The 286,251-nt window shown below is 36.8% G+C and overlaps 25 protein-coding genes, 1 long non-coding RNA gene and 4 pseudogenes across 51 annotated transcripts; 18 read left to right on the top strand and 12 right to left on the bottom strand.

Moving 5' to 3' along the window:
- The first annotated feature begins 13,407 nt into the window (after positions 1-13,407).
- LOC110714117 (endochitinase A-like) lies at positions 13,408-14,474 on the top strand. Its single transcript, XM_021892590.1, has 2 exons — positions 13,408-13,548; positions 13,642-14,474. The coding sequence occupies exon 2, from the start codon at positions 13,798-13,800 to the stop codon at positions 14,296-14,298; it is 501 nt and encodes a 166-aa protein (XP_021748282.1). The 5' UTR covers positions 13,408-13,548; positions 13,642-13,797; the 3' UTR covers positions 14,299-14,474.
- Positions 14,475-14,748: 274 nt separating this feature from the next.
- On the top strand, positions 14,749-22,107 carry LOC110714584. 19 transcript variants are annotated; one of them, XR_002510135.1, is made up of 9 exons: positions 14,753-15,093; positions 15,245-15,431; positions 15,779-15,856; positions 16,891-17,040; positions 17,968-18,209; positions 19,137-19,234; positions 19,348-20,028; positions 20,621-20,697; positions 21,598-22,107. XR_002510135.1 is itself a non-coding variant. In XM_021893125.1 (8 exons), exons 5-8 carry the CDS (start codon positions 18,005-18,007, stop codon positions 19,992-19,994), a joined length of 612 nt encoding a protein of 203 aa, XP_021748817.1. In that variant the 5' UTR covers positions 14,766-15,093; positions 15,245-15,431; positions 15,779-15,856; positions 16,891-17,040; positions 17,968-18,004; the 3' UTR covers positions 19,995-21,591. The 19 variants fall into 19 exon arrangements, 1 of the variants encoding a protein (XP_021748817.1); XR_002510140.1 differs by having other exon boundaries at positions 14,761-15,093; positions 19,348-19,488; XR_002510139.1 differs by having other exon boundaries at positions 14,749-15,093; positions 15,790-15,856; positions 16,888-17,040; positions 19,348-20,697.
- A 32,873-nt stretch (positions 22,108-54,980) lies between these two features.
- On the top strand, positions 54,981-56,454 carry LOC110714141 (transcription factor bHLH18-like). Its single transcript, XM_021892613.1, has 2 exons — positions 54,981-55,479; positions 55,919-56,454. The coding sequence occupies exons 1-2, from the start codon at positions 55,021-55,023 to the stop codon at positions 55,988-55,990; spliced, it is 531 nt and encodes a 176-aa protein (XP_021748305.1). The 5' UTR covers positions 54,981-55,020; the 3' UTR covers positions 55,991-56,454.
- Positions 56,455-56,541: 87 nt separating this feature from the next.
- On the top strand, positions 56,542-59,748 carry LOC110714295 (cytochrome P450 76AD1-like). The gene is made up of 2 exons (XM_021892799.1): positions 56,542-58,481; positions 58,955-59,748. The coding sequence occupies exons 1-2, from the start codon at positions 57,618-57,620 to the stop codon at positions 59,558-59,560; spliced, it is 1,470 nt and encodes a 489-aa protein (XP_021748491.1). The 5' UTR covers positions 56,542-57,617; the 3' UTR covers positions 59,561-59,748.
- Positions 59,749-71,720: 11,972 nt separating this feature from the next.
- On the top strand, positions 71,721-80,066 carry LOC110714319 (annotated as a pseudogene).
- A 5,975-nt stretch (positions 80,067-86,041) lies between these two features.
- Positions 86,042-88,915, top strand: LOC110714194 (cytochrome P450 76AD1-like). Its single transcript, XM_021892675.1, has 2 exons — positions 86,042-87,349; positions 87,851-88,915. Exons 1-2 carry the CDS (start codon positions 86,486-86,488, stop codon positions 88,454-88,456), a joined length of 1,470 nt encoding a protein of 489 aa, XP_021748367.1. The 5' UTR covers positions 86,042-86,485; the 3' UTR covers positions 88,457-88,915.
- On the top strand, positions 88,812-91,185 carry LOC110714193 (annotated as a pseudogene).
- Positions 91,186-91,530: 345 nt separating this feature from the next.
- On the top strand, positions 91,531-108,732 carry LOC110714320 (annotated as a pseudogene).
- A 184-nt stretch (positions 108,733-108,916) lies between these two features.
- LOC110714502 (cucumber peeling cupredoxin-like) lies at positions 108,917-112,543 on the top strand. The gene is made up of 2 exons (XM_021893032.1): positions 108,917-109,473; positions 111,768-112,543. The coding sequence occupies exons 1-2, from the start codon at positions 109,281-109,283 to the stop codon at positions 112,220-112,222; spliced, it is 648 nt and encodes a 215-aa protein (XP_021748724.1). The 5' UTR covers positions 108,917-109,280; the 3' UTR covers positions 112,223-112,543.
- A 1,283-nt stretch (positions 112,544-113,826) lies between these two features.
- On the top strand, positions 113,827-121,765 carry LOC110713948 (synaptotagmin-4-like). 2 transcript variants are annotated; one of them, XM_021892399.1, is made up of 12 exons: positions 113,827-113,969; positions 114,239-114,364; positions 115,403-115,504; positions 115,768-115,818; positions 116,554-116,674; positions 117,191-117,312; positions 117,458-117,556; positions 117,683-117,763; positions 117,884-117,969; positions 119,373-119,598; positions 120,213-120,377; positions 121,152-121,765. In XM_021892399.1, the coding sequence occupies exons 2-12, from the start codon at positions 114,260-114,262 to the stop codon at positions 121,503-121,505; spliced, it is 1,512 nt and encodes a 503-aa protein (XP_021748091.1). In that variant the 5' UTR covers positions 113,827-113,969; positions 114,239-114,259; the 3' UTR covers positions 121,506-121,765. The 2 variants fall into 2 exon arrangements, with proteins under 2 accessions (XP_021748091.1, XP_021748092.1); XM_021892400.1 differs by lacking the exon at positions 113,827-113,969 and adding an exon at positions 114,115-114,133.
- Positions 121,766-124,104: 2,339 nt separating this feature from the next.
- LOC110714365 (receptor-like serine/threonine-protein kinase At2g45590) lies at positions 124,105-126,849 on the top strand. Its single transcript, XM_021892873.1, has one exon. The coding sequence runs from the start codon at positions 124,630-124,632 to the stop codon at positions 126,757-126,759; it is 2,130 nt and encodes a 709-aa protein (XP_021748565.1). The 5' UTR covers positions 124,105-124,629; the 3' UTR covers positions 126,760-126,849.
- Positions 126,850-129,810: 2,961 nt separating this feature from the next.
- Positions 129,811-131,883, top strand: LOC110714366 (probable carboxylesterase 8). The gene is made up of 2 exons (XM_021892874.1): positions 129,811-130,581; positions 131,316-131,883. The coding sequence occupies exons 1-2, from the start codon at positions 130,029-130,031 to the stop codon at positions 131,774-131,776; spliced, it is 1,014 nt and encodes a 337-aa protein (XP_021748566.1). The 5' UTR covers positions 129,811-130,028; the 3' UTR covers positions 131,777-131,883.
- A 1,308-nt stretch (positions 131,884-133,191) lies between these two features.
- Positions 133,192-134,249, top strand: LOC110713919 (annotated as a pseudogene).
- A 246-nt stretch (positions 134,250-134,495) lies between these two features.
- Positions 134,496-137,215, bottom strand: LOC110714075 (60S ribosomal protein L23A). 2 transcript variants are annotated; one of them, XM_021892542.1, is made up of 4 exons: positions 137,105-137,215; positions 136,982-137,018; positions 135,202-135,562; positions 134,496-134,823 (listed from the first exon to the last, which is right to left on the bottom strand). In XM_021892542.1, exons 2-4 carry the CDS (start codon positions 136,998-137,000, stop codon positions 134,739-134,741), a joined length of 465 nt encoding a protein of 154 aa, XP_021748234.1. In that variant the 5' UTR covers positions 137,001-137,018; positions 137,105-137,215; the 3' UTR covers positions 134,496-134,738. The 2 variants fall into 2 exon arrangements, with proteins under 2 accessions (XP_021748234.1, XP_021748235.1); XM_021892543.1 differs by having other exon boundaries at positions 136,982-137,114.
- A 432-nt stretch (positions 137,216-137,647) lies between these two features.
- Positions 137,648-143,168, bottom strand: LOC110714074. 2 transcript variants are annotated; one of them, XM_021892540.1, is made up of 4 exons: positions 141,299-143,168; positions 139,945-140,465; positions 139,602-139,827; positions 139,000-139,510 (listed from the first exon to the last, which is right to left on the bottom strand). In XM_021892540.1, the coding sequence occupies exons 2-4, from the start codon at positions 140,461-140,463 to the stop codon at positions 139,332-139,334; spliced, it is 924 nt and encodes a 307-aa protein (XP_021748232.1). In that variant the 5' UTR covers positions 140,464-140,465; positions 141,299-143,168; the 3' UTR covers positions 139,000-139,331. The 2 variants fall into 2 exon arrangements, with proteins under 2 accessions (XP_021748233.1, XP_021748232.1); XM_021892541.1 differs by lacking the exons at positions 139,000-139,510; positions 139,602-139,827; positions 139,945-140,465 and adding exons at positions 137,648-138,358; positions 138,436-138,790 and having other exon boundaries at positions 141,299-143,163.
- A 1,080-nt stretch (positions 143,169-144,248) lies between these two features.
- On the top strand, positions 144,249-151,469 carry LOC110714635 (UTP:RNA uridylyltransferase 1-like). The gene is made up of 6 exons (XM_021893186.1): positions 144,249-145,511; positions 147,264-147,632; positions 148,652-148,875; positions 149,273-149,336; positions 150,474-150,670; positions 150,952-151,469. The coding sequence occupies exons 1-6, from the start codon at positions 144,453-144,455 to the stop codon at positions 151,160-151,162; spliced, it is 2,124 nt and encodes a 707-aa protein (XP_021748878.1). The 5' UTR covers positions 144,249-144,452; the 3' UTR covers positions 151,163-151,469.
- Positions 151,470-157,759: 6,290 nt separating this feature from the next.
- On the bottom strand, positions 157,760-160,162 carry LOC110714564 (1-aminocyclopropane-1-carboxylate oxidase homolog 4-like). Its single transcript, XM_021893104.1, has 3 exons — positions 159,532-160,162; positions 158,628-158,949; positions 157,760-158,187 (listed from the first exon to the last, which is right to left on the bottom strand). The coding sequence occupies exons 1-3, from the start codon at positions 160,056-160,058 to the stop codon at positions 157,939-157,941; spliced, it is 1,098 nt and encodes a 365-aa protein (XP_021748796.1). The 5' UTR covers positions 160,059-160,162; the 3' UTR covers positions 157,760-157,938.
- On the top strand, positions 159,728-165,671 carry LOC110714567. The gene is made up of 5 exons (XR_002510124.1): positions 159,728-159,859; positions 160,759-160,971; positions 161,796-162,110; positions 163,196-163,493; positions 164,995-165,671. It is a non-coding gene; the product is annotated as an uncharacterized LOC110714567 (long non-coding RNA).
- On the bottom strand, positions 160,554-163,180 carry LOC110714565 (1-aminocyclopropane-1-carboxylate oxidase homolog 3-like). Its single transcript, XM_021893105.1, has 3 exons — positions 161,783-163,180; positions 161,116-161,437; positions 160,554-160,900 (listed from the first exon to the last, which is right to left on the bottom strand). The coding sequence occupies exons 1-3, from the start codon at positions 162,298-162,300 to the stop codon at positions 160,652-160,654; spliced, it is 1,089 nt and encodes a 362-aa protein (XP_021748797.1). The 5' UTR covers positions 162,301-163,180; the 3' UTR covers positions 160,554-160,651.
- Positions 165,672-165,982: 311 nt separating the features above from the next.
- Positions 165,983-179,967, bottom strand: LOC110714563 (1-aminocyclopropane-1-carboxylate oxidase homolog 4-like). 2 transcript variants are annotated; one of them, XM_021893103.1, is made up of 3 exons: positions 179,282-179,967; positions 168,998-169,319; positions 165,983-166,268 (listed from the first exon to the last, which is right to left on the bottom strand). In XM_021893103.1, exons 1-3 carry the CDS (start codon positions 179,809-179,811, stop codon positions 166,020-166,022), a joined length of 1,101 nt encoding a protein of 366 aa, XP_021748795.1. In that variant the 5' UTR covers positions 179,812-179,967; the 3' UTR covers positions 165,983-166,019. The 2 variants fall into 2 exon arrangements, with proteins under 2 accessions (XP_021748795.1, XP_021748794.1); XM_021893102.1 differs by lacking the exon at positions 165,983-166,268 and adding an exon at positions 168,328-168,763 and having other exon boundaries at positions 179,282-179,873.
- Positions 179,968-180,057: 90 nt separating this feature from the next.
- Positions 180,058-182,872, bottom strand: LOC110714562 (1-aminocyclopropane-1-carboxylate oxidase homolog 4-like). Its single transcript, XM_021893101.1, has 3 exons — positions 182,189-182,872; positions 180,610-180,931; positions 180,058-180,516 (listed from the first exon to the last, which is right to left on the bottom strand). The coding sequence occupies exons 1-3, from the start codon at positions 182,797-182,799 to the stop codon at positions 180,262-180,264; spliced, it is 1,188 nt and encodes a 395-aa protein (XP_021748793.1). The 5' UTR covers positions 182,800-182,872; the 3' UTR covers positions 180,058-180,261.
- An 8,983-nt stretch (positions 182,873-191,855) lies between these two features.
- Positions 191,856-192,958, bottom strand: LOC110714324. The gene is made up of 2 exons (XM_021892828.1): positions 192,167-192,958; positions 191,856-192,080 (listed from the first exon to the last, which is right to left on the bottom strand). The coding sequence occupies exons 1-2, from the start codon at positions 192,956-192,958 to the stop codon at positions 191,856-191,858; spliced, it is 1,017 nt and encodes a 338-aa protein (XP_021748520.1).
- Positions 192,959-196,428: 3,470 nt separating this feature from the next.
- On the top strand, positions 196,429-199,635 carry LOC110714097 (glyoxylate/hydroxypyruvate reductase HPR3-like). Its single transcript, XM_021892572.1, has 2 exons — positions 196,429-196,961; positions 198,612-199,635. The coding sequence occupies exons 1-2, from the start codon at positions 196,503-196,505 to the stop codon at positions 199,134-199,136; spliced, it is 984 nt and encodes a 327-aa protein (XP_021748264.1). The 5' UTR covers positions 196,429-196,502; the 3' UTR covers positions 199,137-199,635.
- A 937-nt stretch (positions 199,636-200,572) lies between these two features.
- Positions 200,573-203,259, top strand: LOC110714436 (glyoxylate/hydroxypyruvate reductase HPR3-like). Its single transcript, XM_021892947.1, has 2 exons — positions 200,573-201,209; positions 202,278-203,259. Exons 1-2 carry the CDS (start codon positions 200,676-200,678, stop codon positions 202,794-202,796), a joined length of 1,053 nt encoding a protein of 350 aa, XP_021748639.1. The 5' UTR covers positions 200,573-200,675; the 3' UTR covers positions 202,797-203,259.
- A 17,448-nt stretch (positions 203,260-220,707) lies between these two features.
- Positions 220,708-223,077, bottom strand: LOC110714551 (gibberellin 20 oxidase 1-like). Its single transcript, XM_021893088.1, has 3 exons — positions 222,103-223,077; positions 221,539-221,860; positions 220,708-221,343 (listed from the first exon to the last, which is right to left on the bottom strand). The coding sequence occupies exons 1-3, from the start codon at positions 222,639-222,641 to the stop codon at positions 221,035-221,037; spliced, it is 1,170 nt and encodes a 389-aa protein (XP_021748780.1). The 5' UTR covers positions 222,642-223,077; the 3' UTR covers positions 220,708-221,034.
- Positions 223,078-228,904: 5,827 nt separating this feature from the next.
- Positions 228,905-235,473, bottom strand: LOC110714624 (polygalacturonate 4-alpha-galacturonosyltransferase-like). The gene is made up of 10 exons (XM_021893174.1): positions 235,020-235,473; positions 232,539-232,570; positions 232,384-232,443; positions 232,163-232,288; positions 231,971-232,034; positions 231,802-231,848; positions 231,370-231,704; positions 230,911-231,268; positions 230,077-230,664; positions 228,905-229,631 (listed from the first exon to the last, which is right to left on the bottom strand). Exons 1-10 carry the CDS (start codon positions 235,186-235,188, stop codon positions 229,356-229,358), a joined length of 2,055 nt encoding a protein of 684 aa, XP_021748866.1. The 5' UTR covers positions 235,189-235,473; the 3' UTR covers positions 228,905-229,355.
- A 2,686-nt stretch (positions 235,474-238,159) lies between these two features.
- On the bottom strand, positions 238,160-241,467 carry LOC110714508 (histone deacetylase complex subunit SAP18-like). The gene is made up of 6 exons (XM_021893040.1): positions 241,177-241,467; positions 240,917-240,949; positions 240,220-240,330; positions 239,053-239,148; positions 238,735-238,806; positions 238,160-238,625 (listed from the first exon to the last, which is right to left on the bottom strand). The coding sequence occupies exons 1-6, from the start codon at positions 241,273-241,275 to the stop codon at positions 238,593-238,595; spliced, it is 444 nt and encodes a 147-aa protein (XP_021748732.1). The 5' UTR covers positions 241,276-241,467; the 3' UTR covers positions 238,160-238,592.
- An 11,661-nt stretch (positions 241,468-253,128) lies between these two features.
- On the top strand, positions 253,129-256,828 carry LOC110714101 (truncated transcription factor CAULIFLOWER A-like). Of its 2 annotated transcripts, XM_021892576.1 has the most exons (8): positions 253,131-253,680; positions 254,452-254,548; positions 255,086-255,147; positions 255,327-255,426; positions 255,727-255,768; positions 255,953-255,994; positions 256,123-256,280; positions 256,415-256,828. In XM_021892576.1, exons 1-8 carry the CDS (start codon positions 253,499-253,501, stop codon positions 256,524-256,526), a joined length of 795 nt encoding a protein of 264 aa, XP_021748268.1. In that variant the 5' UTR covers positions 253,131-253,498; the 3' UTR covers positions 256,527-256,828. The 2 variants fall into 2 exon arrangements, with proteins under 2 accessions (XP_021748269.1, XP_021748268.1); XM_021892577.1 differs by lacking the exon at positions 255,727-255,768 and having other exon boundaries at positions 253,129-253,680.
- A 148-nt stretch (positions 256,829-256,976) lies between these two features.
- LOC110714100 (uracil phosphoribosyltransferase-like) lies at positions 256,977-263,270 on the bottom strand. The gene is made up of 11 exons (XM_021892575.1): positions 262,892-263,270; positions 262,533-262,611; positions 260,721-260,779; positions 260,559-260,636; positions 259,145-259,226; positions 258,918-258,966; positions 258,403-258,464; positions 257,708-257,775; positions 257,521-257,576; positions 257,379-257,426; positions 256,977-257,293 (listed from the first exon to the last, which is right to left on the bottom strand). Exons 1-11 carry the CDS (start codon positions 263,060-263,062, stop codon positions 257,242-257,244), a joined length of 804 nt encoding a protein of 267 aa, XP_021748267.1. The 5' UTR covers positions 263,063-263,270; the 3' UTR covers positions 256,977-257,241.
- Positions 263,271-270,894: 7,624 nt separating this feature from the next.
- LOC110714174 (MADS-box protein SOC1-like) lies at positions 270,895-276,797 on the bottom strand. Of its 3 annotated transcripts, none has more exons than XM_021892653.1 (8): positions 276,544-276,797; positions 276,188-276,377; positions 272,504-272,588; positions 272,053-272,114; positions 271,866-271,965; positions 271,739-271,780; positions 271,556-271,597; positions 270,895-271,326 (listed from the first exon to the last, which is right to left on the bottom strand). In XM_021892653.1, exons 2-8 carry the CDS (start codon positions 276,367-276,369, stop codon positions 271,186-271,188), a joined length of 654 nt encoding a protein of 217 aa, XP_021748345.1. In that variant the 5' UTR covers positions 276,370-276,377; positions 276,544-276,797; the 3' UTR covers positions 270,895-271,185. The 3 variants fall into 3 exon arrangements, with proteins under 3 accessions (XP_021748345.1, XP_021748344.1, XP_021748343.1); XM_021892652.1 differs by having other exon boundaries at positions 270,895-271,338; positions 276,482-276,786; XM_021892651.1 differs by having other exon boundaries at positions 270,895-271,338; positions 276,544-276,778.
- Positions 276,798-286,251: the final 9,454 nt, after the last annotated feature.

The following is a 286,251-nucleotide window of genomic DNA, read 5'->3' on the forward strand; positions in this document are numbered from 1 at the left end:
GTTAGGACGCCCTTGGCTCTATGATCTAAAGGCCGTCCCTTCATCTCTCCACCAACAAGTGAAAGCCATAGTTGGAGGAATTCCAATCACTATTGACGCTTCGCCGATGAGAATCAAATCAATAGAAAATCCAATCATCAATGTGGAGCACGACGAAGATGACGAAGACCTATGGGGATTTAACGAAGAAGTCTCCTTAATCCAAGAGGATGAAAGGACATCTCTTTGCCACGACCCCCATTCCAACATGATTATCAACACCATGCTGAAGAAACAAGGACACTTCCCTGGGATGACCTTAGGAAAGAAAAAGGAGATAGCAAAATCGATAGAGTCACCTGGCCTCCCTAAACTAGATACTTTCGGACTTGGTTTCGAACCGACTCGGAAAGATCTCAAGTGAGCACAGGACAAGTTGAAAGCATGTAGGGACGCTCGCATTCAAAAGAAAGCAATTCCAATAGATCAGTACCCCCTTACGCTTAATGGTCAGTTTATAAAGGAAGGAGAGGACTATCCATGCTATGAATTTCCCGAGCCATTTGTTGTAAATGGCATACAACAACCAGGATTCGAGATTTTCTTGGATTGCTACTTCACTGACGAAATCCCAACTCTCGTCCGTAAGGAGAAAGCACCCCCATGCTTTGACTTTAACGTCATGGGATTACTGTTTGGGCGAGAAAAGAATGAGCCAGCTTATGAGGAAGATAACTCCTCACTCATTCAAACGGTCCTACAAAGCGAAAACTTCGACCCCTCGAAGCTAATTACTCCAGCCGAAGGATCATTGCAAGGGTGGCGCAAGACTATCAAGGTGACTACTCCGAGTGGGAGGAAGATATCAATCACGACAGGGAAAGGGCCGATGTTCGAAGAGTCGTCGGAGTCAGAGTCCGAGTCAGAGTCTTTCCCTTTAGAATCTTCTAAGTCTTCAGCAATAATAACTCCCCTTCCTATTTCTTCTCCTAGGATAGTTAGTGATCCAGTCCCTGAGGACATATCACTCTTTGATGTAATGATCTCAAAGTATAATAATACTTCTTGTTAACCTTACTTCTCGTGTTCTTCCCTAACCCAAGATGACAAGCATTGTTTAGCTAACGATGAAAAAGATAAAGAAATTATTAAAGCAATGGAAACACTTGAAAAGAAAACACCAGTAATTGAAGAGACTGAAACAGTCGACATCTCAAATGACTCAACTCATAAAAGAGAATTTAAAATCGGACTAACGTTGAATAAACAAGAAAGAACCGATTTAATTAACTTACTTAAAGAATTTATCGATGTATTTGCTTGGTCATATGAAGATATGCCGGGCATTAACAGAGAAATAGCTCAACACACTATACCATTAATCCCAGGAATGAAACCTGAAACAAAAGTTGCGTCGAATGAAACCCGACGTAGCACTTAAAATAAAAGAAGAAATTCAAAAACAAATAACGGCAGGTTTCATCAAGGTATCCAAATACCCCGAATGGGTCGCCAACGTCGTCCCAGTTCCAAAGAAAGACGGAAGGGTAAGGATGTGTGTCGACTATCGAGATCTAAATAAGGCAAGTCCAAAGGACGACTTCCCTTTGCCACACATCGATATTCTGGTAGACAACACGACAAATCACGCGCTTCTCTCATTCATGGACGGATATGCAGGGTACAATCAGATCCTCATGGCAGAAGAAGACATGGAGAAAACGACCTTTATCACACCGTGGGGCACTTATTGTTACACGGTAATGCCATTTGGGTTGAAAAACGCAGGTGCTACTTACCAACGTGCAGCAACTGCCTTACTCCATGACATGATGCACAAAGAAGTTGAAGTATATGTCGACGACATGATTGTGAAATCAAAGGATCGTCCAGGCCATCAAGTAGCCTTAAGGAAATTTTTCGAAAGGCTAAGAAAATATTATATGAGGTTGAATCCATCAAAATGTGCTTTTGGAGTCACCTCGGGCAAGCTCTTGGGATACGTCATAAGCTCTAGAGGAATAGAGGTAGATCCAACCAATATTAAAGCAATCATGTCGATGCCACCGCCCAAGACCGAGAAACAGATTCGAGGATTTATTGGCCGGTTGCAATACATAAGTAGGTTCATATCAAAACTAACAACGATATGTGAACCAATCTTCAAAAAGCTCAAGAAGAATGTACCAGTAATATGGGATGATGAGTGTCAAAAAGCCTTTGACAGGATCAAAGCCTATCTCGCAAATCCTCCCGTATTAGCGCCAGCACTTCCCGGAATACCTCTTAGGTTATACTTGACGGTTACCAAAGAGACAATGGGAGCCATGCTAGCACAAGAGGTAGAAAGCAAAGAGAATGCAATCTATTACCTAAGTAAGAAGATTCTCGAATATGAAACACGCTATACACCGCTCGAGAAATTGTGCCTCGCTTTGGTGTGGGCCACAACTAAGTTGAGACATTACATGTTGGTACATACCGTTTTTGTAGTGTCCCGATTGGATCCACTCAAATATTTGTTCGAGAAATCAACACTCAATGGACGTATTTCAAGATGGATAGTAAACTTAGCCCAGTTTGATGTGCGGTTTATGCCACAAAAAGCTATTAAAGGATTTGTGGTGTCAGACTTTCTGGCAGACTTTCCAATAGAAGACTCGACACCAATACAGGACGATGAATTTCCAGATGAAGATTTGATGGTCACCGAAGATGATACTTGGACCTTGTATTTCGACGAAGCCTCAAACCAAAAGGGATGTGGCGTCGGAGTGCTACTAGTATCATGTAAAGAAGAACACGTCCCAATCTCAATAAAGCTTGATTTCGACGTTACCAACAACGCTGCTGAATATGAAGCATGCGTGGTAGGCCTTGAAACAGCCCTGGCATTGGGAGTAAAGAAGCTAAGGATATTCGGAGATTCTTCTTTGATTATCAATCAGATATCTAAAAGGTGGAAAGTAAGGAGCGAAAGCCTAGCTCCTTACCAAACTTATTTGGAAACTCTTACCGATCAGTTAGAGAAGGTAGAATACACATATCTACCTAGAGAAGAAAACCAATTTGCTGATGCCTTGGCAAGATTAGCCTCAATGATTAGGATTCCCACGGAAATCGAGCAAATGCCTCTAACTATTGAAAAAGGCACAAACCAGCATATATACAGGCTATAGAAGATGACGACTCAGCCCAAGACGAAGAAGAAGAACAAGAAGAAGAACCATGGTACACAGACATACTCAACTATGTCACCAATGGAGAATACCCTCCTCATGCTGACAAAAGAGCAAAGCGAGCATTGAGACTTTTGGCTTCTCAATATGTACTCATAGAAAACGAGCTACATAAAAGGGTACCTAAAGGTCGAGCTCTCCTATGCGTAGGAAAGGTGGATGCACAAAGAATAATGAGAATAGTTCACGAAGGAATCTGTGGAACTCATGTAAATGGCAAAATGTTAGTCTAGAAAATAATGCGAGAAGGATATTATTGGACTACAATGAATAAGGACTGCCATCAATACGTGAAAAGATGCCCTAAGTGTCAAATTTATGCCAATTTACAACATGTTCCTCCATCTTTGCTCTACACCTACACATCACCATGGCCGTTCTCTACATGGGGAATTGACATAATTAGCAAAATCACTCCCCCAGGGGCAGGAGGCCACGAATTTATTATAGTAGCAATTGATTACTTTACAAAGTGGGTTAAAGCGCAATCATACGCTAAACTCACTGCAAAACATGTAGCACTCTTTATCGAGAGAAATATCATTTGTGGATATGGAGTCCCACATGAAATGATAAGTGACAATGGAACTCACTTTCAAGCCAAATGTGAAGAATTGCTACATAAATATGGTATCCAACATCATAATTCGTCCCCTTATAGACCTCAAGCAAACGGAGCAGTCGAGGCAGCTAAGAAGAATATAAAGACTATCATCGAGAAAATGACTGAAAATTATAAGGATTGGCCTGACAAGCTCCACTTCGCACTGTGGGGTTATCGCACGTCAATCCGTACATCAACGGGAAATATACCATTTTCTTTGGTATACGAAATGGATGCCATACAACCTGTCGAACTAGAAATACCATCTCTACGCATTGCACTAGAGAGTAAACTTGATGAAGTTGAATGGACTAGGACAAGATATGAAGAATTGATCCTACTCGACGAAAAACGATTAGAAGCTCTACATCACACTCAGTGCTATCAAACTCGTATGGCTAGACATTTTAATAAGAAGGTCAAGACAAGAAATATCAAAGTAGGAGATTTGGTATTAAAAGCACTAAGGAAAAATGTTTTAGATCTAAGGGGAAAATTTAGACCTAATTGGTCTGGCCCCTACATTGTCAAAACAATCCTGTCAGGTGGTGCAGCAAAACTAACTGATATGGATGGCAATGAATTCTCAAACATGACCAATCTTGACCAATTTAAAAAATACTACCCATGACTACTTGAGTAGGATACTCAAGAGAGCTACGTTCGGCTTGATTCCTTAGGAAAGGATATGTAGGCAACCCTTTACGGGTGCGGCCACTTTATTTTTTGACATCCCCGCGTTCCAGAATCAACACAAAGTCGACAAATTATTGGCGTCGCAGAACAGAGTCTGGCGCCAGCCAGAAGCCATTAGCGCCAGTCGATGGTAGTGGCGCCTGACGCCAGACCTCTCGAAGAATTTCTGGAAAATTAATTTTTTTCGATTTTCATTGCTTTAATAAAATAAATTTAAAGTAACAATTTAATTGAAAGCTGAAATTTCATTAATAAAATAAAATTACATTGTTAATGGAATTTAAATAAGGCTGAAATAAATTAACTTTAAATAAAAATTAACAATCTAATAAATCTAAAGCTAAGCAATGTTTTTAATCTTTCTTTTCCTTTTTAGCTCTTTTCCAATTCTTTTCTGTTTCCCCTTCAGCTAGCACCCCGTGCTTCTTTTCCACACAAGCCTTTTTGTCCGTGGTGTTAGCCTTCCTTTTCCCTTTGTCTTTAGTAGTATTCTTCTTCCTAGGCATTGTAGGTGTTTTGAATTCAATTCTTGCACCTAAGCGTTCTTTGGCCGGTGTCACCCTGTCACCTAGACGATTCTTCACATCAGTTCTACCCTGATTAATTGAAGATTTCTTCAGCAACCACTTCTTTACATCATTAGGTAAAGAAGGGGGAACCTTTTGGGTAATCACTTCCCATTAAGGTCTAGCGCTCCAGTAAGTGTCGAATCTATCTACTTCTTGAGATACGGGGTACTCATAGGGAGGGCGAAGATCCCCGGAAGGAATATTTTGAAGCAAGTCGTATTGTCTTTTTACCCTGCAGGGATAATAATATGTTACACGAGACAAGCTTGGGAGACGGCAGAAAGGTTGCTTGTTAACACCAACCATCCTTTCTATTCTCCACCATGGGATGACCCACTTGATAGCAAAATCACGTGATTCAAAGACTTTTCTCCACCCATGGCGCCCAATTTTAGGGATGCGCTTCTTCCTTCTCACGAAGCAATTGGGAGTATATTTTTCAATGTCGTCCAGAGGGCTAATTAATCCTAGCCTCTCCATTAGCCACATCTGTAAAAAAATTGCAATGCAAATAAATTATTATTACAATACAAAAATATATTTTTTTTATTTCTGTAAGTAAAAATATTATTTTTCTACCTGTAATAAGATTGGAGAGCCGCGAAGAGGCGCTTTTGGGTCCCTTTTCAATTCATCTAGACTAATCATAGTCTCTCCAACTATTAATGGCATTGGATTTCTCCCTGATTCAGTTTGTTCTAGTACAGTGGTTATAATGGATTGACCTTCGTTATTTTTACCACTACTAAGAAAAAATTGATTAAGCATGCAAAATAAAACGCCCTTCTTCTATATATATGAAAGGATTCAGAAAGAGGTTTATCAAAATAATAGCGCGCAAATTCTTTCAAATTAACTATGTTGCCATCTACTATTTTTGATAAATCCCTTTCCTTCAAATTAAAGAAGCGCTCAAAATCCTTATAATAGTATGCATCTACTCTAGGGATTACTACGAGGTCTATTGGAGGGAAGCCTAAGATAGCACCAAATTCCTCTGGCAAAGGGCTAATTTCATCATACCCTATTCTAAAACAATGTGTATCGATATTCCAAAATTCTAAAGCGGTATGTATGAAGTCTATGTCTAAATCTACCCCTTTGATGCCATAAATTCCCCCCAAGTGAAATAAATCTAATTCTTTTCTTTCTCTAACATTAAGAGATCGACACCATTCATGAGTGTATTGGGTGAAGGTTTTAGTGGCTAAAGACATGATTATTATTTTTTCTAATGAGGAGAATAATTTTTTCACTGGAATTATGGTAAGAATCTATTTATGTACAAATTGCGAAGAATTTTAATCTGAATGAAATACGGAGTCAGCGTCAATTGGCGTCAAAACCCCGACATTGGCGCCACCCTCTAGAGCCTAGCGCCACACGCTACGCGCAGCGCCTGGCGCCACGCGCCATACTATGGCGCCAGCTGGCGCCAAGTCATCAAGGCAGCCGCGCGTGCTCTGTTTGCGTTTTTGATATTAAACTTGAGTCGGTTAATGACTTTATGGCACCGTTTGATTTTTTCTAAATATCTTTTCTATCTTTTTTCTTAATTAACTAAAATAACAATTATTTTTAATTAATTTTATTTCTTTTTTGAAAGAAAAAAAAAACCAGCATTTTTTTCCGTTTTTTTTTTTTTTTTGCCTTTTTATTGTTTCTTTTTGGGGGAGAGAGTCGGATAATATCCTCCATCAATAATAAAAATGACGGAATTTTTGCGCAAAATTGGTATCACACTTCCCTTGCACACACTAACATAATAATAACAATCAAATGAATTTATGATACAAAAGTGTCTAAATAATGAGTCAAAGGCAAAAGTTCTATAAGTCAAAATAAAATACATATACAGAAACAGACTACGGCGCCAGAGGACGTAGGCCCATCATGCCATAAAACTGCGCCGTACGAGGAGTCACCTCTCCACCAGCTCCAGCCTCAGCACCAGCTCCAGTCTCCGTAGGAGGAGGAAGACTCAAGACAGGACCGCTCCAGCCAAGATCAACCTGAGGCTGAGACCTCAGAGGCTGCTGCGATGACGAGCCAACCTCGTACATCCCACCACCTCTGAAAGCCGAGGTATCCTCTACTACCGGTGCAGCAGGAACACCCTCAGAAGAAGATCCTGAGCCCTCAGCAACGTCGGCTCGAGCAGCCTCGGAACGACCACCTCTACCTCCTGACGAAGTACGACGACGTCTCGAGCTAGACCTCGCCGGATCTCTCCGCCCCTCAGGTCTCGTACGGGTGTGAGAAGCGATGGGCTGACCCTGCAAAAAGAATTAAATCAGAAACAGGGTAAAACTGAAGCCATAATACAGAAATAGCAAGTGAAGAAAGGTTACCTCTCGGACAACGTCGTCCCGACGATAGGTAGCCGCGTTCCTCATCCGGATGAGCTGGCTCCGGAAGGCATCTATACATCGTGCCATAGCCAAAACTACCTCGCGTGAGAACTGTCAGAAAAATAAGTCAGTGAAAATACATGATAAATGAATACAAAATTCTGAATTAAACTAGGCTTACACTAGTTTGGTGGCGAGGAATCGACCGCTCCACGAAGCGCTCGCCCTCGGGAGCCGGAGAAATCATCTCCTCGATCGGCCCGTATACCCCCTGGTAGTGAATGGACATACGGGGTGGCACAAACTCAGTGGGACCATCCTGATAAAATAGAAAGAAATCAGTAAGGTATTACTTGGGGGCTACTTAGTGAAAAATAAAAAGCTAAGACTCTTACCCTCACATCCTCAGCCGGTACAGGGCCTGAAGCTTATAAAGGTAGTAGCTCCTCAGCGTAACACCGCCCAAGGATCACATGGGACCGCTAGAGAGAACCAGATCCCTCGGCCATGCTCGACAACTGTCTCTCGTCGAACATATGACGTGGCGGAGGAACATGAACGACGAAAACATCAGAAGAGTGTTGTCTAGCAACTCTCTCTCCTAAATACACAACCACTCCGTAGGTCCCCAGAAAATAGCGACGCTCAGCAGAGTACTGTGCGGCTAATCCAGGGACTGTCCAACCGCCCCACGGTCGGTATACTACCTCAGGTCCCTATAAAAAACACCAATCAGGCAAGAATATGTCTAAAATCCCAAAGAAGAGCAAGATAAACGCTAAGAGTCGTACCGAGATGATCCGGCTCCGGACACGTGCAGTAGACATGTCCACATGGTGGCCGCCCCAAGAGGCGCTCACCGGATATCCCCTCGGTGATGGTCTCGCCAGCGCAACGGAAGAGAAGTACTCGTAGAACCAGATCTACAAAAAAGTTAAAAGCGTGAGTAAATGCTAACTAATATATAGGGCTAAAATTTATAGGGAATAATGTTTACCTCTACGACTTTCCAGAAAGCAGACAAAGCGACATTCGTCCTAAAGGACCGATGACGACACGTGTCCCTCAGCGTAGGCCAAGCCGGCCCAGTCATAGGTCCCGATCCGCTGGAGATCACGGACAGCAGGAAGGTAGTAAAGCAATGCCCTACTACCCTTGTCAGAAGAGAATGTCCCTGACAATAACATCAGCACAAAGATGCGCACCCGCTGCTCTCGGGTGGTCGCATCGTCATCAAGGGCCGCTGCCAGCGTCGAGCGGCGAATCCCTCTAGCACTGAACTGAGTCGCTTCGACCTCAGCTCGGGCCCGAATAGCAATCGGCCCCAACAAATCCTAGACCTCTGAAGAAAAGAAGTCGATCCCACCGTCGAACGGCAGCGACACAGAAGTGAAATCCAGTCTTGTGATGAGACTGAAGTCTGTAGGGGTGACCATCATCTCGCCCCAGGGAAAATGGAAAGTGTTGGTGGTGTCCCAGAAGAACTCCACCAAAGCGCGTACTACGTGGTGACCCCCGCTGGAGGCGACCATAGCCTTGGAGGTCTCGAACAGAGTAACTAGCCCGCAGGACTCCCATAGGAGTCTCGTCTCGCAATCTCTGGCGATGTGCATCCTGTACAAATCGCCTAGACCATCACAGCCAGCGCCGTGATGACGTGTCCTCCCAGGCTCGGTTCCCCGTCTTACCCTCTCAGAAATGTGGTGGACAGGGGCAAAGAACAAAGTCTGCTCATCCCACTCGGGGAGCCGACCAAGCGAAGTGGACGGCGTGGTGTCGTCCTCCACGGGCTCATGCTCTCGTCTAGTGTTTCAGGACCGTGAACCTGAGCCTCGTTGTCTATCCATGCTACATTGTGCGGAATCATCATAAATTAAGGTTCTATAGTATCTAAGGTTCGCCTAGCCGCATGATACTATGTTCTCAAAAATAGAGCACGTAGTACTAAAATAGAGCACAAATTCAAATTGAGCATGACAGTATTTTTTCAAGCAATCAAACAATTTCTTGCAACACTATAGTGATTATTGTGACAAATTGAACAAGAATTGCTAGCAAAAACGTCAAGAACAAACCACATTGTTCTTCACGACCTTAAGAGGTCCAACAATGGCAAATTGCTCATTTCTTCACCAAATTGAGTCAAACAAGTCTCATATTACTCCCAAGGCAATATATAAACATAAACAAGCAATTTCATGGCATGAAACTTGACAAACAAAGCAAATTGAGCATCATAGAATTCGAATTTCCATAAAATTCGTGAATAAACATGCCAAGAATTCATAAAAACCGGCGTGAGTTTGAGGAAAACTTACATAGATCGGGAAAATAGATGAAAATAGCTTTGATTTGCAACAAATTTGAGCGAATTCGGTTGAGAAACGAGTGAGCAATGAGCAATTGAAGCTTTCGGTTTCTTCGAGCAGCTTTCGCGACGAATAGAGCCAAGAAATGAACGAAAACGGGAATTTAAAGAGAATCCCGTGCTGGCGCCAGTCCCTAGGAATTGGCGTCACCATCTGGGCTTGGCGCCTAGCGCTACTGCTATTAGACTGGCGCTGATGGATTTTCAGCGACGCCAAAGCAGCCAGCCACTTGTTGGGGTTGTGCTGACTTTCTGCAATATATTTTTGGGTTCCTTGGTACGCCAGTTAGCCCCTCTGAGAAATTTGACATGATTAAGTAATCGGCTTGATTACGTAAAGTGATCGACCTGATAAAAGATCGTCTCACTTAGCTTAAAGCGCCTAAGCATTGGCTCATTAGCAAAGAGCACCGACATATAGGTTCAAGAGCAAAGGGCACCGACATACAGGTTCAAAGCAAAAGAACGCCGACGTACAGGCATAGAGGAGGCAAAGTACAGGCGAACTTTTAAAGATCGACAGGCGTGGATCTTCGGTAATTTCCTTTGGAAAATTATCGTATCAATGCAACTGAAGATTGTTTCGAGAGAAATAATTTTCGATAGTATTCCCTTGGACGTGGGATATTATCAATGCGGATGAGAATTATTTCAAGAGAAATAATTTTCGATAGTGTTCCCTTGGACGTGGAATATTATCAATGCGGATGGAGATTGTTTCGAGAAATATAATCTTCGATGATGTTCCCTTGGACGTGGAATGTTATCATAGAGGGGAGGATAGTTTCAGGCGAAGAAATCTTCTAATTTGGAATCAGTTACAGGCGTAGCAGTTTTCAAGCGGGATGGCATTCTCTAGCTTGCAGGAGGTCATCAAAACAGTAAAGCAGCAAATCGGTTACTTTCAGAGACGTGTGCTCGACGGTGCAAGATACGCGTTTCTTAACTCTTTTATCTGTTTAACTAATGCTAGTTTTGCAGGTATCGGCGTTACAAGATTGATTTAGGATCGCAGAACGTTCTGAATCATTTTCCGTCCCTATCGTTACTTTGACTTTCGTTTTCGAAACTTGCGTTTCTCCAAACTCAGTCAAAGTGGGGGCTTCTATAGACACCCATTTGTGTCTCCCCAAAACCAAACCTAGTGATGATTACCTTTCACGTCGAATCATAATCGAATGAAACGAAAGTGTGGAAAGGTCTAGTGTCGCGGAAAGTTCTATTTCTTTTCTCTTCTCCCTGTTTTGAAAAACTTTATTTTAAGAAAACAGCCAATCCAGTTTGATTGGTCCATGATATGGGTCCAACAGTGGTGTAGTTGGATGGGGCTTGCAAAGAGCTTTCCAACGATATATTATAAGCCCAATTCCGATGAATATTGAGGAAGTTATGGCCAATTTACTAAACTGGGCCCGGTTTGAGCTTTATGTATGGCCCAATGATCTAGGGGAGGGCCTAATATGATTTATCATTCCTAATGCAATTAGGAATGGTTTTAGTTTTCTAGGATCTTCTAGAAGGTTCTTTTCATTCCTAATTAATTAGCATTGATAAGTTGACTTTGTTGACTTTTCAGAGTTTTAATCAAGATCAAATAGCATTTTCGAAGGAATTATATTATTTTATCTTCTAGTACGGGAAATTTATCAGATTTTCAAAAACGCGTTGAAATCCAGTTTGGCGTCCAACCCCAGGCCTTGGCGCCCGGAACCAGGCTTGGCGCCAGGCGCTAGCCAGGGTTGGCGCCAATCCTGTTTTGCGATCTTCAGACTCTGTTTTGTTAAATTATCTTTTTTGGATGATTTTCTCTATAAATATCGTATTAAAAACTCCGTTTTGATTCACCAATTTTCTACAATTCATCATCTACATTCACCAATTCTCTCATTCTCAAGTATTCTTTAGCATTCAGTTCTTTCTTGCTTTTTCATACAAAATTCCGCATTCACAAGATCTAGAAACACCTAGCCATATTCGAAGTTGCCTTCGCCCTAGGCGTGAAAGGTTTTAATTTATGAGGGTTTGGTCCCAAATCTCTATTTCAATTATTTAATTTAGTTGCTTTGTTTATTATTTTCCTTGAAGTTACTAACGTGTGTATTTTGTTATTAGAAAGAGGTACGAGGCATCAAAGTAAGTGCTTTAATGGTTTTAATTGATATTATGATGTAGAAATCATGTTTAGATTGTTATTATGATATTCCTAGTATCATGTCTAGGGTATTTTTTATATTAAATATGATTGCTATGATGCCTTCTATGTTCTTCCTAATATTTATGATTGTTAGTATCATGTTAGGGTTAAAGATTTGATTTTTATTGCCTTGTGACATGCTAGGGTTTGTTATTAATCTTGTTAGTATCATGCCTAGGATCTTGCTTTTATGCTTTAACATGAATGTTATTATTTTTATGATTATTATTATTATTCATGATGTTGATTATTTATTATGTTGCTTGATATTTTTTATTGCTTGATCACCCTTTATGTATGCTAAAGGGAATTGGTATTTGTAATCACGCTTAATAAGATATTTAATAATCTTGTTAGGGCTAATTGTGATTATAATTCAGGTGATCGTCAATGATAGTTTATGTGTGCATTAAATTCAACCAACATAGATTAAACAGGTTTAGGGTTAATCCTATTGATTGCATGTTAATCAGAAAGCGCACATGAATACGAGCAGAATAAAGTAGAGGCCTATTATTAGGGCAGGTTTAATCTCTTTTAGGTTGGATTTGTACCATCATCCCCGGACCCTTATTTGGTTCATGACCTTATGGAGTTGACGATCTCTTGGATCGTTAAGGGGTGTAACCTTCATCCTATGAACGGTTTACAAGTTCCTTAAAAAACTTGTTGGCGACTCTTTTGCTCTATCTTCTTCCCTTTTGGACGCCACCGTACTTTAGTGTATGAGCACAGTGGGGTTCAAGCTAGTGGGATTAAAGGCTTGAAATTATTCCCTATAGCTAGTTTATTACTTCTATAATGCTTTAGAGTAGTTGATTCATATGTGGTTATATACCAATGCTTTGTATATTTGTTTACTTTCATAAAGAAGGCTGCATCTTTGTTTACTTTTTTTTTTAAAACCAATTCTTTGTTTATTTTTTTTTTAATAGGAACAATTCTTTGTTTACTTTAATATGCTGAATATTGACAACATTGAGGCCTGAGCTTAATTGGAACCATTCTTGAAGCTGAAATGTGTAGTTCCAAATAGTTAAGGCAATAATACAGCTATTTTAAAACTATAGATGTATAATTTGAATGTCATCTCTTTGGTGTATGCATTTAACAGATGACATGGAAGCCGTATACGGAGGATATTCTTTCTTTACTTCCGGAAATATGTTGAAGCGATACACATGTGTGGCGTACTTACTCACCACTAATCTGTTTTGACATTGTTGAGTATCATCTTCCCGATCGAGTGATGCGGCAATTTGGATTTGACCAAACTATCCCTCTTCCGTGTAACACGAGTGAGTCACTTCATCGTATTGATCGTAGAGGTGCAAAAAACAAAAATTATGTCAAGATCCATGCCAAGTATTTAGAAGAGTGGAATAAGCGAGAAGATAGAGTTGTTGGTGGCACTTTGGCCATGGGTCAAACAACAACATTGGATGCCTATTTAGCTTGGTATCGGACAATTACAAAGCTTATTATCACTCCGCCGGACCAAGAACGTCTTCAACTAAATATCAGTCCGCCTCTAATGAGTTTGTGCTTGTAAGAATTACGCAATGGTGCTTATGTGATTTTTTTTTTTTTTTCCTAATGACAATTAAATTTAAACAGCTAACTATTTTTATTTTTATCTAGTCTGAAACAGTTGCCGAGGTTGTGAGAACGTGCACTCGTGTGGAAGAGTCTACTTCCGATTTGCCTGTTGACAAAGCTTTGGAGTTGGCATTGCACACCTTACAAAGTCTAGCAAGTTCCTGCACCGAGACCTTGCATACAGTTGGCAAAGCATACATGCTCCATGATGTAGGTGTCACCACTCAATCAACATCCTCATTAGGTATCCTTGCTTCTAGGCCACCACGACACATCCCTAATACTCCTACTCCTGCTCCTACTAATACTTCTACTGTTGTCACTCCTTCTACTGCTGCTGCCACTTCTACTACCACTCCTGCTGCCACTTCTACTCAAACTGCTACTGCCACTTCTTCTGCTGCTACTGCCACTCCTCCTCCTCAATGTACTCCTTCTATTTGTCCTCCTACCTCACCACTTACTTCTCCCATATCACCACATACTACTCTCAGCCCATCTTCATTCTCTTTGAATTACGAGTCTTCTCCTCATCAATCTTGTACTCCCCAACTACCATTAACATATGTAAGACGATCACGCACCTTGAGTTCTACTATTTCACAGCTATCACCCATTACAGACGTTAATGAATCTGCATTTGGATCATCGGAACATCATTCAAAGAAGCAGCGTGGATCCTATGTGTTAGATAGCTAGAAGCAATTTTTTGGTCTTAAATTATATGTAAATAACATTTTGTTTATATTTTGATGAACATATGTTTAGTTTGTGTTGGAGAAATGCATTAGGACTTTTGATATGTATATAATAAACTGGATAATCTTTGCTATTAACTTTGTCTTGGATGAATGCATATTTGTTGGTTTGTCACAGATTCTTTTTATTAGGCATTATGCCTTTTAAAATTTTTCAGGTTCATATTTCTTTGGAGCACACTTACAGGTTTAAATAGCAGTTTTAAAGTGGTAGGCTCACAGGCAAAAACCGCTAATGCAGTTTGCGGTTTTACTAAAACAACGCTAACAATATTTGCGGTTTATATGTTAGCTTTGCTAATGGTAATTGCTATTTGATTATTAGAACCGCTAATGGTGTTAGCGGTTCTATACGATTCTACTGTATAGAACCGCTATCACCGTTAGCGGTTCTATGTTGAACCAAAAAATAAAAAATTACGAACCTTGTACCAATCCTACATAGACGGTACCGTGGGAATAAGTTTTTAAACCAACGCAATTAGGGAATTAGTTTATAATTAAGCAACATCTACGGAAATCGTTCCTTTCCTCCTTTTCATCTCAAAAAAAAAAAAAGCTCAGAATTCTTAATGGAAAACAAGGAGAGAGAAACCTAGAGAGAGAAAATATGTCCTCCTTCAACAATGATGGAGATGAGCTCAAAACCACCGATCATCCTTGAAAAACCATGGCGATGGGCTTCGATTCTTCTCAGTGTTTCAATTTCATCGGTTTTGGCGACGCGGTTGCTAAGGTTCATTTATCTTTCTTGTTTTAATTGGTTCGATACTTCGATGTTCATCTCCTCGATTAGATTTTACCTTTTATATGAAGGTTGTTTTATTTATTTCTAGGCTTTCATGTAGTTTTTTTTATTGAATTTGATTTCAAATGGTTTCCTAAAGCAAAGATGTTCGGAGGAATGTTCCAGAAGAAACCAAGCAAGGAAGAAGCTCTGCCGCAGCTTTGATCCCACGAATTGATGTTCGGAGCATGGGTTGTTGCTATTCGGGTCACTCATTATTTTCTTCAGTATTTTTCCAGAAAGAGGAGATTACTTTGGATCTTTGATTCAACCCCACCAAAATTAAGGTATTAGTCTTATAAGTTTTCAAGATATTGACTTTCTTTGATTATTAATTTCACTATTTTACGTTATATGGGTGTTTTAGATGTTAAAAATTTAATTTTTGCAAGGAGGAAGATGGACCCAGGAGAATTTTGATGTATACTAAGATTCTTAGGGATTTGGATGTATTTTGGATATTTGAGTAAATTTCTGCAGTTTATTAGGAATATTTGGATTTATTTTGGATATTTGAGAACAATTCTGCAGTTTAATGGAAATATTGATGTGTTGTGTATACAATATCTGTTTCCTTTCTCTTTCTTGTTCTTATTGGTTCAATTTTCAACCCTTCTCTTGTTCGTATTGCTAGCGATCTCACAGGTTTATCTGCCGTAGCAGTTTCTGAAAGATGGAATTACTACAGATTGGGATGCTGTTATTGATGCTGGTATATGCTCTAAAATTTGAATTTTTGTTTTTAATTTTTTTTTTGGTTTTGTTTTGTTTTGTGAAGAACTAATTTCAATTTCTGTTGGTTCATTGGTGATTTATCCTTGATTATGTCTCTAACATTGATCAATTTTTGCTAAATTTAAAGGATTAACTAAGTAGGTTCTATAAATTTTCATTTCTTGATTGAGATTATAAGAGGTTTAGGTAGATTTTTGTACTGTTTGTAGCATGGACATTTACCAGAAGTGTAAGTTTTTATCATTGGAGTTTAGCAATGGAACCAAATTGCTGCCTTGATTCAGTCGCAGTAGCTTTGCATATTTAGCATATTATGGTAATTATTGTTTTATTCTGCCAGTTTGCCATTGCCTTGAAATCAGTGGTTATCTGCTGGGGAGCTTGCTTTTAGACATGAGATGCTATAGGTGATGTTTGAGGGTGTTGATCCTTGAAGTTTCAATTGGAGATTAAAAATTAAAGCTAGGTTTGTTAGATTAAAAAGGATGAAAATGCATTGCTCTCAACTTCTCATTATACTTGGTTATTAGATGTAATTTTACAATGAAAGTAGGATGTTTTGATAATTTGCCAAAGTGATGAGGATTAATGTATATGTTAAATTTTCAAATGTGTGAGTGACTAAAGTTAATTAGTTTAAATGCATTGAAGGGTTTAAATGTTTATAAATTAGATTTGATGAACAAACACTAATCTTCCCAAGTTTATTCATCACTCTTAATTAACTTCTTATTTCGTATTACATGAGCCTTTTGTTGTTTTTATTAAATGAGGTGAGAAAATATATATGTAAAGGTTTGTACATGTGGTATGTCTAGGTAAGGGTGGTGTTCTACTTATATGAGTGTAATAACTTATCAAGTGAGTTTGGGAAGTATTAAGGAGGCAACAAAGAAGTCGTGTTTGATATGATAGTCTCCTTATAATTTATTAATTTATATGTGAGAGTAATTTACACCATACAACTGATAACTTGAGCATCCTTTATCTTTTCTACTGTAATATTAGCAGCAATTGCAGGTTGGTGCAAAATAATGTAGTGCTTGAAGTTAGTCTTGTGCTTCTATAACAAAAAAGAAAATTCAACTGCGTGGCCCTCCTTGACTCCATATCAACTTAACTACCGAAAAAGCAACCTGGATATCCTTGTTAAGTAAAGAGGTTAGTCTTTCAAATATATTCACTCTTATCTCCTATTTTTGTATGTCAACTATGTGTGCCGTTTCCTGCTTAAATTTAATGATGCTGAGCAGGATCGTGATCCTTTGTATGTGAAGTAATAATTAGTTTTTATTCAAAAGATGTGCAAAGTTAGATCATTGTTAGACCTTGCATTTCTATGAATCTCCATGAGTTTTTGAGGCGATGGATTCTAAAAGTATATCAAGCTCTTCTGTTTGAGATTATTACAATATACTACTCTTCTAGACTTTTTGTTCTCGAGCACTTCAATTAATTTACATCTCTGCTTGCTTACTTTATTTTCTTGATTGTATGTATTAAAAGCCTGCCAATGGCCCAATACTCATTAAAGCTTAGAGAGTAGTCATTACTTTAGGAAAATACAACTCATCACGATCACCAAACAACGTAGTCATGACCCGAAATTGAATATTGTTTATGTCATTTGTCATTTATGACTTTATCTACTCCTATAACAAATAATGTGTGCGACAAAACTGACAGAAGTTTCTGAAGTGCACATAAGGAAATAGATGACTTAATGTTCCGAAGATTCCTCTTACTTGTAATCTTGTGAAGAAGACGGGTTCCATGTTCTTAAAGTGTTTGAAAAGGAGGCAGACTTATCTGCCTAAAGTTTGTCATAAGATAAGAGAAACATTATGACCTTTCCCATAACAAAGTTAATCTAGGAGGCATAGATAAAAAAAAAAAGGACACCCTACTATGATTGCGTTCGCAGGTGGGCATTACCTAAATGCCAAATCTGGTCGGGGGTCTTGATGAGTTTAAGCGTACGTCTCTTCCTGTTTCTTTGACTATTTAGATTGCTCACTTATACTTCAGTTGCAACTATCTACATCAATGTTTCTGCTATTCATACTTGTTTTGTGTGTTTTTATACAGGTCTTCTTGTATAAATCTTGATGATCTGTGAGCAATAATGTACCCCTCGAATCTGTCAGCTAGCCCTATACAACAACTGAGTTGTAATAACTCTAAAGTTGCTGTAGTTCTCACTCGCTCGCTGGGCTTTGTTGAGTTCCAGGGGGAAAAGAGGAGAAGATCGAGAGGAAGACAATCTCAGAGAAGTTCTCAAGCACTCTGCTCAAATGCTTTTGGAGCTCCAAACCTCATAATAAGTATCTGTGAGTGACTTCTTGCTTTTATGGATTTTGTAGGGTTTTTTTTTTTTTTTTTTTTTTTTGTGTGCTTGTATGAATTTAACTGTATTTTATAATTATCCTTATTAATCTTTAGAGAAAGATTTTATTGACTTACAAATTTCTGAACATTTAGGCTTTGTTACTATAAATTGAGAAAAAAAAACCAATTCTTTATTTTGTATAATGTAGCCATCAAGCTTACACTTTCCTTTTCTGGCAGCTCTTGCTAAATTGTTGCTTCTTCGTGTTTCTCTGCACATCCTATATGCCTTGTTCTTGAGTAGGCTTGGGATGAAGGCATCATTGGCATTCCAGAATAATGGTGCTGAATGAATAGTGGGTTCTATGAATTGTTTTTGGGTTTATTTCTTAAGATATATTGCTTAGTGTGCTTCCTCTCATCTTATGATGCTTTGCCTAATACAGTACATTTATATTTAGATTAGAGAAATTGGCAGCACATTATTCTTTTCGTCAAACATGATAGACAATGAGCTTGGTTATTGCTTATATGGGTGTTTTAGATGTTAAAAATTTAATTTTTGCTTCTAGCTTCCTTCAAGCTTGATTTTTTTTTTTTTTTTTTTTTTTTGGGTTGTGCTTGTATGATTGTTTACTGTTTTTTTTTTATAAGTATATATTCTGTTCTCCTTATTATGTCAAATTTGGTGATTAATTCAAATGGGTTTGGTGAATTAGTGAGTGAATTGAATGAATTAGTATGTTGATTATTGTCTTGTTGATTTGTATCAGTTCCTCAATTTGTGGGTTGTTTAGCTCTAAGACACTCAAGAATGTTTAAGTTTTTCCTTTTTTATTAATTTTTTTTGCATTCCTCACTTTTCCAGTATTATAGATTGAATTTAATATGAAAAACTCTAAAAGTTTGCACATTTTCTGAAAATGCAGCAAGTCCAAATTTGTTCAACAATGTCGATTTGTTTCCATCACATTCCTGTCAAACTTCCAGGATTCAACAACAAAAAGGTCTTGATAATTTCTCAATTGTAAGATTATTATAAGAGTAAGCTAATAATTAAGTTGCTCAGTTTGGAAAATGATATTTGTATGGTGTCTGGATTACCCTGAATCATTTTATTTCAATACACATTTTAATCAGTTTTGCAGACTGTCTGGGTCTAGGAGGGAATTGACAATAGTCTCCATGTCGTCAGTTGCTACTGATGCGGTGAAGGACGTACTTGCAGCGAATTATATACCTGCAGCTCCTATACTTATCCCTGAAGGACCTTGGCAGCAGGTTACTGATTTCCGAATTATATTTGTGTTTTCTTGTTTATCCTGAACAATGTTATCTAATTTGCAGCACATGGAATGGTACATAAATGCAAGTTTACTATTTATATTATTTGTTCAAAAGTGTCACTATTTTATAAGTTCTTAAGTGCTTCATTGTACCAATTCGCATGTCTATGATCGTAGTTTTTGAGGGGGTTGGGGGAGTGGGGTTAGCGAATTAGGTCATGCTGATCCTGAATATTGAGTTAAAATGATAGCAAGACAGATTCTGACGTCTATTTTCATATCTGAAATGAAGAAAGAAAAGCTTGAAATCTCAGTGTTTAGTTTCTTTTGTAGATTTCTGGGGGAGGTACAGCTGCGAAGGGATTCAAGGCTGCCGGTATTTATGGTGGTTTGAGGGCCCAAGGAGAGAAACCTCCTTACTTACAAATTTCTGAACATTTAGGCTATAATATGAATGCTATAATAATTAACTCGGTTTCTTCCTTCATTGTTTCATCATGAAGATTGGTTGGGTGCTATTGTTTCTACTTTTAAGGTTTTGTTCATTTCCTTTTTTTTTGTTATATTTCTTGTACCTTTATTATGAACGATGCTTTAATTTCTATCTATGCAGAAATGGAGGGTGACAAATTATTTCAGAATTTTGGGGTGGTTTCGATTCAGTTTGGTAAAAAAATTGGGATTATATTCCCATGCATCATAAAGCTAGGGTTTTATTTATTTATATATTTGATTTAGATCATTCAGTATCTAATTGATTATTTTCTATATGAAGTCTGCTGGAATATCAGCTCCAACTATTGGAAGAGTCGAGAACACTCATTATTACCATCCTGGAATTGTTGCTCCTCAGTAAATTTTCAGTTTTTTTTATAAGCCCCTAATTACTATAATAATGTTGCCATGTTTTTAATAAATATAGGAAGATAGAATGCTTGCAAAATTAAACAAATTTTTCTTATGACTATAAGACAAAGAGGGTTCTTAATTCATCTGGAATAGAGTAACAAACCTTCTTTTGATCTTATAATTTAAGTTTATATTGTGGATATTTAACCTCATGTAAAAATCCCATTTTGACTTTTTTTTTTAAAAAAAAATAAATTATTTTTGCTTTGTTCGTGAAGAGAGTAACAGGGGAAATGGGGAGATTGAATGGGATCTGAAGTGAAAAGGTTAATGGCTAGCGAAAGAGCAGCATTAAGTGAGTTCTTCGATCTCCAATGCCTTCCCTTTTTAGTATCCTTTTATTCTTTGGCAAATATCTTTTTGGTTCATTTATGTTTACTCTATTTCTCAGGGTTTTTTTTTTGGTGTTTATTTTTTTTGGTGTTTATTTTGATGAATTTGAATTTGAGATTTGGGTTTTGTTTATTTATAGGTATTGTTGGAATTCTGTAGAGGGGAAAAAATGAGTTTAGTTGTGCAATTTAATCCAAAATGCTCATAGTTAAATCTGGTTCACTTTTGATTTCTTGATTATCCATGTTTATTTTGATTTGAGTTTCTCTATTTTGATGCGAGTATTAGTGAGCATTTGGGAAAACTATTACTCATACTTTATTGATCGGTAGCTAACATAAGCATTACCTTGAATTGAGAATTTGTACATGCTTATAATATGGCTGAAAATTGTTATTTGTGAGCTATAATAAGCGAATTTATAGTGTTGTCTGAATATTATTAAATCTGTTAAGATAGCTCAAAAGATTGGTATTTTTAGTGTCGTAGATAACATGATTCTTTTGCTAAGTAATTTGGTAAAGTTTGGACTAAAAAATATGTTTGATTACATTGTAATTTATTTACTTTAATAATATAGCCTCCATTGTGGATCGTTGAGTCTATTCTCGTGTACTGATGTATTTTTCTTTAGAGGGCAACTAAGTAGGAGATGAGTGGCATATGATTTCTTATAAACTATCATGGGTGCATTTTTAGAATATACCTTACTATAAAATTATGATATTTAATTTAATGTCTCAATAATTTTAATGGAGGAATAGGAAGCTGAATCAATCACTGCAGAATTGAGTTTTTTCAGCATTATTGATATTTTTACTTATACTATTTTTGCTTTTGTTATATGATGGGACTTCAAAAGAGGTCAAGAAGATAGTAGCTACCCAAGTTTAATGCAAGTGAAGGTTGGTCATGAAAAAGGCTGTGAGTCTACTTTACGAAGACTTAGGGGAAAGGAATTTGATATAGTTCATGAAGCAGCTCAAATCAAAGTAATACACATCATTCAATAGAGTATTAGAGAACTTTGTGACTGTGTCTCATTCCTGATCCCCTTCCAGTGAAAGGATTAATAATCAATATCTTATGTTTGCATTTTTCAACTCATCAAAAGAAGGTCGAGGTCTAGGTTGAGTATCTGCTGGTGGAAACAATTGATTGGTTTTGTTGGGTGTTAAACTTTTAATAATAAATTATGGATACTGGATAATTTTTGCCACTTTTTTATTTTATTTTTTTTTTTATTTTTTTTTGGTGAAGATAAGTAGGCAATTCATTTCAGTGTTTTAGCTTAAGATAGCTTTAAAAAGTCCTTGAATAGTTTCTTGCATTTGATGTTACTCAAATGGATATTCTAAGAATTTAACATTAATCGTAATTAGTGGCTATGTTTTTCCATTTGTATGAATGTACATTTTCAATTCCGTTATGTGCGAACACATTTTTCTATATAGCAATAGATGGATTGGCCAAATAGCATAAATAATTAAATATAACCAACCAACAAACAAGTTAAATAACCCTACAAACCATGTAACTTCAATTTTATTTTTTTTATTTTTTTTTGTAGTTGTTCATTGTTTTGTTGGATGAATCTCAATATGTGTGTGCTAAGAACATTATGTAGAACTGATTGGTGTTTGATGAAAGAATGTAGTTGCAAAATTGTTACTTTTTCTCCGTAACAAGTAGTATAAGGAAATGAAAACTTAAACAAAATTCAAGGTAGGAGTAAGAGATACTCAAAATTGAGAACGTAGAACTGTAGATGAGAGGATAGAGGTGAACACACCCAAAAATAACCCATTGAAAAGGATGGAGAGAGAGAGATTGAGAGAGAGAGTACTTATTAAGAACACTTATTAGAGTGTCATTAAGGAGAAGATGACACTACATTTTAAAGTAGTCAAAATTACAAAAGATGAGTGAAATAACGAGAAAGCTAAAGGGAGGGAAAAACAAAAAAGAAATAGCAAGATAGGGGGACTAGATTTTGACAACTATATTTGGACACACTTTTTTTAAATAATTAGTAAATGTTATTAATTAAACAGCGTGATTTCGTGACAATTGAGACATCTAATTTATTAACACCTTTAGAATAAGAGTGCGTTCTATTCACTTGATTTTTTTTATTTTTTATTTTTTTTACGGGCACTTGATTTTTACTTATATGAAGTTATCTGATTTTATCTGAACTCATTAACCCTTATTAAAACTTATTTTAGTAATAAATTGAACTTGGGTAACCCTGATAAGCTCTTATCACAACTCATTTAAACTTATTTTTTCTGAATTTTTCTTGAAATAAGTGAAAATAAGGTCAATAGAACAAGGCCTAAAATTTTCAACATTCTGATAAAAAAATCATGTTAGATTCATGACTAAATGTTTTTTATGTTAATACAATCATAGTTATAGATAATTTTAGGAAGATAAAGGGTAACAGATAGGAAGAGGGAGAAGGAGTGGAAGAGACTCGAGAGAGGAGCGAAAGAGAGATAGAGAGAGGAAGAAATAGGAGGAGATGGAGAGGAAAAAAAAAGAGGGTGGGGGATGGGAAAGGAAGAGAGGGGTAGAGAGAAAAAAAAACAGAGGGAGCCAGGAATAAAAAAGTGATGGAAGAGAGAGAGAGAGAAAAGGGTTGGGAAAGAAAAAGAGGCCAAGAGAAAGAGAAAGAATAGATAGATAGACCGAATGACAATGTCAAAAGAGAAAGAAAGATAGAGGGGGTTGAGATATGAAGGTGCTAAAGAGAGAGAAGGCAAGGTCACGAGAAGGGGAGAGGGGAGATGGGCTAAAAGAGAAGTGTGCTATGAAAGAGAGAAAAGTTAAAATAAAATAGAAAGAGAAAGAGAAAAGGCTGGACATGAGCTAAGAGTAAATTAAAGAACATGTTAGGGGATAGACAGAGAAGGGTTGGGTAAGAAGAGCCAAGAGATGGGAGAGAGGAGCCAAGAGATGGGAAAGAGGATTTATGAGAAAGAGAGAATAAGAAAGAGGAGTTGGGAAAAAGAGAGTGAGATAGAGAGATAACGAGGGCCAAGAGAGATAGAGGAGGTCAAAAGATCGAATAAAGTTAGAGTGCTAATTAGAGATAAAGGTATATGAGGAAGGGAGAGAGAGACAGAGAGAGGCCAGAAGAAAGAGGGAGATAAAGAAAAGTTGAGATAGAGGTCTCAGGGGAGAAAGAAAGAAATATTGATATGGGAGGAGGGGAAGGAGGCGAGAAAGTACAATCTATAGTTTTAAAATCCTATTTTTTTAAAAAAAAATGGAACAAGGACAAGAAGAATTATGATAGAAGAAAGATATGGAGAAAGAGTTTTGGGCAGTAAAGGAAGGGAGAAATGTGGCAAGTGAACCTTTAATTCCAAAGTCATTTAAAAAAAAAAGAACAGGGAGATAAAGTCAGAAAAGAGATAAATGTGTGTGTGTGTGTGTGTGAGAGAGAGAGAGAGAGGGGGGGTGTTATTAATTAGTACTCTTAAAAGAAATAAAGAAGTTATATGAGAAAGAAAACGCATTATCATGCGTTTCATGTTTATACATACACAATAGTACTTTGAAATACTTATTTAATCAGTCAACCAAATTAGAATTCAACTTACTCTATTGTATAAAGCCCTTATTGATCTTTCCAAAAACACAAGAACACCCAATTTATGATAATGAGAAAACAAATCTGAAAATAAAAATTAATTACGCGAATAAAAATTAGAATTATTATAAATTTATTATTTAAATTTAAATAAACTTATATCAAGAATTAGTGATTGTTTTAAACTCTCAAAATCTGATGATCCGAGCCGTATCCAATCCAAAATCTATAAATATTCGATCCAAAAAAATTGGATATTCAAGATAATAATACACGATTCACATTAACAATACAACAAATTATTTTTACAAAACATTAAATTAAGCTCCCCTAATAAGCATGTTAATAACACCCCAAACTATAAAACACGATCTCAGTCACGAAGCTTACATGAAACCGAAACAACCAATTCCTTCACACTCTTATGCCCAACCGTACATGATATGTACATATATTTTACTAAAGCAAGCTATATCCACCTATCAAGTCCAGTCTAACCAATGAGTTCTTAGACTTAATAAGTCTGATCCTGTATAGTGTATAGTGACTAAATTCAAGTCTAGACTAAATTATGAAATTAATCTTATTTTACACTGATGAATTGCTCATATGCTAAAATAATGATCTTAAATAGAATCCTAGGGTGATCCTATCATTACAGGTTATGAAGTTCAAAATCCATAGTAGAATGTTCTTAACTTAATGATAATCCTGTTTTAAATCTATGGACGTTGCTCCCGGCCTAGAAAATCCGGCCGCCCTCTTCCATCGCCTCCCCCTCTCCCCTCTCCCTTCTCGAGGCCCCCTTCCTCAGCATTCCCGTTTCCAGACCATCGACCGCGAAAAGGTCCTCGTTATTTATTCCTTTTCCGCTATATATTGGTATTGTCAACTTTTTTTTGGCCACAATTTGATTTGGAAATTTTGGGAAGGTGGTGAACAAAGATGTGGAATTTAGTACTTTGAAATGGCAAAGATAGTGTGGAGAGAGAAAGTTAAAAGCTTTCAAGAGATGGAGTCATGGAGAGGAGGAGGAGAAAGCTCAAATGTGTAAGGAAATGTAGATGGGTCAGAACAATTTGAAGTTGGGTTGGAGTACAAAATTACAAATAGAGGTACAAAGGTAAAACACATTTTCAAGGGTATATAGGGGTACAAAGGTAAAATAACATTTTGAAGGGTATAAAAGTCCGTGCACTATTCATAAGAACAACTTTCTACTTTTTACAAGGTAGGGATTCGTTTCTTAATAATGCAACACTTTCTTCTCTCGAGTGCAACTAGGCGCATAACTCCTACTTCCTCTATTCTTTTTTACTTGACCTGTTTCTTTTATCACAATTGTCAATGCAAAACTTTCACGATCAATAACTTAAATCCTCCATAAGTAAAAATTATAAAAGTTATATATTATGATAGTACTTATTGAGACGAATCCAAAAAAGATCATACATGAATATATATATTTTCTTACATATTATTCACAAAATACGGTCAAAGGAGGGGTGGTGAATAGTGTAAAAGTCAAAACGGATCAAGTAATAAAGAACGGAGGAAGTATATGTTTAGGATGCATATAAAAGGGTTAATTGGTAAATCTACTTGGTTTTTGAGAATTTTGTTTTATTGCTAGTGGTATTTTAAATGTACCATTATACTTACAGTGGGATTTTTAATGTACTACTAGAGTATAAGCTATTTTAGTAGTACTATTTAATTATTTATAGCTATTATAGGTAACAGTGGTACAAATATTGTACCACTAGGGAAAAAAAAAAATACCACTCTTTAATTTTGTCATATAGCTGCTATTTACTTGGCATGTAAATAGCAGCTATACGCCAATACTTAACATCTTCTCTCTCCGAATTATATTTTTAATATTTCGTAATAAAATGCTACTAATATTTTACTATTTATCTCTCTTACATTTTTAATAATTTTTATATTTTGTAATAAAACTCACTGAGCCCTCCTACATAAGTGAATTCCTACAATACAAAGGAAGTTATGGAGTATTTTCTAAAAAATACTAATTCCCATAATGTCAACCAAACACTTTTATTTACCAAAAAAAAAAACACTTTTACACAAATTTTATGCAATTAGCAGGGAAAAAACTTTCCATGACATATATGATTTCATGTGAAAATTTATTCCATGATGAACCAAACATGCACTAAGGGTCTGTTCTCATAGACTGGACTCAGCTGAACCGAACTTAGCTGAATGAACATTTTATAAGAGAAGGAAATTAGGAGCTGAACTGAACTGAACTGAAATGAATATTTTATAAGAGAAGGAAATTGGGAGCTGAACTAAAATGAATATTTTATAAGAGAAAGAAATTAAAAGCTGAACTGAGCTGAAAATAAACGTATGAGAACAAGCCCTTAGAATATTGAGCTATTTCATTTAATAATGCTTGTCAAGACATTATTCCAATTAAATACTCCGTAATACCTTTTATTATATACCATACTCTGTATTTTTTATAAGATAATATTTTTTATCACTAATATGCAAATACTTGTACCAATTGAGTGTTTGTGCAATGCTGATTGAGGCTGTAATTGGTAGAAAAGACCGCGTGTTCGATCCAACACAATAACAATTGGGAGGGAATTAAAACCTAGGTAATCATCCAAGCCATAAGTGAGTGAAACACACACACAAAAAAAAAAAAAAAGTAATTTTTTTTGTAAAACAAAATTGATATTGAAATTATTAATACGTTGACAAATATTTTAAACTCAAATCACCAAATATGTTAGGATAGATATTATTCTCCATACTTATCATGTTAAAATAACCTATAGAGTAATAAAAGAGATACAGAGAGAAGGTAATAAATTGTCTTCTTTTGATAATTCCTCCAATGCCTCAAAATAACTCTAGTTCTAGTCAATATTTTTCTTTGAATACACTCAAAATATACAAGTAACATGAGTACATGACTATGCGTCTATACCAATTGACAATTGCGTATAGTTTATTTTGAGTGTAGTTATTACTCTTTTTATCTTATAATACATGACACAATTAACATTGCACGCATGTCAATACACTAGTTTGACTTTATTTATTTTTATTAAGGAAAGTTTGACTTTAATTTTATATAATTAAATATTTAAAAAAATTATTTCTAAAATTACTCTGTAGTATTATGAAGCTTTACATTAATAATTATCTAATGCTCCCTCCGTTTTTAAATACTTACTCCATTTCTCTTGGACACGCATGCTGCTGATATCTGATCACTAATATTTTTAATTATCAATAAATATAAATTTTAACAATTGAAAATTAATAATCTATTCATTGAGATGATTCCAACAAGTATCTACGAGACTATTTTTTTCTTATGTATAAATCACAAACATTAGTCAAAGTATGACAAATAAATAGTGCAAAAAAATAGAAATGGAGCAAGTATTTAAAACAGAAGGAGTAACATATTTTATACTACGTGGTAAAATATATTTTTAATACGAGTATGTTAATAAAAACCTATAGTCAAAACTAATACTCCGTATATTGAATATACAATACTATAATACTCCATGTTTCAAAATTTTCAATGTCCCATGAATCATGATATTCTCATACGGAGAGAGTATAAAAGTTGATATTTATGGCTTAAAATCAATTACACTCGCAAGACTTGTACTACGTATCTTTTGGATTGACAAGAAAGATAACGGTGCAGATGATTTTAGCCGCACACTACAATCATTTAATTGGAATGGAAATATGATTTCAGACAAAAAAAAAAAAAAAAAAAAAAGGAAATATCTGCAAATGGGTTAAATAGTACACGTGAGATCTACGGTGCAAAAAGCTCCACCATTTAAAATCCACACAACTCCCCAGAAAGATTCAACTTTTTTTTTTTTACATTAAAAAACAGTGTAAGTGTTTAACACATGAACCATTTATGTGGAAGAATGTATGTTTCCAACAAATACAATAGGAGGGAATAATAAATAAGGTCCCAAATGATGTTCATTCACAAAATCACAAGAATATACTGTATAAAACGTGTTAAAATATTTTATTTTTTGAAAAGAGACACAACTTGAAAGATGTCAACATTAAGGGCTATTAACGACAACACTACAATCATTCAATTGGAAATAATTGTAAATGAGTATGTATGTGCGATCTACAATGCAAAAGGATCAACCACTTGAAAACTATATACTCCATCCATCTTATATTTTCTCGTTTTTTGTGTAAAAATTGTACTATGTATTGTATTAATTTGTGTGTAACTACTACCTCCCTTAAATATTATTTGCATTTATTTGATATAAAGTAGAGCGGAAAAATGTCTAATCGTTGCAAATAATATGTAACGGAGGTGAAAATGAGGCTCTTACATTAATTTTTTGGCAATTTTGAGCTCATTTTAGACCCTTAAGTCCTCAAATGACTTCTAAAACCTTAACGGAATATTTTTCGACACTAAATCAATAAAATAATTGAATAGGATTGCAATTTACAATTTATTACTCCGAAGTACTTTTGGGTTGTAATTTGCATTTTTTTGTAAATGGTTGAAATTTGCAATACAAACGTTAAATGGTTGTAATTGGTAAATTTCCCCCCTCTTCTTGATGAGTTGTCCTTTTTTCATTTTTTTTTACTTGCAATAATTTTCAACATTTTTTCTCTCTCTATCTTTTCAATTATTATTAATTACTTTTTCTTTCTGTCTAATTTCCGCGTGAAAATCTAAAGAGACATTGTATTATAAGACAGAGACTCGGAGAGAGCTGATTTTTTTATTTTATTTTATTTATTTATTTATTTATTTTGGTTTTTTTTTTTTTTTTTGAAAAGAGACACAACTCTTAATGACTAAACAAGGCCTTTAGTTCTACTTAACTTTTAATTGAAAAGAGACGCACAATGCAAGACATAACTTACAAGCTGTCAACCTTAACAACGTCAAAACTCAAAAGAATTCATAAATCATAATGTCAAAGTTCCAAAATAAGACCGTTCCAAAAATGGTATATTCATCGCTTAAGCCAATTTAGGTGATAAGAAATGGGTGAGAGTAGTTAGCAGACTTGAGATTTGAGAGTGAGAAATCACTTTTAATGCGTTTGTTATTTTCACCGACATTACACAAGCGTCAGTCGTCATAATAATACCATACAATCATTCATTTGCAGTTTTCCAAAAAATAAAAAATTTAAGAAATCTGAAATCCAACATTCCAGCAAATTGGAGATAAGAAATGGGTGGGACTAGTTAACAATGGAGATTTTAGAGCTTGAAACTATTTGATAGAATATAGGATTATTATTCTAGATATTCTGTTATCGTTGGATATATTTTGTATATTTTGTGTAATTATCTTTTGAGATTTCCTAACGTGATTAGGACTCACATTTGTATCCCTATATATTGAGATCAATGGAATCGACTCCAAGCTGAGGAGTTTTGTATTATCTAACATGGTATCACAGCTTTAGGTTTCGATCCAGCTTCCACAAATTTTTATTTTTTAGCTGCCATCCCTGTCTTCTTTGTCTTCTTCCCACGGCAAGTCTAACCTTGGTGCATCTGTCTTCTTTCCACTACCTTAATTGATTTACTAATCAATTCATACTTTGCTCCCAATTCTTTTCTTTGTAATTTCATTGGTGTACCTACTTTCTTGATGCCATCATGAGCAAAGATGACGAGAGTTCCACTTCTTCTTCTTCTGACTATCATCCAGCTTTAGGTGTAAACAATATCAAAAACGTTTTCCCTCTTATTCTTGATCGAGAGAAAGTCCATTACTCTAATTGGGTTGAGTTATTTGAGTGTCATGCCCACGCATACGATGTTCTTGATCACATTGACTCTAAAACACCTAAACCGACAGATTTATCAGATAACATGTGGAAACGCCTTGACTCTATTGTCAACAACTGGATATATGGCACAATATCTAAGGATTTACTTGAAACGGTTATAGAAAAAGGGGCTACGACTCAGCAAATTTGGGATAAACTCAAGGCAATTTTTCAAGACAATAAAACTACTAGAGCCGTATATCTTGAAAATCAATTCAACGCCTTGCATCTCTCCAATTTTTCAGATATTTCTTCATATTGCTGTGAATTGAAGAATTTAAAAGATCAATTAGCCAATGTTGATCAACCGGTGTCGGAGCAAAAAATGGTGATTCGCTTGGTCTCGGGACTTACCAATACCGACTTCGATACAGTGGCTGCAATGATTCAACAGACGGAACCCCTGCCTTCTTTTGAAATTGCCAGATCCCGTATTTTGCTCGAAGAATCTCGTAAAGCAAACGACACAAGTACTCCGGCTTCTTCTTTTGTAGCACAAACCGGAGCACCAACCCAGTCCGGAACTCCTGCCCAGTCGACATCCCAGCAGCAGCAGTCGGCTGGCCGTGGTGGCGCACCACCTGGTCGTGGCAGGGGCCGTGGCAAGGGGAGAGGTAGAGGTCGAGGTCGAGGGACACCACAGCAACAACAACAATATCAACAGCAACAAGTTGCTCCTCAATGGGGCGCCCCTCAGCAGTGGGCCGTCCCACAAAATCAGGCCCAACAAGCCCCCCCTCAATGGGGTCAGCCACCGTACCCACATCCTCAGCAGTGGGCTGGGCCGCGTCCTGCTAATCCAATGCAGCAGCAACGACCTCAACAACAAGCCTATTATTCTGGGCCACCACAGCAGTCACAACCCGGTTATGCTAATTCAAACTCGGAGTATGGCCCAACCATGACACCGACAGAGCTAGGCAATGCGTTTGTAACGTGGGATTTCAAAACTATGATCCATCTTGGTACATGGATTCCGGAGCCTCGTCTCATATGACAAACAATGTCGGTAATCTCTTACCCCTATTTAATTTAAGCACTTCTAATTATATTCAAGTGGGTAACGGTCAACGCATTCCAATAACGGGTTATGGTCACTCTAATATTGCAAATAAATCTCTTACCTTACGCGATGTTTATTTAACTCCCCAAATTATCAAAAATTTAATTTATGTTAGAAAATTTACTTATGATAATTCCGTGTCTATTGAGTTTGATCCCAATGGTTTTTCTGTGAAGGATCTTCGAACGGGGAAACTAATAACCAGATGCAATAGTACCGGGGACCTTTATCCAGTGACCACAGAACCATCAGCTTGTCTAGCCACCTCTCTCACAACTTTGTCTCCAACCACATGGCACAACCGCTTAGGACATCCCGGGGCACCATCTTTTAACTTTCTTAGGAGTAAAAATTTGATTGATTGTAATCAGGAGCTTCACTCCACTTTTTGCGTAGGTTGTCAATTAGGAAAACATACTCGTTTGCCGTTTTATAATTCCAATAGCACTACTATTTCTCCTTTTGATATTATTCATGCTGATTTGTGGACTTCTCCTATCCGTAGTGAAAAGGGTCACAAATATTATTTAGTGCTTTTGGATGATTTTACTCATTATGTGTGGACCATTCCTCTTATGTATAAGTCTCAAGCCTATCAAACCTTTCTTAATTTTCGACAATATGTTCTAACTCAATTTGAACGCCCTATAAAATCCTTTCAAAGTGATCATGGTCGTGAATTTGATAACGACCCGTTCAAATTATTTTGTGTCAAAAATGGAATGGTTTTTTCGCTTCTCATGTCCTCACACTTCTTCTCAAAATGGCAAAGCCGAGCGCATGATTCGAACTCTTAACAATGTTAAGCGAACATTATTGTTTCATGCCTCTCTTCCTCCTTCTTTTTGGCATTATGCCTTGGAGACATCTACTTATCTATTAAATATTCTACCTACCAAAACTCTCAATCACATTACTCCGTCTCAAGCTGTATTTGGGGTTGTTCCGTCTTATAGCCATCTTAGAGTTTTTGGGTGTCTTTGTTTCCCAAATTTATCGGCAACCATGCCTCATAAGCTTGCCCCTCGATCCACCCCATGTGTCTTTTTAGGCTATCCTTCTGACCATAGGGGATATAGGTGTATGGATATTACTACTAGAAAAATTATAATCTCTCGCCACGTCACTTTTGATGAAAACACATTTCCTTTTACAAATATTTCTAGTTTTCAATCTCATGATTATGATTTTCTAGCTTCTGATGATCCATCACCATTGTTGCAACATTTACATCACAAACCCCGTACACAACCCACATTGCAGTTGGGCTGCGGCACAACCCCACATACCGCAAGTGGGTTGCGGTCCACTCTGCCTCTCCTCCAAAACCCAGCACACGCTGGAAATCCAGCGGGCCAGCCAGCAACCCAACTGGGCAGCCCAGTCAGCCAGCACACGCTGGAAATCCAGCGGCCCAACAGCCCATTTCTGCCCCACACTCACCTCCTAGCCCACCTCACTCAAATCAGCCCAACACCCTTATTTCACCAACTGACCCAATCACTCCAACACCCACATCACGCCCATACACACCTCCACCTCTTCGAGGCCACACACCTATTATTCCGACTACTCCTCCGCCTCTTTCACCTCAAATGCAAACAAGGTCTAAGCACGGAATAATTAAACCCAATCCCAAATATGGCTTATCTACCACCATTCGATCCCCACTTCCTAAAAATCACAAACAAGCCCTTTTCGACCCAAATTGGAATGCTGCGATGCGTGATGAATATAGTGCTTTAATTGAAATAGGGACATGGGATTTGGTTCCAAGGCCTACGGGGGTGAACATTGTTAATTGTATGTGGTTATTTCGTCATAAATTAAAAGCTAATGGTGATCTTGAAAGACACAAGGCTCGTTTAGTTTGTGATGGCAGGTCTCAAATTGAAGGTGTTGACTGTGATGAAACGTTTAGTCCAGTTGTTAAGCCGGCCACTATTCGAACGGTGTTGAGCTTGGCTATGGCTCGTAAGTAGTCTATTCACCAACTTGATGTGAAAAATGCTTTTTTGCATGGTGAATTGAATGAGTGTGTGTATATGCATCAACCCCCTGGGTTTGTTGATAAGAGATTTCCAGGATATGTTTGTAGACTTCGCAAAGCTCTATATGGCCTCAAACAAGCTCCAAGGGCTTGGTACCAGCGTTTTGCTAACTATCTTTTGCAGATGGGGTTTGTCATTGCTAAAATGGATAATTCTTTATTCATCTTCCGGCATGGGAATGATATGGCATATTTGTTGCTATATGTTGACGATATTGTGTTGGTTACTTCCTCAGATAAACTACGTGAGAATATTATTTCTCATCTACGGAACGGGTTTCCGATGACTGACTTAGGTCCTTTGAATTATTTTTTGGGTATTGCTGTTACACGTGCACCTTCATATTTGTTTCTGTCACAGCAAAAATATGCACAGGAAATTCTTGAACGTGCAAGTATGAGCAGTTGCAAACCTGCACAAACACCAGTGGATACTCAATCCAAACTAAGTGCAGATGCTGGACCCCAGTTTCATGATCCAACACTCTATCGCAGTCTTGCAGGTGCCTTACAGTACCTCACTTTTACTCGCCCTGATATAACTTATGCAGTTCAGCAGGTCTGTTTATTCATGCATGATCCCAGAGTGGCTCATTATGATGCATTGAAGCGAATTCTGCGATACATTCAGGGTACCATTGATCATGGGTTACATTTATATCCTTCGGCTCCTAAAAACTTTATTACATATACTGACGCAGATTGGGGCGGGTGTCCAGACACTCGTCGCTCCACTTCCGGTTACTGTTGTTTTTTGGGGGACAACCTTATTTCTTGGTCATCTAAGCGTCAGCATACTCTCTCCAAATCAAGTGCAGAGGAAGAATACAGGGGCGTCGCAAATGTTGTTTCTGAGGCATGTTGGCTCCGCAACCTTCTTTTAGAGCTACATTGTCCTCTCCGGCAGGCTACTCTTGTTTATTGTGACAATGTCAGTGCAATCTATTTATCTCACAACCCCGTACAACACCAACGCGCTAAGCATGTCGAAATGGACATTCATTTCGTTCGGGAAAAGGTGGCGTTGGGGCATGTACGGGTATTACACGTTCCTTCTCGGTATCAGTTTGCAGACATTTTCACGAAAGGCCTACCCCGACAACTATTTATGGATTTCAGGTCCAGTCTCAGCGTACGTCCTCCTCCCGCTACGACTGTGGGGGTGTGATAGAATATAGGATTATTATTCTAGATATTCTGTTATCGTTGGATATATTTTGTATATTTTGTGTAATTATCTTTTGAGATTTCCTAACGTGATTAGGACTCACACTTGTAACCCTATATATTGAGATCAATGGAATCGACTCCAAGCTGAGGAGTTTCATATTATCTAACACTATTTAATGCGTTTGTTTTTATAACCAAAGTAGAAAAATGGTCCAAAGTGTATTTGTGGTAGAAACTATAAACTTGTACGAGTACAAAGCAAAAATCAGGTCTCTGGAGTTAAGACCTCTAGTCTCTTTGTCCTCAAACAACAAAACGATAAACTCAATTTAAATGTGGGCCGAATGTTATACTCAAATTTGGAGGTAGACTATGGTCCAGTTATCTCTACCTGGTCCAGATCTAAAACGACAATGCTTTTTATATTATCCCTCTAATGGCCTCCACCACCAACATGCAACCACCGTCCACGTGCTATACCCTTACTCTGCCGTTGCTTTCTTCTAAATAGACCTGCTTATTGGGCAGGTTGGGTTAGGATCGGTGCGAGTTGGGTAAAAAAGAGTCACATTATATAGGGTCAATTGCGGGTTGGGTTAATACGGGTAGCGGGTCAATAATAAGCGAACTAACAATATACAAGTATCAATTAAAGTAAATATTGAACAAAGCCATTGTTAGTATATTTGAATACAAATTTATGCATGTAAGTACATTTTTGTCTTAAAATTGGAAAAACATTTTGACCCTATATTGACCATACCCAATAAGGATTTGATCTTGTCCATTAAAAACCATTTAAGTTTGGCCCTGGCCCTATTATCATCTACCCTACCCAATAACCAACTCTACTTCAAAAACTCCGGCTAGCCACCACTTCAGCAACCATTGTATTTTGTTTGCAAAATGATTATATGGGGAATATCTCGCGATGTTGGTTACTAACACATTGCTCATAAGTTGTCAATAATAATAAAGTGTATAGAATGGAGCGCCAGGAAAACACTAAAACTCATTTTGGTAAGATATTACAGTATGAGTATAAATTATGAGAATGGTATGTGTGTAAATATCGAGGAGGAACTACAGTTACCATTAATGCGATGACATGAAATCTCATGTAGTACATAAATTCACTACCATTGTCGCCAAACGGGCCGTAATGGTCAATGGTCATAGCTAAATTGGACAACCTTAATAAAGCATAGATGTTGATTCGATTCTTTTGGGAAAAAAAAGTATTTTTCTACGACAACATTTTGTACCCTTACCCGAGTTATCCCTATGGTATGAAATTAGAAATATATCTTTTTTTTTTTGAGAAAATAAATAGAAGGAAATTAACTATACCATTAAGCAACTATAATGGTTGACTAATTTTTTTATAGCAACTATAAAAAAAACTAGAGTAGGAGAACCTGCTCTGATACCATGTTAGGATTAATTCTCAATTGAGTCGGTTGCCTTCTCATTCATTGATCAATCATATTTATACAAGAGAACTCCTTGAGTTCCAAGGAAGATCAATCTTTATCTAAATAGGAAACTTAATATCCTTTCCTAAGATAATATTATAGAATATATAGGTGTAGACACCTAAAAATGTCTCCCCAAAACCAAACCCGATGATGAACAACCTTTCACCGCCACTATTGGTCGGGTTTAGTATTTAATCCCGAGAGTGCTTAAAAAATTGTATTTTATTAAATTCATATTTTTGAACAGTCCATGGATTAGTCTTGATGTTTGGTAAAAGCATAGTTTTAATTTTATCCCAAACTTATTAATTAATTTTTAGCCCAAACCTTTTTTATTTTATTGTTTTATTATTTATTTTTGGCCCAAACCCTTTATTTATTTTTATTTAATTATTTTCTTATTTTAGCCCGAATAATAAAAGTCAGAAAAGGCCCGAAATTATCAATCGACACTTAAAATGCCGAAGGAAATTAGGGTTAAAAATGTATTTAGACGGAAAAAACGGGCAGGAATTTCCCCACGCCACGGCAGGTACCTACCGTGTCACGGGAATCCTTCCCGTCTGACGGTGGGATTTCCCGTGACACGGGAGGTCTGCCGTGACACGGGACATTCCGTGTCTTTTCCGCATGAACCCTTGACGCGTTTTCTATCCCGTTTTCTGAAAATTTTCCGCGTCACGCCAAAAGTGTACCGTGTCACGAGAAAGTGTACCGTCTGACGGTGGAGCTTCCCGTGTCACGGTACAGTCTGACCGTGTCACGGGATACGTTTTTAGGGTTTTTATCATTTTAGGGTTCCGTGTGCTCCCTCAGCACATTTTCCATATAAATACCCCCCTCATTTCTGATGAACGGGGCATGGAGTAATTCTCTAATTTTATTTTCTCTCTTCTATGCTTTAGCCTAAACACTAGCCTACCCTTCTCTACTTCAAAATTCCTTCTTCAAGCACTCAAAGGAGTCCATATTTTACTCGAGGTTCTGTCCTTAAACCAAGGCGTGAAAGGTAGAACTGTTTGAGGGTTTGGCCCCAAAATCAACTTTATTTTATTTAATTTAGTTATTGTTTTATTATTTCCTTGAAGTTACTAACTCGTTTATTATTTTGTAGTTGCAAACAAACAGAATCAAAGTAAGAGTCATGCTCCTTTTATTTTTATTATTTTTCTAACGATTTTATGTTGTTGGAATTGTGATTAATTTGGTTTTAATATTAATGTTGTTCTATTATATTTATTGATCACCATATTGCATGTTTAAAGGGAATATGTAATTGAAAATCACGCCTAATAAGATAATTTGGACAACCGGTTTAGGATCCTTTTAATCTTATTATTAATTGAAGTGATCACAATATTTTAGAATTATGTGTGCATTAATATTAAACCAATTTAGTTAAATAATAGTTTGGAGCGAATTGAATTATTGTTTGTATGCCTTTGAGATCACAGGAATGCTTTTCAATATAAGAATCGAGTAGAGACCAATACGGGCGAATGTGACTCCATGACTCACTTCGTACCATCATCCCCGATCCTCCTTTCGTGGTTCCGAACCATATGGAGTTAGTAATCTCATGGATTATGAATGGGGTGTAACCTTCACGGGTCAATCGTTGTTGCCTATCGTTGTCCCTTATCGTGGTTGCCTTTTTATTATCCGTGAACGGTTTACAAGTTCCTTAAAAACTTGTTGGCGGCTCCCTACTTTCCTTGTCCCTAATCGTATAATGTCAATTCCTACTTCCTATGAGTGCCAAGCATATTCACCACATGCTTTTAACGTAGGCGCACTTCGAGCGACGCCTACAATAGGAAATATATTTGCTAACTATAAGATATTGTAGAATCTATCATATCTTTCCTAACAGCTTGGCATGCCGCATCAACTTCTCTTTTTTTTTTTTTTTTTGAAAGAACCCACAAAGGATTAATTAGAGTTAAGCTGCAAATCAGAGTCAAACAGGTTACAAAGATAATCAGGAAAATTATCAAGCCAAAGCTTACAACCAAGAACAAACGGAGGAGCATGAGCTAATTCATGCGCCACTTTGTTTCCCTGTCTTTGAACCCAGCTCCACGAGCAATAAGAGAACATCTGAGAAGCTTCCAGAATATCATCTAAGAGAAGATGAAAAGAACTCGCACCAGCAGCCTTCATGTTAATGGCATTCACCACACACTCACTGTCATTTTCGAACTCAACCAAACCATGTCCCCTTTCAGCAGCAAGCTTCATACCAACAAGAATAGCTCTCGATTCTGCCAACTTTGGCTCCAGTTTTTCCCCCAGCTTGACAGAAGCACACCAAAGGGTCCTCCCCTCAGCATCACGCGCCACCACGCCTATACCAATACCAATCTCTCTAAGCAAGCCCGCATCAATATTCACCTTAACATGACCTGCAGCAGGGGGTTTCCAACAGCCATTGTCCCTAGGAATAGACCCCTTCACCTGCTTCAACCCAACACTCCCCATCTCCTCTATTAATTGTTGCACATGAGATATCACCCCCTTAGGCTCCCACCACTCATTCTGAAACAACCCATGATTGAGAGCATTCCAAATAGACCAGCAGAGGGTCATCACTTCTTTACGTTGGGCACTATCAAGATTGCAAAAGGTATTGAAAACCCAATCCATAAAAGCTCTATACCTACCCTCAACAACCCACTCCAAACCACTCTCCTCCCAAACTGCAGCAGCACGCGGATAGTAGAGAATAGCATGGGCAACATCCTCCTTCACCTCACCGCAAACGCCACACAACTCATCAATATCTTTAACCCGGATATGCAAACCTTGATTGGTAGGAAGGGCCTCATTACATGCTCTCCAAAAAAAAAACTTTAATCCGTGGCAAAACCGGTTCACTCCAGACCAAATTCCAAGTCTTCCTAATTGCAGCATCATTCGAGCAACTAGCAACCTCATTCCCATCATCAAAAATTAATTTGTATGCAGATCTGACCGAATACAAGCCATCCTTCTCACCCTCCTAGCACAGGCAATCAGGTGGACGCCTCTCACTTAAGGGGATAGATAAAATTCTTTCCTGTTCAAAGGGCATAAAAAGGGACTTGATTAACTCAACATTCCAGCCTCCCCCCCCCCCCCCCCATCAGCGAGCATCAACTCGCTTACTCTCATATTTTCGGATCCAATTGGGCAAGGAGAAAGCACCATTCGAGATTGAGTATCCGGCAGCCAACAATCACCCCACACTCGGACTTGCTGCCCATCCCCAATCCTCCATCTCATTCCCCTTTTCACCACCCACCGAGCCTCACTAATCCCTCTCCACGCATAGCTAGGATTAGACCCCAAAGATGAGTCAAGGAACGAGGAATTAGGGAAGTAGCGAGCCTTAAGAACCCTGAACAGTAAAGAATTCGGCCGGGTTAGTAGCCAACCTCCACGCTTGTTTGCCAAGAAGAGCCCAATTAAAATATTTCAAGTCACGAAATCCCAACCCTCCAAGTGCCTTCGGTTTGCAAAGTTTTTTCCATGCCACCCAGTGTATCTTTCGCTCACCTTGCTTTTGCCCCCACCAAAAATGAGAAATGAGAGAACGGACCTCATCACAAAAGAAAGAAGGAAGTCTAAACACACTCATCACATAAGTAGGAAACGATTGGGCCACCGCCTTAATCAACACCGCCGCATCAACTTCTTAAGCTACACCAATTCAAGCTATTTGTTACTTCAATGGTTAAGTTAGTTGTAAATTAATTTATCTTTAAATTAATAATATTTTTATCTAATAAATATTTGCCAAGCTAAGCTAATTTGCTTGCTAAAGCTAATCAACAAGATGTGCAACAATGGTGTAGCTACTAGCTTAAGATTTTTAATATTTGCAAACTAGTCCCTTTTCTCAACATTGGGAAGTAATATGTTCAAAGAAGATGGAAGATATTTATGGTGAGCTAGAATGAAAAAATCACCAATCAACTATTTCCCGTACCCGGAAAAAAAAAAAAAAAAAAACTTGTGAAATGCCAAGTCACACTCAACGTCAAACAAATACAGGCCCTGTTTGGCAGTAGTGGTTAGCGTTTGGACCAATTCAAAACACTAGTAAGAAATAAGTGTGTTTCGTAAGGTTACGAGATTCATATAGCGGTTAGCTTTTATCAAATGTTAATAATATAAGTGTTTGAAAGGTAGCGAGTATAAGCAAGTATCTTTTGACAAATTTTGTTTAGATTATAATTAAATATTACACATCAACACATGTATTTATATTGTAATTTTCAGACGAGTACTATTAAGTATTAAGCACTACATTAACAGCTAACCTCTATCCACTACTGATAGTGCATGACGACTACTTACTATTCTAACAGCTACCCGCTACCGGACTGCTAAAAGTTATCCGTTACGGCTAGTTTTTCCAAAAAGAACCATAATCTATTTTTGTCAAGCATTCATGCATCCTCAACAGTTACATCTTTGTTTCACAACAACCTCTCTTAGCTCTCTCCCTAGTATATATACTCCATATATTTATGGAGTAGTACTAGTATATTCCTCCAAAATCTAATCAATAAGTCAGTCATCTATTTACTACGAGTAGTAGTCTGTTCAGTTCGTCCTTATTAATATATCAGATAGCCAATTAATCTTCTCGTTGCTACTATCAATTTCAATTTCTTCCTTAGTGGTTAGTTTTAATTTTATTGTTCTTATTCAAATTACTCGTAATTTACTCATATTGTTCTATTGGCTTTAAAGTGCTTAGTGAAGTATGATTATTTAATACACCCAATAACCCCACTTCTATCTTATTATATTAAAGTCAATCAAACTGCTTATAATTATGTGTCGTTCAAAGTGTAGCACTTACAAAAAAACGAAACAGTATAAAATATAGAAACTCTTTGCATGCAGGAAAATAATTTAAAGAATATGTTTGGGTCCAATTTAGTCCAATTGGGCTTAGGCATTAAATGATCCAATTAAAAGCCCAAGGTCAAGGTTCATCTCTCCAATTGTGCTAAAGTCAAAGATCAGTCCTCAAGGCAAGCCAATTGGGCTAAGGCCCAACTTCTCCATGTATGAAGAGGTATAAAAGCCATCAATATTACATTTGTACATTCATTCAAGCAAAGCCTCAAGCAACTAATTCTCTTGCATAATGTTCTCTTTCTACACACTGTACTGACTTTAGCATCGGAGGGGCCTTCCTCGGCAACACCCCCGAGGCTAGTTTACGTGTGTTTACTGTGCAGGAAACCTTCGGCCCAACATTTCTTGGATCGAACCTAGTCTTCTCCACTTCATCGGACCTTCGGCAAGGTCCCATTGTTTTCACCCGAAACAATTTGGCGCCGTCTGTGGGGAAGACTTTCAAAAATCTTTCAGCCAAATTTCTAACCAAGATCATCTTGCAATTATCTTAGTAGCAATGGCTAAGAACCGCAAGAGCAAAGGCCTCCGTCAAGGAGCGGGCGAAAAGCCTAAAACCCCTACACCATCACCCTCGCCGGACCGGAACTCTCCCAAGGGTGCCAGCTCGGGGGGAGGATCATACAAGGAGGATTCCCTTTCTCCCGTAATTCATGACTCTCATCATAGGCCGAGTCACTCTCGGTCTAGCAGGGGTGAGTCCGATCATAGGACACATTCAGTGCCCCAAAGCCAACCATCGACTGTGCGCCCTCATTCCCCTACTCGGCCGAGGACCCCTTTGACGGGGCCCAGCTCGGAGGAGGTGCAAGAGCGCTGGAAGTGCTCATGGAGGCGATGAGGGCACAAAATATGCCACCACCTCGTGATCGAACTCCTCCGCATACCCGGCATCAGCGGAGGAAGCTAGACCATGATGGTGGGAAGCTTCCTTCCTTCCGGGAACTGGAAGAGTGGGAAGAGGATACCTGGAAAACTGAAAAAGAGAGGAAAAAGAACCCTCAATTTTTCAAAGGATCCTCAACCTCCCGACCAGAAACGCATAAGAGCAGCAGCTCAGCTTCTCGGCCAGAATCTACTCACCGAGAACAACCTGAGACTGTTCGCCGAAGCGTCCTCGACCGACTCGGCGGCAAGGAACCGAGCATGCACAGTCGCCTCTCGTTCCCTGCGGCCGAGGCCTAGACTTCCCAGCCAGGGACGAAAACCACTCCTACCTCTCTAAGAGTAAGAGGGCGGTCCCTTCGGCCAGGAACAAGGGCAAGGCCGTTATGCTACCCGCCAGTTCGCCATTCGAGCAGTGGATACTGGAAGAGCACGTGCCCACGGTTAAAATACCGTCGCACATCACATATGATGGAACTTCGGATCCGAAGGACCACATTGCCTCGTATGAGGCTCATATGCATCTTTGCCCCAGATCCGAAGCGACTTGGTGCAAATATTTCCCAACCACTCTCAAGGGGGTCGCGCAAGCGTGGATCTCCAAGGGAGTAAAGCAAGGCTCCGTAACAGGGTGGGATGATCTGTCCTCCATATTTAGGAGCAAGTTTTCCACGGCAAACCGCCGAGAGAAGACTACTGCAGAACTCATGAGTCTGCAACAGGGGGAAACCGAAGGCCTCCGAGACTATCTGACCCGTTTCAGTAACGAGTCATCCAGCGTCTCTCAGCTGGACCAGGGGCTAGCCGTTTTTGCAATGCAGAATGGCCTTCAGCCCGGGAAGTTCCTAGACTTCATGGTCATGCATACCCCGCAGACCTTGGAGGAAGCTCTGAATGCCTCGGATAAGTTCATCCGAGCCGAAGAATGGAACAAAGCGAAAACCCAACCCCAATTCGGGGGAGGGAAACAAAAACAAATACCCTTGTCTGAAGGCCAAGGCCATATGGCAAAGGGAAAGTCAAAGGCCTCGGAGCAATCTTCGGCCAGCGACCCAAAGAAGAAAAAATCTGCCTCATACACAGGCAGATACGAGTCCTACACTCCGCTCTCTCTTCCACGCGCCAAAATTTACAGTGTAACGAAGGAGGAGCAGAGTTACCGAAAGCCGAGACCACTCCCAGAGTGGTATCAGCGAAAAAATAAAAATCAGTGGTGCGAGTTCCACGAGTCTCCGGGACACAACAATGAGGAGTGTATCCAACTGAAGGACCAGATAGAGGACATGGTCCGGAAGGGATACTTGAAAAAATACATCGCGGATCACCGCGAGAAAAAAGAGTCCGAGAAGTCAGCAAAGGACTCTCGGCAAGACCTCGACTTCCCCCGGAAGAACAGTAAAAAGCCGGAGGGGAAATTATCTCCGATTAATGTTATCTCGGGAGGAATATGCTCTCGGAGGGAGCACAAGCGACACCTTAGGGCTTTGACTCACCAGGTGAACAACGCTGACATTCAGTCTCCCCAATCGTCGGTGCCGAACATGACGTTCACAGCCGCCGACTGCCGGGGGATAACGTTCCCTCACGAGGATCCGTTGGTGATCATTGCCACGGTGGCCAACCACGACGTCAGTAAGTTCCTTGTTGACGGTGGCAGCGGAGCAAACATTCTGTTCCGAAAGGCCTACAATCAAATCAAGCTGAAGCCCAAGCACCTTACGTCGGTACCCTACCCGGTATCCGGGTTCAACGGGGCTTCAACTTATCCAGATGGGAAGGTAACACTTCCTATCACCATCGGCTGCGATGAGGCAGCCAGGAACGTCATGATTGAATTTTTGGTCATTGAAGCTCCTTCAGTGTACAACGTGATTTTGGGGAGACCCATAATTCATGAGATCCAAGGGGTCGTCTCAACTTATCATCAGCTGATGATTTACGTCTCAGACGCCGGCTTCCCCGAAAGGATACAGGGCAAGCAAAAGGACACCCGAAGGTGCAACTACCTCAAGCCATCCAGTAGTCGCCCAGATGACGACAAGGATGAGGAGGAGAAAGAAAAAGAAAGAGAGCCAAGCACAAAAAAGCCGAAAGGCCTAAGTGCTTCGGCCCAAGGATCTGAACCCAGAGGTAAAGGGCCCGAAAGGGAAAAGGCTAGCTCTTCAGCTGAACAGCAAGACTCAGAGAGCCAGCCGAAGAACAAAAAGACTGGGACACCTGCTGACATAGGCAGCAGGCCAGATTATGAAGAGTCCAGTCCATCAGCAATGGACATGGACCAACAGACTGAAACAGTTGAGTTGGTCGAAGGAGACGTTGAGAAATGTGTAACAATCGGGATGGACCTTGACCCGAACACCCGTTGTGAACTTATTCAGCTCCTTCGGGACAACAGAGATGTGTTTGCTTTCTCGGCAGCTGATATGCCCGGGATAAGTTCAGACCTCATCTCCCATAATCTTAATGTTGACCCAACGTGTCGACCAGTTAAGCAAAAGAAGCGGAATTACTCCGCTAATAAGAACCGAGACATCGCAGCCGAGGTCAAAAAATTGCTGGAGGCAGGCTTCATCGAACCTTGCCAATATCCAGAATGGCTGGTAAATGTGGTGATGGTTCAGAAGGCCAATGGTACCTGGAGGATGTGCGTTGACTTCATGGACCTAAATAAGGCTTGTCCGAAGGATTTCTATCCCTTGCCGAGGATCGATCAGCTAGTCGATTCGACAAGTGGCCATGCCTTGCTTAGTTTCATGGACGCATTCTCGGGGTATCATCAGATCTTCATGCACCCCGACGATCGAGCAAAGACAACATTCGTCACGAACGCTGGGGTGTACAACTACAAAATGATGCCCTTCGGATTGAAAAATGCGGGGGCAACCTATCAAAGGCTGGTGGATCAAGTTTTTGCCGATCAAAAGGGCCGAAACATGGAAGTCTATGTCGACGATTCGATCGTCAAAAGCAAAAATCCTGAGGACCATGTTAAGGACCTGGCTGAAACTTTCGCCACCTTAAGAAAGCATCAAATGAAGCTGAATCCGAAGAAGTGTGTCTTCGGCGTGAAGTCAGGGAAATGCCTTGGGTTCATAGTCAGCAAAAGGGGGATTGATGCCAATCCCTCCAAAGTCAAAGCGGCGCTCGACCTTCCTGAGCCGAAAACAAAGCGGGATGTTCAGCGGCTCACCGGAAGAATGGAAGCCCTCTCGAGGTTCATTTCCAGAGCTTCGGATAAGGGGTTACCTTTCTTCAAAGCCCTGAAACTCCCGAAAACAAAAGAGCTCGTTTGGGAGGAAGAGCAAAAAGACGCCTTTAAACAGCTTCGGGAGCATCTGGCTCAACTCCCAACGCTGGCTAGCCCAGCTGAAGGAGAAACTTTGTACCTGTATAGTGATAACTTCTCCCGAAGGCAAATCCTTTGAGTATGCAATAAAATTTTCTTTTAAGGCCTCGAACAACGAAGCCGAATATGAGGCAGCAATCGCCGGCCTAGAATTGTGCATCTCCCTGGAAGCCGACCATGTCTGCCTGAAAACAGACTCTCAGCTAGTTGCATATCAGATTAGCGGCAGCTACGAGGCCAAAGAGCCCTCCATGATAGCTTATCTTGCCAAGACCAAGTCAGTCATTGCAGAGCTGAAAACTTTTGAGGTTCAGCTGATCCCAAGGGGTCAGAATACTCAAGCCGATGCACTCTCCAAACTTGCCAGTTCATCTCTAACCGAGCTGAAAAGATCTGTATATGTAGAAGTGCGTCGAGAGAGAAGTGTCGACGAAGCACCTGAAGTGTGCTGCGCTGACCCAGAGCCTAGTTGGATGGACCCCATCCTAACTTTCAAGCTTCGGGGAGAAACTCCCGAAGATAAAGCTTTGGCCTCCAAGATGAAGAGAACCAGCTCTAGGTTCATTGTCTTCAGGGGGGAACTTCTGAAAAAGTCCTTCTCAGCCCCATTGCTGAAATGCGTGGGACCAACAGATGCAGATTATATCCTACGGGAGATTCACCTCGGCATCTGTGGGAACCATATTAGGGGAAGGACCTTAGCCCACAAGGCATTGAGGGCTGGATATTACTGGCCCACTATGATCGCAGATGCTAAGGAGCTGGTCCGGAAATGCGAAAAATGTCAAAAATACGCTCCAGTTATCCACCAGCCAGCAAGGGATCTTCAACCGATCCTTAATCCACTCCCGTTTGCCCAATGGGGACTGGATATACTAGGACCATTTCCAGAGGCTGTGTACCAGAAAAAATGGCTGATAGTTGGTGTTGACTACTTCAGTAAATGGATCGAGGCCGAAGCAGCCTCGAACATTACAGAGCAAACTGTCAGAAAATTTGTCTGGCAGAATATCATCACTCGCTTTGGCATCCCCAGAGTATTTGTCTTCGATCATGGGAGGCAATTTGATAACTTATCGTTGAAGCGGTATACAGATCAGTTCGACATCAAACTGGCATATTCAGCGGTATGCCACCCGCAAAGTAACGGACAAGCCGAAGCTGCAAATAAACAGATCCTAAATTCCCTCAAGAAGAGGGTGGAAGATCAAAAGTCCAAGTGGCTGGAGGAGCTCCCTGGAACCCTTTGGTCCCTTCGGACAACTGAAAAAGAGGCAACGGGCTATTCACCTTTTGAACTGGTGTATGGTGCCGAAGCCGTCCTTCCAGTGGAAATTGGCTCTGAGAGCCTACGAGTGCACCACTTCTCGGCTGAGAATGAGCGACTGATGAGGGAATCTCTCGATTTCCTCGACGAAGTAAGAGACTCAGCCCGAGACAGAATGGCCGCTTATAAGCAGAGAATCAGCAAATTACCGAAGGGTCCATGCAAGGCCTCTTAAAATTGGAGACCTTGTCCTTCGGAATGCTGCTGCAGTTCAGAAAGGCCGAATCCATGGGAAACTCTCAGCTGCATGGGAAGGACCTTATGAAGTCTGTGATGAGCTTCAGCCAGGGACATACCGACTTCGGCAGTTGGATGGAACTGAGTTGAAAAATCACTGGAACGCTGATGTACTGAAAAAATATCATGTGTAAACCCTTCGGGGCAGGACAATCTTTGTAAGTACATTTTGAACAAATGAAAGGCCTTGGAGCCGCCATTTATATAAATATTTGCAACTTTTTATCCTTTCAAAGTTTTCTTGGTTCTATCTACTCTTTAAGGGTTTTTTATTCAGCCTCGTCTGAAACCTCCGCCTTCGGGTAACTGGGTTTCAGATTGCTGACAAAACTCGTCTTTTTAAAGAACACTGGTCTTTCAGCTGAAGTCAAACTTTAGTAAGACTTGTTCTCCAAAGACATGAGTCCATGGACAATTCTGGGATATTGCCTTAACTGAGCCTTGTATCCCAGAGAGCCATTATCCGAAACATTGCCTTCAGTTGGCCCTGTGTTTCGGATATCCATTTTTCAATGATAGACAGAAAATCAAGGATAACAGCAACAGTTCGAAATTGTTTATTCAGCCTCGTCTGAAACCTTCGCCTTCGGGTAACTGGGTTTCAGATTGCTGACCAAACCCGTCTTTTTAAAGAACACTGGTCTTTCAGCTGAAGTCAAACTTCAGTAAGACTTGTTCTCCAAAGACATGAGTCCATGGACAATTCTGGGATATTGCCTTAACTGAGCCTTGTATCCCAGAAAGCCATTATCCGAAACATTGCCTTCAGTTGGCCCTGTGTTTCGGATATCCATTTTTTAAAGAACTCTAGTCTTTCAGCTGAAGTCAAGCTTCAGTAAGATTTGTTCTCCAAAGGCGTGAGTCCATGGACAATTCTGGGATATTGCCTTAACTGAGCCTTGTATCCCAGAAAGCCATTATCCGAAACATTGCCTTCAGTTGGCCCTGTGTTTCGGATATCCATTTTTCAATGATAGACAGAAAATCAAGGATAACAGCAACAGTTGGAAATTGTTTATTTAGCCTCGTCTGAAACCTTCGCCTTCGGGTAACTGGGTTTCAGATTGCTGACCAAACTCGTCTTTTTAAAGAACACTGGTCTTTCAGCTGAAGTCAAACTTCAGTAAGACTTGTTCTCCAAAGACATGAGTCCATGGACAATTCTGGGATATTGCCTTAACTGAGCCTTGTATCCCAAAAAGCCATTATCCGAAGCATTGCCTTCAGTTGGCCCTGTGTTTCGGATATCCATTTTTTAAAGAACACTAGTCTTTCAGCTGAAGTCAAGCTTCAGTAAGATTTGTTCTCCAAAGACATCAGTCCATGGACAATTCCGGGATATTGCCTTAACTGAGCCTTGTATCCCAGAAAGCCATTATCCGAAGCATTTCCTTCATTTGGCCCTGTGTTTCGGATACCCATTTTTAAGAAATAAAGAAATTGTTTAATCAGCTGAAGCCAAACTTCAATTTCTGGGGGGGGCAAGAAGCACTACCAGTGCAAGTTTATGTTCAGCAGAATTGAAGAAACAGTAAAGCACTCAAAAACAAAGCAGCTGAAGAAAAGAACATCAAATTAATAATTTATGCTCAGAAATTGAGCTACAAGTTCAAATAAACTGTATCGGCAGCCGCCCACAAGCGGAAAATAACAGCTGCCGAAATACGTACAGAAGCAAAAAAATAAACTGTTTTGTACGACAAGGCAAGCTGAAGCAAAAAACAAACAAGGCAAAAAAATTCAGAAAGCGGCAAGTCTAAAGTTGAGCGCATGATGAACCGCAAGATTCTGAAGACGACTGCCCGAGTTCCTATGCTTCAGCCCGAGGATCAGACTGGTCAGCATTGTTGAGCCCCATGGTGGTCTCAGCCCCAGCAGCAGAAGAAGCAGGCTTTGCACTCTGCCGAGCCTCCCTTTCCCTCTGTTCAGCCTCCAACTCCATTCTCTCAGCTTCTTCTTCGGCTTCCTCAGCCTTAAGGATTTCAGCTTCGACTGGAGTTGCATACTTCATATGAGGGTCTTCGGGATTCTGGACCCATTCAGCACATTTGGATCAGTCCAGCTTCGGCTCAGCATGAAGGCAGACTGTTCGGCACACTCTGAACCCGTTTCTGAAACCCATTTCATATTCTTCCTGGGTATAGACACGGACTTCGAGTAGAGCCTCAGCATCAGCCAACTTCTTCTAGGTCTCCTCCAAGTCTTCCTTGGATTTCTTCAGCTCATCGGCGAGCTTGGAGGAGGAACCTTTCAGCTCATTCAGCTCCTGCTGAACTTGGGAAGCCTCTGTCTGAGTCTGGGCCACTTCTTCCTTTTTGGCCATCAGTTGATCCTCAGCTTCTTGGAGCTTAGCTCTCTGAGCTTCAGCAGCAGCAGCAGCCTCTGAGAGTTGGACATCCCTGGCTTGGAGCATCTCTTCAACAGCCATTCTGCTGGCTTCAAGGGCTTTTAGCCGTTGCTGCACTTCAGCTTGTGCAGCAGCTCCTTCCTGGATTCGGCTCTCAATGGTAGCCTTGAATTTGGAGATGTCCACTCCCATGTGCTCTTGGAGGAATTTTTCCCCTTCCATCAGTGGGGGAAAAACTTCCTTCTCCATAGCGTCGCAGAAAGTTTTGAGGGCTTCAGCAGCTTTTTTCTCGTATTCCTCACCCTTCTGCTGCTTCTCTTCAGCTGCTGCTTGCTTCAGCTTAGCAAACTTTAACTCCTCTTCGGCTACCTTTTTTTCGTGCTCGGCAGCGTCTACCCTATCTTGTAGGGTATCTATCAGCTCTACAGTGAGAGTCTGATTGTGCACGAACTGAAAACAGGAGCACAAGTTAAAATAAAAAAAAATAAAAATAGAGCTGAATTTTAAAGGAGATAAAGGCAAGGAAAATCACCTGCATCATCAGCATTTGGTTAGACCTGGCTGGGTCAGGAACTGATCTGCTGGATTCGCCCATCCCAGCAGTGGCCTTCAGCGACCAGATCCTTGCCCTATCTACTTCGGACGTGCCAGCAAAATCGCCGAAGTAGGCTGCAGCACCTTCTCGGTTCTGACCCCATATGAGGTCCCAGATGTGATCTGGGATTGGAATTCGGGGGGCCGAGAAACCCATTTCTCCAGATTGCAGAGTCTGGAAGGAAGGAAAGGATGATGACGGAGCTTCTTTAACTTTGGATTGCTCAGCATCCTCCTTCTCAGAAGAGTCAATTATTATGACCTCTTCTTCTTCAGGGGTGAGGACGAAAGCCTCAACCTCTCTTGCAATGTCTGCCGTGAAACCCTCAGCACTGGGCATCACGACATCCTCATTCTTGTGCTTAGCAGCACTCTCCTGAACTTCTTCTTGGACCCCTCCCTTAGATTCGGGAGTTTTCTGATCCACCTCCATCTCGGGAGGTGGCGGAGGGGTCTTTGGAGGTGATTGAGGTGGTGGCCGGGGAACCCTCGGCGATCCATTGCCTTCATCGGGTTCCCTTATTTCAACGCCGATGGTCATCGGCCTCCGCTGAAAGTCATGCGGGCCGATGATGGCCATTCTTCGGCGCCTTTTCTGAAGCGGCTGCTCGTCCATGTCTGAGTCTGAAGACTCTTCTTGTATCTGGTCTTCGGGACGAACAGGGGCTTTCCCTTCTCTGTGTCTGTTACTCTCTTCAGACTGTAAAAGACAGGGGGGGAGGAAGAATGTGAGTAAAAAAAAAAAAACAACAAAAAACAGAAACAGACAAAATTAAGTCTAAAACCTCACCGAGGTCTTCAGCAAAGCCTCGTCTTCTTCAGCTGCCCTAGCTGCAGCCTCTTCTTCAGCAGCCCTGGAGGACCCTTCTCCTCCTTCACAAGCTTCAATAACCCGTGCAACCTCTTCGGCCGTACGGGCAGCTTCAGCTTCTTCGTCTAGCAGCTGAAACCAGGGATCTCTCTTCTTCCACCAAGGCTTCTGCCTCTGATACAGAGCAACCGCCTCAATTTGGAAGTGGGAAGAGTCTAGATGAACTTCCCTATGCCTCGGTTCAGTGATAGAGGGGGCCCGATCAGTTACAACTCGTTCTCGGTTGACGCCAAGACGAGCGTAGTTAATGCCGACGTTGGTCTCGTCCCGCTCTGAAAAAGAAAAGGGGAAAGGTCAGTTCAGTTAGGTTGGCACATCATAAAAAAGCGAAGTGAAAGAGGAGGAAAAGAGATAATTAAAAGGCCTCGGCCCCAGCCGAAGAAGCTTACCATCCTTAAACTTTCGGCTGAGGCCGACAACTGCTAGCATGTTCTCTTGGAAAACATAATGCGTATCGGGGAGCCAAGTCTCCGGGATATGCTGCATTCGGCCGCTGCCCCCCCGGTTCGGCAGCTTGCCGAAGATATTCTGTTGATTAAGGTTCGGATCTGGGCCGTTATCTGCGGGGGGACCTAAGCTTCCCATGTCGGGATCAGGCTCAGCAAGGTACCGGGGAGCGCTGAAGACGCAAGGGTGGCCCGGGTCCGTGGGTGCCCTAACCCAAATCCATTGACCTCTCCAGTCCTTGTCTGAAGAGTCGTTCGGCCACATGGTTAGGTACTGGGGCCGAGACTCAATCCGGTACCACCCAGAACCATGACTTCCGTGCCCACTTTGAATATTTGGCACTAGCTGATGAAGCTTTTTGAAGCAGTGCAGGTTCGGCACATACTTGAAGAACTTGCAGACCCATAAGTATGTCATCACCCTTCGGATGCTGGTAGGAGTTAGCTGACATAGGGAGATATTGTAATGGATCAGTAAGTCTCGGACGAATACGTCCAAAGGGAACCTCAGCCCATACTGAAGTTGTCTTGTGTACACCCCCACATACCCCGGTGGTGGACGATGGATTCTATCGGATGCCACGGGCATTCGGCACCAATACCCATCAGCTTCAAGGATGCCGTAATGCAACTCAATTTGTTCGGCAAACCGATACTGTTCGGCATTCTCCACCCACCATGAGTAGGGGCGGTTCTTTATCATCGCCGAAGCTACTTCGGCATCCTCCCACTCTGAAAACCCGGGGAGGATATCCCAAAGGACAGCGGGAACTTCATCGTCCCGCCCAGAAGCGCTCGGCCCCTCCGTTCTCTGAGGAGGAGCCGAGGAAATTGGAGTCGCCCTAATCCCTTCAGCAGGGTCAGACTCTCCTCTTTGTCCATTCCAGGTCCCAATCCTGTTCCTAGGATCGGGAATTGGCCTTGCTCTTCTTGGAGCACGGGCTCTACCCCTAAATCCTCTCGCCATTGATAATTTCGAAGAAAAAAGTCGAAAAAAAAAGGGAAGGAGTTCGAATTCGAAGAAAAATAAACTAAAATCAAGGGAATTTACCTTAATCTGAAGCGAAAGTTGTCGATTTACGAATTCGTAGTGGCAAGTCTCAGTTTCTAAGCTTAATGCTCGGGGAATTTGCGAAGTTTTGATGCGGGTTCTTGGGTTCTCTCGAGAATTCTGGGTTTGTGTTGGTGAATAAGTGAGGAGAGATGACGCGCCTCTGATTATATCTCCAGAAATGGGAATTCGGGGAGTCCGCGTTTCAATTTCTCTTAAATACCCCACTAAGTAACCCTTAAACACACGACCTTGCGATTAAACTGCCCATTATCCGTCCAACTTCCACAATCATCCGCCTTAACCGTTGTTATCTCATTAATTACGGTTTAAATTCAAATTTTTTGGATTAATTAAATCATTCACTTCCCTCCTTTTCTGATTAAATCAAACCCGACCCGTCATCCTTCCAAATCGGGTCTGGGGGGCAAGTTGTTTGGGTCCAATTTAGTCCAATTGGGCTTAGGCATTAAATGATCCAATTAAAAGCCCAAGGTCAAGGTTCATCTCTCCAATTGTGCTAAAGTCAAAGATCAGTCCTCAAGGCAAGCCAATTGGGCTAAGGCCCAACTTCTCCATGTATGAAGAGGTATAAAAGCCATCAATATTACATTTTTACATGGATTCAAGCAAAGCCTCAAGCAACTAATTCTCTTGCATAGTGTTCTCTTTCTACACATTGTACTGACTTTAGCATCGGAGGGGCCTTCCTCGGCAACACCCCCGAGGCTAGTTTACGTGTGTTTACTGTGCAGGAAACCTTCGGCCCAACATTTCTTGGATCGAACCTAGTCTTCTCCACTTCATCGGACCTTCGGCAAGGTCCCATTGTTTTCACCCGAAACAGAATATATACTCTTTGCATGCAGGAAAATGGACATGGACCTAGTTCCAACCTTAATCAACAATTCTCACCCTCAATTATTTCAAACGGAAACAATGGAAGAAGTTACACCTTTTGATGAACAACTAGCTGATGTACTATTCAGTGATGACTTCTCTTATCCTCTCTCTGTCGAGAACAACACCTTTGATTCTCAGTGGGACATTGGTAGCCTCTTCGACCAAATCATTACGCCGCCACCACCTTATTTTTCCGACTGAAACCACAACCATAACGACGACAACAACAACAACAATAACGATGATGATGAAAATGTCCAAAATTTGGTAGGCGACAAAGTCGTCCAAGAGCCCAGACGGTCGAAGAAGTGTAAGGTTGGGAAGCAAGACGAGAGTGGATCGGAAGGTAGGCCGAGGAGGAAAAGACAAGCAACCCAAGTGCAGGATCACATCTTGGCTGAGAGGAAACGACGGGAAGTTCTTAGCCATATGTTCATTTCACTCTCATCCATGATTCCTGGTCTTAAAAAGGTACTTGTAATCTCTATGGAATCTTTTAACAAAACGCCTAATTTGACAAAAAGTATTTACTAAAACAGCTAATTATAATTTTTATTTCCAAAACTAGCTAAATTATTGACTTGAAAGGAAATTAACTATTTCTTATTTTCCTTTGAACCGTTTTGGTTCACTTTAATGATTTTTTAATTAAATTTTTTTTATAAGTTTTATTTTTAGGATTTTCTGAAGTTGAAAAAGTTTAAACCATATACAAATATACGACATGTGTAAACACTCGCAGAAACCCTAATTCTGATTATAAAAAAAAAAAAAAAAAAAAACCTAAAAATTAGCTAATCCAACAACATATTACGTTTGTTCCAACCCGATTTGTTGATACTCCCTTTATTTTAATTGTCACAATTTGACCAAAAACACATGCAGACTTCAGCCATTAATCTCTTTAATTATGTATTGTTAATAAAATGATATTATAATTGCACCCATTGTAGCTAATTCAACAACCTATTACACATTAAATCTACTTTTTTTAAAAAAAATAATAATAAAAAAAAATATAGGAAAATTTGTGAAGAAGGTCCTTTTAAGTAGACCTTTTTGTGACAAAGGCCCTTTTATAAAAATTGTGGCACAAAAGGTCCTTATATCATGTTTAGGTTCTGAGGAGGGTCCTTTGACCATTTTTCGGCGTTAGCTTTTTTATTTTTTAGCCAAAAAAAGCCACGTGTAAAGCATATGACTGATTAAGTTTCCTTTTTTTCCCTATTAGCTCTTATTGTGAGGAGGATTGGCCTTGAATTACTTTGAATGGTCTTCAATTTTAATTTATGGGATTACAATTGAAGTTTTAGTGTTAGTTGTTTTCAAAAATTAGGGTTTAATAGGGGGAGAAAAGGGAAAACGAGGGAAAAGAGGAGGGAGAAAAAAGGGAACTTAGATGTGATTTTTTTGGACGAAAAATTAAAAAGTCAACGCCGGAAAATAGTAAAAGGACCCTCATTACAACCTAAACATGATATAAGGATCTTTTGTGCCACTTTTTTTTTATTTATAAAAGGTCCTTTGTCACAAAAAGGTCTATTTAAAAAGACCTTCCTCACAAATTTTCTTAAATTATAATGTACTATCAAAAGAGTCAAGTAAATTGTTTTTTAAAAAAAAGAGTCAAGTAAAACTATTAATATTATAGTGATAAAAGTCAAATTATTATATACTTCAGACATATGGAAGGCATACCTATTCAAAGAATTAGTTAATACTCGTATGTGAGTTTGTGGGTTAGTGTTAAGTAACTTTAAAAGATACCGGGGTCATGTTTATTCACCTAATTAAAGGATATACCTTGGCTTGTTAACTTGATTGAGTATCATCATATTGCACCATTTGTGTATCAAAATAGATATAGAAAATTAGCAATTCAAAGAATTAATTAAAGAACTAGTGAAAAATATAGAATTAAAAATATTAGCTAGCATTGAAAGTAAAAGCATAACTAAAAAATTGTTAAATTATTAGATGGTAATTATTTTACTAATTTCTAGTTTGACCATGCATGCTACCTATAATGAAACTCGTGGCCCTCGTGGGACAATCTTTGAACTACGTTTGTATAGCTAGATAGATATCTCCCTTTCTATTGTTAAAAATTAATTAACTATTGTTAATTGTAATAATTTGTAAATGTGATGCAGATGGATAAAATAACAATCTTAGGAGACGCAATCAAACACATGAAAGTGCTTCAAGAGAAAGTAAAACAACTTGAAGTGGCTGCTGCTCAACTTAATACTTCCAAGTCTACGGTGGTGGTTAAGAAGTATCAGTTGTCAATGAATGACGACAACGATAACGATAACGATGGTTCTTCCTCCGTCCTTGTTGACGTCATGAGCGCTAGTGGTGGCAATAACGATGATGGTAGTAACAATAATAACACAAATAATGTTATTAAGAATTCATCATCACTTCCAGAAATCCAAATTAAGATATTGGATGATACCCTTCTCTTAAAAGTCTTTTGTGAGAATCGTAAAGGGATTTTGTCCGACTTAAGTGAAGTGGTGGAAAGGCATGATTTGAGCATTACTAATTATTATGTCATACCATTTCAGAGGTTCACCCTAGACATTACCATTGTTGCACAGGTAATTCAATCCCCCTTATCTTATTACCACCTCATTTTGTTTTCCTAATTAATGCATGCTACGTTTACATTCTCTATTTTTTTTTTAAAAAGGAATTAATAACATTTTCCTAAGTTATATGAGCATATATGTATTATGTACGAGTAAAATGTAAACTGAACAAGTCGTGGCTCTAGAACTAATCCTTCCGCTTTTAAATACTTAGGGCTTGTTTTGATACTAAACCAAACTTATTAGAGCTGAACTGAACTGAAAATAAGGTAAAAAGAACAGACCCTTAAAGTAATTTATTTCATTACTTATAAATAAAAAAAAAAAAAGAAGAAAGTCTAAAGTTAATTTGGTAAACATGCAATGCATGTATGGAAAATTTTTAGACATACTTACGGCTACATAATTACATTTAACTTAATTTTGTATACTTTCATAATTTATGCAGATTGAAGAGGGTTTTAACAACAATGTGAAGGGTTTTGTTAGAACTCTTCAGTCTAAACTCAGGTCGGGCTAGTCCACGAAGCCAAGCATCGAATGAAGATCGTGATTCATAGTTTAGCACTTAGCTTGTTCGTCTTTGGATTGCCTTCCAAATAATAAGTCCTAGCTAGGAGAAGTGTTTTTTTTCTTCTCCTCCCCTTTAAAAAAATCACAAATCACCTCCCCTTTAAAAAAATCACAAATCACCTCCCCTATAATCTGTACTTCGTAGTATGTATTTATTACGGAGTATTGGTTATGAATTTATGATTCCTTCTGTGAATTTTTTTTCAGCAATTTGATTTTTTTGCATTATTATTTTTTTTTTTCCAAAAAAAAGTGTAATATGTCATTGGTTTAATAATATACTTTGGTATGTCATCATAATATTTTTGTGTAATATATGGACTTTCTATAATACTTTAATTTGTATTTAGTATTTACTACTATTTGACCATAATATTAATGGTCAAACCTATACTTCAAAAGGTTGCACTTATATATATTTATGAAATGCACTTATGTATATATTAATAAGAAAATTTTGTTAAAAAACCACCCAATAAAAACATTTTTTTATGAAAAACCACCCACAATAAAAAAATTTTGTAAAACAACACCCAAACTAAAAAAAAGTTGCAAAAAGCCACCCATTGTTGAAAACAGGTTATTGTCGTCCTCCCTCAGTGTTAACCACACTCCCCACCCCTGGAAAACCCTAGAATTCACCGGAAAAGTTTGGCCGCCCCTCCCCCTCCCCCTCCCCCTCAATAACCCCTAATATTCACTCCTCCCTTGAAAACCCCTAATATTCACTCTCCCTCCACCTCGAAAATCACTCCGACCACTAGGGTTTTTGATTGTTTCAAGTGAATTTTAAAGGTTTTCAAGAGGGAGGGGAAAGGGCGATCGGATGTTTTTCGGTGAATTCTAGGGGTTTTTAAGGGGTTGGGACGGGTGGCCAAAACCAAGGGAGGGCAGTCAAGTGGTCAACGCTGAAAAATATGGTCAACAACCTATTTCTGACAATAGGTGGCTTTTTGAAACATTTTTTTTGTTTGGGTGTTTTTTTACAACATTTTTTATTGTGGGTGTTTTTTCACAAAAATGTGTTTTAAGTGGATGATTTTTTTACAAAATTTCCTATTAATAAACGCGTTTTCTCAATCAAGTGGTGTTTTCTCAGTCAAAAGGGTGCACTTATATATATTTATAAAATGAATCACATGAAGTGAATGGACTCAAAATTTTATAATCACAAATGACAAGAATGAATGAATGTATTTTATATATTCTTTTTTATTTTGACACAAATATTTTATATATTCTTACTCGAGAACACCGTGTTTGATAAATTAGGTTTAGTCCTCTGATTTTTTTTTTCTACAATTAATCATTATTACGTGTTAATAAAATTTAATAATTTATACGAGCGTATAATTCAGCCGGTAAGTTGGATTTGAATGTTCTTTTTATATTATTGTTTAACACGGAGCCTATTTCATTACCAAATATTTTCCCAATATTTTAATACAAATTGGACCAACGGCCACGTTGATTTGCATGTTACTCCGTACTTCCAAACTCCAAAGTATGGATCGGAGTAGCTTCTTAATAAATAGGAGCACGTTATATCTTCGAAATTATACCTTAAAAAAAACATGGAATATTACACCACATTACTACTACTCCTTACCATCCTCATCACCACCATCCAAATCTCAAAAATATTGTTTGGTAAATCCAAACTACCTCCAGGACCAAAACCATGGCCTATCATAGGCAACATTCTCAAGCTCGGCGACAAACCTCATCGTGCTGTCGCCGAGCTTGCAAAAGTCTACGGACCCATAATGAGTCTTAAGTTAGGGAGTAAAACTACAATAGTTATATCATCCCCGGAAATTGCTAAAGAAATGTTCCTTAACCATGACTTAGCCTTTTCTAGTAGGAATGTCCCGGATGTTGCGAAGGCTGAAAACCATTTCAAATTCTCTATGGTTTTTCTCCCAATATGCCCCAAATGGAGGAGCCTTCGGAAGGTTGCAACTATGCAATTGTTCACCAATCAACGACTTGATACGAGTCAGGATACACGACACAAGAAGGTGAAAGAGCTAGTTGAGTATGCACAACAATGTTGTGACAAGGGTCTGCCAGTCGATATTGGTATGGCGGGGTTTACTACCTCGCTAAATTTGTTGTCAAACACGTTTTTTTCGATGGATTTGGCGAGCCATAGCTCTTCGAAATCGCAAGAGTTTAAAGATCTTGTTTGGATTCTATTAGATTTGTGTGCTAAGCCTAATGTGTCGGATTTTTTCCCATTGATTAAGCGCTTGGATTTGCAAGGAGTGTTGAAAACAACTAAGGTTTACTTCAAAAAATTGATGAGAATTTTTGAGGAAATTATTGATGAGAGGTTGAAAGATCCAACAAATGCTAAGGATGATGTTCTAGGCACCTTACTCAAGCTTGTTGAGAACAATGAATTGAGCCTTGATGAAGTCAAACATCTACTCGTGGTATGAAATATAATGACCTTTTTTAATCTCAAGTTAAATTTTTGCAAATAATTGTCATGTTTTACCTTCCGAAGTATATATTTGATTTGTGTGTGTTTTTAAAAGTTAGTACCAGTTTGATTTTGACAATATTACATTACTTTTTACATTTTTGTAACACATGTTAGTCCTAGTTTGATTTTGACAATATTCACATACATCACTTTTTACATTTTTATAACACTATGTAAAATCAAATTGTTATTGATGTAACATTTTTCTCAAAATAAATTTTAGAAATGTCAACTTAAACTAATCTTATAATTCATAATTAAATGTTTTATTATCAAATTTGTGTGTTAGATTGGAAAATGTGTCCAATTATAAAATGGTGGTATGCAACACTTTTACCCTTTTTGTAAAAATTAAAAAATTATGATGGAGTAAAATGTTTACTAATGAATTCACAACAATGTATTTGCTTTTGTGCTTAGGATTTGTTTGTTGCGGGAACAGATACAACATCTAGCACATTAGAATGGGCGATGACTGAAATATTACGCAATCCTGAAGTGCATCAAAAGGCTCAAATAGAGATGGAAAAAGTAATCGGGAAGGATGAATCTGTTCAAGAATCAGATATATCAAAACTACTATATATACAAGCAATCGTGAAAGAAACTCTTAGATTGCATCCACCTGCCCCATTTTTAATCCCTCACAAGGCTGAGAAGGAAGAACAACTACACAATTTTATAGTGCCTAAAAACTCAACTATATGGGTCAATATATGGTCGATTGGCCACAATTCAAATGTTTGGCCAAATCCTGAATTGTTTTCTCCGGAAAGGTTTTTGGATAGAGAAATTGATTTCAAAGGACGATATTTTGAGTTAATTCCCTTTGGTAGTGGAAGACGAATATGTCCTGGAATGCCACTTGCTTATAGGATGACACATCTGATGTTGGCTACTCTTCTTCATTCATTCAATTGGAAGACCGGTCATGGAGCAAGTCCTCAAGACATAGACATGGAAGAAAAGTTCGGGCTTACTTTGCAAAAAGTCAAACCACTTCAGGCTATTCCAATTTGTAGATGATTGTTATAACATCTTAATCAAGAAATTATGTGATCGATTTTATTGTACTTATTTAATTGTACTTCTTTGTTTCATTTAAACTACAACACGTGTTATTTTGAAAATTTTAATCTAAAATATTATTTAAATAATTTAAAGTGGAGAAATATTTGAAAATTTAAGAAGTGGACTTGTGTAATAATTGTGTTATTGAATTATTGAATACGAAAAAAGTACATGGTCCCAAACTCCCAATAGATCATGATCATATTGTTCACATCCACACACTTGCCTATAAGATTTCTGCACTCCTTATCTTCACGATTCTTCTATTCGTCATCTTCATTAATTATAACTATAAAAATATGGTAGTTTTCAGCTACATGTAATAAAGTCCCTAAAATATTTTTGTCAATATTTATGAAACTTTTTGCCGTGTTAGATTGTCATACATCACATTTCTGCTATCAATGGAACAATATTACACCACCATTGCCTTGTTCCTCCTCATGGTCGTAACCACTATTACTTTCCTAAAAAATTTGCTTAGCAAATCCAATAAATTTCCTCCAGGGCCAACACCATGGCCTATCATAGGCAACATTCTTAAGCTCGGGGACAAACCTCATCGTGCTGTCGCCGAGCTTTCAAAGATTTATGGCCCCATAATGACCCTAAAGCTAGGGAGCATCACTACTGTTTGGGTCCAATTTAGTCCAATTGGGCCTAGTCATTAAATGATCCAATTAAAAGCCTCAAGCAATTAATTCTCTTGCATAGTGTTCTCTTTCTACACACTGTACTGACTTTAGCATCGGAGGGGCCTTCTTCGGCAACACCCCCGAGGCTAGTTTACGTGTGTTTACTGTGCAGGAAACCTTCGACCCAACATCACTTGGACCGAATCCAGTCTTCTCCACTTGATCGGACCTTCGACAAGGTCCCATTGTTTTCACCCGAAACAATTTGGCGCCGTCTATGGGGAAGACTTTCAAAAAAATCTTTAAGCCAAATTTCTAACCAAGATCATCTTGCAATTATCTTAGTAGCAACGGCTAAGAACCGCAAGAGCAAAGGCCTCCGTCAAGGAGCAGGCGAAAAGCCTAAAACCCCTACTCCATCACCCTCACCGGACCGGAACTCTCCCAAGGGTGCCAGCTCGGGGGGAGGATCATACAGGGAGGATTCCCTCTCTCCCGTAATTCATAACTCTCATCATAGGCCGAGTCACTCTCGGTCTAGCAGGGGTGAGTCCGATCATAGGACACATTCAATGCCCCAAAGCCAACCATCGACTGTGCGCTCTCATTCCCACACTCGGCCAAGGACCCTTTTGACGAGGCCCAGCTCGGAGGAGGTGGCAAGAGCGCTGGCAGTGCTCATGGAGGCAATGAGGGCACAAAATATGCCACCACCTCGTGATCGAAATCCTCCGCATACCCGGCATCAGCGGAGGAAGCTAGACCATGATGGTGGGAAGCTTCCTTCCTTCCGGGAACTGGAAGAGTGGGAAGAGGATACCTGGAAAACTGAAAAAGAGAGGAAAAAGAACCCTCAATTTTTCAAAGGATCCTCAACCTCCCGACCAGAAACGCATAAGAGCAGCAGCTCAGCTTCTCGGCCAGAATCTACTCACCGAGAACAACCTGAGACTGTTCGCCGAAGCGTCCTCGACCGACTCGACGGCAAGGAACCGAGCGTGCACAGTCGCCTCTCGTTCCCTGCGGCCGAGGCCCAAACTTCCCAGCCAGGGACGAAAACCACTCCTACCTCTCTAAGAGGGCGGAGCGCGGTCCCTTCGGCCAGGAACAAGGGCAAGGCCGTTATGCTACCCGCCAGTTCGCCATTCGAGCAGTGGATACTGGAAGAGCACGTGCCCACGGTTAAAATACCGTCGCACATCACATATGATGGAACTTCGGATCCGAAGGACCACATTGCCTCGTATGAGGCTCATATGCATCTTTGCCCCAGATCCGAAGCGACTTGGTGCAAATATTTCCCAACCACTCTCAAGGGGGTCGCGCAAGCATGGATCTCCAAGGGAGTAAAGCAAGGCTCTATAACAGGGTGGGATGATCTGTCCTCCAAATTTAGGAGCAAGTTTTCCACGGCAAACCGCCGAGAGAAGACTACTGCAGAACTCATGAGTCTGCAACAGGGGGAAACCGAAAGCCTCCGAGACTATCTGACCCGTTTCAGCAACGAGTCATCCAGCGTCTCTCAGCTGGACCAGGGACTAGCCGTTTTTGCAATGCAGAATGGCCTTCAGCCCGGGAAGTTCCTAGACTTCATGGTCATGCATACCCCGCAGACCTTGGAGGAAGCTCTGAATGCCTCGGATAAGTTCATCCGAGCCGAAGAATGGAACAAAGCGAAAACCCAACCCCAATTCGGGGGAGGGAAACAAAAACAAATACCCTTGTCTGAAGGCCAAGGCCATAAGGCAAAGGGAAAGTCAAAGGCCTCGGAGCAATCTTCGGCCAGCGACCCAAAGAAGGAAAAATCTGCCTCATACACAGGCAGATACGAGTCCTACACTCAGCTCTCTCTTCCACGCGCCAAAATTTACAGCGTGACGAAGGAGGAGATCACTCCCAGAGAGGTATCAGCGAAAAAATAAAAATCATTGGTGCGAGTTCCAAGAATCTCCGGGACATAACACTGAGGAGTGTATCTAACTGAAGGACCAGATAGAGGACATGGCCCGGAAGGGATACTTGAAAAAATACATCGCGGATTACCGCGAGAAAAAAGAATCCGAGAAGTCAGCAAAGGACTTTCGGCAAGACCTCGACTTCCCCCGGAAGAACAGTAAAAACCCAGAGGGAAAATTCTCTCCGATTAATGTTATCTCGGGAGGAATATGCTCTCGGAGGGAGCACAAGCGACACCTTAGGGCTTTGACTCACCAGGTGAACAACGCTGACATTCAGTCTCCCCAGTCGCCGGTGCCGAACATGACGTTCACAGCCGCCGACTGCCGAGTGGTAACGTTCCCTCACGAGGATCCGTTGGTGATCATCGCCACGGTGGCCAACCACGACGTCAGTAAGGTCCTTGTTGACGGTGGCAGCGGAGCAAACATTCTGTTCCGAAAGGCCTACAATCAAATCAAGCTGAAGCCCAAGCACCTTACGCCGGTACCCTACTCGGTATCCGGGTTCAACGGGGCTTCAACTTATCCAGATGGGAAGGTGACACTTCCTGTCACCATCGGCTGCGATGAAGCAGCCAGGAATGTCATGATTGAATTTTTGTTCATTGACGCTCCTTCAGTGTACAACGTGATTTTGGGGAGACCCATAATTCATGAGATCCAAGGGGTCGTCTCAACCTATCATCAGCTGATGATTTACGTCTCAGACGCTGGCTTCCCCGAAAGGATACAGGGCAACCAAAAGGACGCCCGAAGGTGCAACTACCTCAAGCCATCCAGTAGTCGCCCAGATGACGACAAGGATGAGGAGGAGAAAGAAAAAGAAAGAGAGCCAAGCACAAAAAAGCCGAAAGGCCTAAGTGCTTCGGCCCAAGGATCTGTACCCAGAGAAAAAGGGCCCGAAAGGGAAAAGGCTAGCTCTTCAGCTGAACCGAAAGACTCAAAGAGCCAGCCGAAGAACAAAAAGACTAGGACACCTGCTGACATAGGCAGCAGGCCAGATTCTGAAGAGTCCAGTCCATCAGCAATGGATATGGACCAACAGACTGAAACAGTTCAGTTGGCCGAAGGAGACGTTAAGAAATGTGTAACAATCGTGATGGACCTTGATCCGAACACCCGTTGTGAACTTATTCAGCTCCTTCGGGACAACAGAGATGTGTTTGCTTTCTCGGCAGCTGATATGCCCGGGATAAGTCCAGACCTCATCTCCCATAAGCTTAATGTTGACCGAACGTGTCGACCAATTAAGCAAAAGAAGCGGAATTACTCCGCTAATAAGAACCGAGAAATCGCAGCCGAGGACAAAAAGTTGCTGGAGGCAGGCTTCATCGAGCCTTGCCAATATCCAGAATGGCTGGCAAATGTGGTGATGGTTCAGAAGGCCAATGGTACCTGGAGGATGTGCGTTGACTTCACGGACCTAAATAAGGCTTGTCCGAAGGATTTCTATCCCTTGCCGAGGATCGACCAGCTAGTCGATTCGACAATTGGCCATGCCTTGCTTAGTTTCATGGACGCATTCTCGGGGTATCATCAGATCTTCATGCACCCCGACGATCGAGCCAAGACAGCATTCGTCACGAACGCTGGGGTGTATAATTACAAAATGATGCCCTTCGGATTGAAAAATGCGGGGGCAACCTATCAAAGGCTGGTGGATCAAGTTTTCGCCGATCAAAAGGGCCGAAACATGGAAGTCTATGTTGACGATTCAATCGTCAAAAGCAAAAAACTAGAGGACCATGTAAAGGACCTGGCTGAAACTTTCGCCACCTTGAGAAAGCATCAAATGAAGCTGAATCCGAAGAAGTGTGTCTTCGGCGTGAAGTCAGGGAAATTCCTGGGTTTCATGGTCAGCAAAAGGGGGATTGATGCCAATCCCTCTAAAGTCAAAGCGGCGCTCGACCTTCCTGAGCCGAAGACAAAGCGGGATGTTCAGCGGCTCACCGGAAGAATGGCAGCCCTCTCGAGGTTCATTTCCAGAGCTTCGGATAAGGGGTTACCTTTATTCAAAGCCCTGAAACTCCCGAAAACAAAAGAGCTCGTTTGGGAGGAAGAGCAAAAATACGCCTTTAAACAGCTTCGGGAGCATCTGGCTCAACTCCCAACGCTGGCTAGCCCAGCAAAAGGAGAAACTTTGTACCTGTATGTGGCCGTTAGCCCAGCCACCATCAGTGCAGTACTGCTGAAGGAAGAAAGCAAAAGTCAGCAACCGATCTATTTTGTCAGTCATACACTGACGGATGCCGAGACTCGCTACCCTCTACTCGAGAAAGTCGCTTTCGCGATAGTAGTAGCTGCTCGGAAGCTGAGGCCCTATTTTGATTGCCATCAGATAGTGGTCTTAACTGATCAGCCGTTGGAAAAAGTTCTCGGCAAGGTTGAAAAATCTGGTAGACTAGCCAAGTGGGCTTTTGAGCTCACCGAATTCAGCATCAGCTACCGTCCGAGGGCTGCCATTAAGGCTCAAGCTCTAGCGGATTTCTTGGCCGAATGCTCATACCAAGAAGCGCTAGACAATGAAAAGAAAGTCTGGACCGTGTTTACGGATGGATCTTCCACCGAAAACGGTTCGGGGGCAGGAGTAGTGATAACTTCTCCCGAAGGCAAAACCTTCGAGTATGCACTAAAATTTTCTTTTAAGGCCTCGAACAACGAAGCCGAATATGAGGCAGCAATCGCTGGCCTAGAATTGTGCATCTCCCTGGAAGCCGATCATGTCTGCCTGAAAACAGACTCTCAGCTAGTTGCATATCATATCAGCGGCAGCTACGAGGCCAAAGAGCCCTCCATGATAGCTTATCTTGCCAAGATCAAATCAGTCATTGCAAAGCTGAAAACTTTCGAGGTTCAGCTGATCCCAAGGGGTCAGAATACTCAAGTCGATGCACTCTCCAAACTTGCCAGTTCAACTCTCACTGAGTTGAACTGATTTGTATATGTGGAAGTACGTCGAGAAAGAAGTGTCGACGAAGCACTTGAAGTGTGCTGCGCTGACCCAGAGCCTAGTTGGATGGATCCCATCCTGTCTTTCAAACTTCGGGGAGAGACTCCCGGAAATAGAGCTTTGGCCTCCAAGATGAAGAGAACCAGCTCAAGGTTCATTGTCTTTAGGGGGGAGCTTCTGAAAAAGTCCTTCTCAGCCCAATTGCTGAAATGCGTGGGACCAACAGATGCAGATTATATCCTACGGGAAATTCACCTCGGCATCTGTGGGAACCACATCGGGGGAAGGACCTTAGCCCACAAGGCATTGAGGGCTGGATATTACTGGCCCACCATGATCGCAGATGCTAAGGAGCTGGTCCGGAAATGCGAAAAATGTCAAAAATACGCTCCAGTTATCCACCAGCCAGCAAGGGATCTTCAACCGATCCTTAATCCACTCCCGTTTGCCCAATGGGGACTGGATATACTAGGACCATTTCCAGAGGCTGTGTACCAGAAAAAATGGCTGATAGTTGGTGTTGACTACTTCAGTAAGTGGATCGAGGCCGAAGCAGCCTCGAACATTACAGAGCAAACTGTCAGGAAATTTATCTGGCAGAATATCATCACTCGTTTCGGCATTCCGAGAGTATTTGTCTTTGATCATGGGAGGCAATTCGATAACTTACCGCTGAAGCGGTATACAGATCAGTTCGGCATCAAACTGGCATATTCAGCGGTATGCCACCTGCAAAGTAACGGACAAGCCGAAGCTGCAAATAAACAGATCCTAAATGCCCTCAAAAAGAGGGTGGAAGATCAAAAGTCCAAGTGGCTGGAGGAGCTCCCTGGAACCCTTTGGTCCCTTCGGACAACTGAAAAAGAGGCAACGGGCTATTCACCTTTTGAACTAGTGTATGGTGCCGAGGTCGTTCTTCCAGTGGAAATTGGCTCTGAGAGCCTACGAGTGCACCACTTCTCGGCTGAGAATGAGCAACTGATGAAGGAATCTCTCGATTTCCTCGACGAAGTAAGAGACTCAGCCCGAGACAGAATGGCTGCTTATAAGCAGAGAATCAGCAAATTTTATAACCGAAGGGTCCATGCAAGGCCTCTTAAAATTGGAGACCTTGTCCTTCGGAATGCTGCTGTAGTTCAGAAAGGCCGAATCCATGGGAAACTCTCAGCTGCATGGGAAGGACCTTATGAAGTCTGTGATGAGCTTCAGCCAGGGACATACCGACTTCGGCAGTTGGATGGAACTGAGTTGAAAAATCACTGGAACGCTGATGTACTGAAAAAATATCATGTGTAAACCCTTCGGAGCAGAACAATCTTTGTAAGTACATTTTGAATTAATGAAAGGCCTTGGAGCCACCATTTATATAAATATTTGCAACTTTTTATCCTTTCAAAGTTTTCTTGGTTCTATCTACTCTTTAAGGGTTTTTTATTCAGCCTCGTCTGAAACCTTCGCCTTCGGGTAACTGGGTTTCAGATTGCTGACAAAACTCGTCTTTTTAAAAAACACTGGTCTTTCAGCTGAAGTCAAACTTTAGTAAGACTTGTTCTCCAAAGACATGAGTCCATGGACAATTCTGGGATATTTCCATAACTGAGCCTTGTATCCCAGAAAGCCATTATCCGAAACATTGCCTTCAGTTGGCCCTGTGTTTCGGATATCCATTTTTCAATGATAGACAGAAAATCAAGGATAACAGCAACTGTTGGAAATTGTTTATTCAGCCTCGTCTGAAACCTTCGCCTTCGGGTAACTGGGTTTCAGATTGCTGACAAACTCGTCTTTTTAAAGAACTCTAGTCTTTCAGCTGAAGTTAAGCTTCAGTAAGATTTGTTCTCCAAAGGCATGAGTCCATGGAAAATTCTGGGATATTGCCTTAACTGAGCCTTGTATCCCAGAAAGCCATTATCCGAAGCATTGCCTTCAGTTGGCCCTGTGTTTCGGATACCCATTTTTAAGAAATAAAGAAATTGTTTATTCAGCTGAAGTCATACTTCAATTTCTGGGGGGGCAAGAGGCACTACCAGTGCGAGTTTACGTTCATCAGAATTGAAGAATCAGTAAAGCATTCAAAATAAGACAAAGCAGCTGAAGAAAAGAGCATCAGTTTAATAATTCATGCTCAGAAATTGAGCTACAAGTTCAAACAAATTATAAACTATATCGGCAGCCGCCCACAAGCGGAAAATAACAGCTGCCGAAATACGTACAGAAGCAAAAAAAAATAAACTGTTTGTACGACAAGGCAAGCTGAAGCAAAAAACAAACAAGGCAAAAATTCAGAAAGCGGCAAGTCTAAAGTTGAGCGCATGATGAACCGCAAGATTCTGAAGACGACTGCCCGAGTTCCTATGCTTCAGCCCGAGGATCAGACTGATCAGCATTGTTGGGCCCCATGGTGGTCTCAGCCCCAGCAGCAGAAGAGGCATGCTTTGCACTCTGCCGAGCCTCCCTTTCCCTCTGTTCAGCCTCCAACTCCATTCTCTCAGCCTCTTCTTCGGCTTCCTCAGCCTTAAGGATTTCAGCTTCGACTGGAGTTGCATACTTCATATGTGGGTCTTCGGGATCTTGGACCCATTCAGCACATTTGGACCAGTCCAACTTCGGCTCAGCATGAAGGCAGACTCTTCGGCACACTCTGAACCCGTTTCTGAAACTCATTTCATATTCTTCCTGGGTATAGACACGGACTTTGAGTAGAGCCTCAGCATCAGCCAACTTCTTATTTGTCTCCTCCAAGTCTTCCTTGGATTTCTTCAGCTCATCGGCGAGCTTGGAGGAGGAACCTTTCAGCTCATTCAGCTCCTGCTGAACTTGGGAAGCCTCTGTCTGAGCCTGGGCCACTTCTTCCTTTTTGGCCATCAGCTGATCCTCAGCTTCTTGGAGCTTAGCTCTCTGAGCTTCAGCAGCAGCAGCAGCCTCTGAGAGTTGGACATCCTTGGCTTGGAGCATCTCTTCAGCAGCCATTCTGCTGGCTTCAAGAGCTTCTAGCTGTTGTTGCACTTCAGCTTGTGCAGCAGCTCCTTCCTGGATTCGGCTCTCAATGGTAGCCTTGAATTTGGAGATGTCCACTCCCATGTGCTCTTGGAGGAATTTTTCCCCTTCCATCAGTGGGGGAAAAACTTCCTTCTCCATAGCATCGCAAAAGGTTTTGAGGGCTTCAGCAGCTTTTTTCTCATATTCTTCACCCTTCTGCTGCTTCTCTTCAGCTGCTGCTTGCTTCAGCTTAGCAAGCTTTAACTCCTCCTCGGCTACCTTTTTGTCGTGCTCGGAAGCGTCTACCCTATCTTGTAGGGTATCTATCAGCTCTACAGTGAGAGTCTGATTGTGCACGAACTGAAAACAGGAGCACAAGTTAAAATAAAAAATAATAATAATGATAATTGAAGAGCTGAATTTTAAAGGAGATAAAGGCAAGGAAAATCACCTGCATCATCAGCATTTGGTTAGACCTGGTTGGGTCAGGAACTGATCTGCTAGATTCGCCCATCCCAGCAGTGGCCTTCAGCGACCAGATTCTTGCCCTATCTACTTCGGACATGCCAGCAAAATCGCCGAAGTAGGCTGCAGCACCTTCTCGGTTCTGACCCCATATGAGGTCCCAGATGTGATCTGGGATTGGAATTCGGGGGGCCGAGAAACCCATTTCTCCAGATTGCAGAGTCTGGAAGGAAGGAAAGGATGACGATGGAGCTTCTTTAACTTTGGATGGCTCAGCATCCTCCTTCTTCTCAGAAGAGTCAATTATTATGACTTCTTCTTCTTCAGGGGTGAGGACGAAGGCCTCAACCTCTCTTGCAATGTCTGCCGTGAAACCCTCAGCACTGGGCATCACGGCATCCTCATTCCTGTGCTCAGCAGCACTCTCTTGAACTTCTTCTTGGACCCCTCCCTTAGGTTCGGGAGTTTTCTGATCCACCTCCATCTCGGGAGGTGGCGGAGGGGTCTTTGGAGGTGATTGAGGTGGTGGCCGGGGAACCCTCGGAGATCCATTGCCTTCCTCGGGTTCCCTTACTTCAACGTCGATGGTCATCGGCCTCCGCTGAAAGTCATGCGGGCCGATGATGGCCATTCTTCGGCGCCTTTTCTGAAGCGGCTGCTCGTCCATGTCTGAGTCTGAAGACTCTTCTTGTATCTGGTCTTCGGGACGAACAGGGGCTTTCCCTTCTCTGTGTCTGTTACTCTCTTCAGACTGTAAAAGACGGGGGGAGGAAGAATGTGAGTACAAAAAAAAAAAAAAAAAAAAAAAAAAAAAAAAACAGAAACAGACAAAGTTAAGTCTGAAAGCTCACCGAGGTCTTCAGCAAAGCCTCGTCTTCTTCAGCTGCCCTAGCTGCAGCTTCCTCTTCAGCAGCCCTGGAGGACCCTTCTCCTCCTTCACAAGCTTCAATAACCCGTGCAACCTCTTCGGCCGTACGGGCAGCTTCAGCTTCTTCGTCTAGCAGCTGAAACCAGGGATCTCTCTTCTTCCACCAAGGCTTCTGCCTCTGATACAGAGCAACCGCCTCAATTTGGAAGTGGGAAGAGTCTAGATGAACTTCCCTATGCCTCGGTTCAGTGATAGAGGGGGCCCGATCAGTTACAACTCGTTCTCGGTTGACGCCAAGACGAGCGTAGTTAATGCCGACGTTGGTCTCGTCCCGCTCTGAAAAAGAAAAGGGGAAAGGTCAGTTCAGTTAGGTTGGCACATCATAAAAAAGCGAAGTGAAAGAGGAGGAAAAGAGATAATTAAAAGGCCTCGGCCCCAGCCGAAGAAGCTTACCATCCTTAAACTTTCGGCTGAGGCCGACAACTGCTAGCATGTTCTCTTGGAAAACATAATGCGTATCGGGGAGCCAAGTCTCCGGGATATGCTGCATTCGGCCGCTGCCCCCCCGGTTCGGCAGCTTGCCGAAGATGTTCTGTTGATTAAGGTTCGGGTCTGGGCCGTTATCTTCGGGAGGACCTAAACTTCCCATGTCGGGATCAGGCTCAGCAAGATACCGGGGAGCGCTGAAGACGCAAGGGTGGCTCGGGTCCGTGGGTGCTCTAACCCAAATCCATTGGCCTCTCCAGTCCTTGTCTGAAGAGTCGTTCGGCCACATGGTTAGGTACGGGGGCCGAGACTCAATTCGGTACCACCCAGAACCATGACTTCCGTGCCCACTTTGAATATTTGGCACTAGCCGATGGAGCTTTTTGAAGCAGTGCAGGTTCGGCACATACCTGAAGAACTTGCAGACCCATAAGTATGTCATCACCCTTCGGATGCTAATGGGAGTTAGCTGACATAAGGAAATATTGTAATGGATCAGCAAGTCTCGGACGAATACGTCCAAAGGGAACCTCAGCCCATACTGAAGTTGTCTTGTATACACCCCCACATACCCCGGGGGTGGACGATGGATTCTATCGGATGCCACGGGCATTCGGCACCAATACCCATCAGCTTCAAGGATGCCGTAATGCAACTCAATTTGTTCGGCAAACCGATACTGTTCGGCATTTTCCACCCACCATGAGTAGGGGCGGTTCTTTATCATAGTCGAAGCTACTTCGGCATCCTCCCACTCCGAAAACCCGGGAAGGATATCCCAAAGGACAGCGGGAACTTCATCGTCCCGCCCAGAAGCGCTCGGCCCCTCCGTTCTCTGAGGAGGAGCCGAAGAAATGGGAGTCGCCCTAATCCCTTCAGCAGGGTCAGACTCTACTCTTTGTCCATTCCAGGTCCCAATCCTGTTCCGGGGATCGGGAATTGGCCTTGCTCTTCTTGGAGCACGGGCTCTACCCCTAACTCCTCTCGCCATTGATAATTTCGAAGAAAAAAGTCGAAAAAAGGGGAAGGAGTTCAAATTCGAAGAAAAATAAACTAAAATCAAAGGAATTTACCTTAATCTGAAGCAGAAGTTGCCGATTTACGAATTGGTAGTGACGAATCTCAGTTTCTAAGCTTAATGCTCGGGGAATTTGCGAAGTTTTGATGTGGGTTCTTGGGTTCTCTCGAAAATTCTGGGTTTGTGTTGGTGAATAAGTGAGGAGAGATGACGCGCCTCTGATAATACCTCCAGAAATGGGAATACGGGGAGTCCGCGTTTCAATTTCTCTTAAATACCCCACTAAGTAACCGTTAAACACACGACCTTGCGATTAAACCGCCCATTATCCGTCCAACTTCCACAATTATCCGCCTTAACTGTTGTTATCTCATTAATTATGGTTTAATTACGGTTTAAATTCAAATTTTTGGATTAATTAAATCATTCACTTCCCTCCTTTTCTGATTAAATCAAACCCGACCCGTCATCCTTCCAAATCGGGTCTGGGGGGCAAGTTGTTTGGGTCCAATTTAGTCCAATTGGGCCTAGTCATTAAATGATCCAATTAAAAGCCTCAAGCAATTAATTCTCTTGCATAGTGTTCTCTTTCTACACACTGTACTGACTTTAGCATCGGAGGGGCCTTCCTCGGCAACACCCCCGAGGCTAGTTTACGTGTGTTTACTGTGCAGGAAACCTTCGGCCCAACATCACTTGGACCGAATCCAGTCTTCTCCACTTCATCGGACCTTCGACAAGGTCCCATTGTTTTCACCCGAAACAACTACGATAGTGATATCATCCCCCGAAGTAGCCAAAGAAATGTTCCTTAAACATGACTTGGATTTTTCGGGTAGGGCTATTATAGATGCTATGAGAGCAACTAACCATGATCAAGTTTCCATGGTTTTTCTCCCAATATGCCCAAAATGGCGTAACCTTAGAAAGATTGCAACAACACACTTATTCATTAGTCAACGACTTGATGCTAGTGAGGCATTACGTCTACAAAAGATAAATGAGTTAGTTGAGTATGCAGGACAGTGTAGTGAATCCGGCCTACCAATTGATATTGGTAAGGCCGCTTTTGTTACCACGTTAAATTTGTTGTCCAACACAATTTTCTCAATGGATTTGGCTACCCATGTTTCGTCGAATTCACAAGAGTTTAAGGATATTATTTGGACCTTGTTGGAAGAGGCTGCGAGGCCTAACGTTTCGGATTTTTTCCCGCTCGTTCGAGGCTTGGATTTGCAAGGAGTGTTGAGAAGGGCTACGGATTTTGCTAACAAGTTGTTAGGAATTTTTGAAGAGATTATTGATGAAAGGTTGAGAAATTCAAATGATGCAAAGGATGATTTCTTAGGTACTTTACTTAAGCTTGTTGATAACAACGAATTAAGCCTTGATGAAGTAAAGCATTTGCTCGTGGTATGTAATACTCCCATTTAATCTCACTTGTATTAATTTTTTTTTTCTATTTTTTTTTTTTTTTGACACAAACTATTTTATTTTTCAATAACTATGCTTCATTATTGAATTTAGATGATGAATAAGCTAAGTGTAAGACCGATTTGAAAAAAATAATAACTTCACTCTAACTAACACAAGGGAACGGTAACAAAAAGATAATTAATAAATGTCGAAAAAAAAGGATCGTCGTGAAAAATGGGTACTTTATGTTAAAAAACACATCTTAACAAAAATTACTCAATTTTATTAGCATTTTGAGAATTCGTAGTCAAATCTAACATAAAATTTTAGAAATATTCATTTATTAAAACTTATAGAGTTATAGTCACTTTTAACTTAGTTTACTATGCCCCGTAAAAATGTTAAAAATTTTGAGCTTTGATCTACATGTCAATGTGTCATTGGTGTATCTAGGTTTTTACTGTTATAAACGGAACTGCGGGAACAAAAACAGTAAGAACAAAGTTACCGAAAAATAGACTGAGTCGCGGACTATGTCGCTTTCTTTAGAACATTCACGGCACTGCCCTGGAAAGGTGCAAGCAGTTCGTACTAAACCGGATGTTCCCCAGGATAAAACAGCCTTTCTCTATTGAAATTATACCGGTGGAACTGCACAAAACCACCGGGCAACTAAACACCCAAAAAGAAAAGAAACTGCTCGAGGGTTTTGTTTTTGTGAGGAAAAATAGAGAGGAGAAGAAGATTGCTGTTCGTATTTTTTGTGTATCAAAAACAGGAAATCAACACGCCTTTTATAGGAAAAATTGCAACGTAACTGCTGCTGTTTAATTAGGCACTAATCACGCAATTAAAACGGTCATAAGTTGAACGTTCAAAACGGTTACAGAAGATTAATGCGTGGCAAAACGTTTAGCAAAAAATCAGTGAAAACGTTTGCATGATTAACGCTCCATTAATCAGTTTTGAATAAAAACGGTCAAATGCAATCAGTCAAAAACGTTTAGCAAAAATCAAGGAACTAATCACGCAATTAGCCTTGTCCAAAAAATAAGTTTATTTAATAAACCCGACCCGACCCAACCCAACCCGGCCCGGCCCGGCTCGGCTCGGTTCGGTTCGGCGCGCGTGTGTGTGATAGATGGTTTACCATATAGGTCCTCCCTCTCCACAAAATGTGGGTAGCCCAAGGGCCACACCCCTTTAGCCCACTCTCTATATTATAAAGAGAGTAAAACTCTCATTTCCCACCAATGTGGGACTTTGAGTTTTTCACAAAATTCACACACTACACACTTGTTGTTCCAACAATCCCCCACTTGAATTTTTTGAAAACATTTTCGAGCAGAATCCATACATATATAGGTTGCGCATAAACAGAAGTGTTTTTCAACTTGAACTTCGACGTAGTGAGTACGATTCAGATTCAACAAGGGTGACTCGAAGTTTTGAACCCTATCTCTGACAACGTACCCCACACAACCTACTCTTGGTGTTGTTCTAGACCCGTGCTATTTCGGCCATGCACGTCTATCCCAGTGTAGTGAATGCTCTAGAAATGCTGCCACACATTTCATAGGAAGCGGCCTAACTTCCACATTCACATAGGTGAATCTATCAAGAGTACTCCTGTAGCTTGGTACTCCACTCCAAATTGGAGTATAGATTTCATTAAGAGTTCCTATTAACTCATCCTTGATCGCTTCAGGAAATTATGTCTTTTGAACATATTCAACTCATAACACACCATAACTTGTTATTACCCTTTGAACCTATTTCTTGGGATCTCCAGTTCATAGGTTGGGTTACCATTATGTGTGGTTCATTTCAATGGCAATAGTCCCATTTTCTTAGAAGAAAAATGGACTTTCTCCCTAGCTAATCCTTTCGTCAAAGGATCAGCCAAGTTATTCTCAGTGCGTACGTGATCCACTCTAACAGCTCCGATAGAGAGATATTCTCTCACAGTGCTGTGCTTACGACGTATTTGTCGTCTCTTACCGTTGTAATAACGGTTCTGAACTTTTGCAATAGCCGCGGTACTATCGCAATGGATCAAGACAGCCGGTAATGGCTTTTCCCATAGGGGAATTTCACCTAGCAGGCCTCTTAACCAACCTGCTTCTTCACTAGCCGTAGCTAGTGCTATCATTTCTGACTCCATGGTGGACTGAGCCAAAATAGTCTGTTTCTTAGACTTCCAAGATACAGCTCCACCGGCTATAGAAAAAATATATCCACTAGTAGCCTTAGAGTCATCTGATAAGGTGTTCCAGTCAGCATCACTATAGCCTTCTAGTACAGCTGGAAACCTTTCATAATGCAACCCTAGGTTCATGGTCCTCTTAAGGTATCTCATGACCCTTTCAATAGCATGCCAATGCTCATTACCAGGACAACTAGTAAACCTGCCTAACAATCCCACGACATAGGCAATGTCGGGTCTAGTACAATCAGTGGCATACCGAAGGCTGCCAATGATGCTCGCATAATCCGATTGCCTTACGGCATCACCAGTGTTCTTAAATAATTTAACACTGGAATCATAAGGTGTACTAGCAGGTTTACAGTCAAAGTAACTATATTTCTTTAGGATCTTCTCAATGTAATGAGATTGATCCAAAGAAACTCCATTTTCTGTCCTAGTAATCTTAATTCCAAGGATTACATTAGCCTCTCCTAGGTCTTTCATATCAAACTCAGCATTCAACAATAGCTTTACATCATTCACAGCATGAATGTTCGAGCCAAAAATTAACAAGTCATCCACATATAGACAAATTATAGTGCATATGTCATTCTCAAATTTTACATATATGCATTTGTCACTACCATTTATCTTAAAACCATGTGAGATGACTAAGTTATCAAATTTTTCATGCCATTGTTTAGGTGCTTGTTTGAGACCATAAAGAGATTTATCTAGCTTACATACCAGGTGCTCTTTTCCTTGAACAACGAATCCTTCCGGTTGATCCATGTAGATTTCTTCTTCCAATTCACCGTTCAAGAATGCAGTCTTCACATCCATTTGATGTACTACAAGATTAAAAACAGAAGCAAGAGATATTAATACTCTAATAGATGTTACTCTAGTTACAGGTGAATAGGTATCAAAGAAATCAACATTCTCCCTTTGTCTGTAGCCTTTAGCTACTAAACGGGCTTTGAACTTATCAATGGTCCCATCAACTTTCAGCTTTCTTTTTAGGACCCATTTGCAACCAATTGACTTGCAACCTGGTGGCAACTCAGTTAGATGCCAAGTTCGATTAGACTCAAGTGAGTCCATTTCGTCGTTCACGGCTTCTTGCCATAAATCTGCATCCACTGAGGTTAGAGCTTCTTGGAGGGTAGAAGGATCCTCCTCTACATTCAGAACTACAAAGTCTGGGCCGAAGTCTTTTGCTACTCTAGCCCGTTTGCTCTTTCTTAGTTCGGGTTCAGCATCCAAGTCTTGTGAGTTAGACCTGTCTTTAGGAATAATAGAGGAGGACGTGCCCCCACTATTTCTAGATTTAAAAGGAAACCTGTCCTCATAAAAATCAACATCATTAGATTCAATAATTACACGAGCATTTAAATCAAAGAATCTATATGCCTTACTGTTAATAGCATATCCAATGAATACGCATTCATAAGCTCTACTAGCTAATTTGACTCTTTTAGGATCAGGAATCCTAACATATGCTAGACAACCCCAAGTTCTGAAATAAGAAATGTTAGGTCGTTTATTACGAAGTATTTCATAGGGAGAAACCTTACTCTTAGTCTTTGGAATACGATTTAAGACATAACAAACAGTTAGTAGAATTTCACCCCACCAATGATCAGCAGCACCAGAATATAAGGAAATAGCAACTACTAATTCTGTAAAGGTCCTATTTTTCCTTTCAGCCTTTCCATTCATTTCTAGGGAATAAGGAGCTGTCCTTTCATGTATGATACCATGTGAATTATAAAATTCTACAAAAGCATCAGTACCATACTCAGTTCCACGATCACTTCGTAATCTTTTTATTTTCTTGTTAAACTGATTCTCAAATTCTGTTACAAACAACTTAAACATTTCAAAAGCATCACTCTTATTTTTCATCAAATAAATACAAGTATAATCAGAACAATCATCAATAAAGGTGATAAAGTATCGTTGTCCATTTCTGGTCAACGTCCCATTTAGTTCACAAATATCCGAATGAATTAAGTCTAATGGTTCTGAATTTCTAATCACTGATTTATGAGGAGTTTTTGTAATCTTAGCCTGACTACAAGAATCACATTTGTCAAAGTCATTGAGAGAGATATTTGGAATAAGGCCTAAATTGCTCATATTTTTTATGAGTCTTTTGTTCACATGACAAAGTCTAGTATGCCAAACATTAATAGTAGAACACAACATATAAGCAGAATTAGAAATTTTATTAACTTCAACATTCAGTTTGAACATGCCATCAGTAGCATATCCTTTTCCTACAAATATTCCATTCTTAGTTAAAGTAAACAAATCAGAACCTATGGTTTGTATAAAACCAGCCTTATTAAGCAAAAAACCAGAAACTAAATTCTTCCTCATTTCCGGAGTGTGTAACACATCTTTCAGAATGAGAGTCCTGCCAGAAGTAAACTTCAACTCAACATTTCCAACACCAGCAATGTTAGTGGAATGGGAATCACCCAACAGTACTTTCTTATCATCGGTCTTTTCAGTGTATGTTTTAAACATTCGACGATCATAACAGACATGGCGTGTGGCACCAGTGTCTATCCACCACCCATCTGATCCACCAGTAAGGTTGATCTCAGTAATCATAGCCACAAAAGGCTCTTCAATCATGCTAGCCTGCGCTGGCACAGGGTTAGGCATGTTCCTGCACTTTCGTGCCATATGGCCTGGTTTTCCACACCGATAGCACAGAAATTGACCAGTACCATTCTTAGGGGGTTGTGACTGTTGTCTTCCATTGTTCTTTTGAACATTCGGTTTATTGAAGTTATTCTTCCGGTTCTGAGGTTTGAAATTCTTACCAGCAGGTTTAAGTACTGCAGCAGATCGCCTAGGAGCATTATTAGCAGAGATTTGTAAAATCTCTTCCTTTAGATCCTGTTTTCTGGATTCTTCTTCTATACGTAGCCGAGTGATCAAACTCTCTAAGGAGAATTCCTTAGTCTTATGCCTGAGATTATTTTTGAAATCTTTCCAGGAAGGAGGCAACTTGTCAATAATAACAACAATTTGAAATTGTTCATCAAGGGCCATACCTTCGGAAATTATCTCATGGGCAATTTTCTGAAGGTCGTGAGACTGCACTTCCACGGACTTATCATCAGTCATCTGGAATTTTAGGTACCTACTGACAGCATACTTTTTGGCACCTGCTTCTTCAGTATCATACTTTTTTTGTAGGGCATCCCACAAATCCTTAGCAGTATTTTCCATATTATAATAGTCATAGAGGTTATCAGACAGACCATTAAGTATATAGTTTTTGCACACGAAGTCAGTTTCATTCCAGGTTTCGATTTCACTATTCAAGTAAGCTAATTCATCTTCAGGAGCATTATCAGGAATAAATGGCCGAGGGGCTGTTAAGGCAGAATTAACTTTTTTGACAGTTAAGAAAAATTGCATTTTTTGTTTCCATCTTTTAAAGTGAGCTCCTTCAAAACGGAAGGGCTTGTTAAGGTCAGCAGACATAGTAATATCTTCGGTAGACATATGGTTCTTACAGGCAGAAAAAGAATGTTCTAAAATTGTTATAAACGGAACTGCGGGAACAAAAACAGTAAGAACAAAGTTACCGAAAAATAGACTGAGTCGCGGACTATGTCGCTTTCTTTAGAACATTCACGGCACTGCCCTGGAAAGGTGCAAGCAGTTCGTACTAAACCGGATGTTCCCCAGGATAAAACAGCCTTTCTCTATTGAAATTATACCGGTGGAACTGCACAAAACCACCGGGCAACTAAACACCCAAAAAGAAAAGAAACTGCTCGAGGGTTTTGTTTTTGTGAGGAAAAATAGAGAGGAGAAGAAGATTGTTGTTCGTATTTTTTGTGTATCAAAAACAGGAAATCAACACGCCTTTTATAGGAAAAATTGCAACGTAACTGCTGCTGTTTAATTAGGCACTAATCACGCAATTAAAACGGTCATAAGTTGAACGTTCAAAACGGTTACAGAAGATTAATGCGTGGCAAAACGTTTAGCAAAAAATCAGTGAAAACGTTTGCATGATTAACGCTCCATTAATCAGTTTTGAATAAAAACGGTCAAATGCAATCAGTCAAAAACGTTTAGCAAAAATCAAGGAACTAATCACGCAATTAGCCTTGTCCAAAAAATAAGTTTATTTAATAAACCCGACCCGACCCGACCCGACCCAACCCAACCCGGCCCGGCTCGGTTCGGTTCGCCGCGCGTGTGTGATAGATGGTTTACCATATAGGTCCTCCCTCTCCACAAAATGTGGGTAGCCCAAGGGCCACACCCCTTTAGCCCACTCTCTATATTATAAAGAGAGTAAAACTCTCATTTCCCACCAATGTGGGACTTTGAGTTTTTCACAAAATTCACACACTACACACTTGTTGTTCCAACATTTACTATAGGGTTACAAAGTTACAAATATTCCTTCTTATTTATGTTTGTCTGTCCTCAATAATGTGTCGCAATTGAAAATTGAATTGAACCTCATATATACGTTAATTATAAAATTAAAGTAAGATTTTAAAATCTATACCACTTGTACTAAGGAATAAATGGGCCTTCTCTTAAAAAAAAAAAGTATAAATGGAACTACCTATAAAATAAAAAAATAAAAATGGGCCGAGTTAGGTGAATTTTTATCAAAATGGTTTGGATCATGGTTGTTGTGAGTCGGTATCAAGTTAATTGTATACATATCTTTTTGTCATTAGGATTTGTTCACGGCAGGGACGGATACAAGTTCTAGCACATTGGAATGGGCAATAACTGAATTACTACGTAATCCGAAAAAGATGGAAAAAGCTCAGACTGAATTAGACCAAGTTTTTGGTAAACATGGGTTTATTCAAGAATCTGATATCTCAAAGCTACCGTATATCCAAGCAATAGTAAAAGAAACTTATAGATTGCACCCACCAGCGCCATTTTTGATACCTTACAAAGCTGAAAAGGTTGTAGAGCTAGGCAAGTTTTCAGTGCCAAAAAATGCACATGTGTGGGTGAATGTATGGTCTATTGGTCGTAATCCAAGTGTATGGACAAATCCGCTTATGTTTTCACCGGAAAGATTTCTAGACAAAGAATTAATGTGAGAGGCCGGCATTTTGAGCTTATACCCTTTGGAGCAGGGAGAAGGATATGTCCAGGTTTGCCTTTGGCTTATAGGATGGTGCATCTAATGTTGGCTAAACTTCTTCATGCATTCAATTGGACATATCATGGCACCGAAAGTTATAAAGATATAAATGTGGAGGAAAAGTTTGGTATTTCACTTCAAAAAGCTCAACCACTTCAAGCAATTGCCCTTCCAAGATGATTGTATCAACCTATATAAATATATAATAGTATTTCAGTTTGTTTTCTAGGGTAAAACATTTAATAGTATATTATTTTGAGACTTATTGGTCCTCATCATTTTTGGCTCGATCAAAATGATATATAAAGATTTTTTCTTGAAACTCAGTTACGTTTTAGATAAGAAAAAAAAAATAAAATAAAATTACAAAAACATTTAATAAAAGACTTTAGATGAACAATTGTTCAACTTTAATTTTTCCACAGAAATTATTGTAATTTTTTTATTTGGTAAATAATGAGCATGTAATTATGTAAACCTTAATATATTTTTATACAGAAACTCCAAGTCTTGTGTAAAAGGAATTTTTAAAGCCTTAGAGCAAGTTTAGCCCCAAGTCTTAATGTGACATCATTTTTTGTGGTCCCCATTGAAAATGATGTCATCAAATTCTTGTTAAGACTCACTAAGACTTACACAAATTTATCACTTTAGCCCTAAGACTTAACTATTTGACATATTATATGTAAAAAAGTGTAAAACAAAAAAAAAGGAATAATAAAAATAAAAGTGAAGTGGGTCCCAATCTCAAGTTTTAAGTTGAGTCTTGAATTTTCAAGACTCAACTTGAGACTTGCTTGAGATTTTTGAAGAAAAATGGGAAAAGTCTTAAGTATAAATCTTAAGACTCAAAATGATGATGTCACCCCAAGTCTTGGGCTAAACAAGTCTTAAGACTTGGGGTGACATCATCATTTTGAGTCTTAATATTTATAGTTAAGACTTTTCCCATTTTTCTTCAAAAATCTCAAGCAAGTCTCAAGTTGAGTCTTGAAATTTCAAGACTCAACTTGAGACTTGAGATTGGGACCCACTTCACCCACTTCACTTTTATTTTATTTTTTTTATTTTTTTTTATTTTTTTTTTTACACTTATCTACATATAATATGTCAAATATTTAAGTCTTAGGGTTAAAGTGATAAATTTGTGTAAATCTTAGTGAGTCTTAACAAAAATTTGATGACATCATTATCAATGAGAACCACCAAAAATGATGTCACATCCAAGTCTTAAGATTTGGGGCTAAACTTGCTCTAAGACTTTCGGTAATAATTGTTAAATTTAAATTGTTCACATTTTTAAGGAAACTTAAATCATTAATATCTCATGTAAAAATCCTAAGAGCAAGTTTAGCCCCAAGTCTTAAGACTTGGGGTGACATCAACAATTTGAATCTTAAGGCATATGCTTAAGACTTTTTTTATTTTTCTTTAAAAATCTCAAGCAAGTCTCAAGTTGAGTCTTGAAATTCCAAGATTTAACTTAAGACTTGAGATTGGGACCCACTTTACTTTTATTTTTATTATTTTTTTTTACACTTTTCTACGTGTAATATGTAACACCCCAAAATCTCCCTTTACGGAAATACCAGTATAATATGTATAATTATACCGTAGAGATAGACTTGGGCGTATTATCGTCGCGTGATTACGCAAGACTACTCAAAATACTTAACTCAACTACAAAACTTGCAGTGGAAACTCAACTTTCTTTTATTAATACTTATAAAAATAGTAACATTATTATGAGCGCTCAAAAATAAAGACAAGACCAACATTCCTAAACTAGGTGAAGCAAATCCCTGGACTCCCTTATGCTCATTCATGACTCCACCTGAAAATAGTCAACACTGGTTATCATTACGGTAAATAAGGCAAACAAAACAAATAAGAAATACGGATTAGCAAAATATGCTAAGTGCGATAAGTGCAAGATAGTGTAAACTCAATTTATTTGCAAACATCCTTTAAAACCAATTCCAATAATTAACCAATAAATTCAAAACTAATTATTCCAAAACCGATTCCAATGATTCAATATTCAAAATAATAGTAAATAAAACCAATTCCTTTATTAAGAACCAATTCCTTTTAATCCAATTCCTCACCCAAGTGTGCACACCCCCCAAACTAGTCTCTTTATATTACAAGGCTATTCTTGAGGAAAGACTCGGTCATACAAAGTCCAATGCCTTATCAATAAATCAAATCCGCATAGTGGGATTACTAACATGCGTATAAAGCATTAATAATAATAATAATAATTCAATGGTTCAATAAATCCTTTCAATATCCAATAGTTCCCAATATTATTTAAACACGATAAGTAATCCAAACCATTCAAAACATGATTTATAAATCAATCATTCAAATACTTTTATTAAAATAAATACCTTCAAACATAATTTATTTCAAAATCAATTTAATTCAATCACCAATCACTAGTAGAAAAATACAATAAGGCACCCCCATAAAGGCACCGGTTCAGGCCAAACCGGTGCCCTAAACCGGCCCAAATTTGGGCGCCATTTTACACAAATATAAAAGGCACCGGTTCAGACCAAACCGGTGCCAAAAACTAAAAGGGCACCGGTTTGAACCGGTGCTAATTGAACCGCTCCTTAATTAAAAAAAAAGGTTAAACTTTTTTTTTCAAAAAAAAAAAAACTCGTCCATATTTATACCCCCCAAACCCTATTTCTTCATTCTCGCCGCTTCTCCTCTCCTCTTCTTTCCTACTCTTTCTCTCTCCTCTTCTCCTCTCCTCCTCTTTCGCTCCACTTAACCAGTCTTTCTCATCTCCTCCTTCTCCCTCAAGACTAAGCTACCGCGTCTCCTTCTCCTTCAAGCCCACCACGAAGACCACCACGGAGACCACCACGAACACCACTACAGAGATCACCGCGAGCACATGCAACACCACCACGGAGACCACCACGAACACATCTCCTCCTCCCTCAATTTCTGGGTTTTTTTTTTTCCGATTTCACTTTAGGTTTTTTTTATGCGATTTTGATTTCATTTTTTGTCGATTTCTGTTTTTTTTAACTCGATTGTAATAGATTTATTTTTTTCGATTTTGATTTTTTGTTTTCAATTTTGATTTTTTTTTCGGTTTTTATTTTTGTTTTTCAGATTTTGATTTTGGTTTTTGTTGTCTGATTTTAATTTTTGTTTTTCGATTTTGATTTTCGATTTTTTCTGGGCTTTTGTTTTCTGATTTTGATTTTTGAATTTTGTTTTTCGATTTTGATTTTCGATTTTTTCTGGGTTTATGTTTTCTGATTTTGATTTTTTATTTTTGAATTTTGTTTTTCGATTTTGATTTTCGATTTATCCTGGGTTTTTTCGATTTCAATTTTTTTTCGTTTTTGTTTTATTTTAATTGATTTCTGGGTTTTTTATTTTTTCGTTTTTGTTTGTATTTTTTCGATTTCTAGGTTTTTCAATTTTTTATTTTTGTTTTTCGATTTTGATTTTTGTTTTTCTTTTTTATCGATTTTGATTTTTGTGTTTCGATTTTTACTTTTGTTGTCTGATTTTGAATTTTGATTTTTGATTTTTGTTTTTCTCTTTTTTCGATTTTGATTTTTGTGTTTCGATTTTTACTTTCGTTGTCTTATTTTGATTTTTGATTTTTTTTTTATTTTGATTTTTGATTTTTTCATGGTTTTTTCGATTTCAATTTTTTTTGGTTTTGTTTTTATTTTAATTGATTTCTGGGTTTTTTAATTGTTCGATTTTGTTTTTATTTTTATGATTTCTGGTTTTTTTTTATTTTTTTTCTGGGATTTTGTTTTTATTTTTTCGATTTTGTTTTGATTTTTTGATTTCTGGGTTTTTTCGATTTTATTTTTATTTTAATCGATTTTAATTCGATTTTTTTTTTCTGGGTTTTTTTTTATTTTTTTCGCAGCTTATTCATTTTAATCAATTTATTTTTGATGTTTTAATTGGTGCAGGTATACATAATCGAAGAATCAAGAGTCAAGAATATGGGGATTTTTAGATTGTGATGTTGTAATATTTTTTTTTTATTTATATTGGGTTTTTTTTTTATTTATATGTTGTAATTTTTTTTATTGATCTATGCAATAAAACTTTATTGATTATATATATATTAAACAGAATCGTTTATATTAATTGTGATGTTTGATTTATATTTTGTGTTTTTATTTAATTTAGTTTATTTAATTTTTAAGTAAAAAAAGACAAAAAAAAATGATTTTTGGGGGTTTTTTTGGCATCGGTTAACCGGTGCCAAAAACTTTGAAATAATTTTTAGTGGGCCTTTTTGGCACCGGTTAACCTGTGCCAATTTCGATTTTTGGCACCGGTTTGAACCGGTGCCTTTTTAAACCACTTTTGGCACCCCCCACATTGGCACCGGTTCAAACCGGTGCCTTAGGTCGGGTTTGAACCGGTGCCAAATTCATTTTTTCACGTAGTGAATCAAATCATGTAAAACATGTTATTCAAACCAATTACTTTGAAAGGTATCTAGCCACCTAAACGTACCTTGATCCTTGCTAGAAAAACCACACAAAAAGAATCTCAAGAACTTTGATTGAACACACCCTACAAATAAATATAACCATAATTAATATAAGGTTAACAAATAATCACAAATAATTAAATTAAAACCTCCCAACTATATGTACATGAACCTTTCAACATAAACATTATTAAAAATCTGATTTTATATAATTAAAACTACTCATAATAATTATTTATAAATCTCCCATAATAATAATAATAATAATAATAATAATAATAATAATAATTGAATAAGAGAAGAGAATAAGAAAAGATAAGAAACCAAGGAAAAGAGAAGAATTGGATTTGCATTGGAAAGAATAAGCAGAACTTGCAGAGGCTGTAACTCCTTCGATATAACTCCGAATTGAGTGATTCTTGAGCCTAAACTCGAAGAACAATCTTCTGTGAAACGTCAATACCCATAAAACTGAGCAGAAGTGCCCGAAAGTTGGCTTCAAAGATAAATGGGATGATTTGTGTAAAAAGAGGAGAAGAAAAGTAGAGAATTGGTGTGAATAAGTGGGAAGAATTAAGGGTCTATTTACAGTGTTGAGGGTGTAGAAAGGATAGAGTTTAAGTTGTGATATGATTACTAGAAAATGTGATAAGTTTTTGGGGTTATTAAGGTACTTGAATCAAATTAATTCTAGATTAATAGTTAGGTTAAAAGATAAGAAAATTTAAATGGATATACATATGGTTGGGAGAAGAAAGATATAAACAAAATAAGATAATGAAGAAGAAAATTAGAGGTTAATTTAAAATATAATAATTAACAAACTAAAGTGATAACAATCACTCTTCAAAACATGATCAAATCACGTTTCACAATATTTGTTTTTATTTATTTATTTATTTATTTATTTTAATATAAAAACGAAAATAATAATAAAATAATTGAATAAATAAATATTTTAGATAGTATAAAATTAGTTAAATACATAATGTATATTAGATATTTCTCTTGAAATAGTTAGTATAATAAAATATGGACCGACCTTATAAAAGATAATTAAACCTATATTATCAATTTAGAAATCCGAAAATAATTAATTATTCAAATGATTAAATACTTATATTTGGCGCCAAAATTCAAATATTATTTTAGCCCCAAATAATGAATTTACTAAAATACCCTTTTTATTAAATAATTCTTAATTAATTTATTATAAAATACGTATGAAAATACGGGATATTATTACATAATATGTCAAATATTTAAGTCTTAAGGCTAAAGTGATAAATTTGTGTAAGTCTTAGAGTCTTAACAAGAATTTGATGACATCATTTTTAATGGGGACCACAAAAAATGATGTCACATCCAAATCTTAAAACTCGATCTTAAATTCTTAGAAGTAGTTGGAACCCTAAAAGCTCAACTACTTTTCCATCGCAATACACTAATACATTACTTTTCCCACAAGCAAGTAACTGCTCCTTAATGATCGTATGTAACTATGGCCCTTTTTGGTGATAGCTTAGGTAGCTATAATCATTTTAGTCAAAACACAACTAGAAAATATTATAAAAATTAATTCCATGGTGCAGTGATAACTTCTTAAGTTCCTATCCCGAGCTATTCATATCCAAAATTACAAATTTTTGTATGTGGCTGGCCACATGGTGCGACCAGGGTTACTTGTAGGGTGTTACTGGTTTTGTCAGGAGTTACTTGTAGGTGTTACTTGTATTCTGGGATTACTTGTATGTGTGTTACTGGTTTTGTCAGGGGTTACTTGTAGGCGTTACTTGTATTCTAGGGTTACTTGTATAGTTGTATGGGTGTTATTGGTTTTGGTTAGGGATTACTTGTAGGGTGTTAGTGGTTTGGTATGAGATTTTGGTTTGTAGTTACTTGTAGGAGTTACTCAAAATACAAGTGTCACATACAAGTAACCCATACAAGTAACTTCATAATACAAGTAACACCATAAAAGTAATTCATATAAGTAACCCCAGAATACAAGTAACCCTAAAATACAAGTAACCTCTGCCGCACCATGTGGCTTGCTGCACTGAAAAACCTCTGATCCAAAATAGATGTGGCTCGAAATCATGCACGGTACAATACAGTGTATCCACAAGAAATTTATTTTTGGGATGGAAATGGTGTATAGGAGTTTGTCCAACTACTACTCTAGATCTTGATTATAAATTTTCACTAAATTTCTTGTCCAAAAATAATATCCATAATTTAAAATTCTAGCTACTAATAAAATATCAATGGAGTATTACATTATTGTTACATTACTCCTTACCATCGTTTACATTACGTTCATATATAAGACGTTTAGCAAATCAAAAGTGATCAACCCTCCAGGGCCAAGACCATGGCCTATCATAGGCAACATGCTTCTTCTCGACGACAAGCCTCATCGTGTAGTCGCCAAGCTCTCAAGAATTTACGGCCCCATAATGTCTCTTAAGCTTGGGAGCCTCACTACAATAGTGATATCATCCCCGGAAATAGCCAAAGAAATGTTCGTTAAACACGACTTAGATTTTTCTAGTAGGATTGTGCAAGATGCTGTGAGGGCCTTAAACCATGAAAAAGTCTCTTTGGTTTGGCTCCCGGTAAGCCCTAAATGGCGCGAGATTAGGAAGATTTTAGCCCTTCAATTATTCACAACACATCGGCTTAATGAGAGCCAGGATATACGGCATAAGAAGGTGAAAGAGCTAGTTGATTATGTGCAACAATGTTGTGAAGCCGGCCAAGCTGTTGATATTGGTAAGGCAGGATTCACAACCGTGCTTAATTTGTTGTCCAACACATTTTTCTCGATGGATTTTGCTAGCCATTCTTCGTCGGGCTTGCAAGAGTTTAAGGAGCTTGTACGGCATTTCATGGAAGAGATTGGAAGGCCTAATGTTTCGGATTTTTTCCCATTAATTAGGTGGTTGGATTTGCAAGGGGTATTGAAGAGAAGTAGGCGAAACTATACTAAATCTTTGGATATATTTCAGAAAATTATTGATGAAAGATTAAGAGATCCAAATGCTCCTAAAGATGATGTCCTTGCTACTCTACTCAAACTCATCAAGGATAATAATTTGAGCCTTGATGAAGTAAAACATTTGCTAGTGGTAAGTTCTACTATTACCCCCCCCCCCCTATTTTATTTTTAGCTATTATCTTATTGTTTCACATTATAATATTATAGTTAATTAATCATTTTTAGATTTATTATTAAGCTTATTATAAAACTGAATAACACAAATTCATTTTATAAGGGTTCGTTTGGCATCACTGTGGTTTTCTGTTTTTTGGTTTTTTGTTTTTCAAAGTCATATGATATATGTCTCACAATGGTTAAAGATTTGACAAACTTCTTAAATAAATTCATAATAATTTTGAAAACTGTGTTTCAAAAAAAAAAAATTTGAAAACTGACAACAAGTGGAAACATCTTTTTCTTGTTTCCTATTTTTAGTTTTTAGTTTAAAAAAAAAAAGGAAACAGAAAACAAAAATCAATGTCGAACAAGCCCTAAGATGTTGTGTTTTTGAGTTTTGACCCTCGATTTGATATACGGAGTAATATCTAACGTGTGTGTTTTCTCTTTTTTCGAATATTTTATACATAAGGACTTGTTTGCAGCGGGGACTGATACGACTTCCAGTACATTGGAGTGGGCAATGACTGAGTTACTACGTAATCCAGAAAAGATGGCAAAAGCACAAATTGAAATAGATCAAATTATTGGAAAAAATGGAACCATTCAAGAATCAGAAATCTTAAAATTACCTTATATTCAAGCAATTGTAAAGGAAACTTTTAGATTGCACCCACCAGCCCCATTTTTAGTACCCCATAAGGCTAATAATAATGTAGAAATATGTGGCTGTTTTGTACCAAAAAATGCACAAATATGGGTGAACGTGTGGTCCATTGGGCGCGATCCTAGTGTATGGCCAAACCCACTTGTGTTTTCACCTGAAAGATTTTTGGAAAGGGAAACAGATGTAAAAGGTGGAGATTTTGAACTTATACCTTTCGGAGCAGGAAGAAGGATATGTCCCGGGATGCCATTGGCTAATAGAATGGTACATCTAATGTTGGCTATTCTTCTTCAATCATTCAATTGGAAATTTCACGGCGAAGTGAGTTCAATTGATATAGATATGGAAGAAAAGTTTGGTTTAACACTTCAAAAAGCTAAACCACTTGAAGCAATTCCTTCTCCTAGGTGATCACATCATTTCCTCTCTAAATTAATGTATTAAAAAAGGAATGATAAAAATAGTTTGCAATGGTTTTATAAAAATGGTTTAAACAAACGTCAATAATTATTATTGTTGATGATATATAATATGGAGCATTAATAAAATGTAACGTGCTATCTAATGTCATTGTATGATTGTATCCTTATTTTATTGCTTAAGATATATAATTCAATAAGTTCATCAACACATTATTATATATAGTATCAGATCTTATCATCTTAACAATTTTTTTATTTTTTTTTAAATTATAAAGTAATGAACATTAACTATCTAATCAAAGTGACATTATTTTGAATCTCATCATTCTTCATTGAAATGTGACATGCTCCATAATAAAATCATACCAATGGAATTTTACACAATACTACTCCAATTGCTACCCTTCGTCATTATTCTAGCATTCTTCCTATCAAAACACAAAAAAAACAAACTCCCTATCCCTCCGGGACCAAAACCATGGCCTATAATAGGTAATATTCTCCAACTCGGCGACAAGCCTCATCGTGCTATCTCCGAGCTCTCCAAAATTTACGGCCCTATAATGTCTCTCAAACTCGGGAGCAACAGAGTGATAGTGATATCAACCCCGGAAGTAGCCAAAGAAATGTTCACGAAACACGATTTAGTCCTATCTAGTAGGAGTATCCCTGATATTGGGAGGGTGTTAAACCATGAAACTTACTCAATGGTTTGGCTCCCTGTATGTCCCAATTGGAGAAGCCTTAAAAAGATCGTAACCATTCAATAGTTTACAAGTCAACGGCTTGATGCCAGCCAAGTTATAAGGCAAAAAAAGTCAACGAGTTGGTTGAGTATGTGCAACAACGTTGTGAAGGTAGTCTGCCTGTTGATATTGGTAAGGCAGGAAATACTACCTCTCTAAATTTGTTGTCGAACACGTTTTTCTCGATCGATTTGGCTAGTCATACTGACTCGAATTCGCAAGAGTTTCGAGATCTGACTCGAAATATAGTAGAAGACGCTGCAAGGCCTAATGTGTCCGATCTATTTCCAATCGTTAGGCGTTTGGATATACAAGGTGTGTTGAAAAGGCATACAATTTACTTTGGAAAGTTGATGAGGATTTTTGAGAAATTTATTGATGAAAGATTGAAAAATCCAATGGATGTTAAGGATGATGTTCTAGGCACTCTACTCAAGCTTGTTGAGAACAATGAATTGAGCCTTGATGAAGTCAAACATATGCTTGTGGTAAGTTCTATATCTATCTTAAAAAATGTTTCTTCAATTGAAATTTTACAAATTATTTGATTTTACTAGCCCAGTCCGATTAGCCGGCAAGGCTAACCAACTTAGTCGGCGGGTCATAGGCCCAACTAGATTGGTTCACTATAAATATCCACTTTTTAGTATGATCCGTAGATAAGTAACACATAGATTAAAATATGTTTTTTTATTGATCTACCTTGACACGAATTGATCTAACCCAACTTAAACCCAAAAGCAACTATTAATCTTCGCATTACCAATTGAACATGAACCAACAAATATTGATCCAACTTGAGCCTGATTCACAACCTAATTGGCACCACTTTTCTATGTCATGTAGGAGATAAATAATCTTAGGAATATTGATAAAAGTAGGTATGTAAGTAAGAACTCCTCTATATGTGAATTGGGGAAGCATAGTTAGTTTGACATAGTCTACATCTTAATGGTTTTATTAATTAATTAATTTTATGTTTGACATTTTAAAAATTCTTTGACAACATTATTTTTATTTATGTTAGCTCATAAGCATGACAATATAATAATCATTGATGTTAGGGTGTATATTTTGAAATACATATAGAATCATTAATTTTTGTCAATTGAAATTCAAATTAACAAGAAGCACACAATGAATTTGTTATTATATATGTATAAATTTATATCAATGTATATTCAGGATTTATTTATAGCTGGAACAGATACAACCTCTATTACATTAGAGTGGGCAATGACAGAATTATTGCGAAATCCGACAAAGATGGAAAAGGCTAAAAGTGAGTTGGACGAAGTACTTGGCAAAAAAGGATCAATGCAAGAATCATATATTTCAAATTTACCATATATTCAAGCAATATTGAAAGAAACATTAAGATTGCATCCACCGGCCCCACTATTAATACCTCACAAGGCGGTAAAAGATGTACAACTAGGTGACTATTTAGTTCAGAAAAATTCAACTTTGTGGGTTAGTGTATGGTGGATAAGTCACGATCCAAGTATATGGCCAAACCCTGAATGTTTTTTACCTGAAAGGTTTTTGGAGAAAGAAATTGATGCTAAGAAACAAGACTTCGAGTTCATACCCTTTGGAGCTGGAAGAAGGATGTGTCCAGGAATACTATTAGCTTACAGGATGTTGCATCTAATGTTGGCTACTCTAATACATTCATTCAACTGGAAGAAAGGTCATGGAGAACTTCTAGAAGATTTAGACATGGAAGAAAAGTTTGGAATGACTCTTCAAAAAGCTCATCCACTTGAAGCTATTCCTTTTATTAGGTGATCGATCATCTCAAATTGTAATTTTGTGACAACTAAATGCCATGTTTTTGGCATGGTTCATTATATTATGAGGCGTATGTAGTAAAGTTGATCATAGAAATGTGTGGAGCTAAATAATGGGATAAAGATTCATACTCGTATTATAATTGTGTACAAACACTGATGACTCATGTACAAAGTTACTCCCCCGTTTTTAAATATTTCCTCCATTTTTCTTGGACACGCATGTCGATGCTAATCTTTGATCACTAATATATTTAATTATCAATAAGTATAAATTTTAACAATTAAAAATTAATAATCTATTCAATGAAATGATTCCGACAAGTACCCACAAGACTATATTTTTTTGTTATGTATAAAGCACAAATATTAGTCAAAGTAGGACAAATGAATAGTGCAAAAAATAGAAATGGAACAAGTATTTATAAACGGAGGGAGTAATTGATTATTCAGACATACTGTGTTCATTTGTTTTGGTTTCAGACATTTGAGTCGGAAAAAAAACAACTCATACATTATTGACAATGGACAAATTTGACACGGCTAGCTACAAGGTTCGTTTCGAATCTCGCAACTTAATTGAAAGTTCTAACTTTGCCTTTATACACGAGGTTCTAAGACCAGAGAGAAATTTCACTACTTTAGCTGGATTGAAGTATACATGAAAGATCCATGTCTTAATTTGTCAATAGCGTAACATAGGGTGACTAGCGGGGAACCACGCCAAAATTCCCACTAATTTATACTCCCTCCGTCTCTATTTAGTAGTATTTTAGTTGACACAATTTGGATGGAATATAGTTAGAGTTGTCAAATTTATTCACTTTAGTATTTTATTACTCTCTTTGGTTTTTTAAATTGTTAGTTTGTTACATTATGACCGACAAATAGTTCAAGTGGTTAGAACTCCCCTTCCGCTTTCAGGTTATCCTGGGATCGATTCTCATCACCCGCCCTTGTGGCTCTCTAAACACCAAATTAAAAAAAATGACCGACAAATAATTTTAGGTGTAAACTTATAGGGAAAATGTTATACTATATGTAGCACTAAGGCCTTGTTTGGTTTGATATAAAATATTTTCATGTAAAATGATTTTTTCCATTTTCCTTTGTTTGGTTTGTGAAGGTGTGGAAAACAGTTTTCTCATGGTGAAAAATTGCATTTTTAATGATTGCACAACAAGGAAAATCACTTTTACTCCATCCTCCTTATCTCCTTATTATTACTTCCCTCACATTCCCACTCATATTTTGATATTTCTTGAACATTTCTTGTATGCAATCAAACAAAAGCAAACTAATTTGCAATAGTGCTTTTCCTTGAAAATATGTTTTCTAAAAAACCTAAATTTTCATTGAAAATATTTTACATCAAACCAAACAGGGCCTAAGGACTATGCATAAGAAGTTAAAAGAGAAAAGTATTAATGAAATATATTCATTTATTACACTGTTCTTCACATGATTTTGTCATGTATTTCCAAACTTACACCAAAAAAGAAAAGACATTAAATGCTTATTTGTAGCCCTAAGGGTTACATATATCATTACCTTAAATATAATAATATATAAGTGCGGTAGTTACTTGGGGTATTAATAAAATTTAAAAGTTTAACCAAACACGTACTTATGATAGTATTATGTAAAATATATTTTTTAAATTTTCTATTTATATATATACCTCCATTCATGCATGTGAATCACTTGTGTGGCATTTTTTCCTTTTTTTATTACCAACATAGCTTTTTGGCTTTTTTTTTCTTTCCTGTCTTTTAAAATTTTTGAGATAATTCATATAAATAGTGCGGACATTTATATTCCAATTTTCTTTTTTCCCCTTCATATTTTGCTTCATTAATGTTACTAATAAATAAAGTTATGACATAAAACCAAACTGAAAGATAATTCCAGACACAGCTAGCTATATGTGCTTGCATCGTGCATTCGCGAGCGTTAACTACCCTAATTTTTTTAAAAAAAAGTATGTAAAGGAGTAGGGACCATGATATAAGAGATATGATTTAATTTGTATGATACTCTGTATTAAAATATACTTTTTTTGTTTTATTTTAAATGTCACACCCTTTTTTTGGCATTATTTGAAACGACTAGATTAGAGTTGATAAATGAGCAACTTTATCAAAATAATTTGGACATCTAGATTACAATTATAAATTATTTTGAATAATTTATTTATTTACATTGCTTAATCTATTCTTCAAAATGTATGTCGAAAAGGCATGTTATATTAAAAAGAAACGAAAAAAACACTTGTATATAATATGTATAGCTAATGGGTTGTTGTTATGTTACGAGCCCCAATCTCTCTAGGTTGTATATATATATATATACTTGTTCATATTCTAATATACGGATACGGCCTTTTATTCACTCTATTCTCTCTAGTTTGACATGGTATCGGAGCCAAAATCATTCTAATCCCTAAAATCAATTTCTATTTTCTAAACTCTAATCCCTAAATTAATCTCTATTATAATCTCTACAATCAATTTCTGAATTTTTTTTTTTCCAATCAATTTGATCGATCAATCAGGTTTTCTTGCGAATTTTGGGTTTTTCCCTAATTCGATTTCTATTTGCTGTTTTGCATCGAATTTTGGGTTTATTTCTTTGGTTGCTTTTTTTTTTTTTTATTCAAATGGTAGGAGTTTTAAATTAAAATGCATGAAAATGTATACTCCTTAGTCCTTGCACCTTAGAATAATCAACAACTCCGCCCAATACTCCATGATAATGTATTACTTTAAATCAAATTAAAGGTTTCAACAACCATAGTTAATGTTTCGGGTGAAAACAATGGGACCTTGCCGAAGGTCCGCTGAAATGGAGAAGACTGGATTCGGTCCAAGTTGTGTTGGGCCGAAGGTTTCCTGCACAGTAAACACACGTAAACTAGCCTCGGGGGTGTTTCCGAGGAAGGTCCCTCCGATGCTAAAGTCAGTACAATGTGTAAAAGGAAGACACTATGCAAGAGAGTTTGTAGCTTGAGGCTTTTGTGGAATATATCTGAATGCAAGAATGAGCATATCCATTGGAATATGAATCCCCACGTCAATATATGAATGTGTCAATATGATGGCTTTTATACCTCATCATATATGGTGAGGTTGGGCCTTAGCCCAATTGGCATGCTTTGTGGGCTGACCTTTGACTTTTGTGCAATTGGAGAGTTGAACCTTGACCTTGGGCTTTTAATTGGATCATTTAGTGCTTAGGCCCAATTTTGACTAAATTGGACCCAAACAACTTGTCCCCCAGACCCGATTTGGAAGGATGACGGGTCGGGTTTGATTTAATTCAGAAAAGGAGGGAAGTAAATGATTTAATTGATCCAAAAATTTGAATTTAAACCGTAATTAATGAGATAACAACGGTTAATGATTGCGGAAGTTGGACGGATAATGGGCAGTTTAATCACAAGATCATGTGTTTAATGGTTACTTAGTGGGTATTTAAGAGAAATTAAAGCACAGACTCTTCGTATCCCGTACCTGGAGATATAAACAGAGGCGCGTCATTCTCCTCACTTATTCACCAACACAAACCCAGAATTCTTCGAGAGAGAAACCAAGAACCCGCATCAAAACTTCGCAAATTCCCCGAGCATTGAGCTTAGAAACTGAGACTTGCCACTACGAATTCGTAAATCGGCAACTTTCGCTTCAGATTAAGGTAAATTCCTTTGATTTCAGTTTATTTTTCTTCGAATTCGAACTCCTTCCCCTTTTCTTTCGACTTTTCTCTTCGAAATAATCAATGGCAAGAGGAGTTAGAGGTAGAGCCCGTGCTCCAAGAAGAGCAAGGCCGATTCCCGATCCTAGGAACAGGATTGGGACCTGGAATGGTCAAAGGCCGGAGTCTGACCCTGCTGAAGGGATTAGGGCGACTCCCCTTTCCTCGGCTCCTCCTCAAAGAACGGATGAGCCGAGCGCTTCTGGACGGGATGATGAAGTTCCCGCTGTACTTTGGGATATCCTCCCTGGGTTTTCAGAGTGGGAGAATGCCGAAGTCGTTTCGGCCATGATAAAGAATCGCCCCTACTCATGGTGGGTAGAGAACGCCGATCAATATCGATTTGCCGAGCAAATTGAGTTGCATTACGACATTTTTGAAGCTGATGGATATTGGTGCCGAATGCCCTCAGCATCCGATAGAATCCATCGTCCACCCCCGGGGTATGTGGGGGTGTACACGAGACAGCTTCAGTACGGGCTGAGGTTCCCTTTGGACGTTTTCGTCCGAGACTTGCTGATCCATTACAACATCTCCCTATGTCAGCTAACCCCCACGAGCATCCGAAGGGTGATGACATACTTATGGGTCTGCAAGTTCTTCAAGTACGTGCCGAACCTGCACTGCTTCAAAAAGCTCCATCGGCTAGTGCCAAATATTCAAAGTGGGCACGGAAGCCACGGTTCTGGGTGGTACCGGATTGAGTCCCGGCCCCAATACTTGACCATGTGGCCAAACGACTCTTCAGACAAGGACTGGAGAGGTCAATGGATTTGGGTTAGGGCACCCACAGATCCGGGCCACCCTTGCGTCTTCAGCGCTCCCCGGTACTTAGCTGAGCCTGATCCCGAAATGGGAAGTCTAGGTCCCCCCGCAGATAACGGGGCGGATCCGAACCTAGATCAGCAACATATCTTCGGCAAGCTGCCGAACCCGGGGGGGAGTGGTCGAATGCAGCATATCCCGGAGACTTGGCTTCCCGATACGCATTACGTTTTCCAAGAGAACATGCTAGCAGCTGTTGGCCTCAGCCGAAAGTTTAAGGATGGTAAGCTTCTTCGGCTGGGGCCGAGGCTTTTTAACTACCTCTTTTCTTCTCTCGCTTTGCTTTTTTTATGTTGTGCCAATCTATCTGAGCTAAACTTTCCCCTTTCCTTTTTTCAGAGCGGGACGAGACCAACGTTGGCATTAACTACTCTCGTCTTGGTGTCAACCGAGAGCGAGTTGTAACTGAACGGGCCCCGCCTATCACTGAGCCGAGGCATAGGGAAGTTCACCTAGACTCTTCCCACTTCCAAATCGAGGCTGTTGCTCTGTATCAGAGGCAGAAGCCTTGGTGGAAGAAGAGAGACCCTTGGTTTCAGCTGCTGAACGAAGAAGCTGAAGCGGCCCGCACAGCCGAAGAGGTTGCACGGGTACTTGAGGCTTGCGAAGGAGGAGAAGGGTCCTCCAGAGCTGCTGAAGCCGAAGCTGCAGCTAGAGCAGCTGAAGAAGACGAGGCTTTGCTGAAGACCTCGGTGAGCTTTCAGACAACTTTTTCTTTTTTCTTTTTTCTTTTTTTTTTATTACTCACATTCTTCTTCCCCCCTGTCTGTTACAGTCTGAAGAGAGTAACAGACACAGAGAAGGCAAAGCTCCTGTTCGTCCCGAAGACCAAATACAAGAGTCTTCAGACTCAGATATGGACGAGCAGCCCCTTCTGAAAAGGCGCCGAAGGATGGCCATCATCGGCCCTCATGACTTTCAGCAGAGGCCGATGACCATCGGCGTCGCAATAAGGGAACCTGAGGAAGGCAATGGATCGCCGAGGGTTCCCCAGCCAACACCCCAATCACCTCAAAAGACCCCTCCGCCACCTCCTGAGATGGAGGTGGATCAGAGAACTCCCGAACCTAAGGGAGGGGTCCAAGAAGAAATCAAGAAGAGTGCTGCTGAGCACGAAAATAAAGATGCCGTGATGTCCAGTGCTGAGGGCTTCACGGCAGATATCGCAAGAGAGGTTGAGGCTTTCGTCCTCACCCCTGAAGAAGAGGAGGTCATAGTAATTGACTCCTCTGAGAAGGACGATGCTGAGACAACCAAAGCTAATCAAGCTCCATCGTCGTCCTTCCCTTCTTTCCAGACTCTGCATTCTGGAGAAATGGGTTTCTCGGCCCCCCGAATTCCAATCCCAGACCACATCTGGGATCTCATATGGGGTCAAAACCGAGAAGGAGCTGCAGCCTACTTCGGCAATTTTGCTGGCATGTCCGAAGTAGACAGGGCAAGGATCTGGTCGCTGAAGGCCACTGCTGGGATGGGCGAATCCAGCAGATCAGTTCCTGACCCAGCCAGGTCTAACCAACTGCTGATGATGCAGGTAATTTTCCTTGTCTTCATTTCCTCCGAAATTCAACTCTTTATATATATATATATATATATATATATATATATATATATATATATATATATATATATATATATATATATTTTTATTTTTTTATTTTTGTCTTCCTGTTTTCAGTTCGTGCACAATCAGACTCTCACTGTAGAGCTGATAGATACCCTACAAGATAGGGTAGACGCTGCTGTGCACGACAAGAAGGTGGCTGATGAGGAAGTAAAGCTTGCTAAGCTGAAGCAAGCAGCAGCTGAAGAGAAGCAGCAGGAGGTTGAAGAGTACGGGAAAAAAGCTGCTGAAGCCCTGAAAACCTTCTGCGATGCTATGGAGAAGGAAGTTTTTCCCCACTGATGGAAGGGGAAAAATTCCTCCAGGAGCATATGGGAGTGGACGTCTCCAAATTCAAGGCTGCTGTTGAGAGCCGAATTCAAGAAGGAACTGCTGCACAAGCTGAAGTGCAGCAGCGTCTAGAGGCTCTTGAAGCCAGCCGAATGGCTGCTGAAGAGTTGCTCCTGGCCAAAGACGTCCAACTCTCAGAGGCTGCTGCTGCTGCTGAAGCCCAAAGAGCTAAATTCCAAGAGGCTGAGGATCAACTGCTGATCCAGAAAGTTGAAGTGGCCCAAGCTCAGACAAAGGCTTTCCAAATTCAGCAAGAGCTGAATGAGCTGAAAGGTTCCTCCTCCAAAGTCGCTGATGAGCTGAAGAAATCCAAGGAAGACTTGGAGGAGACCCAGAAGAAGCTGGCTGATGCTGAGGCTTTACTCAAAGTCCGTGTTTATACCCAAGAGGAATATGAGATGGGTTTCAGAAACGGATTCCGAGTATGCCGAAGAGTCTGCCTTCATGCTGAGCCGAAGCTGGACTGGTCTAAATGTGCTGAGTGGGTCCAGAATCCCGAAGACCCTCACATGAAGTATGCTACTCCAGCCGAAGCTGAAATTCTTAAGGCTGAGGAAGCCGAAGAGGAAGCTGAGAGACTGGAGTTGGAAGCTGAGCAGAGGGAAAGGGAGGCTCGGCAAAGTGCAAAGCCCGCTTCTTCTGCTGCTGGGGGGCTCAACGCTGATCAGTCTGATCCTCAGGCTGAAGCATAGGAACTCGGGCAGTCGTCTTCAGAATCTTGCGGTTCATCATGTGCTTAACTTCAGACTTGCCGCTTTCTGAGTTTTTTGCCTTGTTTTTTGCTTCAGCTTGCCTTGTCGTACAGCAGTTTTATTTTTTTGCTTATGTACGTATTTCGGCAGCTGTTATTTTCCGCTTGTGGGCGGCTGCCGATATTGAATTATTGAACTTGTAGCTCAATTTTTGAGCATGAAATATTAATCTGATGCTCTTTTCTTCAGTTGCTTTATTTTGATGCTCTACTGTTTCTTTTCTTCAATTCTGCCGAACATAGTTGCACTGAGTGCTTCTTGCCCCCCCAGAAATTGAAGTATGACTTCAGTTGAATAAGCAATTTCTGCACCTCTTCAAAATGGGTATCCGAAACACAGGGCCAACTGAAGGCAATGCTTCTGGGATACAAGTCTTACTGAAGATTGACTTTGTCTGAAAGTTGGATATCGGCCAACTGAATTGTCCATGGACTAACCTCTTTAGAACAAGTCTTACTGAAGTTTGACTTCAGCTGAAAGACCAGTGTTCTTAAAGAAGACGCATATCCGAAACACAGGGCCAACTGAAGGCAATGTTTCGAATAATGGCTTTCTGGGATACAAGGCTCAGTTAAGGCAATATCCCAGAATTGTCCATGGACTAATGTCTTTGGAGAACAGGTCTTACTGAAGTTTGACTTCAGCTGAAAGACCAGTGTTCTTTAAAAAGACGAGTTTTGTAAGCCATCTGAAACCCAGTTACCCGAAGGCGAAGGTTTCAGACGAGGCTGATTTTAAAAATTTTCAACTGTTGCTGTTATCCTTGATTTTCTGTCTATCTTTGAATAATGGATACCCGAAACACAGGGCCAACTGAAGGCAATGTTTCGGATAATGGCTCTCTGGGATACAAGGCTCAGTTAAGGCAATATCCCAGAATTGTCCATGGACTCATGTCTTTGGAGAACAAGTCTTACTGAAGTTTGACTTCAGTTGAAAGACCGGTGTTCTTTAAAAAGACAGGTTTTGTCAGCAATCTGAAACCCAGTTACCCGAAGGCAAAGGCTTCAGACGAGGCTGAATAAAAAACCCTTAAAGAGTAGATAGAACAAAGAAAATTTTGAAAGGATAAAAAGTTGTAAATATTTATATAAATTGCGGCTCCAAGGCCTTTCATTAGTTCAAAATGTACTTACAAAGATTGTTCTGCCCCGAAGGGTTTACACATGATATTTTTTCAGTACATCAGCGTTCCAGTGATTTTTCAACTCAGTTCCATCCAACTGCCGAAGTCGGTATGTCCCTGGCTGAAGCTCATCATAAATTTCATAAGGTCCCTCCCATGTAGCTGAGAGTTTCCCATGGATTCGGCCTTTCTGAACTGCAGCAGCATTCCGAAGGACAAGATCTCCAATTTTGAGAGGCCTTGCATGGACCCTTCGGTTATAAAATTTGCTGACTCTCTGCTTATAGGCGGCCATTTTATCTCGAGCTGAGTCTCTTACTTCGTCGAGGAAATCGAGAGATTCCCTCATCAGTCGCTCATTCTCAGCCGAGAAATGGTGCACTCGAAGGCTCTCAGAGCCAATTTCCACTGGAAGGACGGCTTCGGCACCATACACCAGTTCAAAAGGTGAGTGGCCCGTTGCCTCTTTTTCAGTTGTCCGAAGGGACCAAAGGGTTCCAGGGAGCTCCTCTAGTCATTTGGACTTTTGATCTTCCACCCTCTTCTTGAGGGCATTTAAGATATGTTTATTTGCTGCTTCGGCTTGTCCGTTACTTTGCGGGTGGCATACTGCTGAATATGCCAGTTTTATGCCGAACTGATCTGTATATCGCTTCAGCGGTAAGTTATCAAATTGCCTCCCATGATCGAAGACAAATACTCTCGGGATGCCAAAGCGAGTGATGATATTCTGCCAGATAAATTTTCTGACAGTTTGCTCTGTAATGTTCGAGGCTGCTTCGGCCTCGATCCATTTACTGAAGTAGTCGACACCAACTATCAACCATTTTTTCTGGTACACAGCCTCTGGAAATGGTCCCAGTATATCCAGTCCCCATTGGGCAAACGGGAGTGGATTAAGGATCGGCTGAAGATCCCTTGCTGGCTGATGGATAACTGGAGCATATTTTTGACATTTTTCGCATTTCCGAACCAGCTCCTTAGCATCTGCGATCATGGTGGGCCAGTAATATCCGGCCCTCAATGCCTTGTGGGCTAAGGTTCTTCCCCCAATGTGGTTCCCACAGATGCCGAGGTGAATCTCCCGTAGGATATAATCTGCATCTGTTGGTCCCACGCATTTCAGCAATGGGGCTGAGAAGGACTTTTTCAGAAGTTCCCCCCTGAAGACAATGAACCTAGAACTGGTTCTCTTCATCTTGGAGGCCAAAGCTTTATCCTCAGGAGTTTCTCCCCGAAGCTTGAAAGCTAAGATGGGTTCCATCCAACTAGGCTCTGGGTCAGCGCAGCACACTTCACGTGCTTCGTCGACACTTCTCTCTCGACGCACTTCTACATATACAGACCTGTTCAGCTCGGTAAAAGATGAACTAGCAAGTTTGGAGAGTGCATCGGCTTGAGTATTCTGACCCCTTGGGATCAGCTGAACCTCAAAAGTTTTCAGCTCTGCAATGACTGATTTGATCTTGGCAAGATAAGCTATCATGGAGGGCTCTTTGGCCTCATAGCTGCCACTGATCTGATATGCAACTAGCTGAGAGTCTGTTTTTAAGCAGACATGATCGGCTTCCAAGGAGATGCATAATTGTAGGCCGGCGATTGCTGCCTCATATTCGGCTTCATTGTTCAAGGCCTTAAAAGAAAATTTTAGTGCATACTCAAAGGATTTGCCTTCGGGAGAAGTTATCACTACTCCTGCCCCCGAACCGTTTTCGGTGGAAGACCCATCCGTAAACACGGTCCAGACTTTCTTTTCACTGTCCAGCGCTTCTTGGTATGAGCATTCGGCCAAGAAATCCGCTAGGGCTTGAGCCTTAATGGCAGCCCTCGGACGGTAGCTGATGCTGAATTCGGTGAGCTCAAAAGCCCACTTGGCTAGCCTACCGGATTTTTCAACCTTGCCGAGAACTTTTTCCAACGGCTGATCAGTTAAGACCACTATCTGATGGCAATCAAAATAGGGACTCAGCTTCCGAGCAGCTACTACTACCGCGAAAGCAACTTTCTCGAGTAGAGGATAGCGGGTCTCGGCATCCGTCAGTGTATGACTGACAAAATAGATCGGTTGTTGACTCTTACTCTCTTCCCTCAGCAATACTGCGCTGATGGTGGCCGGGCTAACGGCCACATATAGGTATAGAGTTTCTCCTTCAGCTGGGCTAGCCAGCGTTGGGAGTTGAGCCAGATGCTCCCGAAGCTGTTGAAAGGCGTCTTTTTGCTCTTCCTCCCAAACAAGCTCTTTTGTTTTCGGGAGTTTCAGGGCTTTGAAGAAGGGTAACCCCTTATCCGAAGCTCTGGAAATGAACCTCGAGAGGGCTGCCATTCTTCCGGTGAGCCGCTGAACATCCCGCTTCGTTTTCGGCTCAGGAAGGTTGAGCGCCGCTTTGACTTTAGAGGGATTGGCATCAATCCCCCTTTTGCTGACCATGAAACCCAGGAATTTCCCTGACTTCACGCCGAAGACACACTTCTTCGGATTCAGCTTCATTTGATGCTTTCTCAAGGTGGCGAAAGTTTCAGCCAGGTCCTTTACATGGTCCTCTAGTTTTTTGCTTTTGACGATTGAATCGTCAACATAGACTTCCATGTTTCGGCCCTTTTGATCGGCGAAAACTTGATCCACCAGCCTTTGATAGGTTGCCCCCGCATTTTTCAATCCGAAGGGCATCATTTTGTAATTATACACCCCAGCGTTCGTGACGAATGCTGTCTTGGCTCGATCGTCGGGGTGCATAAAGATCTGATGATACCCCGAGAATGCGTCCATGAAACTAAGCAAGGCATGGCCACTTGTCGAATCGACTAGCTGATCGATTCTCGGCAAGGGATAGAAATCCTTTGGACAAGCCTTATTTAGGTCCGTGAAGTCAACGCACATCCTCCAGGTACCATTGGGCTTCTGAACCATCACCACATTTGCCAGCCATTCCGGATATTGGCAAGGTTCAATGAACCCTGCCTCCAATAATTTTTTGACTTCGGCTGCGATGTCTCGGTTCTTATTGGCGGAGTAATTCCGCTTCTTTTGCTTAACTGGTCGACACGTTGGGTCAACATTAAGCTTATGGGAGATGAGGTCTGAACTTATCCCGGGCATATCAGCTGCCGAGAAAGCAAACACATCTCTGTTGTCCCGAAGGAGTTGAATAAGTTCACAACGGGTGTTCGGATCAAGGTCCATCCCGATTGTTACACATTTCTCAGCATCTCCTTCGGCCAACTCAACTGTTTCAGTCTGTTGATCCATGTCCATTGCCGATGGACTGGACTCTTCAGAATCTGGTCTGCTGCCAATGTCAGCAGGTGTCCCAGTCTTTGTGTTCTTCGGATGGCTCTCTGAGTCTTGCGGCTCAGCTGAAGAGTCAACCTTTTCCCTTTCGGGACCTTTTTCTCTGGGCACGGATCCTTGGGCCGAAGCACTTAGGCCTTTCGGCTTTTTTGTGCTTGGCTCTCTTTCTTTTTCTTTCTCCTCCTCATCCTTGTCGTCATCTGGGCGACTACTGGATGGCTTGAGGTAGTTGCACCTTCGGGCGTCCTTTTGGTTGCCCTGTATCCTTTCGGGGAAGCCGGTGTCTGAGACGTAAATCATCAGCTGATGATAAGTTGAGACGACCCCTTGGATCTCGTGAATTATGGGTCTCCCCAAAATCACGTTGTACACTGAAGGAGCGTCGATGACCAAAAACTCAATCATGACGTTCCGGGCTGCCTCATCGCAACCGATGGTGACAGGAAGTGTCACCTTCCCATCTGGATAAGTTGAAGCCCCATTGAACCCGGATACCGGATAGGGTACCGGCGTAAGGTGCTTGGGCTTCAGCTTAATTTGATTGTAGGCCTTTCGGAACAGAATGTTTGCTCCGCTGCCACCGTCAACAAGGACCTTACTGACGTCGTGGTTGGCCACCGTGGCGATGATCACCAACGGATCCTCGTGAGGGAACGTAATCCCCCGGCAGTCGGCGGCTGTGAACGTCATGTTCGGCACCGGCGACTGGGGAGATTGAATGTCAGCGTTGTTCACCTGGTGAGTCAAAGCTCTAAGGTGACGCTTGTGCTCCCTCCGAGAGTATATTCCTCCCGAGATAACATTGATCGGAGGGAATTTCCCCTCCGGTTTTTTACTGTTTTTCCGGGGGAAATCAAGGTCCTGCCGAGGGTCCTTTGCTGACCTCTCGGATTCTTTTTTCTCGCGGTGATCCGCGATGTATTTTTTCAAATATCCCTTCCGGACCATGTCCTCTATCTGGTCCTTCAGTTGGATACACTCCTCAGTGTTGTGGCCCGAAGACTCGTGGAACTCACACCACTGATTTTTATTTTTTCGCTGATACCACTCTGGGAGTGGTCTCGGCTTTCGGTAACTCTGCTCCTCCTTCGTCACACTGTAAATTTTGGCGCGTGGAAGAGAGAGCGGAGTGTAGGACTCGTATCTGCCTGTGTATGAGGCAAATCTGTCCTTCTTTAGGTCGTTGGCCAAAGATGGCTCCGGAGCCTTTGATTTTCCCTTTGCCTTATGGCCTTGGCCTTCAGTCAAGGGTATTTGCCTCTGTTTCCCTCCCCCGGATTGAGGTTGGGTTTTTGCTTTATTCCATTCTTCGGCTCGGATGAACTTATCCGAAGCACTAAGAGCTTCCTCCAAGGTCTGCGGGGTATGCATGACCATGAAGTCTAGGAACTTTCCTGGCTGAAGGCCATTCTGCATTGCAAAAACAGCTAACCCCTGGTCCAGCTGGGAGACGCTTGATGACTCGTTACTGAAACGGGTCAGGTAGTCTCGGAGGCTTTCGGTTTCCCCCTGTTGCAGACTCATGAGCTCTGCGGTAGTCTTCTCTCGGCGGTTTGCCGTGGAAAACTTGCTCCTGAACTTGGAGGACAGATCATCCCAACCTGTTATGGAGCCTTGCCTTACTCCCTTGGAGATCCACGCTTGCGCGACCCCCTTGAGAGTGGTTGGGAAATATTTGCACCAAGTCGCCTCGGATCTGGGGCAAAGATGCATATGAGTCTCATACGAGGCCACATGGTCCTTCGGATCCGTGGTCCCGTCATATGTGATATGCGACGGTATTTTAACCGTGGGTACGCGCTCTTCCAGTATCCATTGCTCGAATGGTGAACTAGCGGGTAGCATAACGGCCTTGCCCTTGTTCCTGGCCGAAGGGACCGCGCTCCGCCCTCTTAGAGAGGTAGGAGTGGTTTTCGTCCCTGGCTGGGAAGTCTGGGCCTCGGCTGCAGGGAACGAGAGGCGACTACGCACGCTCGGTTCCTGGCCGCCGAGTCGGTCAAGGACGCTTCTGCGAACAGTCTCAGGTTCTCGGCGAGTAGATTCTGGCCGAGAAGCTGAGCTGCTGCTCTTATGCGCTTCTGGTCTTGAGGATGAGGATCCTTTAAATAATTGAGAGTTCTTTTTCCTCTGTTTTTCATTTTTCCAAGAATCCTCCTCCCACTCTTCCAGTTCCCGGAAGGAAGGAAGCTTCCCACCGTCATGGTCTAACTTCCTCCGCTGATGCCGAGTATGCGGAGGAGTTCGATCACGAGGCGGTGGCATATTCTGTGCCCTCATTGCCTCCATGAGTACTGCCAGCGCTCTTGCCACCTCTTCCGAACTGGGCCCCGTCAAAGGGGTCCTCGGCCGAGTGTGGGAATGAGGCCGCGCAGCCGATGGTTGGCTTTGGGACACTGAATATGTCCTATGATCAGACTGACCCCTGCTAGACCGAGAGTGGTCCGGCCTATATTGAGAGTCATGCATTACAGGAGATAGGGAATCCTCCTTGTATGATCCTCCCCCCGAGCCGGCACCCTTGGGAGAGTTCCGGTCCGGCGAGGGCGATGGTGTTGGGGTTTTAGGCTTTTCGCCCGCTCCTTGACGGAGGCTTTTGCTCTTGCGGTTCTTAGCCATGGCTGCTAAGATAATTGCAAGATGATCTTGGTTAGGAATTTGGCTTAAAGATTTTTGAAAGTCTTCCCCACAGACGGCGCCAAATTGTTTCGGGTGAAAACAATGGGACCTTGCCGAAGGTCCGCTGAAATGGAGAAGACTGGATTCGGTCCAAGTTGTGTTGGGCCGAAGGTTTCCTGCACAGTAAACACACGTAAACTAGCCTCGGGGGTGTTTCCGAGGAAGGCCCCTCCGATGCTAAAGTCAGTACAATGTGTAAAAGGAAGACACTATGCAAGAGAGTTTGTAGCTTGAGGCTTTTGTGGAATATATCTGAATGCAAGAATGAGCATATCCATTGGAATATGAATCCCCACGTCAATATATGAATGTGTCAATATGATGGCTTTTATACCTCATCATATATGGTGAGGTTGGGCCTTAGCCCAATTGGCATGCTTTGTGGGCTGACCTTTGACTTTTGTGCAATTGGAGAGTTGAACCTTGACCTTGGGCTTTTAATTGGATCATTTAGTGCTTAGGCCCAATTTTGACTAAATTGGACCCAAACAGTTAATATTACACGGGAGTCAACGTTCAAAAACTAATTTAATCAATTATTCAATATTTCATACCTGCAAATCTGGTGATTTCCGCTCACCAGTTTTGATTTATTTTCAATTGAATTTTGGGCCTTTGCGTTTGTCAAATAATTATTTTTTTAACAGAAATCACTTCCCCAGCAAATCATTGAATATACTAGTAGAGTATATATTCTAGCTCATTAATAGCATGTTTAATTTTAAAAAAAATCAATAACTCATACGAGCAGATTATATAGTCGGATATTCAATAATAACTCCATATTCTCATATGTCAATATCTTCTTAGTCGGTACTTCAATAACTCCACTAGTTCTCATCATATCTCAATATCTTCTACTCCCTCTGTCCCTAAATTACATTCCTCTTTCTAACATTTATTCCTCACATAATAGAGAGAAAGGGAAATGTAATTTAGGGAGTATATATTAAAATAATATATGTATTTGTACTAACGTATTTATTACGGAGTATCAAATTATATCTCAATAGTATGCTTCGTATTAATTAGTTTGTCGTATCTTGTAAGGGTCTAATTTTTATAGAGTACGTACTCAATTATCATATAAATAAGAGTACGTTGTACTTCAGAATTATAAGCCTATCACAAAAAGGAATACTACACCACTTTACTACTACTCCTCGCCATCCTCATCACCACCATCCAAATCTCGAAATATTGTTTGGTAAATCCAAACTACCTCCGGGGCCAAAACCATGGCCTATTATAGGCAACATTCTCAAGCTCGGCGACAAACCACATCGTGCTGTCACCGAGCTTGTAAAAATTTACGGTCCCATAATGTCTCTCAAGTTAGGGAGCAAAACTATAATAGTTATATCATCTCCTGAATTAGCCAAAGAAATGTTCCTTAACCATGACTTAGCCCTTTCTAGTAGGTATGTCCCAGAGGCCGAAAAGGCCGAAAACCACGAAAAATTTTCCATGGTTTGGCTTCCATCAGTAAGCCCCAAACGAAAAACCCTTAGAAAGATCGCGACTATCCAATTGTTCACCAATCGACAACTTAATATGAGTCAAGACATACGGCGAAAGAAGGTGAAAGAGCTAGTTGAGTATGTACAACAATGTTCCGAAAAGGGTCTGCCTGTTAATATTGGTAAGGCAGCGTTTACAACCTCGCTAAATTTGTTGTCCAACACATTTTTCTCGATCGATTTAGCTAGCCATGTTTCTTCAAATACTCAAGAGTTTAAGGATCTTATTTGGAATATATTGGTAGAGTGTGGAAGGGCTAATTTATCGGATTTATTCCCGTTACTTAAGAAGTTGGATTTGTAAGGAGCATTGAAGAGAACAAGGGGTTACTTCAAGAAGTTGCTTGCAATTTTTGAGGGAATTATTGATGAAAGATTGAAAGATCCAACAAATGTTAAGGATGATGTTCTAGGTACTCTACTTAAGCTTGTTCAGGATCAAGAATTGAGCGTTGACGACATTAGACATATGCTAGTGGTAAGTTCGTTTAATTAATTATCCTTCCAAATATATATTATTAAGTGTATTCTCATCTAGTAATTTAATTACTTGTGTGCCTAGGATTTGTTTATAGCGGGAACAGATACAACATCAAGTGCATTAGAATGGGCAATGACAGAATTATTACGCAACCCCGAAAAAATGAAAAAGGCTCAAATTGAATTGGACCAAGTGTTGGGCAAAGATGGATCAATCATGCAAGAATCTGATATCGCAAATTTACCGTACATTGATGCAATAGTGAAAGAAACAATGAGGTTACACCCAGGGGGACCATTTTTGATACCTCGCAAGGCAGAAGAGGATGTGTTGTTATGTGGTTATTTGATACCTAAACACTCAATTGTTTGGGTTAATATATGGTCTATTGGTCAAGATCCAAGTGTTTGGCCAAATCCAAACATGTTTTCTCCAGAAAGATTTTTAGAGAAAAATATTGATATCCTTTGGATCGGGAAGAAGGATGTGTCCAGCGATGCCACTGGCAAATAGGATGGTGCATTTAATGTTAGCCACTCTTATCCATTCATTCAATTGGGAAGCAGCAAGTCCAAAAGCTATTGACATTGAAGAAAAGTTTGGGCTTACATTGCAAAAAGTTGAGCCACTTCAAGCTATTCCACTTCCTAAGTGATTAATTAACTACCAAGGATCTTGAGGAGTTTAGCTCTTTCGAAATATAATGTAATAATACGGTGTAATCATTATCGTTGTTTGCTTCTCAGAGGTCGTACTTGAGCTAGGATAATTCAAACTATATATAGGAGACAAGGAGTAGCTTGTTATCAATACATCATCCATGAGCAAGTGGATCTTCCACGGGATATTCCCAAAATGTATAATTACTTCGTATTAAAAATTGTTTTTACAGTGTCCTTGATTATAGAGACACGTTAATCATGCATGTTAAATTTGTTTTCTTCTTGGATGAGGTAGAACAATTGAAAAACTATGTTGTGAGTGATAGTTATGTTACAGAGTATTGAAAAAAAATACTCCATAAAAATAAATAAAAACCTAGTGTGTTTAACTCCTTTAATTTCTAACTTCAATAATCATTACCCTTAGATTTTGCAATATTTTCATAATACAATCCATTGTCCTTTATAGGAAACGTATAATTGTCATATGTGCTCAATTTTAATTCATGGATCAATCAATTATGACAATTAATAACACTAATAATCAAGTCCCTATAAAAATAAACAAAAAATAACATAGTGAGTACAGTCTTCTCTCGATCACATGCCAATAATCAATCTGTCAGTCTTATTTATAGTCACTTATAAAAGAACAAAGTCACTCCTATAATACTAAATTACTCACTGACTAACCCTTTTAACTGTGACTAAGTAACCTCTCTATCAAACTAAAAAGGTAACCCACACTAACAAGGTAACCCTTACCAACCGCACATAAGAATATGTGACCCTTAATTAATACGGAGTAATAAAAAAGGATACTGTTATACATAGCCCTTAGGGCTACATATAAACATTAAAACACTCTTGAAAATTGTATAAATTTAGAAAATCATGAGAAAAACACACTAATTACACTGATATACGCTTGTTTTTGTCATGAATTCCTAATTTTATACAATTTTCAAAAATGTTTTTAATGCTTATATATAGTCTTAATGGCTATTTATAACATAACCCTAAAAAAAAAAATGCGAGTACAGTCATCTCCAAGTCACATGCGAAAGTGCAACAGTGGTCATCCCCTAGTCTCCCACGTTGTTTCCTTTCCCTTTCTTGCCAATTTCAAAATATACTGTCCTACTCTACATTCTACAACGACAAGCTTCACTCAAATTAATCTTAACCATCCACCTAAACCATACAATAACTAAATCAGCCGCCGGAGATAGACAAATGGCGGCAATAATGGCAGCGGTTATATATATAACCGCCGTGATTGGTGTAACATCCGCCGTAACTTACACCAATCACACGGTGGGAGGACCGCCGCCATCTGGTTGGTATTTTAATAGTAGTTCCAATATATCTTCTACTAATTATTCCTCTTGGGCTGCTTCTCAAACCTTCAACCTCGGCGATTACCTTAGTAAGTTCATCTCATATTCTCATCTCAAAAAATTTGCATTAATTTTATATCGTCCCAAAAAAAAATACAGTATTATTTAGAATCGTTAATTTTTTTTACTTATATTTCGCATGAATTAAATTAGAATAACATCCAAATACAATGTTGCTATGAATTAATTTAATTCAAATTGTAAATTACAGAGTCGAATTAATCTCAATTTGTCGTGAGTTTTTTTTAGGAAAGTTGCGTGTTTGAATTTAATTAGTAGATACTTTTCGGAATAAATGTGCGCTAATTACGGTTGTTTTATTTGGGAAAAGAAGTGGCTATTTGTATTGGGCTTAATGGCTCATAGTGAAGCAGTATCTATTTATGGCCCAAATGTCGGATGTCAGTTGTTTTCAGGGATGTCAATGGGGCGGGGCGGGGCGGATGTTGGCCTTCCCATCCCCATCCCCACCTAATATTTTCATCCCTATCCCCATCCCCATCCCCGCGGTGGGTCCAATTTTCATCCCCATCCCCGCCCCACCGGGTACAACTCCAAAATCCACCCCCGCCCCGTCACCCATAGCGGGTATGGTTTTTATCCCCATCCCCGCCCCATCACCCATGGCGGGTATGGTTTTTATCCCCATCCCCGCCCCACCACCCGCCAAACCGAGACCAGGAGACCCGCCCCACTGACATCCCTAGTTGTTTTATTTGGGAGAAGAAGTGGTTATTGTTTTTCAATTTTTCAAGTGTAGTAAACGTCATTTCTTAGGCCCCGTTCTATTTACCTTAATTTTGCTGAATTGAAATTATTTTTACTGAATTGAAATTATTTTTGCTGAACTTAAATTATTTTTACTAAATTGAAATTATTTTTGCTGAACAGAACTTATTTTTACTGATTTTCAATAATAATTCTTCTTTAAGAAAACTAATTTTTACTGAATTGAACTTATTTTTACTGAAATAAAATTATTTTTACTAAACTGAAATTATTTTTTTAAGGTGAAGAGAACAGAGCCTAAATACTACGGAGTACCTCCGTTAAATGTTATGTGCAACCCAAAATTATAAAGTTGCACATAACATCAAATTAGGAATATCATATGGTTCAAAATTTATATGGAGTAATATAACCTATTAAGTTGAAGTTTTGTCGTGATATGACCTTAATTTCTATGGAGTAATAACTTACTCCGTACAAAATAAGTTTAGATGACATATTTTCTAAGTCTACTCACTAATCAGTAATGATCACTGGTCCAAATATGCTGAAATTGGATTATAAGTTATAATTAATAATTTAAAAGAACTTCAAATAGCACACATCAATTAAGATTCATTATAGACTACAAAGTATTTAACTAATTGACATACCACAATATTGGGTATTCTATCTATAATTCTATGAAAATGTAGATGGATGGTTTTATAGGCTCGTTTAATTTTGAATTCTTCATATGCATAGTATATACTACATAATACTTGTCCTTTTTAAACTTTAAAGTACTCTATACTCATACAAACTGCAACTTTAGAATTGAATCAATGTATTATTAGACCATCTCCAATGGTGAGACTCAAATTTAACTATTGAAATACAATATGAGTTGTATTTTACCTTCACTGGTGATACCATACTCACTTCTCAATTTAGCAACTCATATGAAATTTAAATTCTCAATGGTAAGACTCTAAAATCTACAAATGTCACTTTTAATTTATGACCCATCAATTATTATAAGATTAAAAATATAATAAAAAGGGTAAAACTTAATAAATAAATTACATAATATATTATAATATTGACAAAGACCCACACTTTTTGTCAAATGGAACTCAAAGTTGAGTATCTAAACTTAGCAACTTCCATTTGAAGTTGCTAAGTTTAGATACCAATTTATGGTATACATTGCAAAAAATATTCTCTCTCCTAAAAATACTTATTTGAGTCTCACAATTGGAGATGGTCTTAGGTGTTTTGAAATAAAACCTACCCGATCTTTCATTTTCATGCATTAATAATAAATTGACAAGTTCTTTAATAAGAATGCAACATGTGTTTTGTAGTTTGTCATGAAATATGGTACGTCTTGATAAATTGACAATTACACTGAGTAGTAAATAACCAAAATAAAAAGATGTCAAATTTCAAAATAAGTACAAATACTACGTAATAATGGTCTTGATAAAAAAAAATTAAAATTAAAATTTGAAAAAAAATACTTCCTATATTTTACCCGGGAAAATTTACCATTACCATCTTTTCAATATGCATATCACTAACTAACTTTCCCACTCTTTCTTTTTCTTGGCAGTTTTTAATACCAATACTAATCAAACAGTGATCCAAACATACAATTCCAATACTTACAACAACTGTACCTCCGATGACTCCTCCGACAACAACACACTTGTCTTCAACTCGGGTGCCACCAAGTTTGGTCAGCCATTGACCATCTCCGTTCCATTGACAAAAGTGGGCCCCAACTACTTCTTTTCTGATGCCGAGGATGGGGTCCAATGCCAACGCGGCATGAGGTTTGACATTAAGGTTGGCCAAGGGTTGGGCCTTCCCCCAAGCCTTAATCAACCTCCACCTCCACTGTACTCTGCCCCGCCAATGGCGGAGCCTCCCCCGGCTTTTCAAGGGAGTGGAGGTGGTCAAGGAGAAAGCATGTACAATGGAGTAGAAGGGCTAACTGATGGAATATTTGGAGTTGCTGTGATTTGGGCTGGTCTTATTGTTTTGGGCTTGGGCTTTGTTTTTTAATCGTTGAAGCAAGCCCATAATTGGAGGTCAATTTTGAAGGGTAGTTTCGTAAAAGTATTTTTTGGATTTAATGTCGGTAAGGAGTTAAGGACTAAAGAGCCGTGAAATAATTGTTGGCGGGAGACACATGTATACTTTAAATTATTTTTCTTTTGATGTGATAATGTAATACCTCTTTGGATTAAACTACGAGTTGATTAGTTGAATAGTTTAAGCATCTATACAACGTCGGATCTAGAGATAATTCTATGTAATAATTCAATGAAATATATATTTGGTTTGGTTTTTTTTTTTTTTTTTTTTTTTTTAAAAAAAAAAGTGTAGACGAAATATATGCTTTGCATTTGAACTACTCGTATATGAATTTTTCAATACTTAAATATGTAACCTATAGTTTTATAATAGGTATACGTAGTATATATTTTTCATTTAGGTCATTACGGGTACTAACAGCCAATGTACTACATAATATCAATTGTTTTATTTTAACAAAGTCGATTAAGCATATACTCATACATGCGTATGAAATGTGTACCCTAGAAGTAGAATGATTTGCATGTAAGTTGATCATAAATTAGGTCAATCTGGTACATATTTATTATAATAAAATAAGAAAATTAGACACCATGAATATGATCGTATATAAGAGAAATACGAAGGGTCTGTTCTCTTATGTTGAAATTCAGTTCAATTCAGTTCAGTTCCTAATTTCCTTCTCTTATAAAATATTCAATTTAGTACAGCTTAGTTCAACTCAGTTCAGTTCAGCTCAGCTCTGCTCAATTTAGTTCAGTTCAACTGAGTTCAGTCAATGAGAATAGGCCCGAAATATGTATTTTTTTTTAATGAAAAAATCTAACTAGTTTATATTAGATCGATCCCAAATTTATTTAAAGTAAATCTATTGTAGGGCTAAGTCACACACTGCATACATAAAGTCAATTGACTTAACCCTTCTTGATATGCATCAAATGATAAAATGTACACAAAATGATAAATAGATCAAACCAAACCAAACCCAACTTAAAATAAACACAACTCAAGTGAAGCTCACATTTAAAAGAAATCAAACCCTATTTGAAAAAAAAAAATTAGTCCATATCAAATAACATGAACCTACCCATTTAGAGATAACACACATTTATGTAATAACCATTTCAAGCAAAAGAAATACAAAAATTTTCACATGTTGCTAGGGTTACGTAGTCATAAGTTACTCGGTCGGTCAGGGGTTACCCGATCAATTATAATGTGGACGAGGTTACTCGATTGATTAGAAATTGTCTAGTCAATATTTTAGTGTATGTCAGCTTGTCATACGGTATAGCTAGCCAAACCAAAAAAATGCTAAACGGGAAAAAAAAAAGATTTTAAGACACTATACAAGAGAATTCAAATATTTTTTTGTAGGATAAAATAAAAAAAAAAAAAAAAAAAAAAAAGTGACAGTTTTATTTTTTTGTTTTTTATTACAGAAAACAATTCCCAAACAGCGGGTGTTCATTTCCTGCAGGTTGACGCTACGCCACGATTTTGTCTTAAGAGGGTGATAACATTTTTAATGGCAATCACAAACTCCAACTTCATCGTTTAAGCGGGTTGATTACTGTTTTGTAATTATCAACTAATTAAATTCACTACCTTTTTCAATCTCAAGTTTTTCAGATAATCTGAGGTCCACTTTGATAACGAAATCATCCCATAAATCTCATCAACTTCTGTCTTCTTCCAATTATATTAATTCCCAGTAATTACTCTTAAAACCCTCTCATTTATTACACCGTTTCAGTTACCCTTTTTGATCCGTTTTTTGATTTTTTCTTAATTACTCCTTATTAATCTCTCATTTTGTAATTGTTGATTCCCCTTTTTTTTTATTCCTCGAGATTTTTTTGTTTTTTTCTCATCTGGGTATTTTTTAATTGGGTTTGATGTGATTTTTTGGTTGAATTTTTGTTTAATTTGTTGTTTGTTTCTTGATTTTTTTTCTGGGTTTTTGTTTTTCTGAATTTGCAGGGAAAATTATAGGTGGGAAAAATGGGTTTAATTTCGGGGATGATGTTGGGTGTAATAGTTGGGATCGGATTGATGGCTGGTTGGCATCGGATGATGCAGCATCGAAGCAATAAACGAATTGCCAAGGTTTAATTTCATCTCCTTGACTAATTTATCTCTCCTTTTTTTTAGGTTTTTGGTTTTTTGAAATTTACTGTATATTTTTGTTGATTGTTGATTTTTGGCTGAACATTTAGCCTTCTATTTTTTCTGGGTTTTGTTTAGTTTCTTTCTAATTTGAGGTTTTTCCAATATGGTAATTTGATTATTGTGAAACGAATTGTGGGATTAGGATAAAAATGTTTCTTGTGCTGCATACCAAAAGTTAAAATTTGCACACTTATTTTGAGCATAGCTAGGTTTATGACTTGGATAAAATAATTTGTGAAGTACTAAATTTGTTCTGTGTATTGGGGTTAGAGAGGTAGTCCGTGCTTTGATGAAAGAGGGCTGCATTGTAGGTTCAGAGGATTAGTTGATTATGTTTATGGTGTAGTTGACAGCTGAGTAGTGAATAGTGGGACTCTCTTTAGTGAAAGGAATTTGCTATCATGTCAATTTTTTGTTAGTCATACTACGTGAAATGTTGATTGTCAATTCTAGGTAGGTATAGGTTTTGACAAATTAAAGGCAGAAACTGCGATTGTCTAGACTTACCAAACCTTGCCTTGGCAGGAAATTTATGGGTTTCTGTTGTGATTGTTGTTTTATGAAATGAGAGCATCTTGGACTCGTGGTTTTTAAACCACATTTCACCTCTCTAGTGATTGCTAAGGTTGCATGATAAATTCCTCTACCCTTAATAGCTTGCTGGAAACCCTTTATAAAAATTGACTGATGAGTCAGAATATTTGCTTTACTTATGGTTTAGTTATGAACTTATACCTGGATCTGTTTATTACACCTATATGGTATAAACTATATATATTTACTGGGAACTTTGACATGATTCTGTCTCTTGGCGTTATTTACTTGTGTTAGTTTCTTAGTGGAACTGTTTTTGACTGTTGATGCTCCTTGATTAGAATTATACTTAGATGTTGTTCAGGTTCTTAAATTTTTGGCTGTCAGGATTTTGGCATTGTCTATTTGTGTAATTCTGTGTTTGCTTCCATTGTCATGCAGGCAGCTGATATTAAGGTTCTTGCCTCCCTTGGTAGAGAAGAGTTGAAGAAAATTTGTGGTGAAAGTTTTCCGGAGTGGATATCTTTTCCTGTTTTTGAGCAGGTTCTTACTTTGATAATCTTCTTTCGTCTCCTTTTACTCTTAAACATAGATGCAAGTTTTCATTTTTTTTTCTTATGCTCCTATATGTTATTGCTTTCAATCTCTGACTCTTATCGACATAGTGTAGAAAGATCAAAATGCAAATTTAAGAAGATAGAAATTTTATACATTGATTATGATTTACGTTGAAGAGATGTCACAAAAACTTCTATGGTTGAAAGCAGGCTGACTTAGTATCTTGATGTTTTCTGATGTTTTTTCAGGTGAAATGGTTGAACAAGCAGTTGAACAAACTGTGGCCATATATAGCCGATGTAAGTTCTTTCACTTTTTTCATGCATCGTAATTGATGATGAATGAAAGCCTTTGTTCTTTTCCTACATTCATTTTTCTATATCTGGGTTAGGGGGAGGAGAGTATGGTTTGTGAATGATTAGCTTACAGTTATTTGGATGATTTTTGATAAATTTGATTCTCGCGAATCTAAAGGATTTTCACGAGGAATTCTTTTCCGTCCATGCATTGAAGCATTGACCAAGCAGTTGAGTGATAATATTACACACTATGCATGTACTAATGTTTTGTCAAATCAAGAGATGTCGCTCCTAGCAATTGCAGGCCAACAATTTATGCTATATACAATTAAGCTCTAGTCCCATCCATCGGTTTGAATCTTGTATGATAGATTGATAGGATGACGTTAGTGTGAACTCTGTAAATTTGGAATGAGTTCTTCATTATAATCACAGCTCTAAGTATAAAGCAGAAGTGGTATTTTTTTAGATATTGGGCTATTGCTGATCACTGTGTTAGGATTCTTAGGAGCTTTTTATCACTTGGATTTCTGTACTCTTTGCAATTGTGTACTGAACTTCGATAAGCTCTGAAAAAGAATTTTGATATTCTGGTGTTTGTGCCCAGAATTTAGAAGGAGAGAGTCAGCTTTTCCTTTTTACAACCTGAAGTCTTTCCTCTTCTTCTTTTTATTTTTTTCCTTTTTATGTGTTTATTTTTTTTTTTAAATAGTTGCGTTTCTAAATTATTCTCAGGCAGCAGAGCTGATAATAAGGGAGTCTGTCGAACCACTTCTGGAAGAATATCGTCCTCCTGGAATTACTTCAATGAAGTTCACTAAACTCACTCTTGGTACTGTTGCCCCTAAAATAGAAGGTATGTTTTTGTTCATTCATCTGATCCTTTAATTTGGAGGGACTTTGTGATATGTTACTTCTTAAGATAATTTTATTCCAGTTCTAATCATGCATGACACATATTGTTGCTGTTGTTGGTGCTAATTGAATTTAAGACATAACTAATGTGTAAAATTGTATATAGCTAGTATGTTGAAATGTCAGAATAATTTTAAATGATTTGTCCAAGATTGCTTCCTCATGGATGACTTATGCAGTCATATGGAAGCAATTTGCTGATTTCTGTAGTATAGAAGTTTGTTCTATCTCTGTACGCTTGTTATCCTGTCAGTTCCACGATTCCATTGATAGCAATTGAAGGAAATGATTAATTGATAGTGATGGTAATGTTGTTAGGGAGCTCTTTTGGGCTTTATGTACCCACTTCTTGAGTCCTGGACAAGTGTGCCTCCGCCTTTGTCTAGTCTGGTGTAGTTAAGCTGCTTCATTTTTATTATTTTGAATACGCTTACATGCATTTGCTCAACCACTGCAGGTATACGTGTCCAGAGCTTCCAGAAGAGTCAAATAGTCATGGATATTGACCTACGATGGGGTGGTGACCCCAACATCATTATAGGTGTTGAAGCTGCACTTGTTGCTTCTATTCCTATTCAGGTCAGTTGCTGCCTTTTTTGAATGATTACTTCCTTACTCCCCATCATCTATATTCCTCTCCTGGTTCATAAAGTTTATTGCATTCCTTGCTCATCTACATTCCCAAATGTTGTCTCATTTGGCCATCACTTGTTTCTGGTTGCAGTTCAAAGATCTTCAAGTTTTTACGGTTGTCCGTGTCATTTTCCAACTGGCCGAAGAGATTCCTTGCATTTCTGCTGTTGTTGTTGCTCTACTTTCAGATGTACATCAGCCTGTTCTTTTTCCTTTTTCATAGATCTTGTTTGGGCCTTATTGCAAAGTATATTTATTTTATTGATTCTTTTTTGGGGGTTGTAAACTGAATGGTGCTCGTTTTATTTTTGACCAGCCAAAGCCTCGAATTGATTATACTCTAAAAGCAGTTGGTGGGAGTCTAACAGCTCTACCTGGTATTTCTGACATGATTGATGTAAGCAAGCTTTATCATCTGATCTTTTGGCGGTTTTAACGTATATATGAACTCCTAGTGTTAACCTGAAGATACTGTAGCTTGAACGCATGAATATGCTCTTTGTGTTCAATTGTGCAGGATACAGTGAACACAATTGTAACTGATACCCTGCAATGGCCTCACAGGATCGTTGTTCCAATTGGTGGAATTCCAGTGGATGTAAGGTAATAAAAGTTTATTATTGTCCTGATTTGTTTCAGCTTATATATGGGAGCCTGCAATAGTTAAAATAAAGTTGTAGGTGTAAAGATTTTTTTGAATTTTAATCTTAATCTGTTACTTTCCATCTGTTTACATGTTTGCTTTGAGTACATTTTACAATGTGAGGATGCTGAAGTCGGATGTTCATTATATATCCAGATAATCGTCCCATTTTATGCTGTTAGATTTATAGTTGTCACCAACTCACTGTGTTGTCAATTGAGGCTTGTAGTACATTTGAAAGAGTAGAAATAGTGGTACTTGTGTCTGCAGCTGTTTCTGGTGTCTTAGCTTGTTATTGGGGACTAGAAGCGTGAAGTTAATGTTTATGAAAATTTGAATAGACAAGAATGTTATGGGTTATACTATAACTTGCAAGTTTAAATGGTAAAGAGAAGAAAGATAGAAACATCAGCATGAGATATTGAAACCAGCATGGAGGACTTGAGGAGAGTTAACTGAGGCAGAATGTGCTAAGATGCAATGATGCATGTCATTATGTTGAAGGTCGTTAAGAATCATTGTATATAATGATTATATGGGTCACATTTTTCCTTAATATTCATTTTTATTTTTTAAGTGATTAAATTGGGAAAGACCCTCTCACCTGAATTTTCCAATAACCTGAAAATTTTACTCTTATAGAAGCCTTACATTTTATCTAGTCCCCTTGCCTTTTGAATAAGTGAATAGTTATCGTGTATATGTCCTGTTTCCTTCCCAATTGTTAAAGATCGAATTTAAAATCTATTGTTCTTGGGTTGTGGGCCTCATGGCCTTGGGACTTATTTAGGTATCTTGCTTTAATCAGTTATATTAGGCTTTAATATGTGGGTTTTATCTTCTAGCCTCCTAATACTAAGATTATGATTTAGGAATTATCTTATTTTCCTCACTCATTTTCGTTTGTAAATAGTTATCGTGTATATGTCCTGTTTCCTCTCTCATTTTCGTTTTATCTTCTAGTCTCATTTTTGCTATGTATTTTCGCAGTTGAATATTATGAATCATATTGAGAATTAGCTGAGTTTTTTCAGCTTAATAATTGGTTTTAATTGTTTATGATTTCTTTCATTTCCATCTTTATCAGATAGTCAGTAAGTTATCATTGTGGTGCAATATGTTTTTACATTGTGGGAATTTGTTTGGTTCTATGATGTTATTATCTGATGAAAAGCTATCAGATAGTCAGTAGGTTATCACTGTGGTGCAATGTCAATTGAGTAATTCAACTTTACTAGTCTACTTCATCTACCTCTCACATTGTTGATGTTTTTTCTTTAATCATGGGCCTCTTATCTCCACTCCCTCATTCTCTCACTGTATCTTTTAATTAAGCTATATCTTATTGCTGGTTACTCTGCAGTGAATTGGAGCTTAAACCCCAAGGCAAGTTGACCGTGACAGTTGTGAAAGCCAATGATTTGAAGAATAAGGAATTAATTGGGAAGTCAGATCCCTATACAGTTGTGCATATTCGTCCACTTTTTAAGGTTAAGACAAAGGTTGTCGAAGACAATCTCAATCCAGTTTGGAATGAAACTTTTGAAGTGATTGCAGAGGACAAGGAGACACAATCACTTATAATTGAGGTTTGAATTTCCTCCTTCCATCTCCACTTTCTTTTTATGTGAGTTTTTGTCATTCTGCTTTCCGTGTGCTACTGCCCCATATAAAACTCCTCTTGAGATACACCGTTGAGTTTAAATATTGACAAATAGTAATGCTTCACTGTTTTGTAATTTTATTGCTTAAACCTTAAATATTGACAAAATGTGATTTTATGTTGTTATATAAGATAGCTCAAGTTCTTGCAAGGTTTCTAGCTAACCCGTTTCAAGCTTTATTGAAATTATTCAAAACTATTGTTGATGTTAAATGTTGGTACAATGGTACATCTTGCTTTGACAGCCTTTTCTCATTCCATGGTAACTTGCTCTTGGGTCCTAATTTTGGTGTTGGTTGCATTTAAGATTTGAAGTATGAACTTTGTATTAGTTTTAATATTCATTATCGCAATGATGTAAATTGTACATTGGTCGATGTTCATTAAAATAGGGCAACATGTTACCTGCAATTAGCATCTTAAAAACTGTAAAATTTTTGGTTTTAGTGAACTTGAGCTGATGGGTAGACTATTTTTAACTTTGTAAACGGAATCGACAATTGCTATAAATAATGGGGAGTGGTTCGTTTCCTCATGCAGGTATTTGACAAGGATATTGGGCAAGATAAGAAACTTGGCATTACAAAATTGCCTCTCTTTGATCTGGAACCTGATAGTCTTAAAGAAGTTGAGCTAAGATTGACACCGTCACTTGATATGACTAAGGTGAAAGATAAGAAGGACAGAGGAACTATAACACTCAAGGTGCACAATATACTTAATTATTCTTTTGTTTACTTTTATGGCTCTTTAATTTGACAGTTGATTTTTGCATGTACACTTGTGCTGATTCTATTCGTTTTTTATATTTGTGAGTTAAATTGCATGGTTGACATGATGCAGCTTGTGTATATGGATATTTCTTCTTTTTTAAGAGTTGGGGTAGGATTGTGGCCAGGTGGGTGCAGGGGCTTATGCGGCAGCGGGCAGCCAAGTGGGGATATGGGTGGTTGTGTGGTGGTTGGGGAGAAGAAGAGGACATTTACCATTGTGTTTTGAGTAATTATTTAGTGATGCAGTGTTGGGTTTACATGATAAGTTGGTACATGCTTTTAGGTGTTCACTTGCATGCTTTGGGGGCATAATGATATGTCTATATGTCTAGTCCTCTGGGTATGAAAGTGGTGATCCTAAAATTTGAATACTAGATGTCCATTGTCCTCTTCTCGGTATCACCTTTTTGTTTTTTCTCCCCTATATCACCAAGTTCATAGATATTTACAATCCCATTTAACTTCCCCGCATTAGAAATTCATGTTGCCTTGTTATGCATGACTAGTTATTCTTAATTTAAGCTACCAATCCTTTATGGCATGTATTAATGATGAAACTGCTAGCTGCTTCAATATCCTATGGTGTATTAAACTATTAAAAAAAATTACACGTGAAGCTTCGGCAGCGGAGAGGTTGGGCTGACTACCCAGCAAAATGTGATATTTCTAGGAATTAATGAGAATTTATGTATTGATCTATCTTTAGGTGATGTATCATCCATTTAACAAAGAAGAGCAACTAGCTGCCTTGGAAGCGGAGAAATTGATGGCTGAGGAGAAAAAGAAGATGAAGGAAGCTGGTGTCATTGGGAGCACTGTGGATGCACTTGATGGAGCGGCATCATTTGTTGGATCTGGAATCGGAATGGTGGGAAGCGGTGTTGGAGCTGGTGTTGGAGCTGGCGTTGGTCTTGTTGGTTCAGGCTTTGGAGCCGTGGGAAGTGGCCTAAGCAAAGCTGGGAGATTCATGGGGAGGACAATTACTGGGCATTCTGCTAGCAGGAGGAGTGGCTCAACTACACCTTTGAGCCAGGAAAACGGCAGCATGAAATCCCAGTAGTTGTTTGCAGATAGAATCAGTAGTTTTCAGGTGAATTTGACCAATGTGTATTTTAGCTTCTTTCTATTTTTTTGTAATAGTTTTTTAAAATGTTAATAGGAATTTTTAGCATTTGTTGCACAGAACTTTCTTCAACATATACTTTTCGGGTTTTTTTTTTTTTTTTATCCACCCCCTGTTATGGTGCATGAAAAATGAACAATAATATGTATAATATGAAATTATTCAAAGTATTAACTTTTGCTGGACTTGATTGTGGACATCTGTTTTTAAACCGAGGCTCCTAAATTTGCCTAGTACATTTTTTGCAAGAGTTTCAATACTTGGCTCTAGCATAAGATTGTGTTGAAGGTATATTTTAGTAGCACAACATGTCAACATAAACTAATGATTTCAATTAGGTTCTGGCAATTGGATTTGCAACAGCTTAATAACAGCAGATTCAGGCCATAGAAGTAATGGTAATATAATGGTTGCAACTAGTGTTCGGTATGAGCTGGGCTGGTGCGCAAAGTTCCGGCCTGGCACAATAATCCCTCACGAATTTAGTGACACACTTTCTTTTTCCACAAAGTATGAGGATTGCATTTTAAACCAATTCTCTCTCCTAAGCTACGTTTATAATTCCTCTAATACGAGTAAATTAATTCTGTTACCGCATATTATAAACCCTATAATTTAATTTAATATCTCCGCATTAAAACTAGTGTGTCGCCCGATAAGATGGAAGGAAGGAATACTCACTCCTTATGAAACGAGAAAGGTTAACAGAAAGGGAGTACTCTGAAAGTTGACATTGAAACATAAGATGGGGTAGAGTGTAGACGAATCAAATAAAACCATAAGAGTAGTACTCGTACTGTAGTATAATATAGGCTGTCATATCCCATACTATTATTGTCTTTTAGGGATTCAATTTCAATACGAGTATCAATATCAATATCAAGGTATCTTCAAACAGTACGTAGTTTTGGATCTTTGCTTTTCGACTTTGTCTCTCTTCTCTAGTTTTTGTCCATCATCATCACCCCTTTTACTTTTGTTTTTGCTGCACTATTACGAGTATCATCTTTTCTTAAGTCAAAATTCTTATTATTATGTTTTTACCATTATTTTTTATAGCTCTTGTCATTTTACTTCTGTTTTATAATTAAATTAATGTGTGTACGAACGATACTCTGGGTCATTATTATAAATATCATGTTGTAATATTCAAAATTTTATATGCATATATTTAGTGCATCATCAATATTATTAAATAATAGAATAACAAATGGGAAAAAAATACTCCATAATATTTTTGACATATGGACTAATGGTTACCCTTTGTCTCTCTTCATTCTAAATCCATCAATTAATATAGTGGGAGAAAAAAAATAAAAAATCTTCAAACTCATTTGCTTTTACTCCATATTTTACAATTTTATAAAATATTAAAACGTCGTGAACAAAATCAATTGAGATAATTTTAAATGTTTGAAGGAAAGACACAGGACAAATTTTATTTATTAATAAAAAATTTCATTCAAGTGTTACGGTTATAACTAAACATCTTTTACAAAAACAATATATACTCATATTATGTACGAGTACTCCTTAAGTAAACAAAAAAGTACTTCTTAGTTGCTTACATTAGTGGTAAAAATTTGTATTTTACATTGAAAATAAGCTTTCCTTTGGAGAAATCTATATTAGGCAAATATTTCAACCTAATAGGACACTAACCATAATAATTTTATTTAAAAATGGCATGTAAATCAATTGAATTAAACATAGTTCATGGGTTATGCTTGCAAATTCATCCACTGGGCACATGCAAGTTGGCACAATTTCCACTGATATTTCACAATCATCGTATAACTCCAAAAACTAACACGAGTTACACGACAAATGCTAAATTACAAAGCACGTTATTACACGCGATACTTGGAGCGCGTTATACGCCTTAATATTATCAAAAGTCTTGTAGATTTTGTCAAACTAAAGGTAGTGTTGGAATACTTCAGTTTTGACCTGTTTAAAGGTTTATCACGTGATTTTTCAAAAGTCTACCCACCTGCAATTCTGCTACCTCATTGGAGCGTGCCATTCTATTCTACACTAATCATAATTCAATCACCAAATTAATCTTGTTTACAAGATCATTAGGTTAAATTTAGCTTTAGACTCCAATATGACCGTCTCGTGTTAGCTCGAGAGATTATTATTAGTACATATCAAATGAGCTATGGTGAGAATTTAACCTTTTTTATGTTATTGTCAACCAAATAAACACTTAATTTTTATCTCAATAAGGAATACAATACTATTAATAATATTTCATACTTTCATTTCTATCGATGTATGACTAGTTATAAGACAGAGTAGTAGTAAAAATGATCTATTTAGACAAGTTTGTTAACTTAGGGAAAGTAAGCATGAACATGACCAAATGTGTAGTGTTTCATGCCACCACTTGATAAGTAAGTTTCAATTCTGTCTAATAATTGTTAATTATGGTTGACACATTATAGTATTATACTAATGATCCTTTTTAGATTTAAAGATATAAAACCCTTTACATTGCAAGATTTTGTTACACTACATTTTATCACAAAAAAATATATGGAATAAAATCTTTGTTATATTTATTACATATTGTATTGTATCAAAAAATCCATTTTCTAAATTCGTCCCTAAAAACCAACGAAAATTCCAAAAATTAGGTAATAGACAAATTAAAGAACAATATATTCAGTTAATAGTCAATTCTATTTCAAAATATAGTCCAGAATATAGTGTTGATTCACCCACTTTTCAAAAAATATTCTTTAAAAATTACTTCATCTTTTTTTCTTATAAAAAAGAAAAAAAAAAAATCAAGTCAAAACCTTCCAAAAATCACATTAAATACTCCACCACCATTACCACCTTCCCGCAAAATAATAAAGCTAGAATCCAATGCCAGACACAACGTAACAATAACTTCTTCCGTCTGTCACCATTTTTCCACCCTCCTACTCCCGTCACTTTAATCTTTCTCTCTCTCTTCTAAAATATTTTCACTCTTTAGCTCAAACTTCCGATGACTTTACTCCGACTTCATCTTTAACTTCTACCCTTAAACTTCGTTTTATTTACAACTATGCCATCCCGGCAACCTTCACCGCCGCACCATGCTATCTCCCGTCACTTAATCCCTCTCATCGTCGTCGCCGGCGCCGTCGTTATCACCGTCGTTATTATCATCGTTGTTCTTTACCGGAAACTCACTCTGAGCCGCCGTACGACGCCGTTTGATGAGGAGAGAGAAGCTCACCGCCGGCGAGAAACTCCGCCGGATCTCCGGCGATTCTCTTTCTCTCTACTTAGGAAATCAACCTCCTCTTTTTCACTCTCTCATCGTCTCGGACAAGGTGGGTTTGGTTCCGTCTACCGTGCTACACTCCCGAACTCCGGCGAGAATGTTGCCGTGAAAGTTATGGAAACTTCTGGAACTATCCAAGGTGAACGTGAGTTTCACAACGAGATTTCTCTCGCGAATCGTGTAATCTCCACCGTTGGATCGCCGTTTCTGGTTCAAGTTCTGGGTTACTCTTGCGGCGGCGGAAGACGGCGAGTTCTCACCGGAGAAAGTGGTGTTAATGGTGGCGGAGGAGAGAGGAAGCTTCTGGTGTATGAATTAATGGTGAATGGAAGCTTGCAGGAGAAGCTTCTAGATTGCAAGTGTGTAGAACTTTCGATTTGGGAGAAACGGTATAAGGTAATACTTGATGTTGCTAGAGCTTTGTATTATTTGCATTATAATTGTGGACCAACTGCTGTTGTTCATGGTGATGTTAAACCTAGTAATGTGTTGTTGGATGAAGATTTCACTGCGAAATTGGGGGATTTTGGGTTAGCTACTATTTTAGATGGGGTTGAGAAAGAGAGAGAGGATGATTCTAGGGTTTTGGTTGAGATTGATGATGATGATTGTGAGGGTAATGATGATGATGATGAGGAGGAGGGTAATAAGGTGGGGAAATTAGAGGAGGAAATTGGGTCAATTGTTGAGACGGAGAGTGTGGTGACAACGGTGGAGGTGGAGTTGTCGCCGACTACGGTGGGGAGTAATGTGATGGCGTCGCCGTCGGACGGGTTCGAAAGAGCGAGTAGTTTGCCGGAGAGTTTGGTGGATAAGATGAGTGTTGAGAGTGGGAAGAAGAAGAATTGTGGTGGGGGGTCAGGGAGGGATTATTGGTGGTGGAAACAGGATGGTGGTGGCGGGGGAGGTAATGGCGGTGTTGGTGGATCGGAGTCGGGGCGAGTTAAGGATTATGTGATGGAGTGGATTGGGAGTGAGATTAAGAAGGAAAGGCCTAAGAGTTCTGATTTGATTGGAGGAGGGATAGGGATTGTTGCTGGTTTAGGTTGTAATGGTAGTGGTGATGTGAATGTTGTTGGGGAGAAAGTTGAGGGGAAGAAGTTGAAGAAGAAGAGGTTGGATTGGTGGCGGGTTTCGATGGATGAGGATAAGTTTAGGAGGAAGAGGGAGAAGAGTAGGAGGCCAAGGGAGTGGTGGAAGGAGGAGTTCTGTGAGGAATTGACTAAGAAGAGTAAATGTAATAGTAAGAAGAAGACGGGGGTTAAATCGAGTAGTGGAGGTGAATTGTGGTGGCAAAGGGATGAGGATTTTGTTGCTCCTGAGAGGAAGAAAAGGAGGAAGAGTAGAGGTAGCTTAGGGAGTATTGATTGGTGGTTAGATGGATTGAGTGGCGAGCTTCGTGGTGGCCGGAAACATAGTCAAGATTGGGCTAGTGGGGAGATACCGAAAAGTGGTGGGATTAGTAGCACGCCTAGTATGAGAGGGACAGTATGTTATATTGCTCCTGAGTATGGTGGAGGTGGACAGTTATCAGAAAAGTGTGATGTGTATAGCTTTGGTGTTTTGGTATTGGTCATTATTTCTGGCCGCCGGCCATTGCAAGTATTGGCTTCTCCGATGTCAGAATTCGAAAGGGCGAATTTGGTTTCATGGGCTAGGCAGTTGGCTTACAATGGCAAGCTACTAGACCTTGTAGACTCTTCAATACAGTCATTGGATAAAGACCAAACAATGCTATGTATCACAATTGCACTCCTCTGTTTACAGAGATCACCCTGTAAACGGCCTAACATGAAAGAGATAGTAGAAATGTTAACCGGGGAGGCCGAGCCACCCCATTTACCGTTTGAATTTTCTCCATCACCGCCTTCAAATTTTCCCTTCAAGTCAAGGAAGAAGGCTCGGTGAGTTTTGCTTAAATTGTAGCTCGATTTCTTTTTAATCTAATGTCGAGTTTCATTTAATTGACAATAGAATGAATTGTTGTTGTGTATGACATTTTTTCAATGTAGTCATCTTCTGTAGATAATAACACAAGGAAATCGAAAAAAGTCGAAAATCCTCCTTAATTTCAACCCATAACTTTTACTTTGCTTATTAGCACTGTTTCTATTGCACTTCTAAAGTAGTAATCTCATTGTAATTTGACTTTTATCTAGAAAGCCATGATTAGGGGTTTATTTGTGTTAGGAATCCCATGCATTTTTGTGAGTGTAAACTGTAAAGTAACTGCCTTTCACTTTCCAAGTGGTTAAGACATAATCATCAAGCACATATCTTTTAGTGCAGGAGGAGTTGTAATTGAGTAACTTGCTTTTTATATATAACCAAAACCAATTGGGCCCTGCTGTTTTTTCGATTTTTTTCTTTCTGTCTGATAGCCTTTGTGCTACAATATCAATCATGTTAGTTACATGGTTCAATTTGGGCCCACATTTGCTAATTTAGATAACCATAAACGTCTTATTCGCGTTCATTAGCGTAAACTTAAAGTCTTGAACTGTACTTTCTGGTCAAAATATGAAACTTGGGATTAACTACAGAATATTTAACAGGACAGACATAGTTATTAAAGAATAATTTGTTTTCAGCATTACTTATTTGGCTACTGCTGGTGAATCTTATTGCTGCTAATTTTTGTATAGCGAACTTTATTTATCTTTAACGCAAGAAAACTTGATGAATTCAGATCACTGTTTTTATCTTTTTTTTACCCTTGAAATTTTGAGTCTTTGTTGATACAGTGCTAGAATGACAATAAAGTCATCATCCGTGACATTTGTTGCTTGATGTTGATTGCCTTTATGAGTTTCTGCCCCCCCCCCTCCTTTTTCCTTCTGCTTGCCCTGCTAACTGATTCTGACACTGTAGTAATCAAAGTAAATACTTTCTCTGTTCATTCAGTGCAAGATTTGAAACATCATTGAATCTAGTATAACATGTATTTGGCAGCTTAATCTAAAAAAAAGGAATTAGTGCCCGTTAACTAGTGCTTAATGTTGCTAAGTAATTGAGTTCATTAAAACTAAGGTTGTCGCTTTTGTTAGATGAACAACCTTTGTGTGTGTCCTTTGAGCCCTTGTATGTGAAAGAAGTTTTGTGATAGAACAGATCCTTGCAGACGAGTAGATTTTAATCCTGGAGCATTGTTTTCCTGCTTCCTCTAATTACAGCAGGATAGGTTTTGGAACTTTTCTAGGTAATAGATGTGAAGCTATTAAATTTATTTTCAATGTCTTGGTTGTTGAAGCATCTTTAAAAAAAAGGGGGGAAATTAGCTCTTCTGGGTTTGCTCACATGGGAAGTGCACAAAATAAGGCTCGAGGCATGGAAATGCTGAACATTGTGATATGCGGGTTTCTGCTCAAGTTCATGTCTCTGGTTTATATTTTATGCAGTAAACTTCTTCACTCCATTTCATTTCAATGTAGCAATAGCAGTAGTAAATTTGCAAGGAAACAAGGAACATCCAGTGCAGGATTAAATTTGGTGGAAGTGTTGAGTGTACTCCCTTCTCTCCCACCTCAAGGCCCCAACTAACCCTCACTTTCAACTGGTGAATGTTTGTTGGATCTGAATGACCACCAAGTGAGGCACATTCCATATGTTATGTTGCTTTATTCGTCGTCTTTTGGTATGGTCAGGCTATCCAATGCCGAACCAATGTTTGTGCTTGGTGGGTCTAAATATTGCACATGGGAGTTTTTGCATCTGCAGTGGCCTTGTCGGAAATTAGTCAGATCACCGCGGCCAGTCCTTGGTAATTTCATCATGCCTGTTAGAGGTCCAGAGTTGAGAAAGTGGACTAGCAGTATATCTTTAATCAATAGGTATAATTTTTAAACTTGTTAATTATAATTCCATACTACCTACCAATTTTTGTTTTTTTTTGTGTTTAATGTTTTGGCCCCCTTCAATACAAATTTCTAACTTCGTCGATGTACTGTAGTGCTACTTAATAATGTTTGATTCTTTGATTAGTACCATGGGAACATGAACTTTCCACTGTATAACTCCATGAAGGCGTGAGCAAAGTACAAGGTACCCGGAATTGAAAATCGAACTGAATTGAAATTTTTGGTTTTGAAACCCAAACCTGAAACACCAGTTCCATTTTACAAGTTCCGTATTCGGTTTTTGGAATTTTGCCAACGTAGAATGAATATTTTTTTGGAGTGCAATTTACTCCATAACATCCGTAGGACAATGTTTTTAGTTCACTATGGAGTATAATTTGTCAGAGAGATTTGGTTAGATACTTAACTGGCAAGTTGGAAGGTGAACTGTCCAATGCGTAGTGGCAGTGGCAGTGCTATAACTCCTACTCCTATATGATAACAGCAACCAATTTAATGCAAAGTGAAGGATCAAACCCAGAAATGACGGGTAGTCATCAGATTGGAGGTTGTTGAGCTTTGATTGCAGAATAGGACAGCCAACGGCCCCCTTGCATACAATCAACTGATTCATAATGCGTGAGTATCATCTTTAGTTACCGAGCCATCAAATTACTAGAACGAGAGGAGGAATCGAATTAGGAGAAATGGTATATTATGTTTGTCAAGCACACCAACGGTTTTTCACTAACTAAACCGTACAATGACCAATGATGATCCATCTCGCGTTATAACATGTCAATTGTTGTCAATTAAAGCCGTCCATTTGTGTTGATAGATATTGTTCTTGATCAAAGCCTTCTTCCTAAACTGTGTTGACGGCTAGTTAATAATGAGGTTTAGCTACATTGTACTCTCAAGAGTCTATTATACGGAGTACTTAAATTACCACCATGCTACTATAGCTATATTCAACTAATCAATCGTTGGGAGTCAACTAGCTTTGCTAATAAAGTATTAAATATAGAAGTTTCGGGATGAAATTAATCTATATACATCATAGTCCTATAAGACTGATCTATACACACATAGCACAATCAGTCACGAACGGTACAATATAGTAAATACCTGGTAGATCGATTAATTGAATGCACATTAAGTTGGTTATACCTGCCTTTGTCACAATGCTCAAAATGTGGCACAACTCCTCCCAACCTACCTCTCATTCAATGCCTCAAAACTCTGCTTTTAAAACCAACCTTATACACTTTCACATTCATACATTTCAGACTTCAGAAATCCTTAATATTTTATTTTATATCCTTTTCAAATAATCCAAAAATGGATCCATACAAATTCCTGAAAATATCCCCAAACCCAGATGGCACAATTACCAGACTTACCCCTACAATCTTAGTACCAACCACTGAACAACTAAAACAAGAAGAAAAACAGGACAGTAACCCTGAAACTAATCAAAATTTTACAGTAATTTCTAAGGATGTTCCCCTTAATCAAACCAAGAACACCTTCCTTCGCATTTTCAGACCTGCAGAAATCGACTCATCGAACAAGCTGCCGGTTATAATATACTATCATGGGGGTGGTTTTGTGTTTTACTCTGCTGGAACTGTGTTCTTTCATGAGTCCTGCAACCGTATGTCAGCTGCTATACCTGCTGTATTCGTGTCTGTTGAATATCGATTGGCACCGGAGCATCGGCTTCCTGCTGCTTATGATGATGCTGTTGAGGCTATCTTGTGGGTCCGAGATCAAGCTGTGAGCTGTAGTAGTGGTGGAGAAGGAAGTGATCCTTGGTTGAAGGAGTGTGCTGATTTTGGGCGTTGTTTTCTCATGGGCAGTAGTTCTGGTGGCAATATTACTTACCATGCAGGTTTGTTTTATAATCTCACTGTGCTATCAAGTAACATTATTTTAATGTGTGGCTGTGCGCGCGCGCGCGTGGGTGGATAAAGTAAAATAGATCCACAAATAAATATTCAATCTAAGGTATAATCTAGATCTGTCAATTCGGGTTAATGGGTCGGGTTCAAGTCAAATTTCAAGTTGTTTGGGTCATTAGATTCGAGTGATTTAGATTGCTTGGATCATTACAAATTATGATAAATGGGCCAACTTAAGTCAATTTTGAACCGTTTGGGTTTGGTTGGGTCGGGTTTAGAATCGGGTTGGGTTGGGTTATTGGGTCGATTTAGAAATTGACAAGTTTAATCATCATGAAAAAATATACTACATAGATCAATTAATTTTGATAAGTAATCAATTGGTGGCTCATAGTTTCATATTGTACAAAAATTGTTCACACATGTCACTTTTAGTGATTAATGGTCATATTTGATTAAATTGATCAATTTTAAGGAATAATCACAAATATCCTTCTATGTATAAATTTACATCTTTAGTTATCCACCCAAGGTAGTCACATTTCTATTGTCAAGAGTATACATCAGGATAAGATAACACATGAAAAAAAATTCAATTTATAACATCTTAACATGACTTGTTATTTTAGGATGCACAAAAGTCGTACATAGCTTACAATCAGACGTACATGTTAATTAACTTAGTTGCTTATTCATAACCTATGATAAATCGATGTATATGCAGCTTTGCGAACATTTGATCATGATCTATCACCAATGAAGATAGAAGGGTTAATAATAAACCAAGCATATTTTGGAGGAGAAGAAAGAACAGATTCAGAATTAAGACTACTCGATGACAAAATCGTTCCTTTACCAGCTAATCATGTTATGTGGTCACTTGCCCTGCCCGTTGGTGCTGACCGTGATCATGAATTCTGCAATCCAATGGTTGAGAACGCTTACACTGATAAGATCGGACGGCTACCAAGGGTCCTGGTCAACGGGTACGGAGGGGACCCACTTGTGGACAGGCAGAAGGAATTTGCTAAGATGTTAGAGTCACGTGGAGTGCACGTGGTGGCTGACTTTGATGAAGAAGGTTACCATGCTGTGGAGTTGTTTGTACCTGAAAAGGCTCAAGCTTTGCTTGATAAAGTTAAGAGTTTTGTTGGGTCTAATGTTTCTCTTAGATCTATTATGTAGGGTTCCAAATTTGTGTGATTAAATGCTTTATGGATATAAATTATGTATGAACACTTATCAATATGGGTTACATGACTTCTATATCAGTCTCTGTTATTATTTACAAATACTCGTATTATACTTTACCAATAAAGTATACAAATTAAACCACACAAATCAATGTAGTAATCGAGAGCATTATGTGCATTGCTCTATTGCAATATTGAGATGTGAGTCTCTACTCTCTAGGTGTGGCTCTCCTAAGTCATAAAGCCTATACTTCTATATAAGTGACTTTTGAACGAATTTTACTGAATGAGTGATTTGATATTTTGATCTACTAACTAATGTGAAGTGTTATGTATGTTACCCCCGTACATAACTTAATTACATACGAAGTACTTATATATCACTATATTAAAAGCATACACAATTGTAAACAGTGCCGGGGCTAAAATTGCAAATTATTTATGGGGCCATGTTCAACTTTTTAAAATGGGGCCTTCTACTCGATCCGATGTTGAATCCGAAGAGGTTTGTGATGAAATTTTTTCAACATAAATGCCTTCTAAAATTGCAAGTTAATAAAAATCAGAAAAATGCACTTAAATTAAACAACAGGAAATAATTCAACATACCCAGATATTAAAATTTAACAAAAAATCGTATCCGGTGTTGAATTCGAAGAGGTTTGTGATGAAATTTTTTCCAATTACTAGCTATAGCCTTTACTCACGATACTTGCAAAGAACTTTGGAATTAAGATTATCTTAAAGATTTCTTTTTTTTTTGTAAAATTGAAAGAGTAAATAAAATGCATATATAGGAAAATTTGGGAGATTAATAGAGTTTTAGAAGATATAGAGTTTTTTTGGAATTAGAATAGTAGATTGAAAAAAAATTGGGAAAAAAGAAATCTGAATTTTTGGGAAAAGAATTTGGAAATTAGATGGGTTTGCTGCAGTTCCCAAAAAAAATTAAAAAATTGTATCATGCATGGCTCGAACCCAAGATCTTGTACATACAGCACAATTGCTCTAACCACTACACCAACTGCAATTTCATGATTTTGTACCAAACTTAATTAAATATATCTAGATTTTGGGGGCCCTTAAATTTGGGGGCCCTGTTCCGTCGACCACCTAGCTCCGGCCCAGAACCGCCTATGATTGTAAACAAGACTCCATATTATTAGAAAACTTCTAGAAATTAGAAGAATCCTATCCTATAAAATGGGCAGCATAAATTTAGACTAATATTCATTTATTAGTCATGCTATTTTGTGGCTTCCTATCATTTAATCCGTGAAGCAAGCCCAACCTTCTAACAAATTAATCATGCAACTATAGAAGGAGAATGGAATAGAAAAACATGATCATAGAATATTAATTAACATATTAATCATTTGATACTATTAAGTTATTGTGTCATTAATCATGTCAAAATTCAACCCATATGAACACCTTAAGATCTCTCAAAATGATGATGGCACGCTAAGCCGGTTTAATAAAATCCCTCAAATGGAAGCAAATCCAAACCCTGGTGTAGGAGAGGTAGTGGCATCCAAGGATGTAACAATAAACAAAGAAAACAATGTATGGGCTAGAATATTTTGTCCCACTAAATTACCAGCAAATGATGGATGTGTTGCTAGACTTCCCATTGTGACCTATTTTCATCATGGGGGATGGATTGATTATAAGGTGGGTGATATTTTCAGTCATGAAAGATGTGGGCAGATTGCCCGGGATCTTCCCTGCATAATAATATCCTTATCATATCGGTTAGCACCAGAGCATAGACTACCAGCACCATATGAAGACGCGATGGATTTACTCTTTTGGGTACGACAATAATTGATGGATCCCAATGGAGAAAAATGGCTAAAGGAGTTTGGAGACTTCTCAAGATTTTATGTAGCTGGGAGGGGGAATGGCGCGAATATAGCATATAACACACGCGTCATGGCCATGGATGTTGATCTTAGTCCTTTATCAATCTCTGGAATAGTCCTGAACCAACCTATGTTTAGTGGAAATCGAAGGACAAAATCGGAGTTGAAGTATGCATGTGATGAGTTATGTCCATTGCCAGTTTGGGATTTGTTTTGGGAATTAGCATTGCCTAAGGGGGCAAATAAAGATCACAAGTATTGTAATCCTATGAAGGATCCTACCATAATTAATAAGATAAGCAAATTAGGAAGGTGTTTGGTTATTGGATTTAGTATGGATCCAATGATTGATAGGCAACAAGAATTTGTGACCATGTTGATCAATGGTGGTGCAAAAGTTGAGGCTCATTTTGATGTTGGATTTCATGGAATTGATTTAATTGATACAAAGCGAGCTTCTTACATTGTGTATTTGCTTAAGAATTTTGTCTCATAATTGAATTAGTTGTTTTTCTTGGTTAAATAGAGCTAAGAGACCAGGGTTTTAAAATGTATATTGTTTATTTCGTATAGGCACCGAACCAAAGCTCGATTCTTGCCTGGTCGCCTGGAGTCTCATGTTAGTGTTTATATCACTCAATAACACTCATAGTTAACGAGTATTTTCTAAGCTGTAATAATATCCTTCATGATTCATGAGACATTGTTGTGGCTCCTTTACTTCATACTGTGTTTTGTATAAAGTGAATATTCATTAAATAGTCAGCAGCATAAGAAAATCCTGTTGCACTAGCAACACTGCATTTTAATCAGCCACAATCAAGATCAATGCTGAAGAGAAGGCTCTTTTTCAAGTTTTGGTAGATGAACCCGTATGTTTAGGAACCAAAAGGCGTTCCGAAAATATACCCAGTATCATTTTGAAATACAGACACATACTTTAAAATGCAAATAATGGCACCCATAAGAACATAGGCTACTGCATTGCATAGCAACATCAAAAAAAACTTCATGTTTTTCCTACTGAGTATGTTCCTATCAAAAATGTCAGAGATCATCTACTTGAACAAATATGGAACAAAATACAAACTATATGATTCCAATCTTGTTTGCAACGTCCAGAGCATCGTAGTCAGGTGTCAAACGAACATATGCCTTCTTGGTGCCATCAGGCCTGCAAATAGGAAACTTTTAGTAAACCCTAATCAAAAGTTAATTACAAGCTAAAAATCAGCAAGCAGGATTATAAAAACTGCAAGGATGGCATCATGGCACTACACTGTTCAATTTATGGCTGCCTTTGAGTTTCAAGTAATTAGTTTGCCATTTATAAAAAACCAGTGCCACGAGAAAACTAAATCTAACAGGGTAACAGTATGCAATTCTTTCAACCTCGTGATTAACGAGGAATATAAGTTCTTTCTGTAGAAAATATGTCTTAGTCTCACACAGTTAAGCTTATGAGTGAAGAGAGAATCGAAACATAACATTAAGGAAACACATAATGATATAAAGTGAAAGAGCAAAAATTTGATTGGCAGAAAATATTCACCTGATCAAGGTATTCACTTTCTTGGCCTGAATATCATACATCTTCTTGACAGCAGCCTTAATTTTCTTCTTGTCAGAACGGATGTCAACAATAAAAACCAAGGTGTTGTTGTCCTCAATCTTCTTCATTGCAGACTCAGTGGTCAAGGGATATTTAAGTATCTGGTAATGATCCAACTTATTTCTTGGTGTTGCACTAATACGAGGGTACTTAGGGTTTCTATCCTTCTTCAATGTCTTTGGCCTATGGAAAGTAACCTTGGTCCTGATCTTCTTGGCCTTCTTCTTCAAGGTACTTGAGCCAGATTTCACAGCTTTAGCAGCTTTCAAGGCCTGTGCCTTGGGATCAGCCTTCTTTACATCTGACAGATAACTGATGTCAGGAATCCTTCTAGGATTTTAGAGACGTTATACAGTTCTACCAGCTAAACAGTTTTGTAACAGATCCATAAGTGCAACTCACCGGAACTGAAGAATAAATTACTAAACAAAATTGAAAACTGGAAACAGAGATTGCATGAATATCTAATAAATTAGCAGGATTAAGCAATGCACTGTACAATCAAGGAAGAATTTTTCCCATCACTTAACTGATTAAATATCGGTACTCAAATTATAATGTCAGCCTAAAAAAAACAACCAAGAATTAGCTCCAATAACAAGGCATACGTCAGATTGACACAATCACTGAATGCTCTTACAGAGCCAAGAGCGATACATAGTTAACCAACTCTCAATTAAGCAAAAGGGACTAATCCCTAGGAATCGAAATTAGTACGGCAATCAAATACTTAGTATGGTAGAACAGAAAATTTTCTATACCAAAATCACTCACTCAAATTGAAATAATGTAATGTACAACAACCATGTGACCAACCTAGCACATTATTAAGCAACAGTAAAAAAGCATTAAACCCAAGATTAGCATAACAAAGTTAGCATTTAAAACAATTTTATCCCTCTATCACACTCAATCTTTCAATCCCAAAGGTAGAGAGAACCTTAATGTCAACCTTCATTCTCATTTCTCAACGTTAAATTCGCTACTTCGCCATATCACATTGCCAAAAATATGAGCGACAAATGATTAAGTGAAAGAAAAATCACAAAAAAATCTACAGAAAACTAGAATCAAATGAATTCACAAAAGGCCACGAATTTTCTAATCCAAAGTTTAGTTGATCAAAGAAACAGCATGCATTCTAATAATCACTAAAAACACTTAGAGGGTGTTTGGTTCACATAATTAAGGTATAAGGTATGGGTTTAGAATGGTTTAAACCCATACCTTATGTTTTATGACTTTATGAGTTTCAAACCCCCAAGTTATGGGGTTTAGAAACCTTGGGGGGAGGTGGGTTTGGCTTATTCTCATACATTTAGGCTTAAATAAAAGAAAAACATTGCATTTTATAATTATACCAAACATATGGATTAAGAATTAAGTTCCAAACCCATACCACTATGGTTTCATTCCTAATTCCAACCCCATACCAGTTTACGAACCAAACGCCCCCTAACATTAGCACATTGTTATATCAACAACATTAAGCTTTTAAAAGCAGAATTACAATTTACAATAACAATAACAAGATGAAAATTTTAATTATTATAACCAAATTCAACCTGAATTCAAACTAGATTCATTTTGTTAAATATCAATTAATCAACGATTAACAAAATATAATCCAAAAATTCATGTATTCCTACACAATTAACAATTAAGGCTAAAAAAAAGAAAATGGAAAACTAGAAATTGATTAGAAATGGAACAATAATACCTTTCGCAGGGGGCGCCATTCTGCTGAAATTGAAACCCTAAATGAAGCAAAATAATGCAAGTATTTAGTAAAATGTGAATCTGAAATATAGCAGATTAAAGGAGAGAGAAAGTGAGGGAGAACCTGAGGAGAAAGATGAATCAAGGCAAGTAGGGTTTATGAATGAAAGCTGGGTTCTTAATTTTGAGTCTTACGGGCTCATCTCGTTTGCATACTGTTTCTTTTTATTGGGCGGGTTACTCGATTGTCGCCTAGGTGACATAGACACAAGAGCTACCCAAACTCCCAAAGGCCTTTGTCGGAAATAGAGTGAAAAGAAAACAAATACGATTAAGAAAGGGAACGAAATCTTTTAGGGGGCGTTTGGTTCGCAAAGTGGTATGAGTTTGGAATCAGGAATGGAGTTAAAGTGGTATGGGGTTGGAACTTGATACTTAATACCATGTGTTTGGTTCAATTCTGGAATGAGATCTCATCCCCTTACATGTTGTTTGGTTAGAAATTTATTGGAATGAGGAATCAACTCTATTTTTTCAAAAATCTTTATTTTAATTAACAAGCAAAACCAATTCTCTAAGAACAATAACTACAACGCAATAGTTAAATTTTAAACAGACACATTCAAAATTATCACAATACTTGAGATAATTATTTAATATCAAAACTAACACTCAAAAACCCTGTTTAAAATTCCAAGTGAACATATTTATTCAAAGAAAACAAATTCATAAACCATCACATTTGGCAAATTGTCATGAAAATAGGCAGATTATTTCAAGCATTACGACTCAAAAGGTCAAGCACCACCTCCTTTTTCCATTCATCATTAGGACTTGAATAGAAAATCTCCATTTGGCTAGGATTTGATGAAAACAAACTAGCAGCTCTTATAACTTCAGCTTGGGTAATTCCAGGCAAACCTCCAATCTCAGATAATAGCCTTCTCTTTTGTTCAACAATCTATTGTTCACGCTCTTGTGTTGTACTCATGGCAGACGCAATAGTAGCAAGATGATTATTCATATCTTTCATATAACCAGGGAATCCAACTGTCATATTGTCAATAGATGATAAATTTTCAAATCGAGTAGCTCTTTTTTTCTCATTAGTCTTTGGAGTCTTTTCCTTTTTCATTCTCTTAGCAGGAGGAGGTTGGGGTTGAGTATAATCTGTAGCTAAACCAGGTGAAAGAGTATCATATAACTCTTCATTGTCACTATCATTATCAAGGTGAACAACGTCCTTTTCAAGGTTATGGATAGAGTCCTCAGGCAGCTCAGCCGCAAGCCCATTAGCTCTATCAACACCAAATATATCATCTAGCTTGCTAAGACAAGGAAAAGGAGTCTTCCATAATCCTCCAACTTTAGGATGAGTCTAAAAACATTAGTTATATGTTATATTAGATTAAGTAAAATGCAAGATTTTAAAAAATAAATAAAGAAATTAGTTACCTTGCAAAAATCGTCATAAGATTGTCTCTCACATTGTATTGTACTAGTTTCCTCATCCCACTGAAACCCGGATGTCTTGTTAACCATTTCAGCAACTATTGCATACTTATCTTTGAACTATTTGAACTTTGATTCAATATGAGGAATGGCTTTTAAACCACATCCAGGGAACTTAGTGTTCAGCATAAGCTCCAACTGATTCAAGTATCCATTCCTAAACCCTCCTCCTCCTTTCCATTGTTGGTCACAACTTAACTCCAACAAACAATCAATCAAAGCCTCTTCCTCCTCTTTCTTCCAGAAGCCCTTATTCTTACCTCTTCCACTTTGAGAACTTTGACCATTTGTAGCCATCCTAATTAATCAATTACGTAAGAATACATAACCAGATATTTTATTTATGATATGTAGGAAGCAATATTGTATCACATAATGAAAGCAATTAAAAGTTAAATAAAAATATCATGTCCCTTGATTAACATAAAACACATATGAGGAACAAAAAATCATAAAATACAAAGATCGTTTCACAAAACACCAAACACAAGGACAAGACTAAAGAGAGTCATTCATTAAAAAAAATCATGTTTCGTTATTTTGCCTAGCTCTCCAAGCATTAAATAAAGTTTGCGCTAAATTATTCCTAAAGTCGATCCAAGTATTTGATGGTTGAACTTGAGTAATGTATTCAACATTATCACCAATATCCTCATTCTCACTCTCATCCGATGACTCATCAACCTCAAAATTATTTGTGGGCATGTGCTTTCGAATTAGATTGTGTAATAAAGCACATGATGTAACAATGCGACCTTGTGTTACAAATTATTTGGTTTGTTGAAGGGAAGGTGGGCAATGCTGTAAAGAAGGGCTTCTAAGAATTGCCCACCTTCCCTTCAACAACCAAAAGTTCTCTCAATTACATTCCTAGCTTTAGAATGTTTCATGTTGAAGTACTCCTCAGCACTTACAGGTACTTGATCCCCCCATTCTTTCAAGTGATAACGATGCCCTTTATATGGTGCAAGAAACCCATCACAATTAGTGTAGCCAGCATCTACCAAAAAGTAACAACCTTGAAAATCATAGATAGATTGAAGTCATTATTAGTTGTAGTAATCAAAATTGTTATATATCATATGGTTATTTTTAATCACATGGTTTACCTTGAGGCACCTTTAAACCGTTAGGCCTCGAAATTGCATCTCGTAAAACACGACCATCATGTGCAGAGCCTTCCCATCCAGGTAAGACAAAAACAAATTCCATGTTAGGTGTACAAACACCTAAAACATTCATTGCAAGGTTTCCTTTCCTTGTTCGATACCTTCCTCTATCCTCATTTGGAACATGAACTTTAATAAATGTACCATCTAGAGCTCCTAAGCAATTCTACAATTATAAGGAAAATACACTAGATTATTTACATAGGATGTATATAGAACATTGCTTTTAATCAATTAAAGAATGAGCTTTTTTTTTATAATATTTTAATAATGTTAAATATACCTGGAAGCATTTCCATCTACTATCCTCGCAATCTTCTGTAATAGGTGTAGGTTTTTTGAGCAAGTGATGATGTAGCTTTAGAACCGCAAGGAGACAAAGGTTAAATTGTCTACTAACACTTTCTCCACTCCTATAAAAGTAATTTCCTATCGACCTATTCTTTTTATGATGAGATAATGTATACAAAAACATAGCTACAATCTCCTGTAAGCTCATATTTCTAGTCCCTCTCAATCCACCAATATCACTTATCATCTCACAAAGTACACCAAAAGTATGTCTGTTCATACGCAATTCACTCCTACAGGCAACATCACTATCTCTAGTCAACGAGTTTAAATTAACTAATCTATTACGTTTCTTATCTCTAATTCGGTGTATTTTATGTAGAGTTACACCTAAACTACGTAGCACGAAATACATGAGAATCATGAAATTTATTATAACTATTAAAGATACAAGTAGTTCTGTTTGTCGCTTTCTCTTCCCCCTTAACAAGGATAGTCCACATGACTCCATTTCTGTAAAAACACAACACAAAAAGGATTACCCTATAAATTGATTATTAGTATTTACTCATATGTTTTCCTAATATTCTTATTTCATTGTCTAAGTGCCTTTTTGCCTAATATATATACAACCTTTGGTGGGAGCAAAAAGAAAAATACAAGAGCAAAAGCCAAAGAAAGGCATGCAATCGGCAATCCACACAAAGAATTTAAAAAAGTCAACAGGTAGTATGTATATATGCTAATGAAATCAAAGATAGCTCACAATAGTGGACCCGTAATAATGAACACTCCATTTCATACCTCAAAACTATTTCACAATTATATGTCGGTAATTTTTTTTCGAGTTAATAAAAAATCTGTTAAATATATATATACAATTATTATGATAAAATTCAATAAATTTCATACAAAAGATGACTACTTTGATAAAAATATATAGCTATGCAGAATAATTATACAACAAATTTGGAGAAAAAGTGAAAAAAAAAATTAGGGAAATATCATAAAATAAGAACAAGATTTACTGGGATGCCAAACATGGAATTTACATGTAGTCCAACCAAAGAGATATGATTATCCAAATTCAGCAGTACAACATTCAACCGTTCAGTCAAATCACAAGCATCTTCAAAAAAGTGTTCATCTATTGCCATATGTTATCATTAATTTATGTGTGAATACTTATGTATCTCTAATCAATCAACGAAAATTCGTGGGAGGGTAATCAACATGATAAAATCTGTACCATCCGTATTAAGAAACAAATTATGCATCACTGTGTCACTGATAATACCTTAAGAACAAGATTTTAATTAAATTTAAAAAAAAAAAAAAAGAATTACCTGGATGAAGGCTGAACTATTGCTGCTCAACAGCTCAAGGGTGAAGGATGAATATGGCGGCAGAAGAGAAGATGGACTTTGGCGGTAATTTTCCTGTTTCCCTCATTCTTCCCTCCTTATATTTGATACCTAGGGGAATGGAATGGGCCAAACCCACCTCCCCCCAAGGTTTCTAAACCCCATACCTCATGGGTTTGAGGTATGAGTTTGAAAATCATACTTTTGACAACCAAACATAAGGTATGAGTTTTAGTCCTTCTAAACCCATACCTCATACCTATATTCCGCGAACCAAACGCCCCCTTACTAGTATAGATAGTAGTATTTATTTCTTACCTTTTTGTATGTTTGGTTTAACATTAATCACAAATTCACTATTAAACTTTCTTCGTGACTGCTCAATAGCTCGAGAAATCTGGAAAAAAGTTGGTGGTATGGGCCGTATGGCTCTTCTCCCTACCTTCTTTTCTGATGATCTCAATGAATGGATAGTAAAGAACCTGGATGCGAATGATCCCATTAAGTCAGAAAAATGGCCGACTTGCTTTGCTACCACTTTACGGTGGATTTGGAGGTGGAGAAACTGTTGGGTTTTTGATAAAAAAGACGAAATTCCGAAAGAAGCAGGAGACTTTATCCTTCACCAAGTTGATGAAGTCTGGAATGTATTCACCAATCCAAAGCCACATCTGATGCAGCAGGGCCAAGGTCCTTAACAGAAAGCTGAAATTTTGGTGCGTTGGTTAGCTCCTCCTCATGGCTGGTGGACTTTGAACACAGGTGGTGCTGTGAAAGGGTTTACGGGGCTAGCTGGTGGGGGAGGAGTCATTAGAGATCCAGAGGGACGCTTTGTCAAGGGCTTTGCTGCTAATTTCGGTATTTGTCATTCGTATAGAGCTGAACTGTTAGCTCTCGAATATGGTCTCAAGCTAGCAAGACAGGTGGGCATCACAAACATTGTAGTGCAAATGGATAACAAAGCATGTGTAGAAGCAATTTCCAATGCCAACCAGCAGCAGGGAGAATGCGTGCACCTAGTTAATAATTGTCGTAATCTTTGTAATTTTTTTGATTCTTCGTTTGTTATTTTTCATTGTTATAGGGAGGGGAATAGAGTGGCGGATAATCTTGCCAATATGGGTGCTATTCTCCAAGAGAAGGTGGTTTATTTCGATGATCCTCCAATCGAAATAAAGAACCTTCTTTGGGAGGATATGGTGGGGGTGGCTTTGCCACGAATGGTGGTGTAATGTGTGTTCTTGTTCGGGCCTTGCCCTCGTTTGCATAAAAAAATAAATAAATATTAAACCTACCTAGCTCCTCCCTTTGAAGAGGGTTAAGTTAATTGTCACCACAAGTTTAAGTGATGTGATGAATAGGTATTTCGTAATGGACGTAAACCATTACCTCTAAGTTACACAAACCTTATAGTCAAATATTTAGTATCTGTAATGATATAATAAGTTTCCAGCCATATAAACGCTCTTACCAAACATTTTCTTAATGTACCCATTTTCAGTATGTATTCGACACACAATAATGTAGTTAATCTCGGTCGGCAATGTAATTCATTTTCACTTTCTTCTCTTTTTTTTTATTTTTTTTTATTTTAACACTATATACTATTATACTACACAGATTTAGATTATATAAGCTGGGCATTTAATTGCAATTTTGCGGGTTTCTATCGATCTATTTTGTTTGCAATTTTGCATTCATTGGGTTTTTTTTTGTCAGCTTATTGTGTTTGCATTATCTTATATCCATTTGTCGGTATAAAGAAAGAATGCAGATTATCAATTATTGTTTGACTTATTTATAAATTTTAGAATTGATTATGTCTCTAATGAAAAGATTATAAGACGTGTTATCATCCAAAAAATTATATATATAATATATTATTACTGAGTATTTAAATAAAGAATTGTGAGTTACCTTTCACTTTTCTCTCTTTGATTTGATACCAATCAAAATTGAATCAATATTCACTTGTGACATAAATATCCAAATTGATGTAGCACCATTAAAATTTGTCATATTTGTTCAAATTATTTCTAAAATTTAGCGTTGATTTTCACTAACACAATATTGGAACAAATATCTCATTTAGTTTTTACAAGCTAGTAGTCTCTATTTTATTTAATTTGCACAAGGTAGTACTAACTGCTTCATTCAATTTGCACGAGAAAGTACTTGCCGTTTCATTCATTTCACATAAAAATAAGGGTTACCATTTCTTTCAGAAAATTAGAAGCAAAACTCTATATCAAGCAAAATTGACTATTGAGTATTCTTTTTATTATCCGTAAACGTTTTAAAAGGAGATTAAGAGGATTTAAGGCTGTATTCAACACACCTTCATTTAAAAAGAAAAAGTTTTTTTTTTTTTTTTTTTAAATAAACTATGTTTAATTCACCTTATTTATATCTATATCTATATCTATACTTCTATACTTGGTATTTAAAAACTATAACCAAGAAACTAAGAAAGACACATGTTCCCATCCATTCTATTACACTTCTCTAACCATAGTGCCACATGTCATCTTACACTATTAATTTTTTATTACACCATTTTTTTTTAATTCATTCATTAAACTTATACTTCATCTTTCATACACAATTCATCTCTTCCCTTTAATTCAACCCTTTCCTATTCTCTCTTTAATTTTAGCCCCTCCACATTTTATTTAAGCCTCTTTTTCGATTTAAGTTCCAAAATTTTAATTTCTTTAATCATGTTTCCCATTACATATTATACCCTACAATGACGAACTAATTTTTCCTCACTTATCTCTCAATACAATTTTTCTGATTACATATTACACCCTATATTGACTTACTGATATTTCCTTACTTATCTCTCAATACAATTTTATATAAATAACCCGTGTATTGTACGGGCTGATGGGGCAGAAGGCTAGTTATTATTAATGAATCCGACCGTGTTTGGATAATTCACCTAATGAAGGGAAGAATATCCAAATACGGAGTATCGTAATAGGTGTCCAAATTTCCTTTTTAAAAAATCTCAAACATATAAAAAGCCTATAAAAATAAAGTAAAAAAGACCCCTCAATTCTCCCACAAACCCAAAATCTTGAAACTCATGATCCCATCATAATTACCCCCAAATCTCACCCTTAAACCCACCATGACCGACGGCGGCGGCGATTTCCTCCTCCGCCTCGTCCAAAACCGTCAACAACAATACCTTCAACAACAGCAACAACACATTCAACAACACCAACAACACCAGCAACAACCACCTTTTCTTCCTCACAATCTCTTCTCCCCTTCCCCTTCAACTCCTTCGCACACACTCTCTCTTGATCCCGCCGTTGCCGCCGTCGGACCTTCCGTCGGACCCCACCACAACCACAATCAGCACGATTACTCTCACTCTCGTTCTCCTTTCTCTCTCTCTCCTCAAACCCAAAACCCCAATTTCTATTATCAAGGGTTTCCGCGACCTAATTCTCTTAACTCCTCCATTTTCTCGGCTCCTCATCAGCATTTCGATCTTCTTCTTCGTCAGCAACACCAGCAGCAGACTGGGTTGGAACAATCTGGAACTGGGTACTTTGGAAATTACCCTAATTGTGGGAATTCTGTTGAGAATGAGAGTTTGAGATTGAAGAAATTGGAGTTGGAATTGAATTTGTTGAAGGAACGTGAACTGGGTTCGGGTTTAGGGGTTAGGAGGGTTAATGGGTTTGATCCGAATCGAAGGATTGATGGTAATGTTAATTGGAGTTATGGTTCGCCTGAGCAGAGACGGTCTGGGCCTCCGCCGGGGTTTTCGAGCACGCCTGCTAACCAAAGGCGGGATTTTGATGGTTTGAAGAATAATGTGAGTGGGGAGATTGGTAGTTCTTTTGGTGAATTGAAGAGGGGTAATAATCATAGAGATTTTGGTTCTAATAGTAGGAGTTATGAGAATGAAAGGCGGTTTTTGAGTAGAGATAGTGGAATTGGGGTTAGTGGACAGATTGATCATCCTGGTTTGCCTGCTGGGAGTAGTCTGAAGTCTGTATCGGTTTCGGATATCGAACAGTCTTTGCTAAATGATCATGGTGGTGTGGCTGATAATGGGGTTAGTCATGACGAAATTGATGATTTGAGTGAACAACTAGTTGATTCAGTTCTAGGAGAGGATCAGTCTGCTGAGAATAATGATACTAGTGCTAAGAAGAAACAACCCCGTGATAAGGTATAATCTAGGTGCTCCTGTCTCTTCTTATCAATTGCATTTTGAAGCAATTCAATTTGATTAAATTTAGGCTGGTTATACAACATTTATATTCTTTATTGGATTTATTCTTTCTTTGTGAGTTTTCATTATGCCTGTGTTGGTAGTGTTAATAAATGTTGATTTGTATTGAACCATATATATTGATAAATGTCGATTGGTAGACATGAACAAAACCTCCTAGATTTTTTATCTTCCAAGTTAATCAGAGAAAAATATTGTTTTGAATTGAACCATGATTATCTTGTCATGACCTGGTCATGTCTAAGTTAGAAATGTTCTTTTTTGGAATAGAATCAGGCCTGGAGTTAAGGAGGAAAGGGTTGAACAAAGCTAGATTGTGTTTGATTTGGAGTAGTGCTGGATTCGAAGTTATGAAATTAATTTTGGGGACTCTTTAAGTCATAATAACTTTAAGTGAAACTTTGTAGTTTTAATTTACTCCATACTAGGAAATTCAGAAATTATGAGAATTTGTTGATGTTGTTTTATGGTATAAGTTATCGTTTTTCTGTCACGTATCTAGTATTATATTTGTGGCATTTGGGTTATGCAGGACTATATTAACCCTGGTCAATCTACCTTTTCTATTTTAGATTGTCCCAAAATAATAGTCTTCTTTCTATGATGTATCAAGTATAGTTTATTTAAGCTCACAACTTTTCATATTACCCTTAATGATTTTTTCAGGAAAGGTACCTTGTGGTATGGTAAAGAACTAAATGTGTACTTCCTCTGTTTCTTTATAGTTGCAACACTTCCCTAAAATAAAAATGTCACAATAGTTGCAACACACTATAAAAGGAAGGTTTTTATGGTGAAAATTGTACTAATACCTTTATTTAAAGCACATGGCCCACTTGATTATACTCCTAACAATCTCTTAACCCCATTTTAAGTGTATTATATCATGTGAGTTCCACTTTGTTTAAATTCCGTGATAAAATGTGTGTTGCAACTATAAAGAAATGGAGAAAGTATATTCTTACAAAAGTAGTATAATCATGGCATTTCTACCTAATTTCTTGATAGCGATCTTCAATCTATTGTGCCTTTTATTTAGGGATAGGGAGTATGATTTTGATATGTATTGAATAAGGATGAGTTTGGAAACCACCTTTTGCTTGTCACGAGAGTAAGCCTGCCTACATCTGGCCTTCCCTACCCTGCTACTTGCCTTGGTGTGATACTATTTAGGGGTATCAGCTAAAATTGATGATTTATTTAATCTGCATTTTTAATAAAGGACTTTTTTAAGTTATATCATAGTTTAAGGAAATGTTTAATGATGGGGAAAGGGGTAGACTATTGCATATGGCCATAGCTATTATACCTACTGGAGAGCTGATTCAGTGCAGTATTTTGCATATTGACATTGCTGTATATGCATTTGTATAATTTTAATGATGGTGATCAAGCCCTATCCTAGGGGTGTTTTGGCGCAAAGTTCTTTTCTTGTCACATGCTATTAATAGAATCACATAAATTTCGAGGTTCTGTATGCCATTTTCTATTGTCTTTTTTTTATTTTTTATTTTTTTATTTTTATTTTTTATTTATTTTTTTACATTTTTTCTTTTGTGAGGACATCCGGGTAATATACTTGCATGTTCATCAGCTTAATTTTATTCTGTTTAAAATAGTTTCCACCCATAATGCTTATACCCATTGACTGCTAAATTTTTGTACTCAAACTGTTGTGCTTGCAATTAGGACTTCAGATCAGATGCTAGAGGGAAATGGATCCTTTCGCAAAGGATAAGGAACTCCAGAAGGCTGACTGAATGTCGGAGAGATATAGACCGGTTAGATGCCCCTTTTCTTGCAATTTACGAGTCTCTAATACCAGCAGAGGAGGAGAAGGCCAAGCAAAAGCAGTTTTTGGCATTATTGGAGAAACTTGTGTGCAAGGAATGGCCTAATGCTAAGGTTTATATTTATGGATCTTGTGCCAACTCTTTTGGAGTCTCAAAAAGTGACATTGATGTCTGCCTTGCCATTGATGATCTGTACATCAATAAGGTTGATATGTTGTTGAAATTGGCTGAGATTTTAAAGTCTGATAATCTCCAAGATGTGCAGGTAAGTCTTATTAAAGTTAGCAATCAATTATTTTGCACTGTATTTGTACTAGTATTCAAAATTTTTAATTAGACGTGGTCTATACTAGGTGATGTTTGTTCTCATAAATTGTGGAATCTTCTTTTCAGTTTGGATGTATCCAAATGATTTAATTTTTTTCTATTCTCATAATGGAATGAAAGCAATTTGATTTTGTATTAATAGATAAAATTTTCTTAAGTTATTGATCATTACAATACTGAAATATGATCTTGTATCAACTCTCTTGTGCTCTTTGCCATTACTGTTTAGAATTCACTTTTTACCACTACATCTGTGATGATTTTATTGAACACATAAACTATATATAGTGAAGGACTTCAAAAGACAGTTTTGTTCGTTTAAAACTTAACTTTGGTGTTTTCTTTCAGATAAAATTTGAAAAGTGCTAAAAATGAATTTGACAAGCATGAACAACTGTTTTATGTGTTTCTGGTTAGTAATACCAATATAGTGTCACCCCATGAACTTAAGGCGGGTTAAATCACTTAGAGCAACTACAATGGTTGGCTAATTTATTTAATAGCTTGGCATGCCACATCATCTTCTTTAGCTACAACAATTCAAGCTATTTGTTGCTTCAATGGTTAAGCTAGTTGTAAATTAATTTATTTTTAAATTAATAATATTTTTTATCTAATAAATATTTGCCAAGCTAATTAGCTCTACAAAGCTAATTTGCTTGCCAAAGCAAATTAACAAGATGTGCAACAATGGTGTAGCTACTAGCTTAAGATTTTTAATATTTGCAAGCTAGTCCCTTTTCCCAACCATTGGAGTTGCTCTTATATGGCTAAGCTAGAAAACTGGTATATATTCATCTAGGACATGCATCTCTCTTTTTCTCCTTTGGGTCAATCTGGAAACAGTGTCATGTGATTCTTATTTGAAGTTGATTTGGGCATGGTACTCTCATTTTAAATTTATGCTTTGGTTTAAGTAGTTTTTGTGTTTCAATTTGCTTTAATTTCTGATTACAGGCATTGACTCGTGCACGTGTTCCCATAGTAAAGCTTATGGATCCAGTGACAGGAATTTCATGTGACATTTGCATAAACAATGTTTTAGCTGTTGTAAATACAAAGCTGCTTCGAGATTATGGAGAAATTGATGCAAGACTAAGGCAGTTGGCATTTCTTGTGAAACACTGGGCGAAGTCCAGAGGAGTTAATGAAACTTATCAGGGAACACTATCTAGTTACGCGTGAGTTTTTCTTCAATAAATGATTATTTTGTGATGTGATTGGTTATATACTTATATCTACATCTGTATTTTTCATACCAAGGGGGTTGGCATTGTAGGTTTGCTCTTGTCATCATCTTCTTATTGGCACTTGAATAATATACTTCTATGTCTGTAAAATAGGCCATTTAGACTGACAATGTACATCACCTTTTTAAGTTTTAAGTTTCAAAAGCTCTTATGTGACTTCATTGCTATATAACATTAGCATTCCATTTCTGTTGTTGATGAATTAGTCATGATTCAGTCAAGTTTGTGCAATAACTTATTTTCATGTCCTCACTCAGTGGATTTGATGGTGGTCCTCTAAAATTTAACTTTCTTCACATGGACTGAGCTTTTTTGATTTGTTATGCAGGTATGTGCTGATGTGCATCCATTTTTTACAGCAGCGTAATCCTCCCATCCTTCCTTGTTTGCAGGTAAAAGTTTAAATGCTTCTTCTGGAGCATCTGATATGTACAAGTACTATTTTACAGGGGTATTTTAAAGCTTGCTTCCTTTTTTCTTTTGTGTGCGTGTGTGTGTGTGTGTGTGTGTGAGGTACAAGTACTATTTTACAGGGGCATTTTAAAGCTTGCTTCCTTTTTTCTTTTGTGTTTGAGGTAATAATTTATTTTGGATTGATTAATCATAAGGATGCTATGCAAAGGTTTTTTGTTTGGATATGCTTGAAGGATGACCTGATAACTTTGAGTAAATACTTTTTTGAAAGGTCTTTAGCAGAATTTGGAAGCCTTTGCTAATTTTGCATTTTGGTTTCTACTTTTGTTTGAAAGGCCTTGCTGTCTTGATACTAGTTTGTCCTCTTTTTAAGCTTCCTTCATATCCTGAATAGATAGCCTAAAAGATATTTTAGCAATGCAACAAGCATGTTTATAATGTAGTATACATTCACCATATGGAGTGAGTGTGGGACTGGATGCTGTATGTTTGTAGGATTTATGGTGAAGCTAGAATGAATTACTTTCTTCGATTTTGTTTGTCTTAAAATTATTTTACCTCTTAATCTGTTGGAAAATAGATACATGCAGGAGCACTCACAGTTCACCGACGTCTAGGGACGTTGTGTTCTTGCTCAGAAGTATAAGATTCCAAGAGTAAAATTCTGCGATTCACTAAAGTAACTAAACATCCTTCTATCGACCCCAGATAATCTGCACTTGCATTAAGTGCCTCAACAACAATAATAGCAAGATCCATTGTGTATTCTGTTGAAACTCGAAACTCTATTCTTTAATAAACCATCTAGTGACATTGGAAGAGAGTATCCAAGTTTTACATTCATCTGGTGTGCGTATGTCCCCTTCACTTGCTAAACCGGCTTTCTGTTTTTATTATGTAACTTCTGAGGATCTGTCAGACAGGTTGATTAACAAAAAGGTTTTTGATGATGCTTTTCTATCAAGTTCTTGATTTGTATCAAATGCAAGCATGCGTCAGTTTCTTTTTAGCATTGTATTTGAAGGATTAATTCTTGCCCTTTTGAGTAGTTTAACTAAGTCTTTTTAGCTGAATATTCTGGTAACCTGACGGCCTGACCCTTTAATTTCTTGCAGAGAATGAAACCTACGTATGCTGTGACTGTTGATAATGTCGAATGCACTTTCTTTGATCAAGTCGAAAAACTTCGTGATTTTGGAGCCCGAAATAACGAAAATATTTCCAAGTTACTTTGGGGGTTCTTTTATTATTGGGCATATTGTCATGATTATGCAAATAATGTCATATCAGTTCGTGCTGGTTGTATCCTCAGGTGAGATAAATATTCAATTATTATCAGGATCATTTTTAAATACGGACCTTTCTTGTCAAAACTTGTGTAGTAATCCATACCCATGGTTGATGCTTCCCATTAGTCTTTATTGTACTATTTTGGGACTTCATGTCTTCCTTGTTTACTTTCTTCAGTTAATAATATGTTAAACTAACCTTTCAGTTTGGGTTTGTTTGAATACAAGTTGCTCTTCACTTTCTTTAAGTACTCTTGGGTTAAAAGGCTAAATTTATGCATGGGTAATTCTTTGGTTTTGGTAGGAAGCAAGAGAAAGATTGGACAAGAAGGGTGGGTAATGATCGTCACCTTATATGCATAGAAGATCCGTTCGAGACATCCCATGATCTAGGACGAGTGGTAGACAAACGCAGCATTAGAGTCCTACGGGAGGAATTCGAACGAGCTGCTGAGATTATGCAGTATGATCCTAATCCTTGTGTAGCGCTTTTTGAGCCTTACATATCTAGATAAATTTCATCTCTCTGTTTATTCTGCAAGTGTTGTTGCTTGTAAGTACTAAGTAGGGTTGCTCTTCAGCTTGTATAGCGGCGTTGCTTTTGGTTTTGGCTAATGATATAATATATTAAGTAATTAATGGCTAATCATATGCCCTCCTTAAGGTGTAGTCATGTGCTGTAAAGAAACCGTAGTTTCTTCACAACTAATCTGAAGCTAGCTGTTCTGCTTCCTTTTGAATCGGTTTGCTGTTGCAGCTGCTGCCTGTCATTTGTTCTTGTTTTGTCATATAATATGAAGTTGCAAGGTATTTGTTTTTCAAGTTTCTATTATACTTAAAAGTGTACATCTCTCTATTATCTACTGATATTGCTACTACATAGTGTATACGGACTACTCTTAGAACCTGTTGCTCCTGTTTTTCTCTGTATATTACGGAGTAGTTTTTTTTCCGTAATGTTAATCTGATATTAAATGTCATTGCAATGGTATCTGGCTCTTTAAAATTCCAATTCTATGAACACATTTCCTTTTCGTTAGATTGGGGTTATCTTTGGAGGGAAGGTAAATATATTTGGTTCGTTAAATTTTACTCGTATATAAGAGTATATTGTGTCGATTAGATTTACTAAAGCAACAATTGTGATGAAACTCTTTAAAGGGGGCGTTTGGTTTGAAAAGTGGAAATGGAGTGGAAAGGAAACAAATAAGAGGGGGGAAAAGAATCATTTAGCTATTACCTTTTTATTTGTTTGGTTTAATCATAGAAAGGGTATTTGTTAAGAGGAAGGTAAGGGTATTTGTTACCCCAAGTTTTTGAGAGGTAACAAATAAGGGGTTATCATTACCCTTAGGTAATGGTAATTGTTTCCATGCCTTCAAGCCAAACACATAGTAACGGTATTGGTTTAATCGAATCCGTTTCCAATTAAAAAATACACCAACCAAATGCCCCCTAAGTGTTTGCTTGGTTGACTGCATATTATTAGAGATTGTTTGTAGTTTTTTTATTTTCAAAAAAAAAAAAAAAAAAAAAAAAAAATCAAAAGTAGGAAACAAGAAAATGGTGTTTTCATTTTTTAATGGTCAATTTTAAAAAAATATCACAATTTCAATAAATTTGATCTGTGAAAAACAGAACCACATAAACAATTGGTTTCATTTCACGAAAAGACTAATCAGTTTGTTTACTTGATGTCTCAAAGAGTAAATAATAAATATAAAATAAAAATAAAAAGACTGGTCAAAAGAATCAAAACAAAAGTAATTCAAGTAGTAACCGTTACACGTTACGTGCGACGATTAGACATTTTCTTTCTCTGTTTTATATCAAATCATTGCACATAACCTGTGAAGTTGTGGAGAAGGTGGCTATAATTTGAAAAATTGGACATAAAATCTGACAACTGATACTTGACTTGATGCACCAAAGTTTCAAAGGAATCAATCTGACAATGATATACCCAATACCCTGGTAGTTGTAGTTCATTGATTATCATCAATTTGACAATTCATCGACATGATTCATACTCCATTAACCCCATTCATATTCGTAATAAGTGTATAACTTTGACTATGTATTAATTATGATAACTTATACTCCGTTGTAGATTTGACACTTAATATCTTTAATTTTGTATGTACTACCTCTGTTATATATTATTTGCAATAATTAGTCAAATCGTTGCAAATAATATATGACGGAGGTAATATTACTTTAAATTCTAATAATAATTTAATACGTAGTATTATAAAAACATACATTCCCTCAAGTCAAATTAGTATGTGGGTAATGTAAAGGTCAAATTGATGTATTAATTATTTGACTTACTCTCTCCATTCCTTATTGATAATACCCCATGGGCAATTTTCACGAGAATTAATAAACATAAATAAAAGTAGTAAAAGTACATTGAAAAGGTAAATTTACATTAGATATGCAAAAAAGTAGAGAGAAAAAAATAATAAAAGTGTATGAAAAAGTAAAATTTACATGAAAAAGTTAAATTTTTACAGATACTGTTGTAAATTGGAGGAAATTTTGATAAAAAAATTGGTATTAATGGTAAAACAAATGGTACATTATATTCAATAAGGACGGAGGGAATAAATAAGAATTAGGGATGGAGGACTGGAGGGAGTAAATAAGAAGAGTGAAGGAAAATAAATGCCTTAGGAGTTAGGACTCCTAGGAGGTTGTTTTGCCCCATAACATTATTTTTGGAACTATGAAGTGTTTGGTTGAAATTGATTTTTTAACAAGTTCATGAGTGCATTGCTTTGATTAATACTTATCAAAACTTAATTAACCCGTATTATCTTTAATAATCCATTATAAAAAATTATACGAGTATAAAGTAACTAACTAACTAAGCTTTTGAAACAAAAAAAAAAAAAAAAAAAAAAAAAAAAAAAAAAAAAAAAAACCGTACTCCATATAAAGTTACTTACAAATCCGTAAGAGTTACTTCATTTGCATTTAGTCAAGATTAGCGTACTTTCACATCTTTATAATAAATGTAACCTTTAATGTTCCAAAAAACATGCTCTTTAAATTCCTAGATCTTTCATTCTCTCTACGTACGGTTAATATAAGAAGTATATCAACCAAACTAGCAATAAATATGGGTAAAAATATTTCAAGACAGCATTTACTATGATAAAAAACAAGTTTACCTATCTACAAAAATAAATTTACACTTGCTTGTTCATTCACATTCCTCTAAGAAAAGTAACTTACACTTGTTCAAAAAAAGTTGCAAAAAAAAAAAAAAAAAAAAAAACAAAAAAAACATGGATGGTTCAAGCAGTAAATCCACGAAGAAGAAGGGGAGTGCACAAGGAGAAAGTGAGAAGAAGATGAAGATTACAGTAATGAAGGAAAACACCAAAAATATTTCTTACAACATTAAGAGAGATTTTGCATTAGAAAGGTTAATGTTTGATTATTGTCAAAATTTAGGTGTTGATTATAAGGGCTTTAAGTTTACTTATCTTGGTAAGCAAATTTCTGATTTTGATACTCCTAATCTCCTTCAAATGGAAGATGAAGATGTTATTGATTGTTGGGCTGATCAAATTGGTGGTCATTAACTTTTTTAATTAGTAAGACTTAACCTTCATTAAGCAATTAATTGCTTTGTTAGTTTCTTAATTTGTGTTTTCTTCGTAAAGTGTTCTTGTTTTCTAGGCGTTGTAACGAATTGGGTGTTGTTAAATATCGTCCTAAAATCACCCTTGTGTTTTCTGTTTTTGTTGGTGTTTTTAGTTGTTGCTTTGAATTGATTGTACTCGTACTAGTTTAATTTTGAATTGTTTTTCTTATTATGAGTTTAGTAACGTTTTGGCTGTTTTTCCTTTGAGCACTATATGTTCCAAATGCTAGATCCATTTAACAAGATCTTAACTGCTAGAGGATAAATTATCTAATGGGATTATAGTTAATTCATATTGTTATACATTTTCAATATATCAGCTTTTTATACTCTTTTATTTTATAATAATCGAAATATTTTGATTAACATATAAGCCTATGTATAACTTTGACTGCCATTCAAAAAAATAAAATAAAAATGTATAACTTTGACTATTACGAGTAATTTTTTTAAATAATAAGGAGTATTATAAAAAATTTAAAGATTACCTAAAATAAAATATTTGGATTATATTTCCTAATTTTTAGCTATAATGTTCTACTATAAGATATTCTAATTTTCATAAATTTCATTCTTTCTTTACTTTAATAAATACGATGAGTCAAATCATACGTGGTACCAATAAATAACTGTCATGAAACTTGTGACAATATATTTTGTCACAACTTGCAACCTTTAGTATCACCCTTTCTAAATTAATCCCATTTACAATCTTTCAAATAAAAAACTTCATTTACATACTCCACTTAAAATATAAAAAATTTATTCAATTTTTAATATCCAAATAATAATAATAAAAAGAATAAATAACAAAGTCTAAAGGCCCAATCATCACAAAATGACAAAATTCACAATTCAAAACCCTACTACAGTAATAGTTCCCTTAACCTATCTATATATAAAATGGTAGCATAGGCAAAACAACGAAACCCCTATACTAAAAATTTCAAATCTTCAAAATACGTAGTATTAGATTTTTGCATACTTTGAATGGAAGGATCATTCAGCCCTACACCGGGCGACGGCAGCGGGAGAAAGTCCGGAGGAAAAGAAAATGATGGTAAAACAGTCAAGATTACAATACAAATGCAAAACACCAAGGATGTTACTTTTAAAATTAAGCGTAACGCTCCACTAGGAAAGCTTATGCTTAATTATTGCCTTGAATTGGGTTTGAACTACAAGGCCTTTAAGTTCACTTATTTGGGTAAGCAAGTCAAAGATTGTGAAACCCCTCTCGATCTTCAAATGGAAGGTGAGGATGTTATTGATTGTTGGTCTGATCAATCAGGTGGTTGTGGTTGTGGTCGTGGTCGTGGTCATGCAATGTGATTACTTCAACTTATTGGTGTTCCGTTGTTAAGGGTAGTTTATTTCTTAGTGTTAATCTAATGAATTTACAACCGTTGTATTAGAAATTTTATCGGGATTAGGGGTGTTCATTTTGGTGTTTTTTAAGAAATTTGGTTCTCGACGGTTATGAAGAATGGATGATGTTGCTGGTTGTAAATGTTACGTGCTATATATAAATATTATAAAGTATTGGAGTACTACTGCCGTGCAATATGAATGTTTTGTATTTTTTAGGTTACCCAGAATGTAGTGGACTAGTGGTACAGGTGCTTGGTGGGCTAATTGCTAATTTGCTATGGAATGGACACTATAAAGTTTAGATTGTTTAATACTTTGTACTTTGTATGAATCAGTAGCTTTTTACTAAACTTGGATAAAAAATTTTTGCTACCCTTCAAAAAATGTCCTTCAAATGTACAAATTGGTTTTGAGATAAGTAATGAGTTTACTCATTGATTTTTAGGAGTATGGAAGATGACTCCATATATGAACAAACCGATCCTAAAAGTCATAGAAAAATTGTTGGAAAGAAGCTAAATTTTGAAAATTTTCATTCACTTAATAAAGTGATAAACTAATTGAAATTATATAGTTATCTAATTTTACGAAAAGTTAGCATGAATTGTAAATTTGTGATCGGTATCACTTGCAAAGCTCACTAATTTAGAAACATGAAAAATTTCGCAAACTTGTCTCTAATTATTTAAGAAGGATAACTCATTCAAGATTATGCCAAACTCAATCAACATACTTATGTACTACTCCATTGACATTCACCAACACAATGAACAACTTTTATTATATAGTCTACTCATAACTTAGCTCTATATGTACGCGATGCGTGTTTAATCCGATCACAACGGACAATCACCACAATGATTTTGAATGAAGTCCATAACACTAGATAAAACCCCATCAACCCCACCCTTAGTAGTATCAACAACCAACCTAGGAACCTCACCCACATCATACTCCGTACATCCATCATACCCTTCCAACAACCGCTCCATATCCTGCCACGTGGCCGGCTTATGCCCCACCCCTCCATCTTCCTCTCCCCGCCGTTCAACCCGCCGCCGCCACTCCCCTTCATCGGACGGCCGACATTCCACGATCACAACACGGTGGGTCCCACCGGCGATGCGGCGGACGGCGTCGAGGTGGTGGCGCCGGGAAAGAGGAGAATCGACGACGACGGAGAGACCGAGGCGAATCTGAGTTGATGCCACCCGCCACATGGCGTCGTAGGAGAGGTCGTTGAGAGCTGATGACGTGGCGGTGGAGGAGAGAGAAAGTGTCGCGTCGCGGATGTCGTCTTTGCCGATGAGTGTGCACCGGAGTACGGCGGCGATTGCGGCGGCGATTGTGCTTTTTCCGGTGCCTGGATGCCCTTTCATTGCTATTATCACCGGAACTTTTTGTTTCTCGAATTTCTCCATAAGATCAGGTATGAATATTAAGAAAAATACTTCGTAAATTAAATTGATTGTTGTTAATTTTGTGTAAATTTTTGTTATTTTTATGTGAATTTTTGTGGAGTATTTTTATGTGAATTGTTGTTATATGTTGATTAGTATGATGTGGAAGTGGATAGGATGAGAAGAAATAGTATGAATTTTGATTAGTACAAGATTTTTCTGATGATGGAGCAAGGAAAATGACTTGTACCTGAAAAAGAAATTGGACAAGTGTATAAAAAAAACGAAATACAACCATCAAGGAGGTTACATTAATGTGAATTCTATTCTATACACGGGTGTAAGTGTACGTGATGTGAGATTATGTTAAATTACACTCGGGTTAGTCGGGTGTATCATGGACACCTAAGTAGGCTAAGTTATGTTAGTCTTGATGAAGCAGAGTTTGAACCATTGTAGTTGTTATATAGTCTTATGATTCAAATTATGCAATGGTGAAATTTTGCTGAATTTGAAGAATTAAACATTGTCCTGTTATTTGGAGAATGGAGAGCCTAATAGGACATATAATTCGATTGTGTTACTTGATTGTAATTCCAATCTTGGCTTTCTCAATTTGTCGCTTCAAATTGGTGATCTTCTCCTAATATCCTAGGGTGGTTCTCTAAGTACTCTTATATCTTCACTAGTTAGAAAAAAGTACTGTAACTATTACTGATCCAATAATCGAAGCTCAAGTTTGCACATTGGTATACAACAATATACTCCATCAGGACTTCCTTAGGATCTTAGGCCCTGCTTTAGCCATATTTTGTAACGATTGCAAATAAGTTCTAGAAATTTGAAGTATTTAACTGAACCAAGTTTACAGTCGAAAGTAGCTAGCCATGGACTTGCCCTCCAACTCCTTTGAGAAGAACCTCCTAACCAAGTCTGAAAATTTGAGTTGTTGGTACAGTGCTGGCTTTTCAGGTGACACCAACTCAGGCAGCGGTCCATATATATTCTCATGAATGCCTGGGCTGAAGAACACAGCATTTGATACTCGTGGTGTGTGGAAAGGATTAGCAAATACACGATGTTCTCCACTCTTGTATTCATCATTGGATATTATCTAGATGGCAATTTCAAGAATAAGTTTCATTAGGATGAAAATGTACTGAACTTATGATGTGACGGCTGTCTATGTGAATGAGCTCGTGCACTAATGTCGAATACAAGTGTGTGCTAAATTGGATTTTTTTTTATTTTTTTATTTTTTTTTTTTTTTTTTGTATAAAGTTTAGTCCTAATTGAAGAGTCAAGTAATCATGTCAATGTCATAGTTGAAATGAGGAGTTTAAGTTACACAGACTATTGGCTTCATTGAACTTTTAGTACAAATTAGATGTAACTTTCACTTTCCAGTTTTAATAAGCAGTCTATCCTCAGAATTTTCAGTTTTATTTGGTAAATTGTCCTGCCTTAGTTTATGAGATTGAAGAAAGATGTCAATTACTAGTATTAGATTGAAGAAAGATGTCAACTACCAGTATTATTATAATAGACAAGTACCTGTAATAAGTCTCCAATGTTAACAACAAGAGCTCCATGAATAGGTTTCAGATCAATCCACTTTCCATCATATTCAACTTGCAGCCCACCTACTTGGTCCTGCAGCAACACTGTCAAAATCCCAGGATCTGTATGCGAAGCAATCCCAACTGTTTTATCAGGCTCTGGACAATAGGGATAATACTGGCCGACCATGGTTCTTCTTCCTAAATAGGACTTCCCTGTCAACTTATCAGCGCTGAGTCCTAACCCTTCACATAGCAATCCCATGAGTCTTTCCCCAAGATTCTCAACTTCCTTGTCCCACTCTACCACCTCAGTTCTGCAGAAATCCAGCACTATTTTTGCATGAAATGTTTCTTGTTTCTTCTCCAGATATCACATATATTATAATAGATATGATGATAAGAGTTATAGTTCAGTCCAATTTCATAAAGATTTAGGTTAGACCTTGTAGTTGTTTATACAGGAGGCATTACATATATGAATGTTGTCAGAGAGAAACTCCGTATTACTCTGTATGTCGTTACATTAATCAGTGCCCTATAATTACATCAATTTGTTGGGGACACCAATAACATGATAAAAGGTTTGTGGTTTTTAATTTTGATCATGATCTTATGACATTAAAATCAAAATAGGATCACTTTCAAAATAGATATCAGTTGGAATTATAAAATCATAGCGCAAAAGCAGAGGAGAAAAAAAAAAGGGTGATAGAGGTACTCTTTTGCAAAGCTGGTTTCGTTCTGCTTATTTAGAATAGGTTTGCTTGTTTGTAAACAGAATGAATTTGGCCAGAGAGCTGATTCAGTGGATTGGTTTGGACAGCAGAGGACCTTACCTACTTAAGTTAGTGCTGATATTATACCTTGAAGTATGATAGAACACATTAATGACTAACCTGCAAACTTCAGGGACTTCATTGGGATCAAAAGGGATGGGAGCTAGACGAACTGCAAGTGTATCCTGCCAGCTTGCAGCTTTAGAATGGAACAAGTCATAGTTAGAGTAGAATCCCACTCCACTTCTTGCAGTGACCATATCTCGTCGATAAACTTGCATCTTTTCCTGTGGCTGCAGCTCATGGAAGGCCTTGACAGCATCAATTAGACGGTCAAGGAGAGAGATTGGAATCCCATGGTTGATTACTTGAAAGAAACCGAACTTAGCCGAGCCATCTCGCAGCTGCTGCACCAGATCCTTGTGCTCGCCAGAGAGGTCAATAACAGGTATGATCATATCGTTACTTGAGTTGGGTTGTTGAGGTTCATGATCAAAGAGAGCCTCGGGTGGGAAGTGGAAAATACGTGGAATCTGTGCTATGCCTGAGTCAACTAAGCCCTTTACTCCGAGTTTGGTGTCTTCGAATTCTTGTAGCTCTTTACTGAGGTCATATTCATCATCTTGTAGTATCCTGCTAGTTGTCATTTGTAATATATTTTGGGAAATGGTTTCACAAAGCCGAGAGTTTTGTATTGTTTCCTCTTGATTGGTGTTTAGTCGTCACACTTATTGACATTTCAAGCCATTCTTATGATTCAACCATGATTTTATTGAAGAGATCACTGTGGTTGATGTTGATGTTGATGTTAAGTTTTAACATATTCTGTAAGGATAACGCACATGTTCTAAAGAGTGGTTTTAATACCATTTGAATATTCTTCATGCTGTAATGTGCACGTCAGTTTTTAGTCACTTGGATTAGTTGGATAATTGGATTAATGTTAGCTTTCGGGCAGGGGCTACGGGCTAGGTGTACTTTAACATACAATTTATTCTTATTGAAATTATGAGTCACATTTGAGGACTACTCCAATGTCTTCTAAATTATCTCGCCAAGCATCTACCCCAATATCTTCTTCTTCTTCTTAATTTTTTTTGTTAAAAAAGAAAGTAAAAGATACCTTTTTAACTTTATTCTTAGTTAAATATCTAGTTTTGTTTTTATTCAAGCCTTGTATTGTATCATACAACCAATAATACAAATTGAAGCTAATATCATTGAACCAAAGATAACATTATTACAATCTGAAGTAGCTGGTCATGGACTTTCCCTCTAACTCCTTTGAGAAGAAATTTTTTACCAAATCTGAGAATGTGTGTTGCTGATATAGTGCTGGTCTTTCAGGTGATACCAACTCCGGCAAAGGCCCATAGAGATTCTCATAAATGCCTGGGCTTAAGAAGAATGCAATTGATACTCGTGGTTTGAGGAAAGGATTAGCATATACACGATGTTCTCCGCTCTTGTATTCATCATTTGATATTATCTACATGAATCAAAATGCAAGGAGTAAGCTTTGTAAAGCAGAAAGCATTCTGAGTATATATGATACATCATGTAAGCTACTTCATTCAAGTTTACATTAATATTCTGTTGTCAGAATTTTCTGTTCTGATATTTAAACTGTGACCTGCGCTATAGTTAGTTACTGGGTTTGAACTTTGAAGAAAGATGTTTTTTAGACATTAGAAGGTCAGGTACCTGGAATAAGTCTCCGAGGTTAATAACAAGAGCACTGCGAACTGGTGTCAGATTGATCCAACTGCCACCGTATTTAACTTGCAACCCACCCACTTGATCCTGCAGCAAGACTGTTAGAATCCCAGGATCTGTATGCGAAGCTATACCTACTGTCTTGTTTGGCTCTGGACAATATGGATAATATTGACCGGCCACAGCTCTCCTTCCCAAATAAGACGTCCCTGTCAATTTATCAGCACTTAGTCCCAACCCTTCAGATAGCAATCCCATGAGTTGGTCTGCGAGCTGCTTCACTTCCTTATCCCACTCCATCATCTCTGTTCTGCAGAAAACCAGCACTATTTTTGATTGATACATCTTTTACCCGATATACATAACTATTTTTTTTTTTTTTTTGGACGGGTACATAACATAATTTAGAATTAACCTATTTGATAGGAAAAGTATAGCACCGTTTAGGTAATAAGCTTGTAGTGTATGCAGGAGTGGAGGAGCCAATGTCCAAATGAATATTTCCGGGTATTATGTTTGTATATATATACATGTATAGGTAGCTTGCGGACATATAAAGGTTGAGGACTAATAAGATGTTTTTGGATTACTATGTTGAGATTTACCTGGTGGCATGTATGGTTGAAGTATATGATAGAATACATAAATGACTAACCTGCAAACTTCAGGGATTTTACTGGGATCGACAGGGATGGGAGCAAGACGAATTGCAAGTGTATCTCGCCAGCTTGCAGCTTTTGATTGGAACAAGTCATAGTTGGAGTAAAACCCCACTCCACTGCCTGCAGTGACTGTTTCGCGACGATAAAGCTGCATCTTCTCCTCTGCCTGCAGCTCATGGAAGGCCTTAATAGCATCAAGCAGACGGTCCAGAAGGGAGACTGATATCCCATGATTGATCACCTGAAAGAACCCAAACTTAGCTGAGGCATCTCGCAGCTGCTTTACCACTTCCTCGTGCTTACCCGAGAGGTCAATGACAGGTATGATTTGCTCACCATCTGGGTTGGGTGTTTGGGGCTGTTCATGATCAAAGAGGGTCTCAGGTGGGTGGTGGAAGATACGTGGGACGTGAGTTATACCGGAGTCAACCAGGCCCTTCACCCCGAGCTTGGTGTCTTCGAATTCTTCTAGGTCTTTACGGCGATCATAATCATTACTATTAGTTGTCATTTCTGATAGATTCTGTTTGATTATAGGTGGGTGGTTTACTTTTGGTATGAGGCATGGGGAAGGAAGAAGGTTTAGAGTTATAAATAGAAATGGTTCTTTTAAGAAAGATTAATACTTTTTTTTTTTTTTTTTTTTTTTTTTTTGAAGCAAGAAAGATTAATAATTAATAGTCAATTGTTGTTTTTGTTGACGGAATCAATGCGGATGGTATCAATCAAGATAAAATATATATTTTTTTAAAAGATTAATACTATAGTCTATAGTGATAATGCGCACATGGTTCTAAAGTGTAGATTCAACGCAATTGAATAAAAAAATGCACTCTTTTATGGTCATGAACTATGCTTCTTAATCTCAAGGTTGGCTAAAAGAGAGGTCTTTTGTTGCATCTTTCTTCTGTTACAAAGTTGTACGAAGTATATATACACCAAAGTAGGATAAAAATCGGCAAATTTGTCAGAAAAAACCTTTAAAAGCCTCAATTTGCAAGAAAAAACCTTTTAAAGCATTTTTTGTTAAAAAAAACCACAACGATCCCTTTTTTTTCTAAAGAAACCCGAGACCACTTTTCAGGCGTTGACTCCAATTTTCCGACGTCGACTCTCTTATTTTCCTAATTGTAGCCAACAGTTGGTTGATTTTCCCTCTTTTTTTTTAGCCCCTTTTTTCCCCCCTTATATATATATTCTAGGGTTCTCCTCCCCCAAATCACTCTTTCCAGATTAGGGCAACTTTTTACCCAAATCTGAGCAATTGATAGGTAATCTAGGGTTCTTCAACGATTTCTTGCCCAATTGCGCTCTAATCTAGGATTCTTCATCTAATGCTTCCCCAATTGCAGTATGTTCTTCTTCTATTTGTTCTAATTCCTCTCTTTTCGTGTATGATTTTGTAGGAAAAATGGTGATTTGCGGATGTGGCTTTCCTTGTGCTAAGAGAACATCCTGGACTCATGAGAATCCAGGAAGAAGGTTCGAAGCTTGCAGAGGAGAGAGAGAGAAAGGCGAATTGATGTGATTGAATTACAGAGCATTCATGGAAGCCAAAGAAGAGAGAGAAGAGAGTGGAGTTGGAGGGAAAAAATGAGGGGAGATAAAAAGGTGGAGTGCAAATAATAAAATTTGGGTGCAAGTGGGGAAAATAAGAGAGTCAACGTCGGGAAATTGGAGTCAACGCCTGAAAAGTGGTCTCAGGTTTCTTTAGACAAAAAAAGTGATCGTTGTGGTTTTTTTTAACAAAAAATGCTTTAAAAGGTTTTTTCTTGCAAAATAAGGCTTTTAAAAGGTTTTTTCTGACAAATTTGTCAAAAAAAAACCTTTTAAATGCACCATTTTGCGAAAAAAAAACCTTTTAAAAGTTTTTTTTGTTAAAAAAAACCCGAACTTAGTAATTTTTTGCTCAAAGAAACCTGGTATCACAAATTAACTCAATTAGCCTCTAATCTTTTCTAATTTGTCTCTAACACTCACTTAACTATTACATAATTAAATAATTTATAAATTTAAAAAAAATAACAACCACCACCACTCTAACCACCAACCCAACCACCTTCCTTTCTCTCCCCTTCCCCTGGCAGCCACTCCCACCACCGGTGACCCGACTCCACTGCCGCTGACCCCCTTCCCTTTCCCTCTTTCCACCTATGCCACGAAACCACCTCCAAATGGCCTAACCCCCACCTACGACCGACCCCCTCTAAAACCCTAACCCCGACAACCTTCCTACCCACCACCTCAGCCGCGAAAACCACCCCAGCCACACCCACTCGATTGGAATTCCCGAAATACCACCGCCCACAGACATCTCCCTCTTCTACTTCACTTTTTCCCCCTTCTTCAACCACCATCAACATTCAACCATTTACAATTATTCAATTTTGAAAACCCGAAAATGACGCTTGAAAACATGGCGCCGAAGATCGGAAACCGCCATTGACGGGTTGATTTGCTTAATTTGTGGAATTTGTTGTTGATTTGCTCTTTTTTTGCTTTAGGTTTTGATAATCTTAAGGTGGATTGTCGGGTTTAGGGTTTCGAAAGGGGGTTGGCCGGATGTGTAGGCGAGTCACCGGAGATGGAGGGTTTAAGGCAGCGGCTGAGTTGGGGGAGGGGTTGCTGCCAGAGGAAGGGGAAAGGGAGGAGGGTGGCTGGTGGTTAGAGTGGTGGCGGTGTTTTATTTATTTTTTAATTTATATATTAAATAGTTAAGTGAGTGTTAGTGAGTAATTAGAAGAGATTAGAGGTTAATTGAGTTAATTAGTGATACTAGGTTTCTTTGAACAAAAAATTATTAACTTCGGGTTTTTTTTAACAAAAAAGGTTTTAAAAGGTTTTTTTTCGTAAAATGGTGCATTTAAAAGGTTTTTTTTTGACAAATTTGCCTAAAAATATTGTGATAGTTAAGCATTCTGGCTTGTTTTTATATAAATAACGCATTATTTGCTATAGACTGCCTATAGTATATTTTAAGAAAGTTGCATAATTTTGAAAGCGTTACTAATTCAAATTTTTTAATTTTGTAAGATTTGTATAGCCCTTTATTTAAGATGTGTCGATATTTTGAATATTGGATCAATTATAACGGATGCAAAGAATATGATATGTATACCCCTTCATTCAAGATGTGTTGATTTATGGAGTACTTCTTATGTAACAAAACTTTATGATTTACTAACAAAGCGTTATCTAAGTGCAGAGATGAGGATTCGGTGATAAAGTTATTTTAAAGCAGAAGAATTTAGGTGACAATGAAGAGAAAATGTCAACACTAAAAGAAGGTCAATGATGAGAATCTGGAAGGTAGTTCCTTTCCAAAACAATAATTTCTATGGTAATTTCTTTTCTTTTTGTATGTGTTAATTTAAGAAACATTATGTACAATTCTTAGAATAAAATCCCACTCCACTTCCAGTGGTGATCGTATCTCGGGGATAAACTTGCATCTTATTGACATCTCATGGTTGATTACTTGAAAGAACCAGAACTTAGCTAAGGCATCTTGCAGTGTTGCAGCTGCTGCATCAGATCCTCGTGTTCACCAGAGAGAGATCAATGACAGCATTATTGACAAGTATGGTCAGGTCATTACTTGGGCTGGGTTGTTGAAGCTAATGAACAAAAGAGTCTTATGTGGGTAGTGGAAAATTCATGCTGTGTGTCTATGTCTGTGAGTCAATAAGTCCTTTACTCCGAGTTTGATGTCATCAAATTCTAGTAGATCTTTAGGGGATATTCATCTCTTGCAGCTTCCTGCTAGTTGTCATCTGTAATAAGTCGTATATTTTTGGGGAATGAATGGTTTCACAAAGACCAAGAGTTTTGTATTATCTACTCTCTATTGATATGAATTTTCAAACCAGAATTATGAAGCAACCACGACCATTTTTTAATTGACGTGATCAATGTGGTTGATGTTGATTCTAAGTTGTTAATAACGCACACCTGTTCTAAAGAGTGTTTTCAATATCATTTGAATATTCTCCAAGCTGTAATGTGCATCAGTACTAGTCACTTGGTGTACTTTAACAAACTCACAGTTCACAATTTCATTTTATTGAAATTATTAAGAGTCACATTTGAGGAATTTTCTAAATTATCTCGCCATCTTTATTCTTTAAATCAGTTAGTAATACAAATTGAAGTTTGAATTGCAACACTTTTTTTCTTTTTTTCTTTTTTTTTTTTTTTTTTTTTTTTTTTGGATATGAAAAGACCACATTTTTACGATCTGAAGTAGCTGGTTATGGACTTTCTCTCTAACTCCTTTGAGAGGAATTTTATAACCAATTCTGAGAATTTGTGTTGCTGGTACAGTGAAGGTCTTTCAGATGATACCAACTCAGGCAAAGGTCCATTTCGATTATCAGGATTGCCTGGGCTTGAGAAGATTGCAGTAGATACTCGTGGATTGAGGAAAGGATTAGCATATACACGATGTTCTCCACTCTTGTATTCATCATTTGATATTATCTACATGAATCAAAATGCAAGGAGTAAGCTTTGTAAAGCCGAAAGCATAATGAGAGCCGTTTTATCTTGTACGAAAGCATGTACAGCTGACTAGCTAGCATGTTTGGCTTATATTCATTTATTAACACCAATTGGCTATTGGTGTAGTGATGATTGGGGTTACACTTGGTAGGGAGGACTAGGGGTGAAAGTTCGGTATTCGGTTTGGATTATACCCCAAACCGAATCCAAACCGAATTATTTCGGTTTCTGATTCTTGGAACCGAATCCAAACCGAATTTGGATTCAATCCAATCCAATCCAAACCGAAATAATTCAATTTTGAAAAATGGATCCAATCCAAACCGAATTTTTTTGGGCTGTTGATTTGGGCCTTAAAATTGGGCTTTTAATCGGAAGTTTGTTTTGGCCCTTTTGTAGGCCTAAATTGGTGAATTACAATGGTTGGTCTTTAAGCCAAAAATTTGCCAAATTAAGGGAAAATCATAATAAAAAATTTGTCCAGCCACTAGAATAAAATTACAAACACGATAAAAGTCTTAAAATGGAATAACAGTCTACAATGAGTCTACATGCAGCTAAAACCATAATAACATCAACTAAAATCAATATGGTAGATTGACAGCAGCTAGAATCAACATGGCAGGCAGCAGCTTCTTCATTTCTTCAACATGGCAGCTTCAAACAATCAAGCTCAACGATATCTAACAATAAAAAAAATAAACATGTTACATAATATATATAAATAAATCAAAGGAAATCAATATAATCAAACAAACAAAACATCAATGTCGCCAATTTAAACATTATAGCATATCAATGTCATCATATTAGCCAATTTCGAACAGATCGAACAACAAATTAACGAATTCAAACAGAACAGAACTATTGAATGAAAACTTGAAAAGAGAAGTGGGAAATGAGTACACATCTAAGAAGAAGAAAAGCAGGAAAAGATAAGTGAAATTAACAGAACGAAAGTGAAATTAATAAGAAGAAGAGAAGCAAAAAAGGAGAATTCTTACCCTTGAGTGACTGAGTGAGAGGAGATAGTGAGGGAACGCGAACACGAGCGGCGCCGCGGCGGTGAACTGGTGGTAATTTTAGGGAGCACAAAACCACGAACACAAGCGGCGGTGAGAAACGAGATCTGCGGGAGCACGAAGCCACGAACACAAGCGAACTGATGGTGATAGACGTTGACCGGATATGTGGTGAGCGGACTGAGGAAGGTGGTGGTCGGAGCTACTGAGGTGGTGAGGGAGAAAATGGGGAAATTTTGGAGGATTAGGGTTTGGTGAGGAATGTGCCGCAGAAGAGGGGAAAAAAAGACTGGGATAAGAGAGGAGTATTTTAGGGCTTTAGTATATATATGTAGGGTAGGAGAAATGGGCTGGGATATTTGGGCTTCATAAATTTCGGTTTGGATTTTCGGTTTTCGGTTTTTGGAAGCCCAAAACCGAATCCAAACCGAAATATTTCGGTTTTGATTTTTTGAAACCGATCCAAACCGAAAAAAACCGATCCGAATTGCTATTTCGGTTCGGTTTGGATCGGTTTTCGGTTTTTATCCAAATTACTTTCACCCCTAGGGAGGACCACGTGTTCGAATTCCCACAACAACATTTGGGAGGGGACTGGTATCTAACCATTACAACTGATCTTCAAATCCGGATTAGCCTAAAGGGTGAATTGGGTGAAACACCAAAAAAATATATATATAAATATTCATATATTAACACATTACTTTTTTCTTTAGGTAATGGAGAAGTGTCTTATCAGGTCGGAATCTCTCATGGGGAGTAGGAAAGAAGAGTAAGAATTTTCTCTTCAAAATATTGATTGAAGGGATTAGGGGGAGAGAGGGGTTGTTGGGAGTTATTTTTATTAATAAGAAACAAAATTATTGATAAGAATCATTATGCACAATTTAGAATAAAATATAAGGATGAGCTACCTTCTTAGAAATTTCTTACAAAACATTAATAATAAATTAATAATGTATGGTGTCAAAAGGCATAACGTATTGGTTGGATAAAGGAGTAAGCAAATCTCAAATAATTGACTAAATAGTAGGGTTATTATGCAATTTTATACTTGTATTATATTATAAAGTTTGCAACATATATTTATACTAAGTATGAACTTATGGAGTACACTAGACAATTAATACTTGTTTCTAACATAAGAGAACTACATTTATATGTACATGTGTCTAGTTTTCAATCAAACATGCCGATTCATAGTCGAAAGTAGTTGATTGTGTACTTGCCCTCGCCTTCTAGCCCTGTATCCAAGCCCTTGTTAAGCACATCGGAGAATTTGACCTGTTGATACAATGCAGGTTTTTCCTGTGAAACTAACTCAGGCAAAGGTCCATACTCGATTCCACTGATGCCTGGATCAAAGAAGACTGCAACAGACACTCTTGGTTCACTTAAACAATTAGCAAATACACGATGTTCTCCACTCTTGTATTCGTCATTGCATATCATCTATATAGAATTCACAGAGATTAGTTTCAAATGACTAAACACAGAACATCTTTTTCAAATTTGGGGAAAGGGATGTTGGAGATATCTAATGGTTAGGATATAGAAAAGTCTGTAACATATACTTATACTTGATATGGGTTTAAAGAAGTTTCTCCCAAATTTTATGTGTTTGGTAGCTAACATGTTAGCGATTCAGAATTTTTATAGTTCTAATGATAATATAAGATAGGATACCTGAAGTGTGTCACCAATGGATATAACAAGAGCACCATGAACTGGCTTCACATCAATCCATTTTCCATGGCAGTTAACTTGCAAACCTCCACATTGATCCTGCAACAATATTGTCAAAGTCTCAAGATCTGTATGTGCAGTGATCCCAACAGTCTTGTTAGGCTCAGGACAGTGTGGATAATACTGGCCGACCATAAGTCTTCTTTCGATGCAGGACATCTGCAGTAATCTGTTCCTGCTTAACCCCAAACCTTCGGACAATAACCTCATGAGTCGCTTTGCTAGCTGCTTCACTTCCTTGTCCCACTCTATCACCTCCTCCCTACCATCCACAAACATTAAATACAACGAACCTAAGGTAACACCTGATCATTTTTAACATAACTTGCAACAGAAGAGATGAAACTTCAGTTTTGTATATCTCTAATTCTTTTTTACAATATCAACTTAGGTGGAGGTTTTTGTTGGAATAATCCGAGGAGGTATGAATATATGCAGTCTTGTTAAGTAAAGAAATGTGAAGTATTTTCTCTATAACAATTTATAAATCATGTATGAGGGTGTGCAGACGTTGCTGAAAACTTTTATCAGAATAGTTATTAGTTGGATCAGAGAATTTGTAAGAAATCTGAAATTAGAGTTCCTAAATCATGCCTGTTATAGCTAGAGCTGTCAATAGTTGACCCGACCCGAAATACCGGCTCAAACCCGATTATTAACCGACCCATTTGAACCCGAAAAAATAGTGACCCAAACCCGACCTGAAACCAACCCTAGACCCGAGTATGTGAGACCCGAACCCGAATATAAACTGACCTGCAGATGACCCAACCCGAATATAACTCGTAAATTATTGACCCGAACCGAACCCGACTTGAACCGAAATTGACCCAAACCCGTTTTAACCCGTCAAAACCCGAATTTAACCCGACTTGTTACTAACCTAACCTGATTTCAACCCGACCCGCTCCTAACCCGACCCGAATTTAACCCAACCTGTTACAAACCCGACCCGAAATCAACCCAACTTGTTATTAACCTGACCCAAATTCAACCCGACTTGTTATTGACCCGACCCGAATTTTACCAGACCTATTACTAACCCGACCCAAAAATTCAACCCGATCTGTTACTAACCCGACTCGAAATCAACACGGCTTGTTATTAACCTGACCTAAATTTAACTCAAATTGTTCCTGACCCGATTTCAAATTAACTTAAATGCAATTTAGACCACCTTATTATTGTTGATTAAAGCATTTTGTCTAGGGAGACCAAGTCAGTCCAAGCCAGCAAAAGAAATGAGCATCATCCTCAAATTTAAGAGTTAAATATAGTATATATTTGTTGTATGGTCAAAAGAGATAATTATCTTCCTAAATTATATACTATAATTCCCTCGTATATTGCCATATATATTATAGTCAAAGGAAATAATTACCTTGATAAAAATGATAATTATCTATTTATAGTTAGTTGAACCTGAATATGACCTGACTTGGAAATGACCAGACCTGATTATAACCTGCAAATTATTAACTTGAACATAACCTGACTTGAATCCGAGAATGACCCGACTTGGAAATGACCCAACCTCATTATAACCCGCAAATGACTTGAACCGAACCCGACTTGAACCCGAGAATGACCCGACTTGAATCCGAGAATGACCCGATTTGAAAATGACCTACCCTGATTATAACCCACAAATTATTGACTTGAATCGAACCCGACTTGAAAATAACCCGACCTGATTATAAACCGCAAATTATTGACTTGAACCGAACGTGACTCAAACCCGAGAATTACCCAAACACGTTTTAACCCGTCAAAATCTGAATTAAAATCGACCTATTATTCACCCGACCCGAATGTAACCCGACCTGTTATCAACCCATCCTAAACTCGACCTAAACCCGATAAGAAGTATGACATGACGTGACCCGACTCAAGCATGACCAGACCCAAACACGACCCGCATAGGTTATGGAATTAATCCGAATGAACCCGACTCAAGTTGACCCGACCCACTCTTACCGACCCAAACCCGACCAGTTTACCCGAATTGACAGCTCTACACGAAACCTCCAAAATTTCTCAAAAACCGTGGATATTAGCCTTCAATAATTATGGAATTTTTTGACTTTTTTTTCACTCGAACATAAAAAAATTGCCGAAATATTTACCATGGTCCCTAACAGCCTCCGGGAGTCCAATTGGGTGGGTGGAACCATCTAATTTGCCTTTAAACGACCAATTTACCGGTTTACAACTTGCACCAATTTCATTAATTCAAGCCTACCACGAACATTTATAACAACAAATAATAATCATATATGGTTCCAAACGACATTATATGACCTCGAGATGTATCCCCTAGAATCTCAAGCCTTTTCGAAACCGGACACCGAAACCTCCAAAATTTCTCAAAAAGCGTGGATATTAGCCTTCAATTTTGAAATTTTTGGTTTTTTTTCGCCCGTTAATAAAAATTGCCGAAATGTTTACCGTGGTCCCTAATACCCTTTGGGAGTCCAATTGGGTGGTTGGAACCATTTAATTTGCCATTAAACGACCAATTTACCGATTTACAACTTGCACCGATTTCATTAATTCAAGGCTAACACGAATATTTATGACAACATATAATGATAATATATGGTTCCAAACGGGATTATATGACCCCGAGAGTATACCATTGAATTTCAAGACTTTTCGACATCGGTCCCCGAAGCATCCAAAATATCATAAAAAGTGTGGATATTAGCTTTCAATTTTGGAATTTTTTGACTTTTTTTCGCCCGAAAATAAAAAATTTCGAAATATTTACCATGGTCCCAAATACTTTCAGGGAGTCCAATTGGGTGTGTGGAACCATCCAATTTGCATTTAAACGACCAATTTTTCCGGTGCACAACTTGCGCGGATCGGATTTCATTAACCCAAGCATACTACGAACATTTATGACAACATATATTGATCATATATGGATCCAAACTGCATTATATGACACCGATATGTATCCCCGAAAATATGAAAACTTTTCTACACTGTGCCCCGCCTCGAAACCTCATAAATTTCTCAAAAAGTGTGGATATTAGCCTTAAATTTTGGAATTTTAACTTTTTATTTCACCGGAAGTAAAAATTGCTAAAATGTTTACCATGGTCCCTAATACCCTCAGGAGTCCAATTGGGTGGTTGGAACCATTTAATTTGCCTTTAAAAGACCAATTTACCTGTTTACAACTTGCACCGATTACATTAATTCAAGCCTACCACGAACATTTATGACAACAAATAATGATCATCATATATGGTTCCAAACGGGATTACATGACCCCGAGATGTATCCCATTGAATTTCAAGACCTTTCAACATTGGTCCTCGAAACATCCAAAATTTCATAAAAAGCGTGGATATTAGCCTTCAATTTTGGAAATTTTTGACTTTTTTTCACCCGAAAATAAAAATTGTCGAAATATTTACCATGGTCCCTAAACCCTCCGGGAGTCCAATTGGGTGGTTGGAACCATTTAATTTGCCTATAAACGACCAAATTACCGATTTACAACTTGCACCGATTTCATTAATTCAAGCCTACCACGAACATTTATGACATTAAATAATGATCATATATGGTTCCAAACGGGATTATATGATCCCGAGATGTATGCTATTGAATTTTAAAAATTTCATAAAAAGTGAGGATATTAGCCTTCAATTTTGCAATTTTTTTACTTTTTTTAGCCCGTATATAAAAATTGCCGAAATATTTACCATGGTAACTAATATCCTACGGGAGTCCAATTAGATGGGTGGAACCATCCAATTTGCCTTTAAACGGCGAATCTACCTGTTTACAACTTACACCGATTTCATTAAGTCAAGCCTAGCACGAACTTTTATGACAACATATAATGATCATATATGGTTCCAAACGGCATTATATGTCCCCGAGATATATCCCCTAGAATCTTAAGCCTTTTCAAAACCGGGCCTCGAAACCTCCAAAATTTCTCAAAAAGCGTGGATATTAGCCTTCAATTTTGAAATTTTTGGCTTTTTTTCGCCCGTGTATAAAAATTTCCGAAATTTTTACCATGGTCCCAAATACCCTCAGGGAGTCCAATTGAGTGGTTGGAACCATTTAATTTTCCTTTAAACGACCAATTTACCGATTTATAACTTGCACTGATTTCATTAATTCAAGCCTATACCACGAATATTTATGACGACAAATAATGATCATATATGGTTCCAAACGGGATTATATGACCCCGAGATGTATAACATTGAATTTCAAGATTTTTCGACATCGGTCCCCGAAACATCCAGAATATCAAAAGACTGTGGATATTAACCTTCAATTTTTGAAATTTTTTACTTTTTTTGAACCGAGAATAAAAATTGCCGAAATATTTACCATGGTCCCTAATACTCTCCGGTAGTCCAATTGGGTGGTTGGAACCATTAAATTCCCTTTAAACGACCAATTTACCGGTTTACAACTTGCACCAATTTCATTAATTAAAGCCTACCACAAACATTTATGACAACAAATAATGATCATATATGGTTTCAAACGGGATTATATTACCCCGAGATGTATCCAATTGAATTTCAGTACTTTTCGACATCGGTCCTCGAAACATCCAAAATTTCAAAAAAAGCGTGGATATTAGCCTTCAATTTTGCAATTTGTTTACATTTTTTAGCCCGTATATAAAAATTTCCGAAATATTTACCATGGTACCTTATACCCTATGGAAGTCCAATTAGATGGGTGGAACCATCGAATTTGCCTCTAAACGGCGAATTTACCAGTTTACAACTTATACCGATTTCATTAACTCAAGCATAGCACGAACTTTTATGACAATATATAATTATCATATATGGTTCCAAATGGAATTATATGACCCCGAGATGTATTACCTAGAATCTCAAGCCTTTTCGAAACCGGGCCTCGAAACCTCCAAAATTTCTCAAAATCGTTGATATTAGTATTTAATTTTGAAAATTTTGGCTTTTTTTCGCCGGTTAATAAAAATTGCCGAAATGTTTACCATGGTCCCTAATACCTTCACGGAGTCCAATTGGGTGGTTAAAACCATTTAATTTGCCTTTAAACAACCAATTTACCGGTTTACAACTGGCACCGATTTCATTAATTCAAGCCTACCACGAATATTTATGACAACAAATAATGACCATATATGGTTCCAAACGGGATTATATGTATACCATTGAATTTCAAGACTTTTCGACATCGGTCCTCGAAACATCCAATATATCATAAAAAGTGTGGATATAGCCTTCAATTTTGGAATTTTTTGACTTTTTTTCGCCCGAAATAAAAATATCCAAACTATTTACCATGGTCCCAAATACTTTCCGGGAGTCCAATTGAGTGTGTGAAACCATCCAATATGCTTTTAAATGGCCAATTTTTCCGGTGCACATTTTGCATGGATTTCATCAACTCAAGCTTACTACGAACATTTATGACAACATATAATGATCATATATAAATCCAAACTGCATTATATGACACCGATATGTATCCCCGAAAATATGAAAACTTTTCTACACTGTGCCCCGTCTCAAAATCTCCAAAATTTATCAAAGCGTGGATATTAGCTGTAGACACCCATTTGTGTCTCCCCAAAACCAAACCCGATGATGAGTACCTTTCACGTAGAATCATAATCGAATGAAACGAAAGTGTGGAAAGGTCTAGTGTTGCGGAAATTTTATTTCTTTTCTCTTCTCCCTGATTTTGAAAACTTTATTTTAAGAAAATAGTCAATCCAGTTTGGTTGGTCCATGATATGGGTCCAATAGTGGTGTAGTTGTATAGGGCTTGCAAAGACCTTTCCAACGATATATTATAAGCCCAATTTCGATGAATATTGAGGAAGTTATGACCAATTTACTAAAATGGGCCCGGTTTGAGCTTTATGTACGGCCCAATGATCTAAGGGAGGACCTAATATGATTTATCATTCCTAATGCAATTAGGAATGGTTTTAGTCTTCTAGAAGGTTCTTTTCATTCTTAATTCAATTAGGACTTTTCAGAGTTTTAATCAAGATCAAATAGCATTTTCGAAGAAATTATATTATTTTATCTTCCAGTACGGGAAATTTATCAGATTTTCGAAAACGCATTGAAATCCAGTTTGGCGTCCAACCCCAGGCCTTGGCGCTTGGAACTAGGCTTGGCGCCAGGCGCTAGCCATTGGCGCCTGGCGCTAGCCACTGGTGCCTGGCGCCAACTAGCCAGGGTTGGCGCCAATCCTGTTTTGTGATCTTCAGACTCTGTTTTGTTAAATTATCTTTTTTGGCTGATATTCTCTATAAATATTGTATCAAAAACTCCGTTTTCATTCACCAATTCTCACGAATTCTCATCAACAATTAGTTTTAATTAGCTTTCATCAACAATCATTAATTCTTTAGCATTCTTTCTTTCCTGCTTTTTCATACAAAATTCCGCATTCACAAGATCTAGAAACACCTAGCCATAAGTTGCCTTCGCCCTAGACGTGAAAGGTTTTAATTTCTGGGTTTGGCCCCAAATCTCTATTTAAATTATTTAATTGTTTTGATTATTATTTTCCTTGAAGTTACTAACGTGTGTATTTTGTTATTAGAAAGAGGTACGAGGCATCAAAGTAAGTTCTTTAATGGTTTTAATTGATTTATGATGTAGACATCATGTTTATATTGTTATTAAGTTATTCCTAGTATCATGTCTAGGGTAATTTTAATATTAAATATGATTGTTATGATGCTTCCTATGTTCTTTCTAATATTAATTCATGTTAGTATCATGTTAGGGTTAAAGATTTGATTTTTATTGCTTAGTGACATGCTAGGGTTTGTTAATTAATCTGGTTAGTATCATGCCTAGGATCTTACTTTTATTATGATTTAATATTCACATGATCATGATTATAATTGTTATAATTTATTATTATTATTATTATTATTATTATTATTTTGATGATGATTATTTTATTTATGATGATATTATTATTATTATAATTATTATTTATGATTATTATGATATTGATTATTTATTATGTTGCTTGATGCTATTTATTATTTATTGCTTGATCACCTTTATTGCATGTTAAAGGGAATTTGTACTTGTAATCACGCTTAATAAGATAATTAATAATCTTGTTAGGGTTAATGTGATTATAATTCAAGTGATCGCCAATAATAGTTTATTTGTGCATTAATATTCAACCAACATAGATTAAACAGGTTTAGCATTAATCCTATTGATTGCATGTTAGTCAGAAAGCGCACATGAATACGAGCAGAATAAAGTAGAGGCCTATTATTAGGGCAGGTTCAATCTCTTTTAGGTTGGATTTGTACCATCATCCCCGAACCCTTATTTGGTTCATAACCTTATGGAGTTGACGATCTCTTGGAACGTTAAGGGGTGTAACCTTCACCTCCTGAACGGTTTACAAGTTCCTTAAAAACTTGTTGGCGACTCTTTTGCTCTATCTTCTTCCCTTTTGGACGCCACCGTACTTTAGTGTATGATCACAGTGGGGTTCAAGCTAGTGGGATTTTAAGGCTTGAAATTATTCCCTACAGTAGCCTTTAATTTTGGAATTTTGACTTTTTATTTCACCGGAAGTAAAAATTGCCGAAATGTTTACCATGGTCCCTAATACCCTCCAGGAGTCCAATTGGGTGGTTGGAACCATTTAATTTGCCTTTAAACGACCAATTTACCGGTTTACAACTTGCACCGATTTCATTAATTCAATCCTACCACGAACATTTATGACAATAAATAATGATCATATATGGTTCCAAACGGGATTATATGACCCCGAGATGTATCCCATTGAATTTCAAGACTTTTCGACATCGGTCCTTGAAACATCCAAAATTTCATAAAAAGCGTGGATATTAGCCTTCAATTTTGCAATTTTTTGACTTTTTTAGCCCGTATATAAAAAGTGCCGAAATATTTACCATGGTACCTAATACCCTACAAAAGTCCAATTAGATGGGTGGAACCATCCAATTTGCCTTTAAACGGCGAATTTACCAGTTTACAACTTGCACCGATTTCATTAACTTAAGTCTAGCACGAACTTTTATGACAACATATTATGATCATATATGGTTCCAAACGACATTATATGACCCCGAGATGTATTCCCCATAATCTCAAGCCTTTTCGACACCGGACACCGAAACCTCCAAAATTTCTCTATAAGCGTGGACATTAGCCTTCAATTTTGAAATTTTTGGCTTTTTTTTTTGCCCGTTAATAAAAATTGCCGAAATGCTTACCATGGTCCTAATACCGTCCAAGAATCTCATTGGGAAGGTGGAACCATCCAATTTGCCTTTAAATGACCAATTTACTGATTTACAAATAATGATCATATATGGTTCCAAACGGGATTATATGACCCCGAGATGTATCCCATATTCCCATTGAATTTCAAGAGTTTTGACATCGGTCCCCGAAACATTCAAAATTTCATAAAAATCGTGGATATTAGCCTTCAATTTTGGAATTTTTTGACTTTTTTTCGCCCGAAAATAAAAATTGTCGAAATATTTACCATGGTCTCTAATACCTTCTGGGAGTCCAATTGGGTGTGTGGAACCATCCATTTTGCTTTTAAACGGCCAATTTACCTTTATACAACTTGCACCGATTTACCGGTTTACAACGGCCAATTTAATTAACTTGCACCGAACTCGACTTGAACCGAAATTTACCCAAACTCGTTTTAACTAATCAAAACCCGAATTTAACCCGACTTGTTACTAACCTGACCTGAATTCAACCCGACCCGTTCCTAACCCGACCCGAATTTAACCCAATCTGTTACAAACCTGACCCAAAATCAACCCGAGTTGTTATTGACCTGACCCAAATTAAACCCGACTTGTTATTGACTCAACCCGAATTTTTAACAGACCTATTACTTACCTGACCCAAAAATTCAACCCAATCTGTTACTAACCCGACTCGAAATTAACTCGACTTGTTATTGACTCGGCCTAAATTCAACCCAAATTGTTCCTGACCCAATTTCAAATCATCTTAAATGCTATTTATTACACCTTATTATTGTTGATCAAAGCATTTTGTCTAGCTTAAGGATACCAAGTCGGTCTTTGCCAGCAAAAGAAATGAGCATCATCCTTAAATTTGAGAGTTAAATATAGTATATATTTGTTGTATGGTCAAATTAGTTAATTATCTTCCTAAATTATAGACAATAGTTCCCTAGTATATTGTCATATACTTCCTCCGTTTTTAAATACTTGCTCCGCTTTCCATTTGCGTCCGTTTTTAAATACTTGCTCCATTTCCTTATTTGGAAACTTTTACAATATTTAATCAATTTCTCTCACCTAGTGGTCCCAACATATATTCTCTCTCCTCCAATTCTCTACACTACTTTTGCTTTCTATAATTTTTTATTCTTCCACCAACCCCACTACCTCCATATTTTATTACTTTCTCTAATTTCTCCTAAAACTTTGTGTATGGAAAAATGGAGCAAGTATTTAAAACCGGAGGGAGTATATTATAGTCAAAGTAAATAATTAACTTGATAAAAATGATAATTATCTATTTATAGTTAGCAAATTATTGACTTGAATCGAACTCGACTTGAAATCGAGAATGACCCGACTTAAAAATGACCCGATCTGATTATAATCCGCAAATTATTGAATTGAACCGAACCTGACTCAAACCTGAGAATGACCCGACCTGATTCTAATCCGTAAATTATTGATTTGAACCGAACCCAACTCGAACCCGAGAATTATCCTAACCTATTTTAACCTGTGAAATCCCAAATTAAACCCGACCTATTGTTCACCCAACCCCAATGTAACCCGACCTAAACCCGATAAGAAGTATGACCCGACGTGACCCGACTCAAGCATGACCCAACCCAAACCCGACCCACATAGGTTATGGAATTAATCCGAAATTCCGAGTTGACCTAACCCACTCTTACCGAACCAAACCCGACCCGTTTACCCGAATTGACAGCTCTAGTTATAGCTGGTGCAAGAAAAAATAAGCGAAATCAATAAACTAGAACACATGGATTTGATCAATTTAATTAACAACTCGTTAGCTATGTCAACTGTGCAGAGAAGAGGATCTTGAGGACAGCTGATCACGATATAAGGCAAAGCAAGAACCTGTGCTAGGTCACTCAAAGAGACAGACTGATTCAACGCATAGTAAATCATCAACATAAACTCACCTGCATACTTCTGGGAGAGCTTTGGGATCAAATTGTTCCAGCCGAATCTCAAGAGTATCCCTCCAACTGGCAGCATCAGATTGAAACAAGTCAAAGTTAGAGTAAAATCCCACTCCACCACTGCTGCAAGTAGTTGTATCTCTTCTGTAATGAGGGATCTTCTGCTCAGGTGGCAGTTCATGGAAGGCCTTAATTCTGTCGAGCAGGCGGTCAAGGAGGCAGACTGAAATTCCACGGTTGATCACCTGAAAGAATCCAAACTTAGCTGATGCATCTCTGATACTCTGCACAATCTCTGCTTGCTTACTCAAGAGGTCGATAACAGGTATCGTCTGATCCTGTTCTGAACTGCTATCAGTGTTGCTGAGGTGAAACAAAGTATCTGGTGGGTGGTGGAAGATGCGAGGGATTTGTATTATGCCTGAATCAACCAGGCCTTTTACACCGAGTTTCGTGTTATCAAACTCTTGCAGTTCTTTATCACGGTTGTAGTTTGACAGGCTACTGATACTGCTTGTGTTTGCTGTCATGATTTCAGGGATAGGAAATATGGGATTAGGTAGAAAATTATGGTCTAAACATTGGTTGGTGGCATAATTAAGCGTGCTGTCAACATCATCAACTTGATCTGCAAACTTTAGTTGGATAGATTAGTGGGTTATTAGTTGTATATAATATACAAGTAATTATTTTTCCTTGGAAAATACCTTCAGCTTGACTAACTTATTTAAAACCCTCAACAAAAAATGACTTGTGAACAAAAGAAATCAACAAACTAACCACAACTCTGAATGTTCTGTTTTTCATTAAAATGATAACATGTTTAGTGATGGAAGGCTAAAAATAAATACAGGTTAACCACAATTCTGACAAGAAAGAGTATACATCAGTACATAAACGGAACCAAATGATTCATAGATTAACTACACAATCATGCCGAGCAATTACATGATCACAAATCATCCGAACAAGATTAATCACTAGTTTTCTAAACTGAAGTATTTGGCCAAGGTCTTTCCTTCCAGTTCCTTTTTTAAAAACCTGTTAATGAATTCTGAGTATGTGAATTGCCGGTAATGTGCAGGCTCTTCAGGCGATACTATCTCTGGTAATGGTCCATACAAGTCATCCCTCTTGCTCGGGTTGCAGAACACAGCAATTGACACCCGTGGTTCATGCTGAGGATTAGCATACACTCGGTGCTCTACACTCGTGTACTTATCATTCGAGAGGATCTGAGAAAGACACAAAACCAACCAGCTTTTTAGCAAACTGAAACCCTGCATTAGTTAATATGTTTACAGTCAAAATTAAGCTATGTTTGATACCTGAAGCAAGTCACCAACATTAATAACAAGTGCACCATGGACTGGTTTGAAATTCACCCAATTTCCTTGATGTTTAATTTGCAACCCACCAACTTGATCCTGCAGCAGCACAGTGAGAACACCGGGATCTGTATGGCACGCGATCCCAACTGTCTTGTTAGGCTCGGGACAATAAGGATAGTAGTGTCCAACCATAACTTTTCCTCCTGAACATGACATCTCTACCAACTTATCGGCTTTCACTCCCAATCCTTGAGAGAATAGTCCCAATAGCTTCTCAGTTAGCTGTTTCACTTCCTTATCCCATTCAAGAATCTCATTTCTGCCATAATTAATCAACATCATCAATGAGAACCAATCTTCAGGGAATTGATCAACTTGTAATAAGGTTTCAACACAATACGTTATACGTAACAGTGGTACTTTTACCATGATGCTTAGGCTATACATCAACAAGTATGGTAGTTCACTAAGTCTTTTAGACAGGACAGGGGTAATTTATGTACTTATGTATCCAATTGTCCAAAATAACCATTTACTCCTCCCGTCTTTATTTGTTTTATCTATTTAAATTTTAGATTCTTGTTGAGAGACGAGAAAAATAAAGTCAAACTAGAAACAACAAATAGAGACGGAAAAATTAATCATAGTTGAGTACTCCGTAATAAACTGCTTAATACCAATGTCAACAAATAAAAAAATATTACTCCTAGCTACCAACTAAAAGTTGAACATTATACTATAGAAATCCATACCATAGAGTGGACTAATCTAATTCTGGGAAAAATTTTGGACATTGCGGCTTTAGTGAGTGGACTGCTTCTGAGTAAAGTTTAAAATTCAATAACTTGCAGTTTTGTTTTAGAAAAAAAACAAACAAACAAATAAACAAAAAAAGTGATTGAGATGACAAGGGTGGCTGAAGTCATGGTAGCTAAACCTGTCTTTTTTCTCGAGTCGTATCAAGATTAGGTTGAGGTCATGTTTATTCTAATTAGTTTATCAAAGAAGAAATATCAAATTTAATCATCTATCATGCCGGGCAATTTGGGTCCGGCTGAATCAAATCTGATCCTAAATTTAAGTTGTCCACGAAGTTAGATCAAATGACAAAGGACATTGTAAACAGAAGGGAAGTTGCAACGTACTACAAACATAAAATCAACGAAATTCAAACTTGTGGGGTATAGCCCAAGAAGACAAGAATTTTCTTGTACTTATAATTACGCAAAAAAAAAAAAAAAAAAAAAAAAAAAAAAAAAAAAAAAAAAAAAACATTGTAGTCTTGTAGAGGCGTGTAGTTAGACCATCAAGATATTCATGGGTCGCTTAATATTTTTGTTCAATTACACTACTCGCACTACATTAATAATTATTGTACTCCGTAATTGATTATACAGTTAAACTTATCTCAAATCCGGCCCGAAAATTCAAAACACGATCCAAACCCAAAAAAAAAAACACACACACAATGACAAACAAAAAGATGAATTAAAATCCAACATGAAACTCTGAGTCACAAATTAAAACATGTCACGTTTTTAGATAAAAGCTAACAAAAATCAGCATTAATTATTACCTGCAAATATCCGGAATAGAATCAACATCAGCCATAATAGGACCCAACCGAAGTTGCAACGTATCCCTCCAGCTGGCAGCTTTTGATACGAAGAGATCAACGTTCGAAAAGTAGTTAACACCGGTTGTCATATCTCTCCGGTAATGCTTCATCCTCTCTTCAGCCGGGAGTTCATGAAATGCCTTAACGGCTTTTACGAGCCGATCAAGGAGAGAAACTGGGACTCCATGGTTTATCACTTGAAAAAACCCGTATGTACCCGCGGCTTTACGGACTTGGTCCACCACCTCTGGTGTTGGACCGGATAGGTCGATAACGGGAATTGGATCAGCACCCGAACCCGTGTCGGGTGCTGAGTTTCCCGTATCGACCAGGTTTTCTGGAGGGTGGTGGAAGATGGAAGGGATTTGGGTGACACCTGAATCGACTAGGCCTTTAACTCCTAGTTTTGTGTTTTCGAATTTTTTGACATCGTCTTGACGGTCGAATGCCAAGACGACCGGTTGGGTACCGGGATTAACCGATGTCATTATAGTTCCTGTTTTTGTATTTGGGCGTAATTGTGTAAGGACTTTGAGGGGGTGATCTAATTTTGGGAATAGGGATGTCATATACTGATATACAAGTAGTTTTAAAGAGGAGTAATAGTCAATTTTTGGTGTGAAATTTCAACTTAGGAAAAAATGAGATTAATACGGAACTAAATGGTTTATATATTGTAAGCTACGCAACTCTAATTTGGGGACCAGTTTTGTTTGTTCATACTCGTGAGAACTTATCAACAAATTGTACAAGTCTAGATTGGAATAAGAGGTCACAAGCTTGTAGTGTAAAAGTGTACACGTGTAATCAGTTAGTGACTCATAAAAGCAGTCTACTAGTAATAAAGTGTATTTAACACTTTTGATCTATTTTAAATACGGAGTAATTGTTGTTTATGATTAATATCAGGTTCTCATCTGTTTTTTACTCCGTAATACTTTTTTTTTTTTTTAAAGGGAAGGAGAATCATTAATTAATAAAGATGATCAAAGTTACAAAATTAGGATGAAGATCCTTGGGCCAAGGCTGACCACTAATCATCAGCAAATAAAATTCACAAAACCCAAAGTTCAAAACCAAATCTAACAGATTATAAATCACAGTAGTAACAACTAGTGTTTGATTGTTCCAACTGACATCCCACGGCAGCCAACCAGAGCTGAAGCTGCAGCTAAATGCTTCTGGTAAGGTCGTCCTCATACGCGTCTCTTGCTGGTCTAGGTGCTTCATCGAAGAATTGCGCCCTTTCTCCTGATTCCATAGCGATCTTTGCAAGATAATGTGCCACTCGATTAGCCTCCCTAGGGACATATTTGAAGTCAAAAGAGCAGCCTTTATCAAGGAGAGCTTGCATATCCATTAGTATGACAGCCAATTCATGGGTACCATATTTCTCCACCTCCTCTATAGTTTTCTTAAGTGATAATGCATCAGTTTCCATTATCACTTCCTTGAGCTGAGCATCGACAGCCATTTGCATACCACCCCTTATAGCCATCAATTCCGCTTGAGCTGCGTTATTGGCCATGACACTCTAAGATTTACCAAAGAACCAAGTCCCATCTGCTAGCCTTGCAACTGCTCCAGCTCCTGCAGATTGACCGTTCTTCCTCCATGCTCCATCCGTATTTATCTTAATGCAGCATCCACTTGGTCTTTGCCATCTAGTTTCCCGGATGAGCACAGCTGGCACCTTTCCTTTACCCTGCAAAGCGTTAACAGTAGCATCCAAATCCAGCTTATATTTGTTAAACAAAGAGAGAGGTTGATATATTGCTTGCTGAAAAACCGTGAAATTCCGAGCCTTCCATAGGTGCCAAATTGCAACCGAAAAGGTTACTCTCCAAGTCGTACTCATATTAAGATTGTAATTAACCCATCCATCCCAATTAATATTGAAAAAAGTGTGGTAATTAAAATCTTTATCCATTCTATTCAAGGTGAAGACCCTAGACCACAAGGTTCTAGAATTAATACAATCTCTAAATAAGTGTAAATGATTCTCTTTATCAAGATTGCATCTAGTACAAACCGGATCAAAATTATCAATTTTTTCAGCCAAAACAGTAGCAGTAGGCAAAATTTGATGACTAATGTTCCAAACTAACATTTTGTACTTAAAAGGAATAGGGATATGCCAAAGTTTCTTCCAATTTATACGAGGAAAAGAAGGATGAGACACAAAGTTAGAAGCTAACTTGTATGCACTTCTAATATTAAATTGGCCATTAGCCTCGATTCCCCAGCAAAGGGTATCATTCACCGAAGCACACAAGGGAAGGGGAATACTTTCAATTAGCTTGCAAAGGTAATCCGGAATGATGTGTTTTATTTTGTTAGTGTTCCATTTACCATTATCAATAATATGATTAACTCCCCAATGAGCCATAGAATTAGGAATGGGTTTATCCAAGATTAAGTAGATGGCCTTATCCCCCACCCAATGGTGGAACCATAAACAAATATCTCTCCCATTTCCAATTCTATAAGATATTCCTTTTGTTAGTAATTCCTTTCCTTTTAGAATATCCTTCCAAAGAGGAGAATCATTTACACTTGGTATACTATTGAGGAAAGTCGACCGTTTAAAATATCTAGCCCTCAAGATCCTAACCCAAAGTTTATCCGGTTCATGAATGATCCTCCACCCAAGTTTGGCCATGAAAGCTAAATTCCAATTCCCAAGATTTCTCATCCCAAGTCCCCCAAGTCCTAATGGAAGACTAACTTTCTCCCAACTAGTTTTAGGAAGATAATGGGATTTATCGACCTTATTCCAAAGAAACCTCCTACAACTTCTCTCTAGATCATCAATAATGGTGTTAGGAAGCAAGGAAGTTTGCATTACATAAAGAGGATAAGAGTTAAGAACGGATTTAATTAAGGTACATCTTCCGGCCATGTTAAGAAGCTTAGCTTGCCATCCCCTTATTCTATTTTTAGTCTTGTTAAGGAGATCAACGTAATCTGCAATCCTAAGTCTATTAGGACTAATATTTACCCCCAAGTACTTGCCAAAAGAGGGCGCACCTTTAATACTAGAAACACTAAGGATAGTCCGCTTAAGGGATAAGCACATTTTAGGAGGAAAAATGACCTTAGACTTACTAGAACTTATGAACAAACCCGATTTAGCCCCAAAATCAAGGAGTACCTCCTTAATAGCATTAACATTACTAACCGAGGCCTTGGAAAATAAAACACATCATCGGCATAAACAAGGTGAGAAACACTTACATCTTGATCAATTTTAATAGGCTCCCAAAGACCCTCTCTTACTTTTTGCTCTATCATCAAAGATAAACGTTCAAGGCATAGAACAAAAATGTAAGAAGAAAGAGGATCCCCTTGTCTAATCCCTCTAGAAGGAGTAAAACTATACGTAATTTCCCCATTCCATAAAATAGAAATGGACGGAGTAGTAATACAACTCATGATAAGATTAACAAGCTTGTGAGGAAAATTTAACCCCAATAAAGTTTCTCTTATAAATCCCCACTCTAGACTATCATAAGCCTTAGAAATATCGATTTTGAAAGCCATAAGGTGTTTTTTACTCGCTTTTTTTAAAAAATGAGCAATTTTCTTAATGACTAAAATATTCTCATCGATAGATCTCCCTTCTATGAAACTAGACTGGACCGGATTAATTAAATATCCTAGGAGAGGCTTAACTCTATTAGCAACAATTTTAGTTATGATTTTATAAATTGAATTACATAATCCAATTGGTCTAAAATCATTCATTGTTTCCGGTTGATCAATTTTAGGAATAAGGCAAATATAAGACTCATTAACATAAGCCGGAATAGAACCCTCCCTAAAACAATTAGTCACTCGATCAATAATGGAAGTACCTACAACATCCCAATATTTTTGGAAGAATCTAGGTTGAATCCCATCCGGACCCGGACTTTTCATGGGAGCCATCATGAACAATGCATTTCTCACTTCCATAGCACTATTTGACTAGAAAGGAACATGTAGTCATCATCAGTTACTACTGCCAAGGGAATGAAATTAGCTACTCTAGGTTGGCTACTTTGTTTAGACTCGAAAATCTTCTTAAAGTAATCGACACACATAGCTTTAAGCATAACTTGATCATTAATCCAGCAACCCGACTCATTTTTAAGACATAAAATCTTACCCCTACTTTGCTTGACCTTAGCTAGAATGTGAAAATATTTAGTGTTCCAATCTCCGTATTTTCTCCAATCTACTCCTGCCTTTTGCGCCCACTTAATACGCTCAATTTTAAGCAAGTCATTAAGTTGAGTTAAAAGCGTTTTTTTCTAAATTAATTAGGAAGGATGAGTATTTTAAACTGAGTACTTTTTGGATACCATGGATTCTTGCAATAACACGATTTTTATTTTGCAAATGCTCATTAAAAACCGACTTTGACCTCATTAACAAACCAAAGCTTAGATTCACCAAAATTATTACCCTTTTCCCACGAATTTTTAAAAAAATTATCGAAGCTAGGGTTTTCAATCCAAGCCTCTTTACATCGGAAAGGATAGTTACCATTGTGGACAATACTACAAGTATCAACCATTATTGGGCAATGATCAGAATAAGTTCTAGGTAAATGTAATACCTGAGTATGAGGATACACCTTCAACCATTCGGCATTAGCGAGTGCTCTATCAAGTCTTTCCCTAATTAGTTCCGTTCCTTCCCTCCCATTATTCCAAGTGAAGGCAGGACCACTGTATCATTACGAGTATTATCTTATTTTTCTTGTTTGATAGGGGCCAATTTTATTGTTATTTTTCTCTCATTAACCCCACTTCCTATTTTTCTTTTTTAGCATTTTAGTTAAAGTTCTCTTTGGCCTCTACCTTTCCTTAAACTTTGTTCCAAGTTCATATTCTTAACTATCAATATCAAGGTTGGCTTAGCAATTGAAGGCCCTTCTTTCAACTAAAGGTCTGTTCTGATATGATTATTTTCAATTCAGTTCAGTTCAGTTCAGCACTAATAAGTTCAGTTGCGTTCAATTCAATTCAGCTCTAATAAGTTCAGTTCAATTCAATTCAGTTCAGCTCCTTATTTCCTTCTCTTATAAAATATTCAGTTCAGCTCTAATAAATTCAATTCAAATCAGTTCAATCAATGAGAACAGGCCCTAAGTGAGAGGAGTTTGATTTTCAATTACACAAATAAGATCCATAATTTCCCCTTCTCTACATTTAAAAAGTTTATATTCTTAAAAAAATATTTATTTACTTATTTATACTCATTAATAATTGACTACTTTTAAAATACTTATGAATCTATTGACAAAAACAAAAATTAGCAACCTCACTAATTCTCTAATATATTCACAATTCTCTAATGTATTCACAATTCTCTAATTTCTTCACAACTATTTAAGTGGCAATATCACTATTTCTCTAATTTATGCACAATTCTCTAATTTAATCATGAGGAGGTTTTGTGTGAGTTCGTTTCACGTGAGTCCAGTTTGTAACACACTCCCCTTATCACAAACCGCAACCCCTGTGGCCACACACAACCCGAAATCAGCCACTCCTTCCTCCACGTTGGTGATGATGCCGCCATCTCCGACCTACCCACTGCCATCACCCTCCCTCTTCCCCCTAAATTATGAATGTGTTTGCTACTATTCATAGAATGGCAAACGAAATGGAGTTCCCATCACAAACGAAACATTAATAGAGATGAAAGAATATCAAGATAAAAATGGCCGAGCTAAAGCAGCAATGTTTCTGAAGAACACTGATGGTAAGGATGTGAGTGCTCACAACTTCGCCGCAAAGCTGGTTGATCGTTGTGGTAGTAGCGTAGTAGCGTTGCTACTAAGTGTATGATTTACAATGCAACTGGAGGTCCTATTACATTGGAAAACTCCGCCATTGATGCAACACCTTCATCACCAGGAAAATTTGTCTAATATCTAATTAATATTGTCTAATATTTGATCAATATTGTCTAATATCTGATCAATATTGCCTAATTTCTGATCAATATTGTCTAATTTCTGACAATTAAAACCCGAAAAAATACAATTAGAAATAAGCTTTTGTTAGTCACGAATAAGTTAATTTTCGTCAGGAATTAGATATTTTTTGTCAGGAATAAAATCATTCTAGTCAGGAATAAGTTAATTTTCGTCAGAAATTGAATATTTTCTGTTTGTATGATCGGACTCACGTGAGTCCGTTCTACACAATACTTTACGTTTAATCATAATTCTCTAAATTATGCACAACTAATTAAGTGTAATCACAATTCTCTAATTTATTCACAATTCTCTAATTTATTCACAACTAATTAGTAGCAAGGTCACTAATTCTCTAATATATTCACAATTACCCATTAAAACAACCTAAAATTACTCATTAAAACATACCAAAATTCAACTAATTAAGTAACATTTTTACTAATCTCTATTATATTCAAAATTACTCATTAAATCAACCTCAAAATAACCCATTAAAACATACAAAATTTTCAACTAAGGAACAAGGTCATTAATTTATCTATTTATTATTTTTCTTTGAACCGATTTGGTTCACTTTTTTTTTTCATTTGTTAATTTGTTTTGTAATGTTTTTTTTTAAAAAAAAAAATTTCTTATATATATATTTTTTTTAAAATAAACCAAAAAAATACAAATATTTATTAGCTATATATATATAGCTTATTACTACGTATTTTAGAGGGATATGCATAATTTAAATATACTATTAGCTTGAATTTGGAGCTTGATTTGGGTGCCTTATTTTCAATCTTTTAGTAGAAGCTTTGATGTTCGCTGTTTTCGGAGAAAATAAAATGATTCTATGTTTATAGCTGTATTGCCTGTATAACTCTACTTATTTTATATTCAAGACTTGATTGTTTCTACTTGCTTTTTAAATTTTAGGCTTTTATCTTATTCTAATGCACCTTTTTCTCATGTAAGGGCCTGTTCTCATTGACTGAACTGAACTGAACTGAATATTTTATAAGAGAAGGAAATTAGGAGCTGAATTGAACTGAAATGAATTTCAACGTAAAAAAAACAGGCCCTAAGTCCATTAAAAACTTTGGGCCTTAAGACCTTAATATATTTTTATCTTTATTTGTTATTTTTTTTGTTGTTGTTGACCGGAAGTTTGGATCAATTTCGACTGATTGTTTATTTTGTGTAACTTTTTTAAAAATTGAGAATTGTTGCAAATATACTATTTTTTGAAACCATGTTGCAAATATACTATGTTGAATGTTATTGTTCAAAATAATGGGATATTTTAAAATATGGCATTATGATTTCCCAAAGAAAAACAAAAAACAAAAATTTAAATATTTTTCTAAATAAAACCAGATTTTTTTTTTTAAAAAAAAACCCATAAAGTGAACCAAACCAGTTCAAAGAATATAAGAAATAGAAAAATTCCTTCCAAGTTAGTAAATTAGCTAGTTTGGGAGTTAAAATCTATAATTAGCTTGCCGTTTTGGTAAATACTTTTGTAAAATTAACCATTTTCGTAAAATATCCCATTCAACCGTTAAACTAATAGATTAGAGAGGTGGGGTTATGTGGAGGCCTATGACAATCATGTATTGGCACGATCAAGAAAATGTATCCGTTTTGTCAAAAAAAAGGGAAATTCTCTTTGGTAGACCTCTATTATCAAAAATTCTCAGTGGTAAAAAGCCAAAAAACTTATTATCCTTGGTGAACTATGTTTTAAAAAGTTTAATCTATGGTAACACTAAGCAAGGTTATTAGGTATATTGGTGTAACTATGGTTAACTAAAAGATGTAATTACTAATTTGACCCTAATGACAAAATTTCCCTCCTAATCGATTTCCCTCCAAATCGATTTCCCTTTCCCCTATTTATGAAATCGATTTCCCCAAATCTTATGAACCCTAAGTTTCACGATTTCCCCAAATTCTCGATCTTTAGGCAATGAAGAACAGTCGTTCATCTTCTTCAATGAAGCCAATAACCATGGATGATAGGATTGCTTGGGTTAAGCATATGCGTTGCGGTTGTGTTCCCCCTCAAGTGGTTGCGGTGAAGATTTCAGAAACCATGAAGAACCCTAGAAGACTAATTTTCAAGTGCAGACAATGCGATTTTTTTGCTTGGTTGAAGGAGGAGGATATAATAAGGGTTGGTGATGAATTGGAAGTTGAACAAGGTGGTATTGCTGCTGTTACTTCAAGGCTGGATGATTTGGTGAATTTCATCAAAGTAATTGTGAAGATGGCTTTGATTATGTATTTTATTTTGCTGCTTGTTCTTTCTAAGTGATGAATTAGATTGATTATGAATTGCAATGTAGATGTTGGAGATGCCTTAGTTTAATGAGTGAAAACTAATGTACTTTAGTTTGTTTAATGACTTATGAATAAATAAAATTGGTACTTCTTTTGTTTGGCAGATCATATAAGTGTTTGCAATTTTTTTACTTAATAATAATGCTGATATTTCATTGATTTGCCAAAAGAAAAACATTACATCAACCCATAAGCTCAATGATTTGTCCAAAAAAAAACAGCATTTGACAATTTAAACACTTACTATTGAAGTTTGACACATACAGTCAACTAAGAAGCAAAAAATCATGCACTTTTCTGAACAACTACGTACTCCTAAGACACTATGATGCAGGCTGTGATGCTGAGATCCCTCCCTTAGATCTTTTTGACCTTGGTGAGACTCTTAGTGGTTGTGATGCTGAGATAGGTCCCTTAGCTCTGTTGTCCCTTGGTGACACTCTTAGTGTCTGTGATGCCACTGTTGCTGGTTCTGGTTGGCTCCTTTACCCTTCTTGCTTGGTGGCTTTTTGTTGGTCTGACCTGCAGAGCTTTCACCTAGGGCCACCTTTTGTTTACCAGTCAAGCCACTTTGGAAGGTTTGTGCATTATGCCCAAATTGTTGGCATTTGCTGCACTTGACAGTCCTGGACCTCTTCCCTTTGGCTTGCTCACCCTCTTCCCTCCTCCTATTCCTTGCAGGTCTGTCTATTCCTCTTTTCATAGCTGGTGGGGCAATCTCTGGATAAGGACTGTCAGGCCATTGCTCCACATCTGGTATGGACTTGATTGAGTTGCCATAAGCTAGTTTATAACTTGTCACAGAAAACCACTCACTGATGTACAACCTAGGGTCTTCATTTGAGTGCAAAATGGCCCTCATAGCATGTTTGCAAGGCAATCCAGTAAATTTCCAAGCATTACATACACATGTCTTCTCTCTTAGGTTGACTGGAAGCACAGATCTTCCATCAAGTATTTCAAATTCTCCATCTCCAGACTTCAAACTTTTGCATGTCCTAGATTCTTGGCTAATAACTTGCATCCTTTTCATGATATTAGGACACACATCATCTCTCCAATTCTCACATGCCTCTCTTCTGGTGGCCATTCTAACCATGGTGACTCTCCTAATACATGCATTGACAACAATGGTAAATAGATAAGCACTCACAGTTAACAAATTAACACTAATAAATAAGTTAAGGGAATACCTTCAAGCAGAGTAAGGACTGGTCTGCATCTATCAATGCCTAAGGTAGAATTAAAGCTTTCTACAAAGTTTGATTTGTTTGTAACACACTTCACATCTGGATTGAAAGCAATCTTTGACCATCTTGATTATGGTCCAAGTTTTGACAGCCAAACAAGAGCTAGGGGATTGGCTTTTTTCAATGCTTCCATTGCTTTTTTAAAAGTGAAGGGATTGAATGCTCCAGCAGCCTTCCAGAATAATTGGAACATCAATAAAATAGGAAATTCCACTTTGTAGTTCTTCACCAAGTGCTTGCAACAGTATCTTCTGCCTACTTTTGGCCATAATTCACTAATGGCAGGATCAATACCCTTCAGAAATAAACCAATGTATTAGTGCCTAAGTTAAACAAACATACAGAAGCAATAACAAGCATATTAGGGGCATATGAATATACCTTTTGTCTGTCACTTATTATGCACCAATTATCACCCCTGCCACTTGGTTGTAAAGCATTCTTCAAGTGATACAGAAAGAACTTCCAGCTGTCAGCATCTTCAGCTCCTACTATTGCCCATGTTATAGGAAATATCTCATTATTTCCATCAAGAGCTACTGCAGACAATAAGTCCCCACCATAGTTGCCCTTGAGATGAGATCCATCCATTCCAATTAAGCTTCTGCATCCAGCACTCAACCCATATATGGAAGCCTTAAATGCAATGAATATGCTACTGAACACCATGGGCCTGTCAGGTCTTACATTCTTCCATGCACAGTGTGCTAATGAATTAGGATTTAGCTGCTTGATTACATCACAGTACATAGGTAAATCCTTGAAAGAGACATCATGGCCACCATGAATCTCAACTAATGCCTTAGTCCTGACCCTGTACAGTGTGCTTTGTGCCATATTGACACCATACCTTTTCCAAAGTAACTCATTCAATGCCTTAGCAGGAACATCATTGTTTGCCCTTATATCTTCAAGTAAGACTCTCTTAGCCCACTTCACATTAACCGTACTATTTCTTGTCTCCAGTCCTGCACATGTATGCTCTTGGCTTTGTATACTTTTAATTACCCAAGTGCACTGATCTGGAAGAACAGATGCATGTAATCTCCAGCCACAGTTCACATCAGAGCATCTACAACAATACCTCTTATTGCTAGCCCACTCAACAACTACTACAAATCCACACTGGATGCAGTAATCCCTCACAACATCCCTGAGATGTTGCTTGTCCATGAACAGCTGCCATGGCTTGAGAACTATTTTCCCAAAGCCCTCATCCTTATACACCTCTCCATTGTTATATAACTTGTTAAGTAGTTGTCATGTTCATTGTCACACTCAAAAATTTCATCCTCAAAAGGATCATAACTGTCTTCAATAATTGGCCTATACTCATCCCTAGCCAAGTCATCTTCAGAATCTAAACTCACATTTTCTGACCCATCACTCATGTCTTCATCAGAAACCCCTCTACTAGGACTGTAGCCATCATCTTCAATGTCACCCTCATCACCAACTAAAGCCAGACCATCAGTATCATTGTCTTCACCTAAGCTAATAGTAACCTCCCTTCTCCTATTCTGATCCCCATTTTGTTGTTCACTATCCCCCCCACTTGTACTTGTGCTAATCACAATCCCTTTTCTCTTAGCAGTAGTTCTAGGCACTCTCTTTTGAAAAAAGGCAGACACTCTTGATGAATTAGATGACTGCTTCTCACCTGAGTTACCCCTAGGTCCAAACTCACCAATATTTTGCAAAGGAGGTATCAATGACTGTGTAGATGGTTGGGCTTGGGTGTTTTGTGTGATGATATCATGGGGCACTTGGTATTGAGTTTCATTTGGGTCAGCAATTTGATCCTCTTCATGAGGTTGATTTTGATGGTCAGTTTGCCATGGTGTTGGGGAAATGTTGAACCAATTCTCCAAGGTATTCCCTCTTCCCCTCCCTGAAGATCTACCTCTCCCTCTACTCCTACCCCTGCCTCTCCCTCTCTCAGATGTTCTCCCTCTCCCTCTCCCTCTCCCTCTTTGATTCCCTCTCCCCCTCCCACTACCCTTAGGTTGAGGGTTTGCTTCCCCCTCTGCTTCTAACTCAGCTTCTAACTCATCCCATGTTTGATCTGGATCATAATTTAAATGCACAAGACCAGTCACCTTGTTTGACTGTCCTATAGCCTTCACATGTCTATCAAAGTCAGCCTTGCTAACTACTAAAGCTTCCACATTCTTAGATTGCTTATTCTTCCTAGGTGTGACTTTTTTAGTATTTTTATTTGATGGTTCAGCCACTACCTTAGCTAAGGCTAAGGCTAAGGCTTGAAGCCACATTGACTCATTGAGTGTATATAGAGCTTGGCAAGTTGCCATGAATTAACCTCACCCTAGAAAAAGCTGCTTTAAGCTTAACACGGCACAATTATTCAAGATTTAAGCTTTTACACGACACAATTATTCAAGAGACAAATAGGATCGTGATTCATGCACAACGCCCCTATTCAACGTGTTTCATACAACTATACTATACGGAAATTTGCTTCTACTTATCGTCACAAATAATTTTAAGTGGTGCTCTCAATATTGTTACTCCATTTCATTATTTGGTTATCAATTATTATTATTATATTGGAAAATATACAAGATTGGAGATCATGGTATTTCAATTATTTATTTACTAGTTTTTACCCGTGCAATGTCCGGGTTGTTTATTAAATTTTAAGATATATTTTAATCTATATGTCAAATTTTAAAATATATTATTGATACAAAATTAGTTATCAATTGACGTATTTTTGTAACGATTTAAACTTGTAGACATGTAATGACTAATAATAATAATATTGGTGAAAAACATTTCTTGACCCTGTCTGAAATGACTCGTGACCCGACCTGATTAACAGGTCTGCACACAATAATAAAATTATATTAGATTGTGAAGTATATTATTTTAATTGATTAGAATATATTATAACCCATGGATGTGGTACATTTTGAACTAATTCCTTCGCTCTAAAAAAATATTATGATACAAAAAATAAATTTATATGATAATTTATGAGAGTTATAATCTAATTATTTTTTGAATAAAATTACAATTTAATTTGTACATATGAAATATTGGTACTTTATCAAAAATAAAACTCTAAATTAACAATTTTATCCTAAAATTATATCCAAAGTTGATTGAAAATAAAATTCTAAACTAACTTTTTTATCCTACAAATTAAATTTTATATAACTCTATCCTACGTGGCAAGACACTTGGCAAAAAGTTGAAACGCCAAGTGTCGCTGTCTCGTCACTTGGCTACAAGTTTAGCTTTATATATTAGTTATATGATTTGTCATAGAAAAATTAGCTAATACAGTGTACTCGTATTTTATAAAGGAATACTGATAGTGAGATAAATTGAAGTCCATTATTTTAACTCTAAAGGATATAAATATATAATAGCTTTGTTTTCAAAGTAAATGCAACAATTCCATTAAAAAATAAAAATTAAAAAATAAACGCAACAATTCAATATCCTTTAGTTTAAAACATGTAAAACTAATAATCCGCGTATTGAAACTATACATTGATATAATTCAAAGAAGATCTTGTCTTCTACAGACTTACTTATATATTAAACCAACCGTTAACTTAATTTTAGATTTTTACATGAAAAAAATAAGACATACATCATCCGTTTCTATTAAGTCGACGCATTCAAATTAGCCACACGTGAGCGAGAAGAGATAATGAGAAAGAGTAATAAAGCAAGTGGGATATACTTAAAAAATAAGGTATAGAACTTTGCTAAAAAAGAAACGTGTCAACTAAAAATAAACTTTTTAAAGAGCTATATGTGTCAAGTACGAGTAAAAATAAACTTCCAAAAAAAGGAATATATGTCAAGTTTGATTTTATACAAGTTTTATACTTTAATCAACATGAAACACAAATTGTGTGGAGGAAAATAAATCAAAGAATATAACACAAAAGTGGAATCACATATTCACATGGATCGCTAAAAAACCAAAGTTAGATCTCGAAGGTAGTATAATTTGTTATATACACCCGGCTGTAACCTGACTAATTTAAGGTTAATTTTTGCTCTTTATTTGATGATAAAATGAAAAACAATCTCATGGGTGTAGAGTACACCAGGTTGTATATACTCCATAACAACCTCTCCAAAGGTAGAGGTGTCAAAATAGATAAGATCCAACCAGATTTACTCTCTCTGTTTCATAATAATGACAACACTTGAATGGTACAAAATTTTAGAAATTTATAAGGTGGGGACCGAAAGATGAAAATATAAAGTATGATTAGTTCGTAAATTTGATTGTTAGTTAGGTAAAAATATTTTGGTAGTGGAAAAAAAGTAAGAGAGAGAGGTAAAAATACAAAATTGTCTATTTGACATATTAATAAACTAAAAAGTAAGTGTGAAAAAACAAGGGTATATTGGGTATTTATAGTATGAACACAAATAATTTTTTTTCCTAAAAAGGAAATGGTGCAATATTTGTGAAACTTCCTAAAAGGCAAGTGGGCAATAATAAAATAACGGAGAAAGTAATACCAATTAGATGTTGGAGTAGTGGTGATTGAGACTACACTTGGTGAAGGAATCGAACTGGCAAAGAACACATGTTCGATTCCCCACAACAACAATTGGGAGAGGACTATAAAAAAATTATATGTCCGTGCTCGGTACATATCATTATTACTAGTAAATCCACAAACAAAACCAACCTTCCTTTCACCATTACATTTTTCTCTCATCAATGTCGGTCGACGCCAAACCACCACTACATAAAGTCCTCATAATCAAACCACCACCAGCCTTTACCATCCACGAATCCGAATTCTCCCAACACTTCCACTTCATCAAAGCTTCCGATTCACCTCTTCCGCTCCCAAACTTCCTCGCCGCCGCAAACTCCGCCGGAATCACCGCCTTACTCGCCAGTGGACACGTCCCTCTGAATGCACGTGACGTCTTCGATTACATCCCAAACCTCCGTTGCATCGTCACCACCACTGCTGGACTTAATCAGATCGACCTCCCGGAGTGTCGCCGCCGTGGTATCGCCGTCGCTTCCGCCGGAGATTCTTACTCCGTTGACTGCGCTGATCATGCGGTGGCTCTTTTGATTGATGTTCTTCGGAAAGTAACTGCCGGTGATGGGTTTTTGCGAAGAGGTGGTTGGACTGATAAGAGGGAATATTGCTTGGGTAATCGGGTAATTTCATCTTTTTAACTTTGATTCCTCTTTCTGTATTCTTTTTTACTGTGAATTGTGATTATTATTCACTTGCTCCATATGATGATTGTTGATACATAGAATTATAAAAAATGGATGATTATTGATACATAAATAATTGTGTAAAAAAAATATGTTTTGCATAAATAATTGACTTTGGTCTTTGGGATGTTTGGAACTAATATTATAAAAAAATGAATGATGGATGATTATTGACTAACGATTATAATATGATGATTGTTGATACATAGAATTATAACTAAACTAATTAGAGCCGAAGTGAAATGAAATAAATTGAAATGATTGGAGCTGAATTGAACTGAACTGAATGAGCTAAGCTGAAATGAATATTATATGAGAGTGGGAAATTAGGAGCTGAAATGAACCGACTTCATTGGAGCTGAAATGAACTGAACTGATTAGAGCTGAACTGAAGTGAAATTAAGTAAATGTGAATAAACCCTAAATGTTTAGTGATTATTTGTACTACATAATTAATACAGAGTAATAGCTAATTTTGACGACTAATTTTAGTTATTTTACCTAATATTAGTACTTGGTATTAATAATTTGACTAGATTGATCATTCATGTACGTACTCTTTGCAACTCTCATGTGTCCGGAAGTAAGCTACTTATAGAATAATTGAAATTTGAAAGTAATACTTGCACATTATAGTCTTCTTCACTCTTCATACTCTATTATTTGTGATTTGCCCCTAGGATTTACAAGTTTACTGAATTAATTATAAATCCAAAAGATAACAAAGTTATACTAGGTAGATTTAATAATTATTGGCTCATTGCACAACTCTAAACTGTAACAAACCCTCTATTATATAAATAAAAGCAACATTGTCACATACTCACATAATAGAGATTAAGTCCCATCCCACAAAATATCATCTTTATCAATATCCCAATGGAGATCACTGGAAAACTTCAGCCGGAAAATCTTCCTAAGGTCCTTATTCTCAATCCATGACATTTCTTCTTTCTTTTCGAGGCCGAATTTTCTAAGCAATGTTACTTCATTAAGGCCTATGACTCCCCTCTTTCCCTGCCTGAATACCTTGCTGCTACAAACTCCTCTGGTGTCACCGCCATGCTCATTGGTGGCCACGTTCCCATTACCGCTGCTGACGTACTCGATCACCTTCCTAACCTCCGTTTATTAGTTATTACCATCATAGCTGGCCTCAACCATATTGACCTTGAAGAGAGTGGTCACCGTGGTATTGCTGTATCCTATGCTGATGATGCTTACTCTGATGATTGTGCTGACTTTGCAGTAGCTCTTTTTATCAATCATCTTCATAAGGTGTCTGCTGGTGATCGGTTTGTGCGACGAGGTGATTGGTGTTCTACTGATGGACTGTATTGTTTGGGTCATAGGGTAATATCATCTTATCTAACACTTTTTGTCTGCAATTCATACATTTTAAAAGTCAAGGCATTTGCAAAAAAACTCCTACAGTCCTGCATACATTTTTTGTTTGTAGAATATATTATATATATCGAGATGAATCAAATAAGATAGCACGCTATTTGAATTTTCATGTATATTTTTGAAGTATCTGAGATTCTTAGCTTGTTGTGTTGCATATATTAACTACAATTAAACATGCAGTTAAAAGGGAAGAAGATAGGAGTTGTCGGGTTGGGAAGCATAGGCTGTAGAATTGCAAAAAGATTGGAGGCTCTTGGCTGCAAAATTCTGTACAACTCAAGAAAAGAGAAACCATCTGTTTCATACCCTTACTACTCAGATATTCACGAGTTAGCAGCTAACAGTGATGCCCTGGTTTTAAGTTGTGCCTTAACTGATGAAACCAGGCATATGATAAACAAAGAAGTGCTAACAGCATTAGGGAAGGAAGGTGTCATCATTAATATTGCTCGAGGGCCTATAATAGACGAAAATGAACTGGTGAGGTTTTTAGTTGAAGGTAAGATAGCTGGTGCTGGATTGGATGTTTTTGAGAAAGAGCCTAATGTGCCGAAAGAGCTGCTTGCAATGGACAATGTTGTTCTGTCACCTCATGCAGCCTATTTAACTCACGAGTCATTTCGTGATGTTTTTGAGTTTGCGAAAGGAAATCTCCAAGCTTTCTTTTCAAACAAACCATTACTTTCTCCGGTCATGGATGGATGATTCCTAAGAGGCTAAGACCTTGTTTCACGGGTCATACTCTAGCCAAATACATAAGGTTCTTCCTCTGTTAGTAGGATATGAAGGTGGTAGAGAGGTCATGAAAATATTTTGTCATAAAATCAAGAGTCTTGAATAACAACCTCAGCATTACAAGTCTAGCTAATTTCTGAGTTTGAAGCCTGCACGCTCTGCTTTCGCAGAGAAAGAAATGTATGTGAAGCAGGGGAGTAAGTTGTTTTCAAGGTTCAAATTTGGATTGCTGGAGTTTTAATTATATTTGAATGCTCTATGTTCAACCAAACAACCATATTCCTAAGTATGTTTATTAGATTGCTGTTGAAAGTCAGAAATGCATGTTAAATCGCTGAAGTTTTATTCTGAGTTTTTGTTGGATTGTTGCTACTTGCTAGATTAAAATAAATGCTGCAAGCAATACAAAGTGAGTCTTAAATGATGTAAAGCTGCAGGTAAAGCAATTAAAACTTATCTTGGTATGAAAGACTTTTTTTTTTCCCCCTGCATTTTAACACCTACCATTGCCTAAAATTTCACCAGTCTCTAATGACGGAATATTTGAAATTAACACCAAGAAATTTTTTTGACACTCCATAAATTGAATTTTACACTCTCAAACACATAGTGCGGTTTTAAATGTTCTATTGTCTATTCACAAGAAGTGCCTAAACTAGTTTCCATAGCTTTAATATCTTCTTTGATTGAGAACATGATTGTGATTTAATCAGAGATTGATGTCCTTTTAAGACATCAACGTTTTTTTTGTTTTTTTTGAAAGACATAAGACATCAACATTATCTCACTTCTATTGACCAATTATGAAACAATTACTTCATCTGTTCTTTTTTACTTGACCTGTTTCTTTTATCATGTTTGTCAATGCAAAACTTTAACGATCAATAACTTAAATTCTCCATAAGTAAAAATTATAAAAGTTATATATTATGATAGTACTTATCGAGACGAATCCAAAAAAATCATACATGAATATATTTTTTCTTACATATTATTCACAAAAGACGGTCAAAGGAGGAGTGGTGAATACTGTAAAAGTCAAAGCAGGTCAAGTAATAAAAAACGGAGGAAGTATCTAACATGTAAGCAGCCATTATCATATTAAGGTGTCCACAATTTTAGTGAATCAAATGTACTTTGTATAACATACTCTTGTACAAGCCACTTCATATTTCATAGTCATTATGTTCACATTAATGCTCAATGGATTGCATATTAAGTGCTTGTTCTGTTCAGCTTAATTTCAATTCATTTCATATTCTATGTACTAATTTCCTTCTGTCATAAACAATTCATTTTAGTTTAACTTTAACTCTTAATTTATTTCTCATTAACAATTCAGTTTAGTTCAATACTTAATTTTCTTTTCTCATAAACAATTCTATTTTGTTCAGCTCAGCTCATTTCACTAAATCAGAACATGCCCTAAGTGACAAAGTCGTAATAAAACCAACAACATACCACCTAAGAGCTAATGGTCCTAGTCTATATACAGTACTAAAGTCCAAAATGAACATCACCCTGAAACACACGTCTCACTCCCCTGCATCAATGGCGGACACAACCACCCCAAAACACAACAATTCAAACCCCAAAAACCTACCAAAAGTGCTCCTCCTAAAACCCCCACCACCAATCTACCACCGCTTCGAATCCCAATTCTCTCACCATTTCAACTTCCTCAAATCCTTCGAATCCCAACTTTCCCTCCCGGAATTCCTCGCCGCCGAGAACTCCTCCGACGATGTCACTGCCATATTCGTCACCAGCCTCGGCCCTCGAATCACCGCCGCCGACATCCTCGACCACTTACCTTCCCTCCGTTGTATTGTCACCTCCACCATTGGTGTCGACTTCATCGACCTTGACGAATGCCGCCGCCGTCGCATTTCCGTCGCTAATGCCGCCGACGTTTTCTCCACTGATTGTGCTGATTCTGCTGTTGGTCTACTAATTGACGTTCTCCGGAAGATTTCTGCCGCTGATCGTTACGTTCACCGCGGAAATTGGAGTGTTTCTGGTGCATTTCCGTTGGGTAATCGGGTAATATGCAAATTCAAAACCCTAGTTTCTTATTTGTATTCAATTGCTATTAACTTATGTTTATTAATGGCATTAAAAGTTATTATTAGATTAGTTCTTCGTATTTTATTAGGAATTGGTAGTAATTTCAGTTTAATTGATCGAATTGGAGCTAACCCTACCTGAAAATTGATATGACTAATAATCTCTGATTAATTTTATCAGCCCAGAACACTAGTTTGAACACGATGCAGATTTTAACAGAATTATACATTTGGCGCCTAATCCATGGATTTAACCTGACCCCTACTCAACTAGTCAACCTAATTGATCCAAAGTTAACTCAATTCAACCAATGTGTCTTATAAAATGATCAATTCAAACTTTACTTGTGGAAATATATTCACTTCGTTTTGATTTTTAAGTAACTGATGAATATCATAATGATTCTAATATGATCATTGTTCTTTTTCCAGTATGTATAATCTTTGAAGGGATTACCTGTCTAGTTGTCTTTGCAAATTTGTCTTGCGAATAATATATGAAGAAATGAAGGATACTTGTAAATTTAGAAAACTTGTCATATATCTTGTTAAATTACCCAACTTTTGTGTAATGTAAAAGAATAAATCATTGAACTTTGGGTTGCTAATTTGAAATTTTGGCTGGGATGCTGGGGTGTTAGAAGTGTTTGAAACAAAGTTAAATTTTCTTTTCATATCTCAGCAGACTCTCAGTTGTATAAATACAATTATACATGACTGCACAGCCAACTGCCATTCATAAGCCTACCGTTTCTTTTTGAAAGGTTGAAGAGAAGGTAGAGAACAGTAGAACCCCAACAAGTTATGCACGGTTTTCATTTACCATGTCATCTTTAATTCCATTTCACATAGCCTTCGTGTAGCTTTCATTCAAAAAATCATCCACTACAATTTTATGCATGGCTTGTATTGAGCTTTGATGGTACTCTTAATCTCTTATCACTCTAACTTTCACAACATCCTAATTAGCAAGTCACTATTTTCATCTAGCTTCACCCGTCCTTTCTTCCCTAATGTTGTTGCGGTTTGCATCATCTGGTTTCAGCTCGGATGCAGGAAGATAGGGATTGTTGGTTTGGGAAGCATTGGCTCCAGGATTGCAAAAAGACTTGCGGGTTTTAATTGCAGGATATTGTACACCTCTAGGAAAAAGAAGCCTTCTGTACCATACTCATTTTATCCAGACATCCATGAATTGGCAGCTGACAGTGATGTTCTTGTAATATGCTGTCCATTAACTGATGAAACGAGGCATATGATAAACAGGGAAGTACTATTGGCATTGGGAAAGGAAGGAGTTGTCATCAATATTTCTCGTGGGTCGGTAGTTGATGAGAAAGAGCTGGTGAAATTCTTATTGGAAGGCCAAATAGCAGGTGCTGGGCTGGACGTATTTGAGAATGAGCCTATTGTGCCGGAAGAGCTATTGGCATTAGACAACGTTGTGCTATCACCTCATCTAGCTGCTTGCACAGATGATGCCTACCATGATTTATACGAACATGTGAAAGGAAACTTGCAAGCTTTTTTCTCAAACAAGCCACTACGCTCTCCAATAGTCTGATAGGTGATTTATTTGCCATTTTCTCATGCAGGTTTGTCTTAAACTTTCCTGTAGAAGCAACAAAATTGCATTGTCTAACAAACATTGTATGGTAGAAGATTTCTCCTCTGTAGGCAACTAGGCAAGCTTGCTGGAATGTTGAAATCTGGGTTACCTAACCAAACACATGTAGTGAATGTCATGACGATATGACTTTACTGGTGGGTTCCGAATTTCCTCAATGCCTGTAACTAATTCAAAATAGCACATATGTATATTGTGGATATTATCATTATTTGATGCTCTGATTTTCACCCATGCCGTCAGAGACCTTGTAATAAGATGCTCATGGGCGGCGAATTTCTCAATTCTTTTTTGATTTCTGTCTTTCCCATTCCTTCCATAGTCAAATTCTAACAAGTGTGTGGAAATCAGCATCGATTGACTCGATACTTCTGCTATTATAAACAGAGCCTTTTGATTATCTTTAGGATGTAATATGTTGAATTATGCTTGTTTTAACTCATAGATAGAGTTGAGCGGAATAAAGATTTGATGCTTGCATTAGGTTATAGAGTAAATTCCGAGTCTATAAGCAGAATAAAACTTGATTATGCTTTTGATAATATTTCTTTTATTTTTGAACTGAGCACAAAACAAGATAGGAGAAAGAACCATCTTATTTCCATATTTCTGCAGGCAGGCCAAGGATTTAGCATTATACGGACGAGAATTTAACAGAAGTTTATTAGTATGTAGGAAGTTAGGGTCTGTTCTCTTACGTTGAAATTCAGTTCAGCTCATTTCAGTTCAGTTCAGCTCAGCTCCTAATTTCCTTCTCTTATAAAATATTCATTTTAGTTCAGCTTAATTCAGCTCCTAAAGAGTTGTTTGGATCAAAACTTTTGATTTTGAAGGGCTTCTTGGAGGATCTTATTGTTTGAAAGGGGTTTGTAACAATAGAGGCACATGTCTTTCTATTTTAAACTTTGCCAAGTTAACTACTTTATTCATATATTACCATTGTCTTAATTTAATTACAACACTGACTTTTGCGCTTAAACTATAAATTTTCTACCAGTATATAAAAATCAAATCATGTCATGTAATGTGTTTTGGCGTTAAATTTTATGGTACTTTTTTTTTTTGTTAATATATAATTACATATATTACCCGTTAAAAAAAAAAGTTACAAAAATTAATGGTCATAGTTACAAAAATTAACACATGTGTCAAACGAACTATTTTGATTAATTTGAAATTGGGGGAGTAATATATAATACTACTTCCGTTTCATATTATTTGCAACGATTTAACATAAAATGTTTGCAAATAATGAAATAATATAAAATGGAGGTAGTATTTAATAATCTTTAAGAGTTTAAGCTTACCTAAGGAAAGATAATTTGAGTGGGGGGCTTTTTTTTTTTTTTTTTTTTTTTTTTTTTTTTTGAGTGGGGGGCTTATTGAAGGTGAGTAATTAGACAAATTTGGTAATGTAATAGTGGGACATTACCTTACACTTACAAAAGAAACCTACTCGTAAGTTTGCTAAAGTTGGCTGTTTCCTTTAATCATGGGACCTGCCACTTGTGCAACTTATCTGTATCTGATATGTTTTTTGAGTGGGGCTTCTCAGTCTTTATAAGACAACAACAATCAAGCTTTAGATTACATTATAGAGCTGTCAATTCGGGTAAACGAGTTTGGGTCTTGTAAGAGTGGGTCAGGTCAATTCGGGCAGGGTTAATTCGGATTAATTCCATCACCTATGCGGGTCGGGTTTGGGTTGATCATTCTTGAGTCGGGTCATATTTCTTATCGGGTTTAGGTCGGCTTAATAACAGATCGGGTTACATTCGGGTAGGGTAAACAATAGGTCGGTTTAATTCGGGTTTTCACGGGTTAAAACGGGTTAGGGTAATTCTCGGGTTCGAGTTGGGTTTGGTTCAAGTCAATAATTTGCGGGTTAGAATCAGATCGGGTCCTTCTCGGGTTTGAGCCAGGTTCGGTTCAAGTCATTAATTTGCGGATTATAATCAGGTTGGGTCATTTTCAAGTCGGGTCATTCTCGGGTTCAAATCGGGTTCGGTTCAAATCAATGATTTGCGGGTTATAATTAGGTTGGGTTATTTCCAAGTCGGGTCATTCTCGGATTCAAGTCGTGTTATGTTCAAGTCAATAATTTGCAGGTTACAATCAGGTTGGGTCATTTCCAACTTAAGTCATATTCGGGTTCAAATAATTATAAATAGATAATTACCATTTTTATCAAGCTAATTATTTCCTTTGACTATAATATATATGGCAATATACTAGGGAACTATAGTCTATAATTTAGGAAGATAATTATCTCCTTTGACCATACAACAAATATATACTATATTTAACTCTTAAATTTGATCGAGGATGATGCTCCTTTCTTTTGCTGGCCTGGACCGACTTGGTGTCCCTAGACAAAATGCTTTGATCAACAATAATAAGGAGGTCTAAATTTCATTTAAGGTGATTTGAAATCGGGTCAGGAATAATTTGGGTTGAATTTAGGTCGGGTCAATAACAAATCGTGTTAATTTCGAGTCAAGTTAGTAACAGATGAGGTTGAATTTTTTGGTCGGGTAAGTAATAGGTCTGGTAAAATTCGGGATGGGTCAATAATAAGTCGGGTTTAATTTGGGTCAGGTCAATAACAAGTTGGGTTGATTTCGGGTCATGTTTGTAAAAGGTTGGGTTAAATTTGGGTCGGGTTATGAACGGGTCAGGTTGAATTCAGATCAGGTTAGTAACAAGTCGGGTTAAATTCGGGTTTTTACAGGTTAAAATGGGTTTGGGTCAATTTCGGTTCAAGTCGGGTTCGGTGCAAGGTAATTAAATTGGTCGTTATAAACCGGTAAATCGGTGTAAGTTGTAAACCGGTAAATTGGTCGTTTAAAGGCAAATAGGATGGTTCCACCCACCCAATTGGACTTCCAAAGGATATTAGGGACCATGATAAACATTTCGACAATTTTTATTTCAGACGAAAAAAAGTCAAAATTTTCCAAAATTGAAACCTAATGTCCATGCTTTTTGAGAAATTTTGAAAGTTTCGGGGCCCTGTGACCCGAAGTCTTAATATTTTAGGGGATACATCTAGGGGTCATATAATGTCGTTTGGAACCATATATGATCATTATATGTTGCATAGAAGTTCGTGGTAGACTTGAGTTAATGAAATCGGTGCAAGTTGTAAACCGATAAATTGGCCGTTTATATTGGATGGTTTCACCCACCCAATTGGACTCCCGGGAATATTAGGGATCATGGTAAACATTTCGGCAATTTTAATTTTTGGGCGATAAAAAGTAAAAAAATACAAAATTAAAGGCTAATATCCATACTTTTTGAGAAATTTTGGAGATTTCGAGACCCAGTGTTGAAAAGCCTTGAAATTATAGGGGATACATATCATGATCATATAATACCGTTTGGAACAATTTATGATCATTATATGTTGTTATAAATGTTCGTGCAATGGTAGGCTTGATTTAATGAAACTGGTGCAAATTATAAACCGATAAATTGGTCGTTTAAAGGCAAATTGGATGGTTGCATCCGCCCAATTGGACTCCCAAAGGATATTAGGGACCATGGTAAAAATTTCGGCAACTTTTATTTTCGAGCGATAAAAAGTCAATAAATTCCAAAATTGAAGGTTTATATCCACGCACTACAAGAAAAATCACTTTTCGTAGCGATTGTATATTCGCACAATATGCAAGTATGTTTGTGAAATAATTACGGATGTCGTATCATTTTTGCAATCGCCATGGTTTTCCCATATAAAATCGATACGGAAAACATAATGATACATATCAACACTATTTTTACACATTTATATAATTTTGAGAAATCGTATCATTTACAATCGCCACTAAATCCTAAAAATCGATACGAAAAGTCTTTTCAACACTAGATATATAAATATTATTTGACAAAGAATACATAAAATATGTCATATCTTATTGGTGAAATATTTAATATAAGAGTTTGAGGTTGCATGTTCGAATCTTGTAAAGATCATACGCATGTATTTTTTTTTTTTTGAAGAAAATGAGTTAAACATTTATAGCGATTGTAATCGCTACAATAATCACCACGATTGGATGTAGTTTTTCGTATCGATTATTGAGGCCAACCTCAACGATATTGAAAACCACTACTAAAGGCTAAGGCAACGGGAGATCTTGTATCGAATGACCATTCGTTGGGAAAGCTTTTTGTTGCAATTACAATCGATACTAAAGGTTAAAATAATCGTTACGAAAAGGTTATTTTCTTGTAGTGACGCTTTTTGAGAAATTTTGGATATTTCGCGGCACGGTGTGGAAAAGCCTTGAGATTTTAGGAATACATTTTAGGGTCATATAATGTCGTTTGGAACCATATATGATCATTATATGTTGTAATAAATGTTCGTGGTAGGCTTGAGTTAATGAAATCAGTACAAAGTTGTGAACTGGTAAATTGGTCGTTTAAAGGCAAATTGGATGGTTCCACCCAGCCAATTGGACTCCCAGAGGGTATTGAGTACCATGGTAAACATTTCGGCAATATTTTTTTCCAGGAGAAAAAGTCAAAAAATTCCAAAATTGAATGCTAATATCCACGCTTTTTGAGAAATTTTGCAGGTTTCAAGGCACGATGTCGAAAAGACTTGAGATTTTAGGGGACACATCTCGGGGTCATATAATTCCGTTTGAAACCATATATGATCATTATTTGTTGTCATAAATGTTCGTGATAGGCTTGATTTAATGAAATCAGTGCAAGTTGTAAACCGGTAAATTGGTTGTTTAATGGCAAATTGGATGGTTACACCCACCCAATTGGACTCCCGGAGGATATTAGGGATCATGGAAAACATTTCGACAATTTTATTTCAAGGCAAAAAAAAGGCAAAAAATTCCAAAATTGAAGGCTAGATCCATGTTTTTTAAGAAATTTTGGAGGTTTAATATCGAGACTCGGTGTCGAAACGTCTTGAAATTTTAACGGATACATCTCGGGGTCGTATGATGTCGTTTGGAACCATATATTATCATTATATGTTGTCATAAATGTTCGTGATAAGCTTGATTTAATGAAATTGGTGCAAGTTGTAAACCGGTAAATTAGCCGTTTAAAGGCAAATGGGATGGTTCCACCCACCCAATTAGCCTCCAGGAGGGTATTAAGGACCATGAAAAACATTTCGGCAATTTTTAAATCTGAGCGAAAATCAAGTCAAAAATTCCAAAATTAAAGACTAATATCCACATTTTTGAGAAATTTTGGAGGTTTCAGGCCCCGGTGTCTAAAAGTGTTGAAATTTTAGGAGATACATCTCGGGATGATATAATTCCATTTGGAACCATATATGATCATTTTATGTTGTCATAAATATTCGTGGTAGGCTTGATTTAATAAAATCGGTGCAAGTTGTAAACCGGTAAATTGACCAATTAAAGACAAATAATTGGATGGTCCCACTTACCCAATTAGACTCCCAGAGGATATTAGACACCATGGTAAGCATTTCGTCAATTTTTATTTTCAGGCGAAAAGAGTAAAAAATTTTCAAAATTGAAGGCTAATATCCACGCTTTTTGAGAGATTTCGAAGGTTTCATGGCTCAGTGTCGAAAAGCAATGAGATTTTCGGGGATACATCTCTGTGGAATATAATGTCGTTTAAAACCATATATGATCATTATATGTTGTCATAAATTTTCGTGGTTGGTTTGAATTAATGAAATCGGTGCAAGTTGTAAATCGGTAAAATGACTATTTAAAGGCAAATTGGATGGTTTCACCCATCCAATTGGACACCCGGAGGGTATTAGGGACCATGGTAAACATTTAGCCAATTTTTATTTCAGGGCGAAAAAAAAGTCAAAAAATATTTCAAAATTAAAGGCTAATATCCATGCTTTTTTGAGAATTTTTTGAGATTTCGAGGCCCGGTGTCAAAAAGCTTTGAAAACTTAAGGAATTTATCTCGGGGTCATATAATCCCGTTTGGAACCATATATAACCATTATATGTTGTCATAAATGTTCGTGGTAGGCTTGATGTAATGAAATTGGTGCAAGTTGTAAATCGGTGAATTGTCCGTTTAAAGGCAAATTGGATGGTTCCACCCACCCAATAGGACTCCCGGAGGATATTAGGGACCATGGTAAACATTTCAGCAATTTTTATTTTCGAGCGAAAAAAAAAGTCAAAAAATCCAAAAAGACTAATATCCACTCTTTTTGGGAAATTTTGGAAGTTTTAGGACCCAGTGTTTAAAAGTCTTGAAATTTAACTAGATACATCTCGGAGTGAAATAATGTCATTTGAAACCATATATGATCATTATATGTTGTCATAAATGTTCGTGGTAGGTTTGATTTAATGAAATCGATGGAAGTTGTAAAACGGTAAATTGGTCGTTTAAAGACGAATAATTGGATGGTCCGACACACCCAATTAGATTCCCAGAGGGTATTAGAGACAATGGTAAGCATTTCATCAATTATTATTTCCGGGCGAAAAAAAAGTCAAAAATTTCCAAAATTGAAGACTAATAGCCTAATATCCACGCTTTTTGAGTAATTTCGAAGCTTTCGTGGCATATTGTCGAAAAACAATAAGATTTTAGGGGACACATCTCGTGGTCATATAATGTCGTTTAGAACCATATATGATCATTATATGTTGTCATAAATGTTCGTGGTAGACTTGATTTAATTAAATCGGTGCAAGTTGTAAACAGGTAAATTGGTCGTTTAAAGACGAATAATAAGATAGTCCCACCCATCCAATAGGACTCCCATAGGGTATTAGAGACCATGGTAAGCATTTTGTCAAATTTTATTTCCGGGCAAAAAAAGTCAAAAATTTCCAAAATTGAAGGCTAATATCCACATTTTTTGAGAAATTTCGAAGGTTTCGTAGCCCGGTGTCGAAAATCAAAGAGATTTTAGGGGATACATATTGGGGTCATATAATACCGTTTAGAACCATATAAGACCATTATGTTGTTGTCCTAAATGTTCGTGGTTAGTTTGAATTAATGAAATCGGTGCTAGTTGTAAATCGGTAAATTGGTTGTTTAAAGGCAAACTGGATGGTTCCACACAACCAATTGAACACCCGGTGGATTATAGGGACCATGGTAAACATTTTGAGATTTTATTTTCGGGCGAAAAAGTCAAAATATTTCAAAATTAAAGGCTAATATCCATGCTTTTTCAAAAATTTTGGAGATTTCGAGGCCCGATGTCAAAAGGCATTGAAAACATAAGGGATTTATCTCGGGGTCATATAATGTCATTTGGAACCATATATAACCATTATATGTTGACATAAATGTTCGTGGTAGACTTGAGTTAATGAAATTGGTGCAAGTTGTAAACCGGTAAATTGATCGTTAAAGGCAAATTGGATGGTTCCACCCACCCAATTGGACTCTCAGAGGATATCCACGCTTTTTGAAAATTTTTGGTGGATTCATGACATGGTGTTGAAAAGCCTTGAGATTTTAGGGAATACATCTCGTGGTCATATAATACCGTTTGGAACCATATATGATCATTATATGTTGTCATAAATGTTCGTGGTAGGCTTGATTTAATGAAATTGGTGCAAATTATAAACCGGCAAATTGGTCGTTTAAAGACAAATTGGATGGTTCCACCCACCAATTGGAATTCCGGAGGGTATTAGAGACCATGACAAACATTTCGGCAATTTTTATTTATGGGCGAAAAAAAAATTCCAAAATTAAAGAGTAATATCCACGTTTTTTTGAGAAATCTTGGAGGTTTAAGGGTCTGGTGTCTAAAAGTCTTGCAATTTTAGGATATACATCTCGGGGTCATATAATTCCATTTGGAACCATATATGATTATTATATGTTGTCATAAATGTTCGTGGTCGGCTTGATTTAATGAAATTGGTGTCAATTGTAAACTGGTAAATTGGCCGTTTAAAGGCAAATTGGATGGTTACAACCACCCAATTGCACTCCCATAGTGTATTAGAGACTTTGGTTAACATTACGGCAATATTTATTTTCGGCGAAAAAATAGTCAAAAATTCAAAAATTAAAGACTAATATCCACGCTTTTTAAGAAATTTGGGAGGTTTTAGGGCCCGATGTCTTTAAATCTTGAAATTTTAGGAGATACATCATGTGGTCATATAATGCCTTTTGGAACCATATATGATCATTATATGTTGTCATAAATGTTCGTGGTAGGCTTGATTGAATGAAATCGGTGCAAGTTGTAAACCGGTAAATTGACCGTTTATAGACGAATAATTGGATGGTCTCACCCACCCAATTAGACTCCCAGAGGGTATTAGAGACCATGGTAGGCATTTCGTCAATTTTTATTTCCGGACGAAAAAAAAAGTCAAAAATTTCCAAAATTGAAGGCTAATATCCACGTTTTTTGAAAAATTTCGAAAGTTTTGTGGCCCGGTGTCGAAAAGCAATGAGATTTTAGGGGATAAATCTCAGGGTCATATAATGTCATTTAGAACCATATATGATCATTATTTGTTGTCATAAATGTTCGTGCAGTGGTTGGTTTGAATTAATGAAATCGGTGCAAGTTGTAAATCGGTAAATTGACTGTTTAAAGACAAATTGGATGGTTCCACCCAGCCAATTGGACTCCCGGAGGGTATTAGAGACCATGGTAAACATTTAGACAATTTTTTATTTCCGAGCGAAAAAAAAGTCAAAATATTCCAAAATTAAAGGCTAAGATCCACGCTTTTTGAGAAATTTTGGAGATTTCGAGGCCCGGTGTCGAAAAGCCTTGAAAACATAAGGGATTTATCTCGGGGTCATATAATGTAGTTTGGAACCATATATAACCATTATATGTTATCATAAATGTTCGTGGTAGACTTGAGTTAATGAAATCGGTGCAAGTTGTAAACCGGTAAATTAGCTGTTTAAAGGCAAATTGGATGGTTCCACCCACCCAATTGGATTCCTAGAGGATATTATGGACCATGATAAATATTTCGGCAATTTTTATTCTGGGGAAAAAAAAAGTCAAAAAATTAAAAAATTGAAGGCTAATATCCACCTTTTTGAGAAATTTTGGAGTCTTCTTGGCATGTTGTCTAAAAGTCTTGAAATTCTAGGGAATACATTTCGGGGCCATATAATGTCATTTGGATCCATATCTATTCATTATTTGTTGTCATAAATGGTCGTCGTAGGCTTGTGTTAAATCGATGCAAGTTGTTAACCGACAAATTGGTTGTTTAAAGGCAAATTGGATGGTTCCAGGCCACCCACGCAATTGGACTCCCGGTGGGTATTAGGGACCATGGTAAAATTTTGGAAATTTTTATATGCGGGCGAAAAAAAGTCAAAGAATTCCATAATTGAAAGCTTATATCCAAGCTTTTTGAGAAATTTTATAGGTTTCGGGGCCCGGTGTCGAAAAGCCTTGATATTTTAGAGAATTCATCTCGGGGTCATATAATGCCGTTTGTAACCATATATGATCATTATATATTGTCATAAATGTTCGTGGTAGGCTTGAGTCAATGAAATCGTTGCAAATTGTAAATCGGTAAATTGCCCGTTTAAAGGAAAATTGGATGGTTCCTCCCACCCAATTTGACTCCCGGAGGATATTAGTGACCATGGTAAACATTTCGGCAATTTTTATTTATGGGCGAAAAAAATTAAAAAAAAAAAAACTCTAAAATTGAAGTCTAATATCCACGCTTTTTGATAAATTTTGGTGGTTTCGGGCCCTGTGTCGAAAAGTTTTGAAATTTTATGGAATACATTTCGGGGTCATATAATGTTGATGAATCATATTTATATAGGGTTCTTAGGCACGTTTATGTTAGTTTTTGTACCTTTTCTTAGTCTTTTTAGTCGATTTTAGTGTCAAATTTGCACAAGTCATCATATATCGCTCTATTACGCTTCATTTGTGTATTTTTTTCATGTTTCAGGTGGTTTCATAGTCATTTGGATGCTTTCGAATTGAAGTGTTTGGAGATGATTCGAATGATATTTGAATGGAAATTGATGGATCGAGTTCATTGGTCGAGGGATTTATGCTCGTGGATGTTGTCTCTAAGGATTTTCTGCATGGGAATTGAATATAGAATCCAAGGGATCGATATACACTTTTCAGAATTAAATTTGAGTTAGAAACAAGGGAAAGCGAAGGTTTGCAAAGTATTTAAAAGGACCCTTGTGCATTGTTTCAGCCATATCTCGAGTTCTACAAATCGGATTGAGGTGATTCAAGTTAGGTTGGAAACTAGACTTGAAGAGATTTCCAATAGGTTGCACACCTTCATACAATTCCTAGATTGTGAGTTATAGCCTTCTGAAGTCGGTCCTGCAAATTTGCCAGTCAAGCGCCAAGCCATCGGGCGATGGCTGCCCGATGGTTTAGCCGCATACACGACCTCTGGAATCTTCCTAGCCCGATGGATATCCATCGTCTGATGGTCATCGTCGCAGCCCACATCCACTCGATCATCGGTCACCCATCGGGCGATAGGTCTGGCGTGCGGATTTCGAGTTATTCAGCCTCCACCAATCTTTGATCCTCCAAGCGACCAATCACAAGACATCTTTTGTTATTTTTATTTCCTTATTTTATTTTATTTATTTATTTTACTAAGGATTAAACTTTAATATAAATACTTGAGAGGATTTTATTTTCTTCTCTCATGCTTTATTTTTCTAGAAAAGAACACATCTATAGTTTTCTCTCCATTGTTGAACCCTAGTTTTATTCTTCATTAATTCAATCATCGAGGTATTTTCATTTATTCTTTTCGTTCTTTATTTATTTTATTAATTATGAATTCAAGTCTATTTATCTCTTTTGTTTTGTTTATTTCAATTATGAATGAGTAGTCGTTTTCTAGGGTTAAGTAAGGGAAACCATGTTTATACCATGATTATTTGTGCTTAATTATTTATAAATTTATGAATTAGGGTTTGAATAATTCCAATTGATTTGTGCTTTATTGTTTGATTCATGTAATTGGCCAATATCATGAGTTGATTATTTAGCTAATTTAATGAAAATTAGAATTGAAAGATCAAATTTTTAGAGCCTTAATTACAATTGGCGAATTTGATTATGTTAGCGACGAACTACATATGTTAATTCATAAGTGTTATTTCCCGACTGTAGGATAAACAAGTGCTTTAATTATTCGACCTAGTTGTTTATTATTGGATTTTTTGCATTTCTTGGATTGGTACAAGCATGGTAGACCGAACATATGCCCTAGACCTTTATTTATTTGAGAATAAACTTATTTTCATTTTCATTCTAGTTTAGTTAATTAATCATAAATTCACTCTTCGTTTATTGAAATAGTTTATAATAATTGGGCAAAAACTAATAGAATCTGTTTCCCTGGCCTATAGGATTCGACCCGGCCGTATTTGCTAAGTCTCTACTAACAACAGACATCGTGCACTTGAAGTATTACTTTTTATTCATCAAATGTCGTTTAGAACCATATATGATCATTATTTGTTGACATAAATGTTTGTTGTAGCTTGAGTTAATGAAATCGGTGCAATTTGTAAACCAGTAGCTAGGCAGTTTAAAGACAAATTGGATGGTTGCGCCTAGCCAGGTGGAATCCCGGAGGGTATTAGGGACCATTGTAAACATTATGACAATCTTTATTTCCGGGCGTAAAAAGTCAAAAAATTCCAAAAATGAAGTTTAATATCCACGCATTTTGCGAAATTTTGGAGGTTTCGGGGCCCAGTGTCGAAAAGTCTTGGAATTCTAGGGGATAAATATCAGGGTCATATAATGCCATTTGGAACTATATATGATCATTATATGTTGTCATTAATGTTCGTGGTAGGCTTGAGTTAATGAAATCAATGCAAATCGATAAATTGGTCGTTTAAAGGCAAGTTGGATGGTTCCACCTACCAAATTGGACTTCCGAAGGGTATTAGGTACCATGGAAAAAATTTCGGCGATTTTTAATTTCAGGCGAAAAAAAGTTAAAAAATTCCAAAATTGAAGTTTAATATCCACGTTTTTTGAGAAATTTTGGAGGTTTCAGGGCCCGGTGTTAAAAAGTCTTGAAATTTTAGGGAATATATCTCGGGGTCATATAATATCATTTGGAACCATATATGATCAATATTTGTTGTCATAAGTGTTCGTGGTAGGCTTGAGTAAATGAAATCGTTGCAAGTTGTAAACCGGTAAATTGGCCGTTTAAAGGAAAATTGGATGGTTCCACCCATCCAATTGGACTCCCGGAGGGTATTAGGGACCATCGTAAAAATTTCATCAATTTTTATATCCGGGCGGAAAAAACTAAAAAAGTTCCAAAATAATCCACGTATTTTGCGAAATTTTGGAGGTTTCATGACCCGATTTCGAAAAGTCTTAAAATTCTAGAGGATATATCTCGCGATCATATAATGCCGTTTGGAACCATTTATAATCATTATATGTTGTCATAAATGATCCTGTTAGGCTTGAGTTGATGAAATCAGTGCAAGTTGTAAACCGACTAATTAGTCGTTTAAAGGCAAATTGGATAGTTCAACCCACCCAATTGGGCTCCCGGAAGGTATTAGGGACCATGGTTAACATTTCAGCAATTTTTATTTACGGGCAAAAATAAGTCTAAAAATTCCAAAATTGAAGGTTAATATCAATGCTTTTTAATAAATTATGGAGGTTTCGGGGCCCAGTGTCGAAAAGCCTTGAGATTTTACGAGATACATCTAGAGGTCATATAATGACGTTTGGAACCATATATGATCATTATATGTTGTCATAAATGTCTGTGATAGGCTTGAGTTAATGAAATCGGTGCAAGTTGTAAACCAGTAAATTGGCCGTTTAAAGACAAATTGGATGGTTCCACCAAGCCAATTGGACTCCAGGAGGGTTTTAGGGACCATGGTTAACATTTCGGCAATTTTTATTTTCAGGTGAAAAAAAGTAAAAAAATTCCAAAATGGAATGCTAATATGCACGCTTTTTGAGAAATTTTAGAGATTTCGCGTAAAGCTGTCAATTCGGGTAAACAGGTCAGTAAGAGTGGGTCGGGTCAATTCGGATTAATTCCATAAACTATGTGGGTCGGGTTTGGGTCGGATAGTTCTTGAGTCGGGTCACGTCGGGTCATACTTCTTGTATGGTTTAGGTCGGGTTAATAATAGGTCAAGCTACATTCGGGTCGGGTGAATAATAGGTCGGGTTTAAATCGAGTTTTCACAGGTTAAAACGGGTTAGGGTAATTCTCAGGTTCGAGTCGGGTTCGGTTCAAGTCAATAATTTGCGGGTTAGAATCAGGTCGGGTCATTCTTGGGTTTGAGTCGGGTTCGGTTCAAGGCTATAATTTGTGGGTTATAATCAGGTTGGATCTTTTTCAAGTCGGGTCATTCTCGGGTTCAAGTCGGGTTCGGTTTAAGTCATTTGCGGGTTATAATGAGGTTGGGTCATTTCCAAGTTGGGTTATTCTCGGATTTTAGTCAGGTTATGTTCAAGTTAATAATTTGCAGGTTATAATCATGTTTGGTGATTTCCAAGTCATGTCATATTCGGTTCAACTAACTATAAATAGATAATTATCATTTTTATCAAACTAATTATTTCCTTTGAGGCTTTGACTATAATATTTATGGCAATATACTAGGGAACTATAGTCTATAATTTAGGAAGATAATTATCTCCTTTGACCATACAACTAATATATACTATATTTAACTCTTAAATTTGAGGATGATGCTCCTTTCTTTTGCTGACTGGACCGACTTGGTCTCCCTAGACAAAATGCTTTGATCAACAATAATAAGGTGGTCTAAATTGCATTTAAGGTGATTATTTGAAATCGGATCAGGAACAATTTGGGTTGAATTTAGCTAGGTCGGTTTAATAACAAGTCGTGTTGATTTCAAGTCGGGTTAGTAATAGACTAGGTTGAATTTTTTGGTCGGGTTAGTAAAAGGTCTAGTAAAATTCGGGTCGGATCAATAACAAGTCGGGTTGAATTTGGGTCAGGTTAATAACAAGTCGGGTTGATTTCGGGTCGGGTTTGTAACAGGTTGGGTTAAATTTGTGTCTGGTTAGGAACGTGTCGGGTTGAATTCAGGTTAGGTTAGTAACAAATCGAGTTAAATTTGGGTTTTGACGGGTAAAAACGAGTTTGGGTCAATTTCGGTTCAGGACAATAATTTACGGGTTACATTCGGGTCGGGTCATATCCAGGTCAGTTCATGTTCGAGTTCGGGTTTCACATACTCTAGTCAACTCGGGTCTAGGGTTGGTTTCAGGTTTGGTTGGGTCACCATTTTTTCGGGTTCAGATGGTTCGGTTAATAATCGGGTTTGAGTCGGTATTTCGAATCGGGTCACCTTTTGACAACTCTAATTACATAGATGTTTGATTGTAAATAGAATCAACTGGTTTTTTTAGCCTAATTGCTGATTTAGTAGTCATTTTTATATATAAGGCTTAGGGAAAAAAAATGAAAGAATAATTATACACAATAAATTGGTGTCCAAATTGTGAGTATTAAAATTAAAATGTAATATATAATCATTTTGAAGAAGATTAAAAGATTTGTTGTGTATAATTATATGATCCTCCGTAAGCTTTCTCTGTTAATTAATTGTTGTTTCAAACTGTATTATGAAGTCGTTTACATGGCCAGAAGAGGCCTTCCAAAGGGAGGTTTGATAGGTACTTGTATATACATATCAAGGGGCATTTGAGACATTTCGCATGAAATTTACCCATCTCTCTCCTCCTTTTCTCTCACCCCCACGTGCTGGATTTAAGTGTACCACTGGGTGATTAATAATATCACTAGATGATCAAATAGTGTCATTGAACATTCTGTGGTACTATATATTCACTCAATGGTACTGTATATTCATTTAGTGGTACCAACTATTTATAGAAATAATATCACTACATATTCAATGATATTATATAAGCTTTTAGTGGTACATTTAAAAATTGGTCCAACTTGCTAATCTCTCTCCTCCTTTCTCTCACCCCCATGTGCTTACAATACTTTTTAATATTTTAAGGAATGATATGTATTTGCAAATACATATCAAACCTTCATTAGTACTTCCTCTGGCCAGAAACAACCAATAACACATGTCATTTAATGAAAAACCTCTCACATACTCCTTAATGCCTCCAAAATATGCTTAAAAAAGGTTGTTCGAGGTTTAGGATAATCTGTTTCAAATTATTTACAACGATATGACATAAAGTGTGAGTAAAAAATATCTAATTGTTGTAAATAATTCGTAATGAAGGAAGTATTAAGATTGGTATGTCGTTCTAGTTACGAGAAAGATTTGTAGCTCTAACATGTTGAAAAGGAAAGGATGAGATTTAATAAGTTCAATTGTACAAGTCAATACGTTTTATATATATAAAAAAAATGGATAAGGAGAATTCTCTTGCAAATAGGGGGGAATTTGGGAATCCTACTTGTTTGGGGTGAGAATTGAACGCCTTTCATAGAGGTGGAAGGTGAACCTCTAACCAAATAGGCTAACCTTAATTCTTAAAAAAAAAAAAGTCAATACTTATATCCATTGAAAAGTACTCTTTAATATCTCAAGTATGAAAAAAAATGTACAACTTGTACATATTTGTCACTATAAGGTACTTGTTCATTCCTATGTATGTAATCATGTATGCCTAAAATAGCTTTTTCTTGTATCATCAAGAATCTATTTTAAGTGGTTTGTACTTTATAGCCAAAACTCAAAGTGGGTGGCTATTACTATTATTATTTCCATTGACTCAATGCGTAACCCCCTCTTCTTTTTTTTAGCCTTATTTGGGCATCAAATTATGTTTGCTTCAAAGGAGACACTAACAAACTAGAGCCCACATCACATGTTGTACATGTGAACTTAGATAAATCAACATAACATATATATACTAAATCCACCAAAATTTGTTTACTAATGAGTAGCATAACAGGTATGATCCGCACCATTGTCTTAAGCCCCTTGTGAATGATAGGGATATCTTGTCGTATATAGTTGTATTTAATTAGTTAGGAGAAAGATCTTACTGAATCCATCCCCTATTATATATTAGTTAGTCTTTCTACATATATATAGGTCAATGCTTGAGAGTAGATGAGAATATTAAGGGAATCCTCTACTCATAAAACATATGTAGATGATAGGTTCAAACTTGTGACCTCAAAGTCACGAGGTGATCACGATTTCTCCACTATTTTCACCAAGAGTGTTTGGTTGTCATACATATATAGTTACATGTATGAATTAGTTTTATATGCATATATAGCATATACAAGTATATTATTAATATAATCATAGTAGTTAGACTTTATATAGTAAGAACAATTTGCAACCTTCTAAAAAGCTATACTACTTGAGGGCCTCTTGCTTTGTGCAATAGTAAAATGTCATAGTCCTTTGACTCATACTCGATCATAAGGCTTATACAAATCAAACTACAAATTCGTGCACGTATGTGTAGCCATATGGGTTCAGATCATATGTTCCTACTAATGTCTTATCTTGTCCAACCTCAACTCACTTAGACACAGTACACACATCACTAATTTAAAATCAAACGTCAAATGTTGTTGGTTTATAATAGATAACAAGGTACAATTAAAGACATTATGATCGGGGCTAATTGCTTATATGAATAATCAACATGAAATAACTGTATGGGCGTATGTCTTTTAGAGACCCTTTGTGAAAACAGTATAAGTGATTCAAAACAGTAGAGTTATAATGCCCTTGTTTAGAGATTGTTATTTTTTTTTTTTTTGGTGCTCTACCCGGTTCACCCTTTGGGCTAACCCGGATTTGGAGATTAGTTCTGGGTGGTTAGGTTTCAGTCCCCTCCCAATTGTTGTTGCGGGGGATCAAACACAGTTAGACATTGTTATTGATTCAAAACAGTGAAGTGTTTAAACTAAACACCTAACTAGCAGTTGACAATTAGCATCAAAAAGCTAGCACCATAGTTAGTTCTTGGCTCCACATTTGTACTACGTGTATGTATGAAGGTAAATGGTTGAAGCATTAATATTTATATAAACTGATCTCCTATCGGATGTCAATTTCTGCATCCACTTCACTAGCTAGTCACTATCAACTATATATATATGTTGGTGTTGGCTATACCGCCAGAGTCATATACCGCCAGCACCGGAGCTTAGCTTCACAAAATAGGTCATGACTGTCTAAGTGACAACAATAACATTTTTTTGTGTCGGATTAGTGTTAGCAAAAGATGATACGACATTAACCAGACATGTAAAAATATAGGTTAATGTGTATATATAATTTACAATCCCTTTATTTAAATAGATCAACACAACAATACACCATGAGGTTATGTTGGAATTTTCAACATGAAACTAACATGACTCCCCGCCTAATAGCTTATGAAATTGATCTAATGATAGATCTTTTGAATGAGACTAATTTTTTTTACATAACATGACAACACAATACAAGTCACACACAGAAAAGGCGGGTTAGTGTCAAGATTTCCAACATCATATGTTAATTAAACTAAATAACACGACACCTTTTATTAAACGGTCGAGTTAGTAAAGTTTCCCAACATGTTTAACTTCGAACATAAGCATAATGCAACGCATTTGCTAGCTCTAGTCTGGATCTGCGTTACATTTTTCGCAATTTCTTTTAATATACAATAATATGTACTTGTATATATATTTATTTTTTTTGAAACATGTGTACTTATATATATGGTAACGAATATAGTAAATTATATATATGGTAACTATGAATTCCAGAAAAAGAATAATATGACGTATCTTGCAGTGATTGAAGGGTCAAGGGGCGCTCTAAAGAGTGCAATAAACCTAAGCTAGAAGAAGACAGGATTAAATAAAGAGTGGTCATACCACGTGTTATTGCAATGCATCAACATAAACGACTTTAGACATGGTACATTAATAACTTTATAAAGATAATAATATAATCAAAAGTTTGAGTTGTAATTAATCAACTCTTTATTCCTTAAAATGTAGTGGCCTGGTCTTTTTGATTTCTTGATAAATTTATCGGTCATTTTAACTTGATTCTCTCGATTTTTGTAGGACCATGAAAATCCAAATAACATAAGACGTAGCACTATATTGTTTGCTCATTTTGGTATATGCTATCATGTCGAACAGTCGAAGTGCCTTATGTCTTGCATGGTCTTACACTCTTACTCACTCTTGTTGTTGCAATGTTGCCGATTGAATTCTTCACTTGATCTGTTTTTGAGCCACTTTGTGAATGAATCTAGGGTATTCATGTCGGCCCGATAATATTTTTGTGTAAACTCTAGAAAAAGTGGCCATGTAAAGTCCGGATATACCCTTGGCTGCCCTAACTCGCCGTCTACCAGTTCATCTGGTGGACTAATCACTTTGTCTCCTTTGGGGCACAAAAAGAATGCTAGTGATTTTCGCGGTGTTTTGTTGTTTACCACTGCCCTGTGTAGGCAACTCTTGTACTTTCCATTCGATAAAGCCTACACAAAAATAATTTTTTGTTAAAGACAAGTGCGCAAAATAATGAGGAAGTGGTACGAAACCCTACATAACATACGTCCTACAATGTTATCCCACTTTGTAATAAGTGAGTCGCGTCACAAAGTGGGCACACATTGTAGAATTAAAACTGAGGGAGAACATAACAAATAAACTATAATTTCAATGTTGATTACCATGAAGGTATCCCCAATGTTGACAACAAAAGCTTCGGGATTAGGACGAATGGAGCACCATTTATCATCGACAAACACTTCAAGGCCTCCTACGTGATCTTGATGAAGAATTGTTAGCGACGTGGGATCACAATGAGGTCCTGTTCCAAGAGTTATATCAGGCTTTTGGCAAGGTGGATAGTAGTTTAGCCTCACTATTGAGTTATTCTCTTGAAAAAATTCCCTAAAATAGTTTCCTCCAACTCCTAGACTCATTCCCAAGAGCTCCATGATACCAAGAGAAAGGTTGCTCATAGCCTTACAATATTCTTGGTACACCCGCCTGCACAAAAAAAAGAAAAAAAATAAGTTGGGACAAATAAGAGGTAAGATAGGGTGAAAAAAAAAAATAACCTTTCAAAGTCGCCCTTAAAGATATTATAATATACATACATATATACCACATCTGAAACTTAAATGTACCATCAGGAATTTAAAATAAAAGTTTTACTTACTAAATTTAGAATCGTATTTTTATTTGTGTAGGACAGAGGAAGTAATACATACAAATCGCAATTGTCTTACCCAAATTCTTGAAACTCAGTCCCCATTGAGTTCAAAACATAGTTTTCAACCATATTTGAAGCCTTATCATCAGCCGAATATCGAAAGGAAAAAGTCTCTTTCCAAGGCAACTTAGTAGTAAATCTTCCAACAAAGCTACTAGAATAGCCACAATGATCACCAGGTTTCCTAAGAGCTCTCTGTTTGTGTGAAATCGGCTTTTCGAAAAATTGAGTCATAAGTTCATGTGCTTTGTCTAGGAGCTTAGAATTTACGCCGTGGTTGACAACTAAGAAGAAGCCATGCTTCTCGCAGGCTTCATTAGCAAGTCTAGTTGCATTTGACAACGCCACCGGGTCTCCGGAGAGGAACCCTCCTAGATCAATGGGAGGAACCTCGAGCTCCGGAGGCGGTTGCGAGCATGGTTTTTCATCATCTGGCCATATAAATTGGGTTGGAATGTTATGTTCATGTTTGAGAATTGATGTATCAAACAATGAGAGTTTTTGATTAGAAGGTGGAAGAGTAATAAGTGTTTGCATTGCTAAAGATTTAAGCATGCAATGTTTGTTAATACAAATTTTCTTTGGAGTGTAAATGGAGCTAAGAATTTAAGCTAGAGAAAGATAAGGGAGATAAGTTTAAGGTGTTTGATTTTTTTTAATGAAGTTGAGAAGTGGAGGAGAGGGGTTTAAATGACAAGAGAAACACTTGTTCAAAGTGTCATGTCAACTTCTATATTACTTCTTTCATACCAACTGGGCTTCTGGCACGTGCAATACAAACACTTTGTATAAAATTATGAGGTTAATCGATTAAGACTAATGAACTAAATTATATTAATTTGTATTGAATTAAGATTAGTTTTCTTTATTATTATTATTATTATGCTAGAAAGGGGATTAAAAAGATAGGTTAAATGAGGTGACATTGGTATTATTTAATTAAAAAAACAAGGTGACATATGACATTATGATTTGTATTTTTTATGTACTAAGTACAAATAAATTTGGCTTGTTATTTTTTTCTTTACTTATTCGTTTTTACATCCATTATCATCAAATAAAAGTCTCATTTGTTTTAAACACAAATTCTTTGAAATAAATAAAAATACTTTGTATAAAATTATGAGGTCATCAATTGATTAAAGGTGAATATTAAGAGAGCTAGCTAGTGGGTCAAGTGTATGGTAAGAGCAAGAGATGGAGATATCATAGTGTTGTAAATGAAATTTAAGTAAGAAAGTTTAAAATGAAATTATTGAAAGTAGGGTTTGTAAGATAAATTTAGAAGAGTGTGGTTTGTTGAGTAATTTAGAGTATGTGACAATTTTCATGATTGCTTTGCTTAATTATAGGTGAAGGTGTTAATAGGTGAAGGTGTTTAACTAAGTATAGCAAGTAATTAGAAGCAAATAACCTTGGTATAGAGGGAACAAACTCAGTAAAGAGGAAGCAAACAAAACAGCCTTTAGCCGCCCGGTCTGCCGCCCGGTCTGGGTGGTGGTCGCCCGATCGGGCGCGCGAGGGTAGTTCTGGGACAAAGGTCTGCCGCCCGGTCAGGGCCACCACCGCCGGACCGGGCGCGAGAACAGAGAAGAATTGCGAAGGCTTGCTGTCAGTTTGCGGCAGTTACTTCGTATTTCTTCATAAGCTATTTGCTTGGTTTGGTTGTTTTGTCAGTTACTTTTGTAACTTTTGGCAGTCACTTTGTGACTTTTTGCTTGATAAAATTTGCTTCTATATATATGTAATGTGAGCATATGATGAAAAGGGAGAAACTAATTAAAAAAAAAGTGGTTTTGTATTTCTCATACAAAACTGGAAGAAAATATGCAGTTTATTTTCTTTGATATATTTTGCAAACTCTATATTTATCCTCATCACAAATCACATACACTTATCTACATTGAATTGTAATCATCCTACTTGTGATTGCAATTGTTCTTCGTTGTATCTCCTAAGTAAATTTCCGTGAAACCCGGTTGTAGTATAGGGTCGGAATTATACTTTTGGGAAAGTGATCCCGTTCACGCCTCGAAGATTTTACCAATTTATTTTATTTGCTTTCTTTGTGACCCTTGTTAAACACAAAATCCCCAACATGGTTTGTATGTAGAATAGGTTTGTACCCAAAAAAAAAAAAAAAAAAGGGTGCAAGGATGGATCTAAGGGAGGGCTTGCCCGGGCCACGACCCACCCTATGCTCAACAATTTTTAGTTTTATTTGTATTAATCCGTTGTGTTTGTCAAATATAGAATAGTCACTGGTTGAGTCGGTTTCATTAATACTAATTTTGATGCAATAGGTAGTGCGTTCAGATCTGCAATTATTTTGAGGATATAAAATCAATAGAATTGAAGTAGAAAGTACGTGTAATCAACAAAAAGAGTAAGAAGGATGGAGGATCTTTGTAGCAAAAAAGAGAATAGTTTTGTTTGAGACTCAGTGCTTTACAAGTCTAAAATGAATAAAGTATTATAGGACTAACTGCTTTATAAGTCTATTAGGAATCAAGTATTCTAGGCTTAATGAATAGATGTTGTCTCCTTTTTTTTTTCTTTTTTTTTTGGGGCTATCACTTGATGGTCCAAAAAAAGGTAAGAAGACGTTGGCATGGTAGATAACGTGGTACCATTTTTAAGATGTAGAAATGAAAGAAGACATAAGATATGATATTAGCTTAGGATCAGGCAAAAATATGTACAACTATTTTTTTGTGTTGTAGTTAGTTCATTGTGGGACAAGTGATGGGGAAGTGACTTGGTTTTGAAGGAAAAAAGTAACACGAATAACAAAACAAATAACAAAAACAAATACTATTGGCTGATAATAATTTATACAATTTACACACTTGAATAGCTAGTTAAATTATAAGAAGACTAATAGTAACTTTAAATTCCCGCGTATGTTCTTTTTTAATTACATCATATTTCCTCTTGAATTATCGCAAAATGATTGTAACATTGCATCACTACTCTTAGGCCAACGGTTCTATTTCTCTCCTCTTTACATGGACACATTTAGTTTTTTCCCTCTATTTCTCTCTTTTCTTGTAAAACTGTGAATTTCATTAGCGTTGCGATTTAGAATGGAGAAAGCATAAATGCATATGTAGGATTGATGTTGTTGCATGTTCAATGAAAATGGAGGCCATTGGAGGGACTAGGGAGGGCCTCGTGTATCTAAGGATTCCTTTACCTTGGATGCCCTTTTCTGTCACCAATAAAAATTTGATTTTTTTTTATTTGATTTTTTTTTTTACAATTTTTACTATTGAATTGGTTGATCGTATAGGTTATAGGCTTACAATATATTGCTTGCACATTCGTGTGGTCTACATTAATGCCTAATATGACAAAAATCAGAATCAAAGATTTATGTGGGGGAATTGAATCATGATGAAGAACCACCAAGTGATCCTAAGTCATTAAGGGTTGTCCTTTCAAACGTTCATTACCCCCGAAAAGAGGTAATTCCAAAAACAAATTAAAACATTTTGTTATGGTGGCCTTTAAATGATTTGGAAGCCATCTAATTCATTAGGAAGCCCCGAAAAGAGAGTAAGGGTATTGAAATTAATTGTTATGCTTGCCTTGTTACCATATAAAATACGAGTAATTATTACTCAAATTTAGATAAAGAATTACGAATTTACATTAAAAAAAGATAAAGAATTACGAATATCCTTCGTCTCATATAAAAGTTTCATTATTTTTCAACTATAAATTCTTGTTTAATTTTATTTTCAATCCTTGGAAATACTTTGTTAGTGTCTTGGAAAAAAAAAAAATTATAGCAATTAAAAGTTAGTATAATACTATAAGTCTATAATGGAATAATAAACACGAGGAATTAACTTTCTAAGCTTATCAATGTATGATAAGAGTGTGTAATCATTTTCCAATGTGGCAATCATCTTTGCAATTTTTACTTGGTATTATATTTCGATCCATAATTGTATCTAGAAGTTGTGTATTTACCTCTCATCTTTTTATTATCGCATATTGACGACATATTAGCTAGGTATACAAGGTAAGATCTCTAATTTTTTAAGAAAATTGTGTTTTGAAAGATAAAAATAATTGTGCATATTTTAAATAATTGTACATATTTTTTAGATTCTTTGAAAAAAGAATAATCAAGAACACGACTAGAGTTTAATGATGATTCAGATCACCAACACTAGTAGTAGCAACTAGCAAGCACAAACGAATCAATTGCTAATCTAGCCCCTTTTTTTCATACATACTCTCAATCAGTCAATTGTATCTTTTTTATTCTCTTGATATTCTCTCTTTAACTTCTACTACTTCTAATCTTCAAATTTCTAATCTTAAAAGACTTTTCTCTAAAGAATAACAAGATATGTAGGGCTTGCTCTCATCAGCTTAATTTCAGTTCAGTTCATATCAGATCATTTCAATTCAGTTCAGCTCCAATCAGTTCAGTTCAGTTCCTAATTTCCTTCTCTCATAAACAATTCAATTCAGCTCCAATCAGTCCAGTTCAGCTCAATTCAGTAAATTAAAACAGACCCGTAGGTTTTTATTTTTTATTTTTTAAATAACATTAGGTACTATTAATTACATAATACGTATAGTCATAAAAAAACCACTTATTCTCCAAAACAATACGTATAGTCTTCCTACAAGTCAATAGTTTAGCACGACAAGGATAACAGGAAAGAGTCATATCTTGCATGCCATGACAATTAAGTCTATTCTATCTTTGGTGTTTGAATACGTTGGTTGGCAAACAAAATCAAAGGATATATAGTCGTACGTTAGATTGTTACTTACTTGGAGTAAGCACTTATTACTATCTTATTTCAAATCACTTCCCACTAATATATATAGTGATGCATGACTAACATAGATGCATAGCTCTATCTATATGACTAGTACTGTGGACTAATGTCAAAGTTTTGGAAAATATGATAATTACATAATAGTATATCCGTTTTTATTTACTTACAATGCGTACACCTCTTTGAGACACACTTTAAAAAAAGTGTTTAACTAAACGTATGAAATAACCACATAAGTTACGCTAGCTCTTACTTGTTGAGAGCAAATGAGTCAATAAGCAATACTCTATTAATTAGGGATGGCAACGGGTCGGACTCGGAGCGAATTATGCTAAATCCGACTCCGACCCGACAGGAAGTCGGAGGTTAAATCCGACTCCGACTTCGACATCTGACTCCGACTCCGACTTCAATATCCGACCTGTGACTCCGATCCAACCCGACTCCGAGTTTTTTTTTTTCATTATTAAATATACTTTGAGATGTTGGACTATTTGGGCCTTTACAACCCACACCCAATGCTACCATGACCCACACAAAAATCCACTATCTATTGGAGTCGGAGTCGGATAATCCGTTAAAGTCGGACATTTGTCGGAGTCGGATTTTTTTCTCGGATTTTTTGTAGGATCCGACTCCGACCCTCCTCCGACTCGGAGTCGGATTATTTTAACGGAGTCGAACTCGGATTACTTTTTTCTCGGACTCGGAGCGGATATTTTACCTTGGATAGGGGCAGAGTAGGGTCGGGTCCGGACTAGATTGCCATCCCTACTATTAATTGTAATTTAAAATTTCAATTTATCGAATCCAAAGCATTAGCATTTAGCACTAGTCAAGTTGAATAAAAGACTTCCAAAATTCGAAAAGTTTAATGCTCATGTTGGTTAATATTTTGCGAGCCAGGCTGATGATGAGAATACGGAGCAAAAGATTGACAGAAAAAAAATACTCGTAAGTCGTAAATGCACTAGCAAGGATGATGTCATGAACATGAAGGGATATATATAGTACGGGAAAATGGTTGTTGTAAGCCATGAAAATCAACAGCAACCGTGGTTCCCATTTTTCAAGCAGGGTCACGCAGCATTGTTACAAGTACACCTATCCTGATTTGCCACGTGTATGAATAGATTGGAAATATTTTGGAATTTTGTTCTTGCAATAAACCTGGCTCCCACTCAAAACTTTCTTCTTTAAGAATCTCAGCATAATTTAAGTGGAGTTCTTGGGTGTCCCAAATAAATCCTGTGAAGAAAATCACATCAAAACCTTTTTAGGATTGTTACCAATCTACTTAAAGTCATCTCATCTTTACTTGCCAAGTGGATTGATTTGTATCCATATAAGTCATCATGTATTGATATACTATATTCGGGATTGATAGAGTATAAAACATATTCTTGAGTCTCAACCAAAAGCTAAGGAATATATTTTATACTCTATCAAAGATAGCACCTAAGAATGAGAAATAGCTCAAGTGGTAAGAGTTTCTTTACTAATACCAGGAAATCCAAAGATCGATTTTCTTCACTCGATCTCTTAGCTCTCTAAACACCAACAAAAATACCAGTGCACAAGTTAATCTGTGTAAAAATTTAGTATAAACAGCCCATGCATGCATCAACAATAGTAGTAAATATTGGGTGAGTTTCGGTTTAGTAATTCAATTGGTGAATGAAGTATTGTACCTTTTGACTGCCATTTTTACAACAAAATTTTGTAATGGACATATACTTGAATCAAACACATTATTAGGATTTATGTACCTCTCGCTATGTGTGCTATGGTCGTTCTAAACTAACTTTTATGCCTTCATTTTTGAAAAATTTCTTACTTTTTCGGTCTCAGAAAATAAATACTTCGTACCGAAAGAGCATTTGGGTAGTTGGTTCCATTCACTTTGCTTTTATACTGATAATTTTAACTGATTACTCAAGTCTTCTTTCTTAATCAACTCAAGACTACCACAAGTCCAAGTGATAAACGGAGGGATTCTCATCATAAAGGAGATTGAAGGCAACTTCTCAATAAATTACTAAGTAGACGAAAAAAATATAGGTGTTACAGATTATAAGATCTACAGATCTGTAGTGCAATGTTCAAAGAATACAGCATCATCCTGTTCTGGTCCTAAATCTTAGACCAACTAAAATCGTTACATGAAAGTTTGATTACCAGGTTAATGATACAATAGACCTCTCAAATTTTTTCGACAGAGAATAAAGAACAATGGGGGTACAGATTAGACTTAATTAGATAAAAGAATAAACAATGTGGGAAACAGAGAAGGATATGCAAGCTCATTAAAACTGAAGCATGCCCCTTCTTGTGTCAGTAACCTCAGCCTCACCAAGCCCTTCAAATAAGATTCCACGCAAAAAAAAAAAAACTCCATTCAAGGTGAAGGAGAGCACAGAACAAGCACATTGACTTACTATCGCTATTCCATCTCACTGTGATTTTATTCACTCAAGTTGCATCTTCGGAGATAGGGGTGATCATACTTGATGTACTTTGTCCAGTATGATCGATATTTTGTCATCGCAATCTCCAACCATGGCTTCATGTTACCATTGTAATGCACAACTGCTGCCTTTTCAATCTCAGACCTGTCAATACTAGGATTGTACCCCAAACCAAGCACATGCCAAGACTTCTCGAGTGGATGTGTCAGCCCATAAAATGTAATGAGTCCAGGAGGCAATGTACCCAACTTCCAGAGTGTTCTACCTTCATTCTGTACAAGTCATCATGTGTTAAGATTAGATTCCAGTTAATTTCACATTTGGATCCACACAGATTGCGGCAACCATGCCAAAAAAAACAAAAAAGGAATAATTCAATATACAGTACAAGGGTTATCCAGTCATATAAATGCTCTACATGATGTTACATTACAATATATACTTATATAGCACTAACATGAAACTGAAGAACTGGAAGTAGAGAGCATGTGACAATTCAAAGTAAAGAAGATCAACGATACTACCACAAATGCTACTTAGGGCCTCGGGCATATATGACTTCAAAACAGTATCATACTCTGAGATCAACTAAATCAAATTTCATGAAACGATCTCTTATCTTTAATGTGTATCGACATAGTTATCCGGATACACATGTAACCATGCTTCACTGAACAGCCTAACAGCTAAAGACGTAGAAGAAAAGAAAGACTTTACCATATTCTGCCACTTGTGATATATGCCTGTGATATCCTTCTTTTTCCACTCCTTGAGATCAAAAAGATTCATGCCATATGCCCATCCACATGCACTAGGGTCAAAATTTCTGGATATATGTGGATTGGAAAAGTTCAAATACTTATCAAATCGGTGAAAGCTCTCTCCACAAGTTTCCACAGCACCATTGACTTTCCCATGAAGGTCCACGGACCACAACGGACTCAAATCCTTTTGAACAACAATGTCATCATCCAGAAACAGAATCTTATCTAGTTTTGGATAGATCTGGGGAAGATAGAACCTTAGATGGTTAAGCATAGATAGATACTTTGGGTTTCTATACTTCAAATTGGATGCCCCAGATGATATTGTAGTTGGATGATCTGCCTTGAAATAATATTCCTTCATGGAAGCAGACTCAAGCTGACGCAATACTGGACAATATGACGAGTTCAGCCACTTAAACTCATCAACATTTTCAACATGGATGGTGGCTTTTCCAGGATGGTTCAAAAGGAACCACATATTCATTGCACCAAAATTGAGCTTATCAGTAACAAGATGAAAAACATGTTTCTCTGGCTCCTGTAATCCATTCCAAAAGATACCATAAAACAAGGGTTAAACAACCAATAATTGTATCATTTAAAAATCAATGCAGCCAATATTCATTCATTAAGACTGCAAAAGCAGGGAGCATAGCAACAAGTGGCTTGTAAATTGTAAACACCACACTTTAGCCATGGTCAGGCAAGATTAGTGTAGCACCTCCCACGACCAAAAGAAAAACAAATCTGAAGATATCTAGGTAAAGAAGGCAGCAATTTTTACCTTAGCATTCATGATAGTGGAGTTCACGACCACAGAGGCAGCAAGGACATTGTCAGAAAAAAGTGCATAGTGATAAAGCTTAGGATTTTCCAAATTTTCACTATGAGGGAACTTTCTCTTCTCTAAAGGAAGAAGATAGTAATCAATAGTTAAGCGCATAGCTAGACAATGAATTCCATTTGGAACAGTCTTGGCTGCCAACTGGCTCAGAAAAGTGCTCTGTTTTTTCAAGCTTCTCACTTGTTCCTCAGCAGATTGTAGCATGGCTCTCAGCTTTCCTGTCACCAGCTTGCAATCATACAGTTGTTCTTTAGCTTTTGAAAGAACTTGGCCCATAGCTTTAATCTTCTCAGGAGCACTGGAATTGAAGACATTCATCAAAAAAATAAAATAAAAAAATGAAGGAGGTAGGAACTATAGTAAATCGAGATATAAAAAATCTCTTAAACATAATTTTACCTGCGAGAAAGATCACCATCATTAGTTGCCTCTCCTAGGGCACGCTGGCTCTCTTTAAGCCTATTCTGAAGTTCACGAGACAATTCCATCTTATTCTTCATCTTAGCAATGCCAATATACACTCTGGCCATAATAATTTGATCTCGCATTAAGCGCACAGTAGAATCGGCATTTTCATTGTCATTGTCTCTCCTCCATATATTATATTTCCCCAAAACTGCGGAGTCAACTGATTTAGAGCGCTGAATTGCAGCATTTTCGAGCTTCAAAATAGTTTCATCATCCTGCTTCACCAGATCAGCAGCACGTTTCTCACGTCTTCTCTCTCTTAACCGCTGCATTTATGCCAAACATTCACAAATTTAACTGGGGAACACAAAACTTAATTGCTATACAACTTCTTCAGCATACACCTTAAACTTAAAAGATTACCCTTCGCATCAGTACAGCCGGTGAGTCCACTACATCAGGGTGATTATCTGATTAACATAAAAGAGCAAGAAATAAGTCATCATGTACATGCTAATTTTATGGTATCATAAACCCTAAACCAATAACAAACTAAAGATGTAATACAGGGCAAAACAGACATGGAAAGTACCTGATGAAGAATCTGGTTTGCCCTTCAATTTATCTTGTTTTGCATGTGTACCTATGCGTTTTGCCTTCAAATACCAAATGATTAAAAAATGTAACAAACGAAAGATCAGGTAATGGAAGCCATTAAAGGATAGTGTACAGTTGCAGGAATAGCAGCAACAATAGGAATTATTTTAAGAACTAATATACCAACCTCTAAAGAAGCATCACCAGAATTCTCCTGGGCAACAACCTTCCATGATGCAGAACCGTTTCTTGTAAAGAAATCAAGACTCAGTGGCCCCAAATCCTTCACATTTGCTGAGATGACATCAATGTCCTGCAACATACATAGAACAACCAATACAAAATGATAACAAATCAAGCAAAAATTAGCTATCCCAAATATAAGAGGAAATACCAAGATTGTCTTACCTCTTTTGAGAAGAATGGCTTCAAATGTTGCAATATGAGCCTTTCTCTCCAATCTGCATCCTGTATATATTAATCTAACAAATTAATCGTTCGCAATCAAGAGTACAAAACTCAACATATAGAAAAGTGGATGGAGATACAGAATTATGAGCAACCTGTTTAACTGCATCTAATGAATTTCTGGACCCTGTAGAACAGAGAGAAACAGTAAATAAAAAAAACAAGTGAATTTAATGCATGAACCGAAGGTCGTACAACAAAAAAATAATAATAAATATATGATCTACTTCCTCCAACTTTTTTGTTCAGCAGTTTCTTTTTTTAAAAAACTCGTCAGTGCATAACTTCAAACATTTGAAGGATGGAAGTTTTACAATATATACATTAAAAAGAATCTAACAAGATCTTATAGGACTAAATTCTTCCAAGCACAAGTCAAAAAAAAAAAAAAAAAAACGTAAGTGGATTGTATGAATAGAGTCAAAAGTCAAAATATGTCAACTAAATAAAAAGGGAAGAAGTATATGCCAGCCAGATGATGATAAAAAAATAAGTAACATAAAGTGTCAACTATTCGTAATTATCAGTCGCAAAGCTTTAAACTCACTCCTTTCTCCATAAACTTCAACTGTAATACATATACATACATTCTATATTAAAACAATCCTCTGCAACAACATGTCCAATCAGTGAACAATCCATCCTCTTTCACTACAGGCATTGTAATTTAGTTTTGACCAACAATACTACATAATCCTAATACTTACAAATTAAATCAATACCCGATAATCAGACGTTAAAGCACTACAGAGCGCACATTTACTGAAAAGAACATAGATTAATAAAAAATAATTGTCATAGACAGAACGAAGCACCAGTGGAAAATAAGCCAAAGGAACAAACATTAATACGAATTTAAACAAAAAATCCATATAACACTGCAAAAAGTCCTAGCATTTCCTTCAAAATAAACAAAGGCATACAAGAAAATAAGTACGTAGTATATAACTTTTACATGATTATACAGCTTCCAAAAGCCGTGTACATAAAGATTTGAGCCTAAAATGCAACTCAAGATGAACCTTCCTATATATAATCTACCAACATAATCAAACAAAAATGCACAATAACCTGTCTCCTCTTAGTTGTATTACGATCGCATCCCTATCAAGTAAATTTAGCCAATTAGGTATTAAAAGAATCAATTGATCTAGTGCAACTCCTCGTCCAAGAAGACCCGAACAAATCTCATATTGATCCATCATTAAAAAGCCCTTGCAGTTTTTATTATTTTTTTTATTCCCAAACCAAAACCCAGAAAATACAGAAGTATTTAGCTCCAAAAATCCAACCAACGAACAACTGTTGACCAATCATGACTACATGAGTAAGCATAGCAGGCTAAAACAGGCATATCTTGTTACCAAATGATTAAACCTCTAAGCCTACAAAATTAACCCCTTGGTCATCACCAATCTTCTGGTTCACTAAAGACAGAAAGGGAGATGGCAAACTAAACCCTAGACTCCTAGAGAGCCCACATGACTAACATGAGTGAGTCCAGCACCTTTATCATCTAAGAACATTTTTCACCCTCCACATGATTTATCAAATATTGTACCTCCAAAGACATGGTGCCGAAAAGAATACGTATTAATGCCACAATTCATGAAGTTTCACATGAGTGTTACATGGAAATGTGGTGAGTTTTGGTATATGGCACGGGTATGGGAATGCATCTGCTGGGCAATTCCATCAAACTAATAAACAAGTTTACCAATTTACTATGCTCCATGTACCAATTTGCATGTCCCAATTCATGGATTGCAGGAAAGACGGGTAAAGTAGGTGATCATCTCACATTCCCACATAATGGAAATCTTTCAAAAACTAAACACTACCCTCAAGTCTCAATTCAACCAACATAAACAAGAGCTCCAACAGGCAAGAAATTCAAGCGAACACTTCATCTACAACACTAAGTCTAACAATGCTCTATCCACCCACTTCCCCCTGAAAGTCTACATGCATACTTACTCAGTTACTCTTACACTCATTATGCTCCTATGATACAGCTAAGGGTCACATTAATCAAAACAGCATACTGCAGATTCACAAAAACGACAACATGGTAACAGACTAAAACACCAACAACCTTAATCCTAAATGTCAGCAATACTTGAAGCATGATCTTGTCACCCATCAAAAGCAAAGCTGAATTTTCTTCCTACACCTTACAATAAGGTATAATTAACAATTGCACGCAACCTTAACAAATCAAATTCAGCAGTTTCAAAGTCTAATAAGTTACTCAATCCAAACAAAACTCCCAACTCGAAAAGAATACCTAAACTTTAGCGCAGTATCAGTAATCATTCAATTCCGAATCGCCAAGAAACTACAATACATGCACGAAATTCCATAAACATTCAAATAATTTAAAAATTAATACATTATACAATACAAATTCACAATCTAGGGTTAAAAATCCTCCAAAATTTAGTAATTTCAACCAAATAAATCAGGGAATGGACTACTACTACTAAATCACGCAATATCACCTTAATCAACAAAATTAAGCGATTCATTAGCAAAATAAGAAACAGATCTAACCCAGAAAAGGGAGTGAAACTAACCAGAGGAAAATTGGAAGCCGCGACCGACAAAGAAGAAGAGGGGGAAAATAAGGAGAAGAAGGAAGAAAGGAACAATGGAGGAAGTAGAAAAGCATGATAATGATGATGGTGATGCATTGGTTCTACTTCTGGGGGTGTTTGTACTCAATAATCCCCTTTTCGTCGCCATTAAAATCTCGACCTCTCAGCAATCAATAGATTGAGGAGAGAGAGAAAATGAAGGAGAAATCACCCAGATTTTACCCAGATTTCTGAGAAATTGGGAATTTCAATTGGAAATTAATTGAGTGTGGGTATTTACAAGCTAAATTTGCAGAAAGAGAGAGAGAGAAGGGTGGAAGATGAAGCGGCTTGTGAGAAAGGAGGAGTGAGAAAGAGAGAGAAGAGTGTTATAATTTTAATTAAAGCGTCAATGAATTAATTGAGGTGAACATTTGGAAAGGGAGAGGCTGAAAGGAGGTTATTGACGATTTCTATTATACAATCGGTTGGATGTGTAATTATTCAATCGATTGGATGTGTAATTATTCAATCGATTGGATGTGTAATGAGCTAGGTATTGCAAGTATTTTGGTAAGAAAAAGGGATAGGGGAAAGGAATTATCGGAAATTGTACAATCAATTAATGTGTAAATGTGTAATAGGTTACATAATAAGAGTACTTCGTCACGACTATTGTATTATATTGGGGAATTTTTTTTTTTTTTTTGTTTGATTGATTATATATGAAAAACGAAACAGTTAAAGATTTCTTTTTGATTGATGATAATTAGAAAAAACATTTTGATTAGGGTTTGTTACAAGCTAAGGAACAAACAACATTGATAATAAATGAAAGTAGATGCATGCACACCATTAATTGGTAAAATTGCGTAACAAGTTTTGTTTTTCTTATTAAGGGTCTGTTCATATTTACTGAACTGAACTAAACTAAACTGATTGGAGTTGAACTGATTGGAGCTTAACTGAACTGAACTGATTAGAGCTGAACTGAACTGAACTAATTAGAGCTGAACTGAACTGAACTGAACTGAACTGAAAATAAGTAAATATGAACATGCCCTAAATGAATCATAGATTTATAGTCATAACTTGAAAGTTTTCGATTGTTTCAAATTTGGTTTTTCTTTTATTTAATTATTCTTATGATTAGTACTCTACATTTTCACTACCAAACCTTGCATGATTAAACATATATTTAAGGTGGTCATAATTGAATCATCATAGATGTAAGCATTAAAGTTTTTTTCCTTTAATACTGAGAATAAAATATGTTACCTTTGCTATTGTTTATTAGTCATGTCCTATAATTTCTCTAATGATTACAGAGTACAAAGTAATTAATTGACGTATACATATACCCTTGTTTGATACGAATCGCATTACTATAAAACATTAAAAGTTTAAAACCCATTCACCCAAATAGTCATCTTAAAACGCAATGTTATATATTTAAGTACATTTTTTACATAAATTAGCCAAGTACTCCATAGTTAAGTAGTAATTTAAAGTTAACTACTCGTATATGATTTGATTAGGGGACCATCGAGCGACGTCGTATTCAATCCAACATCAGCCTATGTCGGCAGTGTCTACTCATACACACGTGTTACACCATAAATCAGGACTAATAAACAGGGATTTGATTGATTATAGCATTAATATTACGGAGTAGCTATTTTTAAAAACGACATTAAATTTAATTTCATTATTAAATCCTAAACTTTCTTAGAACAAAAACAGCCATACATATATCATATACTCCGTACTAAGTACTCGTAAATCTTTGGTCAAAAAAAAGTACTCGTATTTCATATCCCTTTATTTCATACTCTGTATCAATAATACTAATACTATTACGACTTACGAGTACTAGTTAATTAGTTATACCTTATACTACAAGTCTACAACCACTATATAGGCAGATAATTTAAGCTTTAAGAGCATGCCCTTTAATAGTAGTATCCTTGGTCATAATAGACATAACCACCATACATAGCACGGTGATCATGACGGCCATAAGTGCCATCACCACCATACATAGTTTGATGACCATGATACGGGTTCCCTGATCCATGACCACCACCATCGTCACCATGTTTAGGAAAGCTTTGGTTGTAATGATCTCTTCCCCACACGTTCAATTCCAGTGCTTCTTGTATATCATACGGCTCCCTCTTAGGTTCTCTCGATTCATGGGCATAGTTATGACCACCCCAACCATTCATATTTGCGAATGATCAATTGAATTGTGCGGAGAAATAGGCTGAGCTCTACATGGTATTTATAGTGGCATCCCTTCTAGTTTATGACTTCTTTGCATCGGATTCTTTACTATTATTTAATTCGTATCATATTATGCAATGAGATTAGTATATATCCTACACTTGGAGATTATTCGGGATAAGATTTCGTAGATATTGATGTGATTAAGCAGGGAACAAGAGCGGAATCTTGGATACGTGAATCTTGATCCGACCACCATAACCATCTACGGAGTAATATTTAACAAGCGGTCGTATGACCATAAGACATATACTACCACAAACACATACGAACATGTTAATACTACATAAAGATACCACACAATGACAACTATTATTGTTTTTCTACCCAGAATTGGAATTTTTTTGGGCAACATTCAAAAAGTTGATTTACAATTCTGATTCTCCTGTCTTTAAGACTTTAACCTTCCTTGAAAGGAAAGTAAATATGCTTGCTTCCACTAAAATGCTAGAAAAATCTGAACAAAAAAATCTTGTGTTTGAAGCAACATGTAATAAAGTGATGCTAACTCAATCCTCACTATGCGTTGAAATTTCAAGCTGCTGCATTCTCGGGAGGACAGTGTCGCATGGATAGACTTAATTATTTATTTAAGATACAATTTCATTGAATTATTTGAGCGGAGTTATTTTATCATTTTTCCCTCAAAAAATAAAAATATAGCAGAATATTGATTAGTGAAGTAAAGTTGCTTACTTAAGTTGATGCTTCAAATGAGATGGATCTTGCTCTTCAAACCAATAAGAACCTCATATGCCACGTCCTGACTCCTGAGTCCTGACATGTAGTGTAGTCTTATGACCTTGCTCTAACCTGTCAAATAATCTAATAAACAGCATTAACTGCTGCATGTTTCATGCAGACTATAGATATATATCTAGTTATCAAGATCCAATCCGCAAGAAGCCAAGTATCAGTGGCCAGTATAAGGTTGTGAACTTGCTACTCAATGAGCACCATAAAATTGATACTAAATCACACGAGCCACAATGTACAGTACAGGGTTAAACACTGTTACCATCCTCATAAAGCTAACCAAAGCTGGAACGAGTATATACCCATTTCATTTAATATATGCACAGGGGCAAAACAAGTATCTTTGGAGATTATGTGCTAGATAATGTGCTTAAATATTCTTCTAACAGGACAGTTAATCACCACAGGAGCTGTAAAGCTTCCAAAAGACTAATTTCAGCGTCCCAAATCTATTGAGTAGAATAACAACCATGGATAATCTTGGTCCTGACAAATAGTTAGGTTAGCGAATTTATGCTGTAGGAGATCAGTCTAAAAAATTGCCACATCCAAGTAGTCTCCAATCTGCAACCATGAAGATTAAGGAACACTGAGTGCTAACTAAAATATCGAATGAAGTAGAGCATCTTTTGAAATTCTGTAGGTAAGCAGGTGGATTTAAGTTCTAGAATACCTGTAAACCAAGTTGAGCCAATGCTTTTCCATCATCTATCTCCCTGTTACCATATGAAAATGTTTTCCCCACCTTCATGAATCACGACAGAAACAATAACATTAAAATTACTCCAAGGGAAGACCCCACGCAGCATAAGAAAAAAATAATGGTTTGATGCCAGAACGTAACAGTAATTAATAAATGACCAGGATGAAAGTAAGCTGTCCTAAGTTTCTTATTTAGCTAGCTGAAATGTCAAAGTCATTTGCGTAGAAAGGTAGGTGAGAAGTATGTCAAATTCAAGCAGTGTAGTGGCAAGCTGGTTGAGGAACTTACAGGTCTAACCACTACATGACCTTGTTTTCCCGGGAACACAAAGGCAAAAGACAATCTTGCATCTTTCCTCCTAGCTGCTGGGGTAACTTCCTTTACCTATATGGAATAAAAAATAGAAAAAGGAAAGGAAAAAAAAAAAGGGATTTCGGTGTCAATATTTTTCCATCAAACTGAGACAGACAGACAGGAAGAAGCAACAAATGCATCATAAAGATTTAACTGCAGGAATAAATAAAATTAATGTTGATAGAAAGGCAACAAGAATTCCTTGATGCTGTCAATCCCTGTCATCAATATAGAGAGAAAAAAATTACATACATCCACATAGATCCCATAACCATTCTAGAAGGTAGTATCGGCATCTCTAGATCACAGCAGAGGTACAACTCAAAAACTCAGCCACATACATAGGAACAAATGCGCACAGAAAGCAACATTATGATAAAGGACAACTGCTCATTCCATTCGAAGCTAAATAATGAAATAAGCAAATGTGAAGTTTCTTCTTATTACTTATCTACATTAAGTAAGAATTAACACTCAAAGGGGTCTCTTCTCCTATCTTATTAGAAACATTATGCAAGAAAAAGTTTGGAAGTCCTAAAAAATAATTCCTACATGATAGGTAAAGGCTATAACAGCTTGTGTTGGAAGACCATGACATAAGGCTAGTTATAGACAAGGATGATTCCGTACAATGTGAGGAACTTGGAATGAAATTATTTCTATAGAAAAAATATGTCCATCAAGCTTGTGGAACCATATATAGGCATCATGCATTAAAGCTACATTGGTATTATATCATAATTGCCAATACAGTGTAGTTTCAGACTTTCAGATAGTCCAGAAGAGAATAGAAAGACCAGCTAAAATGGCTACCAAAAAAAAACCACTGTGGATTTGTTTAATTAAATTGTTCTTAGAACAATCCAAAGTCACATAGATCAACCATTGAGAAGTTCAAGCCACATAACACGTAATCCCCCCCCCCCCCTCCCCCGGCGTCCTAACCCAATATTCTCCTCCCTCAGTATTACTGGTATTGAGACAAGAAGAAGAAGCCAAAACCTAACATCACACTCATTCACAGAAATAAAGAAATCGAAAAAGGGGGTTATGGTGTCATGGATACAGGTAAGAATAGAAAGTCTTAAGCTAACTGCTAACCAGATCAGTTAACTCTTGTAGAGTAGCATCCTTCCAAGTATAAATTTGAAATTCATTTTTTGGCAACTGTCCTCTTCCTGCAAAGTCTTCCCTGCTATGATGACTCCCAACCTGCAAAAATTAAAGCCACTATATTATGCTACAAATAAAGTAAGAACTAAAGCTCAGACCCCGGCTTCTATCGGAGTTTGATTCTCATTGAGTCTAACATCAAGGAAAGAGTTTATAGGAGGGTGTTTAATGGTGTTCACCCTCGGCAGGCTATAATCTCAATTCCTAGCCACGCAAACTTACATACTTCATTGTTTAAACACCAAGAAACATAAAGCTGATGGAATCACATTAAGGGGATGTTTGGTATGAAAATTTGCAAAGTAGGAAACGTAAACAAATAAGTGTTTCCATTTCTATTAGTTTGGTATGAGCTGCAAGTAACAAATACCGTTTTCAAAGGGTAACAAAATCCCCCAAATTGTTACCCTTATCCAACTAGTGGAAACAAAATGTGTTTCCCTCCTCGATCATAAACTCCCCAATTTGTTTCCATTCCATAAAGATACCGAACATATATCAAAGGTAATGTGTATCATTACCCTTTCCCTTACTTATATAAATCCTTTCCATTCCGTTTACGAAATTCATACCAAATGCCCCCTAAGACTAAAGAAAGAGAAAGAGTGGGAAATAGGCAAAGTACCTTAGTGAAAACCCGAAGCAGAAAAGGGCAAGTCTGCAACCACAACAAGAAATATATTACAAACATATAACAATTGGGCATATCATCAACAAAGTAAATCAACATCATCCTTTGAAAACAGTGAAAGAGGAACAATGAAATCCCAACCTCAATTTCACATGAATCAAACTAGAGGAACCCTAAATAATGCAGAAGAATTAGACGACAGATTATGCTGGAGTAACCCTAAATCAACCAACAAAAAAAGGGGGAAATGGAACCTTTTCGCGACCGACGTAGAATGGACGTTGAGGAAGCGCGTTAAACGGCGGAGGTGGACGTTGCGGCATTCTCCGGTGAACTCCTGCTGCTCCCGCCATTTTTCTGTCTCTCTGTCTTCTCTACTGCTGTCCTTTTTTTTTTACTTTTTGGAGTGTTTTCTTAAGTTTTGGGTTTGGGTTTGTGCTTGTACCGATTTCATAGGCCCTGTTTAGTAGTTAGTTTATTGGGGGTATATTATATTATTTGACTAACTTTAACTGATTGACTAGTCAAACAAGCTAATACAAGTGTTTGGTAGTAAGCTTATTGAAAGAGTTTATTCCACTAAATAAGTTCTTTTTGAAAAAGCTCATTTTAGGAGCTTTTTCAATTAGCTTATTCATTAATTATTGTGAAATGACACTTATAACCTCATTTAATTTAAAATTCTATCTAAACTACCTACCCCACAATTAGCTTATTGGTCATTTCACATACTCAATCACCTTTAAGCTATCAGCTATTTACCAAACACTTTTATATAATCAGTTAATACAATAAGTTAGTCAAATCAGTTAATAAAATCAGCTAGTCAAAATCAGCTAACTCAATCAGCTTCAGCTTTCAGCTTTCTCCCAAACAGGGCCATAATGATTATATATGGTTCTAAACGATATTATATGATCTCGAGATATATCCCTTAAAATCTCAAGTCTTTTCAACACTAGGCCCCGAAACCACCAATATTTCTCAAAAAATGTGGATATTAGCCTTCAATTTTGGACTTTTTTTTACTTTTTTCCACTAGGAAATAAAAATTGCCGAAATGTTTACCATGGTCTCTAATACCCTCCAGGAGTCCAGATGGCAGCGTGGAACCATTCAATTTGCCTTTAAACGACCAATTTACCGGTTTACGACTTACACCGATTTCATTAACTCAAGCTTTCCACGAACATTTATGACAACATATAATGATCATATATGGATCCAAACGGAATTATATGACTCCGAGATGTATCCCCTAAAATCTCAATGCTTTTCGACAACGGACACCGAAACATTCGAAATTTCTCAAAAAAACGTGGATATTAGCCTTTAATTTTGGATTTTTTTGACTTTTTTTTCGCCCGCATTTATAAAAATTGCCGAAATGTTTACCATGGTCCTAAATACCCTCCGGGAGTTCAATTGGGTCGGTGAAACCATCAAATTTGCCTTTAAACGACCAAAATACCAGTTTACAACTTACACAAATTTCATTAATTCAAGCCTACCACGAACATTTATGACAACAAATAATAATCATATATGGTTCCAAACGGCATTAAATAACCCTCAGAATTATCTCCTATAATTTCATGACTTTTCGACACCGGGCCCCAAATCCTCCAAAATTTCTCAAAAAACGTGGATATTAGCCTTCAATTTTGAATTTTTTGACTTTTTTTCGCCCCCAGAAATAAATATTGCCGAAATGTCTACCATGCTCCCTAATACCGTCCGAGAGTCCCATTAGGTTGGTGGAACCATCCAATTTTCCTTTAAACGACCAATTTATCAGTTTACAACTTGCACCGATTTCATTAACTCAAGTCTACCACGAACATTGATGACAACAAATAATGATCATATATGGTTCCAAACGGCATTATATGACCCCGAGATATATCCCCTAAAATCTCAAGTCTATTAGACACCGGGCCCCGAAACCTCCAAAAATTTTAAAAAAACGTGGATATCCTGCAATTTTGGATTTTTTTGATTTTTTTTGCTCGGAAATAAAAATTCCAGAAATATTAACCATAATCCTTAATACCCTTCATGAGTCCAATTGGGTGGGTGGAACCACCAATTTGCCTCAAAACGGTCAATTACCGGTTTACAACTTGCACCGATTTCATTAATTCAAGCCTACCACTAACATTTATGACAACAAATAATGATCATAAATGGTTCCAAAAGACATTATATGACCCCGAAATATATTCCCTAAAATTTTAAGTCTTTTCGACACCAGGTCCCGAAACCTCCAAAATTTCTCAAAAAGCGTGGATATCATGGTCCCTAATACCCTTTGGGAGTCCAATTGGGTGGGTGGAGTCATCCAATTTGCTTTTAAACGACCAATTTACCAGTTTACAACTTGCACCGATTTCATTAACTCAAGCCTACCACGAACTTCGATGACAACATATAATGATCATATATGGTTCCAAACGGCATTATATGACCCCGAGATGTATCCCCTAAAATCTCAATCCTTTTCAACATCAGGTCCCGAAACCTCCAAAATTTCTCAAAAAGCGTGGATATTAGCCTTCAGTTTTGGAATATTTTGACTTTTTTCGCCTAGAAATAAAAATTGCAAAAATGTTTACCATGGTCCCTAATACCCTCCTAGAGTCCAATTGTGTGGGTGGAACCATTCAATTTGCCTTTAAATGTCGAATTTACCGGTTTACAACTTGCACCAATTTCATTTACTCAAGCCTACTACGAACATTTATGACAATATATAATGATCATTTATGGTTCCAAACGGCATTATATGACCCCGAAATGTATCCCCTAAAATCTCATTTCTTTTCGATACCGGGCCCCGAAACCTTCGAAATTTCTAAAAAAAAACATGGATATTAATTAGCTTTCAATTTTGGAATTTTTTGACTTTTTTTCGCATGGAAATAAAAATTATTTCCGAAATGTTTTCCATGGTCCCTAATACCCCCCGAAGCCCAATTGGGTGGGTGAAACCATCCAATTTGCCTTTAAACGACCAATTACCGATTTACAACTTGCATCGATTTTATTAACTCAAGCCTACCACGAACATTTATGAAAACAAATACTATCATATATGGTTCAAAACGATATTAGATGACCCCGGGATTTATTCCCTAGAATCTCAAGGCTTTTCGATACCGGGCCTGAAACCTCCAAAATTTCTCAAAAAGCGTGGATAATAGCCTTAATTTTGGAATTTATAGACTTTGCCCGGAAATAATAATTGTCAAAATGTTTACCATGGTCCCTAATACCATCTGAGAGTCCAATTGGGGGGGTGGAACCATCCAATTTGCCTTTAAACGACCAATTTCCTGGTTTACAACTTTCACCGACACTACTAGAAAACAGCTAAATTCCGACGGGATTTTTTTGTCGGACGACAAATTCTGCCCAGGAAAGTCCGTCGAAAAATTCCGACGGAAAGTATTCCGCCGGAAAATTCAATTAAAAAAACAAAAAAAAACTGCACCCCCACCCTTCAACCACCAGCCCATACCTTATAACCACCAGCCCCCACCCAAAACCACCAACCCCCACCTTATAACCACCAGCCCCCACCCAGAACCACCAGCCCCTATCCCAACCACAACCGACACTACCACACCAATAATGAACCCCAAAAAACGAAAATCAATCCCGAAAACACCAAAAAACGAAAATTAAACACCAAAACACAAAAATCAACCCCAACGAAACGAAATCCCCCCAAAAAAATCGAAAATTAACACCAAAATCGAAAATTAGCCCAAGCATCTTAAAATCGACAACGAAATCGAAAAAATCCACGCAAAATAAAATCAAAACCTGTAGATCTACAAATTTAAACAGAATTTCGTCTTAAAAAATGATAATTTTATTACATGAAATATATAAATATACAATTATCCAATAAAATTCATAAATTAACATAACAATTACAAAAAAAATTAACTATATCTACAATTACAATTATTGTTGGGTCGTTGTTGTTGCTGTTGCGTGGTTGTTGTTGCGTCGTTGCGTCGTTGTTGCTGTTGCGTTGTTGTGTCGTTGTTGTTGTTGGTTGTTGCAGTCGACGGTGGTGGACAAAGAAAGAAGAGGATGATGGAGAGAGGCAAGATAAAGATGAGAGGAAAGGGAAGAGGAGAAGATGGAGAAAAACTAAAGGGAGGAAAGGAGAAGAGAAGGACTGAATGAGAGGAGGGGCAGAGGGAAAAGAGGAAAGAGAAGAGGAGAGAGAAAGGAAATGAAAAATCAGAAAGGGAAAGTGAAAAGAGGCGTGAGGAGAGGAGAATAGATGAGTTTGATATTTAGGGTTTTTTTTAAACAAGTAATTTTTTTAAAAAATAAATAAATAAATTCCGACGGAAATTCCGTCGTAAATTTTTGACGGGTATAAATTCCGTCGTAAATTTTCGACGGATACAAATTCCGTCGGAAAATTAAATTACCGACAATCCGTCGGAAAGTACATATTTTCCGACGGAATAATTCCGTCGAAAACCCGTCGAAAATTTCCGACGGAATTGTTTATTTCGTCGAAAATCGGAAATATTGGTATTTCCGACGGAATTTCATGTCCGTTCGAATTCCACCTGATTCTTGTAGTGCGATTTCATTAACTCAAGTCTACCACGAACATTTATGACAACAATTAATGATCATATATGGTTCTAAACGGGCATTATATGACCCCAAGATGTTTCCCCTAAAATCTCAAGCCTTCGACACAGGGCCCTGAAACCTCCAAAATTTCTCAAAAAACGTGGATATTAGCCTTCAATTTTGGAACTAAATACCCTTCGAGAGTTCAATTGGGTGTGTGGAACCATCCAATTTGCCTTTAAACAACCTATTTACCTGTTTATAACTTGCACCGATTTCATTAAATCAAGCCTACCACGAACATTTATGGCAACAAATAATGATCATATATGGTTCCAAACGGGGGCATTAAATAACCCCGAAAAGTATCTTCTAGAATTTCAAGACTTTTCGAGACCAGGCCCCTAATCCTCCAAAATTCCTCAAAAAGCGTGTATATTAGCCTTCAATTTTGAAATTTTTGACAATTATTTTTGACCGGAAATAAAAATTTTAAAAACGTTTACCATGGTCTCTAATACCGTCCGGTAGTCCTATTGGGTGGGTGAAACCATCCAATTTGCCTTTAAACGACCAATTTACCGGTTTACAACTTGCACCGATTTCATTAACTCAAGCCTACCACGAACATTTATGACAACAAATTATGATCATATATGGTTCCAAACGGCATTATATGACCCCCAGAAGTATCTTCTAGATTTTCATGACTTTCGACACCGGGCCCTAAATCCTCCAAAATTTCTCAAAAAGCATGGATATTAGCCTTCAATTTTGAAATTTCTTTATTTTTTTCACCAAGAAATAAAAATTGTCGAAATTTTTACCATGGTCCCTAATACCTTTCGGGGGTCCAATTGGGTGGGTGGAACCATCCAATTTGCCTTTAAACGACCAATTTACTGGTTTACAACTTGCACCGATTTCATAAATGCAAACCTACCACGAACTTTTATGACAACAAATAATGATCATATATGGTTCCAAATGACATATATGACCCCGAGATGTATCCCTTAGAATTTCATGACTTTTCGACTCCAGGCCCTGAAACCTCCAAATTTTTTCAAAAAGCGTGGATATTAGCCTTTAATTTTGGAATTTTTTGACTTTTTTGCTTAGAAATAAAAATTATTGCCGAAATGTTTACCATGGTCCCTAATACCCTCCGGGAGTCCAATTTGGTGTGTTAAACCAATCAATTTTCTTTTAAACGACCAATTTACCTCTTACAACTTGCACCGAACCCGACTTGAATCGGAATTGACCCAAGCCCGTTTTAATCCGTCAAAACACGAATTTAACCTGACTTGTTACTAATCTGACCTGAATTTAACCAGACCAGTTCCTAACCCGACCCGAATTTATCCCAAAGTTGCAAACCTGACCTTAAATCAACACGACTTGTTATTGACCTGACCCAAATTCAACCCGACTTGTTATTGACCCGACCCGAATTTTACCATACCTATTACTTATCCAACCCGATCTGTTATTAACCCGACTTGAAATTAACATGGATTGTTATTGATCCGACCTAAATTCAACCCAAATTGTTCCTAACCCGATTTCAAATCACCTTAAATTCAATTTAGACCACCTTATTATTGTTGATCAAAGCATTTTGTCTTGGGAGGCCAAGTCGGTCCAAGCTAAGCCAACAAAAGAAAGGAGCATCATCCTCAAATTTAGGAGTTGAATATAGTATATATTTGTTGTATGGTCAAATTAAAGGAGATAATTATCTTTCAAAATTATAGACTAAAGTTCCCTAGTATATTTCCATATATATTATAGTCAAAATAACTAATTAGCTTGATAAAAATGATAATTATCTATTTATAGTTAGTTGAACCCGAATATGACCTGACTTGGAAATGACCCGACCTGATTGTAAGCTGCAAATTATTGACTTGAACATAAATCGATTTGAATTCAAGAATGACTCGACTTGGAAATGACCCAACCTGATTATAACCCGCAAATTATTGACTTGAATCGAACCCGACTTGAACCCGAAAATGACCCGACTTGAAAATGACCCGACCTGATTATAATCCGCAAATTATTGACTTGAACCGAAACCGACTCAAACCCGAGAATGACCCGACCTGATTCTAACTCGCAAATTATTTACTTGAACCGAACATGACTCGAACCCGAGAATTACCCTAACCCGAATTAAACCCAACCTATTCTTCACCCGACCCGAATGTAACCCGACCTATTATTAACTCAACCTAAACCCGATAAAAAGTATGACGCGACCCGACTCAAGCATGACCCAACCGAAACCCGACCCGCTTAGGTTATGGAATTAATTTAAATTGATACGACCCGAGTTGACCCGACCCACTCTTAACCGACTCAAACCTGACCCGTTTACCCGAATTGGCAGCTCTAGTTATGCTAGTAAAATTTACTATATATGCCCCGATTTCTTGAGAGGTTATATACACTTGAGTGTATCGTACACCTATAATTATTTGTTCTCGTTTTGATGATTGTTATTAATTTCACCATCAAATAAACAGTAAAAACTAACCTTATGTTAGTTGGGTGTACAATACACCCTGTGTTTATAACAAATTCTAAATTTCCTTTGCATTGTTTGCTTATTACGTAGTATATAGAAACATGTTGAGTTGATGAGTTCTGCACTTTCCAACATACAAAATTACAAAGAGTCGTGACTTTAATTTATATTTTGTAATATCGTTAGTTTTCGATTAAGTAAAAATAAAAAAGGATGTATTGAAAATATAAATCTAATAAGATCTTGCAATTGATGGCCAAATGAAAAATGAGTCAATAGTATACGTAAAAGTCTAACTATTGCAATTTTAGAGAAGCAGAAAATATGTATTAATTGTACACGAGTATGAAATCTATAACATATTAACATTAACTCCATAATATATTGAGGTTGAAGTGGCATGGGTGGAGTACTTGATAAATCGGCATTGCTCCCTACTTCAAGTCCACTAGATAGATTTATAAACTCGTAAACAAAATAAGTTTCGACAACATAAAACTTAAAGCATCACTAAATTAAGTTATGTTATAGTTAAATAAGGTGTACGTATCAAACAAAATGAGCCTTTATTCTTTGATAACCATTAATAATAATTGAGCTTGGAAATAAAAACAATGAACAAATGAGTATCAGCTATGTGAACTCAACTGTGAACTGTCATAGCCTCATAGGTTCATTGAAATTAAAAAAATCTATCAACGTCCATCATAGGCAGGCAACAATTTAATCAGCAAATAATTGGAAATTTGTTACTTTAATATCCCTTGTCACATGTAATTAGCCAATAATTAGCATTTGCATGTCATGAGGTACTAGAACAATGAAGTTGTCGGCCTTCAAATGCGTAAACAATGCGATTACTAGGGACAATTAATGAGTCAACTAATCTACCTGATTTTATCCCTTTTTTTCGTGGGAATTGAGGAGCGCCCAATAAATAATTTACACCTTAGGCAATTATATGTACGGACGTTATATTCTGTTACACTCGTATCATTAGTATTGTCTTCTCTTAAATCTAAACTTTGTCTCACGTACATGGTCATCTACAAAGTACATACAAATACTATAATGACGTGAAGTAACTAGCTTCTTCCTTCTACAGATCGATGTAAAATCATACCTAAGCGATCACAATAAACCTAAAGGTGGTTAATCTATATGTTTCATTAATCCAAATGATAATATGTTTTTCATTAATCAACACCCAATGTATGTTTATTTTCTCTTACTACCTCCGTTTCATATTTTTTGCAACTTTGGCTATTATTTGAGAGACATAAAATATTCCAAAGTTGCAAAAAACATGAAACGGATGTAGTAAAAAAAATCCCATGAAAAAGAGGAAAGTACTAAGAAATCCTTGTACAAGAATTGAATAGCTTGGTTCATAATAGGGCAGTGAAGAATCAAATTCTGAAAAAGGTGGAAATAAAATAAAAAAGAGGTCTAGTATTCAATTTCTAAATATAGTAAAGGCTACTTATTAAAGTAGTCCATTAGGTCATAAAGACATTCTATTTTGGGTAAGTGATAAGTGATAACCATCACCACCACTGTTTAATTGTATTAGATGGCTTGTCATTTTCCATTTTTAAGTGGGGTCCATCCATGAAATCATTTCATCAAATTATATGCTCTGAAATTTATTTATTTTTATCAGAGATTCATATGCAAATATCATACATTTATTCACTGTTTGAAGTAACTTTTGAATTATATTGCTTTCCCTTTTTTTTTCTAGACAAAGTGGATGAAGTTTAATGTAGGGTTTAATAGAGAAGTTAATATTTACCATAATTATTTATTCAGACATTTTAGTAAAATAAATAAGTAAGGAGTATAATTTTACTCATCTTTTCAGATTGTTGTGAACAAAAACATAAAATAACTTATTATGTTGATATAATACGCGGTTGTTTGTTGAGCCTATATCTTCACAACTTCAATAAGGTCCTTTTCTACTTCTAAATATGCTTTCATCCTCTCAAATGGGATTTTTTTTTTTAAAAAAAAAACATAAAAGTATACTAGTGTTGCTAATGTTATGATTTTCTCAATCGATAAATTACCATATTCGACCAACTTATATATACTAAGTACAAATTTATGTGGCTTACCAAATTCATATAATTGGCTAGATAAGGCTAGCTAGATGGCACATGGCAGGCACAATTAACTAGTTATTAAGGTACATCATACCACTATATACTATACCTAGAGCATTTTATATTTTTATGTAGCTAACGATGATTGATGAAATTTGTTCGATTGTCATATGTACCACTACTAGCTTGTAGTAGTACAACAGATAGTAGTGTTGTTTAGTCTATCATTTCATGTCAAGAAAATAAAATCATTCTACTATCTTAGTATAAACAAAGTTGCTTTAATTTTCCTTTGATTTAACTTCATTTACTGATGTTTCTATTTATGGCTTTGGCACTGCATCCTATAGTTTCCTCCTGCAAGTCATACGGATTTAATGTTATCCATATGCATGCATGTGACCAGAATTTTCGCTATAACATCCGCATAAACTACCTACAAGCTAAGAGTACAGCTAGTACGTGTTTATTATATATGCGAGTGTACATACTCACATTTACATTTAGTAATATTTTCATTAAGTAATTATCAACTCGCTAATTAACTTAGAAACTTATTATTATGTCTCATGACTAGCTGGCTGTTATAGCCACGTGTGACGTGTCATATGGTAAAGTTTTAAATTTTAGTCTTTAAGAAAAAGATATTTGCTCTCTCGATCAAACATAAACCTCAATTACGTTCAATTCAAATAGGGCACTACGTACCCTCTATGCAAATTAGATGCTAATCCGTAGTTTTTTGAGGTTATTCTAGGATATGATGGTAATGTTGAAATGGTCACAAATTGGTGGAATCAAGGTCGATCGTGAGAATTATCCATTACATAGCTAGTTTTTTTTCTTTTTACAATAGCATACATAGCTAGGTTTCGTCCCCTAATTAGGTGCATCGATGCTTTTTGTCAATCAAACGACATTTTATTCTTCTATCTTCGTCTTTATAATTTTTTATGTCAATTAATAATTTAAACGAGTACAGACGTACTTATATAATTACTTTGTATGGTTTGTGGAAGACGTGCTTGGTTGATACATAAAGATTTATAGACACATTGTGCTAATTTGTTGGCGTTGCCACATTAGATAATAGGAACGCCAAATTAAAGAAAATAAGATCAGTTTCAACCTTTCAATAGTAATTTATCATAATAATTCAATCATGCGAATCTCATTGTAATGATGGTCTGTTATCAAGTAAGAGGACCACGTGATAGACAAAAAAACCACCAAATAAATTTGAATCATAATTCTCATTTTTGGTTAAGGACTTATATTTTTAGACATCCCTCTATGATAGAAAATGAATATATTGATAGAGTATAAAACATATTCCTGGACCTCAACCATAAGCTTAAACTTTTGGTTAAGTTGGTCCACTAACATGGTATCGGAGCCAGGGTGACACAAAGGTCACGAGTTCGAATCTCATCCACCCCCACTTTCAAGTGGAATATTAAGCGCTGGGTATGAGGAGGGCCCATGCTGCATCCACACTTGCTCTCGTGTGAGGGGGAATGATAGAGTATAAAACATATTCCTGAGCCTCAACCATAAGCTTAAGCTTTTGGTTGAGTTGGTCCACTAACATATATATCATATATGCCACTATGTTCTTGTTCAACTGATCAATGTTCATTCACGATCACATTACAATTATAGCAAGACCATAACATAAATCCACTTTTTTTTACTTTAATATGGAATAATTATTTTCTTTTAAATGGATTAATTTTGTATAAATAGCTACTTTGATCGGTATTAATTAATTAATTTGTAACAATTGGCCACAACCATGATCTCTACTATCGGACAATAATTTAAAAGACGGGAGAGTTTCAGTGTGTAACATAAATAAAAGTTACGGAGTATAGGATTATTTTTTTTACGATAGGATATATCATTTATTAAAGTCCTTGCTCTACTTTCGATCATTGAATCCCATTCTTTGATCAAACACTAATTTACATAACCGTGATTAGGGTGGATGATTGCAAAAAATATCAATGGTAAGAAAAAAGATGCACAAAAAATTAGTAAATTTGGAAGTATGTCATGATTGAAGTTATTAGGAGTTTCTTTTTTCTTCATAGGGTGTGTTACATAGCATGACTTTATAGGAAAGTGACAATGGGAGAAAATCGTAAATTCATAATAATGAAAGTGATGAAGACTACATAGTAAAAATATATTAACCACTTATCTTAAAAAAAAAAAAAAAAAGAAAAAAAAGGAAGAAAAAAAAAAGGTAAAGTTATCATGAGAAATTAATGAGATTGAGATTAATATCAACATGTTAAACACAGTTGAATTTAAGATGATATACTTTAAATTAATACTTTATTTAGGCAGACAAGAGTCTATTATGCTTGCTTATTATATAAGCTTTGTGATTATATATCCAATAGCTAACCAACAATATACCTAGTTTTTGTAATATCAGCAAAAAGCAATGTGAATTGAAATGAAACAAATTGATATATTATAAACTCAATTACCTTTTCAAAACTAAAGTTGTTACCACTGCGTGTGAGTTTGAACATTGTAAGTATAAACTTGGTTTCTAATTAATTACGTAGTTTGATAAAAGTAAGTTCTTTAACTTGTGGAATACGTGACTAATAATGATCAATTCCAATTCTACTACTCCTTGTATCAAACGATATAAAAATCGTCATAGTATTCAGATTAAAGTTAATATATTAACGTATCACGTATGTATAATGTAATTAAGGGCCTGTTCTCATAGACTGAATTCAGCTGAATTGAAATGAACTGAATATTTTATAAGAGAAGGAAATTAGGAGCTGAACTGAACTGAACTGAGCTGAGTTGAGCTGAGCTGAACTGAATAGAAAATAAATGTATGAGAACATGCCTTAAGTATTGGATATATACAAAAGTTATCATATTAGCTCGTAGTAACTTTCTTATTTTTGATGTTTGTGTGTACTTGATACAAAATGCTTAGCATAATCATGTGTGTACAACATGTGCTAAAATAATTTATCTTTTATCGTGTGTTACGGGTGAGGTGGTGTTACATACTCCCAAATAAAAAGAACTTGAAAAAAAAAAGGTTATAACAATGATACATAGACTCAAATTTCCAAATAGATTTCCATAAATACACACATCCAAAGGTGACCAACAACATTATTTAGTTTCTTTACCCACCCAAATCACATAAAAAAAAAGGGCAAATATATATTATAAAACAATTGTTAGTTCATTTCTCAGCATTATTTCATCTCAAAATTCCTTCCTTCCTCCATTGTTAAGTTCTTCATTCTCACCCAAAAGTTAAGAGAGAAAAAGGGTAAAATGGGAAGAGGAAAAGTGGAGCTGAAGAGAATAGAGAATAACATAAGTAGACAAGTAACCTTCTCAAAGAGAAGAGCTGGTCTCTTGAAGAAGGCTAAGGAACTCTCCATCCTTTGCGATGCCGAAATCGCCCTCATCGTCTTCTCCCCCCGTGGCAAGCTCTATGAGTTCAGCAGCATCGAGTATTTTTTTTTTCTCCCTCTTTTTTCATCTTATTCTTCCTCATTTTCCATTCAAAATGAACAAAAATAAATAAAAAAAAGTAAGCACTTTCACCAATGGAAATTGGACACGTGGAAGATCTAGGGTTTCTTAAAATTTCTAATTGTTTGGGTGTTTGCAATTTTGCATTATATTATACTTATAAAATTCTTAATGCAAAATGGATATAATTACAATTCTATATATATTTACACCAAAAATATAATTTATAATTTTTTTTTTTAAATGGTAATAGTAAAAAATGTATGAAACAATATGTAGCTACTATAATTGTGATTATTTGGAATTTTTGGGTTAAAATTATGGAATTAATTACCAAAATTCTAATTACTTGTTTGTAATGCTTGTGATGTGATTGTTATTCAAATTATTTTAAGGAATGAATAGTATAATTACTAATTAAAGGGATTTATTGAAATTGAAATAAATATAGTGTCAGAAAATCAATTTGTTTTGATTTTCCTCGGATTTTCTTGTAGTGGTTGCTTTTCTCTTTTCCCTCTTCTGTGTATGCTTCTCTCTCTGCAATTTTTTGCTTGTTTGCTCACTTTTTGTGCAACACTTCTCATAAAAGACAAGTAATTGGTAGAGAGGGAATTTTATTTTACGTTTATTGATACCGTCCTTATAACTTTAATCAATTAAGATAGCTAAGTAGCACTCGTATTAAGTACGGGGTTGTTAATAACATTGATTAGACTTCTACTATGTGTGATTGGGTAATTGTGCAGTTGCCTTCCGAAGACCCTCGAACGGTATCAGCGTAGTGGCAACACTATTGATCTTCATCATCATCACCAAGACCATGCCATTGAGGTTCAGACGCAGGTTTGAACATAATGTGTACTGAACTTGTGATGTATTAGTCACTGATCTCTTAAAAAGCTAAGGTTAAATTTGCTAGGTTAACTTAAAACTACATCGATTAATTAATTAATTAATTTAATATGTTCTTTGGAATGATTTATATTGACACTACTATAAAATTTAATTGAGAATTAGTTGATTTTAATCATCAAGCCAATGATTTGTTGTTAGGTTAAAGATTAGCTAAATTATAACTTCACCAATCTTAATTCAAAGTTTATATTCGTAACCATTTCTTAATTTTTTTGGACTAACATATCATTAATTTATTAAAATCAAAGTGTAACTTATATATGCAAGTGCACCATAAGAATTTGTTATCCTTCATTAGAATAATTTGTTTATCTTGTTTAATCCATTATGTAATTTTACTTTGTATATACGTAGTATATATGCATCAAAATATTTTTCTAATAGATTCAATTGTAAATATTTATAAATTGTATCAATGCATACATGTTATATTAAGTATCTCTCCTTTTAATTTCTTATTTACAGAGCTGGCTCCAAGAGATCGCGAACTTGGAGTCACAATATGAAATTCTACAAAGAGCTCACAGGTCTAAATTCCTAGTAGTTTTATGTTAATTACCTAGTAATTTTGATTAGTAAACTGTTTGCTCAAATAACAATGGTTTGTTCATTTTAAACTCATATTAATCATATATAAGGAACTCATTCAGGGTAATAAAGCAAAAATGTATATAAATTTAACGCCATGATTTACTTGATAATTTAGGCAAATGCTAGGAGAGGAACTTGGAATTCTAAGCTTGAAAGACTTGCAAAGTCTTGAAAAGCAGCTTGAAGGAGCTCTTGCTCGGACTAGGGCAAGGAAGGTATTCTTCAAACGTTAATTTAAGTTTATATATGCTTCGAAGACTAATGATTTATTTTTTTTTATTTTTAATTATGAATTCAGAAATAGTTTTATCTCTGAAAAATTGCATATTAATGTTACATATGTACATGTAGTAAAATTGAGGGACAGAAATTGGACTAATTTAACAAAGCTACTTTAATGATATGAATCAAATAATTAATAATGTATACATAAGTCTGATATATATTCACTCAATTAAACCTAAATGACAAATTAAACAAAATGTAATCTGAATAATATTGATGTATTATAATAGGCACAGCTGATGACCGAGCAAATGGAGGCACTTCGAAGATCGGTAAGAACGCCGTCACATCTTCCTCAGATCATGAAGTATTCATAATCTTACAAAGATGTTATCTCATATGAATCGGTTTATATATATTATCAATATTGTTTATTATTCATAACTATGTATATGTTTTGATTATAATTGAATAAGTACCATAATTAAGTCGTTAACAATGCTTTGTGTTTTCTAGGAACGCAAACTTGGAGACTTAAACAAGGAATTAAAGCTGAGGGTTTGTTTAATTTCCTTCAACTTTCATTAATCTTATAATGTCACCCAAAAAAAAAAATGTTTGTGATTGGTTTTAGGCCAATGCTTTGTGTCATTAACAATGCTTTGTGTAAATTGTAATGCATGCAGGTAGGAGATCAGGGACATGGTTTTAGGCCAATGGATTTGAATTCAAATGGTTGCATCCAATTCATACACCCTTCTCAGTCTACCAATTTCGAGTATGATCCTGCTGTCTTGCAAATCGGATCCTACAAACCCGAGCCAGTTGTTCTAGATTATATAGGGTACGTAAATTATTCCCTCCATTGATCTCAATATCCTTTAAGTGCGTTCTTGTTAATTTTTATATCATTTCATCAAAAAATTAGACTTCTAGATGGTTAAATTCTCTCTCTTGTGTTTGGTTTTTTTCGAGCAGGTATCCTCCCCAGTATGCGTCTCATGAGGATGAAGGGCCATCGAATGGCAGTCAAAGAGCTAGCTTGGGTAGTGACACTACTAACTTTCATCAGGCAGGGTGGTTGCTTTGATTAAGATGGTGCTCAAATACACTATTACTATTATACTTTCTATAAGCATAACTCTACATGCTTTGTTTGACAAATTAACTTATGTAATCTGATGTGTTTGGTGTGTTACATACGTGTGTTAACGCGATTACGATTACTATGTAGGGGGGAAAAATGATGCCAACGACGTATCGAGTTGTGTTACGTACTATGATTTCTTTCCTTGCAGTAAGTATATAGATTGATGTTCCTTATAGGAATAGTAGTGTTTTGGAGTACTAATGTACTACCCGACTTTTTATTGATTTTGTGTGTATTGGTTATTTTGGATTATGTATTTGTTACAATAGTGAGTTTGCTAATGAAAACAATTTACCCATCAGATTTGATCCACATTATCGATAGCATATTGTGTAACACTCTAACCTGTTATTTATACACCTAAAATCATGATAATTGTTGCAAATAGGAAAATCAATAAAAGTCGATTAAACATCAAAAAGGAACGGAGTACATTAATGAGAGTTTTACAATTGAAAATGATTAGTCTAATAAAAAGGCTCAACAGTTCATACAAAGACATAATTTTCATATGTGGCTCGCGAAAAAAAAATTAACAAAAGCCGTTGATCTAGCATGTACCACCTTCGATAACATTCAGTCAAATCTGGGCATCACATGAACCCAAGATGTCAAAACTTTTAATATGATGCATGAAAATTTAACTCCAGTCACCTCATGTGCCAAAGCTACGATCTCCAGCATCACCAAGGCCAGGAATAATGAACCTGTAGCGCAAATGAATTAGTAAGCCTTGTGATAATGGTTCCATGTAAAGACAAATCATTACTCGAGCAAGAAATTAGTGCCTACCCCTTTTCATTAACAACTTCATCAATGATTCCAGTGTATACATGAATCCTAAATTTAAGAGAACAAAGTTCAGTTCATAGATCAACCGCACACATTACTCATTTGGAGTATAGACAACTAACTAGGTAGAAAACTTTCATACCCTGGAAACTTTTCGCTGAGCTTTGTGAGTGCTGGAGGAGCAGCGACGGCTGAAATCTGTGGAAATTTTAGTTTACATAAGCTAAGCACTTTTCAAAATAAGAAAACCACAAATTTGCATTCATTGCAAATAAGGAAAAATTTTGATGGGTCAAATTCCTCAATTTCAGAGAACTGAAGCAACTTACCACTTTAATTTGTTTGTTTCCAACTCCACGTTCTTTTAACAGGTCAATTGCTTTAACTATTGTTCCACCTGAAATTTCAAATGAGCACCATTCATAAACTCGTACTCCATAAGTGTTAATGTATGGAAAAAGAGAGATTTGTATGTCCTGGCAAAAGGAGGATGGATAAAAAGAAAATGCAAAGATGATGCAGTTTTAATTTGTAGGTGCAGAGGACGGTGACTGCTAAAAGAACACAAGCATAATGCGCCAGTAGATTTATTACTGAACTAAATCTGAATGGCTGCTGATTCCTGACAATAGCTCTTCACTGAAACACGAGTCAATTGATAATCACCATCCTAAATTAGGGGAAAATTGAGGGAGGTTTATCAGAAGATATAAACATGTAATTGCATCTTGGAACACATGCTGAAAGGCTACTCATATCTCGCTCAAAGCATCTCTGCTAGAGAAGCATTGACAATAGACATCCATGACATATTGAAGGTTCTAGGCCTTGGAAAATAAATTAAACATTAATGGGTTGATGTGTAGTATTAGAGCGAAACTGCAAGAACGAACATGTTGTAGCAGCATAATTTGAATTAAAACAGTGAAACAACCAGCAACAACAAATATACTAATGCATATTGCAAAAAAAAAGAATCCTTGAAGCCTCAAGGCATCAAAGCAATATATAAAAAATCAATTACCTGTTGCCAACATTGGGTCCACAACAAGTATTCGAGCTCCTTCAGGGAACTTTTCTGGCAACCTGGAAGACGAGATGTTCAGGCTTAAACTATGCCCTTGGCTATAAATTAAACTTAGAATACAAAAGATCATAGATCAATAAAGCTACACCTACATAACACCATTCAAGAAATTACTCTCATACGCAACAAAAGTCAATTACATTTATAAAACAGCAGGACAAAAAGCACAACATGTTAGCCACCAAACACTCGACAAAAGTATTTAAAAGGTAGGTTTCTCTCTCTTTAACCCACTTCAACATTTACTTCACTTATTTTAAGGTTTTTTTTTTTTTTTTTTTTTTTTTTTGGGGGGGGGGGGTGAATTTATAGTGAATTAGGCCTCAAACATTAGATAACTAGATCCTAAAGATGCAGCAAAAACCAATAGCCATCTGCTTTCTCCTTATGCATAAAATGTCTTCTGGATAAGACTCGAAGGCAGTATGCTCATCCTTAGATAAGAATCTTACTTGTTCAAATAGACAGTTGGCTGAAGTGTCTCCTCATCTCTGCTGACCCCTTAACATGAGACATGACAGCATTAATATTTTGAAAAACATATACAACACAGAACAAGTTATATAAGAGAGTAGTAACTAGTAAGGAACCTGAACCTCGGTAAACTACTGCTTGAACCTAATCACTGAACTTATTTTCCTTAAACTCAAGTGGATATAATCACATAAACTTAACATACCTACATGATAGGTTGCCATTGAGGGTAGAATAGTGGCTGCATGCTCTGCAAGTGCAAGACCAGCTCTTAAAATAGGAATAACCTGCAAGATAAAAAAGTGAAAACATTTAGGAAGAAAGTTATCGTTCCGAGAAAGGTGATGAGGCTCAGAATCTCAGATCACTAACTCTTTGAGATGCTTTAGGCCATTTTGCTTGTCAAGAATTTTAACCCACAATAAGGGTAACAACATTGTGCAAGGATATATATTGTTTACTGAAACATCCATCCCAGTATTATAGATAATTGACATTGAAACATGATGATATTGAAAAGCAGCTGATATGCATCTATAGTAAACACTCACTCATTCAATTCACTGTGTCCAATACAGAATAAAATGCTGAAGAGATTAGCCGAAATTATTCAGTTTGGTACCAAAATGAAGAGAAGCACCAACAGTAAAAGCTTCCAAACTGTGAGTTAACTCAATAGATAAAAATATTTATTTAGCTATCAAAAAATAAAGATCCACAAATAAATGTAGTAAGTTACCGACTCTGCTTCCCAAACAACAAACCCAGGACACCAAATCCCTTCTCTAGAAAAGGAGCAGGAATAAAAAATGGATAGCAAGTTAATGATGCATCTGTCATCCAATCATATAATATCACCAATATATATCTAGAAGGAAACTCACTACAACGCCACCACAAGGTAACATATATATGACTCCCCTTACAAGAAGAAATACTAAGGATCCGATACTCGATACTTACAGTGAAGAGTAGTCATCATACTGTTCCAAATACATTTATGACCAAGAAAGAGCAAAAGTGCAACAATCTAAAGTCGATATTGGAGAAAGTGAATAGTTTCTAGTATTGTTTTCTAGGAATTAAGATCTCTAGCAACAATTGCAGCAATTCCAAAATACATCAATATGCAATCTACATCTGTACACTAATACAACTCCAAATAAGAGTTTTTTTTTTTTTTTTTTTTTTGACAGAAACAGGGGAAAGCTTTTATTCAATCAAAGAAGCATCAAACAAAACAGCAGAGTTAGCACATAGAGGAGTTTCCTCTATCCACACCCTAAGACCTTCATAGTCCCTGCTACAATTAGCTAAGATATGGGTCACTCTATTCCCTTTCCTACCCACATGAGCAAAACTACATTGAGTACAAAAAGAAGCAAGATGTTTAATATCACGAACTAGAGCACCAAAACAGGAGGCCTCTTTTGTATCCAAATATGAGCTTCAAGAAATCTAAACCAGTCGTTCTCATACAAAAGCATTGAAGGTAAAGTGTAAAGTACACGATAAGCAACATTGTCATTACCAGTAGTACCGACAGAGAGACAGCATCTCCTACACAGACATAGTGTTTATTATACAATGAAGAAAACAAAAACACAATACATACTCACCGCCACAGGCTCCCTTGGATCAATAAATTCAACTTTGGCGACAGCAATAGGTGTTTGAATTTCCCCAGCAATAATAGGCTAATAATAAGATCAACAGAGTACAAAAAATTAATGTGAGAAGAATATGTGACATGCAGATATCACACAGAGGAATAAACTCACCAACCAATCCCTTGAAGCTTCATACATTAGTAGCCTCCCCAACTCACCCATTGCATTCTCTACGAAGAGGAAATATATAGTATATATGAGAAACTGCAACTAACATAATTCCAACTTTCAAACATAACTGCAAGTAACATAATTCCAACTTTCAAACATAACTACTTTCTGGAGTTGGAAGGAGAAAACTATTGTTCATTGAAAGCTACATTGTTTTACAAATTATTCCAAAGTGTATAGTAGTGCAGTTCTTGCTTAACTAGACGATCTTTAGTACGTTAAACTGGCTTTATTATAATTGAAAAATCAAGAAGATCTAGAATGCCACCACAGATTTTGCATTTACAAGTAAATTCCAACACCCAATTTTCAACAAAAGCAAACCGATACTAGTATAATTAACTAGCACTATTAAGCTGTTTCCATTTTCCAATTGAACTATTATTTCCCACAATTCCTTTTACCACAGTATACAATGCAAAATTTTAGCCAAATGTACTGTTATACACAAGGTCCTTCAGTAACAGATACTAGATGGGCACCCTTCCACCTTTCTATATCACTCCCCCTCTTGCTGGTTCTTGGGTTCTTCAATTTTCATATTGACCTAGCACCCCATCCTGTCCTGAACGGCATAGAAATTTAACTGAATGAACCCAATATAAAACATTGCTTCAGTTACCCCCTTTATGACTACCTAAGAAGACAGTAAACAGTTATCTTAAAACAATACTATCAGTCTATCAACAGGTCAGCCCCAGACATATTGTCTTAGTTTCACTAGATTCTTAGATACTATCAAATATCAACAAAACCTTTCCATCCTCCCCTTTGGAAGATTCAATTCTCTTTATGATATATAGAATCACAATTTCATAAAGGCTAGAGTTTAAAAAATAGACATCATCTTCAAGGTAATTTCGGTTGCAGCACCTATATATAAACTCTATGGCTCCATTTCTTTTGATGGAAAACATTTTCCAAGAAAATAAATTTCCCATTTTCCATTGGTTGTATAGTGTGGGAAACATTCCAAAATATTGGGCATGAGAACACTTCACCTCGAAACCCAATTTTGATATTCCCTCCGTCCCTTAATACAATGCCTCTTTTGAGCATTTATTCCTCACATAATAAAGAGAAAGAGGCATTGTATTAAGGGACGGAGGGAATAATAAAGAAGAAAATCAACATAATAAAAATGTGCATGCATTGTCAGCTCAAATTACAATAACAATCCATTTGAATTCTAAGAGCTAAGTTACTCAATCTCTTTCTTCATGTCATCTCAAGTATCTACGTAGTGTCCTTAATAGTTAACACTCAAACATGGATATGGACACTTACACTCAATTTTACACCAAAAGATAAATGTTGCATCAAAAAATACTGAGATTGGACACTTGGACAAATAACCATGTTCAACACCACAAGTACCCAAGTTTGAGTTAGATAGCCATAGCCTTAAAGTCAACATGCAGCACTGACAGCATAATTGGTATCACACCTATGAGCTCAATTTAGCTAGCACAAAATTAATTTTACATGCATGGACAATCTAAGCTATAGTAATCACACTCATGAGCTCAATATACCATAGATCTAAATTTAGCATGAATTATCAATGTAAGTTATAGTAATCACACTTATGAGTTCAATTTACATACCATAAAACCAAATTTTGCATACATTATTAATACAACTTATAGTGATCACACTTATGAGCTCAATTTACATACCACAAAACTAAAATTTGCATGCATTGTCAATCAAGTTATAATAAAGATAGATTAAAGAAGAACATCAACGTACTGAAAACAGCGCATGGAGTCTGCTCATTCCTAAGAACAGAAACCCAATGTTTAATCAATGGATGCGGCGGTACAAAAACCTGCAACAAAAGAACCAAAATTTCAATCAAATTACACAAAATTTGAACTTTCTAACAACAACCCATATAAATTCAAAGAATTCGCACAAAACCCCATCAATCAAAACACAGAAATTGAACACTCCAACAAAACCCAGATAAAATTAAAGAATTCCACAACAGTCAATCAATCAAAACAGAGAAAATTGAACAAATAAACAAAAACCCAAATCAAATTATGAACTTTTCCAATAACCCAAAAAGAAAATTTACAGAAACATTGAATAAGATTAGAAATTACAAGCATTTTGTCATCAGACATGAGGGGTTTCTGATCAATAGTAGCACGACAATTAACAGAAAGAGAAGGAAAACGGCGGGGTTGAGGAGTGAGAGAGTAGCGTGTTTGGGGTTGAGAGAAAGTGAAAGTAGTGGGAGTTGAAGTTGGGGTTATGCATTTTAATTCCCACATTTTTTTCTTACTTATTAGAGTGACGAATTCTCGTTATAATCGCCTTTAGAAATAGAAAGAAAATAAATGGAATTTTTGGATATTCAAAAAGAAGATAGATTGACAGATTGTGTTAATGTGTTGAGTTTGGGAAGAAGACAGGAAATTTAGTGCAGAGAAAAAAGAAATTGGGGCCAAAATTGCACCAATCTTGTGAGGCCGTTTTAGTCAATAACTGTGAGAGGTTTTGTTTGGTATAACAAGGGTACATGCATCTTTACAGGGAAATTTATATGCACTCGGGTATATTTAGGTCATGTTTGGTAATTGGCTTTTTAATGGCTTTTTGGTTAGCTTTTGACTTTTTTAAGTGGTCAAACAGCCAAAAAATGTGTTTGGTAATTGGCTTTTTAGTCAGCGAAAAAGCTGGCTTTTAAGCCAAAATAAAAAAGCTGCTTTGAGTAGCTTTTTTGTTGGCTTTTGGCTTGTTGGCCCACAAATTATCTAATAAACAGCCAACAACCACAAATTAATTTACCAAACACTTTTATAAACAGCCCGCTTAAACAGTCAATTTCAAAAGCCATTATAAACAGCCAAACATTCCAGCTGGTCAAACAAGCCAAGTGAACCAGCCAACAGCCATTTGTCAAACAAGGCCTTAGAGTTAGGTTGATTTTTTTTTTTTTTTTTTTTTGTTGCAATAACTTGATAAGTGCATTCGATCATTAGTACTCCGATAATTGGATTTTAAGTTCAGATTTGGCTGCGAATGATTTTTATAGCTATTAGGTTATACAACATTTTACAAAGTGAGAGAGTGAGGGATAGCTCAAGTGGTTAGAGTTTCCCTCCCAATTCTAAGAGATCTTGGGATCAATTCTCACCCCCACCCTTGTGGCTCTCTAAACACCAAAAAAAAAAAACATTTTACAAAGTGTATTGCATTTTGAAATGAAGAAGAAAAAAATAGTATAATCTTATTAGGTCAATCTAACATTATACGAAGTAGTTCTTAATCAAGTATTGATCAACCTAAATCCATATAATCATTCAACATGATTACATGAAGCTAAGTCGGATCATGAACCAAATGTTACCATTAGGCCCATTCACGTGACATCAAACTTTATGATAAAGGCTAATAAGTTCAAATGATAATTTAGCTTAGTTATATGTGACTTATCTTATTTAGACTTTATCTAAATTAAATTGTGTATGAAATTGTCTAGAGAAAAACATTATTTTCTCTAAATCAATATGAACTTATCATAACTTATTTAAATATCTTGTCTAAACTAATTTAATCAATTAGGGCCTAACTTGCAAAAATTAATCATCAAATCAAGTTCAATTTACCACTAAAATTTACTGTTTATGTAAATTATTATTGAAAAACACAAATAAAATATAACCTCATATATCTTACCAAAAAAAAATATATATATAACCTCATATAGGATACTATCCTTTTGTACATTGATAAAATTTTGTATGATATGCAAGTATTCGATTTGTTCTACTGAGACATCTGCGAAATACTAGTAATATAAAACTTTCTATCATCAAAACGTAAATTATTTAACTTGAATGTGCTTTAATTTGGGGAAGCTAAAGTAGTTAGCTTAAATAATACTCCCTCCGATCCTAAATTACATTCCTATTTCTCTCTATTATGTTGATAAGTATTAGGTGACTCGTACTTCGTTGCTTTGTCCGCCCGATCGGGCGGACATTACCCGGTCTGACCGGGCGGAAGAAGAAGAGGTGCCTGGCAAATTCGTTGAAGAAGCTGCTCTCGCGCGCCCGACCGGGCGAGCCTTCGCCCGATCGGGCGGACATTGCCCGATCGGGCCGGGCGGAAGGGGTTTTTTTGGAGTACTTCGGTTGTTGGAAAAGACGTGTTCTCGCGCCCGATCGGGCGGGCCTTCGCCCGACCGGGCGATCTGGGTTTTTTCAGCGATTACGAATTTAATATTTATCATATTGTGATATTGTAACCTAAGTATATCTTAATTAGGAATCACTACTATATAAACTTCCTATTATCATTATTAGGGTAACGGAGAGAGAAACACAAGAGAGAGAATACTTTGAGTGATTAAGTTCTTCATTGTAATCTTTGTAATCTTTGCCAGTTTATAGTGAAATCATTCGATCTCAGTGCCCGTGGACGTAGCTATCACATCGATAGTGAACCACGTAAATTCTTGGTGTTGTTCTTATTGTTTGCATTGAATTTCTTTATTGTTTTCTTGTTTGTTTACGACCTTTGCTTCCGCTGTCGCACAACAATTGGTATCAAGAGCTCAGGTTCAATCCTTGGAGAGTTTCTTGAAGATAACAATGGCAGGAGATTCAACAATAAGAATTGAGAAGTTTACCGGGAAAAATAGTTTCGGGCTATGGCAAATTAAGATGAAGGCTCTGTTAAAACAACAGCAGATATGGCGTCCGTTGGCTCCAAAGAGTACTACTTCGGAGTCAGGAGACGGACCGACTGACTCGCAGTTAGAAGTTATGGAAGAGAAGGCACACTCTACCATATTACTTAGTCTTGATGATCAAATCATCACGGAGGTGGCTGATCAGGAAACGGCGGCTGGATTGTGGCTGAAGCTGGAGTCATTGTATATGACTAAGTCGTTGACCAACAAATTATTACTGAAACAGCGGTTGTTTAGCCTCCGGATGCAGTCAGGTACTTCCTTACGGGAACATCTAGAAAAACTTAACTCTATTTTGCTTGATTTACGTAATTTAGATGTTAAAATTGATGATGAGGATGCTGCGTTGATTTTACTTGTATCTCTACCGTCTAGCTTTGAGAATTTTGTAGAGTCTTTTGTTGTTGGTAAGGATTCTATAACCTTAGAAGAAGTGAAGGCAGCACTTCATACTAGGGAACTCAGAATGAAAGCTACGAGTGATAATAGGGATAATGGTAGTGGGTTGTTTGTTAAGTCCGGAAAGTCTAAAAAGAATAAGGGGTTTAACAAGGGGAACAATGCTGGGTCGGGTGCTGGAAACGGCAAGGATGGATCTAGTAAAACTACTACTAAAACATGTTATTACTGTAAAGAACCGGGTCACTTTAGGAATAATTGTCCGGTGAGGAAAAACAAGTCCCAGGCTGCTGTAGTTGAAGAGAAACCGAATGAGAGCTATAATTCAGAGGAAGATTTAGCATTAGTCAGTTCTGCTAGGTCTGATGATTTATCTGATAACTGGGTTCTAGATTCAGGGTGTTCGTTCCATATGTGTCCACGTCGAGATTGGTTTGATACATATGAACCTCGCAATGGGGGTATGGTTATAGTCGGTAACAATGCTCCATGTAAGGTCACAGGTATTGGTTCCATGAGGTTGAGGACTGTTGATGGGCGGAGGTTAACTTTGACTAATGTACGGCATGTTCCTGCTTTAGGAAAGAATCTGATTTCATTGGGTACCCTGGATGACTTGGGGTACAATGGTGTGTTTTCAGATGGGGAGTTGTGTATTTTCAGAGGTTCTGAGTTGGTACTTAAGGGTATCAAAAGGAACACCCTCTATGTTTTTGAGGGTGTTACACTGCCTAGTTCTGCGGTTTGCGCATCTGTATCTCACCAGGAGATGACTAAGATTTGGCACATGAGGCTTGGTCATATGGGGGAGAAGGGGATGCAGCTATTGTCCAAGAGGGGTCTTCTATCCGGGGTCAAGGTTGCCAACCTTGAATTTTGTGAGCATTGTGTGTTTGGTAAGAAACACAGGTCAAAGTTCAGCAAGGGTGCTCACATTACTGATGCAGTGCTCGATTACATCCATTCAGATTGCTGGGGTCCATCTAGAGTTGAAGGTATGGGAGGTTACCACTATTTTGTGTCATTTGTTGATGACAAGTCCCGATACACATGGCTTAGGTTGCTTAAGTCAAAGGATGAGGCCTTCAAAGTTTTCAAGCAATGGAAAGCTTTGGTGGAAAATCGACAAGGAAGGAAGATCAAGAAGCTACGAACGGACAATGGGCTAGAGTTTTGCAAAGACGAGTTTAATCAGTTCTGTGCAGATGAGGGTATAGGTCGGCATCATACTGTCAGGAAGACACCACAGCAGAACGGTGTAGCAGAACGGGTTAATCAGACACTGCTAGAGAGAGTTCAATGCATGCTCTCTAATGCAGGGCTTGGGAGGAGGTACTGGAGTGAAGCTGTGTTAACAGCTTGTTATGTCATTAATAGGGGTCCTCATTCTGGAATTGATTCCAAGATTCCGTTTGAGATCTGGAGTGGTAAGTTGCCTAATTTTTCGAATTTGAAGATTTTTGGTTGTGTTGCTTATTATCATGTTATTGAGGGTAAGCTGGATCCACGAGCCAAGAAGGGGTGTTTTGTTGGGTACGGGGATGGTGTGAAGGGGTTTAGAATTTTTTCACCTTCGGAGGGTCGGGTCATTCTTAGTAGGGATGTTACTTTCGATGAAAACACCATGTATTCAATTAAAAATGCAGAGATTTCAGATTTGAGAAGGGAAGGAGACAATTTATTACAGACAGATGGGGTACTTGAGGTACATCAGTCTACCATTGCTGATTTACCTCGGGTACAATATATTGATGATGATGCTGATGTTCCAGTGCCGGGTACTCCTGAACCTGAGATTACTCCTACTCATTCTAACTCTGGGGATGAGGTGGAGCAATCTAATCAGGGGTCATCTAGTCAACCTGACACCATTCTTGAGATGCCTAAACGAGTTATCAAGAAGCCTGTTAGATTGATTGAAGAGATGGAGGGAAGAAATTGCTGTGTTGATGCGATGACTGGTTATGCATTGAGTGTAGCTGATGATGTAGAGTCATTTGAACCTGCCACATATAAACAAGCAATTAGTTGTAGTGAGTCTGCGCAATGGCTTGCCGCAATGGGTGAAGAGATGCAGTCTCTTTACAAGAACAGAGTGTGGGAACTGGTAAAAGTACCGGAAGGGAGGAAGCTTGTGGGTTGTAAATGGATTTACAAGAAGAAAGAAGGGTTGTCGGAAACTGAGCAAATACGTTTTAAGGCTAGGCTAGTTGCTAAGGGGTTCAGTCAGGTAGAAGGGGTTGATTTTGTTGAGATATTCTCACCTGTGGTTCGACATACTTCTATCCGTGTGTTATTGTCAATTGTAGCACATTTTGATCTTGAGCTGGAGCAGTTGGATGTTAAAACGGCTTTCCTTCATGGCGATTTGGAGGAGGAGATTCTGATGAAGCAGCCCGAAGGATTCGAAGTTCCTGGAAAGGAACACTATGCCTGCAGATTGCTAAAGTCATTGTATGGACTTAAGCAATCCCCCCGACAGTGGTACAAAAGGTTTGATTCTTTTATGGTTTCACAAGGTTTTGACAGGAATTCATATGATTGCTGTGTGTATCATAGTAAGCTGGATAATGGTTCCATGATTTATCTTTTGTTATATGTTGATGACATGTTGGTTGCCACAAAGAATAAATCTGATATTGCTAGATTAAAGGAGATGCTTAACTCGGAGTTTGACATGAAAGACTTGGGTGCAGCTAGGAAGATTTTGGGTATGGAGATCTACAGGGATCGGGCTAGAGGTAAGCTTTTCTTGACTCAGAAAAGCTACATTGAAAAGATTTTGTCTCGTTTTGGGATGGAAAAATCGAAGCCTATAAGTACGCCAACTACTGTTAGTTGTAAGTTGTCTTTGTCTATGTCACCTCAATCAGAGGAGGAGTTGTCTTATATGTCTAGAGTTCCATATGCAAATGCGGTTGGTTGTTTGATGTATGCTATGGTCTGTACTAGGCCGGATATTGCGCATGCCGTTAGTGTTGTAAGCAGGTTTATGGCTCGACCTGGGAGGGAACACTGGCAAGGGGTGAAAAGGATTTTTCGCTACCTGAGAGGGACAGCTGATATTGGTCTTGTGTACGGGAATGATAAGGAATGCTTGGTCACTGGGTACAGTGATTCTGATTATGCAGCTGATGTGGATACCAGGAGGTCTGTGACTGGTTATGTGTTCACTTTGGGTGGTTCTGTGGTTAGTTGGAAGTCTACATTGCAGTCATCAGTTACGTTGTCAACTACTGAAGCTGAGTATATGGCTTTAACTTCTGCAGCTAAAGAGTCTATTTGGCTCAAAGGCCTAGTAGGTGAACTGGGTATTGCACAGGATTTTGCTACAGTGTATTGTGATAGTCTAAGTGCGATTTGCTTAGCTAAAGATCAAGTACACCATGATCGGACGAAGCACATTGATGTCAGGTATCATTTCTTACGTACTGACAAGAGGATTAAGGTGAAGAAGATTGGGACTGCTGACAACCCGGCTGATTTCTTCACTAAGCCTGTTCCGTTTAGCAAGTTTAAACATTGCTTAGACTTGTTAAATATTGATTACTACGTGATGTAGTAGGCCCTGAGGGGCGAAGTTGGGGAGCTCCTGGTGTAGGTGTGTTGGCCTTAAGGTGGAGCTTGCCCGGGGCTTGTGATGCAGGTGGAGCATTATGAGTTGTTATACTTGGAGACGAGTATGTGATGGGTCTTGGTTGAAGACTTATCGGGATGTATGGCTTATGCATGAGTCTTGCATCGGGTTTGGCTTGAGATGTTTTTCACTATGTCTTGATGGGGTCGTTTGCTGACTACGAGTTCTCGTCAAGGTGGAGATTGTTGATAAGTATTAGGTGACTCGTACTTCGTTGCTTTGTCCGCCCGATCGGGCGGACATTACCCGGTCTGACCGGGCGGAAGAAGAAGAGGTGCCTGGCAAATTCGTTGAAGAAGCTGCTCTCGCGCGCCCGACCGGGCGAGCCTTCGCCCGATCGGGCGGACATTGCCCGATCGGGCCGGGCGGAAGGGGTTTTTTTGGAGTACTTCGGTTGTTGGAAAAGACGTGTTCTCGCGCCCGATCGGGCGGGCCTTCGCCCGACCGGGCGATCTGGGTTTTTTCAGCGATTACGAATTTAATATTTATCATATTGTGATATTGTAACCTAAGTATATCTTAATTAGGAATCACTACTATATAAACTTCCTATTATCATTATTAGGGTAACGGAGAGAGAAACACAAGAGAGAGAATACTTTGAGTGATTAAGTTCTTCATTGTAATCTTTGTAATCTTTGCCAGTTTATAGTGAAATCATTCGATCTCGGTGCCCGTGGACGTAGCTATCACATCGATAGTGAACCACGTAAATTCTTGGTGTTGTTCTTATTGTTTGCATTGAATTTCTTTATTGTTTTCTTGTTTGTTTACGACCTTTGCTTCCGCTGTCGCACAACATATTATGTGAGGAATAAATTAAAAAATAGGAATATAATTTAGGAATGAAGAGAGTATAGTTAAATGCTTCATATATAGTAAACCCAGTTTCCATCTTATTGAGTTAATTATCGTTATTTGTTTGCGTGCTTATTCAGGTTGAAGGAGAGAGTACATATAAAAGCATATTCATGAGTGCAAATGGGAGACATTAAAATGATTAAATAAACATTTTTTCATTATTGAATATATGCATGTTAGTACTTTTGTATAGGGTAAGGAGGTAAATTAATGTAAACACTTGTTACAAATGAAAGATCAAGTGTAACTAATAATAACTCAAAGATACAAACAAGAAAGAAAGAACAATCAACTAAAAAAATTGATAATACTATGTAGTTGCTTATTTGATTAGTTGCATTGTATTCTCATTTAAAACTCGTCATTCACTTTTATCAGTTATTTTTGAATTATGAATGTAAATTTTTATGAAAGAAAAAAAAAGTGACATATTATTGAAAGATTATACTAACAGAGTTAAATTCCAAATTTTACAATTAAATTTACACAGGAGCAAAATGTAAGCTCCATATTGGGAGAATCAAATAAGACTATTATAAATATATACTTCAATAATTTAGGGATATAGAGACGTAGTAATTCAGTGAGTTAAAAAAAAAAAAAAAAAAAACTCCTAGATGATGCAAATTAAAGCCTTAGATGATTCAAGTGTCACATGCATGAAATGGTACATACACCTTAACCTCACACATCATCGCTCATCCGATCTGAAACTATATATTATACGATAATCAAACCATAATCTTCATAAATCAGCTGGTAATAATAATAATCAAGTTAAAACCAGCTAATTTAATCAACTATGCATTAGTAAGACGCCTAATTCTGGTCTCTGGTAATCCAATAAAAAGATCTGTTTCCACATCCGAAATTTGGCTAATTGTATCTTCAGATGGTGATGCATCTTCTGCTATTATTGGCTGCGATCTTGACTCCTTTGGCTGCGTTTCATACTGTCAATTTTGTTACCGTGTTATATAAAATCATTACGTAACACCTTCATTTCATGTACGAGTTTATATAAAGATAAAAGGACGAAAAAAATAGGTGGAGTTGGAACAATCCCCCAACTCAAAACTTTGAGATCTTAAGTTCGAGTCTCATACTTAGTATTTGCATATAGGCCCAATAATAGAGTACCATAGTTTGATAAAAATAAAAAGACCTCACCTTTTCAGTAAGCCTAGCATTTTCTGCAGCAAGATGTTTCTCCTGTCATTACAGAAAATTTATCATTTATCAACATTTAATCTTTTTCATAAACAAATCTCATATTACATTTTAAATGTTTATTAGCTTCAATAAATAATTCAAAAATATGGAACAGATCACAGTAATAAACAAAGTAATTACCTTTTTTCTCAACTGTTTTATTTGTTCATTGAAAACTTGATTCTGTAACAACACAGCATATGCAACAAATTAAACTAATTTTTGTACAGCAGAAAAAAAAAAAAAAAAAAAAGGCGTAGAAAATAACCTTTCTTGCTCTGATTTTGCTAACACTTCTTTCCAACTGGCTCTCTAGCTGTTGCAACTCTTCTAAACTGCATGACCCTAAATTCTCTCCCAAGAGTCTCCTGATAATATTACAGCAGTACAGTAATTATTGCTCGTTCGAGTTGTTAATATGAGTAATTATTATTTGTGAGATGTAATATGTGTACCGTTTTGAAGCTTCAACTGCCTCTATCTTCTTCACCAAAGTCGCGGTTTCTTCCTTTAAGTTCTGCAATTTTACAGAAAATTAATACGAGTAATTACTTCATACTTGTATATAGTTTAGTACCAGCAGCATTCTACTTTGCTTGTACAATTAATTTGGAGTATTGGCTAACCATATAATATAATGTAGCCTGAATATGGGCTAGGGCTGACGAATTAAGGGGCCATTTGATACAGATTGTTGATCAAAACTCAAATATTGCTAATGAACGAAAAATATAAACTTGTGACATTTTATTTTCTTTGATTTGATTATGAGAGATAATACATATGGTTCGTATTATATGCAACTTTGGAATTTTTTATCTCACAAATAATACACCAAAGCTGCATATAATACGAACCAAAGGTAGTATAAAAACTTTATAAGATTAAAGTCGGAAAAGGCTAAACCTGCATATTTTCTTCAGCAGATGCTTCCTTGGCAGGTTGGACTTCTCTTGCGTGCCTCTGATACCGTCCAATTGTTTCCTGCATACTAAATTCAGAAGGTTTTCATCCATTAAAGTTAGTTAACAGCTATAAACAAATTAAAAAACCATCATTAACAAACATATAATTACTAGGGTTCTTCTAGAAGAACTAAGCTAACATGTATACCAAGTATATTCCTAGAACCAAAAAACTGAAGGTTTTTTTTTTTTTTTTTTTTTTTTTTTTTTTTTTTTTTTTTTATGACCATTTGGTTTATCAAACAAGATCGAGTTAAAAGATGAATTTTGAACTCTTATGTTATTCAATTGCATGGATCTAAATCAATTGCACACGCTAGATCTTAAAACTAGAACAAATTACAAACCAAGGTAATAAAGTTAGTTATATGATGCAAAATTTAACAATTGTTCAAACAAATAAAAGATTGAGTCTTAAGCGCGAAATAATGAAACAGTATAAAATGATCAATGAGCTATGTATGAAGCGAGCAAGCTAAGTGTGGTTGACAGACGAAGCTCAAAGATAGAGTGAAATGAGAAAGTAGGGTCCTGAATTGTAAAGGAGGAGCAAAACACGTCACATGAACGTGCATGACTTTCCTAGCTTGGTTGTAAAGATGAAAGTGGTGTCATTTCATGCCTAGCCAAGGCTTTCTAAATCATACCCACAAAGTTGTTTCACTACAAGTCTACAACTATCATCTTGAATCCATCTCCAAACAAAATCATGTAAAGTTCAACTTAAGCGCGTACTCGCCCAATCATAATGCTTCTTGTGCTAAACATGTCAATGTGTCTACTCTCATACTAGATGATGTTCATCTCAAAAAAAATTACTACCTCCGTTACAGGTTATGTGCAACGATTAAACATTTTCCCTCTCAGTTTTATATCAAATCGTTGCACATAACCTGTAACGGAGGTAGTATTTAAAAAAAAAATAATAAAAAAAAATAACTCATCAAATCAAAAGTTGAACTAACAACGTGACAATATAAGCTAGATGGCTAGGATGGATGATGCCTTGATGGAGAAAGAATTTGAAGAAGGGAAAATGTAGAGAAATAGCAAAAACTTACCATTTCTTGTTTTGACATACATAAGAACAAATGAACAATGTGGTCTTGTTCAACATCAAAATAACTATTGGCAATGAATTCGATACTTTCATATAAGTTGAGATAAGTTTTAGGTAAAATTGATCATATTTACAACCGATATGAAGGAGACATCTATTATTTAAACTCACTTCCACATACTTGTGTATACATAACCTTTAAATAAATTTTCTTTTTCAGGTTGAGAAATTTGATATTTGTAAAATAAAATTACAACAAAATAATTAATTAACATAGCCATTGGATCTCCTTAGAACTTTAAAAGGCAACTCTACAAAAAAAATGAAAAATGTACTCTTACCAAATGTGGGTTTGTCTGGGAGCGTGGAAACACTAATAGCAGCTACTTTGTACTACCCCCCTTTATAAAGCAAGGAATAACACTCAAAATTTGTACTATTTATATATTTTTCTATATTTATACAAGTAAATTATTAGTAATTTTATTGAAAAAATAATAATTTCCTCCATTTAGGAGACTGGAAGAAGTACATGAACATTGTTTCTACCAAAAATAATGTATGGACCCTTACTTTGTCAGTTCAGAAATGACCAATCCTTATCCTTTTTTACTACTTCTATATGATTTGGAATCAAACTATTCATATTATATATATTCATGGAGTACAAATTAACCTCGGGTTGTGTGATTAATTACATCATTAATAAAGCTAATTAACAAGAGTTTATGAACTTCTTCTTTTTTTCAGACAGGTTATTATTCTAATCATATCACATGAAGTGCATATAGTTTTATATCTTTGAATTAATATACTAGGAGTATTATGTACAAAAAAATAAAGAGACTTAAGGAAATTTTTACTATGTATTAATTTATTTAATTGAAACTAATAAATCAAGTGTAATCTTTTCATTAGACTGAAAGTTTAATAAGAACAAGTAAAAGGTAATATACTTAATATAGGATCATATATGTAAATTTTAGTATATACTTGGTGCTTATATACAAGTGACTACATGACCTTAAAAATGTTATATTACTTTCACCATATATATTGGTTCTTTCATCCATTTTCTTTAACATTTGATCCCCACACAAAGATCTCACCAAGCTACAACCATAGCCAAAGCTTCGAACAAGCAACCACTGATTGACTTAGTAATGCAAACCCCGCGTCACATCTTAAAAAGGTTTGACAATGATTCCGATTTCATCAATAGTGTTCAATTATTTACATGTTTCATCTACCTAGAATTCCAATCAAGTAATTTAGCCATGTCCATCCAAAAAAAAAATTGTTTACATAGGACAGCCAATAGATCAACCATTAATTTGACAGTGCACCAAACGGTCACCTATGCGAGTGACCATAAATTGTCACATTTGATTGACATGTTGGCCATAAATTGTCCCGCTTGTATCAATGTGGGTACTAGTTTGATAATGTGAGTGTATAAGAAAGAAGTGATACAAAGCATATGCCTATGTAGGCTAAATTGTAGTTATGTGGTGGATATGTTGTTTAAGAAAACTAATTGTAATAGAGTCCATAAATTTGAATGCAGTGAAGTACAAAAGTAAGTAATAAAAATAAATGTGACCTTTTAACGGAATGAAACTTGCCTACATATATAGAAAATAAAATTGACCTCTTTATGGAGCTATCTATATATTAATGTGTAGTATGTATTCTCATCAATATAGTAAATCATGATGAGCCAAAAACAGAAAATCTAAAATGATCCTATAGCTCATTAAGAGCAGTTTGACTTTCCTTTTTTTGAATTAATTTTACTTTTGTACCCATTGTGCAAGTACATTTGACTTTTAGGAAAATTAAGGAGAAAAAATGGAAAATAGAAGGAAGATCAAATTGAGGTTTAAATGGTAGATGCAACAGCCTCATTAAATATTGTTGATTATACTTAACTTTATTCTTAATTTTACATTCAATAATATTGATGATCTATTGGATACAATGAAAAAAGAATTAACATAATCCCCACCATTGATTATTAATTAAGAAGTCATAATTCTCCACTACACTTTTTGATCTTGGACTGATTTTCTTCATATAATCTCTCTATGAATTAATGACAGATTATTAAATATCTAAAACACAAAAGATTAAATGCAATTTCCCAGCAAATTAAGAGATACAACACTTCAGTTAGTTTATAATGAAGCAAAATATTGATTAGAAAAAAAATCAACCCTAAAGGGAGTGTAACTAGAATATAGATAGTATAGTAACCCTAATATTGACAAAATGTTTTCCCAAAATTTGACAATAAATGTCTGAAATTCCAAAAATTCATCAACAAAATTCATACAAACAACCCCCAATTAATGAAAAGATCTATACAAAACCCACCTCTATTTTCATCGGCTTCTAAAAAAGTCAAGATGTACGCAACCTTATCCGGTTATCCTTAATCAAAATCGACATTATTTCCAAATCTAACATCTTAATAATTTCTCATAATGACATCATAAAACTAACAAATAAATTTGCAAATTATTCATAATAATATATAATTTAAAAAATAATTAAAAAACTTACCTACAACTTGCAAATTCATAAAGCTTTCCTCTAGGAGAAAAAATAATGAGAGCAACTTCAGCATCACAAAGAACTGAGAGTTCAAAAGCTTTCTTCAACAATCCATTTCGACGCTTCGAAAACGTCACTTGTCTGCTCGTCGCATTTTCAATCCTCTTCATCTGTGTCTTTCCCCTCACCATCTTCTCCTCTATCGAACCCGCCCACCAACAAAATAATCAAAATTCAATCAATTTTATATCAACAACATAATTTACACTCAAAACCAAAAATATAACTCAACAGTTGACTTACCAAAATATATTTTTATTTTCTACTAAAAATTATAAAAAACCCAGAAAATATGGATCTCTTACCTTAAAGCTGAGCTATAAACCCAGATGAAAAAGAAATATAAAAACTTATATTTATAAATATTTATAGAGGAGAAATTTGACACAACCCCATTTTTTGGTTTTTTTTGGTGTTGAGATTTTTAATATTTCTGGGTGTAAATCAGAGAAAGCAGGTGGTTGTGATTGATTTATTCTTTAAAATAGCTTTATAATGGGTTTATTTATGAGAATGAGTTGCCTTTTTTGGTAGTAACTATCAATGGGGTTATATAATTTTCTCTCACTAGACCCACCTTTCTATTTTCATCATACTTTCTCTCTCTAGAAATAATGCCATTTTTTACTAATTTGAAAAGAAAATGAACAAGTTGTTCAAAATACAAAACCCCTATTTATGTACTGTAATGAAAAGGAAAGTTTTGGTTTGCTATATTTAACCCAAGAAGTAGGTAAAAAAGCTTAAAAAAAAAGTTACTGTGGTTTTAAAATTTTATTTAACCTTGATGTGTTTAATATTTTACCTCAAAAGGAGTAAAAAAACCTGAAACTTTAGCTTGTTTTGGAAAAACCTTGTTGCTAGATTTGTTAATGGAAGTACCAACAACCAACCTGAGGAGGATTGAGATAAGATTGATTTGTGGAAATTGCAATTATTTGATAACATGGGAGGAGGTGTATAAATGGGAATCATGCAATTTTTGGAAATTTAGAGGAATCAGAAATTGGGTAAATTAAGATATTCATGGAATCCAATTTCTCATTTACTTTCTATTCTTTTATTTTAACTTGGTGTAATTTATAAGTACTGATTTTTTTATTAAAAAAATGTAACGTCTTTAAAAAAAAAAAATAGATAGAGAACGCATTTTATTGGTTTAATATATAGTGATGATAAACTTATTTCTGAGAGTGGATAAGAGCATCCATTTTTTTAGTATTCCAGTAAATTTATAGTGTTAATAATTAAATTAGATGATATTTTTTTTCATGAAATTGATTTATTTACTCGCTCTACATTATCCTTTCTTGTGTGGTTGATAAATTTGTATTAGTGTTTAAGCCGTTGAATTATAATTTTGTAAATAGTATTTGAGAAGTTAATTTAAGAAAATGCTACAATGTGTATTGTGCAATAGAACTTTATTCAACATGGAAATAATGTCTAAAGCTAGCATCACTGATTTTTATTGAATGTATAAAATCAAACTACATAAATACCGTAAAATTTACTCCACTAATGAATATGAAACTACTTAACACTGGTTTTTATTCAATGGATTAATCAAACTACATGACACTATTTTTTTTTTAAATTTATTATTAAAAAACACTTATAAAACGTTTTGAATAAAACTAATAAGACAAAGACGAGAAGACACTACAAAAGGGGGGGGGGGGGGAGACATTAGAGGTTGCGCACTAGCTCCTTCAGGTTCATTGTGTATAACCTATACTGATTATAATGAAATTATGTTGGAAAAAAATTAGTAGCCTTGACCTTTAAAAATTCTTTTCAAAAAAAATCTCACCCGGTATAAGGTTTAAATTACTACATAAATAAGAAAATTTAATGCATTCGGAGTAGTAATTACTTTAGATATATAAATAAAATAAAATAAAAAGTGTAATTACATACATTTTTTTTTTGTTAAAGAAATAATTGGGAAAAACAAAAATCTCCTTTGAGAGAATTAATACTAACTTGTTTGACCGCATTTTCATAAAAATCTTAAATATAGCACCAATAAGAAGATTTTTCATTTTTTTTTTTTGTATTAAAAAGGGGAAATAAAATAAATGAATAAATAAATAAATTAAGAAAAAAAAATATATGTATGAGCATGTTTACTTCATCTTAATTTCATTTCAGTTTAGTACGCGGTTAAGTTCAACTCTAATTAGTTCAATTTAATTCAGCTCCTAATTTCCTTCTCTTATAAAATATGTATTTTAACTCTTCATTTTAATTTACCTTCAATCAGTTCAATTTAGTTCAACACAGTTTAATACGGAGTAAATGTGAACAAGCCTTAGTATATTTATTTTTCTTAGAAAAAAAAAAAAGTAGACGAGTAGTGTATTAAGGAAAAACGTCAACGTCGTCCGTACAATGAGACCAATGAGAAATCGAAAACGCAAAGGGGTGACAGATGCTCATACTGTCCCCGCTAAATACCGTGTCAGAGTCTGTCATTTCTCTTTCCTTTTTCTTTTCATTTTTATTTTCTCAGAACTTTTAAATGACGACCTTCTCTTTATTTTTATTTTTTATTTTAAATTTAATACAATGTATTTATTGTTAAAATGTAGTCAGTATTCCGTACGAGTAATATTGATTCAAGGTCATGTTTCATACACTCAAAACTTTAAACAATCTCACCATGCAGTTTGGAATTTTGGATTCAAATTTAATTAACTAATGTAATCATTGTTAAGCATCAATATAGCCAATTAACATGCGGGTTTATAATGTATTTCACTATTTCTACATTAATACTTTTAATTAATGTGATCATATATCAGAATTTCCATATATGCAAAAATTATTAAATAAGCTAAAAATAAAACAAAATTCCAAAGCACTGTACTTTTAATTATATGTACTAAAATATATATCCGGGTGCACATAAGAATCTCTCGATCACACATTACAACACTTTGTCTCTCCATTTAGAGCGCGTGAGAATGTTCTAGAACGTCATCAACTCATGGATCGCCACGCCCCACCACCACCCTCACGGCGGCCCCGCCAAGGCCTTAGCCCAATTGAAATTCACGTGCACCACAATGCTCAATGCATACTTTTCTTTATATACTCTCTTCACGTGGGCCCTTATTTTGATTTGGTCTACGCATGGATCAAAAGCAAAGGGTCCTAATTCCATGTCATTAGATATTTATTTAAAATTTACCCTAATTTGTCATAACTAATTTTATTGTGTACTCCTTATTCATAATCAATTTCAAAATTGAACCACAAACATATCTTTAAGCTGTATTGATCTAGAAGAAGTAGTTGTTTGAATGGAATGCTAATAATTCGTAATAATTAGTTGTTTGATAAAGTGGTGATGGAAATTTAAACCAGTTTATCTTGAGCGGGATTGAGATATATGGCAGTGTTTGGTTGGTTTTTTTTTTTTTACAAAATCTATTTAATCGTGTGATTATCTATTTATTTGCAAAATATAGCGTAAAACTGCAGCACATAGGGGATTGAAGTCGCGTCATTTCACGCGTTTTGCACTATAAAAAGAAAAAAAAAAGAAATGGGCCCTCATGTGGACATCCATTGTTGGACCCACCACTTAACCCTTATGAAAAATGGATAGGTTGAGAATAGCCATTCCCATTTATGGGAAGTTTCTCCAATTGAGCCATGGGGCATAGGGGACAATTTTTTCATGAGAACTTTACTATCTTTGTATTTTGAATTACCGACAAGTTCATTTTTCAAGTTTTACAATGCATAAACTTTAATTGTGATTTATTAGAAATTTGAATAAATTGTGGGAAAAAAGTTAAGAAGAATAACCCAGACAACTCTAATTAGAAAACTAAGTCGATTAAAGAGCAAGAAAGCCAATTTTATCTATAAGGGTATCTTTTAATCTCCAACAATGCAATGTCTTGTACTTTAATTTGTAAAGACATTCAAATTAATAAATTATTAGGATCATTCATTTATCGTCTTTCTCAACCATGCATAAACCAGTGTAAGAAAAAAAAATAATAATAATAATACAATAATTCCCTACTTTTTATAAAGTTGAAGCAAACTCTTATACTTCTAAATGTGAAGACATTTATAGCCTAAAATGTTTATGTACTAATTTAACCTGATTGTTGTCAAATGTCTTTTTTTTTTTTTATCTAATTTTTATGAATTATGTGCGGACATTTATAACCCTAAAATAATACTCTATTCGTTCCACAATGATGTTCTAGTTTGGAATCTTTTTACTATTAAAAATAAGAGAGAATCTTCTAAATTTCTCTCAATCTTTAAGAACAAATATAGTCATATCTCATATGGGGTCTAGTTTGATTCGTCTTGGTGAGTACGTTATTAATATTTAACTTTTATATTTTTTTTAAGTGTGAAATTAAAGATATTTACAATCAAAAATTTGCAAAAACTTGCACCGATTAACGTAAACATAAACAATATGAAAAAGTCTTTTCAAGACTAGATATATAAATATTGTTTGACAAAGAATACATCATAACTTATTGGTAAAACATTTAATATTCAAGCTTGAGGTTTCGTGTTCTAATCTTGTAAAGATCATTTTTTTTTTTGAAGAAAATAAGTTTAACATTTATCGCTATAATAATCACCACAATTGGAAGTAGTTTTTGTATCGATTATTGAAGAGAACTCCAATAATATAGAAAACCACTACTAAAGTCTATGATAACGGCGAATATTGTACCGAATAACCATTCATTGTGAAAACTTTTTGTAACAATTACAAACGATATCAAAACTTAGAATAATCGCTACGAAAAGATAATTTTCTTGTACTGTTCATTTCATCAAATGGATGACTAGACTGAACTAGAACTTGTTGAAAAGTAAGTCTATATTCTAACATTTTTATGAACCGAAAAAAAAACCCAGTCCATGACTCCATGCACACAAGTTCAATGAATTTATGAATACTCTGTTCAATGAAAACACAATTATTTTACATAGTACAAAGTGAAATGATAGAAACAAGGGGAATGGTTTTTTTTTGGGAAATTCTCAACGGTAACACCCAACTTTTGTTTTTTCTCAACAGTAGAATGCAAAATTTTTTATTATCATTGGTAATCACCAATTAGTAATACTAATTTACTGGTAACATTAATGAAACTTTTACCTAATTATTGACTAACCATGGATTAATAATAACACAATTACAAACCTACCCTTCTAAAAAATCACTTCCCTCCAAAGTTATATGCTACTTTCCCTCCTTAATCAATTACCCCTTTATATAAACCTTAAATAACCCAATTCTATTCGTACTCCTTGTTCTTTTTCTTCTCAATTTCTCTTAATACTACCATGACTAAACAAAATGCTCCAGCGAAAGGTTCTTGAGACAGGAGGTCAGCTATAGGAAATGAGTCACCGGGATCTGCGACAATACTCAATTGTTTTCCAGTTAGATTAACAACAGAATTTGCAAGCTGACTGGAAATTAGTATACTGGATGAAGCCCTGAAGTTATTTGATTAGACATAAGTGGTTAAGGGAAATAAATAGGGGCAATTGAGTCATTTCGTAGCTAATTTTTCACTTAACATAGTAACCATGGTTAAGGATTTAGGTAAAAGTTTCATTAATGTTACCATTAAATTAGTATTACTAATTGGTGATTACCAATGATAATCCAAAATATTATAATCTACCATTGAGAAAAAACGGAAGTTGGGTGTTACCGGTGAGAATTTCCCTTTTTTTTAAAAAAAATGCTTCGGGTACCCCTGAAAACCTTTAAATGCACCATGTATTCCGCAAATTTGTAAATAAATGCATTAAATACCTTAATCATCTAACAATGCATATATCATTGACTTAGGCCTTGTTCACTTAAGCTTAAAAAAAATGTTCAGTAAAAATAATTTCAGTTCAGTAAAAGTAAGTTTAGTTAAGCAAAAATAATTTCAGTTCAGTAAAAAATCAGTAAACTTAACAAAGAAATATAATAGCAATTCTGTAAAAATAATTTCAGTTGAGCAAAAATAATTTCGGTTCAGCAAAAATAAGGTGAAGTGAACGGGACCTTATTAAATTAAAACCATGCCTACACAATAGCTCACTTTTAGTACCTTAATATTTATGTAATAAAACCACATAAAAGCATAAATTAGGTGTTAGAATTTGCTTTATTAATTAAGTTTACTTTATAAATAAATGGTTTACAGGTTTAGTATTATAGTAGCATTAAACTATAAGTATTTAATATAATTTGATGCTTAAGGGTCTTTTTTAACAAAATTAACATTTATTGTGAGTCTAAGGGTATTTGATGCAAGTTTTTACAAATCTTAAAGATACACGATAGTGCATTTTTTTAAAACCTCAAAAATACATTGAACAGTTTTTCTAAAAACAAGGAGTATTTTATATTTTTATTACACCCATAATTTTGTTCTCCATATAAATACAAGACGTACGAGTTTGTTCACTTCAGCTTAATTTCAGTTTAGTTTAGTTTAGTTTAGTTTAGTTCAGCTTCTAATTTTCTTCTCATATAAAAAATACTCATTTCAGCTCAGTTCAATTCACCTCCAATCAATTTAGGGCCTGTTCATATTTACTGAACTGAGTTGAACTGAACTGAACTGATTGGAACTGAACTGAACTGAACTGAACTGAACTGAACTAAGCTGAAATGAATATTTTAATAGAGAGGGAATTAAGAGCTGAACTGAACTGATTGAAGCTGAACTGAACTGAACTGATTGGAGCGGAGCTGAACTGAACTGAATTGAACTGAAAATAAGTAAATATGAACAGGCCATTTGTTCAGTTCTAAATTCTAATCAGTTCAGTAAATTTGAACAGCCGTAATATATTGAATTGTTAAAAAAAATAAAAAATTATTTTGTGAAGTAGTTGTGGTGGCGACACTTGTCAGAAAGTGAAGTGAGATAGCCAAGTGGGCATACTAGTTGAAAGAGTGACATGGTTGTTGTGGGTCCCAATTCCAGAGATCATGGGACCACTCTTCCTTTAGTATTTGAATACGACCAACCCTCTCTATTTTTAGATACTTCACTTTTCTTAATTTTCTCAAATTTCTATTCTTATCCAACGGTAACCTTAATTTATTCAAATACTGAAATTTTATTTAGAATAAATCTCTACCGTCCGCTTTATAATTTTTATATTTTGATGTCATACATCTGAAAATCTGTTGGCGTCAGCAAGAAATCTCACTCTTTCATGTTGGATGTCAATTTTATCAAAGAAGTTGCAAGTTGCAAGTACAATAGTATATACACAATACTACTCCGTAAGTCCGTAATAAGGATATAAAAGAATTTTTACCTCGTTCATCTGTTTCTAAAATTACTGTATATACCGAAAAATATCATTAAATGTGTGTCTTATACGAAGTCTATGATTATAAATCGTCTGTTTCTCATTGTACCAACTTTATATGCGCTATAACGACGATTCTTGTTGAATTTTCAAGAGACCTGTCTTTATCGACTCTAACAACTGTCCAAAAAAAGACATAGTTTTTAGTGTCGATTTATAAGCACCTCAAACATAGCTGTTTTTTAACATTAGGCCATGTGAAATTGTGATATGGTGGTCCCAAAATAAAAGAGAAAATTAAAATGAGGCATTTAAATTTCCTCTTTCAACCATGATATGGCTGACTCTCCACCATTGTTATTCCTTTTCAAGACAATGGAAGTTGGTATCCAATTTATAAGATTATTCCTTTTTTTGATCAAGTATATATATTTTGACTAATCCGTACAATTATATTGTTGTGTTTTGAAATACAAATACTCGAACTTTGTGTTCAATTGGTCAATAGGATTGGGGCTACTAGGCACTAGGAAGTACATCTCCAACTCACATGGATACTATATAGAGATAAATCATAAAGATGAATATATAATATACACATAATATATATCAACTTGTGTACCTACATATGTCATAGAAACCTTTTATTGGAGAGCTTACTGTTTCGGGGTTTTCTGATGTCCTGCGGGAGAGTTACAATTCCGAGACTGGAACCGGACGCCTGTACCTGCAAAACAAACGGATGCTCCGGATGATTGGAGATCCGCCTCCGACGGTCAAGTTAGTACTTGATTAAGGAGTAATTAATGCGGAAATTAAAGTGATTGGGTCTCTCTAGGTGAGAGAGTTTAATGTGTGTAATCTGCGTAATCTCCCTTAATGAGGATTAAGGGAGGTATTTATAACCTCGGGAAACGTGCCAATCTAGGTTTAGGTTAACCTTGGGCTGATTGGGCTTCCCTCGGAAGTTGGGCCTGGGTGGCCGACTTCTCCATTAGGCATGGAGTATGCCACGTGTCATGACATAATAGGTCCAAGGCGGACGAATAAGCGTGTGCCACGTGGCAAGCCCTGAGAGGTCCAACTGGGGAACACTTGGCAGGACCTGATTGGCCCACGTGGCGCATTCCGATTGGTGGGAGCAAAATCCCCTAATCACTTACGGTGAATCTTAAGATAAAATCGGTAATTGTTAAGATAAAACTTCATAGATAAGACTTGAAGTCCTACTTGTGTGGGGACCAACACTCCAACTTGAAGGCTAATTTATTCTATTAAAAAGCGTGTGAAACGATGCAACCATAGTCCCCTTTATGAATAGTGCTTTCAAAATGAGTGGATGCAAAGAAAAGTCATGTACAATCTTATCTATTTTTTTTAGATCAGACCAATCAAAGGTTACCACGTGTTTGAAGTAGAGATTCTCTTCTCAAAAGCTTTCTTCTCAATATCTCCTTCCGAGAGATAGAGATCGAATTAAATATTTTGGTAGATTTTCTCGACTTTATCAATTGGAAAAGTTTTGTATACACCCGGTTTTCAGTAATTTACTGTACAACGGGTTCACTTTTGTCAGATTTAATGTCACTTTTGTCAAATTTAGTGTCACTTTTGTCAAATTTATCAATGAAGCATAAATAACTCATATATATATCAGGGTAACTTTTATGCGTTTTAGTGTAACTTTTGCGCATTTTATTGTCACTTTATAACGGATGTTCAGTAATTACTGAACATCCGTTTTATTTAAAAGTTAGTGTTATCAATTAACTCTATTATGATGTTACATTAAAAATAATTAATTAATTATTCATCAATTAGTATGATTTAATATCATACTTAAACCTAATCAATATTTCAAATAAATATTTGCCATAAAGTTATTAGAAGGGTTCTTAATATAAGATAAGGACTAAAATGTGGTCCCATAACATTAACCTAAATTAAGGACACTTCTAATAAATATGGGTATTTGCCATAAAGAGGCAGTATAACTTTATGTCCTTATTGAGGTCCATGTATAATTGACTCAAACAAAGAACAATAGGAAACGACATACTCCCTATATATAAAGAAAAGAAAGAGGCAGCCCACAAACTTACAAGAAAAATAATTTATTTCATTTCATATCTCTTTATAGATATGCCATTGATTTTGGATGAACGGTGAAATAGAATCACTAATTTTTTTAATCAGTTTAGTCAATTGCGTCCCTATTAGACTTTTTCAACCCTCATTTAGAAAATACTTCGTAACTTGTAAGGTATGATGACCCCATTTCATCATCCCTTCTACAAGTATTACTTTGAATTAGTGTGCGGGATTTAATTGTTATACGTAGACAACTACAAGATGGTCTGCTAATAAGTTGCTTATTTGAAATATATATATATATATATATATATATATATATATATATATATATATATATATATATATATATATATATATATATATTGGTGAAGACTCATTTGAAATATTTTTTTGGTGTTTAGAGAGCCACAAGGGCGGGGGTGAGAATCGATCCCAGGACCTACTATGTCACACAAATCTTGTAAAATTATGTCACATAAATGAAAAGATCTTTATAAACAATGAGAAGTTTCTTTCTCAACTACTATAATTTTTTTTTTGTGTGTGTAAAGGAACTATTATCCTTGTTTAAGTGAGTAATTCTTAACCATAAC

This window comes from Chenopodium quinoa, unplaced genomic scaffold (assembly GCF_001683475.1).
Source record: "Chenopodium quinoa cultivar QQ74 unplaced genomic scaffold, ASM168347v1, whole genome shotgun sequence".
NCBI lineage: Eukaryota > Viridiplantae > Streptophyta > Magnoliopsida > Caryophyllales > Amaranthaceae > Chenopodium > Chenopodium quinoa.

Excerpts from the sequence above, each read along its gene's own strand:
- LOC110714562 (XM_021893101.1), bottom strand. The coding sequence starts at position 182,799 with ATGACATCCCTATTCCCAAAATTAGATCACCCCCTCAAAGTCCTTACA. Across the intron at positions 180,932-182,188 it reads TCTATTCCGGATATTTGCAG|AAATGAGATTCTTGAATGGG; the intron begins GTAATAATTAAT and ends TAATTATGGCAG. Across the intron at positions 180,517-180,609 it reads ATGTTGGTGACTTGCTTCAG|ATCCTCTCGAATGATAAGTA; the intron begins GTATCAAACATA and ends TGTCTTTCTCAG.
- LOC110714295 (XM_021892799.1), top strand. The coding sequence starts at position 57,618 with ATGGAATATTACACCACATTACTACTACTCCTTACCATCCTCATCACC. Across the intron at positions 58,482-58,954 it reads AAGTCAAACATCTACTCGTG|GATTTGTTTGTTGCGGGAAC; the intron begins GTATGAAATATA and ends TTTTGTGCTTAG.
- LOC110713948 (XM_021892399.1), top strand. The coding sequence starts at position 114,260 with ATGGGTTTAATTTCGGGGATGATGTTGGGTGTAATAGTTGGGATCGGA. Across the intron at positions 114,365-115,402 it reads GCAATAAACGAATTGCCAAG|GCAGCTGATATTAAGGTTCT; the intron begins GTTTAATTTCAT and ends ATTGTCATGCAG. Across the intron at positions 120,378-121,151 it reads GAGGAACTATAACACTCAAG|GTGATGTATCATCCATTTAA; the intron begins GTGCACAATATA and ends ATCTATCTTTAG.
- LOC110714508 (XM_021893040.1), bottom strand. The coding sequence starts at position 241,275 with ATGGCGGGAGCAGCAGGAGTTCACCGGAGAATGCCGCAACGTCCACCT. Across the intron at positions 240,950-241,176 it reads TCTACGTCGGTCGCGAAAAG|ACTTGCCCTTTTCTGCTTCG; the intron begins GTTCCATTTCCC and ends TTGTGGTTGCAG. Across the intron at positions 238,626-238,734 it reads TGGCTCAACTTGGTTTACAG|ATTGGAGACTACTTGGATGT; the intron begins GTATTCTAGAAC and ends TCATGGTTGCAG.
- LOC110714565 (XM_021893105.1), bottom strand. The coding sequence starts at position 162,300 with ATGACAACTAATAGTAATGATTATGATCGCCGTAAAGACCTAGAAGAA. Across the intron at positions 161,438-161,782 it reads AAAATCCCTGAAGTTTGCAG|AACAGAGATGATGGAGTGGG; the intron begins GTTAGTCATTTA and ends GGTTTTCTGCAG. Across the intron at positions 160,901-161,115 it reads ACCTCGGAGACTTATTCCAG|ATAATATCAAATGATGAATA; the intron begins GTACCTGACCTT and ends TGATTCATGTAG.
- LOC110714502 (XM_021893032.1), top strand. The coding sequence starts at position 109,281 with ATGGCGGCAATAATGGCAGCGGTTATATATATAACCGCCGTGATTGGT. Across the intron at positions 109,474-111,767 it reads CAACCTCGGCGATTACCTTA|TTTTTAATACCAATACTAAT; the intron begins GTAAGTTCATCT and ends TTTTCTTGGCAG.
- LOC110714564 (XM_021893104.1), bottom strand. The coding sequence starts at position 160,058 with ATGACAACTAGCAGGATACTACAAGATGATGAATATGACCTCAGTAAA. Across the intron at positions 158,950-159,531 it reads GAAGTCCCTGAAGTTTGCAG|AACTGAGGTGGTAGAGTGGG; the intron begins GTTAGTCATTAA and ends GGATTTCTGCAG. Across the intron at positions 158,188-158,627 it reads ACATTGGAGACTTATTACAG|ATAATATCCAATGATGAATA; the intron begins GTACTTGTCTAT and ends ATTGCCATCTAG.
- LOC110714101 (XM_021892576.1), top strand. The coding sequence starts at position 253,499 with ATGGGAAGAGGAAAAGTGGAGCTGAAGAGAATAGAGAATAACATAAGT. Across the intron at positions 253,681-254,451 it reads TATGAGTTCAGCAGCATCGA|TTGCCTTCCGAAGACCCTCG; the intron begins GTATTTTTTTTT and ends GTAATTGTGCAG. Across the intron at positions 255,769-255,952 it reads TGGAGGCACTTCGAAGATCG|GAACGCAAACTTGGAGACTT; the intron begins GTAAGAACGCCG and ends TGTGTTTTCTAG.
- LOC110714365 (XM_021892873.1), top strand. The coding sequence starts at position 124,630 with ATGCCATCCCGGCAACCTTCACCGCCGCACCATGCTATCTCCCGTCAC.
- LOC110714551 (XM_021893088.1), bottom strand. The coding sequence starts at position 222,641 with ATGCTTAAATCTTTAGCAATGCAAACACTTATTACTCTTCCACCTTCT. Across the intron at positions 221,861-222,102 it reads ACTGAGTTTCAAGAATTTGG|GCGGGTGTACCAAGAATATT; the intron begins GTAAGACAATTG and ends TTTTTTGTGCAG. Across the intron at positions 221,344-221,538 it reads ACATTGGGGATACCTTCATG|GCTTTATCGAATGGAAAGTA; the intron begins GTAATCAACATT and ends ATTTTTGTGTAG.
- LOC110714584 (XM_021893125.1), top strand. The coding sequence starts at position 18,005 with ATGTACCCCTCGAATCTGTCAGCTAGCCCTATACAACAACTGAGTTGT. Across the intron at positions 18,210-19,136 it reads AAACCTCATAATAAGTATCT|CAAGTCCAAATTTGTTCAAC; the intron begins GTGAGTGACTTC and ends CTGAAAATGCAG. Across the intron at positions 19,235-19,347 it reads GTCTTGATAATTTCTCAATT|TTTTGCAGACTGTCTGGGTC; the intron begins GTAAGATTATTA and ends CATTTTAATCAG.
- LOC110714194 (XM_021892675.1), top strand. The coding sequence starts at position 86,486 with ATGGAGTATTACATTATTGTTACATTACTCCTTACCATCGTTTACATT. Across the intron at positions 87,350-87,850 it reads AAGTAAAACATTTGCTAGTG|GACTTGTTTGCAGCGGGGAC; the intron begins GTAAGTTCTACT and ends TTTATACATAAG.
- LOC110714075 (XM_021892542.1), bottom strand. Across the intron at positions 134,824-135,201 it reads AAAGTGAATACCTTGATCAG|GCCTGATGGCACCAAGAAGG; the intron begins GTGAATATTTTC and ends TCCTATTTGCAG.
- LOC110714366 (XM_021892874.1), top strand. The coding sequence starts at position 130,029 with ATGGATCCATACAAATTCCTGAAAATATCCCCAAACCCAGATGGCACA. Across the intron at positions 130,582-131,315 it reads CAATATTACTTACCATGCAG|CTTTGCGAACATTTGATCAT; the intron begins GTTTGTTTTATA and ends ATGTATATGCAG.
- LOC110714436 (XM_021892947.1), top strand. The coding sequence starts at position 200,676 with ATGAACATCACCCTGAAACACACGTCTCACTCCCCTGCATCAATGGCG. Across the intron at positions 201,210-202,277 it reads CATTTCCGTTGGGTAATCGG|CTCGGATGCAGGAAGATAGG; the intron begins GTAATATGCAAA and ends ATCTGGTTTCAG.
- LOC110714141 (XM_021892613.1), top strand. The coding sequence starts at position 55,021 with ATGCAGATGGATAAAATAACAATCTTAGGAGACGCAATCAAACACATG. Across the intron at positions 55,480-55,918 it reads ACATTACCATTGTTGCACAG|ATTGAAGAGGGTTTTAACAA; the intron begins GTAATTCAATCC and ends TAATTTATGCAG.
- LOC110714100 (XM_021892575.1), bottom strand. The coding sequence starts at position 263,062 with ATGTGGGAATTAAAATGCATAACCCCAACTTCAACTCCCACTACTTTC. Across the intron at positions 260,780-262,532 it reads GACTCCATGCGCTGTTTTCA|AGAATGCAATGGGTGAGTTG; the intron begins GTACGTTGATGT and ends TCCTCTTCGTAG. Across the intron at positions 257,294-257,378 it reads GAAGTTGTTAATGAAAAGGG|GTTCATTATTCCTGGCCTTG; the intron begins GTAGGCACTAAT and ends TTTGCGCTACAG.
- LOC110714563 (XM_021893102.1), bottom strand. The coding sequence starts at position 179,811 with ATGACAGCAAACACAAGCAGTATCAGTAGCCTGTCAAACTACAACCGT. Across the intron at positions 169,320-179,281 it reads GCTCTCCCAGAAGTATGCAG|GGAGGAGGTGATAGAGTGGG; the intron begins GTGAGTTTATGT and ends TGTGGATGGTAG. Across the intron at positions 168,764-168,997 it reads CCATTGGTGACACACTTCAG|ATGATATGCAATGACGAATA; the intron begins GTATCCTATCTT and ends AATTCTATATAG.
- LOC110714635 (XM_021893186.1), top strand. The coding sequence starts at position 144,453 with ATGACCGACGGCGGCGGCGATTTCCTCCTCCGCCTCGTCCAAAACCGT. Across the intron at positions 148,876-149,272 it reads GGAACACTATCTAGTTACGC|GTATGTGCTGATGTGCATCC; the intron begins GTGAGTTTTTCT and ends TTTGTTATGCAG. Across the intron at positions 150,671-150,951 it reads CGTGCTGGTTGTATCCTCAG|GAAGCAAGAGAAAGATTGGA; the intron begins GTGAGATAAATA and ends TGGTTTTGGTAG.
- LOC110714074 (XM_021892540.1), bottom strand. The coding sequence starts at position 140,463 with ATGGAGTCATGTGGACTATCCTTGTTAAGGGGGAAGAGAAAGCGACAA. Across the intron at positions 139,828-139,944 it reads GTAGATGGAAATGCTTCCAG|AATTGCTTAGGAGCTCTAGA; the intron begins GTATATTTAACA and ends TTATAATTGTAG. Across the intron at positions 139,511-139,601 it reads CGGTTTAAAGGTGCCTCAAG|GTTGTTACTTTTTGGTAGAT; the intron begins GTAAACCATGTG and ends ATGATTTTCAAG.
- LOC110714174 (XM_021892652.1), bottom strand. The coding sequence starts at position 276,369 with ATGGTGAGGGGAAAGACACAGATGAAGAGGATTGAAAATGCGACGAGC. Across the intron at positions 271,598-271,738 it reads TAAAACAGTTGAGAAAAAAG|GAGAAACATCTTGCTGCAGA; the intron begins GTAATTACTTTG and ends CTGTAATGACAG. Across the intron at positions 271,339-271,555 it reads ATGCTAGGCTTACTGAAAAG|TATGAAACGCAGCCAAAGGA; the intron begins GTGAGGTCTTTT and ends CAAAATTGACAG.
- LOC110714324 (XM_021892828.1), bottom strand. The coding sequence starts at position 192,958 with ATGGACAAGCAACATCTCAGGGATGTTGTGAGGGATTACTGCATCCAG. Across the intron at positions 192,081-192,166 it reads TAATAAGTGACAGACAAAAG|GGTATTGATCCTGCCATTAG; the intron begins GTATATTCATAT and ends TTATTTCTGAAG.
- LOC110714117 (XM_021892590.1), top strand. The coding sequence starts at position 13,798 with ATGCTCCATGATGTAGGTGTCACCACTCAATCAACATCCTCATTAGGT.
- LOC110714624 (XM_021893174.1), bottom strand. The coding sequence starts at position 235,188 with ATGGCGACGAAAAGGGGATTATTGAGTACAAACACCCCCAGAAGTAGA. Across the intron at positions 232,571-235,019 it reads CGGCTTCCAATTTTCCTCTG|GGTCCAGAAATTCATTAGAT; the intron begins GTTAGTTTCACT and ends TCTGTTCTACAG. Across the intron at positions 232,289-232,383 it reads AGCCATTCTTCTCAAAAGAG|GACATTGATGTCATCTCAGC; the intron begins GTAAGACAATCT and ends TGTATGTTGCAG.
- LOC110714097 (XM_021892572.1), top strand. The coding sequence starts at position 196,503 with ATGTCGGTCGACGCCAAACCACCACTACATAAAGTCCTCATAATCAAA. Across the intron at positions 196,962-198,611 it reads AATATTGCTTGGGTAATCGG|TTAAAAGGGAAGAAGATAGG; the intron begins GTAATTTCATCT and ends TTAAACATGCAG.